The following is a 288,358-nucleotide window of genomic DNA, read 5'->3' as shown; positions in this document are numbered from 1 at the left end:
CAAAGAGCCCCTCAGCCTGGGAAAGGGTGAGGCACCCTACGTGGGCCGGGGATGGGTGCCAGCTGAACACGGCGTGAAGACACCTGCACTGAAATGAGCTCTCACGCTCGCTCAGCTTCTGCTGCCATCACTCAGCAGCAGACAGATGGAGAAAGAAAGGTGCGTCCTTGTTGGTATGAGGTCCAAAACCTTGCCACTCCCTCACAGAGATGCCACACACATGTTACATTCATTTTTAAATGATTTTCAATAGGAAGTGTGTGCACGTGGTAAAGAATTAAGACAGGAATTTATCCAGAGAAATGCTGTCTGCCTCTCATCCCTGACCCCTTGATGCCGCCCCCCCCCCCAACCAGGCAATTCCTATTCCCAGCAAGTGCCTGTGCGTGTGCAAGCGCATACCTTCCCCCCTCCTCCCATGCCACCCACACTGCTCTGCTTTCCGAAATCATCGGTTTCTCTTGGAGAACTGCTTCCTACCCATCCACACAGACCTGTTTTGTTCTTTTTAAGTGGTTGTGGACTGGTATCTACCATGCTGCTCTACCATCCTTTACTCCGCCATCTCCTACTGATGGGCATTTGGGTTGTTCCCAGCCTGTGGCTCTTATGGACAAGGCAGCAATACCTAGCCTTATTCATTTGTCTTGGGCAAGGGTTAGCCATAGGAGAAATCCCTAGAAGTGGAATTGCTGGGTCAGTGGGTCTCGGTACATTTAAGCTTTGGTATAAATATATGTTAAGAGCCTGTGTGTGTTTAACATGTGATGTTATTGTCACATTACTGATATGCACACGTCTCGACTGTGGACGAGAGAAGGGACATGAAGGCACCTTTTTTTAGGAGTTTCCTGTGTGTGTGTGTGTGTGTGTTGTGTGTGTGTGTTGTGTGTGTTGTGTGTGTGTGTTGTGTGTGTTGTGTGTGTGTGTGTGTGTGTGTGTGTGTGTGTGTATTGAGGTGGGGGCAGGTTTTGGGTGAGAAGCTCTGAGACCTGAGATTGCTGAGTTTAAATCTGGAGGAAGGCTCCAGCCTGGGGCTGGACACTTTAAGGAACAGATGCTCATCCTTCCGACAGAGCTGGGAAGGCCCTGCTGGGAAGACAGCAGGAGGGACCGGCTTTAAACATTCATTAGCAGAATAGATATTTATCAAACCGTACTGTATTGGCTCAATGTTCAGCCCTTAGGACATGCAGAGAGCTATTCCTCAAAAAACCTAGAGTTTAGTCGGAGGAGATGAAGTCAGATCTCATAAGAGAATTAAATTACAAAGCTAGGGAACAATAAGAATGCCAGTATGCAGCCAGGCAGTGTGGCTAAGTGATTGAGTGTCGACCTATAAACTAGGAGGTCACGGTTCAATTCCTGGTCAGGGCACATGCCCAGGTTGTGGGCTCTTGTATGCCATATATTTGCTACCCATTAGGTTACTTATTTATTTATTATTAATCTTAGAGAGAGGAAGGAAAAGAGAGAGAAACATCGATGTGAGAGAGAAACATGGATCTGTTGCCTCCCGCATGCGCCCCAATGGGGATGGAACGTGAAACGTGGGAATGTGCCCTGATCAAGAATCAAACCTGCCACTTTTTTGGGGTGCAGGATGATACCTCAGCCAACTGAGCCACACCAGCCAGGGCCCATTAGGTTTTTTGTTTTTTTTAATATATTTTATTGATTTTTTACAGAGAGGAAGTGAGAGGGAGAGAGAAACATCAATCAGCTGCCTCCTGCACACCCCCTACTAGGGATGTGCCCGCAACCAAGGTACATGCCCTTGGCCGGAATCGAACCTGGGACCCTTGAGTCTGCAGGCCGACGCTCTATCCACTGAGCCAAACCGGTTAGGGCCCATTAGGTTTTGATAAGATATTGGAAGAGCCAGGATGCCCAAGCTCACAGTAACAGTTCACAATTGTTCTATTCTCCAAGCACTAGCCAAAGGAGTGTCATCTCATTTAAATGCCAGAACGGCCCTAGCTGGTTTGGCTCAATGGATAGAGCATCAGCCTGCGGACTAAAGCAGCGGTCGCCAACCGGTGATCCACAAATCATTGGTGGCCTGTGAGGTCTGAAAGGTTGGCGACCGCTGGAGTAAAGGGTCCCGGATTCAATCCCGGTCAAGGGCACATGCTTGGGTTGCAGGCTCGATCCCCAGTAAGGGGGTGTGCAGGAGGCAGCGGATCAATGATTCCCTCCATCATTGATGTTTCTCTCTCTCTCTCTCTCTTCTTCTTCTCTGAAATCAATAAAAATATATTTAAAAATAAAAAATAAATAAATACCAAAACAGTTCCCTAAGATTAGAGATGGGGAAACTGAGGCTCAGAGAGGCTCATCCAGTGTTGCCCTGCAAGTAAACAGCACCGCCACCAGGAGATGAATGCTGTTCCTTCGGATACCCGGGCCCACTTGACGGGCACCGCTCTGTGCCCAAGGAGAGTTCTCGGGAACCGGTCAAGCTTGAGCTGGTAGGACAGGTCAGAATCAGAAATTCAGAGAGTCCAGGAGGCCACTGCCAGGGCGGAGCCACTCCCATGGTCAGACGGACTGCAGGAGCGGGAAACGCGTCCTGCCCAGTGCCGGAGGGAAGCAGTGTGCTGCCTCGTGGATGAGCCCCAGAGACAGGGAAGAGAAATGAGCCAGAAACAGAAGGACGGGTGGGTGATCTCTCTTATAGGAGGGACATGGACAGGCAAATTCACACAGACAGAAAGGAGAAGGGCGGTGACTTACCTAGGCCTGGAGGAAGGGGAGAGGGGAGTTAATGTCTCCTGGGCGAGTTTCCCTGGGGGGAGGTGAAAAAGTTCTGGAGAGGGATGGTTACCCAGCACTGTGAGGGTACCGGATGCCACTGAGCCATCCCCTTCAGGTGGTTTAAATGGTACCTTTGTGTTATGTACATTTTACCACAATTTTTAGAGAAACATTGACTGGTTGCCTTCCATAGACGCCCTGACTGGGGATCGAACCACCAGCCTTTGGGTGTCAGGGAGGATGCTCCAACCAACTGAGCCACCCAGCCAGGGTGTGCACCAACCCTTTTGCATATCTTTTTGCAGGGCCTCCCCGGCCTACCACAGGACCCACCCGTGGCACATGTGCAGCTAGGTGTGGCCATGTGACTAAGGTGCAGCCAACTCTGTCCATGGGCTCAGAAAGGAAGTGACGCAGGCCACACAGCCGGGAGGCAGCAGAGCTGGCTCTGAATCCAGGGCTGTCTAAGTCTTGCCTGAGCAAGGTCGGAGAGGACCTGCTTGACAGCCTTCTAGGCATCAAGGATATACTCCTGCGTGAGTGTCCAGGCTGCAGTGAGGGCGAGGGGCTGGCCTGGCACTGACCATGCAGACAGGTGCGACCCCTGGGCATGGCGGAGCAAGAACATGGGAGGAACCAAGGTGCCTGAAGGACCATGTGCAGCAGAGCTGCCTGTCAGGCAAGCGGAGGCCAACATCCCTCCCTGCTTCTGTGCAAAACAAGTCTGAGAGCCAGCTTCCTGCTCCAGAAACACTTGCTCCTGAAATATGTGATTGTGAACTAAATAAGGCAGCTTACTAATCAAGGTTAATAAGTTGCTTGTCCAGACTTCCTTCAAGACACTTGCTTCGCTGTGCCCACCAGTCCAAAGCTGTTATGTCAAAAGCTGTCAATTCTAACCAGTTCCCTGTCTTTCAAGACCTGACTTGAAATCACCCACTTAGGACCCTAAAACTCTGTAAGTCCCTTCCCCTGACTTCCCCCTTCGGAGGTACTACTGGCTCTGTCAACATGCTTTTGCTTGTGATTGCTTGGAGGAATCAAAAGCTGACATTGGAGTCTCTTTTTTTACAGCAATCCAGCTTTCTCCTAACGAATCCATTGCCTGTTACAGGAAGAAACTCACATGGGCAAGTCTATTCTGATGTTGGCCTGTTAAGCATAACTCACAGACTGTAAGACTGCCCTGGAACACCTCTTCCTGACTTCCCAACCTGGCCGGCTCCCCCTCCCTCTTCCCCTGGAACAAAATAGCTATTTCTTTGAGCTCCAGATGAAGCAGTTGTTAAGAGGTGAATTGTAGGCAAAACATGCCTTCAGGAAGGGGGAGAGGGGAGAGAGAAACATATATTTGTTGTTCCACTTATTTTCTGCATTCATTGGTTGATTCTTGTAGGTGCCCTAACTAGGGATCGAACCCACAACCTTGGCGTATAGGGGACAAGGCTCTAACCAACTGGGCTAGGTAGCCAAGGTAAGACATGCCTCTTTCATTGCTGGAATCATACTCACTGTAAGGAGTGGACTTAGGGTGACCAAGTCTTCCTGGTTTGCCCAGGGCTGTCCCAATTTCATTTATTTATTTTTAAATATTTTTATTGATTTTTAGAGAGAGAGGAAGGGAGAGGGAGAAAGAGAAATATCAATGGGCTGCCTCCTGCACGCCCCCCCCTACCAGGGATCGAGCCCACAACCTGATGTGCCCTGACTGGGAATCGAACCAGCAACCTTTTGGTGAACAAGATGACGCCCAACCAACCGAGCCCTACTAGCCAGGGCTGTCTCCATTTTAAAACGGGAAATCTCACATTTCAAGAACCCCGGGGTCCCAGGCAAACTGGGACAGTTGGTCACCCTAAAAGACTGCCACCCTGAGAAAGGCACCCTGGGACCAAGGCTGACCTGAGCACCGTGGGGACAAGTGTCCATCGCTCCCTTCCTCAGGCTCAAGTGGGATCATGGATAGACTCGGGTACAAAATATTAATTGGTGACGAATAGACAGACTATTTCTAGAAGGATGCACAAGAAATGAAATGGGCAACTGGGGTTGCTTCTGGGGATGAGAGCCTGGGAGGTGGGTTCCACTTACTAAGCACAGGAAAACTCCGCCTCTCTACGTGGACTTGGGCACACCTCAGAATCACCCGGAGGGTTTGTTAAGCACAAATTGAGGGATCCCCTCCAGAGCTTCATCCCAAGGTCGGGTGGGGCTGAGCATTTGCAGTTCTAGTAAGTTCCCAGGTGCTGCTGCTGGTCCAGGGAATGAACTTTGATTGAGAACCGCTGCTCTGAGCTGATTACTGTAACTAGCAACCTAGATCAGTTTTACCTGCCAGGCGCATCTCATTGCAGCCTCACAGCATTATTCCCATTATTGTTATTATTTTACAGATGCGATAACCAGGACTCCCAAACGTTAAGTGACTTGTCCAGGGTCACACAGCCAGGAAGTTGTTGAAGTCTGGGTTTGAACGCTGCTCTATCTAACTAAAGGCAGGAGAGGACCTGTGCAATCAACTTCTTTCTAGGCATCAAAGCAAGCGCTCCTATCACCTGCAAGTCAATACTGCACAACCAAGGCTGCTTACTGCTGTACAGGCAAAAAGCCTTCCCGCCTCACCTGAAGTTCGGCAGCTTGCAAAACGGCCTTCGTTAAACTCTGTGGGGGAACGGCGCCCCCTGGTGGCTGTTTGGAGCGCCGCGTTCCTCTCCCTTGGCTGGGCGCTCTGTTCTTTTGAATCAGCAGCATTCCTCAGCCCCATTACTAACATGGAAAATATTATTCAGTCCATTCCATCCTCAGAAAGAATGCAGAGTGTTGAAAGGGGGTGGGGACTTCAGAGCTGAGGAATGTAAAGGAAGGGCGGTGGACCTGTCCCTGGGGAGCTCAGGGGGCTGGGGTAAAAGGATAAAGACGGTAAGCTGAGAACAATCCGGACTTTGACCTTTTGACCCTCCCAAGCACGCCTGCTGAGGAATTTCCAGGACTAAGCCTCATAGGGCTGTTATAAAAATGCCACGTGTTCTCTGAATGCCAGTGCCCGCTTCATGATCCAGTCCATTTGCTCATTCAGTTTTTCATTCAGCAGATATTTTTTGAAAGCCTACTACTATATGCCAGCACTATTCTAGGTGCTGGGGATACAGAAATAAATAGAACAGCCTGAATCCCTGCCTAGATGAATGCCCTCCTGCCCAAGAATGATCAATGAATGAGTGAATGAATAAAACACATTCATATATTTTTTATTTTTATTGATTTTAGAGAGAGGAAGAGAGCCAGAAAGAAAGAGGGAGAGATCAATTTGTTGTTCCACTTATTTATGCATTCATTGGTTGATTCCGTATATGTCCTGATGAGAGATCAAACCCAAAACCTTGGCCTATTGGGACAATACTCTAACCAACTGAACTACCCAGCCCAGGCAAATAAAACACATTTAGAAAAATAAGGAAGATGGTCTCTAGACCTCACTGAGAAGATGACATTTAAGCAAAAGTTTGAGGGAGGAGAGGTAAAGAGAGGAGCAGTTATTTTGCGGGGGGGAGGGGGGGGAGAATGTTCCAGAAAAGAGAATGGTAAGAACAAGGGCCTGGGGCGTGCATGGTTAGCACATTTGAGGACTTGGACTAGGCTGTAGATAATTGAGTGGGATATATATTTTTATTGTCCAGGATCCACTTGCCCTGTTATTATAATGGAATCATTTTTATTAAATCAACTCACTTTTAAAAACTTATGTCAGTCTCATCAGGGTGGGTTGAGGAAAGAATAGGAGGTAAGAAAGGGGAGATGGCAGCTATAAACAAGCCTTTGAGAAATTTTTTTTTTTTTACTGAATTTATTGGGGGTGACACTGGTTAACAAAATTATACAGGCTACAGGTGCACAATTCCATAACAATTCTTTCTGGTTTTTAAAAAATATATTTTATTGATTTTTTTAGAGAGAGGAAGAGAGAGGGACAGAGTCAGAAACATCGATGAGAGAGAAACATAGATCAGCCGCCTCCTGCATACCTCCCACTGGGGATGTGCCCGCAACCAAGGGACACGCCCTTGAGGGGAATCGAACCTGGGACCCTTCAGTCCACAGGCCGATGCTCTATCCACTGAGCCAAACCAGCCAGGGCTCTTTCTGTTTTTCATATTGGCTTTATGAAGTGATTCATGAATCAGGCAGCATCCCATCTAGCAACTAGAAGGGCATTCCCCAAAGTAGAGTTTTTGACCGCCTCGGGCCCCCGTCCAACCTGCCCCTTCCATGTGGCTTTGATAAGCACCAAAGTGAGGCGTGGTCCTTGTTTCCGCTTCCCTCCCGCTGCAGCTCCAGGAGGAGCAGCCCTGTGGCACAGCGCCCTTCCCCGGCCCCGCATCTCCGCCCCACCATCTCTTGGTCTCCCTGCCTTCACCCTTGCGCCACTGCAATCAGTCTCCCACCCAGACCTGAAAAAGCAAATCAACTCATGCCAGACCCCTGTTTAAAATTCTCCATTGGTTTTTCATAGAAACCAGCATAAACCTTTTTTTTTAAAAAATATGTTTTTATTGATTTCAGAGAGGAAGGGAGAGGGAAAGAGAGAGAGAGACATCCATGATAGAAACATGAATGATGAGAAAGAATCACTGATTGGCTGCCTCCTGCACGCCCCACACTGGGGATGGAGCCCACAACCCGGGCATGTGCCCCTGACCGGAATTGAACCCGGGACCCTTCAGTCTGCAGGCCGATGCTCCATCCCCTGAGCCAAACCAGCCAGGGCAGCAGCATAAACCTTTTTCATGGCCTCCAAGAGCCTCCATGATCTCAACCTAGCCCACTCCTGTGTCTGAACATCTAGTCTGTTTCTTTTAACTGCTTCTCTGCACTCTGTGCAGCCAGCACATTTTACCAACGTACTCTCTTAGCAATGGCTCCCCATCCCTACCTCCACCTCCACCTCCCTGCCTACACACGTGTCATTGCAATGGGCATCTTTGTGCGTGCCCCCCTGCGGAATGAATGAGCACTTCTGTGGGATCTATATCCAGGAGAGGAGATGCCCGGTCGTAATGCATGTGGGTGACTACCATCTGCTTGCTCTCCTGCATAGCTGACCCTATCTTTACCATTTCCAGCAGCCATGGGGTTTTCTATAGTCCCAGGAAAGGTATTCTATTCCTCCTTGTTACACCTGTAGTTGGACATCTGTTGTTTTTTTTTTCAAAGCCATATCCATTGTTCCTTTTTCTGATCACTGCACTCTAGTTTTCTAGTTGGAGGAACTACCTGTCCCTCATTCTCAATCCCCATGATTCAGATGGGACTGGCTTTGCTCTCCCGTCCTGTTTTGACCATGTGACTGAGCATTGGCCAATCAGCGTCTTGCATTTCCCAATCAATCAAATGAAGGCACATGACTCAAACTAGGCCAAATTAAAGCCAATCCAGGACTTTTACTGGAAGTAATGGGGAAAAGGCTCTCTTTCCCCGGGGGTGGCTAAACCAGTTAGTCTGGAACTGCTAGAGGCCATCATCTCGACGCTCTCAGGGGGAAGCTGCTGGAGGTGAAGCCTTCGCAGAAGAAAGCATAGCTGAGAAATGGAGACTTTAAGTCCCGATGTGCCTCTGGAACCAACCATGCCTGAAGCCAGGGTGCACTGAAGCTTACCGTTACAAAAGCCAATACATGCCTTTTCCGCTGAAGCCAATTTGAGTTGGGTTTAGGTTACTCACAGCCAAAACAATTCAACCAACTCGCAGCTCCTGCCCCACCCATCCTGCTGCCCAGCACAGAGCAGGTCACAGGACAAATGTTTGCTGAATGAATGAGTGAGTCCATGTGTGGGAATAAATGACATGTGAGAAACATGTGATGTATAAATACCCCAATGAGCGCTCCAAGCGTTTAGATGAAGTCATACTCTGGGAAGGCCCGTAAGTAAGAAAATGGGCTTAAAAAAAATTCCTGTTGCTAAATTCAAATTCTAGAGCTAAACAGACTTGTGTACGCTCATTCCCCGTGGTTCAGTTTTGTTTCTTCTCCGCTCAGTCAGGTAACCCTCATTAAAATAGGAAGGTAACTTAAAACCCAGCCACGTTCCCCCTAGAGGCACAGAGACAAGGCGAACTAGCACAAGACTCTCCCTTCCACAGCTTTCCAGGGATGTTGTCCTTGGTGCTTACTTTTATGACAAGTGCGTTGATGCAGGTACTGAGCAACCTGAAGAGTGAGCACATCGGTGCCATTCATCCGACAATGATTTGAACTAAAATAAAATTTGATTGTTTTTGGCCTTTGAATTTTTAAAAAATATATTTTCATTGATTTCAGAGAGGAAGGGAGAGGGAGAGAAAGATAGAAACATTAATGATGAGAGAGAATCATTGATAGGCTGCCTACCACACATCCCCCACTGGGGATCGAGCCCACAACCCGGGCATGTGTCCTTGACCTGAATCAAACCTGGGACCTGTCAGTCCGCAGGCCGACGCTCTATCCACTGAGCCAAACCGGCTAGGGCTGAATTTTTTTTATTAATTAAAAAATAATACATGTTTTGGATTTTAAAAGACCCAAAGGTCAAGTCGAACAGAAGGGCATCTATGACAGGCCATGTGCTTTCCACCTCTGGCTCACCCCCAGTTGCCTTCTCAAGAAGCAGCCACACCCTCGCTGAGTAGTTCAGTTGGCTAGAGCGTCGTCCCAATATGCCAAGGTTGCTGGGTTGCTGGTTCGATCCCCAGTCAGGAGGGCACATACAAGAATCAACCAATGAATGCATAAAGAAGTGGAACAACACATCGATGCTCACCCCCTCCCTCTCCCCCATTCTTTCTCTCCCTAAAAATCAATAAATAAAAAATAAAAGAAAGATGCAGCCACAACACCAGTTTCTCTTGTCACTTCCCAGAGAGCCTCTGCATTACAAGCTCTATCAGCCAAGGTTTGTGATTGCAAGCAACAGAGACCTACAATGGCTAACCTAACCGGCAAGGGGGTCTATTAGAAAGCTGTGGGGGGCTTACAGAATCACAGGAAGGATAAAAAGCAAGCTGGAAACGAGGGAGGCCAAGCATGGAAAATTCTGTCCAGGTGAATATTGCTGTCACCACTGGACATATTTAGCCCGACACGGCCTCTGCCAGGGCACACAGCTGCTGACTCCTGACCACCACGTGCAGGGTCAATCTAAACTCACGGTACACTTACCTTAGCTTCACTTGCTCAAGAGATGAAACTCCTGGGCAGGAACATCTGATTGCCCAGTCATGTGCCCTCCTGGCCAGGTGGTGGAGAGAAAGGTCTCTTTATTTGTAATTTTGAGAAATCTTGCTAAATTTCCTTCTAAGAGATCATTTCTGTCAATGCTTCTAACAACAGCCCAGAAGAATTTATGTTGCAAGGTGCCAAAAGAGCATAAAGAATAAGATTTTGAACTAAGAGTGGATGCCTTTTTGCATACTATGCAGCCTTGTGGAAGAGGTTAAAAGCCCCTGACAACTGCCAGTGGGGCTGTGCAAATCCCTACAGAATTCCAGGATCTCTTTATAGTCCTGGATGAGAGGAGAAGAAAGCCACCTGGATAATATTGGTGTAATTGGCCCCCCCATGGCACTTTGGTGATTGATCCCTTTGAAGATCAGCCTCTGTGATGGGGGAGGGTCAGATTTGTTTTTATCTCCATTTTTAAGACGCGAATTTCCAATTCATTAAAAAAGAAATCCTAGGGGTACCAATTCTCAAGGAGCCCCTTAAGATTTGACATTGGGGAATGGGCTTTTGAATTGTCATCAAAATGAAATCATAGGTATAATGATGGCATTGTACCGTGGTGTTTAAGTAGCAAAAGAAATGAACCAGTTAGGAATGTTTGGAGCTCTGAACAACAGCACATTTGAGTAAGAGTGGCTTACATTTTTCTCTCCAAACAAGGAATCTGGAAGCAGGCAGCGGCTGTCGCTGGGTGAGTGATAGGAGAGCCCAGCTACCCTGTGATCATCTTGGCCTTTTCCTCCTGCTGCAGGGAGATGGCTGCGGCGGCTCCAGGCGTCGTGGCCGTGTTCAAGGCAGGAAGAGGCAGGGGAAGGGCTGGAACCAGTTGTGTTTGTCCCTTTTATCAGAAAGCAAACATATTCCTGGAAATCCAGCAGCAGAGTTGGCAACCACCACGGCAAAGAAGCTTTCCAGCTTTTAAAACAGGAGGAAGAAGAGAGTCAGAGACTGGGAACAGTAGCTGGCTCAGCCAGTTGGCTCTCTCTGCCACAAGAAACATCGGCACAGCCATCGCGTGTTGGAATATTGAAATCTCTTGTCCTTCTTTCAGTTCTTGCCCCTGGATGATGGACCCTGTCATCGTTTTTCATGTCTGTATCTATCCACAGGGACTTAATCGTAATTCACGATGTGAGCTAGTAAGGGTTATTAAAATGCGGTATCCATGAACTAAAATTAGCCAACTCATCCACATGGGTGTTCTGCCAAGTCCTGTTGGCTGCCACGCAACGCTTGATGGTCTTGCCTTTGCACAAATGGCTGAAAATTCCTACGATTTAAGGAGAAGACACTTTGTTATCCATTAGTTATGCTTCTCAATAGCTGATTCTACTTCCTGTGTACAGAGATAACATCACATGCCCAGTTGGTTGGAGCATCATTCCATACAGGGGAAAGTCACTAGCCCAGGGGGCAGGTGCCATCCCTGGTCGGGGTGCATATGAGAGGCAACCAACGGATGTTTCTCTCTCTCTCTCCCCCCTCTCCCTTCCTCTCTCTCTAAAATAAATAAAAAATATCCTCAGGTGAGGATTAAAAAAATATATTACACCCTATTGTCAGTTGAATTGTGTCTTCCAAAGAGATATGTTCAAGTCCTAACCCCTGTTCCTGTAAATGTGACTTCATTTGGAAATAGGGTCTTTGAAGATGTAATTTAGTTAAATTAGGATGAGGTCATATTGGATTAGGATGGGTCCTCAGCCAATGACTGGTATCCTTATAAGAAGAGAAAACAGACCTTTGTGTACTGTTGGTGGGAATGTAAAATGGGACGGCCATTGTGAAAAACAGTTTGGCACTTCCTCAAGAAGTTAAGCATAAAATTACCTTATGATTGAGCAATTCCACTCCTAGATATATACCCTAAATAATTGAAAACAGGTATTCAAACAAATACTTGCACATGAATGTTCATAGCAGCACTATTCACAAAAGCCACAAAAGTAGAAACAACCCAAATGTTCATCAGTTGATGAATGGAACAAAATGTGGTATATTCATACAACGAAATATTATCCAGTCGCAAAGAAGAATGAAGCATTGATACATGCTACAACATGGATGAACCTTGGAAACATTATGCTAAGTGAAAGAAGTCACACCTGAAAGGCCACATATTGTATGATTCCATTTATGTGAAATGTCCAAAATAGGTAAATCCATAGAGACAGAAAGTAGATTAATGATTGGCATGAGCTCAGGGCAAGGGGAATAGAGAATGACTGCTACTTGGTATGGGTGATTTCCTTGCTGGGTGATGAAAATGTTTTTGAATTAGACGAGGGGGACAAAAAAAGAGAACTAGATACACAACATTGTGACTGCTGAGTACCAATGACGGTTAATTTTATGTTATGTAACTCTCACATCAATTTAGAAGGAGGAGAAGAATGAGGAGGAAGAAAAACAAGAAAGAAAGAGCCATAACAGTTATTGCTGTTGGCCATATGGAGGAAATCCTTCCACATTTGTATATTGTTACTAGAGGCCCGGTGCATGGGGCGGGGGGGGGCGGTCCCTCAGCCTGGTCTGCACCCTCTCCAATCTGGGACATTCCTCTCGCAGTCGGGGACCGCTGGCTCCTAACTGCTCACCTGCCTGCCTAATTGCCCCTAACCCCTCTGCCTGCCTGCCTGATGCCCCTAACTGCTTTCCCCTGCCGGCCTGATCGCCCCTAATTGCTCTCCCTTGCTGGTCTGATCACCTCTAACCGCCTCTGCCTTGGCCTCTGCCACTGTGGCTTTGTCTGGAAGGACGTCTGGAAGATGTTTGGTCTATCTGGTCTAATTAGCATATTACCCTTTTATTAGTATAGACGGCTTTTGGGCAATATCCCTTAACATTTGATGAAATAGGTTCCACGCTTAGGAAGCAATATGTAAGAATATGTATGCAAAAAGACTTCTGCAGTATTATGCAGTGGCAAAAATGGCAAACAAAGGGAGGGGTTGAATAGATCATGGTACAGCCACACTACAGAATATTGCATAATCATTAAAATACTCTCTGCCAGGTGACCTGGAAGGATTTCTATGTGACATTGTTAAATGAGAAAAGCAGGGTGCAGAAAAATGAGGTCTACATGATCCTATTTATATAAACTCCTGTGTATCCAGTATGTATATGTGGGTATGTTTATGTGTATGTTCATATATATATGTATATATATTTTTTATTTCTCTATGCATCCAAATACATTTGTGTATATGTATTTGTATGAAATTACACAGGCATGGAGAAGAAGTTGGGAGTATATAAGTTAGAGAAAAGGGGAAGAAAAGGAGAAGAAGGAAGGGAGAAGCCTACCAAAAAAAAAAAAGAAAAGAAATACAAAAATATTTCATTAGAAAAGGACCCCCCCATATATAAGATATGGTTGCCTTTATAATTTTATGTAAAATTATATACATGTGCACATCCTATATAATAAAAGCCTAGGTGGCGTCGTGTGATGCCCTCATGTGACATTGTCACAAGATGGCTGCTGCGATGTTGCCATAAGATGGCCGTCACAAGATGGCTGTCACAAGATAGCCGCCACAACATGGCCGGCAGGGGAGGGCAGTTGGGGGGCGAACAGGCCAGCAGGGGAGGGCAATTGGGGACAATTGGGCCAGTAGGGGAGGGCAGTTGGGGGCGAGATCAGACCAGCAGGGGAGGGCAGTTGGGGGTGATTGAGCCGGCAGGGGAGCGGTTAGGGGGCGATTAGGCTGGCAGGCAGGCAAGCGGTTAGGAGCCAGCAGTCCCAGATTGTGAGAAGGATGTCTGACTGCTGGTTTAGGACCAATCCTGCAGTCAGACATCCCCTGAGGGGTCCCAGATTGGAGAGGGTGCAGGCTGGGCTGAGAGACATGCCCCCCTCCCCCGTGCATGAATTTCGTACACCAGGCCTCTAGTACATATATAAAGACATTGAAGGTAGGAGGAGAGGAAATTGGAGGAAGGTGGTCAAAAGGTACAAACTTCCAATTCTAAGGTAAATAGGCACTAGGGATGCAATGCACAGCATGGTGATGCTAGCTAACAATGCTGTATGACACATAGAAAAGTTTTTTTTTTTTTTTAATAATATATTTTATTGATTTTTTACAGAGAGGAAGAGAGAGGGATAGAGAGTTAGAAACATCGATCAGCTGCCTCTTGCACACCCCCTACTGGGGATGTGCCCGCAACCAAGGTACATGCCCTTGACCGGAATCGAACCTGCAACCCTTGAGTCTGCAGGCCAACACTCTATCTACTGAGCCAAACCGGTTTCAGTGATAGAAAAGTTTTTAAGGCAGTAAATCCTATGAGTTCTCATCATGAGGAGAAAATTTTTTCCCTTTTTCTAATTTTTTCTTTGTTTTTATTGCAGCTCCATGAAAAGATGGATGTTAGCTAAATCTATTGTGGTAATTATTTCACAATATATCTAAATCAAACCATCGTGCTATATGCCTTAAACTTATACAGTGATGTGTGTCAATTATTTCTCAATAAAACTGTAAAATTAAACCTTTAAATCATAAACTTACTAGGTGTACCAGTTACTAATGCATATTTTTTTCAATAGATGGAGTTACACATATGTTGATATATATGCGATTTGATATGTATGCTATTTGGTTGTATTGACAACAAGGTTCAAAACTTTATATGTCAAATTTGCTGAAGGTGTTAACATCATAGATATTTTTATGCTTAAAAATGTCGAATTTTGTGCCCAAAAAAGAGCATTTGTGGGAAGTTTTAACTCATTACTTTATTTTGAAGAAAAAGTTATCATATACTTCGGGAAGCTTATGGTGAACATGCTCCATCTCAAGATACTTGTGAACACTGGTTTAAACGCTTTAAAAGTGATGATTTCGATGTGAAAGACAAAATATGTCCTGCTCAACCAAAAAAGTTTGAGGCCAACAATTACAAGCATTATTGGATGAAGATGCTTGTCAAACTCAAAAACAACTTGCAGAAAGATTAAACGTTGCTCAGCAAACGATTTCCAATCGTTTACAAGCAATGGGAAAGATTTTAAAGGAAGGAAAATGGGTGCCACATCAACTGAACGAAAGACAAATGGAAAACCAAAAAGTCATCAGTAAAATGTTGCTTCAATGGCACAAAAGAAAGTCTTTTTTGCATCGAATTGTGACTGGCGATGAAAAGTGAATTTATTTTGAGAATCCCAAATGCACAAAATCATGGGTTGATCGAGGTCAACCATCAACATCGACTGCAAGGCCAAATCGCTTCAGAAAGAAGACACTGCTCTGCGTTTGGTGGAATCAGGAAGGTGTGGTGTATTATGAGCTTCTAAAACCAGGTGAAACTGTTAATACTGATCGCTAAGGACAACAAATAATCAATTTGAACCATGCTTTGATTGTGAAATGACCAGAATGTTCAAGAAGACAGGACAGCCCAAGGAAAATCATTTGGGCAAAAATTGAAAAAGGATCTCCAGTCAAATTTATAGAAAATATTCCTTTATTAACCTTTGGTTGAGAATATGTTTGTATATTTTCAGAAAACAACTCCGAGACCATGTGGATTCCAGCAAGAGAGGAATCGACAGGACTACTCCAGCCATGAAGACAGAAGAAAAGCAGTCCAGAGATGGAAGACGCTGATGTGGCCTTCCCATACTAGCAGTTAGCAGCTGTGCATCACTGCAGATTGCCCAGGACCAAACCGGACAGAGTCGGACCTGCATTACCACCATTTGTCCACCATCCAGAACTGAAATGTCAGTGCTGACATGTACACATAAGGAACTGTTGGACATTGAAATTGGGTCTCAAAAGAACTGTTGGCCCAGAAAGAAAATCACTACACACTGATTCATTTGCCTGTCACCATAACCATTATTGCTTGTCTCATTTTCGGTTCTTATAAGTGTATTTCTAATAGCACATGATCTCACTCATCTAGGGGAAATAATGAACAACATAGACTGATGAACAAGAACAGACCCAGAAACAAGGAGGCATGGATCAGACTGTCGGGCCTCGGTGGGAGGGTAGGGAAGGGTGGGGGTAAAGGGGGAGATCAACCAAAGGACTTGCGTGCAGGCATATGAGCCTAACCAGCGGTTAAGGACAACAAGGGGGTGGGGGCATGTGTGGGGAGGGGTGTGGGATGGGAATGGGGGGACGAGGACAAATATGTGATACCTTAATCAATAAAGAAATTAAAAAAAAAAGAAACAAAAGAACGAAGGGGGATAGAAAGAAAGAAGAGAAACCAGTGATTTGAAGGGACCAATGATATATAGTGTCAGACCATTCATGGAAACATATTTAAGGGGACAATGCACGTAAATGCATAGGAAGTTTCTGGAAGGATACACAAGGCCAAGTGCTACATGGGTATAGGTAAAAGAAGCATAGGGAAGAGTTACTTTTTCACTTCTCTTTTTAAAATCATGAACATGTGTTACTTATATGATTTTTAAAATAGATATTTTAATGATTAAAATAAAAACACATTGTTGATGAAAGTAAAATTCCAATTCAGAGAAAATTAATTTTTAAGAAAACTGTTATTCTCCAACAATGTCAGGAAAAGCATGTGTAGCTATTTGACACTGACAGAGGGTCAGATTGCCATGAGTCACTATGATTTCACATATGAAAATAAAAACGCCCACCTCACTAGATTGGAAATATTCAATAAAATTTCTAGAAAGCACACACACACACACACACACACACACACACACACACACGAAGACAGGACAAAGTAATTTTGCTTCATGATGATGCACCATCATACACTTCAAAACCAGTTAAGGACACGTTAAAAGATCCTGCCTGGGAAGTATTAACCCACCCGCTGTATTCACCAGACCTTGCTCCTTCAGATTACCACTTGTTCTGATCGATGGCACAGGCACTTTCTGAGCAGCACTTCAAAACGTATGAAGAAGTGGAAAACTGGGTCTCTGAATGGTTTGCCTCAAAACAAGAAAAATTCTATTGGGACGGTATTCACAAATTATCTGAAAGAGGGGAAATGTGTAGCTAGCGATGGACATTACTTTGAATAAAGCACTTTTGATATTACTCTTGAAATTATTGTGTTTTCTTTGATTACAAAATCACCATTATTAACTGGTACACCTAATGCACTATAACCAATTAAACACAACTAAATACAGAATTAAAATTATTGTTTCTTTGGCTTCATCATTATCAATTAAGCTGTGGTGCCTTTTCTCTCTCTCTCTTTTTTTTAAATATATTTTATTGATTCCTCACAGAGAGGAAGGGAGAGGGATAGAGAGCCAGAAACATCGATGAGAGAGAAACATCGATCAGCTGCCTCCTGCACACCCTCAACTGGGGATGTGCCCGCAACCAATGCACGTGCCCTTGACCGGAATCGAACCCGGGACCCCTCAGTCCGCAGGCCGACGCTCTATCCACTGAGCCAAACCGGTTTCGGCTTCTCTCTCTTTTTTTAAAATATGTTTTTATTGATTTTAGACAGAGAGGAAGGAAGAGGGATAGAGAGATAGAAACATTGATGACAGAGAAACATCCATCAGCTGCCTCCTGCAAGCCCCCTACTGGGGTTGGAGCCTGCATCCTGGGAAAATGCCCTGACTGGGAATTGAACTGGGGACCTCTTGGTTCATGGGTGAGGCTTAACCACTGAGCAACCCTGGCCGGGAAGTGAGGCCTTCTTTATGCACAGTGTGAAGTTGTATATTTGCATAAATAGTGTTTCTGGTATATAATTTTCCACGTATCTGGCATCAGAATATGTATGTTCTATGAGTCAAATATGTATTACTCAGAATATCTCCTAAAGTATATCCAGACTCCCCCGTATTAAGTTATGTGATTACATAATTAATGTAAATATTTACAGCACCCCCACCCCCAAAGGAAAGAGCATTCAGTCTTTTCTTGCTCAGGAATGAGGCCCTCCAAGAAGACTGCTTTAGCCCAATAGTTTCCCTGGACTTTTGTGATACTGCCAATGAACTAGGAGACAGATGGAAACAAAGCTTCAGAGCAGATGTCTGTTTTTTGTTTGTTTGTTTTTAATATATATATATATATATATATATATATATATATATATATTTTTTTTTTTTTTTTTTTTTCAGAGAGGAAGGGAGAGAGAAATAGAAACCTCAATGATGAGAAAGAATCATCGATCAGCTGCCTCCTGCACGCCCCACACTGGGGATGGACCCGGCAAACGGGCATGTGCCCTTGACTGGAATCGAACCCAAAACCCTCAGTCTGCAGGGAGACGCAGTATGCACTACGCCAAACCAGCTGGGGCTAGATGTCCGTGTTTTTACCTACTGAGCATTCCTTTGGAGGATGCTGCTGCCCTCACTGCCATTCCCTGGTTCCTCAAGGAGTCCACATCTGGGTCCTTCATTTCTGCTGTGAGCAGGTGCCCCACGTCTAGCCAATCAGAGGACACCATTCATCTGGCCACTGTGATTGGTTCAGGGCTGAACACATGATCCAATCTGGACCAATCAGAGAATTCACTTCTTACCTACGCTCCTGAACTGTCAGAAACACTCCTTTTCTTGGAACTTCTGCAGCTGTCTTTGGATCACATTGAGAAAGTCCACACAGACAGAGCAGGAGGGAGTAAAAGATTCTGATGGCACCTTCGAGCATCTGGAACCGCAGAGCTGGAAGGTAGAACTACTTTGGACATTTTATTTCCGTTCTACACTTTAAGAACCTCTCATCTAAAGAATTGGGGAAAGAGGGCCAGAAGAAGCGTATAGGCTAGGGGCTGACTGAGGGGCTTGGGAAGGCAGAGCAGGTGAGGGGTGTGGCTGGGAAAGGATAGAGACTTAATTGGTATCGCTGAGAGTTTCTTGTGTTCTTGAGAGATGTGAAAGGGAAATGTGATTCCTTTTTAGTTACTTTTGGCTGTTGAACTGTGTTTCTTTTTTTTTAAAGCTGAGCTTTTATTTTTTAAAATATATTTTTATTGATTTCAGAGAGGAAGGGAGAGAGAGAGAAAGATTGAGACACCAATGATGAGAGAGAATAATTGATCAGCTGCCTTCTGCATGCCCCTTACTGGGGATCAAAGCCGCAACCCAGGAATGTGCCCTTGACTGGAATAGAACCAGGGACCTTTCAGTCCGCAGTCTGATGCTCTATCCACTGAGCCAAACCAGCTAGGGCTGAACTGTGTTTCTTGAATGTGACTTATCACCAAGGCTAAACCTCTATGGGTCTCTGAATTCAGGAGGGTTACAATTGTCCAGTTACTGTCCATTGTTGTCACTAAGTGTTTTGTCCATTAGAAAGTGGATACAAGTAAAGGGATGGGCCATGGAAATTTTGCCCCATAGAGTGGGTCACAGTCTAGACTCCAGAGGGTTAGCTCCTGTGGAAATGAGGAGGTTGAGCGATCTTGTGGAGCCAGACAAAACGATGTATCCCACAGAGACAATGTTAATTGATTTAACACGTCACCAAGTATTGTTTTGTGTTGTTTGTGGTATATTAGCTCTTCATCTGGGTTCTCTTTGTCTCTCCAGATTAATGGTACATTCTTCATGGGCAGGAATCTTGAGTTCTGTGGTTTATTTCCCTCCTTTGTTCTTTCTTTCATTGAACATTTACTATGGGCCAAGTCCTGCTCTAGACAAATCAAACCAAGTGCTATGGCAGAGATAGCTGGTTTACCACTAATGTCGCTTCTTCCCTCTTTCTTTAATAATTGAACTCGTGACTTTTTGCTGCCACGTGGTTGTCATGATAACTACATTGTATGAGTCTCTCTTCTTAAAAATTCATTTTATTTTTTATTGACTGAAAGAGAGAGAGAGAGAGAGAGAGAGAGAGAGAGAGAGAGAGATTTGTTTTTCCACTTATTTATGCATTCATTGGTTGCTTCTTGTATGTATCCTGACAGGAGTTCAACCCCAAAACCTTGGCGTATTAGGATGATGCTCTAACCAGCTGAGCTGAGCTACCCAGCAAGGGCCAAGCCTCTTTTGGATCTAAGTGTTCTGTGGCTAAGTTCTGAGATGTTCATGTGCGTTTATGTGAGGTGTGAGCAGAAATGATGTATGCTCCTTCCAGGTTATTTCATTAAAAGGAATGGGCATGCTCTCTCTTTGCCTGTTCTCCTGCCCTTCCCCACTGGCCAGGATGCAGATATGACGGCAGGTGCTGGGGCAGCTACCTTGGACCCAGAGACGGAAGCTGTGTATTAAGGTTGTCAATGCTACTGCCCTAGCACCACCTAAATCTGGAATGTTAAGTGAGAGAAAAAGAAACTTGATTTTGTTTGAGCCAATAGAGAGGAGGTAAAAAAAAAAAAAAGTGGCAAGTGCTGAAATAGAGCTAACCCCATGGTGTTGTGAGGCTATACATTAGGGCTTGCTCAGCCTAGGCTGGGGTGCTGGTTGATAGAAGGCTTATTGAAGAGGATCCCTGAAAAGGATATCCACAGGTGGACATTGGAGTGGTACTAGACACTTAGGATTCTTTGGCTAAAGTAACAACAACTAAATCCGACAAGGACTATCTTTAAGGAGTCATTAATTTATTTAACAAACATTCACCTATCATTTACTATGGCAGTAATTAAAACAGAACAAAAAGAAAAAAAACTACAACAAAATTCTGCCTTCATGGATTTTATGTTCTTGTTATTATCTCACAAAACAAGAAATTGAGAGATAGGTGGTCCTGGGCTGGTAGCTACAGAGGTTCAACACTGTCTTTAAGGACCTATATTCTTTCCATCTCTTCTCTCTGCCATCCTCAGTGTGCAGACGTTGTCCTCCGTTTTGTAACCTCATTGTTGAAAAATGGCTGCCACTGCTCCAGGCATCACACGGCATGCACATCAATCCAGCAGAGCAGCAGAAGAGCATGGGACTGTTTCCTCCCACACAGCTCTTTGGTTTCTTTCTTTCTTTCTTTCTTTCTTTCTTTCTTTCTTTCTTTCTTTCTTTCTTTTTTTTTTCTAGAAGGAAAACTTTCTCAGAACTCCTCAGCAGACTTCAAGTTGCATTTTTCTGGAATTGTGTCACATTCCTAATAAAATCAGTGGCAATGGGAAGAAAACAACCCTGAGGGGCTTAAGTCAGTGGTTCTCAAACTCTTAAAAATTATAATGGCCCCAAAGAGCTTTGGTGTACATGGTTAGATTGATTGATATTTGCTATGTTAGAAGTTAAAACTGAAAAAAAAATTTTTTTAAGGTAAAGTCATTTTTAAAGTATATTTTTTATTGATTTCAGAGAGGAAGGGAGAGGGAGAGATAAAAACATCAATGATGAGAGAGAATCATTGATTGGCTGCCTACTGCACGCCCCCTACTGGGGATTGAGCCCACACCCAGGCATGTGCCCTTGATGGGAATCAAACCCAGGACCATTCAGTCCACAGGCTGATGCTCTATCCACTGAGCCAAACTGGCTAGGGCTGAAAATTTTAATTATACATAGTCATTAGTTCCTTTAAAATTACCCTTTGCATGTTAACATAAATAACAAATTTTATGAAAAATAGCTATATTTTATAAAAATTAGTGAAAAGTGTGACACTGTTTTGCATTTTTCTTGATCTCTTTGATATCTGGCTTAATAGAAGCTGGGTTCTAATTTCTGCTTCCATATTCAATCCGTTGTGATGTGTTGTTTTGCTTGAAATATATGAAGAAATTCAGTCCTCACACAGATATGTTGTTGCAAAACGGAGGGCCTTAATGGACGCCCTGGAAGGATCTCAAGGATCCTCAGGGGCTTGGGGGCACACCCTGAAAAACACTGGTTTAGAACAGCTCCCTGTGCTATGAGGGACTTAGCCCCCACCTCTAACTCCATACAGTTCAGCTTTCCTGTAAACACATGGCTGCTTCCATTCCGGAACAAAATCACAGTTCTCTTAGTAAGGATAAGGAGCAGAGTGGCTATTGGGTACTATCGTCAACCCTCAGTGTTTGCCACAGATGGCTCTGTAGTGGTGGTTTTCAAACGTATTTGACTGTATCCCACAAGAAAAAAAAAAACATTTTATATACACTGCACACATGCATACATCAGAAAGAAAAGTTTTATTAAACAATATTTAGACTTACAACATGCATTACACTATGATATTTTCTGTTCCTTCTATTCTATTTTATTTCATTAAAAAAAAAAGTGCTGGCCATAATCCATTAAATTTGTTTCATGACTCACTAGTGGGTCATTATCGTCAGTGTGAAAAATACTTCTCTCTAAAGACTTGATAGATTGGACAGAGGGGCAGGGCCGAGGTATCCAAGAGAAGGGAATTCAGTAAGAATTGTCTCAAAAGTTGGCCAGTGAAATTCCCTGAGGTCCCCGTGTTGACCCTACCTTTTTCCTTATTGCCTATATTAATTTCTTTATGTTTATCAGGGGAAGGTAGGCTCAACTCAACGGGTCTTAAAAAAAAAAAAAAGGAATCTGTTGAATCAGAATAGGGAAACACAGGAATTTTATAAGCTTCAGGCACAGCTGGAACCAGCTGCTCAAATGATGGGTAGCTGTCAATCTCTACCTGTAAACTCTGCTGTTGGTTGGCATCATTCTCAGGCAATAGTGGCCATCTTCAGCTCCCCTACTTCAAACGCCACAGAAAAAAAGAAAAGCAATTTTCCCAGTAGTTCTAGAAAAGTGTCTCAGTGCTGATGCTCTTTGGCTCAGCCTGGATTATGGGTCCACCTTAGGAAGGGGATGTTGAGGTCAGCCTCATCTGAACCACATGGGATGAAAGTAAACGGGCAACGGGTCCCCAATGGAAAATTAAGAAACTGTTGCTTGAAGAAGGGGAGAGGATTATGAGCAGGCAAAACCAGCATGTGTTCAATACCCTAAGTTCCATGAGGGGAGGGAAGGTGTTGGGTCTTGAGCACCGTTACGTTTCCAGAGACTGGCACAGACGAGGCTCAGAAAAGACTTGTATGAACAAGGCCTATTTTGTTTGTCTGATAGCGTAACCTGGGCCAATTTGGATTCCCAAAGGATAGAAGAAGTAAGGATAAATTAATAGATCGGTGGAAGAGAATAGAGAAGCAGGTTTAGAGGGACACATTTATGGCCAAGTTATTTTCAACAAAGCCACGAAGGTAACTCAGTGAGGAAAAGGAGTTTTGTTTTTCAACAACTATTGTTGGGACAATTGTGTGTTCATACTAAAAATCATGAACTTGACTCCTACCTCACATCATACATAAAAAATATTCAAGATAGGTAATAGGCCTAAACATAAAAGCTAAAATGTTAAGCTCCTAGAAGAAAATATAGGGCCCATTTAGTGTGGGCAAAGATTTCTTAGGACACTATAACATTAATCATAAAAGAAAAAATTTATAAATTGGACTTTATAAAAATTCAGAAAATTCTTCTCTTTAAAATTCACTGTTAAGTATACTGGATGGTATACTTTAAATGGGTAAGACGGTGAATTTTATGTTATGTAAATCTTATACTAATAACAAATTTTAATAAGCAGCCTATTGCTTGATTACAAAACTTTAGAATTCCCAAGTATATAGAATATTATTCATTGTTGTCAAGACAACTAAAAAATAAAATAAAAATGAATCACTTAAAAAAAAAAAAAAAAGAGCCCTAGACAGTTTGTATCAGTGGATAGAGCGTCGGCCTGTGGACTGAAAGGTCCTGGGTTCAATTCCGGTCAAGGGCACAAGTCCGGGTGGTGGGCTCAATCCCCAGTAGGGGGTTGTGCAGGAGCCAATTAATGATTCTCTCTCATCATTGATGTTTCTATCTCTCTCTCCCTCTCCCTTCCTCTATATCAATAAAAATATATTTAAAAAAGAAAGAAAGAAAGAAAGAAAGAAAGAAAGAAAGAAAGAAAGAAAGAAAGAAAGAAAAGATATCCGCCCTCAGTGGCTCAGTGGTTGAGCATTGACCTATGAACCAGGAGGTCACAGTTCAATTCCCAGTTGGGGCACAGCCTGAGTTGTAGGCTTAATCCCCAGTGGGAGGCATGTAGGAGGCAGCCAACTAATGATTCTCTCTCATGACTGATGTTTCTATCTCTCTCTCCCTCTCCCTTTCTTTCTGAAATCAATAAAAAATATATTTAAAAAATAAATAAAAAAGAAAAGAAAAAGGCAAGCCACAGGCTTAGAGAAAATATTTATAATACATACATCTGACAATTGTATATAGAATATATAAGGAACTCTTGCAATTCAATAACACAAAGATAAACAACCCAGCCGAAACCGGTTTGGCTCAGGGGATAGAGCGTCGGCCTTCGGACCGAAGGGTCCCAGGTTCGATTCCGGTCAAGGGCATGTACCTTGGTTACGGGCACATCCGCAGTAGGGGTTGTGCAAGAGGCAGCTGATCGATGTTTCTCTCTCATCGATGTTTCAAACTCTCTATCCCTCTCTTTTCCTCTCTGTAAAAAATCAATAAAATATAAAAAAACAAACAAACAAAGATAAACAACCCAACAAAAAAATTGGATAAAAGGTTTGAACAGACTCTTCACAGAAAAAGGTATGTGAATATCCAATAAATACATGAAAAGATACTCAATATTCATTAGTTATCAGGGAAATGGAAACTAAACCATAAGTAAAGACCATCACACATCTATAAGAGTGACTTTTTTTAAAAAAATATTTTTATTGATTTTCCACAGAGAGGAAGGGAGAGGGATAGAGAGCTAGAAACATCGATGAGAGAGAAACATCGACCAGCTGCCTCCTGCACACCCCCCACCAGGGATGCGCCCGCAACCAATGTACATGCCCTTGACCGGAATCGAACCCGGGACCCTTCAGTCCGCAGACCGACGCTCTATCCACTGAGCCAAACCGGTCTCGGCAAGAGTGACTTTTTAAAAAACAGACAATACCAAGTGGTGTCAAGGATGTGGAGCAGCTGGAATTCTCATTCATTGCTTGTAGGAATGCAAAATGGTGCAACCATTTTGGAAGAGTTTGGCATTTTCTTACAAAGTTAAACATACAGTTATTATGTGATTCAATAAGCCTACCCAGATATTCCGATCTTGATTGTGATGGTGGTTACATGACTATATATCCAGGGGTGAGCAAAAATAGGTTTATAGTTGTGAATACACAAAACAGAGTAAATCTAATTTGCCCACCCCTGTATACATAGTCAAACACATAGAACTAAAAAGGATGATTTTTATCATATGTGAAACCTCAATTAACCGATAACTTTAAAACAAACAGAAAACAACTGACAATAACAAGTAATTGTGAGGATGTGGAATAGCTAGAATCTTCCTCTATTATTGGTGGGAGTATAAAAGGATACACCCACTTTGGAAAACTCTTTGGTGATTATTAAACTTAAACATACATCTAACATGCAACACAGCAATTCCACTCCTAAGTATGTCCCCAAGAGAAATGAGTGCAGATGACCACACAGGCTTGTACAACCATGTTCATAGCAACTCTTTTCATCATAGCTCCAAACTGGAAACAGCCCAAATGTTGGTGAGTGGATAAACAAATTGTGGTCTGTTAACTTAGAGACTTAATTTTGCTCACTTCCTAATTCCTAGGATTATTTGCCTGCTTGGCACACAGTAGGGTGCTTAATATGATTATGTTGTAACGGTTGGTTGGCTGGCTGGCTGATTTTAAAATTTGAATAGATAGCATCTATAATAGTATGTTTATATAACTATTTTCCACTGTAGGACAACAGAAAGGAAAACGAGACTTCCTCTCTGGTCCCATTTCCTACCAAGTGGCCCTGGTTCCAGGGCTCCAGTGACATCTTTTATTGTCCCAAAGGGTGGAGGCACCTTCCACCAACGGTGTGCTGGAACCGGCAGGGACCAGCGCCCAGAAACTGACTGTACACACCTCTTCCCAGCTCCAGGCTCAGGGACTTCATGTTGGGAGCTTGAAGTTGGGCACGGTAGTAGTATTTACAGCCTACAACTGAAAAACATGACAAATCAGGGCTTCTTTCCAAGATCCAGGGGTTGAACATTTATCATCACATCATTGTTTAGGGTTGTGTCTAATCCCTGGCTGCTACTTGGTCTCCTGTTGGCTTCTCAAATCTTCCCTCACCAGTGTAACCAATTCTCTGCACCGAATTCCCACTGTGAGTATTTATTCCGTCTTCACTAACAAGACACTAAACTTGTTGACAGAAGAGATGCATTTATTTTACCTTTTAAAAAATATTTTTTTATTGATTTCAGGGAGGAAGAGATAGAAACATTAATCATGAGAGAAAATAATCGATCCGCTGCCTCCTGTACGAGCCACTGGGGATTGAAACTGCAACCCGGGCATGTGCCCTTACTGGGAATTGAACCATGACCTTCTGGTTCATAGGTCAGCGCTCAACCACTGAGCCACACAGGCTGGACTCTTTTACCTTTTGCTTTTAGAACATTCTAGATCTTTAAGAATATAATTTGTGTGGAGAAAAACCCGACTTTCTTCTTCTTCTTTTTAAAACATTTTTATTGATTTCAGAGAGGAAGGGAGAGGGAGAGAGAGAGATAGAAACATCAATGATGAGAGAGAATCATCGATCGGCTGCCTCTTGCACGCCCCCTACCGGTGATTGAGCCTGCAACCTGGCAATGTGCCCTTGACCGGAATCAAACCTGGGATCCTTCAGTCCACAGGCTGACGCTCTATCCACTGAGCGAAACAGGCTAGGGTCCCAACTTTCTTCTTTATGGCATTTTTCATGGAGCCTTTGACTTCATGTTCTAATTTTCTTGTTCTTATGTCTTACTGGGCCTGCTGCCCATATGTCATCCATTCTTAGGGTTAATTCCATCATTTCTTGCATACCAAGTCTTCTGCTTGTTTTGGTTTCCATTTTTATTTTTCTGGCATACATCTTGAATTCATTTTTGTTAGAGGAGTTATGCTTGTTTGATATGGAAATATAGGTCTAAAGCACTTTTTGTTCGAAAATTTTAGCTCCATATTTGGAAGGATTTCCTTGCCCTGATATTCCCAAACACTAATTTGGTCTTTGGCCATGTTTATTCTATTTTCTAGCATATTTATGGATATAAAATGTTTTCCAGTACCCATAGTTCCAAGAACCATTTCCTGTTCTCTCTCTGATTGCTTCTCTTTAATTATAGACTGCTTTTGTTCTGTGGTGCCACTTTTTTTTTTTTTTTTATGAAAGAAGCAAAATTTTACAAGCTCTTTTTCCCAACTTTGGCTACATTTTTTTCTCAGATGCCTTCTTTAAATAAAGTTTATAGACAAAATGTGTGTTCAAGAAAGGTTTTTGCACAAGTAATGGTGCAATAGCAGTAACCAAAATAATTATCATCTTTCAAACATACTATGTTGGTAGGAAAACAGACCCTGACATACATTTCTAGTGCAAAATGATACAACCTTATGCGGATCATTTACCAATAAGTGTCCAAAGTGCACTGGCATTTTCCCTTTGACCCAGCAATTCCACTTTCAATTCCACTGTATTCCTATCACAGATACACCAACACACATACAGAAGAAATGAAGACCACATTTTTCATTGCAGCATTCATTATTGGTCATTGCAAGAGTGGAAACAAGCAGCCCTGGCTGGGTACAGCATTGTCCCGATACATCAAGGTTGCCAGTTCAATCCCCCGATTAAGAAGCAACCAATGAATGCGTAAAGTAGAACAACAAGTCGATGTGGTGTTTTCTCTCTCTCTCTCAAAATCAATAAGTAAAAAAAATGATTGAAAGTGGAAACAACCAAAGTTTTCATCTGTGGGAAATGACACAGCCACACGTGGAATAGTATGTAGAAATAAAGAAAGGATGAGGGAGTTCTTTTTTTACTGATAGGGAATGACCTCTAGGATATATTGTTAAATAATAAAAAAGCAAGGTGCAGAAAAAATGTATACAGGATGCCACCTTTTGTATAAGAGGGCTAAATATATTTGCTTAAAGAAATACAGGAAGTATGCAAAAGAAACTAACAAAAGTGTTTACCAATGGTAGGGGGAGATGGAGGAACTGGGTGGACAGTTGTCTTTAAGCATTCTTTTTTATATCATTTTTCTTTTTTTAAATATATATATTTTTATTGATTTCAGAGAGGAAGGGAGAGAGATAGAGCGATAGAAACATCAATGATGGGAGAGAATCACTGATTGGCTGCCTCCCACATGTCCCCTACTGGGGGAGATCGAGTCCACAACCCAGGCATGTGCCCTTGACTGGAATCGAACCTGGGACCCTCCAGTCCGCAGGCCGATGCTCTATCCACTCAGCCAAACCGGCTAGGGCTTTATTTATTTTTATTTATTTTTAAATTTGTCTTTATTGCCCTAGCCGGTTTGGCTCAGTGGATGGAGCGTCGGCCTGTGGACTCAAGGGTCCCGGGTTCGATTCCGGTCAAGGGCATGTACCTTGGTTGCGGGCACATACCCAGTAGGGAGTGTGCAGGAGGCAACTGATCGATGTTTCTCTCTCATCGATGTTTCTAACTCTATCCCTCTCCCTTCCTCTCTGTAAAAAATCAATAAAATATATTTCAAAAAAAAATTTTTGTCTTTATTGTTGAAGGTTTTCCAAATGTCCCCCTATGTCCCCCCATTGACGTCTCCAACCTGCACCAGACTCCTCCAGGCTTTCACCACACTATTGTCTATATCCATGGGTTATGCATGTATGCATATAAGTTCTTTGGTTAATCTCTCCCCACCCCCTTTTATTTATTTATTTATTTATTTATTTATTTATTTATTTGAGTTATTTACTGAGAGGAAGGGAGAGGGATAGAGAGCTAGAAACATCAATGAGAGAAACATTGATCAGTTGCCTCCTGTATACCCGCCCCCCCCCACTGGGGATGTGCCCGCAACCAAGGTACGTGCCCTTGGCCGGAATTGAACCTGGGACCCTTCAGTCTGTAGGCTGATGCTCTATCCACTGAGCCAAACCAGCCAGGGCCCCTTTTATTTATTTTTAATACATCTTTATTGATTTCAGAGAGGAAGGGAGAAGGAGAGAGAGATAGAAATATTAATGATGAGAGAGAATCATTGATCAGCCCCTTACTGGGGATTGAGCACACAACCTGGGAATTGAACCGTGACCTTCTAGTTCATAGGTCAATGCTCAACCACAGAGCCATGCCAGCCGGCCCTCCCGCCCCCCACCTCTTTCTTTTGATTTTAGAGAGAAAGAAAAGAAAAACCCAACACAACAACATCGATTTGTTGTTCCATTTATTTATGCATTCACTGGTTGATTCTTGTATGTGTCCTGACTGGGAATCAAACCCACAACCTTGGTGGATTGGGACAACACTCTAACCAACTATACTGTTGGCCAGGGCCAGGAAGGACTTTCCAATCTTCCCCTGAAGCAGATCTAAGACCTTCGTGTGAGAGGTGTCCTCCCTGTACCTGGAAGAAAGGAGCATCCTTATCTCTGGAGATGGAGGGTCACTGAGAGGAATCTGAATAAACAGGCCTCGCTAAGTTTCCCCCAGTTTACTACTCTTAGTTCACATCCCCTTTTATCCTGTCACATTTTCCAACAACACTCCACACATCATCAAATCTAGTATAAAAATACTCAAGTTTAACGGTTTCTTTGGATCTTCACTTCCTTATAAAGGCTCCCATAACATGTAAAACTTATATTATTAAATACATTTGTATACTTTTCTCTTGTTAATCTGTCTTTTGGCTGAAAATTTGGAACGGTAGAAAGAAAAGAGATGTTTCCTTTTCTGCATTAACTTGATTACATCAGCTAAGATCCTAATTCTAAATAAGGTCACATTCTGAGGTTCTGGATCCACATTAAGTTGAGGAGACACTATTCAATCCAGTATAAGGTGTGACAGTGTTAATCTGCATTCTGTTTTCCTAAAATTCCAGCTTCTGCTCCACAGTGTGTGTGTGTGTGTGTGTGTGTGTGTGTGTGTGTGTGTGTGTGTGTGTAGAAGGCCAGAGAAGTAGGGTTATGTTACTGAACTAGAAAGTCCAAGTCTAATTCTTTCCCCAAACACCAAAAATAATTGCCTACTGGGTTCAGGAGATAAGCCTGTGACTAAAATCGAGCCTATCAGAGCCATTGAGGTTCAATCCTGGGCTTTTTCTGGAGCCATTAGCACTGGCTTCCCCTTTGCAGGGGTTATCAAACTGAATATAAAGCTGGCACTCCAAGGGGCCCCCAAGAGGTGTGTCTCCCTGAGCATGGAGTCAAAACAGAGGAAGTTAGGTGCAAGGGATGGAGAAGACAAATTCCTCATTACAGTGTTTGAGCTCTGGGATCCAGCTATACCTGTATTCAGTCTGTCATCTGGACTACCAACACTCTATTTTATGTTTAAGCCACTATGAGCTGGGTTTCTGTTGTTTGCAACTGAAAGAATCCTAATTGAATATTCTTTTATTGTCCTTGAATTTCCAGTTTATCTTAATGGTGGGTGAGTAGAAGTGAAATATGGAAAAGAAAATTCCTTTCACTTAAGAAAAAAATAAGAGAGATACACACGGATTAATGAATTGGAAAGAACTTTGCATAAACTATGTATCTGGCTCAAGATGTAGAGTCCTGAGCAAGACAAAATATTGCCATGTCTGTCGAATAGGGGGGAATTAACTTTTCTGACTCTTAGTGTTTATACCCATCTGTAAAATGGGTATATACACAGTACCAAATTCTCATTGTTGCTGTATTAAGTATTACTATCTTGTTATTATCACTTTTTAAAAAACATATATTTTTTATTGATTTTTTACAGAGAGGAAGGGAGAGGAAGAGAGAGCTAGAAACATTGATGAGAGAGAAACATCAATCAGTTGCCTCTTGCACACCTCCCACTGGGGATATGCCCGCAACAAAGGTACATGCCCTTGACCGGAATCGAACCTGGGACCCTTGAGTGTGCAGGCTGACGCTCTATCCACTGAGCCAAACCAGCTAGGGCTATTATTACTTTTTGAAATATATCTTTATTGATTTCAGAGAGGAAGGGAGAAGGAGAGAGAGATAGAAAGATCAATGATGAGAGAGAATCATTGATCAGCTACCTCCTGCATGCCCCCTACTCGGGATTGAGCCTGCAACCTGGGCATGAAGCGTGACCTCCTGGTTCATAGGTCAACACTCAACCACTGAGCTATGCCTGCCGGGCATTATTATTAGTTTTTGCTATAAATGGGAGTTGAAGAGAATTCCATGTGATCAAGAATCCTTATAGCTTTAGATTCCCTTCCAATAAGTTGGAGTTTTCTTTCTATACAATACTTATTGATCACCTGTGTTCCTGTCAACCAGGAAGAGAGGGGGCTCAGGTTCAAATCCCAGCTATGCCACTGTTTAGTCTTGTCAAGTGGTTAACACTCTGAAGCCTAGTTTCAGTAAAGGGGGATGATAAAACCTACTTTAAAGTGCAGATGGAAGGAGAGAAAAATAAGCAAAAGAAAAATTAAAAACATAAGAAGACAAATGATATACAAAAACAAGCATACACAGACCAGAACCACACTTTGTGTTTGAGATATTCTTCCTGTTGCTTGGCTGAGTTGAACTCACACTGCTTCCTTTCTCCTTAAATATCCTTTCCTCTGGACAGGATGTTCCTGAAGGAGGTCCTGAGGCAGAACATCTCAGCTAACTTTAGTTGCTATTTTCAGCCTGAATTTGTTCCTGGGCAAATCAACTATAGGCAGAGTATCTTCTCCCGGTTGGACATTTCTTGCATGATGCACCAGGGTTTTGTGGGACTCCAAAGCTTAGTTTCAAGATCTGAGTCTGAAAACCAGGTATGCATCTGGGTTACAGCACCATATAAAACCCCCTGAACTGCCGAAACCGGTTTGGCTCAGTGGATAGAGCGTCGGCCTGCGGACTGAAGGGTCCCAGGTTCGATTCCGGTCAAGGGCATGTACCTTGGTTGTGGGCACATCCCCTGTGGGGGGTGTGCAGGAGGCGGCGGATCCATGTTTCTCTCTCATCGATGTTTCTAGCTCTCTATCCCTCTCCCTTCCTCTCTGTAAAAAATCAATAAAATATATTACAAACAAACAAACAAACAAAAACCTGAACTGCATGCCCTGGCCAGTGTGGCTTGATTGGATGAGCATCGTCTCTGGTTCCATTTCCATTTGCGGCACATGCCCAGGTTCCAGTCTTGATCCCCAGTAGGGGGCGTGCAGGAGGCAGCTGGTTGATATTTCTCACATCGATGTTTCTCTCCCTCCCTCTCTAAAATCAATAAAAACATATTTTAAAAATACTAAAAAACCCTGAACTGCAGAAGGTAGGGTCTGAAGCACGGCTTCCCTGTATTTTTTTTTTTTTTTTTTGATGCAGGTAGGAAAAGAAAAAACCCTCCTTGGGATTGTTCTTCCAGGGAACTAAGAAGCTGGGGTACTTATCCATTGACTCCTGTATCCCTTCTGTTAAGGATGATCCCTGGGGGGATTTGGGATGGGGCACCAAGAGTGTTGACTACAGAGAGAATACATATTTTGCTTGTAGAACTGGGAGTACAGGGGCAATTCTGGATGAAGGGCTAGGCAGTACTGGATCAAGGACCTCAAATAATGCCAACAAGGACTTGGGTTCTCACCTATTTCCGATGGCTCATATCCAAAGAGACCACCCCAGGTGTTTGGACACAAAAATTCTAGCAGCTAGTGGCCTTAACAGCAGAGTTTCATTCAAGTCAACACATTGAAACCTAGTGTATCGGCTTCGAGGAGCTAATAACCACATGTTTTAATGCCCTATATCCCTGAAGAAGCCATTTTCATATGATTCTTGTGCCTCAGACCATCCAGTGGCTTCTCGGTTCACTGGGTTAAAAATTATAAATGCTTATTGTAATCTACAAGCCAACTGTGACCTGGCCCTTAGCGACTCCCCTTAGTCCCTGTGCCTTCTTTCACTTCCTCAAACTTGCACCAAGCCCTTTTCCGGTCTTGTCCTGGGTTAGTCAGAACTCTTTCAGTTACCAGAGACAGAAACTGGCTTAAGCCTAAAAGACTGTGTATTGCCTCCTGCAACGAAAGACATCCGGAGAAGGCTGGATTCCGGAGTGGACAGCTCTAGTCTCCGTTGGTTGCCTTTAGTCTCTGCTGAGTCATCTTTATTATCAGTCTCCCCCAAAGGGAGGTGAAGCCGTGTCTAAGCTTGCATCCTAATTAGCTACCCTGGTGGAAGGAGTCCCCTTACTTCCTCCCAGTGGCAAAAGGTCCTGCGGATCATTGACTCAGCCAGGGTCACGTGACCACCCCTGCACCTACTGCTGTGGGTAGAATTGGGTTGGATACACTGATTAGTCAATCCTGGTCCCATGTTTCCCACCCTTCCCACCAGCACCAGAGGAGGAATCCGCCCTAGCAAGTGTTGCAGTCAGGGAGTTCCCCAAGGGGAAACCAAGGCGCTGTTACCGGAAGAAGGAAAGTGGCTGCTGGCTAGCAAAAACAAGCTGTTCATGCCCTACCTGTTTTGGCTCAGTGGATAGAGCGTCAGCCTGCGGACTGAACGGTCCTGGGTTCGATTCCGATCAAGGGCACATGCCCAAATCGTGGGCTTGATCCCCAGTATGGGGGCATGTGGGAGGTGGCCGATGAATGGTTCTCTCTCATCATTGATGTTTCTATCTCTCCCTTCCTCTCTAAAATTTAAAATTAAAAAAAAAAACTATATTAAAAAACAACAACAACAACAAAAACCCCCCAAGCTGTCCATGGTTGGCCCTTTATCTGGATTTCCCTTTGCCTGCAACACCCTCCCCCGACTTTTCACCAGGACAACAAGGTTATTCTTCACAGCTCTGGCAGGAGAGACAAAAGACTGAAAATGACATAGCTGTCTAAAATAAGAGATTGGCAAGAATAGTGGTTTTCAAAATGTGGTACTAAGATCAGCAGCAGTATCTGGGAATCTGTTAGAAATGCAAATTCTCAGGCCCCACCTAGGTCTGCTGGGTGGGCCCAGCAGCTGTTCGAAGGAGACCTCCAGAGGTGCTGGCGAGCAGGTAAGTCTGAGGACCTGGGTTAGAAAATCATCATGTTTAGTCATACAATAGAAAGCTAATGGGTATTGTAATTGCAGAAACCATTTTTTTAAAATATATATTTTATTGATTTTTTACAGATAGGAAGGGAGAGGGATAGAGAGCTAGAAACATCGATGAGAGAGAAACATCGATCAGCTGCCTCCTGCACACCCCCTACCGGGGATGTGCCCGCAACCAAGGTACATGCCCTTGACCGGAATCGAACCTGGGACCCTTGAGTCCGCAGGCCGACGCTCTATCCACTGAGCCAAACCGGTTTCGGCACAGAAACCATTTTTTAAAAATGTATTGATTTTTTTGAGAGAGGGAGACAAAGAAACATCAATGATGACAGAGAATCATTGATCAGCTGCCTCCTGCACAACCACTACTGGGGATCGAGCCAGCAACCTGGGTATGTGCCCTTGACTAGAATCGAACCTGGGACCCTTCAGCCCACAGGCTGACGCCCTATGCACGGAGCCAAACCAGCTAGGGTTCAACATCCATTCTGAAAACTCTTCTCCTTTACCTAGAAGCCAGATGGCTAAACGGGAGGTTTTCAGACTCTCTCCCCCATTGAAGCTAGGGGTGACTATATAAGAGGAGGCCGTCTGAGGGGTCCTGGAAAAGCTTTTGTTCATCTTCCCTAACATAAAAGGGACACATGCAAGGGCTTTTCTCCTTTCCCATTTTTACATCTGGAACATGGAGGTGATGCCGATAGGTGCATGGCCACCTTGCAACTAAGAGATGAAAACCAACATGCCAGACCTAACCGGTTTGGCCCAGTGGATAGAGCGTCGACCTGCGGACTGAAAGGTCCCAGGTTCGATTCCGGTCAAGGGCATGTACCTTGGTTGCGGGCACATCCCCAGTGGGGAGTGTGCAGGAGGCAGCTGAATCGATGTTTCTCTCTCATCGATGTTTCTAACTCTCTATTCCTCTCCCTCTCCCTTCCTCTCTGTAAAAAAATCAATAAAATATATTTTAAAACAACAACAACAACAAAAAAACCCAACATGCCAAAGATGAGGCAGCAAGAAAGCAAAAGGAGCCTGAGACATTGAGGGCTGCCTCGAGTCGCTACTGTAGCCTTGGAGTGCCATCTCTTCATTTCTTGTATGGGAGAAAAGTAATTCCCCTTTGTTTAGGCCGCCCTATGCTGGGCTGTCCGTTACTTGCACCCAAGTGCATTTCTAATACATCTGCACAGTGCTCAGGGCCTACAGTCTTTTCAGACCCTGTTTGAGATCTGAAAAAGGAAGGGCAAATGTATGGACTGCAAAATACAAAAAGAAAAACAGCACCCCTATGTTCATAGCAGCACAATTCACCATAGCTAAGATTTGGAAGCAGCCTAGGTGCCCGTCAGCAGATGACTGGATCAGAAAACTGTGGTACATCTACACAATGGAATACTATGCTGCCATAAAAAATAAGGAATTCTCATCATTTGCAGCAACCTGGATGGAATTGGAGAACATTATGTTAAGTGAAATAAGTCAGTCAATGAAAGAGAAATACCACATGATCTCACTCATTTATGGATAATAAAGAACATTATAAAATTGAACAAAAAGATAGATACAGAGACAGTAAAGCATCAAACAGACTGTCAAATTACAGGGGGAAGGTTAGGGAGAGGTGGGGGAGATAAGAGATCAATCAAAGGACTTGTATGCATGCATATAAGCATAACCAATGGACGCAAAACTCTGGGGGGTGAGGGCATATATGGGAGTGGGGTGGGGGGGGCAATGGTAAGATATGTACACATATAATACCTTAATAAAAAAATTGGAAAGAAAAAAAAAAAAAAAACAAAAAGAAAAACAGCCCGGCTGGTGTGCTCAGTGGTTGAACATCAACCTAAGGACCAGGAGGTCACGATTTGATTCCCAGTCGGGGCACATGTCTGGGTTGTGGGCTCAATCCCCAGTTCGGGGCATGTGGGAGGCAGCCAATCGATGATTCTCTCTCATCATTGATGTTTCTATCTCTCTCTCCCTCTCCTTTCCTCTCTGATATCAATAAAAATATATTTAATTAAAAACAAAAAGAAAAACAGAAGACAGAAATTAATATGACTAAAACATATAATTATAGTCCCTGGCTGGATAGCTCAGTTGGTTGGAGTGCCATCCTGATATGCCAATATTGTGGGTGTGATCCCTGATCAGGGCACATACAAGAATCAACCAATTCTTGTATAAATAAGTGGAACAACAAATTGATGTTTTTCTCTCTTTCTCAAATCAATAAAACAAACAAATGAACAGCCAACAACAAAACATAACTTTATAGCAGTGTTACTAATTGTGAGATTCAGCCTTCATAAAATGCCCCTACAGATGGAAAGTAATTTGTGGGTTAGATTATCTCACTTTGCAAGCAAAGTGATGTGTGGTAATTGCCAAGAAGCCATGGCTCATCGCAAAGTCAACGAATAATAATCTAATAATTTAAATTACAAAAATAATGTCAAAAGTTTCCACAACAAAACACAATTCTATTAATGCAGGATGTGGGTACATTTGAAAATTTCTTGTAAGACATGAGATAGGACATTCCAGTATAGCGTCCTTGAAATACCTGGGCTCATGTTGTCACACAGGATCCGTGCTCTCAGGATGATTCTAGGACATGTTCTCTAGGGTTTGATAAAATTTATTATACTCAATCTCCAAGCTCCTAAGATGAAAAAGCTTTGCCAAAATGAGCTTTAGGAGCAGGTAGACCAAGTGATTAGTTTTTTTGGTTTAAAACATTAACCATTAACATGGCTTTCACTATGGCCAAAATGATTTAAATTGACACATGGGTCTATTTAACTTTTAAAAATTCTTATCTGAGGATATGTTTTTCTTTTTATTTATTTTAGAGAGAGAGGAAGGGGGAGAGAGAGAGAGAGAAACATTGGCTAGTTGCCTCCCATATGCACCCCTGCTGGGAATGAAACCTACAGTGTAGGTATGTGCCCTGACTGGGTATCAAACCCACAATCTTTTGGTGTACAGGATGATGCTCCAACCAAACCATCCGGCCAGGGCTAGTTCTATTTAATTTTTTAAAACATATACATATAAAATATTTTTTTAACCTTAGTTAAAAAAACACACAAACAAAAAACAAAAGAAGCTGGTGGTGGTTACACACTTGAATACAATTACCTAAATTTATAGAAAGGTATCTTAAAATGGGTGAATTTTATTGCATGTAAATTACATTTCAAATAAAGCTAGGAAGAAAAAGAAAAGGTAAGTACCTTGATTTCAGGCTCGATCCCTGAGGGAGGCAATCAATCAATGTGTCTCTCTCACATTGATGTTTCTCTCTCTGTGTCTCTCCTCCTACCTCCCACTCTCTCTAAAAATCAATGGAAAAAATATTCTTGGGTGATGATTTACAAAAAAAATTATTATGGTGTTGATATTCTTTTGGGATGGTTTCACTGTGATAAAACTGTTTTAAGATGTCAATATTTACAGAATGCCAACATTACATCCTATTCAGATATTTAACATTTTTTATTTTTAACAAATGTGCAAGTATTCCCATGGTGTTTGAAAATGCCTCGAGAATATAAGTGACCAAAGAACTTGAAGACAATTAGGAAGGAAGAAAGAGGAAGCCCGAAGGCCCAGTTTTCTGGCTTAGTGTATTGTGACGGGACCAGCCAATCAGAGGGCTGAAGGCCCGCAGGGGAGACAGTGTGTGATGGAGAGGACCCAAGGGAGGAGGGCCTTAGCCCATCCTGATTCAGACTCTGAGCGGAGTGGGACTCAGCTGATGACAGTACAGAGACATGGAGAGGCAGAGAGCGGGCCCAGATAGCACTCCCAAGACATTCCTGCATGCCCCCTGCCATGAGGTAGACCGTGGCCAGGCTCCAGGTGACCCTGCAGGAAGGCTGTGGAGGTGGGCAGACTTAGCAGGGTCTGGGTGGAGGTTGTAGTAGAAACTTAGGGAGGTCCCCAGCCCTGGGCCAAGGTGGGGCACAGCCCGCTGCATAGCCTTGGGCAGCAGAAGGAGAGAGCCCTGGGAGGGGACCCAGCCACACCCCTTGGAGGAGACCCCTCAGTTCCCAGCTAAAGAGCAGCAGAGGCCAGGGGCTCCCTTGTTCCCAGGAAAGGACAGGTATAGGATTAGGAAAACAAAAAGTCCCCACTTTCCTGATGACACTATTTGTTAAAGAGGCAGTTGGGCCTTATCTCCCTGAGAATGTGCTTTTCACAGCAGGACTAATCATGCACACTTGATTGTAATGCACACTTGCTATGAAAATCCAGAAACAAAATGTTTCTGATTCCAGGTGCTCTTTTCTCCTGAGATCTCAGTGACTTTCCATCCAATTCCTACACCCTCCCTCCTTCCCAGATCCCCTTCTGCACAGCCCCCGGCCCCTGCACTGTGCCAGCAGCTCTTTCTTATGGTGTGAATTGTCCCCACCTAGTAGGGGCAGTACAGGAAGGCAGCACTGGGGGAGAAAGCAGACACCGGTTTAGGCAGCTCTGAAACCCGAGGCCTAAAACCAAACCACGGGGCTCTACTGTCACCCGGAGAGAGGGGCTGCCAGGTGAGCTGGGTTTCCCACGTGTGAGTTCAAGGACGTTAAGATGTCCTCTCGTGTGTGAGATGTAGGGAGGATGTAGCTCCTGACGAAGGAGGCCACTCGGGACAGATGGCTTTGCTGGCCCAGTAACCAGCACTGTGCAGGGCTGTGTCACGGTCGGGCTTCCTTCCTGTCACACAAGGGAAATGCGTGCCGCGAGACCAGAAGCAGGAGAGCGGCACCCTAACCCTAGCACCCTGCAGAAATTAGCTTAAAATGCTCAACCAGAGGGGCCTAGGAGCTAGGGGAGGAGGACTGATTCCCAGGCAGCCCTGTCCAGCTCCCCTTCCCGTCCCTCCTCCCTCTCCGCTGCTCAGACCCACTCCTCTGCACAGAGTACAAATGTGAACCCTCGATGCTTAGCACAGGGCGCAGGGCAGGCCCCAGACCCCACGGACAGCCCCCCGCCCCTCTGACAGGCCTGAGCGCTGAAAGTCAGTCACAATGCTGGTAACCCTGTGTTGCTATTTTTTCTTTTTCTTTTTCATAACTTGAAAAGTGGAAGTGGCTTGGGCTGCTCTCAACCTCGGAGAGACCCCGTGAGCCACAGCGTCTGGTTTTGGCTGGGAAGGTCTGGCCTACTTCCCACTCCTCAGCCTCGCTCTGGCTCCTGTCGTCAGCCCCTCGGCGAGGTCAGAGGTGGGACCTTTAGGAAGATGGGGTCTGGGGTTGGGTTCCTCCAGAAGTCGGCCACAGACAAAGATTCTGGTGCAACAGTTCGTTTGGGAGGTGGTCCTGGGAGATCCCAGTGGAAGATGAGCCAACGAGGCAGGGAGGCAGGGAGGGGAAGAAAGCCATCACAGGTGTGTTAATGAACACGTGACCCCTGTGAGCTTGTGGGGTTTCTCTGGGGGCTTCTGGAAGATTCCGAGGCACATAAAACAACAGGTTTGCCTCACTGGAGGGGTGAGCACTGTCATTGTTGCTGCAGGCTGCTCCTGGGACAGTCCCCAGCCCTCTGGCCTGCCCGGAATGGGGCCCCTATATGCCAGAGACAGTTTTCAGGTGGAGAATCACAGGGGTGTGCAGTAGAAACCCCCAAATCTTGGGGGTTCATTTCCATTGGAGGAGGGGGACTCTGGAAATTGCAGTCACTCATGGACCTGGAATCATGGAGCAGCCACCAACTTAAACACTGCTGGTGACCCAGCCAGAGTCCTGAACTGGCAGTTAAAGCTCCAGCCAGAGTGACACATCTCTTCCACTCACAGCTCATTGGCCAGAGTTCCTCACATGGCCCCGCCTACCTGAGCCTGGATGGCAGTGAGCTGGCTGGACTAAACATTACGGCTTCCCACAGACTCCAGCGATTTCAGGATAAAGCACAAGCCCATGAGCATTTTGTACACAAGACTTTCTGAGACCATCTCCTCCCAATATCCATCCTTTGAAAAATCAGATGAACTGTCTACATTGGGCCCACATTCCTGCCTTTCCACTCTTGGTTCAGCTGAGAAGTGAGGGCCTCTTTTAGGAGTCATGCCCTCACCCCCGTCCCCACGTGGCCCAATTCATCCCTTTATGTTTATTGCTTAGTGCCTGTCTTCCCCTCCAAAGGGGACATGTCCCTAAACTTTCCTGAAGCTGCGCACCGTTCTCCGGCTGGCCTCCACCTCTACGCCCACACTGTCCCTTGCTGCCTGTGTGCCAGGTCAGAAGGACCAGGGATGCCCAGGCTTGCACACATGCCAGAGCCTTTGTGCTTGTGGTGCCTCTGTCTTCTGAGAACACTCCCTCCAGAGCCCCTGTGAGTCCTGTGCTGTCTGACTTGGTGCAGACGTGCATCCTTGTGTTGAAGACAGTGGTGGAGCCACTAAGTGGGAAGTCAGGAACATGCACTCCCGAATCTTCAGTTGGAGAAGATGCTCTGCTGCTCAGGAATTTATGGGAGCAAGAGGTAAGCTTCTACTGTGCCAACCCACCAAGACTTGGGGCTTATCTATCAATGACCCCGGAGTTACCCTAACTAATAACTGAGCTTACTCACATTCGGGGGTGAAATGTTTGCAAGCCCATTTGTCCACACATTGGAAACCATGTTCTCCAATCAGCTTTATCGGGGATAATGGTGACCATTTGTTCTCCATCGGACACCAGCCTTTGTCTTTCAATTTATTTTGACTTTGGGTGAGGGAAGGGGGAAGAGGTTGTTTATTAAGACCCCCTAAAATCCCAACAATAATTAAGGCCTGAATTATACCACTGGTGCTATTGATGAGGAGAGGGGAGGAACGGGTTGCAAACCTATCAAAGGACAGTGATGTGATTGCACAGTTGTTTCCCAGAAAAAGAAAAAAAAAAAAAGAACAGATTGAACTATTTTTTAATGTCAAGAGCTAAGTAGCCTGGGGGAAAATGTAATATATTATAAGCAATAAGCAACAGCCCTAGACAGAATGTCAATCCCTTTCAATATAACAGCATGGAGAGGACCTGGCATAACATTCCCACGATATTGTGACTTATAAGAAATATATATTTGGTTATTCAGATGACCAAAATATATTTCTCGTATGTATTTTGTCTTCATCGACAATCCCTGGCTCACAGCTCCGAGACTCACTCAAGGAGTTTAAGTGTTGAAAGTGAAAAAGGTGTCTCTTGTTATGTTAATGAAGTGACTTGGTAACTGCCTAAGGATGGGGGCTGGTTACCAATGACGCCAACTTTGTGATTATAGGGCTGTTAATTTTAGCCGCCCCTCCCCACCACCTCAGAGGAGGGAGTGGGGCTGGGTGTTGAATCAATCACCAATGGCTAATGAGTTAGTCAGTCATGCCTATGAATTAAAGCTTCCATAAAAACCCAAGAGAACAAGGTTTGGAGAGCGGAGAGTGTCCTGTCTGGAGGGGGGATGGAGTCTCCACAACTCGTCCCACATACCTTGCCCTATGCATTCTCTTCCATCCGGCTGTTTCTGGGTTATATCCTTTTAGAATACCTCAGCGATCTAGTAAGTAACAGGTTCTTTGAGTTCTATGAGCCATTCTAGCAAATTAGTCGAACCCAAGGAGGGGGTTATAGGAACCTCTGATTTATATTCAGTTGGTCAGAAGTACCAGGGATGCCCTAGCTGGTTTGGCGCAGTGGATAGAGCATCAGCCTGTGGACCAAAGGGTCCTGGGTTCGATTCCGGTTAAGGGCACATACCTTGGTTGCAGGCGGGGCCCTAGTTGAGGCGGGCTCATGCAGGATGCAACCAATTGATGTGTTTCTCTCACTTCCACTCTCCCTAAAAATCAATGGAAAAATATCCTCAGGTGAGGATTAACTAACTAAAGAAGTACCAGGGATTGGCTTTCTGAGTTGGAGGGAATCATTGGTCAGAAAAGCATAGGTAATCTGGGCTTGTGGCTGTGCTCTAAAGTGTGTGTGTGTGTGTGTGTGTGTGTGTGTGTGTGTGTGTGTGTGTGTGTGTGTATTGTGGGGGTAGGGGGGAGGCAGTCTTGTGGGACTGAACCCTGAATTTATGGAATCTGATACTGTCTCTCAGAATTGGGTTGAATTGTTGGACTCCATTCCGGTGGAATTGGGTCTAGGAACCCAATTTAATTTCTCACTTTCAAACCAGTTAACATTCCCCTGTCACCTTAAACAGAGTAATGGCTATGCATTTTTAGGGACTGGAGCTTCTGATTTGAAAGCCTCTCCTTAAACTTGTTTCAATCTGTCTTTGACTCAGAAATGCTCCAATTACATTTCCATAGCAGCTGTGTTAATTAATGATGATGCTCAGACTTAATGGAAGAGGGAATTAGTAAGCCGTTCCCTGGCCCTTTTATAAAAAGGAAGAGTGCTAACAAGCACTAATGGCTTGACATGGAGATCTCACCTCCTTGGGAGCTTTGAACCTGCAGTCCTGTCCTGAAGCATTACTCCAGAGGCTGTTCCAAGCAACTGGATGTTTGATCTTTCTCTGTAAGGAGGGCCATATATACTCACATTTCTCAACTGAATTCCTAGAAAACAGCCTTTAAGCTGCATGAAGCTTGGGCTCATGATTAGTAAAAACCAACCACTTTGCCCAGAGACTTCATGGTTGCATCATCCATGTAATATGTATTGTTGGCTTATTATGTTACTAGTGTCCCGGTGCACAGATTTGTGCACATTGAAAGGAAATGAATTAGAAGAAATATTTTAATATCACTATTTGCATCTTGCTAATGAGAAGAAAATAGGATTCTACCAAGTCTCCTATCTACCTACTCCAGGACTTCTGTGAGGATCAAATGAGATGAAGCATAAGAAAATGTCACAAACATTTGGTTAAACTGTAAAATGTTTGCACCTGGCTATAAAGCAAGTCGGGTTCCTGGGCTGAAGAAATTCCAAGGAGGCTAGTCGCTAGGGAGAGGAAGCCAGGTGTTGCTACGTGACATTATTACCCAGCACCCACAGTGACCATTTCCGGGCTGGGCTGGGCTGTGGGCCACATTTTGCGCCATGGGGTCTTGGCAGCGTTGGCTGAGATTTGGTGGGGTGTCGCTCCAGGGTGGTGGCGGGGCATGTGTCCCACTTGGGGGAAGCTGAGTGTTGGTTTGTCGGCACCAGGTCCGTGGTGCCCGTTTATTTTTAAATGACAGCTCCTGCGTTGAGCATCTGCCCCCTGGTGGTCAGTGCATGTCATAGCTACCAGTCGGATGGACACAGCCTTTTATATATAGAGAGATGGTACAGTCTATTATTTTAAACTAGAGGCACAATGCATGAAGTTGCATGCACGGGGGGCAGGGGGGGGGGTCCCTCAGTCCGACCTTTGCCCTCTTGCAGTTTGGGACCCCTCGTTCCTTATTGTCCGCCTGCAGCGGAGGCAGAAGAGGCTCCCGCCACCGCGGCTGCGCTCACCAGCCGTGAGCCCAGCTTCTGACTGAGCGGCACTCCCCCTGTGGGAGTGCACTGACCACCAGGGGGCAGCTCCTGCATTGAGCATCTGCCCCCTAGTGGTCAGTGTTCATCATAGCGAACGGCCATTCTGCTGTTCGGTCGATTTGCATATTAGGGTTTTATTCTATAGGATGGTTTTTATTTATTTATTTGTTAACTCCCTTACAAGAATTAAAACCCTTTGAGTATGAGTGTACAGTAAGTATTCATAATATGTTTCTGGAATGAATAAATGAGTGATCTGTTTATCATTCAAAGTCAAAGCAATTTAAAGAAAAATGTCTGAATTAAAAAATGTATAGAATGTGAAACCTAATGGCATGAATTCAATTCCTTTCTCTTTATGGTTCCTAAGCTACAAACCTTATAGATGTGCTTGTCTGCAGACTCTTTTAACTAGTTGACAAGCAGCAAGTCCAGACATGAAAACATTTCAATTATAAGTACTTTAACACAACTGCATTTCTGTTCAGAAAACTTTTTTCTTTGCATAAAAATACGGACGCGAGCCCTAGCATTTGTGGCTCAGTTGGTTGGGCATCATCTCTTGCATCATCTTGCTGATTCTATTCCCGGTCAGGGTACATGCCCGGCTATGGGTTCCGTCCCTGGTGGGGGTCACGCAGGACCATTGATGTTCTGCTCTTACATGGATATTTCTCTCTCTCTCTCTCCCTCGTTTTCCCTTCCTCTCTCTCTAAAAATCAATACAAAATCTTAAAAAAAAAAGGATGTGAGATAAAAGGTCCACATAACGATCATGGTTGGGATGAGGTCATTCTTCCCTGTCATGGTCCCTTTCTAACCACATGGGATAGTTAGGGACGTTAAAGTGTCATGATCTGGTGTGAGAGCTCATACCACAGTAATAATTATTAATAATAACACATTATTATTATAATTATTGTATAACATTAATTGAGCCATTGCTATCTGCCAGGTACTATGTGCTTTATAAACATAATTATGTATTTTATATGATACATTATTAATATATTATATACTATATTACGTTAGCATGTATTTTACATATAAAATATAAATTATATATAATATAACATTATATATCATACATCTCTGAGAGAGTACTGTTTTGCCCACTTACTGATGAGGAACCTCAGGCACAGAGAAGTTAAGTAACTTGGTTAAAGTCACACAGCTTGTAAATGGCAGAGCCACAGCAGCCTGCAAGACTGTTATTAATTTTCAGGAACTATGGTTCCAACTTGGAGCACATTTATTCAATTAAATCCACTTATTAGAAAGAGATTTGAAAAAAGCTGTCTTCCTCCCTTCCTTCCAGTATATAGTAGGTCCTCAAAAAATAAATGAATGTAAAAAAAGAGGATAGTCTTTTGTTTTAAACTGGTCTTTTTAAGCTGGTCAATTAGGTTCAATTGAGGAACATGTATAAATGCTAAAAATGTACTGCTGTCCATTGTATCTTTTTTTTTTAAGAGTCATCTTTTAAAAATATATGTATATATAATTTAATTGATTTCAGAGAGGAAGGGAGAGGGTGAGAGAGATAGAAACATCAATGATGAGAGAATCATTTATCAGCTGCCTCCTGCGTGCCTCTCACTGGGAATCCAGTGAGCAACCTGGGCGTGTGCCCTTGACTGGAATCGAACCCGGGACTCTTCAGTGCACAGGCTGACGCTCTATCCACTGAGCCAAACCAGCTCGGGCTGTCCGCTGTATCTTAAAGGAAAACACAATCATGGCTTTGTGATATACTATTTCCAAGCACTGAAACTGGAAGCTCTCTTGTCATGCATAAGTGCATTATTCAACCTCTGATTCTCCAGGGCTCCCACTCCCCCCCCCCCCCCCCCCCCCCCCGCAGTAGAGCATTATATGCAAAAAGTGCGGGAGTTGTTGGAGGAGTGTTTCGAGAACTGGAACTGAGTCTGTCACTCATCTTAGTGCTAAGAAACCCTGCCGGGGTTTTGCGTTGGTTTGTTTTTGCTTTACCACTGACAGGCAGGCTCTGATCAGGTTGAACTTCCTGTAGAATAATTCACAGAAAAGTTATTTATGCTTCTTAATCTCCCTGATCTGAAATTAGCAGCTTAGGGTAAAGGAAGAGTGTTGAGGAAGTGGAACATAGAAAAAAAAAAGAAGAAAAGATCAGGGTGATAACCAACCGAGATGTCCTTTATAAGAAGAAGCTGTTTGAAATCATAGGCTGAGGAGGATATTGTGTGTGCTGTCTCCCATTTTGAGGAAGAAACAAACCAACTCTTGGTTCTAAGAGTGAAAACTTCCTCCCCCGCTTTTAGGTTTATTCAAGAAGTTTAGCGGAGTGGCCTGGGGTCAGGTCCCCTGGGTCCAAATCTTGCCTCTGCCACTTCCCAATTGGATATCCTTGAGCCCCAGGCTAACTGTAAAGAGCTCACTGAATTCATACAGGTAAAGGGCTTAGAAAAGTGCCTGGCTCTTACTACACACCTATACATGTTATGCAATAATAACATGATAATAAAAAACAATGATTTCATCTATTATTGTTTTAAAGGGAAACTGCAATTCATCAAATATTAGTTTAGTCCTTCCTAGGTGCCCAGGCTTGCTTTTGGTTGGAGGAAACTCAGTTGTGGATAACATCAGGCTACACGGTGTGTTCGGGACCAGATTTGCTGGAGCTGCCATTTTCATTTGAGCTGTATGTTGGCCTAGGAGAGAAAGTAGAAGTGTGTGTGTGTGTGTGTGTGTGTGTGTGTGTTTTGGGGGGGGGGTTAGGGGGGAGGAGGAAGACTTCTAACAATTTAGCCTATGATATTTTAAATAGGGATGTGTCATTTGCAATGGAAACATAGTTCCTTTGAAATGGAAACATGTGGCAGATTCCAAATTCACTACTTTATTGGGTTGAAGTGTTCCTCAAAAATTCTTGTCTATTCAGAACCTTCGAAATATGACCTTCTTTGTAAAGAGGGTCTTTGCAGATGTAATCAAGTTAAAATGAGGTCATACTGGATTAGGGTGGGCCCTAAATACAAGATGACTGGCGTGTTTACTATGAGAAGAGAGAAACGTGGGCAGAGGCACAGGCACCTAGGGAACTGGCCACGTGAGGATGGAGGGAGGCAAAGATGGGAGTGATGCACCCACAAGCCAAGGAGCAGGGTTGCCAGCACCAACCAGAAGCTCCAAGTGACAAGGAAGGATTCTTCCCTGGAGCCTTTGGAGGGGGTGTGGCCCTGCCGATGCCTTGATTTCAGTCTCCTAGCCTCCAGAACGGTGAAAGAATGAGTTTCTGTTGTTTAATGTCACCACGTTTGTGGTAATTTGTCATTGCAGCCCTAGGAAACGCACACTCACAATGAGAGAAATGAAAATTAAAATCACACTGGCATGCCTTTTTTAACCTGCCAGTGTGATGAAGATCAAAAAGTCCGATGGCACACTAAGTCAGCAAGTGTGTTGGGAAATTTATTGCTTTCATTTATTGCTGGTGGGAGCATATATAAATTGATATCGTTTCCTTGGAGTTGATTTGGCAATTTGTATCAAAATTACAAATGCACATGCCTTATGGCCCAGCCATTCCACTTCCAGAATTTATCCTATAGGTGAGAAGCGAGCATGGGAAATGACACAAAGGTAGGTGATGCACTGCAGTATTATTTGTAATCACGAATGTTCATCGTCGAGGGGTGGTCAAGCAAACGATAGAACACCTATACCGGGAGTCAGCAAGCTCTTTCAGTAAAGGGCTAGATAGTAAATATTCTAGGCTTTGCAGGTCAAAAAGTCTCTAGTGAAACCACTCAACTCTGTAGCTGTAGCTCAAGAGCAGTCATACACAGTATATAAACAAATGGGTGTGGCTATGTGCCAATAAAACTTTATGTGTAGAAAACAGGCGATGGCCAGATTTGTCCATGGGCCTTAGTTTGCCAACCCCTGACCTATATAATGGAACTGTGTGAGCTGAAGATTGACACAGCTTTCTATATCTTGCTATACAATGACTTCCAAGATTAAGTGAAGAAAACGAAGTTCAGGACAGTATGGATTTGTAAGAAAGAAAAGTTCTTGTATAAAAAGCATTTATTTGTATATTCATGGACACTCTGTATAAGGATCCACAAGAAATGGGATCCACTGCTGGGTTCAGGGACAGAAAACTGGCTCAAAGATGGGGCTGGAGAGGTACTTTTTTTTGGTACCTTTTGAATTCTGAATCATCATAAATGACCTATTCAGAAAACTAAATAAAAATAAAAATTTAAAGTGAGCACATTTTGTTCACTACCACAAACATATTTGTTGTGTAGTAGTCAGCTAATGATGGTTTTTATTTTTAAATGGTTGGGGAGAAAATCTGAAGAAGAATTTTTTTTTACACATTAAAATTATAAAAAATTCAAGTTTCAATGTCCACGAGTAAAGTGAATCAAAAGTCAGCCACGCTCACTCATTTATGCTTTGTCTATGGCTACTTTGGGCCGAGAATGGCAGAGTTGAGTCATTGAGGCAGAGGGCCCACAAAGCCTAAAATATTTACTCTCTGGCTCTTTACATAAACAGTTTGTAGATCCCTGTTCTAGATTTAAAAACAAAGCAATGTTTTGCATGCTTGTGGAAATAGAAAGTTTTTTATGTAATACTAGAGGCCCGGTGCATGAAATTTGTGCACTGCGGGGGGGGGGGTGTCCCTCAGCCCAGCCTGCACCCTCTCCAATCTGGGACCCTTCAGGCCTAAACCAGCAGTTGGACATCCCTCTCACAATCCGGGACTGCTGGCTCCTAACTGCTCGCCTGCCTGCCTGCCTGCCTGATTGCCCCTAACCGCTTCTGCCTGCCAGCCTGATCACCCCCTAACAGCTCCCCCTGCTGGCCTGATTGATGCCTAACTGCTCCCCTGCCAGCCTGATTGCCCCCAACTGCCCTCCCCTGCTGGCCTGATCTCACCCCCAACTGCCCTCCCCTGCAGGCCCGATTGCCCCCAACTGCCCTACCCTGCCAACCCGGTTGCCCCTAACTGTCCTCCCCTGCTGGCCCGGTCACCCCCAACTGCCCCCCCCTGCCAGCCCAGTCGCCCCCAACTGCCCTCCCCTGCCGGCCTGGTTGCCCCCAACTGCCCTCCCCTGCTGGCCCGGTCACCTCTAACTGCCCTCCCCCACAGGCCTGGATGCCCCCAACTGCCCTCCCCTGCTGGCCATCTTGTGGTGGCCATCTTGTGACGACATGGGGTGGCCATCTTGTGATGATGCGAGGGCTAGACGCCACCTAGGCTTTTATTAGTATAGATTAAATAACTATCCCATGTGGACTTTAAAAAAATTAAATGGCTAATAAGAATTTGCAGGTAAACTAGAAATCTTCTTCATATAGAGTGTTAAAAATGCCAGGGCCTCTGTAAACTTAAATGAGACCTTCACCGCACCTGTCCAGGGCTTCCACTCTCTGAGCTGGAGAAGTCATCAGAATGAAAAAGCATATCAACGCTCTTTTCTTTATCTTACCAAAAATTCAAAATACTGGATGTTAACAAAAAACCCCAAGATGACCCAGAATTTCTTTTAACATTTACTAAGAATGAATAAAAGCTTTTTGTTTTTATTGTTTTGATGGTGGGAAGAACATTTTTATTACCAATAAAATAAATATAAAAGGATACCCGACCCTCTGCAAGTTTAGTTCTTGGTTTATGAGGTAAAATGAACTCCTATAAAAAGTTAGGTAATAATAGGACAGTCAATAGTTGTGTTTTTTCAACCTTCTGGACAATGAACTATGATGAAATACATTTTCTACTATGACCCAGTATACACGTAGGTACACATATACTGAAATAAAAGTACTGGTTTCAATATATGTTATTTAGTGCATTCTGATATTTTCTATTTTGTTCCATTATTTTCTATTTCATTTTGGTCTAGACTAGTTCAAATGTAAATAAAAGATTGGTCATAACCCAGAAAATTAATTTTATAACCTACGAATGGATTGAAACCTGAGATTTGACAAACACTGGTCTATACTCTTTAGGATCATGGTCAAGAAGAATGGCACAAGGAAATTGTTTAAATAAAGTATGTACAGTAAGACCATGTAATCATTAAAGTAAATGTGGTTGTGAACATGGCAGTGGGCACCAGTGCCAATCTGCTTTCATGGGTAAATTCACAGAGAAACATGAATGAATAACAACAGAAAATGGTATTGGAACTGTGGCAATCAGCAATTCTGCATAGGAAACTTTGGGAGATGTTGTTTACTGTCATCTGCCTGAAATTGGAACAAAATTGAACAAACAAGATGAGTTTGGTGCTTTGGAAAGTGTGAAAGCTGCTAGTGAACTCTATTCTGACCCATCAGGAGAAGTTCCTGAAATTAATTAAGCTCTTGCAGAAAATGCAGAACTTGTCAACAAATCTTGTTCTGAAGATGGTTGGCTGATCAAGATGACGCTGAGTAACCCTTCAGAAATAAATGAACGAATGAGTGAAGAAGCATGAGAAGTGAATAAACCCCTTTGTGGAGTGAAAATGGAACCTCCCTAAATAGTATGAAATAAAAAAAATGTGCTTCAGGTCTATGTGCGGATGCAGAAACTTGTCCCCATAACATATTTGCAAATTTAAAAAACAGGTTGCAAATAGACTCTTTTGGTTGTAGGTGGCCACACACACACACACACACACACACACACACCACACACCCTATCCCACCTTCTCATGGCTTCAGCAAAAAGGAAATAATTGGCAATTCTTGAGTCACAGGTCCTTCACCTGGAGTCAATCTAGAATGACTGAAGGTGGGTGAGAGACACTTGACACACACAAAATTAAGGGTAGTGCTACCCAGAGAAGGCGGAAACCAGTGCTATCTAATATACAGGGTAAGTATGCATAATATGATCTAAATGATGTGTAAAATAATAAAGACAAAATTATCAGTATCTATAGGTATAAATGTTAGAGAGTGGGAATTTTTGAGCACTACTGAGGCCGTGGACTATGCCCCAGATAGAGTTGTCAGTGCTGACACCAGGCCAGGCCTTGAGATATGGTCTCATGGCCCCTTCCCAACACGTAGGCCTTCTTTCATAGAACACTGTCAGCTTTCTGAAGAACAGGATGACCCTGTAAATAACATGGTCGTCAATGGCATGATCCTGACGTTGCTTGGGAAAAACTGTTTTGTCTTGGGTTACTTGTTCTGCAAAAGCAGGATGTGGTAAATGTGCTTAAAAGCGGTCCCGCACAAAGGGTCGGGGCTGATCTCTGGATTCCCTGTATGGAGAAAGACAGAGCAGACGCTGGCTGGCTAATAAAGGCTCCCTAAATTTTAATTTGGTCTGGACTCCAGTGGTCGTTCACTCGCGTTCGCTCCACAACATGTATTTGTTTTGTTAAAAATACATATCAAAAGGGCAGGCATACCAGAGCTTTCACCTGTATCATTTGTGCTTTTTACCATGAACATCTTGCTTTTAAAACCAATAAAAACAGTGAAAATCTTTCCATCTAAAGAAAAGAAGAAATATCTAGAAAAGGTAACTCTAGAAAGGCAGAAAGTAGATTCATGGCTGCCTGGGGCTGGGGGTGGAAACAGGTATTAAAGGTAACTAGATGAGGGGTCTTACTGGGATGACAGAAAAACGACATTATATTTTAAAAATTACTAAAAATCATCGTATTGTACACTTAAAAGGGGTGAGTTTTATGGCATGTAATTTATATCACAATAAAACTGGGGGGGGGGAAAAAAAAGAAAAAGGGAAAGAAAGAAGGAGAGGAAGCAGAAGAAACGAGGAGGAGGAGGAAGATCCAGAGGCCAACTAGTCAGTCTGCAGGATTTAGGATTCAGCTTTTAAAACGCATGTGCGTTTGCCCAACTTCAAACTTCCAGCCGATCCTGCTCCACGGTTTCTCAAAGATTACTGACAGCATTTCCTCAATCACATCTGCAAATTATTTCAGTACCTTGGAATGTAATTCATCAGGTTTAAAAACTTTTTGACAAGGTGAATATGGTAATGAAGTCCAAAAGTTGAACATTTTTCTGGGACCTCATGAACCTCTCCCCTTCGTGTTTGAGTCTCCTCTGATTACTTCTCCTTTAGTCTGTGTTTATGTTTTGTGATTTCTTAAAAGTGAGTTTCTAGGCAACAGAAAGAGCTGGGGTAGTTGTGCACAGTGTGCTAGGAACTGGGAAGCTGGGCTCCTGGTGTGGCCCTGCCCAAATTCACCATATGACTGTAGTTGATGTTTGTAGTTCAGTCAACCTAGCAACTCTTCCTCCTTCTTCTGGAAACTGCATTCCAGGTTTTCTTGGGGGAATTTCCCCTCCCCCACTCTCTGTGATGCTGGTGGGACTGACCCCCACCCTCAGGCTCTGGGAATAAACAAGTGACTCAGGTCTGCCAGGACCCCAGCACAGCCCATGCCTGGCCCCAGTGATTGGCTCAGAGATGGGCAATGTGACCCAAGGAAGCCCAGTGAAAGTCAGTTCTGGGATGTTTACTAGAAATACTGGAAAAGAAGTGTTCTCTTTCTACTATGATGTGATGGGATATGGGGTTGTATCGGCCGTGGACCAACATATGGAGAAAGCCTAATAAGAATGAAGCAAACACAGGAGAAATGGACCAAGAGCTGAGGAGAGAGTCCTGATCTCACTGTCTGAGCTTCTGGATCCATCCGTACCTGAAGCCATTACTACCTGTGACCTTTGTAATCAGGCAGGACTGTGAATTCTCTTTTTAGAGGCCAATTTGATTTGGGGTTCTGCTGTGAAGAATCCTGACTCATACAATGTCCTTGGGTGAATTATTTCATCTGTTGTTGTCTCAGTTTCCTTATTTTGGGGAAAAAAGGGGCTGATAATGAGATATGGCAAGAATGAAACAATTTATTGAAAAGAACTGGAAAGAATTTAAAGGTTATACCAATTTATACTACTGTCAATAATTTATGAGAAGGCCTGGCCTGTGTGGCTCATTGGTTGAGTGTCGACCTATGAACGAGGAGGTCACAGTTCGACTTCCAGTCAGGCCATATGCCCAGGTTTCGGGCTCGATCCCCAGTGTGGGGCATGCAGGAGGCAGTCAATCAATGATTCTCTCTCATCACTGATGTTTCTATCTCTCTCTCCCTCTTCCTTCCTCTCTGAAATCAATAAGAATATATATTTTAAAAATGTATGAGAATACCTAGTTACTTCCTTTTTTGGCCTTTTTTTCACATTAACAGAACTCCAATTTCTATTCCAGTATATTATAGCCACTTAGAATAAAAGTTATATTTCCCAGCTTCCCTTGCAGCTCAGTATAGTCACATGACTAAGGTCTAGCTAGCCCATGGAGATGTAAGTGGAAGTGAGTGTGGCTTCCAGGAAGTGAGGAGGGCCTCCATGCTTCCTGCTGCCTGGGATGCAGATATTATAAATGGCCGTCCAGCCATTACTGTGAGACATGTGACTTTAAGAATACTGGTGAAACAGCTAAACAGATAGAAACTAGGAAAATGGACCCACCATACCAGCCCTGGACAGCTGACCTGCAGACTTCTTTTACACCATGAAAGAAATAAACTTCTATCTCACTTAAGCCACCAATTTGTCACATCTGTTACTTGTATCCACCTGAGTCCAATTGACAGAGCCATTTCCCCCACACCCTCAGCAACTCTTTGTATTATAAATCATTTTTCCATTTTGCCAGTCTGATAGTTGAAAAAATAATGCCACTTTATAGCTTTAAATTCATTTCTCATAAGAGTTGATCTTATTTTTATGTGTTGATGAGCCGTTTGTCCCTCTTTTGTCTTTGAGTTGTCTGTTCTCATTTATTTTCTTGACTCCAGTCTCAGGCTGCCTCTTCCCTGTGGTTGTAAGATGCTGCCAGCAGCTCCTGGCTTCTCTCCCATCTTCTCAGCAACTTCAACAGGGAGAACACCATTTTCCTGGATGATCCAACAAAAGTTTAGGGATTGTCAAGAGAATGAGAAGACAAGCCACAGATTGGGAGAAAACATTTGCAAAAGACATATCTGATAACAGACTTACCCAAGTCATAAAAAAAACTCAGCATTAAGAAAACCAATAACCAAATTAAAAAATGAGCCGAAGCCGGTTTGGCTCAGTGGATAGAGCGTCGGCCTGCGGACTGAAGGGTCCCGGGTTCGATTCAGGTCAAGGGCATGTACATTGGTTGCGGGCACATCCCCGGTAGGGGGTGTGCAGGAGGCGGCTGGTCGATGTTTCTCTCTCATCGATGTTTCTGGCTCTCTATCCCTCTCCCTTCCTCTCTGTAAAAAATCAATAATATATATATATATATATATTTTTAATATATATTTTATTGATTTTTTACAGAGAGGAAGGGAGAGGGAGAGAGAGTTAGAAACATCAATCAGCTGCCTCCTGCACACCCCCTACCGGGGATGTGCCCGCAACCAAGGTACATGCCCTTGACCGGAATCAAACCCGGGACCCTTGAGTCCGCAGGCCGACGCTCTATCCACTGAGCCAAACCGGTTAGGGCAATAAAATATATTTTTAAAAAATGAGCAAAAGATCTAAACAGATACCTCAACAAAGAAGATGAACAGATGACAAGTAAGCAGTTGAAAATATGCTTTCCATCATGTCATCAGGGAAATGTAAATACCACCACACACCTATTAGAATAGCTAAAATCTAAAACGCCGATAATACCAAATGCTGACAAGGATGTGTAGCAACAGGAACTCTCATTCATTGCTGGTGAGAATGCTAAATGGTACAACTACTTTGGAAGAGAGTTTGGCAATTTCTTACAAAACTAAACATACTCTTACCAAACTTGGAAGCAACCAAGATGTTGTTCAGTAGGTGAATGGATCAGTAACCTGTGGTATGTTTATACAGTGGAATATTATTCCCTGGTAAAATGAAGGTGGTACCAAGTCACAAAAAGGCATAGACTGGTAGAAACCTTAAATTCATATTACTAAGTGAAAACAGTTAACTGAGAAAGGCTACATACTGTGTTCACCAAGTACATGGCATATTGGGAAAGATAAAACTATGGAGACAGTAGCAAGATAGTAGTTGCCGGGGATTAGGGTGAAAGGGATGGATAGTTGGAGCCTGGGATTTTTAGGGCAGTGAAATGATTCTGTTTGATACTATTGTGATGGATACATGTCATCACATATTTGTCCAAACCTACGGAATGTATACTACCAAAACTGAACCCTAATGTCAACTATGGACTTTGTTTGATAATGATGTGTCTATGTGGGTTCATCAATTATAACAAATGTACCGGGAGATGTTTGTTAATAGTGAGAGAAGTGTGTGTGTGTGTGTGTGTGTGTGTGTGTGTGTGTGTGTGTTGGGAAGTGGGGGTTAATATGGGAACTCTGTACTTTCCACTTGATTTTGCTGAGAATCTAAAACTGCTCTTAGAAAAAAATAGTCTGCCCTAGCTGGTTTGGGTCAGTGGATAGAGTGTCGGACTGCAGACCGAAGGGTCCCGGGTTCGATTCCGGCCAGGGGCACATGCCCGGGTTGTGGGCTCGATCCCCGGTGGGGGACGTGCAGGAGGCAGCCAATCAATGATTCTCTCTCATCATTGATGTTTCTCTCTCTCTATCCCTCTCCCTTCCTCTCTGAAATCAATAAAGAAATATATATTTAAAAAAAAAGAAAAAAAGAAAAAAGAAAAAAATAGTCTGTTAAAAAAAGGAGGGGGTATTGGTCCTGGATCAACTTGGGTCAGTGTCTCTCTGGTCCATTGATTGTAGTTAGGGGAATTGAACATGTTCATTGATCAGGCCCAGGGGCAGGTCCATCTCTGGAGCCTTGAGTAGAATCAGCCCTCCAAAAGCACATAGTATGGGGTGAAGAGGGATAGAACTCTAGAAAAAAAATAAGTGCTTATTAGAGAAGAGGAGAATGGATATTGGTAGGTTAAATCAATAGATTTCGACTATTCTGGACCTGACTGGTGTTGCTCAGTGGTTAGAGCATTGGTCTGCACACCGAAGGGTTTCAGGTGCGATTCCTGGTCAAGAGCATATACCTGGGTTGCAGATTGGATCCCTGGCCCTGAGTTGGGGCACATGTGGGCGGCAAACAATCAACGTATCTCTCTCACATCGATGTTTCCCTCTTTTTCTCTCCCCCCCTCCCTCCCTCCTTTCTACTCTCTCCAAAAATCAATGGAAAAAATATTCCCAGGTGAGGATTAACAACAGCAACAACAGAAAAATAAACTTTGACTCTTCTGGACAAAGGAGAATCAAATTCTGTAATCAGGCAGAGCAGCAAGTCCAGAGACCTAGAGGTGATCAAAGAGATGGAGTTTGTGACAGACCGAGTGACACATTCTCTTTTAGGTGTCTAATTAACTCCCTTGCACATCAACGCTTTATTAATTTATTGAGCATCAAATATGGCCCAAATCCTGTGCTTGGAGCTGAAGAGAATCTTGTAAATAATAACTCAGTGGGCAGGTCCATTAATTTTTAAAGACTTCATGTTTATTCAATGAACATTTAGAAGACCATACAAGTTTCACCACTCTAAAATTAAATTACATATGGCCTAATTAGAATATTTATAATCCTTCTAAATCATTGCAATTTCAGGGTGCGAGAATTGGAGGATTCGGAGGAAGCCAGAGAAGTCACCTGACTCTCCATGACCCCCGGGGCTCCCAGGACCAATGGTAACTTTTGACCTTGACTAACTAGAGTGACCACTTAAAGGGAAGAAAGTGCTCACCAAGAGGTGTCCATGGTTACTCTTGAGTAACTGGACTCCACACTGTGTGCGTCAATCTGGAGATTTTGTAATTGTTCAAAAGAGTGAAACACAAACCATAAATTGCTTTTTATATAGCTTTCAAAAAATTGTTTTTACATAGCCTTCTAAAGCCAATGAAACCAACTTTTTAATACAATGCACAAAATGAAATGCAAACTCCTTTTATTTTGAATTTTAGTCTCTGGACACTTTTGAAGTGGTTTTATTAGTTTTCTAGGTTTTTCTTCAATAAGCCTGCATTGCTCCATTCCTGTTTGTGATAAAAAAAAAAAAGTTAACATCAATTTCTCTGTTCCCTCCACTCCACATTGTTCCTGTTTCTATATTAAAGAGGTATGTACCTGAATTAGATGCAGACAAAGCACATCATTAACCCTTTCCATCAATCTGCATTTATTAAACACTTAGTATGGATGTGGTTCTGTGGAAAACATGAAAGAAATGGATGCTAGAGGCTGTCCATTAAGGAACCAAGACTCAATCTTTCTTTCTTTCTTTCTTTCTTTCTTTCTTTCTTTCTTTCTTTCTTTCTTTCTTTCTTTGATCCTCATTGAAGAATATTTTTTTATTGATTTAAAAAATATTTTTAAATTAATTTCAGAGAGGAAGGGAAAGGGAGAGAGAGAGAGATAGAAATATCAATGATGAGAGGGAATCCCTGATTGGATGCCTCCTGCATGCCCTCTACTGGGGATCGAGTCTGTAATCCTGGCATATGACCTGACTGGGAATCAAACCGTGACCTCCTGGTTCATAGGTTGACACTCAACCACTGAGCCAAACCAGCAGGACATTCTATTGATTTTTTAGAAAGAGTGGAATGGGGGGGAAAGAGAAAAAGATCAACATGAGAGAGACACACTGATTGGTTGCCTTCCACATAAGCCCCAGGGCCCGGATTGAACCTGCAACTCAGGAAGGTGTCCCTGACCGGGAATTGAACCTGAGACTCTTAGGTTCACAGGCTGACGCTCTAACCATAGAGCAAACCAGCCAGGACAAGACTCAATCTTTAGCTGTGTAATCTTAAACTAGTTACTTAACATCTCTGAGCTTCAGTTTCCTGACCTATAAAATAAGGATGAAATATTACTCTTGCAAAGGTCTTGTTTGCTCATTTATTTGACAAATATGGTTTGAATTTCTGCTCTGTGCCCCATATTCCTCCGGAAATGGGGGCATAGACTAGTGCAGGGAGTTGTAGAGGGTTTTTGGTGGGGATGGAAGCTGGGATGCAAGCAGGAAGTATTTCACATGAGCATTTCTGGTATATCACCTACAGAGAGTCAGAAGAAAAGGACGTGAGTCTCCTAAGGCCAGTCTATTAGTTGTCTACTGCTATGTAATAAATCGCCTCCAAATTTAGTGGCTTAAAGCAAACAACATTTATCTCACAGTTTCTGTGGGTTAGGAACCCAGGGGGTTTTGGCTGGGTGGTTCTGGCTCAGGCTCTCATCTGCTTGCAGCCACCTGAAGGCTCAGTTAGGGCTGGAGGACGGGTTTCTGAGCTTGCTCACGTGGTGGTTGGCAGGAAGTTCCTGTCCCTCACCACAAGGGCCTCTCCGTGGGGCTGCTCATGACGTGGCAGCTGGCTTCCCCTCTAGGCAAGTGGCTTAAGAAGGAGAAAGAGAGAGAAACCAAGACAGAAGCTTCAGTCTTTTAGAACTCATCTCCAAAGCGATCATGTATCCTCACTCCTGCCAATTTCCCTTGGTCCTACTGACCATCCTGGTGCCATGTGGGAGGAGGGGGCTGCACAAGGGTGTGATGAACAGAAGGCAAAGGATCCCTGGGGCCATTTTGGAGTCTGGCTATCAAAGCCCTCCACAATTTTTTTGGTGACTTCTCATTTTAAATCAATATTCACCTTTTCACTTAAATTTGTACTTATAATTTTGCACTTTTTATTTTTAAAAAATATATTTTATTTATTTTTTTTTTTACAGAGAGGAAGGGAGAGGGATAGAGAGTTAGAAACATCAATGAAAGCGAAACATCGATCAGCTGCCTCCTGCACACCTCTCACTGGGGATGTGCCCGCCACCAAGGCACATGCCCCTGACCGGAATCGAACCCGGGACCCCTCAGTCCACAGGCGGACGCTCTATCCACTGAGCCAAACCGGTTAGGGCTAATTTTGTACTTTTTTAAAAGGAGACTCCCGTGGCTTGTATACACTTCAGGTCCTGCTAAACCTGGACTCACGTCCGGCTCTAAAACAAGTCTCCTTTTCAGGACACGGGGAGTGTTAGAGCAGGACCCGGTCCTGGGGAACGGTTTGCTGAGGACCTGCCCTGCCTGGGGGAAGGTGTAGATTTCAGCTCTTCCCTCCCTGCCTTGGCTCAACATTCCTTTGGAAGTTGAAGCTGCTGGAATTAAAACAGAGGTTTTGGCGAATGGCAAAGAGATAAAGTCCTGTTTGCAGGTTGTAATGGTGTACTTCAACAGTGTGACAATGATCCGGTGAAATCCTTCCCTGGTATTGACTCCACTCTTTCTGTGAGTGACTGGCCTGGCAGGAGGGTGGCCTGGCCACGGGACTGGGGCACTCCCCGTTAATTGGCTTGTTTGGTCTCTTTCTGCTTAAGCCCCACAAGTGAGGAAATGCAATGTTTTCTTATTTCTTTCTTAATGCACCAAGAAAAACAAAGCTGTCTTTTAAATTCTACTGAATTCTATTAACTTTTGAGGCTCTAGCTATGAATTAACAAAAACAAAACAAAACAAAACAAAACAGATACCCCTCTCTCCCCTGCCCCCAAAAATCTAACTCTTTTGGTCATTGCTTGAATCTCGGTGATCTGAGATAAATATAGTCATCCTGACCCCTTCCCCCCAAAGTAGATACTGAATAGTGTGCTGGGATTTATCTAATAAAATAAATGGCCGCCTGCTCTAGCTGGTTTGGCTCAGCGGATAGAGCATTGGCCTGCGGACTGAAGGGTCTCGGGTTCTATTCCAGTCAAGGGCACATGCCCGGGTTGTGGGCTCAATCCCCAGTGGGGGGCATGCAGGAGGCAGCCGATCGGTGAGTCTCTCTCATCATTGATGTTTCTCTCTCTCCCTTCCTCTCTGAAATCAATAAAAAAATAAAATAAATGGCCACCTTTATTGAATCCCTATTTTGTTTCAAGATATCTGCCTATATTATCTCATGTACTACTTATTTAACAGTAAGTTTGATGATCCCATTTTGCAGGTGAGGGTATAGAGGCCATACGACTTGCCTAAGGTCACACAGCACAGAAATGATGAAATTGGGCTTAAATGGATGTCTGCCTGGTTTAGGAACTTAGTTCTTACTACTCTGTGGCCTTTCTCCATCCCCAGATTAGGTTGAATTCTGCATTACATGGTTTTATAGCATCTATCTTCTCACAGCTCTATCCCTACTGCCTAGAACAGAGCCTGGGGCATAGACTATTTCTTGACATGATGAGATTATCCCAGTGTATTTTTTTTCCTAACACAGTGGTAGTAGAAGTTCCCTAAATGGTGGTTATTATTTTATAGCTTTCCTAGGAGAGGTAAATATAGACAATCTGTTATTTCTAGGGACACCTCAGATTTCTACAGAAAGAGCACAGAATCATCTTTACTGTTCTCTCCAACCTACCCCTGGTCCCCTCGTACCTGATATTGAATAAATTGCCAGAGATACAGTACCAAATTAATAGAGGGGCAGTAGAAAATAAGGACGAAGAGTGTGGTCATGGAGTTCAAATCCTGGCCTCACTTCTCAGTGGCTAAGAGACCTTGGAAGAGTCATTTAAACTCTCTGTGCTTTTGATTCCTCTTCTGTCAAATGTAACAATAGTACAGATTTCTAGAGATTGATGAAAGAATTAAACGGGTTAATAATTGTGTGAAGTACTAACAAGAGGAGTTGGCATGCCGTTTTGATTACATAAGAGATAACTACTACCGTATTATAAGTAACCCATGGGCCCTGACTTAAAGTTTCCAATGAGTCACTTTCTTAAGATACCACATCGATTTTCAAGAGCTGTTGTTCTCTGTCTCATCCAACAATCTTCAGAGAATCAGGAAGCTATTGAGATGAGCTCTGAACAAGATCGAAAGCAATCTTGCCCTGTTCATGGTTGGGTAGCTTTAGTTTACCAATTTTATATATAGTGTTTAGATTTTTTACTGGTTTCTTAGTGGTATGAAAGAGGATGCTTTTAAAAAATATATATATTTTATTGATTTTTTACAGAGAGGAAGGGAGAGGGATAGAGAGCTAGAAACATCGATGAGAGAGAAACATCAGAAACATCGATCAGCTGCCTCCTTGCACACCCCCCACTGGGGATGTGCCCACAACCAAGGCACATGCCCTTGACTGAAATCAAACCTGGGACCTTCAGTCCGCAGGCCGATGCTCTATCCACCGAGCCAAACCGGTTTCGGTGAAAGAGGATGCTTTTGTTAGGGAAGTCATCTTTACAGGCTTAAATAGAAAAATTTTATAAACCCATGAAGCTTTCCTTTATTGTATTAGTATTATTATTTTAATATGGAGAATCTCTAACCCTCAAAAGGAGAGAAAACAGTATAATCAGCCCCCTGCATCTGCCATCTGGTGGTTTGAGAGATACCTCGTCAAATATATCGTGGTCTGTCTAGAAAAAGGCATACTGTAGACTTTAGGAAGAAAAAAGTCTATTGCGATAGAAAAGATGACCAAGAAAGTTGTGAAAAAAAGAAATTGCAGAACAGCTTGCACATTATGTTTCCATTTGGTATAAAAACAATGTATTTCACTGGCACATATTTATAACATTGTCATTCACTCTTACAGAGCCTCTTAGAACTCATAGGGATAGCCCCTTCCCAGCAAGCAAGCAAGAGCTTCTGCCACACAAGCAAACACACACAGGCAGGGAAGGTGGAGAGACACAGGGTTTTTCTCACTGATTGGTTTTGCAGTCATGAGAGAGTTTGCCGTGCATAGTATCAGAGGCAGGCCCCTCTTTTCTGCTCTCTCTTGACTCCAGCTCAGGCCTGGGAGGGCCTTGCAAACTCGGGGTTCCCTGATTTTGTGGTTTGAACTGGCAACACTCTTGACTGCATTTGGCACTGCCTTAGCAGGAGGTCCCAGGCTTCTGAAGTTCTCAGAGTGCAATGTTTGTAAGACACACGCCTCTTTTCTCTTGCTAATGTTGAGTGCCTTTCTGGACCCCTCTGTCATGTATTATCATTCTGGACCTAGGTGGGGAGGGATGGCGGTGTGACAAGGAGAGAGAAATCCCTTTTATGCCTGCTGGGGACTTGAGGACCCTGGAAATTAACATCTTTGGAGCAGTCACCGTCAGCCAGACACTCTGCTTAGTGTGTTATAGGGGTGGTACTATTATTGTGCCCATTTTAGGGATGAGGTAGGTGCAGAAAGCTCGGATATGTGCCCAAGTCACACTGCTAACTGTGGGCTGCCCTTGAACTGCAGTCTCTTAACCACTATCGACCAGCTGCCTGAACACAAAGAATATTCTCAGAAAGATGGCAAAAAAAAAAAAAGAGCTCACAGTGGTTGCCTCTGGGGATTGAGCCTCGGCTGGAAGGAGGAGCCCAGGGAGGCTTTCATTTTTCACCTAATAGTTTGGCCAGTCAGGTGATATAGCCGAATTGTAGCTAAGATCAGATCAGAGCAGAAACTCAGGATCGAGGTGGCCTTAGTTCAAATGTAGCCTGACCACTTACTGGCCGTGTGAATGCACTGCTCTGCAATTCAGTTTCCCCGCTGTTCAAATGGAAATCATGATGGCCATCAGGCCACTTCATGGGATTGCTGTGAAAATTAAAAGGATGGATATAGTGTTAAAATATTTAGAACAGTGCCCTGTCACATAGTAAATAACAAATTTTAACTGCTATTATTCTGAGCCTTATTGACACTTTACCACAAATATGCATTACTTTTAAAATAAAAAATAAAGTAGTTCTTTTGAAAGGCCAAATACAGTGTCTAATAAAGTTAGACATACACCCACCCTCTGATCCGGGAATTTCACTCTTGGGTTCAGAGAAATGAGTGCATATGGCCACATAAATCCTTGTTCAAGGAGGTTTATATTAGCTTTTTTTTTTTTCATAATAGTCCAAACTGGAAACAAGAAGACAGAGAAATAAATTGTGCTATAGTCAGACAATGGAATAGTCAATCTTAAAAAGGGATGACCTACTGATGCTTCCAACAGCCAACATGACTGAATCTGAAAACATAATTTAAAAGAACATTTTTATTTATTTAAGATATGAAGGAAGAAGGAGAGAGAGAGATAGAAACATCAATGATGAAACAGACTCATTGATTGGCTGCCTCCTGCACCCTTCCCCCACAAACTGGGGATTGAGCCTGCAACCTAAATGAGAATCGAACTGTGTCCTCCTGGTTCATAGGTCAACGCTCAATCACTGAGCCACACCAGCCAGGCTGAAAAACATAATTTGAATGGAAGAAACCAGGAGTTCATTCTGAATGATTCCATTTATATGAAGTCCAAGAACAGGCAAAAAATTAATGGTGATAGAGGTCAGAATAGTGGTTAACTGGGCTTGGGAAGGGGCAGGAGGAAACTTTCTGTGGGATGGAAATGTTTTATGCCCCAGGGGACATGTGGTAAAGTCTGGAGATATTTGTGGTTGCCACAACTGGCAGAGAAGGTGAGTACTGCTGGCTTCTGGTGGGTAGAGGCCAGAGATGCTGCTAGACATCCTATAGTGTTCAGGACCGCTTCACAACAAAGAATTATCTGGCCCAAAGTGTCCATAGTGTTGAGACTGAATAACTTTGGTAAAGTTTATGGTTTAAATTGCTTAAACATGATCAAGGAATTTCTGCCTCCTTGTGGATATTTGCCGTTATTAGGGGCAAAATCTGAGCGGCAGAGATGGCTAGTTACCCTTTGGATAGAATTGTCACTAGAAAGCAGCTGCCAGGCCAGGGACAACATTTCCCAGCCCCCTTTGCATCTGGGTTCAGCCCTGTAATTCATTCTTGCAAAGAGAATGTGAACAAAAGCAATGTATTTTAGCTCAGAGCCAGGCAGTTGAGAAACACCCATCTTCTCCACTCTCTTTCCCCTGCCTCCACCATGCAGACACGATGGAGCGCTGTCAATCAACTGGCAGCACAGCACTGGATAGCGATGCAAACACGAGATAAACTTCGGAAAGGTTGGGGCTTATGTTACAGTAGCTTGTGTTACTCTAATAGAGTGCTCAACAGAAAATCCAGTCTCTGAAGGGCAGAGCTTCCACGCTGATCCATTAAGGGGCAGTTCATCTCACGTGCAAATTCTCGAAAAGCAGGGATCACAAGGTACACATTTTCTTCCTCCCCCATAATGCTAAGCACCGTGTATCTTGCTGTTTGTTAGTTTCCAAAGTCACATGGCTCTTGATTGGAGGAGAGCTGTGTCCTTTTCGTAAATTTTCCAAGGCACTATTTGTTGAGCCACAAACACCAGCTTGCACATTCTCATCCGATGTGCGTTAGGGGTAGACTTACCTTACCGGAGTTGGGTTCTGATTGGCTTCCGTCAACCCATGTGTTTTCCCTGGCATCAGTGTTTGGTTCACATTTGGGCACATAACCAAGCCAGGGCCAGTAAGGCACAAGGTATTAGCTGTGGCTCCTGAAGGGAAACCATTTCTTCTCTTTCAGGAGAGAGGGCCCTAAATATGCTTTCCTACTCCCAGGTGGTGGCGTAGGCTTGTGAGGCTGGCAGCTACTGCAGTCACTTTGCCACCAAGAGGGCAGTGCTTGGAGCTGGCAAGGAGGCACAGGTTGAGATAGTTCTCAGGGGCTCAAACAGTGTCAGGAGGTAAGTTCTTTCAGCATTTTTTCTCGGCATGTTAACTTGGTTTACTCATGGTGGCAAAATAATACCCACAATTCAAGACATTCAGATCACAACGTCATTATCTCGGTTCGGGAGAAACACCTTTCCCAGAAGCACTCAGCAGAATTTTCCTCTTAGTTTTGTTGCTCAAAAGGACATCATGTGACAAGGCCCATACCAGTCACCGGAAAGTGTCCAGATCGCTGTGATTGGCTCATATCCGTCATGATTCTCTTCTTCAGACTGAGTCTGAGACTGGGACCCATCCCTCTGGACGTACACGGTCACCAGGAGGAAGCTAAAAACCTGGTTACTGCCAGAATTCTGACTAAAAGGGAGCATGTTTTTTGTGTAGGTCAACAATAGTGTCCGTAATATATCTTGCCATTTATTATAGATAATTATATATATGGTAGATCAGTCCATTGTAAGCAATAGAAAACACAAAAAATTTAAGGAGAAATTTATTGGCTTGCACATCTCAAAAGTTCGGGGACGGCAGCATCAGGCAGGGCTAGATCTAGGCAACAATGCCATCAATACTTGGTCTCTTTTTTCATCTTGCCTGCTTTCCTGAATGCTGGTTTCATTCTTAGGCAGAAACTCACTAAGTAGTAGCCCCAGAAGCTACAGGCTTACTCTCTACTTAGCAACTTCAGAGGAATAACTATTTCTTAGGCAACTGTTCCAACAGAAGTTTAAGAATTGAGCCTCAACAACTTGGTTTGGATCACAACACCATCCTGAACCAATCACTGTACCCAGCAGTCATGGAAAACTCCATTGGCCAAGTCTAAATTTTGTGCCCACCTCTCAAACCAGAAAATGAAGTCATTGCCATACGTAAAAAAAATTAAGAATGTGAGAAAAGAAACCAGAATGCTACCAAAGTGGGCATTGAGTGACTGGTGACTCTGAGGGCACGCCCACTCCCAGCATGCTTTGCACCAAGGCAGCATTTTCAAGTTCATCACTTTCTTTGGTTCCTTCACTGATTCCTACTTGTTTTCCATATCTAGTCTCTTAGGCCAGTGCTTCTCAAAGAACGTGCATGTAAGCCATCTGGGGGGAGCTTTTTATGTTTTTGTTGTTCTTGTTGTTAATCCTCACCCGAGAATCTTTTTCATTGATTTTTTTTTTTTTTGAGAGAGAGTGAAAGGGAGGGGAGGAGACAGAAACATCCATGTGAGAGAGACACATCCATTGGTTGCCTCTCGCTCGCACCCCGACCAGGGGCGTGGGATGGTTATTGAGCCTTCGACAGAGATACATTTGGGCACATAACCAAGTCAGGGCCAATAAGGTACGATGCCTTGACCAGAATCGAACCCGCGACCCTTCTTCAGTCACGGGTTGACACTCTATCCACAGAGCCAAACCGGCTAGGGCTGGGGGGTGGAGGGTGTGGGGGAGGAAGCTTTTTAAAATGCAGATTCTGATTCAGCAGGTCTGAGTTGGGGCCTGAGATTCTCTATTTCCAGGGACCATACTTTGAGTAACAAGGGGTCAGAGTGTTTCCTGGATATTCTCAGCTTTCCAGAGGAAACCACAATTGAATTAGAAAGAAAAGCAGATAATATAAAAAATCCTTTTAAAAGAAATTTAAATTAAAAGGTGAGTCCAGTTAAAGAAAAAAAAAATTAAATAAGTAATCGTAAGGTGGCTTGTGGTTGTGGCAAAAACCCCAAAGGCATATGTGAGTGAAGGAAAATTGGTGAGCTCTGGTAGAGCCAGACTCCCTTCTGGACTTTGTTCGGCTGAACCAGGCTGGACAAAAATTCCTTGCTTGAAAACTGGTGCTAGAGAAATCTTTCAAAAGACAGACCGCTGCTCCTACCTCCACGTGGACCTTCCAAGTCCATATGGCCTTTATTCGTGGCCTCTTTAAACCTGGGGGGCTATTTTTTTTTTTTCTTTTCCCAAAATGAGGCCTTCATTTTTGGGAGATGAGGCATTGTGTATACTAATTGCCAGTTGCAAGAACCAAGTGGCCAGAGTGTCTGGCTTTTGAAGTCTTGCAAAACAGATTTATAAAAGTTGGCAGCCTAGCCATCCAGAATCCAAGGCCTTGAAAGATCCCAGCTTGTTTATTTACAGAAAGCTTGCTTTTGCTGACCAGGCTGATTTAAACCCTGCTCAGTGGTGGAAAGATTGTGTGTGTGTGTGTGCGTCTGTTTCCTCTTCTTTTACCTTGTACGATTATAAACACCTAATGCCAAGGAACTGTGGCTCATGTCATCTTGAACTTGTTTTTTGTTTACCCTGAGGATCAAATATTCATTTCAGAGGGGACTCACAGGCAGAGAGGGTGCTGACTATCCCCAGAGGGGCAGCGAAAGTATGTTTTTGGCCACCCTATTTGTACCAGTGGCCTCCCCAAATCATGCTTCATTTGCATTAGTTCAGTGAAAAGTGAAAACTAATAATAATAAAAAAGCATGTTTTGACTAATTAAAAAAATCTTTATTCCACACCATGGCTATTAAATCTGGATAACAGTGACATACTGCTAAATATGGATAATGGGGTCTGGTTGTTTTTGTGTGTTTTTTTTTTTTGGTCCTGGAAAATGGCCTTGCTCCATCTTCTGGGTCTAGAGAAGAAGGATTAAGAAACCCATACTGGTCCTTTGGCTGGCTTTGGTAGGCTGGCATTCTCTCTCTCTCTGTCTCCCTGCCCCTTCCTTTCAAACATTGTTGGATACTTCCTATGGTGCTGCTGTCTGTCTGGGATATAATAAAAACTGAAACAAATATAATCTCAACTCAGATCGAGTTCAGTTTCTGAGCAGGGGTGACAAACTTAAAAGCGCCACAGGAGCCAGGGATGCCGTGAATAGAGCTGACTTGGGTAAGACAAGAGGCGATAACTGTCACTCAGCCTCTGTGTCTGGAGCCATCAGGGAATGGTGGGGACTCTGGTGAACTAGAGAACCCACACCCCTCTCAGGTCCTTATGTGGCCATGCAGGAATGTGGGCCCCGGTTTTCCACACTTCCACGCACACATTTCCAAAGAAACCAGAAATTGACAGAAATTCAGGTCCTTTTATGAAATCTACCAACATTCAAATACTGACTGGCAACTAATAAACATTGTATGGGCCAAATCTGTACTCTAGATTTGAGTAAGTCTAAAAGAGTAGCTGTCGAACAGTTTTGATTCACAGTAAGAAATACCTTTTTTATCATGATGGCACACACTCCTGAAATGTAAGTTTCCAGACTACTATGTGTGATGTAGTATTTTCTTTTCTTTTCTTTTCTATCCCATCCTAGCCTACTCTTTTGTAAAAATTGGTTTGAGAGAGAGAGAGAAACATGGATTGGTTGTTCCACTTATTTATATGCATACATTGGTTGGTTCTTGTATGTGCCATGACGGGGTGGGGGTGGGTTTGAACCCACAGCCTTGGTGTGTCGGGATGATGCTCTAATCAGCGGAGCTACTGGGCCAGGGCTCTAACCTCTCTTTAAATGATTGGATTGGAGAGATTAAATTGCTTTCAAGACCTATTAATCATTAATAATTAATGGATCACTGCACGAAGTATGGAAAACTGAGTCAGAACATGAGTAGCAGTGGTTCTCAGCACTGGCTACACACAAAATCAATCAACCAGAGAACTTTAAAGAAATACTGATGCCTGGTCCCTATACCAACCAATTAAATCAGACTATCTGGGCCTGGGGTCTGGGCATTGGAAAGTTTCCAGCACTCCTGGTGATTCTAATGTGCAGCCAGTTCTGAGATCCCCATTCCTATATTCCTGGTCAGGAGCACTTACAGACCTGAATTCTAATCAAGACTTGGTATTTTCTATCTGTGTGTCCTTAGGCAATTTGCTTAGCCAAGGGCTGCCTTCCCCACCCCCCTGCAAAGTGTAGATAATAAATAGTACTTAGCTTGTTGAGTTCCTCAAGGATTAAATGAGATAAGATATGTAAATAGTTTTGCCCTGGAGTCTAGAACTATACTATATCCAGGGTGGGGCAAAAGTGGTTTACAGTTGTGAGTATGCAAAATAAAAGTTTATTCTTGTATTATTATTTATTAATTACTAGAGGCCTGGTGCACGAAATTTGTGCATGGGGGAAGGAGGGGGTCCCTCAGCCGGATCTGCACCCTCTCGCAATCCGGAACCCCTCAGGGGATGTCCGACTGTCGGTTTCGGGCCTAAATCAGCTGTCAGACATCCCTCTCATAATCCGGGACCACTGGCTCCTAACCGCTCACCTGCCTGCCTGCCTGATGCCCCTAACTGCTTGCCTGCCTGCCTGATCGCCCCTAACCGCCTCTGCCTTGGCCTCCACTGCAGCGGCTTCGTCTGGAAGGACATCCTGAAGGTCGTTTGGCTGTCTGGTCTAATTAGCATATTACGCTTTTATTATTATAGACTGTATTTCTTTCCTTATGAACAACTGTACTTTTGCCCCACCCTCTTTATATGGCAAGTGTTCAATAAATAGATGTTCTGTATGGGAAAGAAAACTTAAATAAATGAGTTATTCAGGGCCCCCAGTCACACCTTTTATTTAAAGATAATGGTTCCCCCCTCCTCCCACTTGTTATTTCTACCTGCTGCCTCTGACTGCATGAGGAAGTGTTAGTGTTTTGCTGGAGTTGCTTACTATACTGGAGTTAGTACGAAAGATGCTGGCAGAGCTGTGAGTTCATTTACATCTTGCAGCTGTGTGAGTCTTGCTAAAATAATAACAGTAGTAATTATAGTAACACTTATATGTGGGGTGATCAACTGTCCTGGTTTCCCAGGGACTGAAAGGGTTGAACTTGGGCCTTATATAAGTAGGTATCCAACTCATTCCATTTGCCTAACACTTTCCTGAATTCAGCACTGCAACCCAACCCACTAATATGAACTTAATTTAATATAGGGCTTCTTATATTTTTTTTTCCAGAATCTAACTAAGGCTCAAGCCCAATGTCCTGGTTACCTGGTTTCCACAGCTACATTGGCAATTGGAAAATCAGTATAGCCATTGTTGCCTTCTGTTCATCTCCCAGGGATTTTCGGGTAAGTAGGGACCTGAACCCAGAGATACCTTGTTGGACCAGGAAGAGGCTAAATGGTGGTTTTTAAATGAAGATATACCTAACTTTCCTCCTTTTAGATTGGAAGACTTATTATGTCAAACTGAGATGATTTTGATCTCCTTTTGGGTAGTCAGCTCTCCTGATTTTTCCAGGATTGACTGGGGTTTCTGGGATGCAGAACTAGGAAAGTCCTGGGTAAACCAGGAGGACTTGGTCATCCCAGTCCCAGCCCAGGTTTGGAGGGGGAAGGTGGGTTTCAGAAAACAAAGATTGAGACTCATATTAGTAGACAGAGAGCAGGCTGACAGCTGTGTATTTGGGGTGAGGGTGGGATGGAGAGATTGAGTAAAAAAAAAAAAGAAAAATCTCATGGACATGGACCACAGTGTGATGTTTGCAGGGTGGCAGGTAGGGGGAGGTAGAGAAGGGTATAGGGCAGTGGTCGGCAAACTCATTAGTCAACAGAGCCAAATATCAACAGTACGATTGAAATTTCTTCTGAGAGCCAAATTTTTTAAACTTAAACTTCTTCTAATGCCACTTCTTCAAAATGGACTTGCCCAAGCCATGGTATTTTGTGGAAGAGCCACACTCAAGGGGCCAAAGAGCCGCATGTGGCTCGTGAGCCGGAGTTTGCTGACCACAGGTATAGCGGGTATAAATGGTGATGGATGGAAACTTGACTTGGGGTGGTAAACACACAATACAGTCTACAGACGATGTGCTGTAGAATTGTGCACCCGAAACCTGTATAATTTTGTTAACCAGTGTCACCCCAATAAGTTCAATAAAAAGAAAAAACAAAACAAAAACAAACAAACAAACAAAGACAAAGATTAAAGGCAGCAGCATTTCTATTCTTTCAGATGCTTTCTGGATGGTTCATTTTTTCTAAACAATTTAGGTGATCTTCACCTGGAACCCAACCAGCATGTGTCACCTGAGAACAAGGGCGCTAGCCTACCTGATCAAATACAGCCACTGTGTCAGGAAGTCTATCATTAGCATCAACTGTTTTCTGCTATACCCTCGCAGGCTCCGATTTCCCTAACCAGCCCAGTAAAGTTCTATGTAGCTGCTTTTACAACAACTCAGGATACAAGGATCACATAATACACTTGTCATGTCTCCTCTGTGTCTCTTTTAATCCAGATATAGAACAGCGCCCTAGCCTTTCTTTGTTTTTTTAAGACCATTGTTTTTGTTTTTCAGGCCGGCTCTACAGAACGTCCCTTAATTTGGACTTGTCTGATTGTTTCCACGGGTTTAGAGTCAGGTTAAACATTTTTGGCAAAATACTGCAAAGGTGAAGGTGTGCGTGTCCTTCTCGGGGAATGACTTTTAAATTTACAACAGCTGACAGCCTAACTCCTTAGAGGGGGGAAATATTGACATCATTAAAGGAGAAGCACCTTGCCCAAGGTCATCTCTGCTTCTTGGATGGTGAACTCTAATCCTGGTCTCTGTGTCTCTCTGCACCTATGCAATTTGTCTGTCTTATGTTCTTGGAAATGGTCTTTCCTCCCTTCCCCCATAGCATTTTTTTTTTTTTTTTTTTTTTTTTTGGTGAGAACTCTGCTAAAAAACACACCCTTTATTCCTCATTTCTTTTGCACACATCACATTTCTCTCCAACAAGGCTTCGACTGCTATTGTTTGCAGCAGACTTCTTTGCATCCAGTCCTTCCTCTCTTCAAGATAAGGCCTGTTTTTTCCCAGGGTTCAGGGAACCCCACCTACCAGAGCTGTTCCAGGCACGTAGAGCAGTTTCCCTTTCTCTGATAAGGTTCCTTTGCTGAGCACACCCCCTCTGTCTCTTACCTGTCTCCACTGCACTCTGAGATCCGCGCCTATTTGAGTTTGATAGTGTGGCCATTTGTTTCTGTTTATTTTCCCTGCGTTGTATATTCTTGATAGCCAGTTCGCGGACCATCCCCAGTATGGTGGCTTACACCAAAGGTTCTACTACTTGTACCCGCATCAGAATCACCCGCAGGGCTCCTTAAGTCGCCGACTGCTGGGCCTCACCGCCACAATTTCCGATTCAGTAGCTCTGTGGAGGTGGAGGATTTGTATCTCTAACCTGTCCAAGGTGATGCTTCTGCTGTGGGTCCATGGGCTACACTTTGAGAATCACTGACTTCACCTGGCATTTATATTATATCAAACTGATGATATTGAAGTATTTTAAAGTAAATTAATGGACATTATAGCACCCATGAAACCTGATAATCCCCTCTTCCCAGGGGCTCAGACCTCTTCCTTCCCTTGTTGCCCATATCCGATCTATCAAAGTTTTCTCTGTTCCAGCTTTAATATATACCTCCAAATCTGCCCCCCCTCTCTCTTTAAAAAGATTTTAAAATTGATTTTTAGAGAGAGAGAAAGGGAGAGGGAGAGAAACATCAATGGGAAAGCAGTACCTGTGAAAGCCTCCTGTACATCCCCTAGGAGTCCTCTATGGGGGATGTGCCTTGACCGGGAATCAAACCAGCAACCTTTCGGTACACAGGACGATGCTCAACCAATTGAGCCACACTGGCCAGGGCTGTCCTTTTTCTCTTATACCATCCTAGTCCAAGCTCTCATCACTTCTCACCTGGAATATGGCAGCCACTTTCTATCTGGTGTCCTCTCCTATACCTGCCTGCCTGCTCTCTCCCCCTGCAACGCAATCGCCTGAGTGATCTTTGAAAAATGCAAGTCAGATCAAGTCACTCTGCTGAAAACACATCCAGTGGCTATTGCTATTAGAATAAATTGCAGACTTCTTTTTATGACTGACAAGAACCTACATGTCCCCACGCCTGCCTCCCTTCCTGGCATTATCGCTTATTTTTCCTGCTTTGCTCATCACTTGGAGTGCGTGGAGTCCGCCAGTTCCTGCACACACCAGGCCGTTTTCATTTTGATGGTTGGACGGACACTCTTCCCAGCCCCGCCGTTGACAAAAGGCTACCTTCTCTATCCACCTATCTAAATAAAGAGGGAAGTGTTGTCCAAGGTGTGTTCTTAGGTGGAAAAGTAAAGTGAGCAAATGTGTGTTGCATGTATGTTACCATTTAAGTGAAGAACAGAGGATATGTACCTCTTTGCTTGTGGATGATTAGAATACCTCTGAAAGGATACGCAATAAACCGGTAACCTGGTTGGCTCTAGGGAGAGAAACTAGGGGTCTGGGGGAGGGCAGGGGGAGGAAGATTTTCACCCTAAGCCTTTTGTACCTTTTGAAATTTGAACGTCATTAATGTATTGTCTAGTCAAACTAAGGAAACAAGTAAATACAATCAAATTTAACTACGTAAGTAGTTCTGTGGCTAGCCCATCATAATAAGCTACTCATTTCTTTTATAGCACTGATCACCATCTATAATTATCTTGCTTGTGTATTTCTTTTATTTTCTAGATCACTAGATTACAAACTCGTTGAGATCAGGGAGTGTCGCTGTCTGTGGTTCACCGTTTTATTCCCAGGAGTGTCTGGGGAGTGGTAGCAACTGGATCAATATTTGTTCCATGAGTGAATCCTGTACAATGGGGACATGATAGGGAGGAATGTGCAATAAAATCACCTGGGGATTCCGAACCAGAATATTCTTGAACCCCACACCTTCTGTCTAATGCACTTTGAATGCACGACCATCCTTTGCAAGTTTTGTACCAACTGGCTGTGGCTGCTGGAACATGTCAGAGTCAGGACAGTAATGCTGGAATCATGTTAGCTGCATCAGGCCTTAGCTATTCTGCCTGGAAAATGAGCAGAGTGAATGAAAGTTGGCTTCAGTCATACCTCTTCTATCTTAATAATTTTGCCATATTCTTGTACCTATGTTATTTATTTAGTGTTTTTCTTGAAATTAATTTACTTATTCTGAGGCATAAAAATTTCAAAAAGGAAACGTTATATCAACATGTAAGCAGAAAACCTGTATTCTTTGTCATCAGTGGAAGGTAGAGTGAAAATAAGGACAGGGAAACAACACAATGTGATTCCATTTTGGCTAGATACTGTTGCCTCCTATAAGCTTTTGGATTTGGGATGGCTTGTCTTTTGTTCGCAAAGGAAACTGAGTCGGGTCAGTTTGGCTCAGTGCTTGAGGGTCAACCCATGAACCTGGAGGTCACGGTTCCATTCCCTGTAGGGGGCGTGCAGAAGGCAGCCTACTGATGATTGTCTCTCATCATTGATGTTTCTATCTATCTCTCTCCCTCTCCCTTCCTCTCTCTGAAATCAATAAAAACATATTTTTAAAAAAACCCACAAAAATGAAAACTGAGACTTCCTACTAAAGGTAGAAGAATAAGAGGATGATTTCCCTGGCTGGTGTGGCTCAGTTGGTTGGAGCATTGTCCCGTACACCAAAAGGTTGTGGGTTCAATTCCTGGTCAGGGCACATATGGAGGTAGCAATCAATCAATGTCTCTCTCTATCATTGATGTTTCTCTCTCTCTCTCTCTTTCCCTCTCTCTCCCCAATCACCTCTCCTTAAAACCAATAAGCATGTTCTCAGGTGAGGGTTCATAAAACAATAAAAAAACAACAACACTGCTATTTATGGAAAAAATATCCTCAGGTGACGATTAATACCCCGCCCCCCTCAGCCCAAAACCCTGCCATTAAAAATACCCACTCAAACAAGAATGAGCATGATTGAAAAAGGGGTGATGTTCCTGTAGTGCTGTTTTAAATTGTCTGAATATTTTACCAAAACCATCTCACCTGCCTATGCGGAAACATTGCATTCAAACAGTTCATTTCACAAGTGGGGAAACTGAGACCCAGATGGGGAATAGAATTTCCCCAGGATGCTCATTTGGGAATTTAATCAAGTCATTGTAACCACAGGGGTCCTTGCAAGAGGGAAGTAGGAGGATCTGAGTCAGAGATGATATGATAGCAGAAGGAGAGGTGAGTGCCGGCTTTGAAGTCAGAAGGAGGCCACACGCCAAGGAATGTGGGCAGCCTTAGAAGCTGTAAAGGCAAGGAAATGGATTTCCCTTAGAGCCTCCAGAAGGAACCAAGTCTTGGATTTTAGCCCCATAAGACCCATTCCAAACTTTTGACATCCCAAACTGGAACCATAAATTTGTGTTGTTTTAAACCACTACGTTTGTGGCAATTCGTTATAGCAGCAGCAGAACATAAATGTGCCACTCAGTAAGTACGTGGCAAAAAGATGAATGAGTGAAGAAGGCCTCCCAGGCACTCGAAAGTCGTGAGAGAGCTTGCTGGCCTGGACACACTGTCACAGCACACCGCTCTGCTGCCAGCAGACTCAGAGCTCAGTTACTGTCTCTATTTTTAGGTCTTGTTTCCCTTCCTGCCACCACCTACCAGCTTCCCTCACCCTGTACTCTGCTTATTTCTTGGTCGAACTGGTTTGGTCTTTATGTATACGGAGCTATATGCAATATATTGTTCTTTTTTCATATTTTGTGTGCATGTATTCCATCTCTCCCATAGTTTTTGTTCTAATCCTAACTGCTGAAATTCTAGGGTCTAATCTCACCCTTATTTTGACCCCGGATTCCCAGCTCAAGGAAGATTTTTTTTTCTCTGTGTTGTAATTTCACATTATATGAGTTCAAGGCCTCATTTTCCATCCTTGGATTTGCATTTCAACCCAAGACCCTTGCTTTCCTGAGACCCACAGTACCTCCCTCCTCTGGTAGTCACACTGCCAGTTCATACTTGCTGGTGTGGTTTTCGGTTCCATTTTTGCTTTTTGGCCCCTGGGGATTTCCCTTACTTTCTTGTGAACTGAGTTGCTACTTCGTTTGAAAGAATATCTCTTACCCAGAAGCTTCAGATGTTTTTGTAGTGAAGGGTACGATGTTTCAGGTTATCTAAATCTGCAATTGCCGGGAATAAACTGCCTTCCCTTTTCTTTTTATTTTTTCTTTCTTTTTTTTATAAATATATTTTATTGATTTTTTACAGAGAGGAAGGGAGAGGGACGGAGAGTTAGAAACATCGATGAGAGAGAAACATCGATCAGCTGCCACCTGCACACCTCCTGCTGGGGATGTGCCCGCAACCAAGGTACATGCCCTTGACCGGAATCGAACCTGGGACCCTTCAGTCCGCAGGCTGACGCTCTATCCACTGAGCCAAACCGGTTAGGGCACCTTTTCTTTTTTGGTATCTTTTCTCTACCTCCTAGCTCTGAGTATTCAGAGTTTCTGTTCTTCATGTCCCATTCTAGTCCTTCCTATCTTATGTGTCCTTTATCCCTGCAGTTTCAAATCCTTTTATTAGCCAGCTGATATACTCTACAGTTTTCTATTTAAATTCACCCCAAATGGAAACCTGACAAATCAACCTGTTTTCTGTCTGGCCCACTGTGTTGGTGCCCAGCCACCTCAGATATCACTCCCCAGCCCCTGCATTGGCTGCCCTAGGAGCTGATGCCCATATCTGACCCAGTCAGCCGTGGTGTGAGCAGAAGTGGTCAGTCACATGATACCAAAGTCCTCTGCCCTTCCTTTAGAAGAGCCTGTGGGTGGGACAAGCATCATGATTGATGTGTTCAGTGACTTATCCTTAACAGACTCTGCAATTCAGTTGATTAATAGTGTTCGTTTGTTTGTATTTCTGGGTTTTTTGTTTGTTTGTTTGTTTTTACCTAGAATCTTAATTTGGTTGATACATTCACCCCTGGCATACATATTGTTTTCATGCCTCAACACATCCATTCCTGCGATGTTCCTACTCTATAATTACTAAATAATTAGGAGAGGGTTTATCCTTTTAAATAAGTTCACTGTCATCACTTTAAAACCGAACTTCACTTAAAAAAGAAACTGTAATTCCAGGGCTGGGGTCAGCCAACTTTTAAAAGCCCTGAGACTGCCCTCACTGGTTTGGCTCAGTGGATAGAGCGTTGGTCTGTGGACTGAAGGGTTCCAGGTTCGATTCCGGTCAAGGGCATGTATCTTGGTTGCAGGCACATCCCCAGTAGGAGGTGTGCAGGATGTTTCTCATCGATGTTTCTAACTCTCTATCCCTCTCCCTTCCTGTCTGTAAAAAAATCAATAAAGTATATTAAAAAAAAGAAACCCCTGAGACTCCATGTGATGGGATACAGCCAGTAAAACATAATGAAACTGCTCCATATGGACCAGTATCCTATATAATAAAAGCCTAATATGCTAAGTGTCAGGTCATCCAGTTGTCCGTTCAACCAATCAAACCATAATGTGCTAATGATATCCTAAGGCCGCTCAACCACTTGCTGTGACGTGCACTGACCACCAGGGGGCAGACGCTCTAACTGGTAGGTTACCTTGCTGCTGGGATCCAGCCTGAGGGACTGAGCGAGATGGACTGGACATGCCCTGGAGACCTCCCATGCCCACAGTCCCTCCCTGACTGGCCAACTTCCCGCATCCCTCCTCGGCCGATCGTGCACCAGTGGGGTCCCTCGACCTGACCTGTGCCCTCTGCAATCCGGGACCCCTTGGGGGATGTCAGAGAGCCGGTTTCAGCCCAATCCCGCAGGTCAGACCGAGGGACCCCACTGGTGCATGAAGGCCTCTAGTAAATCATAAATAACAAAAGTCGGGGCAAAGCAATGCATATAGTATGCCATTATTTGAGTTACTAAAATTTATGTAAATGCATATATAAGTGTTTATTTGTAAATGCATCTTTTAAATAACACCTCCGAAATTGGGAATAGTGGTTGCCTGAGAGAGGACTTGGTTGGCTGAGGGACTTTACCTAGTATTGCCTTTGTAGAATTTAAAAAAGAAAGAAAAAATGAAGGAAGGAAGGAAGGAAGGAAGGAAGGAAGGAAGGAAGGAAGGAAGGAAGGAAGGAAGGAAGGAAGGAAAAGAGGAGGAAGGGAGAGAAGTGTCATAAAAGTCACCAAGCCAAGGTGGGAAGATTTTGCTGAAGAGTAGCTCGTCTTCAAATGTATCCCTCTCTATAGGAGAAGGGGTGAGGATTGAACTGGTTCCTCAAAGCTGCCATCTCAGAAACCAACGACTTCCCACTGGCTGCATGTCCCACTTCTCACTTGAATTTGTACTTGAGTGGGAGCGGTATTTGGTTCTCAGTTCTGTATACTAAGCCTCGAGAAAAGGTTTGAGGTTATGAAATAGAATGTGGAGTCCCAACAAGTCACGTTTCCTGCTCCATACCTTTAAGCATTTGACTGTAAATCACAGTGACAAATACATTTCACATGGTGATTCAGTATTCACACTTCTATATATACTTGAGATAAAAATTTAAGAAACAACACATACTATGTGAGATCCACTCGGCTATCTGGTAAAATTCCATTACAGTTTTTATTTTATTTTAAATTGGCAGCCTTGCTGGTGTGGCTCAGTGGTTAGGCTTTGTCCTTTGTACCCAAAGGCTGCTGGTTCGACTCTCAGTTAGGGCACATTCTTGGGTTGTGGGCTTGATCCTGGTAGGGAGTGTGCAGGAGGCAGCCAATTGATGTGCTCTCACATTGATGCTTATCTCTCTCTCTCTCTCCTTCTCCTTTCCTCTCTCTCTAAAAATCAATAGAAAAATATTAGAAATAGTGGGAAAATTCCATGGCATTAATTTCTAGACCACAACCTGGTATTGACATGCTGGAAAACAGCATTGTCTCATGAAGCCAACTCCAGGATTACCTTTTGGAGATACCTGATTTGGCCATCTTCAAGGATGTCCTTTCACATCGGAACCAAAATACTCCATCCAGCCTTGGAGATTCTTCCATTTCGAGACACCGAGCTGCCTTGATCGCAAGCACTGTCACCGTTAAACAACAATTTTGTCTCCTCCCTTTGGCCCCGTCTAGTCCGATCCCTCTGCTAGTGATGGGGGCAGCCTCATCTTGACATCACTGAGCTCATTTAGAAAGAGTTCGTTCAAGAGATCTCTACTTTCTTCTTGATATTTTGTGATTGCTAGTACCTGCTAACACATTGCTTTTAAGAGAGAGGTACAAGGAAATGCATTGTAAAAGTAAAGATAGGAAACAACCTGAGTGTCTAATAACATCCACAGACTTATAACAGTTGTTTAAAAAAGCAGGACAGCTTTCTATGAACTTTATCCCAAGGTCCTTATGGGACAATTTCCATGATACATAATTAAGTGTTGAAACCAGGGGCAAAACATTGTGGATGGTATGCTCTCTGTATAAGAAGCAACACACGAATAGTTTTGTGTAGGCATAGAATATCCCTGGGCCCTAGCTAGTTTGGCTCAGTGGATAGAATGTTGGCCTGCGGGATGAGTGGATTAGAAAATTATGGTACATCTACACAATGGAATACTAAGCTGCTATAAAAAAGAAGGAATTCTTACCATTTGCAGCAACATGGATGGACCTGGAGAGCATTATGTTAAATGAAATAAGCCAGGCAATGAAAGAAAAACACCACATGACCTCACTCATTTATGGAAAATAAAGAACATTATTTATATTTGTTTAACCTGATAAACAAAAAGATAGATACAGAGGCAGTAAAGCACTAAATAGACTGTCAAATTACAGTGGGAAAGCAGGGGAGTGTTGGGGAGGGGGGGAAAGAGATCAACCAAAGGACTTGTATGCATGCATATAAGCACAACCAATGGACACAAAACACTGGGGGTGGGTGGGATGAGGGCATGCAACAGGGGGTAGGGGAGGCTGGGGGAAGGTCAAGAGGGAAAAAAAAAGGAGATATCTGTACTACTACATGTAATACTTTAAACAATAAAGAAATATTCAAAAATGTAAAAAAAAAAAAAAAAGGAATGTTGGCCTGCGGACTTAGGATCCAGGGTTCAATTCTGGTCAAGGACACGTATTTCGGTTGCAGGCTCCTTCCCAGGGCGCGTGCAGGAGGCAACCAATCGATATGTTGCTCTCACATTGATATTTCTTTCTTTCCCTCTCTCTTCCACTCTCTCTAAAAATCAATGGAAAAATATCCTTTGGTGAGGATTAAACAAAAAATAGAATATCCCTGCCCTAACAGGTTTGGCTCAGTGGATAGAGAGTCGGCCTGTGGACTGAAGGGTCCCAGGTTCGATTCCGGTCAAGGGCATGTACCTTGGTTGCGGGCACATCCCCAGTAGGAGGTGTGCAGGAGACAGCTGATCGATGTTTCTCTCTCATCGATGTTTCTAACTCTCCCTCTCCCTTCCTCTCTGTAAAAAAACCAATAAAATATATTTTAAAAAAATATCCCTGGGAGACAAGTAAGAAAATAATGATAGTGTTGTCCCCAGAAACAGGAGGATTAGGGAATAGCAGTGGGGAGGAAGTTACTTTCCACTGTTTACTTTGAAAAAAAAAACACACCTTTTGAATCGCTACCATTATTTTTTAATTTTTCCTTTTCATATCTCTGAACAAGATATGAAAATTAAAATTTCACATTTGCATTAACCACAATGGGAACTTAAAAAAATAAACAGTTTTAGTGAGATATGATTCACAAACCATGAAATTCATCCTTTTGAAGTGTATACATCAGTGCTTTTTTTTTTTTTTTAGCATATCCGCAGCCATGTAACCATTATCACTAATTTCAGAATAGTTTAAAAAAATGTTTTATTGATTTTTAGAGAGAGAAGGGAGAGGGGTAGAGAGATAGAAACATCGATGAGACAGAAACATCATTGATCGGCTGTCTTCTGCATGCCCCCTACTGAGGATGGAGTCTAAAACCTGGGCATGTGCCCTGACTGGGAATCGAACCAGTGACCTCTTGGTTTCTGGGCCAAGCTGAATGGAATTATATAATACTAGAGGCCCATTGCAGGAAGATTCCTGCAAGAATAGGGCTTCCTCGGGCCTATTCCTGCAAGAATAGGGCTTCCTGTGTGGCCTGAGCGAAGCAGAGAAGGGAGCGAAGCCCGCCCAGGTGTGCTTCCCTGCTGCCACTGCCACTGCCCCGTGCTTTCCCTCCCACCACCTCTGCCACTGTGTCTCCCTCTCCCACCCCCCACCTCCCCGTGCTTTCTCTCCCTCTTCCTTGTACACTGTCTTCAGTCTTCGCTCCCTGCCTGGGTATGCAAATTAACCACCATCTTTGTTGGGTTAATTTGCATACTCGCTCTGATTGGCTGGTGGGTGTAGCAGAGTGATGGTGAATTTGCATGTTTCTCTTTTATTAGTGTAGATGTAACTGGCTTCTTTTGCTTAGCCTGCTGTTTGTTTTTAAAAAATCCTCATATGAGGATGTTTTATTGATTTTTTTTATTTTTTATTTCAGAGAGAGGAGGTGAGAGAGAGAGAGAAAGAGAGAGAGAGAAACATCAATGATGAAAGAGAATCATTGATTGGCTGCCTCCTGCTTGTCCCCCATTGGTGATTGAGCCCACAACCCAGGCATGTGCCCTGCCCAGGAATTGAACCTCGACCTCCTGGTTCATGGGTTGACACTCAACCACTGAACAACACAGGCCAGCCTGCTTTGCCTAATGTTTTAAAGGTTCACCCATGTTATACCATGTATCAGTACTTCACTCTTTTTTATTGCATAATAATATTCCGTTGTATGACCAGACCACATTTATTTAATCATTCATCAGTTGATGGTCATTTGGATTGTTTCCACTTTTTGTATATTATGAATAATGTCTCTATGAACATTTCTGAGCAGGCTTTTGTTTTGACATATGTTTTAAATTGTCTTGGGTATATTCCTAGGAATGAAATTGCTGGGTCATATGGCAGCTCTATGCTTAACATTTTGAAGAACTGCCAGTCTGTTTTCCAAAATGGCTGCACCTTTTTACAGTCCTACCAGCAATGTATGAGAGTTCCATTTCTCCTCATCCTTGCCAACACCTTAAAAACTTTTTTTTAGCCTTCTGCAATGGGTTCTTTTGAAGCATTTAGTAGCAAATTATTTTTCCCCAAAGCAAATGCATTTAAAAAGTAAGTCTCAGAAAGAAAAGAAGCAAGTGACTGGGCTTAAAATTCTTCCAACTGTGGAGAGTTATTTGCAGGTTGTAGGGATGGGCAAGTCTGTTGCAGCCAGCCCAAGTGCCAATTCCAGCTGGCTCCTGTGCCACCTCTGGCACAAAAATCACAGGTTGCCAAATCCTGATCTAGGTTTCAAGTAAGAGGCATGAACACGGCTACTCTGGGTTGAAAGGCTCAGGTTGCTTTTTACTAACCAAAATTTGCCTCAAATGTGATTCTTTGCAGAGGTGTTTTCCCCTTTTAAGCAAAGCAATAAATACAGCATTCATTGGTTTGAAATCTCTTCTTGTCTGTGTGTGTGTCTGACGCCCTGTCAGCTGTGTGTCCTACCCAGGGAATGGAATAGTTCAGAGTACAGCTTGGGGGTGGAGCCCAGACCAGTGCCAACTCATTTTCAGATTAGGTATTTGGGAACAGCGTTTTAGCCAGGTGCAGGGTTTAGGTCCACCTGAGCAACCTATTTTCACTTGCAGGGAAATTTCAGATTGTAATAACTATAATGAGGCAAAATGGAGGGAAAAGGAGGAAATTGTTACTAACCTTTGGATATTAATCCCTGCAAACCCCAAGTTCGAAACTGCCATACATAATCATTATTAACATTTATGGAGGGTGTACTTTGTGCTTGACATCATGCTTAGAGCTTTCAGTATTGTTTTATTTAATCCTCATTATACAGTAGCCCTGTGAAATAGGTACTTTTATTGTGGTTCCCACTTTAGGAAATGGAGGCACAGAAAGTTTAAGTCACCAGCCATTAGCACACAGGGTTAGAAGTAGCAGAACCAGCTGAGCAGGTCAGGCAGTAAGTGCCAAAGCCCACACTCTTAACCACTAGGCGATATTGTAAGAGAGCGAATGATGCAGGGGACTGTGAGAGGCGCAGGGACAGCAGCAGAGCCATTGGGCTGGACCAGACTACTGAGAAGCATTCACTCACCCACTCATGGCTGATGAGGTAAATGCTTGGGTTCCCAGATTCCCTTGCAGCTAGGGGCAACATTGTAGACCATATTTCCACTCTTATGGGGAGTAAGGGGACATTTGCTTTGGCGATGGGAGGCAGTAAGGGGAAAGGGGAAATTTTGGGAAACAGTTTTATATCTTAAAAAAAAAAAGGGAGAGATACAGTGTCTTTCTTGACACCTATTCACTCCTCTGCTTCTTGCATGTGGACTCGATTGTGATGCTTCAGCTGTGGCAGCCATCTTGCATCCATGAGGCTATAAACTAAGGACAGAAAACCAAGAGGCTGAAGATGGTGGAGCAGAAGGTCCTTGATGAACACACTAATGTCTTTGTTGTTTCTGTGTCTGTGGAGAGGCAGGAAAGTATAATGGTTAAGAATATGAGCTTGTGAGTCTGGGTTTATATTCTGACTGTAGCACTTAGTAGCTCATACCTTTGGGCCAGTTATTTGTTCAATGCCTCCATTTACTCAACTGTCAAATGGAGAGATAAAAGATCCATGACAGAAAACTTGCAAGAATAATGCAGGAAACACCTGTGTACCTTGAACCTAGATTTACTAATTGATAAAAGTTTGCCACATTTGCTTACATGCACCTGTATTTCCCCCACACCCCACCTGAATTATTTGAGAGTAAATTTAATTTGTAGGTACATTGGTTAGTTAGCATTATTGGTCTGGTAACCTGTTACTTGCATATACAACATGTGACCCAAACAAAACCATTTGGACAAATTCCTTTTTTCTATTTGAATCTTGAAATAGAGTGATGAGAAGATAGAATTAATGTGATTGATCTTCTCTAGATTTACTGCTGGTCCCAGATAAAATATTCAGGATTTTCTTTTCTTCTAAATTCAGACATCTCTGGATCTGGTTCTCCAGTTTTTCCTTTGATTATATTAGTTCCTACATATAATTTTACTACATTCTAGAGTCTATTGTTGTTGCTTGCAACCCAAGAACCCTTGAAGAAGTGAGTACTCATCCTGGGAGCATGAAGTAGAGACTTTGTGCAATCGGAGATGTTGTAGATAGAATTCCTTTATTTTTGGAGAGTGTTAGCTAGGTGACCTTCTGATCCCATCCTCACAGAGTGTCTCCTAGGCCAAACCAGTTTATTGGGGTAATTTCAAAATTTGACTACTCTCCCTATCTGTTGACAGTTCTCAAACATAGTTTAACAGAAGTCCACAATTTTGTAGAGTGTTTCAGTTATCAATTGCTGCATAACAAACCATTGAAAAACTTAGTGGGTTAAAGAACAACCATTTTACTATATCTCATGATATTGTAGGTTGATTGGGCCCAGTGGGTGGTTCTTTCATTCCATTTGGGAAGCCGCCCATTGTCTTCACCAGCAGAGAGGTGTGGACAAGGAACCCAGAAGGCTGGAGACCTTGAGCTCTGGCAAGGGTCAGAGCCATACACCCACTGTCTAGTTGAGACAAAAGTAGCTGAAGCAACTTCCACCTTTTAGTCTTATGTGAATCCTTGCTGATAGGCTATCACCGAGCTATTATTGGAATTGCCTGCCTAAGGGCTATGGGTGTATCCCAGACCTGAATAAAAGGGATGGCAAGGCCAGAGCAAAGCAGAGTCCTTCCTTGGGCTTCCACCTAGTCCCCGATTTCCAAATTAGTATTTCTTGTCTTGTCTCTTTCATTTGTGTGCGGCCTCCTCCAGAGCCCGAACCCGAACCCTGAACCTGAACCCTGAACCACGCGGGACGTGGGACACTCGCAGTTCCAGATCTTGCTGGTGGAGGTTGTAGTTACTTGAGGCCCCTAGAGACTGGAATGTGCAAGGAGATGGACTCATTGGAGTGTTCAAGAAGGCTGGGAGTTACTTACTGGCCCTTTCCTGGGATCTTAGCTGGGGCTCTCCACTGGGGTGCCTTAATTTTACTCCATGTTGCCTCTCCATGTGACCCCGTATTCTACTAGCATGGCAGCTGGGTTCCAGAGGAAGAAAGTGGCTTGAAAGTCCCATCATATAACTTCACCCTTTCCATTGGTTAAACAGTCACAGATCAATCCCAATTCAAGGGAGAGGAAATAAAATTTACCTCTTGATGGAGGAGTGGCTCATGCAAACAGCAAAGAAGGAATGAAAGCAGGCATCTTCACAGACTATTTAGTAGACAGTGTCACTCATCAGGCTTAGATTTTAAGTCTAGAGTAGTGTTTCCCAGATGTCATTCAGTTTGGGATAATGTGCAGATTCTATTAAAACACTGCCAAAAAAAAAATAAAATAAAAAAAATAAAATAAAACTCTGCCAAAGTCAGCACAGCAGTTGCTTCCTCCTGGAAGCCTTCTCTGACACCCCTTGCATTAGAGGTCTGTCCTTGGGTCTCCAATGACTTGTATATGTATGTATCTATGTATGTATTTATTTATTATTAATATCAGTTACATTTTATGTGAACATATGTACAAATTAATATTCCTCCTTCTTTCTTTTTCCCACAAATGTTTATGAAGTGCCTCTAATAGGCCAGACACTCATCTAGGTGCTGGAGACACTGCAGTGAACTAAACAAATTCCCTGCCCCCGCTGGAGCTTATAGTCTAGACAGGGAGCTGGACAATTACTTAGCTCTGTAGTGGGTGCAAACACTACATCTGAGAACAAAAGAGACAAAATCTCACCTTCATGGAGCCTTCATTCTAGTGAGAAAAAGAGATAATAAATACCATAAACAAAAGTATACAGTGTTTTCAATGTTAAAAAGTGCTATGAAGAGAAATGAAACAGGGAAGGGGGCTAGCTGGGATTGGAGTGGGTGGCAACTTAAAATAGGAGAAATTAGGGAAGGCCTCATGAAGATGTGACATTTGGACAATGACCACGAGGAAATGAGGAAGTGAGAGGCTTGGATTTTCTGGGGAAAAAAATCTGAAGCCAGAGTGCTAGGCATGTGGGAAGGACCCCAAAGAGTCACTCACAGTAGTGAGTGGACACAGAGTGGGTGATGAGCTTAGAAAGGGAAGGGGTGGGGAGAGAGAGGTTGGGTGGGGCTTAATTGCAAAGGTTTTGGAGGAGAGACATTAAGTGACTTGGTTTTTACCAAGGTTCTTCTGATTGCTATGCTGAGAATAGACTCCAGGAGGTAAAGGGGGGAATGGAAGGAAGCAGGGAGCAGTGAGGAAGCTATTGCAATAGCCCAGGTGGGAAATGATAGTGGTGGAACTAGTAAGTGGTTATTTATTTATTCTATTCAGACTCAAGACATTTAATATTGATTCAATGTTATCTAATATATAGTCCATATTAAAATCCCCCCCCCCAAAGTCCTTTTTATATAAAAAGCTCCCAAACCTGGATCCAGTCAAGGCTCATACTGCATTTGGTTTCCATCTCTTCCATGGGTGTTTTGTAGCATGTGCCATGTTCTGGATTTGTCTGATTGTTTTTTCATAGTTAGGTTCAGTTTAGCTGTGTGTGTGTGTGACAAGAATACTACAGGGTGGCATTATGCCTTCCCCATTGCATCATATCAGGAGACACATAATGTCAGTTTGATCCATTATTGGTGACGGTAAGTGATGGTGATTGCCCACTTGGTTCAGGTGGTGTCTGAATTAACAGGATCTCTCCACAGTAAAGCAAGCTGTTCCCCTGTTGTGAGAAGCACTCCGTGGCAAGATACTTCGGGACTGAATATATAGTAAAGACCCTATAGCCCAACAAGCTTTCACCCAGTAACTTTAGCATTTATTGAACAGCTTCCTGGCTACTGACCATGAGTCTCATTTTGCTCCTCTGAACAATGAGGGTAACAGTGGTCCCTAAGGGATGCTCGTTTTCAGGATCAGTGCTTGCACACAATAAATGCTCCGTAAGTATCCTATATTATTGAACGAAAGTAAGTATGAAAAAATTAGGGGAAGGGTAGGGTTGCATTGCATTTCTCCCGACCCCGCCGCGGCTCCCTGGGGGTAAGCGAGCGAAAGCCCGCCGAGCGTCCACGCGGCCACGCCCTCGCGCCGCGGAAGCCGCGGGCAGGGACACTCGGAGCCCAGGCCGCGCAAGGCCCCCTGGGACCGGTAGTGCTGGGCGTGGCCCCGGGACTACATATCCCGGCGGCCCCCGCGCCGAGGTTCCAGCCGCTGGCTCCTCAGCTCTACCACAGCGACGGCGGCAGCCGCGGCGGCTGAATCGGTGGTGGCGGCGGAGGAGGCGGCGGCGGCTGTGGCGGCTGCGGGCTGAGCAGCGAGTTTCCGATTTAAAGCTGAGCTGCGAGGAAAATGGCGGCGGGTGGTGAGTGGAGATAAAGGAAGAGCAGCAGCGGGCGAGGGGCTGGAGTGCAAGGCGGAGGGAAGAGGGCGAGTCCCCGGGGCTGCTGCGCGAGCCGGCGGCTTCGGCTCCCGGAGGCGCTGAGGGGCGCGCCGAGCGGGGGGCGCTCCGAGAGAGTTTTGGGGTGTTGGGGCCGCGCCGCTTCCCCGCAGCCCGGGAGCAGCCGGAGGAGGGAAGTCCAAGCTGGGCGGCACCCGGCTTGGGGGTCCGAGGGGGTCCCCGCAGGGAGGGGTCGCCCCGAGGAGTTTTTTTTTGGGGGGGGACCGCGGGGGCCCACTTGCCCCCCTCCTGTCCTTAAAGTTTTATCTTCCTCTTTCCTCCCCAGCCCTTGAGGGCGGCTTTGGAAGCTGCCCGCGCCCCCTTCTCCCCGCTGCCGTGGCCCCTTCGGGGGGACAGGGGGCGGGGGCCGCGCACGGACCTCGCCGACCCCCCCCCCCAGCCTCGCAGCCGTGCTGAGGAGGGGGCCGGGTTTCGCGGCCGCGTCTACTCGTGCACCCGGGCGTTTTTAACGTTGTACACGAATTGTGTGCGGCATTTCCATTTTGGGCACGGGTGGGTAGGTTCTCGGCAGTTTTCTCAGTAAAAAGGCGTTTTGCTGTCTCTGGTGTGAAGGCTGGGAAATGGCAAGTGGGAAGTTGGTGGGTACATTTCGGGTTTGGCTGTCTTTATTATTACTACCCCCCCCCCCGCCCCCCACTCCTCCGTGTCCCTTCGTATGGACATTGATGCAGTTCGTAGTGATTTAAATAAACTCTTCGTCTTGCGCATGTCTTTAAAAAAAAAAACACCACGAGTCGCTGGAAGGCGTAGTTGCTTCCCAGGCAGCTTGAGGGCACTCAGGGTGGAAAGTTAACCGACAGAGCACTTGTCAGAGGGAGAGAGCATCGTCTCCCGACCTCCCTTAGCTGGGAGGCCGGGACTCCCAGATGGAATGACACGAAAGGTAGGCGATTCTCTCCAAGTCAAAACTTTCCTCCGCACAACGCCCCCCCGCCCCCCGAATGTGAAGACTTCCTTTTTGCAGTTTTTGAGCAGCGCTTCAAAGCCAAGCTGTTTTTGTTATTAAGCCTGCACCATAAAGAAACAGGAAGGCGAGGACCAGCTGGCGTGCTGCAGTGGCTTTAAATGGAGTTTTGAAGGAGACGAGTGAGAGTGGTAGTAGTGGGGAGTGAGATTGCTGCATCTGCTTGGTTTAAAATGCCCGGCCTCCTCACGGGTCCCTGGTCCCTGGCTGCGAGAAAGCTTCACTGTGGGTTGCAGCAGGTTGTTGAGAGGGTAATGGGGGAAAATCACAGGTCTTCAGTGAATGCCGCCGCATAAGCTAACATGTTAAATGGAAAGCCTTAAGTTTGTGAACTGCTTGCTCTGATTATTGCTTGTTTATTTAGAATAGGTTATATCAGGTATGATACCCACCTGGAAAGGCACAAAACATTGAGAAATGAGTCTCTCTCCTACTCTACCCCCCCCCCCCCCCCAGGAGGCAATCACTTACTGGTTTTTAGAATATCCTTGGCTTTTGGGATAATCATTTTAAGGTTTTCATTAGAAACACACCCCTGTTGAATACCAAAAAGCAGGGAAATAAAATGAGCAGAAGAAAAGGAAAATGGGTGGGAATGCTGTTTTCTTTTTACCATTTAAAAAAAATGTTGATAGCTATTAGAACTTAGTGTTTATGTTGCCTTATCTACTGACACCCTTAAAGAAATAACAATCTCTGTGACTTGAGGATGAAGAATCCTGCTGGGTTCATTGTTTGTATGTAAGACGAAGCCTCTCTAACATGTAAAATGATATTGAACACTATAGCTCCTGTCACTGGAGGTTGCTTCAGGTTCTGCATTTAAATGAGCAGCAATCTAGATTGCCTGTGATCCTAAATTATAGGGCTATTTTATGTATTGATAGAAATGACTTAATTGTTCAATCAGCATTAAAAAAAGCATATGCCAGCTTCTGGCATATAGAAGTACATTTTGGATGTGAGGATTGTGGACTAAGTGTGAGGATGTAATGTTTCTAGAGCAGTTATAGGAAATGTTTCTGCCATAAAATATTCCTTAACTATAGAGGCTTTGAAAATGCAGAACAACTCCAGCATAATTAACAGGATTTATATTTTTATGTTTTAGAATGGTGGTTTTGAATTTACCGACACTAATAACTCATTAAAAAATTTCAGTGATATTAGAGTTTAAAGTATTAAGGGTTATATTAAATAATTTTATTATATTTTGAAAGCGAGGATATTGTGCATTTTCCCCTCTGTAGAAGAATTATTTCTATAAATCAACTATGCAGATAAGTTCAAATTCATTCAGTAAGGAGTGAGTGTACTTACTGTTGGACCTTGTACCCCTTTTCTAGGAGACATGTAAATTAAAAACAGTTCTTGAAATGGTTACTAATGTCTTCTCGACTGATCTTTTTAAATAAACTTCCGGACTATGTCAGCAACATACTAAAGATACATTTTCTATCTATACTAATAAAAGGTAATATGCTAATTAGACTGGGAGACCTTCCGGATGTCCTTTCAGACAAAGTCATGGTGGCGGGGCTGAGGCAGAGGTGGTTAGGGGCGATCAGGCCAGGAGGGGAGGACAGTTGGGGATGATCAGGCCAGCGGGGGAGGGGGGGCAGTTGGGGGTGAGCAGGCCAGCAGGCAGAGTGGTTAGGGGCAATCAGGCAGGCAGGTGAGCAGTTAGGAGCCAGCGGTCCCGGATTGCGAGAGGGATGTCCGACTGCCATCAGAGGGATGTCCTGTGGGATCGGGCCTAAACCGGCAGTCGGACATCCCCCGAGGGGGTCCCAGATTGGAGAGGGTGCAGTCTGTGCTGAGGGACACCCCTCCACCCCCCTATGAATTTTGTGCACCGGGCCACTAGTATATATATATTTTCAATCTTTTGTGCATTAAGCAGTATGATTTTAGAATAGTACTTTTTAACTTGAAGACTACTTTTTTTAACATACATACCGTATATTGATTTCAGAGAGGAAGGAAGAGGGAGAAAGATAGAAACATCAATGATGAGAGAGAATTGTCGATCTGCTGCCTCCCACAACCCGGGCATGTGCCCTTTACCGGAATCGAACTGGAACCTTTCAGTTCACAGGCCGATGCCCTATCCACTGAGCCAAACCGGCTAGGGCAGTGGTCGGCAAACTCATTAGTCAACAGAGCGGCAAACCGTGGCTCGTGAGCCGCAGTTTGCTGACCACTGGGCTAGGGCATGAGTACTTTGTTTTTGAGAAGTCTTTTAAAAGAATGATTTAAGAAATTATTTTTGTTTTGACAATAGGGTAAGATAAAAAAAACACAAAACACCTATTATTATCCTGTCCTTAATTGGTATTAAAATAAATGGCTTTAGGTTTTTTTTTTTTTTTTTATATTTTTAAAAGCTGTATAATTTCAAGCCTTGGCCAGAGGATGTAGGACTGACTACTTTTGAAAAACTTTCAATTTGTTGCAAGTTTGGAATGAATATAACCTGCAGTTGTTATTTGTCAACACAGCAAAGGGACCACAATTTTTACTCTTTTAATCATGATTGAAGAGGTACTGCAGTTTCTCATAGGTTAAACCAGAGAGGACCTGTCCCAGCTTGGTTTAATTTATTATACTTAGTAGTGAAGAATATTCACTATTTGCATTATTGAGTGGTTAAAGCTTTGGGAGCAGAAAATTAGTGTTGGAAATGGATGTTAACTTTTCTTTTTCCCCATAGTTCAGGTGAAGGAAATGGGTGACTGTATTAGTTTAGATCCTCAAGAACATCATTGAGATTGAGTGCTGAAGTAAAATGTAGTAATTTTCTTCCATTCTGAGTGCTTTTTGGGGTGGGGGATTACAAAATGAACATTTCACAGTTAAAGTAGAGGAGGTACTCTATTGTAATGAGACTTACTTCTTCACTTTGTTAATGTTTGCTAGGTAAATTCATTTGGCCCATTTAGTTTTTTGACAGGGTTTCTGGGAGAGGATTATTTTGGTTTAAGGATGCAATTTATCCAGAGCCTAACCTTATTTTCAGCCCTGTAACAAATAAATGATGGGTTTGACTTAAATTTAATCGCCTTTCCCTTTTTTACCTTCTGGTGGAGAGATGTTAATGAAGAGGAAAATGGCCAGAAGAGACACAGCAGGAGTAGAAAAGGGAAGATGTGCAGTGTGTTGGAGGCTGGTTTATCCACAAACTGGATAATCTTCTTAGACTACATGCTGCCAGTTCCCAACTTTGTCAGCATTAACTCAGTTAGGTAGGTTCTGCCGACCTAGGCCAATTTATAGGGGGCAGTAATAAAGGTTCATTTTAACTAACTAACTAGTAAACTTTGTGGCCTAGAGGCAAAGAGAAGTCTGACCTAACAGGCACACAGGTTTTACCTATTTCAAAGAACATGCTAAGAGCAAATTAACTAGTCTTTTCTGTTTGTCCTTTGCCCCATTTGTCATTAGAGACATCTGTATCCTATCTTTTCTGTTAATATTTTTTTATTGCTAAGTTCTAGGAAAGAGGGGAACTTTTTTTGGTCTGCTATTCACCTATGAAGGTATTCATCTGAAATGTTGAATTTCCTTGGTTAGAGGCCATGAGGGTTATGAAGCTTCACTTTTTGGAGACTAGGCTGACTAGATTCCTGAATTTAACTCATCATCATCCACATCATGATGAAAAGGGAATATTGGCCTGGATATCACATAGTAATGGATAATCTACTGTTCCCTGGGGCTTTGCTTTTGGTAGCTGTGGCAGCTGAGCTGGAGTGGTAGATGGATAGAGGGGAAAGCACTGCAGAAGTCAGCATAATCCTCAATTAGGATAAGCCTCATGGTTAATTGAATGTTGAGTGTACAGGTTAAATCCCATTATAACAAACTCCAGGGGAGTAGCTAAATTATTTTGTTGCACTAGGATTGAGCTTTATTGAATACTGTTAAAAATAAATTAGTCTTTTTGTTTTTGTTAGAGATGTGGGAAAATTTTTATTTATTGTAACAATTTGACAAGTTGTTATTCATGAGCCAATGTGTTTCACTTTCATTTAAAATGCTTTCGCCTTTAAAAAGGAAAGAACCCATGTTGGACTGGGCAGACAGTTTATATACCCTCTCTCTCCAGTGGAATAGCTCCATTGGTTTATCTTAACAACTAAATAAGTTTATTAGTAAGTACTACTGCCACATCAAAGTGTGGTCAGAGGAAACGGGAATTTCCCCAGGTTTCCAGGTGGCTACTGCTGGTAATTTTTTCTGCCCTGACAACTTTTTAAAATAAACGAATGTACTTTATTTTAGTGTGAACTTTCCTTTGTGAGTAATAATTAATGTAGCTCTTTCTATTCAGCTCAATGTAGTTTGAGACCTTGAGGTCTCTCTATGGTATTGTTAAAAAAAAAAAAAAAGTAATGCTACTATTATAGTCTTTAAGATACTTCCATATAAATATGAAAATTTTCAGGAACATGATTAATATACATATGAGAAAATACTATTTTATGCTTGGCCAGAAATATATTCCTTTTGTTCTGTACTTTTAGATTGGCTTTGCCAGATTTCAGGCATTTACATCTCACTTTCATATCTAAGGCTAGCATTTTTATTTTGGGTAGAGTGTTTTGATAGGGTGCAGCAAGACATTTTGAAGTCATTCTTTTAAATACATGTTCCATGAAGGAGGGAAAAATCTGAAAGAAGGAATTTCAAACAACCCAAGCAGTGTTTTGAAAGTTCTCAGGTCTTAAGAATAATGACTGACTAGTAGGCAGGAAGCCTGCAGTTGTATTGTGGTATTGTTCCTCCATCTTATGCATTTGAGAACTTGAGTACAAAAGAGAAGAAAGCCTCTGGAGGGGAAAGAAAGGGTTTTAACCACAACAAAAAAAGGTGGTGGTGGGGGGACTTTTTGAGTAAATATTCTTTGCTTTTCTGTTTAAGTGAAACCTAAAGCCAAATTATTTTTACTTTTAGAGGAAATGTTGTTTATCATAATCTAAATGTCTTAAACCGACATTTTTATAAATGAGAATTAATTGTTAATTGTTATTGGTGGAAAGAGCAGCGTGAACTGTTTTAAAACAGAACTTAAAAATAAAAGTCCACATATGAAAACCTTTAAATATTTTCCTCCTTTGTTACCTAGTCAGTATTATTTGTTAACTTGTTATTTTGAAAAGAATACTTATCAGTTAAGAAGTGAAGAGTTGAGAATGATTTGTGAGCTTGTACTAAAAGGTTTGTGCAAATCAGGTTTTTTTTAGATTTATAAAACAAAGGGATGGAATATGCTTTTTTTAGATTTATAAAACAAAGGGATGGAATATGCTATCTTCCAAAGTTTCTTATATTAGTTGTGCAGAATTTTTATTTATATTTTATTGGTCAAGCATTAAGTGGATTAAGCTTTGTATACTAGATAATCATGTAAAGATGCAGGTTGCTGTGCTGATTCATGAGTTTGGGGACAGGATGATTTTGAGTTCCTGACTTCACCATAGTATATATCCTATGAGCTGCAAAAATGTGTGTGTGCTTGCCTGAGAGGAAGGGGAAGAAGGAGGGGGGAGCGAGAGAGGGAAGGAGGGAGAGACAGAGACAGAGACACAGAGAGAGGTGTATTCAATATCTTCCTCCTGTTTTAAGAAAGTGAAGTAATATTTTATTTACTCTCAGTAAAGCTGTCATCAGTGAAATTATTACTGAATTTAAGTCACTCTGTAGAATAGCTGTATCAGGTTGATTTTGTTTCCAGATTGAAATTTGGCAACTTTATTTGAAAATGTTTTAAGGATTACCCAGTGTTCTCTTCACTAAATTGTGCCTTTAGTCTATACACTCTCTGCTCCATCCAAGCTCATTTCTTTCCTTATTTACCTGCCTGGTGGTTGTGTTTTATGACCATACTTTTATCCCAGCCAAGGTAGTTGACTCCCTTGCTGTCAGAGCAAGTACTTGATTGCATCTAGGAAAATCTAACTTCAGTGAGAAAAAGAACTCCTCACACAGGTTGCATCCATTTAAGGATCAGTGGTATCTTCTTCATATAATAAGACAGGACTTATTACTATATTGAGTTTTAAAAATCATTTCAGAAATCAATAAAATGAATTCAGAAAGCTGCTCTCAAAGTGCATAGCCATATCTAGAATGGTGGAAGCCTTAGGTGTATTGATCCCAAATTAGGCAAACCTGAAATCGTGAACTTTCACCAATAACCTTCAGTCTTCCCCACCTTTTCCTCGGAGAGTACAAAATAGCTCCCACATGTGACTTTTTAAACTGACTTCATACCACCATTCTCTTAGCCATGGGGCCATAAGCTTTCAATCCTCTTTAATTTGCTATTGCTTGGCTGTTGCCTACTCCCATATATATATATACATACTTAATGTTTATTAAGATCTTACTGTGTAAGGCACTGTGAGAATTAAAAAGGTTTTGACCTCCAAGTGTATACAATCAAGTGCTCACATCACTTCAGTATAAGGCCATGTGTTTTGCCTATTAGAGATTCTGGAGAAATTCGAGAGAAGGACTACCTCTGGGTAATCAGGATGCAGGACTTTGAAAAATGAATAAGATTTTAATATGGAAAGAAAACATTAGCAACAGCACGGAAGTAAGACATTTCAAGACTTGGTCATGTAACTATTCAGTGAATGCTGAGTGAGTGATGGTATTGAATAAAATGGTTTTGTTTTTGTAGAATCCTATTAATACATTTTTTCCTAGTATTCTATACTTCTGCCAGTTTAATATTATTAAACATCATTTGAGGACATATTTTTGCTTAAAAATCTTTAGAGTACAGCCCAAATTCCTTCATCTAATATTCAGCTCTTATCACAGTCATTTTTTTTTAAATCAATCTTTTCCATTTTTGCTGCCCATTGTTTCAGTAATGCTGATTTTTTTCTGCTGTTTCTCCTTGTTATCTTGTTTGATCATTAAGGTCCAGCTCAGATCCTGTTTCATTTAAGTAAATTTCCCAGACCACAACTGAAAATATTCTTGTTGCCTGTTATGAATTGTAATTGTCTCTTCATATGCATAGGAGTCAGTATTTATTGATTGGTAGGGACATTCTTTTTATAAGTTTTTAAATTTCTGTATTATTTTTTGAATTATGTTCATTTTAGGTACACCAAAATCCTTAGTGTTTGGATGTGAAAGTTTCCAGAGTTCAACTCTGAATTTAATTTTTATACCTGGAAATTAAGATAAAATTATAGTCCTAAGGATTTGCTCATAGAGCCGTGTCTCCCTCATAGAACTGTCCCAGATAAATCATGTTTGGGCCTTAGAATACATTCATATTTCCCAATTGCTGTAGGACTGGACAGATGTTTTTATTCATTACCACTGTTCTTCAAGGAATCGTGCTAAGAATTGTGGGCATTAAAATCCCTTTGTTATCCAGGAGCTGATAATCTAGTTGAGAAATAAGTATAATTGAAAAAACATACTTGTTGCAGCAACATAAATAAGTGGTTTGAAAGTTCAGAGGAATAACAGATCATTTTCAACTGGGATTGTTAAGGAAAACTTAATGGAGGAGATGGAATAGAACTAAAGGGAATTAATTGCTGCTTCTAATCTCTTTCCCACATCTTTTATTTTATAGTACTTAGTTATGTGAGAAAATGATAAATTAATATTTTTTTAAATGGAAAAGAAGGCATAAACATGGTAGAGTAAAAAGCAGTACAAAAAGGTACATACTGTGAAAAAGTAAGGCTCCTGGTACCTCAGGTCTCAGGTCTTTATAGTTACCCTTCCCAAAGGTCACTACTGTTAGAGGATATTTTTTACATATGATATGTCTCCTCAGTTTCTTTTTTTCCTATTCTCTCTCCCTCCCTCCCTCCCTCCCTCCCTCCCTCCCTCCCTCCCTCCCTCCCTCTTTATTTATTATTATTATTATTATTATTATTTTATTTTTTTTAGAGAGGGAGGGAGAGAGAAAAAGAGAAAGAAAGAAACATGGATGTGAAAGAGAAACATTGATCAGTTGCCTCCTGCATGACCCCTGACTGGGGTGGGGGAATGGAATCTGCGACCTAGGTATATGTCCTGACCTGGAATTGAACTGCCACCTATCTGTGTACCAGATGACTCTCCTACCAACTAAGTCACTAGGGCCGGACTATATATACTTTTTAAGTGATCTTGGAGAGGTCTCATATCTGTTTTTATAGCTACTAAGTTCTTTCTAATTGTTACACAGTATATATTATAATTTATTCAGTACCATATTATTGCAAAGAAAGCTATAATTGAATATCCTTATATATATTTCTTTGTTCCCATGTTTTGTTAAAAAGTAAATAATTTCTGGAAGCTAGGTTAAAGAGTATGAATTTAAAAATTTTGTAGAGCTCTGGCTAGGTGGCTCAGTTGGTTGGAGCATCATCTCATACACTAAAGATTGCAGGCTCAATCCCCAGTTGGGGTGAGTGTGTGTGTGTGTGTGGGGGCAGGGTAAGAGGGTGGGGAGCAACTGATGATGTTTCTCTCCTTCTCTCCCTCTCTCTCCCCCTCTCTCCTTCTCCCTTCCACTCCTTTCCTCTCCCCTTCCTCTCCCTTCCTTCCTCTCTCTCTAAAAATCAATAAAAACGTGTCCTTGGGTGAGGATTAAAAAATTGAAAATAAAATTTTGTAGGTATTGCAACTTGCTCCCTATAGAGATTATGTTAATTAACAACTCCACCAGCAATGTATGGCAGTGCCTGTTACCCTCATCTCTGAGTAATGTTATGGTATAAAAATTTTTAATTTGATAAATGTAAAAGCTCTTTCATGTATTTCTTCTAGTGCTTTTATGATTTTTTCTTTTTAACATTAAAATAAATATAAAATATAAAAACTAAAAAAATATAAAATAAAAGTACCAGTTAGAATATAAAAATACCAATTCGGACATAAAACTAGTAGCATAGATTAATGAGATGGTAGACTATATATGTTGTGACTATATATATTCCTTTGAGTGTGTTTAAAGATGTTTAAAATATACCTATCTCACATTTGAATATGCTCTTTTGTATTTTTAGAAATCTGCTTTACTGAGGTATGATACACTTACTATAAAATCTAGTCATTTTAAGTGTGCAGTTTGAGTTGACAAATGTAAACAGGTGAGTTACCACTGCCACAGTCAAGATACAGAACATTGCCTATCTGCATTCAGTCTCCCTCTGGGTTTTGTATTCAGTCAACCACTGATCTGCTTTCTGTCACTCTAGTTTGCTTTCTTCCTTACTTTTTTTCAACTTTTTCTAGGTATAAATGACATCTAATTATATAAGTTTATGTTGTACAGTTTGAGTTTTTACATATATGTCTACCTGTGAATCCATCACTACAGTTACACTAATAAGAATAGCTATTACCTCCAAAAGTTCCTTACATTATTTTGTAATCCATCCCACCCTCATCTTCAGGTAATTACTGATCTGCCTTGTGTCATTAAGATTAGTTTGTATTATTGAGAAGTATATATAAATGGAATTAACAATATGTACTTTTGAGGAGGGCTGGCTTTTTTCACTTAGTACAGTTATTTTGAGATTCATCCATGTTGCATATAACAATAGTTTTTTTTATTGCTTAAGGAGTATTGATTGCAGTATATTGTTATATCACAATTTATCCATTCACCTGTTGATGAACATTTGGGCTGTGTCCTGTTTTTGGTTATCAAAAATGGAACTTCTGTGACATTTGTGCACAAGCCTTTGTGTAGACTTATACCTTATTTCTCTTGCTGGTGTGGCTCAGTTGATTGGGCATTGTCCCATGCACCAAAAGGTTGCCAGTTCAATTCCCCTGTCAGGGCATGTACCTGTGTTTCTGGCTACATCCTCCTAGTAGGGTGTGCAGGAGCCATCCAATTGATGTTTTGCTCTCACATGGATGTTTCTCTCTCCCTCTCCCTTCTTCTCTCTAAAAATCAATTAAAAAAAAAATCTTAAAATTTCTTTTCATAAACTGTCACCTGTCCTGAGTTGTATTAGCTTTTTAATGCCTCCACGTTTGTGCTATTTTGACAGTTGTGCTATTTATCACATTTAGTATTTATATTAAATGATGATTGTAACTTTAATTTTTTTTTTTTGCCTGAATTATTCTTTTTTTTTTTTTTTTTGCCTGAATTATTCTTTTCATCATACTGGAATTTTGGAACATTTTTGCAATTTACATTTAAGAAGTCTAGTTTAAAAAACCAGTGGAAATTTCCAGCTTAAAAAAAAATCCAACTACTGGTCTAATAACTGCTTTGCAGGAAGAAAGAAATATGAAAAAGAACCGCAGACATTCTGGATGTCAGCCTGTGAAATTTTCCACTATTTCCCATAATAACATGCAGGCATGCTTATTCTGCCGGGTGCAGTGCAACTGCAGGCGCAGTCGGAGTGGAATTTGAAGCTACCCTATCAATGATAAAATGGCATCTGGTTAGCTTTTAGTGAGCAGCTCATAAATTCACACATTTAAGGTACTATATGTTTGTTTCATCTTTGCCTGAAGTGTAGTCATAACACTGAACTTGCAAAATTACTTACGTCTTCTGATTCTCAAATTTCTGTTTCAAATGAAGTTTGGTTTTTTAATTTCAGTAGAGTTGTTATGCATCTGAGAATATAGACATAAAATTCTTTTAGTGACAATGCTGTATAAATACATTTTTATTTTATAGGATTTTATACTATCTTGAATGCTCAGAAAATTAAAGTTTTTAAAAGATTTGTGCAAACTCACTATTTGGTGTGATTTAAGAAACATTTTAGCCTCTATTTCAGGTTTGTGTTAATCAAAGGGTTAGCAGACTATATTAAAATCTATAGTTGTGTTTTTGTTTGGCTGCTTCAAATTTAAAGGCAAACAGTATTAGACTTTTTCTAATAATGGAAGTCCAGGTTGCCCAGTTATGTAAACTGGTCAAGTAGAAGAATCAAGAGTAGATTATAAATATACTGTAACCACTCACTTCTACATTGTTTCATCTCTTTCATGGCTAAAACCTAACAGTGATATTAAGGAATGAAATTGAGAAATTCAGATTTTATGGATTAACCTTTTAAACTGCATTTCTATAGTGATGAATTTTAGTCTTCATAGGGATACAACAGATATGCATATGTAACTTTTTGTATGTTTTAACACTTGTAAGTCATTTACATGTTGGAAATAAAGGCATATTAGTGCATAAGTATATCTTTTCCAGACTGTTAGGTATTATCCTTGAATAAGAACAGCATTGTGACATAACAGTGGCCTCCACCCCTTCCCTGTGATGGACTCCTCCCTTGTGCAGCCTCATCCTTCCTCTTGACCTTTCCTGTAGCTATAACTCTCTTCCTGTTCTCTTGATGTACTTCCTCTTCTCAGCCCTCCTCTAGCTACAACTGTTTTATCCCTTTTCACTCAGCCTCAATTTTCTTCTAAGTCTCTCACTTTCTCTAGTTGCTCATCTTTACCTTTGGAAGGTTTCTTTGCTCCAAGTGTTTTCTGCTCCTGGCAGATTGATTTTCTTCCAGTCTTTGAACCCTGGAACACATACATCCTCACACCTTTCAAATCCTTCAACTTCATTTTTGTTTCCATGTTTTCATTTATTCTGTTAGTATAGAGATTTATTGAATCTGTGTGTTAGGATAAGGAGACTGGAAACTGGTGTGTGTGTGTATGTGTTGTGGAGTTCACTTTTTACAATTTTTTTTTTTTTTTTTTTTTTTTTTTTTTTTACTGATATCAGAGAGGAAGGGAGAGGGAGAGAGATAGATAGAAACATCAATTATGAGAGAGAACCATTGATCAGCTGCCTTTTGCACGCCCATATCGAGGATTGAGTCCGTAACTCGGGATGTGCCCCAACCCAGGAATCGAACCATGACCTCCTGGTTCATAGGTTGATGCTCAACCACTGAATCATGCCAGTTGGGCTGGAGTTACACATTTTAAATGGGTAGTCATGGTACCTTTCGCTGAGAAAATAATGGATTTGATCAAAGAGTCCAGGAAATAAGCCTTGTGAACATTGGAGGGTGGGGAACAGTCTGTGCAGAGGGAACAGCCAGTGCAAAGGCCCTTTGGTAGGAGCATTCTTAGTGTTTTTGAAGGAACAGCAAGGTGGCCAGTGTAATGGAGCACAGTGAACAAAGGATTAAGTAGTAAGAGAAGAAGTCTGAGAGGTAACAGTGGAGCCTTGTAGGGAATTGTAATGTCTTCAACTTTTACTTAGAGCAAAATGGCGAGCCACTGTAGGTTTTTAATTTTCGGTTATTCCAAAACCATATTATGATAATTGATTTTTGCCCCCTTAAATTAAAGACATATTTCATCCTATCTAATAAGAGGCAATATGCAAATTGACCATCACTCCAACACACAAGATGGCCACCTCCATGTGGTCAAAGATGGCCGCCCCCATGTGGGCACAAGATGGCCGCCACAAGATGGCCGGCAGGGGAGAACAGTTAGGGGTGACTGGACCACCAGAGGAGGGCAGTTGGGGGCAACCAGGCCTGCAGGGGAGGGCAGTTGAGGGTGATCAGGCCTGCAGGGGAGGGCAGTTGGGGGGGGGGACCCAGGTGTGCAGGAGAGGGCAGTTGGGGGCAACCAGGCCTGCAGGGGAGAGCAGTTAGGGGCAACCAGGTTGGCAGGGGAGGGCAGTTAGGGCGACCAGGCTGGCAGGGGAGGGCAGTTAGGGTGACCAGGCTGGCAGGGGAGGGCAGTTGGGGGCGACCAGACCAGCAGGGGAGGGCAGTTAGGGGTTACCAGGCTGGCAGGGGAGGGCAGTTAGGGGCAATTGTGCCAGCAGGGGAGCAGTTAGGCGTTTATCAGGCTGACAGAGGAGTGGTTAGAAGGTGAGCAGGCAGGCAGGCAGGCAGGCAGGCAGGTGAGAGGTTGGGAGCCAGCAGTCCTGGATTGTGGAATCAGGCCTAAACTGGCAGTTGGACATCCCTCGAGGGGTCTCAGATTAGAGAGGGTGCAGGCTGGGCTGTGGGACCTTCCCTCTCACCCCCGTGCACGAATTTCGTGCACTGGGCCTTTAGTTTTATTATAAAAGTATTTAATTCATGTTAACTTGAAAAATACAGAAGGGCACACAGGAGAAAATAAAGAAATCAATGAACAGCCCGCGCAGGTTTGGATCAGTGGATAAAGCGTCGGCCTGTGGACTGAGGGTCCTGGGTTCAATTCTGGTCAAGGGCACATGCCCTGGTTGCGGGCTCGATCCCCAGTAGGGGGGCATGCAGGAGGCAGCCAATCAATGATTCTCTCTCATCACTGATGTTTATATCTCTCTCTTGCTTCCTCTCTGAAATCAATAAAATATATATATAAAAAGTCAGTGAACAAATAAAGATTATCAGTAACCTCATTATCCATTATTGAAGATTTTGTGTGTACATATCATCCCACTTGTTTTCCTTTGTGTTTGTATACAAACAACCCTGCGCTGTAGGGTTTTGACACACAGCATATAAACTGACTTAGGCTTTACAGAGATCCTTCCAGTTGCTTTGTGAAAAGTAGCCCAGAAGAGGGCGAGAAGCAGATAGACCTATTAAAGGCTGTTACAGTAATCTAGGCATGAGACAGCAGAGATGTCTCATGCCTAGATTACTGTAGATTACTTAGACCACAGTGGCAGCAGAGATGATAAGAAGTGGTCAAATGCTATATCCTATCTAATAAAAGAATAATATGCAAATTGACCATCACTCCAACACAAAGATGGCTGCCCCCATGTGGTCAAAGATGACTGTCCCCATGTGGACACAAGATGGCCACCACAAGATGGCCAGCAGGGGAGGGCAGTTGGGAGGGACCAGGTCTGCAAGGGAGGGCAGTTGTGGGCGATCAGGCCAGCAGGGGAGGGCAGTTGGGAGGGACCAGGCCTGCAAGGGAGGGCAGTTGGGGGCGATCAAGCCTGCAGGGGAGGGCAGTTAGGGGTGACCAGGCCGGCAGAGGAGGGAAGTTGGGGGCAAACAGGCTGGCAGGGGAGCAGTTAGGCATCAATCAGGCTGGCAGGGGAGTGGTTACGGGGTGATTAGGCTGGCAGGCAGAAGCGATTAGGGGCAATCAGGAAGGCAGGCAGGCGAGCAGTTGGGAGCCAGCAGTCCTGGATTGTGAGAGGGATGTCCGACTGCCCGATTAGGCCCGATCTTACCTGGATCGGGCCTAAACGGGCAGTTGGACATCCCTCGAGGGGTCCCACATTGGAGAGGGTGCAGGCTGGGCTGAGGGACCTCCCACCCCCCGTGCACGAATTTCATGCACCGGGCCTCTAGTACATTTTAAATGTAGAGCCAATTGAATTTTGTGGATTCAGTGAGGTTGGGCTGTGTTGGGTGGATGGGGCAAGAGGAGGGAAGAATCACCGGTGACTCAAATGTTTTTGGCTTGAGTAACTAGAAACCTTTGGTTTAATTTTTTTTTTTGTCGAACTATCCAAGATTCAATTCTGGCTCTATTTCTTATTATGTGTTTTTCCTGTTCATTTGAACTCGTGATTGTTTCTTTCACCAAACTTCTAGTCTGTTTTGCCCAGCTTGGCACATGGTACCCACCACAAGATGCTATATATAACAAATTGTTTCACTAATAGTCTTAACTAGATAGTGAGCATCCTTTTACTTGATCATGCTGGATTAATTTTATCTGCTTAAGTACTAATAACTTTCTAAATACATTTTGGGTATTCACTGAAAGTTTAATTGTGCACTCCTCTGGCTTGAGGACAAGATATGAGAAAACCTTAAAGTAAATGCCTCCTCAGTAGCTTTACTTTGGCTTACTGGCATCTTTTGGATCAATTGTTTTAGATAGTTATTTTTCTCAGTTATTTTGAGTCTAAAAAAACCATGAAATGTTATGATGTATTATCTTGAATTGTGCAGCACTATGAGGGCTTGTTTTTTATTTACTGATTTTTAGAAAGGGGGAAGGAGAGAGAGAGAGAGAGAGAGAGAGAGAGAGAGAGAGAGAGAGAGAGAGAGAGAGAGAGAGAGAGAGAGACATCAATTTGTTCCACTTATTTATGTATTTATTGGCTGCTGCTTGTATGTGCCCTGACCAGTGATCAAACCTGAATCCTTGGTTGATGATGCTCTAACAACTGAGCTACCCTTCCAGGGCCAAGGCTTAATGTATTATTCTTTTTATTTTTTTTTAAAATATATTTTATTGATTTTTTACAGAGAGGAAGAGAGTGGGATAGAGAGTTAGAAACATCGATCAGCTGCCTCTTGCACACCCCCTACTGGGGATGTGCCCGCAACCACGGCACATGCCCTTGACCGGAATCGAACCCGGGACCCTTGAGTCCGCAGGCCAATGCTCTATCCACTGAGCCAAACCGGTTTCGGCTAATGTATTATTCTTTTTTTTTTTTGGTTAATCCTCATCCAAGGTTATATATTTTTTCTCCATTATTAGAGGTTTTTTTTTAGAGAGAGAATGGAAGGGAAGGCAGGAAGGGAAGGCAGGAGGGAGGCAGGGGGAGAGAGAGAGAGAGAGGGAGGGAGGGAGGGAGGGAGGGAGGGAGGGAGGGAGGGAGTGATAGACACACACAGAGACACAAGATGAGAAACACATGATCGGCTGCCTCCCACATGCGCCCTGCGCCCTGACCAGGGCTGGGGATTGAGTCTGCAATCCAGGTATGTGCCCTTAACCGGGGATCGAACCTGTGACCCTTTGGTTTGCAGACCGACACTCTCCATCTGTTGCCTCCCACATGTGCCCCTACTGGGTTTGGAACCCACAACCTAGTTATGTATGTGCCCTAACTGGGAATCGAACCTGCAACCTTTTTGGTGTATGGGACGATGCTCTAACCAACTGAGCCACCTGGCCAAGCTGTATTACGATTTTAGAATGCTTTTGACATTCTAAAGGTTGTAGAGGTTATTTGTCTCTTTATTCATTGATGTTACGTTTTTGTGTTTTGGGTTCTTATTTTTTAAAATAGTTTTCCAGACTTATTCCTAGCTGTTGCTACTTGCTGATGTGGCCCCGTCCTCCCCGCCCGCCCCCCCCCCCCCCCCCAATCCCCTTTGCTTTTATTTTCATTATATTTCCTTGGAGCCTCATTTAACATTAATATTCTTTTTAAAAATCTCTTGTGCTACTTACACTTTTACTATCTTGTATAGGAGCACTTGATTTCCTCATCTTTTAGCTTTGCTTTACTTTACCTCTTCAGTTCTTAATCTTTCTACTTTTAAAATAATTTCTGTAATATATCCAGGATTCCAGAACGTATACAAGATCTTCAAGGACGTTTCATATAGAAACACTGTTTTATTTTAAGCAAAGAATAAGTTCTTCAAATGGTCCTCACTTATTAGATGCTATCTGGACTAGGGGATATGCTATTTATCTATACAGTAATTGAGCTCTCTTAAATTTCCCTTGTTTGAAATGGATTAAATCTTCTAGACAGGGAGGATGGGAAAGTTGATAAAGGCAGTCTTTTTGACTTAAATTGTTTATGTGAGTTGTGGCCATCAGCTTAGTTTTACCTGTGATCATCATTTCTATTTGGTAATGGAATACTTTTCTTTATAAAGATGATAGAATGTAACTCATATATATTTTAATGACAATTAGTTCAACAAACGCTTACATATAAAAACCAAGGGGATTAAAATGTCCTATTTAGGTGACCTTTAGTTGATTTGATAAAAATATTTGGGGTCTGAGAATACTGTAGTAACTCACAGTGTCATTTTTAGGCATGTCATTAGAAACAGAAAACATGTAGTTTATTTTGGTTGGAGAGTAGTGGTGAACTTAAGCTTTAACATTCTGTTCAAGAGAGGCTGATGTTCAAAATTTCACCTATAATTAACCACAAATCTTTAACTGCAAGCTTTGGAAAAATGATTTATTTTTTTTTTAATTTTATTTTTTGAAAAATGATTTCTTGACACATATATTAGATGATTTTTAGAAACATAATTTGCTTGGAAAAATGATTTGCTGACACATATAAGATCATTTTAAAAAATATAATTTGCTCTGTCTCTTAAGTTGTTTCGTAAACCAAAAATATTAATCCTCTTTTTCCAATGAATCTGTTTTATTTTGAGAAACCAGAGATGGTGATATATACCCCCTTTCTTTTTCTTTTCTTTTTAAAAATCTTTCAGCATCTATTCCGGCTGTTCTGCTTTTTCCCAAATCTTTACTTAGAACAAGAAAGCCTGGATGCCCTGCTTTGTTCCCAGTACTTCACTTTACATGTGGTAAGATTGAAAATCTAGGTGGTGTTGCCTAAGTATTGTTGGGTTTTAGTATCTTTCTCAGGTGGTTCAGCTTTTTCAAAACCTTTGGGACAATCTGTTGACTCAGTTTTGATTTTTGACTTTTCCTTTCTTGTACCATGGGAAGTGTATGTGCTAATAGTATGTAAACTCTATGAGGGCTGGGAGTTATTTTGTTTACTGCAATATCTTTAGTGAATGATGGCAGGCACATGGTGGGTACTCAAGTATACTAGTATTTGTTGGAATGAATTTAGAGGAGCAGTAGCAACAATTCTTATATATTGAGCATATACTATAGGTCAGAGTGCTAAATACTTTTGATGGATTTGGTGGTATTTTCACTTTACTGCTGGCTTGTTTCCTATCCATATGATGTGTGTGAGTGGGTGTGAGGGAGGAAGGAGGAGATGATGCTGGCATTTATTGAGGATGCTGTTACCTAATTTAATCAAGCTTAAGGTGCCATCAGTTATGCAATGCATTATTTTCTGTACCACTAAGGAAGAAAATGTAAAACTGCCAATTAAACTATGGGATATTGTCAGTAACATGACACATTCTGATTTCAAGGATGTAAGAACATGAAAAACTAAGAACCTTTAAAATAAGGAACACAAGTAGTTTTACATAACTCTCATTTACTGATTATAGAGTCTTCTGTAGGTATTCTTATTTTAGAGATGAAGAAAATTAAAGTTTTGGGCTAAGTTCATAGGCTCTCAAGATAGAGGATCCAAATTGAAGCCTCACATTTCAGAGGCCATGTCCTTTTTACCATCTCATAGTGAGCAGAGTCAGGAAAACAAAGTAGTCTATCAGCATTGGTCTATCAGCTCTGGCTTGAAGATTCTTAGTTGGCATGGCTTTAAACGTTTTCTTAATGTAGCTTGTTTTTTTCTTCCTTGTATTTACTATGTGTTAGCTGCTCTGTGTTTTCATGTGTATACAAAACAATATAATGGCTTATTTCTTTCTCTCAAGGAATTTACAGTCTATTTGGGGAGATGAGAAATAAACATGAAAGTTAGATAACTAGAGAAGATTTAAATAACATTTCAGAGAATAATGAAAGAGGTTTAACAAGGCAATGCAGGATTAATTGCGAAATAAATTGTACAAATAATTGCTTTTGGAGTTCAGAGGAGAGATTGCTTGAGGCTGGAGTAATCCAGGGAAGGATTTAAATGAATTCTGGAGAGAGAGTTTCAGTTACTGAGATTATTTACTTAACTCTAAAATCGTATTAATGTTTGTTACAAATGGAACTGCAAACTGTTGAACGTGCAGAACTTTAGTCCATTAAAATGTTTTTCTCTCTGTATGAGAGCAGAGAAACTAACTACCATAGAAAAGTAGAAGAAATCATGTGATACCAAGTAGATGGGGAAAAGTACTCACTTTTAGAAGAAAGACCTTTGAGTGAAAAAGGAGGAGGAACTTCTTTCTAAATGCCTTGATGTCAGTCTTGCCACATTTACAAATCAGTTGCACTTTCTGAACCATTGCCAAAGTTACTTTCTGTGGCTCTTCAAGTTCATGATGAGCTTTGAAAGGTTGGAAGCATGTTCCCTTTATGTTACTAATGGTTTCTGCATTTTGAACTAGGGCCGTGGTCGGCAAACTGCGGCTCGCGAGCCACTTGGGGCTCTTTGGCCCCCTGAGTGTGGCTCTTCCACAAAATACCACGGCCTGGGCGAGTCTATTTTGAACAAGTGGCGTTAGAAGAAGTTTAAGTTTAAAAAATTTGGCTCTCAAAAGAAATTTCAATTGTTGTACTGTTGATATTTGGCTCTGTTGACTAATGAGTTTGCCGACCACTGAACTAGGGCCTCAGTTAAAGATGCATAGCAAACCAAGAATAGTCAGTCCACCGTGTTTCAGAAGGATATTATTGTGACAGCGTTTCAGCCTACATTTCTGAACCAGACCCTTGGAATTCAGCATTGGGTTATAAGGTGTGTTACTTGTTTTACAGGCAAGTCAAATGCATAATAGTAAGGCTTGGAAAGCAAGAGAACTGCATTTGGACCTTGTTGGATAATCTTGGGCATTTTATTTAATCTCTGGAGACATCTGAGTTGGATCATATCAAAGGTTCTTTCCCTATTCTTTAACATTTTTCTTGCTTATTTAAAAAAAAGAAGGCAATAGGTGTACATGGCTAACAAAAATTCAAATTCTACAAAACGCTGTGAAGTGAGGTTTCCCTCCCACTTTTATTTTCTAGTTCCTTCCTCAGAGGTGGTCACTGTTACCCTTTTTTGTGTGTATTTATAAACATATCTGTCTTTATAATCTTTATATTCCATACCGTCTTCCTTTTTTATAAGTACAAATTGTAGCATATTAAAAGCATTGTTTTACACCTGGTTACATTTAACAATATATTTTGAAAATGGTTCTATATCAGTACATACAGATCTAATTCTTTTTTTAAAAGCAGATTATAATTTTATCAATGTGCCATAATTTATTTAATCAGTTTATTATTGATGGACATGGTTTGTTTTCAGAATGTTGTCATATACTAACAGAGTACTGTAGTGAATTTTCTTGTGTACATTTTATTGCAATTTTAAAAAATATGTATTTAATTAAAATTTTTTTATTTTTTATTATTATTTTTTTATATTTTATTGATTTTTTTACAGAGAGGAAGGGAGAGGGATAGAGAGTTAGAAACATCGATGAGGGAGAAACATCGATCAGCTGCCTCCTGCACACCCCCTACGGGGGATGTGCCCGCAACCAAGGTACATGCCCTTGACCGGAATCGAACCTGGGACCTTTCAGTCCGCAAGCCAACGCTCTATCCACTGAGCCAAACCGGTTTTGGCTAAATTTTATTTTTAAAATTCTTTATTGTTGAAAGTTTTACATTTGTCTCCTTTTCCCCCCATTAACCTCTCCCTGCCTGTTCCCGTACCCCAACACATGCCCCAACCCCCCTATTGTCTGTGTCCATTGGTCATGCTCATACACATGGATACAAATCCTTTGGCTGATCTCTTCCCTCTCCCTCCTGCCTTCCCTCTAAGGTTTGATTGTCTGTTGGATGCTTCTATGTCTCTGGATCTATTTTTGTTCATCAGCTTATGTTGTTTCATTATATTCCACAAATGAGTGAGATCATGTGATATTTATCTTTCTCCTACTGGCTTATTTCACTTAGCATAATGCTCTCCAGTTCCATCCATGCTGTTACAAATAGTAAAAGTTCCTTCTTTTTTATAGCGGTGTAGTATTCCATTGTGTAGATGTACCACTGCTTTTTAATCCACTAATCTGCTGATGGGCACTTAGGCTGTTTCCAAATCTTAGTTATTGTAAATTGTGCTGCTATGAACATAGTGGTGCATATGTTATTTCTGATTGGTGTTTCTGATTTCTTGGGCTATCCTATATAATAAAAGCTTAATATGCTAAGTGTCCGGTCGACTGGTTGACCGTTCAACCAATCAAAGCGTAATATGCTAATGATATGCTAACGCTGCTCAACCACTCACTATGACATGCACTGACCACCAGGTGGCAGACAGTCAACCAGTCGCTATGATGTGCACTGACTTCCAGGGGGCAGACGTTCCGATCTGTAGGTTAGCTTGCTGCCGGGGTCCAGCTGATCCGGGAGTGAGCCAGACGGGCCGGACATGCCCTGGAGCCCTCCCTGCCGTCCCTCCCCAGCTGGTCAACTTCCTGTGTATCTCCCCAGGCCTGATCTTGCACCGGTGGGGTCCCTTGGCCTGGCTGGGACCCCTTGGGGGATGTTGGAGAGCCGGTTTTGCCGGATCCCACAGGGGGAGTGCCGCTCAGCCAGAAGCCAGGCTCACGGCTGGTGAGCGCAGAGCGGTGGCGGGAGCCTCTCTGGCCTCTGCGGCAGTTGGACATCCTCCAAAGGCTCTGGGACTGCAAGAGGGTGCAGGTTGGACTGAGGGACCCGCGTGCACCAGGCCTCTAGTATTCCTATGAGTGGGATTACAGGGTCAAATGGGAGTTCCATTTTAAGTTTTTGAGGAAACTCCATGCTGTTCTCCACAGTGGCTGTACTAGTCTGCATTCCCACCAGCAGTGCAGGAGGGTTCCTTTTTCTCCACCTCCTCACCAGCACTTGTCGTTTGTTGATTTGTTGATGATAGCCATTCTCTCATCACTGATGTTTTTGTCTCCCTCTCTCTTCCTCTCTGAAATCAATAAAAATATATTTAAAAAAATCTTGTACACAAAAATTGAATGACTCCAGTGACTGGGTAACAAATGGTCTGTCAGGCGCGTTTGAGTCTTTTAATCAAACTCAAAATTGAAAGAGTTAATCAGATAATGGAAAAAATACTTTTTGATAGTTCACTGAGATTTATAATTTTTGATGATAGTTCACTGAGATTTATGTCCATGTAACTAAGATTGCATTGAAAGAATTGAGTGACATTGCTTTCACATAACTCCTTCCACTTAATTATATACTTATGTCAGCAAGTTTTATGTATAATTTTACAAACAAAAAAAGTATAGATTGATGGACACTGTTGCATTTTAGCAATTTTATTTTTTGTGCATACCTGGATAACAGGCTCAGATTCACTTACAATGAAAAATGTCCATTTTGCATGAGTTTTATCAAAATTTGTAATACACTTATATTTTGAATAATTACATTCTGATAACAATAATTGAGAATAAAATGTATTTTCAACACTTTAATTAAATGGAACTTAATTATTATTTCAATTTGTGTACCCCTTTGTTGCAGGATAGAATGATCAATAAAATACTTTCAGGCATAAAATGATATTCCATTATGATCAAACTAAGGCCTGGTGCAAAAATTCGTGCAGGGGGTGGGGGGCGGTCCCCTCAGCCCAGCCTGTGCCCTCTCCAATCCAGGACCCCTTGGGGGATGTCCAACTGCCGGTTTAGGCCTGATCACCGGGATCGGGCCTAACCCGGCAGTCAGACATCTTTCTCACAATCCTGGACCACTGGCTCCTAATCCTCATCTGCCTGCCTATCTGGTCGCCCCTAACTGCTCCCCTCCGCTGGCCTGGTCGCGCTTAACTGCTGCACCGCCCCCCTGCCGGCCTGGTTATCCCCAACTGCCCCCCGTGCTGGCCTGGTCACCCCCAACTGTCCCTCCCCCCCTTGCCGGCTTGGTTGCCCCACGCAGTCTGCTGTTCCTGATACCCCCATTTTAGCCACAAGGAGGACAAACTATAAGAGGCATAAGTTAAAGGAACAGAAGCAATATGTGCATACCCTAAACTATAAAGTTATATGGGGACATCATTGTCTTTTAAAAAATCAAATACTAGTACATGTAGGAGTGATGCTTAAAAGAATAAAGCTCCCTTTTTATGCCCCCAAATAGAAGATATAATCAAGGCAGTCATCTTATGAGGGCGTGAGGGTCCATTTACATATTACCTCTTTATTATATAGGATAGGATAGAATTCTGTGGGAGAAGAGGAATAGAAATTTATTTTCCAGGAAAAAGGAACAGTTATAAAATATTTGGCTGTTAGGATGATGTTCCAGGCTCTTTTGAATATGTAAGAGTCATGTAACTTTATTAAAAACTAGAGGCCCAGCACACGATTTGTGCGCACGTAGGGTCCCCTAGGCCTAGCCTGCCATCAGGGCCATGTCTGCTGCCCCGCGACGCCTCGCACGCTCTGCGGACTCCGCCGGCACCCCGTGACGCTCCGTGGACACTGCTGGTGCCCCGCGGTGCCCCGCGACGCTCTGGGGACGCTGCCAGCGCCCCGGGGTAGGGAGTGGTGGAGGGCCCAAGAGGTGCTCCATGCACCTCCTGGTGACGGGTCGTTTGGTTGTTATGGCGTTAATGGCGTTACGGCCACTGGCCTTTTATAATATAGATTCTAATACTGATAATACCTTTGAAATTATTGCTGTGTTAATAAGTTTTAATTTAAATGTCAATTTACAAATATTCTGGGGTACATCATTTTTCAATATTCTTTTGGTAGGTATGTGAGCAAAACGTTTGAAGTCCTTTGGTACCCACTAATGTCAGCTATGTGTTGCATTGTTGATAAAAAGACTAAAGTGTCACATTCCTGGCTTTCAAGGGGTTGATTTTCTAGAAAAAACACACTACATGTATGTCTGAAACAAAAACACATAACTTTGTAAAAACATGAAATGTAAAGAAGCTTATGTACCTCTCCTCTCCATTCTTGGCAAGCAAGCAACTGACTCCTTACGTACATAAGCAAAATTACAAATCCACATTTGGTATTTGCAATTTTAAGTCAACTTTCTCTCCCTTGTGTTTTCTTTATCAAAGTGCAGGCTGTAGAAAATAAAGGTTCTTGTTAAAATGAAAACATTTTAACAGTGATTAAAAGAAGATTAGTATAGTGGTGATTCTGTTGAAAAATTTATACATGCATTTAAAAAAATGAAAAATGATTTGTTCACATTTTAATTTGCTAAAAGAAAAAAGGAAAATTAGAATTTTGCAGGCTTAATATTTCATCATTTAGATAATGTGTGTGTCCTATCTATCTATGAAGAATAAATAGGAAGGCTAAAATAGAAAGTCTAATGTAAATATTTCTTAAAACGAAATTTTTATTTTTTTTTGCTTGATGGAAGCACTATTTCCCTAGGTTTCTAAATCCTTATGCACCAGGTTGGTTCTTTGCTGAGGATGAGGCACTTTTGTGGTGGTGTTGCCATGGTGACTGCCTTCCAAGTGCTGCCTCAAGGTCACTCATCACTCATAGCCCTGAATACTTGGATTTTGTTAAAGAAAAATATCAACACTCAGTGGATAAAATGAAGTTAATTATCACATTGTATTACTCAGGCAAATATAGCAAAATTATACTTATAAACAATGTTTTGTTTTGACAGTATTGATAAACTATATTTTCTTTGAATATTGAATTTTAATCTGCCAGATTAGAAGGCTAATGTTATATGTATAAATTAGCCATAGCCATATATTGCAATAATTTGTTTTTATTCCATTTGTGACCTTTTAAAAACATGTAACAACTTTATTGCATTTGTGTTTAAGTACATCTAAACATACCCCTGTGTTTTTTTTTTGATGAGGCAAGGGTAAAGATTCCCTAACATTCCTTTTCTTTTTGGTAAATTTAGCTTGAAGTTGTGAGTTGTATCAGCTTTTGTTCATATTAGAATGATTATTTTCCCCCTCAAACTAGATTTCAGAGATTTGTTGTCTACCTGACTTCTATTTTATGTTCTCTTTGTCTCACTTATCCTTATTTTCTGGATTTTTATCTTTTAGTTAAATTTAAGATATTATACTACCAAATATTTTTACATATTGTTATCAAACTGGTTTTTATTGAAGAAAAATATAAAAAGAAAGGCCTCTTGGCATTATTCTTTATTTTCTTGTGAATCTTGTTCTAAGGAGAGAGGAATCAGAACTGTGTGCCTCCATAAGACTGGAAGGTGACTTTGAAATCAGAGATGAGAAGCATTACTATAAAAAGGAAAGTGCCACGGAAACAAACAGAAATTGCTATTCAAACATATGTGGGTAGAAAATTTGGTCTTTCAGCTAATTAGAATTTACCTAGTTGCTCTACCTCCAGGGGAATTGGATAAATTGGTTCTCATAAAGCATTTTCATCTCTGCTTCTGCAGAGCAGCCACCTTTGCAATGTCTGATCAAGATATTATTTTACATGCTTGAAATTTTAATGAATGGCAGAGCTCTATAGGTAGTATTGGAAATCTGCCAGGTAGTATATGCCATTTAGTGTTTGTTTCATTTATGCATATATATGAAATCAGGTATGTTATCTGATGCTATTTTTGCTAACTTATTTGGAAAAGGATTTGATTTAATACTGTAAGCAATGATGTAAGGCAATATGATCTAGAAAAAAAGAGTATTAGACTAGGCGGTCAGGGCCTGCACTGATGCTTCATCTGTCTTACTGCGTGAACTTGGTCAAGTCACTTTTGTGCTTCATTTTTCTCATCTATAAAACAGGGTGGTTCATTTCCATTGTGACCTTGCATGAGTCTAGTCTATTGTTTTGTATTAAACTTGGATTCTCTTCCAAAATGGAGGAGTATTGCAGTTCATACTAATCTAAAATGCTAAATTTTTCCAACTAATTGTTGGATTTTTGATGCAGATTTATTTTATGTTACCTGAGGTAACCTTAAAGTGATTTTGTATTCCAGATGCATTTTAACTAGATTATTTTTGAAAGGAGGGGAGGAAGAATTTGAGTGTACTGGTTATGTGGCAAATAATTAGCAGTTTTTAAAGTGTTTTGTGACTCTACAGAGTTAGACATGACTGTAGAAATAGATACTGAAAAATATCAAATAGAAATGGATTTTGAATACCTTGAACATGGGCTTAATATAGATTCTAGACTTTTTTCAATGAGGAGAGAGGGTTCATATTCAATATTTTTCTTTGAAGTTTTCCTCATATCTCATTCCATAGTACAGGAAGGCTTTAGACTCAAAAGATGGTGCACATCCATGTTTCTTTTGTATTAGAAAAAAATATTAGGAGTTTTAAAAAAAGTTTACAATATATAGAATATATGAGCAAAACTGAAAGGTATTGTGGTTTGGTATTGTATCTTTTCATACCCACTTGCATGCATATATAAACACACATAGGTTTTTTGTTTTTGTTTTTTTAGTTTATTAAGTAATACCCCATAAGGTATTTTTATGTCCATTTTAGGTTGAGGGGCCCTCAGCTGGACGGACTATTCTATGTGTATCTAAAGTTTGTAATCTTTACTATACTGCCTTCTCATTTTCTACTTACTTGAAATTTGTCATTTTTTGACAGATTTCTCTACCATATTATACACGATTTCATCTTTTCTGGGCAGGAGCCAGAGGTTTTCTCCTCTGTGTTGGGCAGAATTCCAAAAATCATTCCTGGAACAGAAAACTGAAGGCATTTGGTGTTTCATAGCATGACATTAAGTCATAAGTGTGTGAGTGTATGTTTTAAATTCCAGAAAACTGTAGTAGCTGTGTCGGTATCATTTAATTATATTTTAACCTCTTGAGTCCAGGAGATTTTATATAATTGCCACAAATTATTTGATGGTAGACTTATTCCTGTTTTTCAATAGTGTTTCACTTTATTTTCCTTTGTGTTTGTAACAAAAAAGATTATTTATGTCTAATAATAGAATATCTTCAGAGAATTTTTCAAACGTTATGGGATTTTATGTAAAACCTTCTTATATACATGAATACCTCAGAGATTTTGGAGGTTTGGTTCTCGACCACCACTGTAAAGCAAATTGTAATCTTTTTGCTGGTAGAGATTCTTGCCTTCAATTTGTAAAAAAATTAAACATTTGTGAGGCACAGTAAAGCAAAATGCAATCAAATGAGGTAAGTGTATTGGTAAGCAACTTTCAGATGTTTTGACCTCTTTTGGGGGAATGATTCTCTTCTCTAAGATCACTGAGCATATTCATACCTGTATGAATCTTTCTTCTTTTTATTTAATCTACCAAAAATTTGTGTAGCTGCTGTGTGTTAGGCACTATGGTTAAAACATCACAGAGCCTTTGACTCTTCCTTCAAGAGGGAGAAGAATGAGACACAGCCAGTGCTAAGCAAAATAGGAGTGCTCAAAGGTATTAGTTATTGAACTCATTGGAGGAATGTATAACAACCTAAGTTGGGATTGGGAGGGTGGACTGGAAGAGACAAAGTTGAAGCATCTGGGTAAGCTTTCAGGAGGAGGGATGTTAAAGGTATAAATTGGAGGTGAGTGGTGGGTCAGTAGAGTAGCATTCTGACCTAGAGAGCAGCTTGTGTGAAAGACTTGGAGCAATTGGGGTGTCCTGTGGGAAATGGTAAAATATTTAGTGTGACTGAACCCTTAGAAACAAGAAGAGGTCTTTAGAAATTAACTGAGAAGGGAATTTGAAGTTTATAGGCATGGAAGAGTTTTAGTAAGGGCATGGAAAGATTGTCCTGATTCAGCTAATGATTAAGTGGAGAATAAAGGTAGACTTTTGGAGTAATACAGGGAAAACTAAAGGGTAGTTGTAATGGGGTTAGAAAGAAGTGGGTAGATTTGAGAGATATTAAAAGCTAATGATAAGATGGAATGACAGAGGTAGCCTTCTCCTTCTATATAATAAAAGCCTAATAGGCAAATTGTCTCCTCGGGTGGTTGTTTGATTGGGAGTTCGACTGGGAGACTGGGAGTTCAACCACTTGCTATGACATGCGTTGACCACCAGCGGGCGGCGCAGAGCATGGCGGTTGTTGGCAACATGGTGCTGGCAGTGGGCAGCAGTGGAGGTGCTGCCGGCCCTGATGGTTCCCCATGAGAGCGGGACCTTGGCGGGATGGTGGAACAGGTGAGCGGGTGGCACCAGGCCAAGGCGGGGGCCCAATCGCCCTGCAGGTAGTGACGAGTGGGGGCCGATCGCCCCGCCAATTGCCCCGCAGACAGCAACTGGTAGCGGCGGGGGAGGTGGCGGGGCTGCCGCCCGGCTCCCAGACACTGAGGGAGAAAGGGCAAATAGCAATATTAAAATATTTCTTCTAATTATTTTCAATGTGCATGGCCAGTGGTGAACCTGAGGAGGGGCAGTGAAGGATTAAAGAAAACAGACTGAATATAGTTGGGGCCAGGTGGATCACTGCGCCTGGATGAGGAAATAGTGACACAGCCTGTAAGCCTAGTCTTTGTTTTATAGTCAGATCACACAAAGCAAAACAAGGGCAAGATGTTTACAATGTTTTTGCGAATTTCAAATCTGCTTCTTTCCTGTTGTTGCTATTCCCTGAACTCTGTCAAGCTTTGTTTAGGCAGCACTTGCTGCAGCTCCCGCACCCCACATCCCTTAGCTACCTAGGACTGCAGGGTCAGACTATAAGGTCAAGTTTACAACCATAGCCTTTTGGTTATAATTGTGCTGGGAGGGCTTTGCCCTCCAAGCTGGGACTTGTATGTGACTTTGCCACAAGCAGTCCAAGGCTTGATCCTGTCCAAACGCTGTAGCCGCTCTCCACACCTAAGATTTGTGGTGTTTCCTGTTTATGAATGTGACTGAAAAGATATTCATGTAATCAACAGCAGTACCTTAAGTGCTCGCTTGATACTTACGGCTTTGTCATTATTAGGAATTATCAAAGTATTGCTTTCCTTCTGTGTGAATCTACTCAGCTATTTTGGGTTCTCAATGGGAGTGGTTTAAAATATTTTTTTTTCCTGATTAATTTTAGTTCCTTGTTTGTGCTTCTTGGATTTAATAAAATAAAATATATAATTCTACAAGTTAAATTCTTCTTGGTAAGGTAGCTCTGAGATTTTTTGTGTGAATCACTGACAGTCTGTAATTCTGTTTTGGTAATATGTATCTGAGTTTGTATACTACTTAGCCCTCAAAACAAGTTTATCAGAAGAGATTTTCATTGGAAAATAAGATTAATTTCCTTGACAAGACAAAAACTATCATTACAATGTATTCAGCTTGATACATAGTAGGCATTTGATGTATTTATTTTGTTTCTTATGTTTTAAAAATATTTTTATTGATTTCAGAGAGGAAGGGAGATGGGGAGAGAGAGATAGAAACATTAGTGATGAGAGAGAATCATTGATCGGTTGCCTCCTGCACACCCCTCACTGGGGATCAAGCTGTGACCTCCTGGTTCATAGGTTGATGCTCAACCACTGAGCCATGCTGGCCAGGCTGATGCATTTGAATTGGTAGAAAAAAACCTTTAAAACTCTCTCTCTTTTTTTTTTTAATGCAGATGATACTGCAAAGACTTAGGGCAGTTGTATGAGAATTTTAAAGAAAAATTTTCATATTGAATTATGTTTAAATTTTTCATTGAGAACCAGCATGTTTGGATTAATGACCATATGTTGCATTAAGTCTGCAATGAAGAATTTCCATGTTACTTTTCTTTTCTTGAGAGCATTGGGTAACATCACAGAAGTGAGCATATGGTATAGAAATTATGCAGCCTTATTTAAGTTTTATACAACTGAGTTATAAAAGAACATATTACAAAACTTGATTACTTAATTTGTGTTAGCTATTCACTTGATAAAGTAGTGTTTTTTCAGTTCTTAAGATTTAAAAAATGAATACTTTGCCCTGGCAAGTGTGGCTCAGTTGGTTGGAGTGTCATCCTGTGCACTGGAAGGTCTCAGGTTCGATTCCAGGTCAGGGAACATATCTAGGTTTTGGGTTCGATCCCTGATCGTGTGGTATACGGGAGGCAACCTATTGATGTTTCTCTCTCACATTGGTGTGTTTCTTTCTTTCTTAGTTTCTCTCCTTTCCTCCCTTTATAAAAAAAAAAAAAATTAAGGACCTGGCCAGTATGTTTAGTGGTTAGAACATTGGTCTGCACACCAAAATGTGGGAGTTCGATTTCGGGTCAGGAGCCATGTACCTGGGTTGCAGGTTTGATCTCCAACTGGAGGCATTAGGAAGACAACAGATTGACGTATGTGTCTCTCTCTCTCCTCACCCCTTCCTCCCTCCCTTCCACTCTAAAAAACAAAGGAAAAAATATCATTGGGTGAGAATTAACAACAAAAATTAGTACAGTTTATAATCTGTTAAACATTTGTGTGTAGGTTTTTGTGTGGACATGTTTTCAGCTTAATTGGGTGAACATCTAGGAGTGTGACTGTTGAATTATATGTTAAGAATAGTTTAGCTTTGTAAGAAATTGCCAAACTGTCTTCTAAAGTGTGGATGTACCATTTTGTATTTCCCTCAGAAATGAATGAGAGTTCCTGTTGCTCATAACTCTTAAACATTCGTTATTGTTGATATTTTAGATTTTAGCCATTCTTTTGTCATTTTTTAATTGGGTAGTTTGTTTTATGTTGTTATTTCTTTCTGTTATTTAAGATTTTTTTTGTTTTTTGGGTACAAGTCCTTTATCAGGTATGTATATTGCAAATACTTTCTCCCAGTCTTTGACTTGTCTTTTTTTTTTTTTTAAATGTATTTTATTGATTTTTTTTACAGAGAGGAATGGAGAGGGATAGAGAGTTAGAAACATCGATGAGAGAGAAACATCGATCAGCTGCCTCCTGCACACACCCCACTGGGGATGTGCCTGCAACCAAGGTACATGCCCTTGACCGGAATGGAACCTGGGACCTTTCAGTCCGCAGGCCGACTCTCTATCCGCTGAGCCAAACCGGTTTCAGCTTGACTTGTCTTGATTATTATTATTTTTTTAATTGGCAAATGAAGGCCAGGAATTGGGCTTAAGATCTAATTTAGGTAAGGAGTTTTAAGATTTTGTATTTCAAATGTAAAATAAAGTTTAGGAATGTTTATATATAAATAAATTACAACACTTTTATAGTAGGAAATTGGGGATTAAAATTGGGTGCATTTCCTGAATTTTTCTTCTCTTTTCCACATAGATATTTTCTATATTTTTCTGCATCTTGTTTTTATGTAATTGTGCAAAACTTTAATAATACTTTAAAGGCTACTTCTGTTTTATAATTGTTAAGAGTAATGCTGATGTCACCATAAGCTTTGTCTGCATTTCTAATTCTTCCCTCTTGATAGACTCCTGGAAGTAGAATAGGCATTAAAGATTTTTAAGACTCTGACCTAATTGTTTTACCTAATCTGTTCTTTTTATATTATATTAAGAAGTTTAACGTTTTGTAGACCTTAAAATATTTTAGTGTCATCTTTAAATTTTTATTTAAAAATACTGATAACAAAGTTACTTGTAATCTCACCTCTTTAAAAAGTATAATAACTAGCATTCCATCAATTAAATTGTTCATCAGAATTGTATCTACCTTTTTCTACTTTTCGTTAAGTACAGGCATATAGTATATGTGTGTGTATATATAGATAATATTTTTATTGATTTAGAGAGAGAGAGAAATATTGATATAAGAGCAGAATGTTGATCGGCTCTCTCCTGCACGCCCCCTACCAGGATCGAGCCCATAAACCTGGTATGTGCCCTGATCGGGAATCGAATCTGCAGCCTTTTAGTGCACGGGGTAATGCCCAACTAACTGAGCCACACCAGCCAGGGTTAGGCAGATATATTTATGTAGACATGTTCTCACACTTTAAAACAATCATCTTATACTAGAGGCCTGGTGCATGAATTCCGGCACAAATGGGGTCCCTCAGGGTGGCCTGTTGAGATTGGGCCCCAGCTCACGCCCCCAGGCTCACAGCCCCACCTGGCACCCCACCTTGGCCTTGCTCTGTACCCTCTCCTGCTCCACCATCCTGCCTGCAGGGTGATCGATCGGGGCCGGGCCCCCCCACCTGGCTCCCTCAATACCTGGGAGCTGGGCGGTGGCCTCCCCCTCGCCCCCCAGCCACTGCTGCTGGTTACTGTCTGTGGGGCAATCAGGCCCCTGCTTGCACCCGCGTTGGCCTGGTGCTGCCCGCTCACCTGCTCCACCATCCCGCCACGGTCCCGCTCTCATTGGGGCCTGTCGGGGCCCATCGGGGCTGGCAGCACCTCCACTGCTGCCCGCTGCCTGTGCCACGTTGCCATTGCCCACCATGTTCCACGCCGCCCGTTGATGGTCAGCGCACGTCATAGCAAGCGGTCAAACTACTGGTCAAGCGACCACCTGAGGGGACAATTTGCATATTAGGCTTTTATTATATAGGATGTTGCTTGCGAGTTGTTTCATGGACATCTTTTTAGGTGATTGTATATATAGATCTGTGGCATTCCTTTCAGTGGCTATATAATATACAATTTTTAGATGTCCTTTCTTTAACCGTTTATCCATTAATTCAGCAAATATTTATTGAATACCTGTCAGGTGCCAGCTATGGGGGAGAAATATCAACGAACAGAACATACTAGAAACTCTCACCTTAAGAAACTTTCATGAAGTTTGAGTTCCCCGTTGATGCTGATTAGTAGGTTCCTTCTCCCTTTTTTGCTCTCTTATAGAATGTTATATTGAATATCCTTATACGTATCTTTTATATCTTCATGTACTTGTGCTATATTCTTAGACATGGGCTTGTTGAGCCTAACGGATACATGCTTAATTTTTTTTTTTTTACCCCAACTGGTTCCTTTATTTTTCATTGTTTTTATTTTGCATTTCCCTAACCTTTGGAAGAGTTGTGCATGTTTTCATGTATTAATTGACCACTTGTATTGGACTGCCTATTCTGATTCTTTCCTCATTGTTCCTCTTTTTCTTACTAATTTGTAAGTGCTCCTATGTATTTTGGGTTTTTATTCCTTGTCTGTTTATATACTGCAGATGTTTTCTCCCAGTCTGTTATTTACCTTTTAAATTATTTATTATTTTTCCTTAATTTGGGACTTACAGAAAAGTTGCAAGACGAATATGAAGAATTCTTCACTTATATTCTTCAAATGTTAACATTTTACTACATTTGTTATCTTCTATCATTTAAAAATATATTTATTTTTTCTGGACCATTAAAGAGTAAGTTGCAGACGTGATGCCCTTTTACTCCTAAATACTTTAGTATATATTTCCTGAGAACAAGGGGTTCTTTTATGTTATCGTACTACAATTATAAAAATCATGAAATTACTATTGATATAGTAATTTCTATTGACCTTATTCAGATATCAGCAATTATCCTAATAATAACACTTAAAGGGAAGGAAAATCCAAGATTGAATGCATTCAGTTGTTACCTTCTTAATCATCTTTAATCTGGGACAATTTCTGATCTTTGTGTTTCATGGTATTGATACTTTTGTAGACTCTGGATCAGTTATTTTATGTAAGCCCCTCAGTTTGTGCTAGTGTGGTATTTCCTCATGTCTAAATTCAGGTTCTGCACTATTGGGGAAGTAATACCATAGAAGTGATGTGCTCACCCTGCGTCCAACCAGGAGGCAAATGTCTCTTGAGTAATTCCATTATTGACCATTCACGTGAGGTGGTGTCTGGTCCTTTCTCCATGGTAAGATTACTTTTTGGGAGATACTGTAGTTTCCTGTGGGCTGTAGAGGTTTTGAATCTGTAATTAGGGAAATATCCTCTTCTTTAAACTTATACCCACTAGTTTTAGCTTCCATTGAAGATTTTTGTTCCCTGAATGAATTATTGTGATTTTGCCAAATGGTGACTTTCTGGTTCCATTATTCCTTCCATATTTATTAGTTGGCTTTTTACTGTAAGGAAGAGCTTTCCCTTTGTATATATATTTTTTCATATTTATTGTGGATCTATGACTTTTTAGTTTATCCAGTAGATTATAATCCTTTTCCATTATTATGATGCTCATATTATACCAGATTGTCCAGTTAATGTTTAACTTTATTATTATTTTTTTTGTATATGGAATCTATAAAAATATGCTAATTTTAAATGTATCCATCTTTTTAGACTTCTAGATTTTGTTGTACTCGGGAAAAGCCCTTTCTTGCTTTAACGGACCCCCCACTATTGATCATCCAAGTCCCATGGTTTTCTAACCTTTGTTGCTTGCCTCGTGACCATTCCATTGCTTCTAAGCACCACACTGGGGAGTGGCTGGGACTAGAGAACAAAGGCGCAGAGAAGCTTTTAGTGATGGTTGCTGTGCATAGCCAAAAAACAACTATTAAGTCACAACACTTGTAAAAAAAAAATTAACCTTCCGAAATAAAAATGAAAATATTTAGGTTACTTAAACTTCATTTCAAGCAGTGTGCTTAAGTGTATTTAATCTTTCCTTAATGATTCAGGACATTAAGAGCATTATTATTCCCTTTTTTTTTTTTTTTGCTGTGGGTGACACCTTTTATACCTCCTGAATTAAAACAGGATTATTTCTCTTTAGGCTGAAAGACACTACTCTAGACCACATTAATTTTAATAGTTTTTCTGTTTGCTTTTTATTTTATTTTTTTCTGTTTTCCTTTGCTATTGTTTGCCAGCCAGTTAGTTATACTTCCTTGCTTTTGTCAGTGCTTTGCTTCTAATAGAGTCCTCCTTTCTAATTTGCTGTGAGGTTGGGAAATTAGACGCACACAATTCTAATAAGCTGGGAATAATAACAAATAAACTCAAGTGTGAGGCCCTGCGAGTCTCTCTTAATGAGTGGATGGGCTGTATGATTTTGCACCAGTTGTCAGGCTTTTCCTGACAGTGTTGGTGGCAGCAAGGCTATCAGTCATTCAGTCTTCCTAACTGCCATTTGAGATAGGTAGGAAAAGAGATATTATCCTTATTTTATAGAGGAAGAAATGGGTGGTGTTGGTTAGGACAGCTGGAATATGAGTCTGCTGGCCTCCAAATTTATTGAATAGGCTTTGTTTTTACTAATCCTAGAAAGCTATCTTGTGTACTGGCTTTAAATATGGGTTTTTTATTGACTTTATTAAACTTAAGTTTTAAAATGAAGCATATTACTTTTAGAGCAGGTTAGCACACACTTTTCAAGTTCACATTGGTCTACAGTGTGGGTCCCAGAGTAGAAGTGGGAAGAATGTTGAGACTGTCGGACTAAATGGTAATAAAATAGATAATGAAATTAACTAATTATAGTTAACCAGTGATTTATTAGTGTTATCATAAACAGTGCTGTCTGCCTGGAACCCTCTTTTGCATGGTTTCCTTTTAGCTCTCAGATTAAATCTTTTTTAAAAAAATATATTTTATTGATTTTTTTACAGAGAGGAAGAGAGAGGGATAGAGAGTTAGAAACATCGATGAGGGAGAAACATCGATCAGCTGCCTCCTGCACACCTCCTACTGGGGATGTGCCCACAACCAATGTACGTGCCCTTGACCGGAATCGAACCTGGGACCCTTCAGTCCGCAGGCTGACTCTATATCCACTGAGCCAAACCGGTTTCGGCCACCCTATTTATTTTCTTTATGGCATTTACTACGTTCTGGAAATACCTTGTTTATCTGTTTGTTGTTTGCTAATATCCAATAAAATGTAAGACCTATCATTTTATCTTCATCAGTCAGCCCTATCCATTTTTTAGGGTTTTTTTAATCTCAAAGGCATGTACTTAGGCCTTTTTTACCTTCTCTGAGCGCCTTCATTTGCCACTTCTGTTGTGAGGACCTATGTCTTGTTTACCTTTGCACAAAACCTGGAACAGCAGTGCTGTAGACTAGGGTATAATTTTAGCAAACGTTTGTGAAATGAATGGATGATTTACACTTATTGTTACTTTGTGCTAGGCATTGTAATGACAACCTATCAGCTTTTTCACTTGAGAGATATGGTTGAGGCTTAGACTAATGTGCTTTTAAAAGAGTAAGCATATGGCATAGTTACATTATTACTGGTTAATAATAGCATTTTATATAGTATAGTACTTGTATTTTTTAAACAGAAGTTTTCAATTATGGCATAGCCAACCTACCCAATTCGATGCCATAGAAAATATTTGAACCTTTTTGTTTTTTTCAAGAGGAATTTTTTTTAAGAGAGTGATTCTTAAACGTATGCCTGTGAAGTACTCTGACAGAGCAAGAAGACACGCAGGCCATTGCTTTGTTTGCTTTTATTTTATAGTCAATATTTCCTTTCCGGTTGTGTATTTGGCACAGAGGCTGCATTGGTACAGGAAGAAAACCAGGCAACCAGCTGCCATGGCCCTGGCTTAGTTTGCCTTGTTTGTCAAGTGAGGAACACATTTGGTACTTGGATAAAATAGGGGAGAGAATGATTTAGTTAGAGATGGCAGGAATGATTGTAACTTCCATACCCTGGTCTATGGCAAGAACCTAGCTAGCCATTACTTATCTCTGTGCTTTATTCTGAGTTATTTTTGGAATAATTCATGTGATGGAAAAAAAGAATATAGAGGCTAGGAGAAATTGAGAAAAAATTTAACCCCCCCCCCTCAGTGCCTCACAACGTGTCCTAGGGAGAAGGAGTATGAATAACTAATTTAATTTTACTCTTTGCACATTTTTAGAGTTTGTCCCATCTCAAAGGTATGTGAAAAGGTCTTGTTGAATTCTTCTGGATATCTTCCTATGCCAGCCACCAGATTCTCTGAATTTAGGGACTTCTCATAGTACTATCTACTTGGTATCCTTCCTTTTCCTGAAATGATTTTTTAAAAAGCTCTTGACATATACAGAAAGCTATGTGCCCATTAAATATAGCCCTTTCCTGCAATTCATTGAAAGGTAAAAGACTTAAAACGTGAGCATCCAATATCCAGTTTTGTTTTGTTTTTGTTGAAATTATTGAACCTTCAAACTTCACAATAAAAAGATGGGAGCATAAGGGAGGGACAAATTATATTCTGAATTTATGTAGAAAATATAAATATGACAATTTAAAAAGAAAAGCCTATTTAAAAATATATACATATATTACTGATTTCAGAGAGGAAGGGGGGGCGGAGAGAGAAACATCCTATCTAATAATAGAGTAACATGTAAATTATCATCACTCCGCTACGCCCACGATTGGGCGGCGGGAGGCTGGGGGGCGGGACTCGGGGTGGCCTATCCGGCCATTGAGAGGCACAGATCCGCTGCCACTGAGGGGGGCTACCCTGCTGTTGAGAGGCGCAGGGGGCCGCCCTCTGTGCCTCTCAATGGCCAGATCCGCGGCCGCTGAGGGGGCCTGCCACGGACATCCAGCTGCGCCTCTCAACGGCAGGGTAGCCAGGTGTCCGCGGCAGCCCCCCTCAGCGGCAGCCCCCCTCAGCGGCAGCCCCCCTCCCGCCCCCTGTGCCTCTCAACAGCAGGGTAGCCCCCCTCAGCGGTCGCGGACCATCAAAAGTGGGGGAGCTGGGTGCCTGTCTGCTCCGGCACCAGGCCTTTCAGAAGCCTCCGCTGAGCCAGAGGCTTCTGAAAGGCCTGGTGCACCAGCGGACAGGCACCCAGCTCCACCGCGAAAAGTGAAAGCGTGTAGCGAAAGCGTGTAGGGGACCCTACACGGGCATGATTCAATCATGCACTGGGCCTCTAGTCAAAGATGAGAATCATTGATCAGCTGCCTCCTACATGCCTTCCCCACTGGGGATTGAGCCCGCAACCTGGGCATGTGTCCTGACCGGGAATGGAACTGTAACCTCCTGGTTCATAAATCAACACTCAACCATTGAGCCATGCCAGCCGGGCAAAAAAGGCATGGTTTTGTGTTTATTAAACAACAATTAAAAACACAGAGGTGCTTTGCTGATTCCATATTTCTGTGGAATATCATGGTTTAAGAATAACTCCGAACTGGTAGGAAGGAAGAAATAGAGGCACACAAAATCAATCTAATTCATCCAAGGTTACATATAGAAAATTATAAAGAGCATATAGATTTTCTGGTTCTACCTAATATTTTATCCAGTTAGTTGAAATATAAATAGAACCTCAAGGAGGACAGGTCAAAGACTCAGTATGGTTTCCTAGCTGCATCTAGTAACTGTTCAATTAAATCTTTCTTTAAAAAAAAAAATTAATCCTCACCCAGGATATTTTTTCCATTGATTTTTAGAGAGTGGAAGCAAGAGGGAGAGTCAGAGAGTGAAACATCAATGTGAGACACATTGACAGGTTGCCTCCCACACACTCCCCAATCAGGGCGGGGATCGAATCTGCAATGAGGTAGGTGTCCTTGATGGGAATCGAGTCTGAGACCCTTCAATTCGCCGGCCGACACTCTAACCACTGTGCCAAATGGAATATTATGATTTAAGAATAACTTGCTGTTATTAATTATTCAGGGAGACGGTTTGTTTTGCTTACTGATAATGTCTATTTTGATGTTTTTTTTTTTTTGAGACAAAGCATATTTATGTCAATGTTGGTGAGAGGAAAATTAAATTGAATTTCAGTGCAAAACTTTTTTTATAATTTTTTTTTTATTGTCTAAAGTTTTACATATGTCTCCTTTTCCCCCAATTAACGCCCCCCTCCTCCCAGCCATTCCCACCCAGGGCAAGCCCTTACTGCCCCAGTGTCCCTGTCTATCGCGTATGCTAATATGCATGCATACAAGTCCTTTGGTTGCTTTCTAACAACCCCCCTTTCTCCTCCCCCCAGCCATTTGTCTCTGGATCTATTCTTGTTCATCAAATTATGTTGATCATTATATCACATACTAGTAGCCCGTTTGCACGAAGATTCGTGCAATAGACCTTCATTCACCTGGCTGCCTGCACCAGTTTTCTGCCGGCACCGGGGACCCAGGCCTTGGCTGTGGCCACCGCCTTCTGCCTTCTTTCAGGGTCGGGGCTTGGCCCCGGGCGGTGGCCTTGGGCTCGGCTGCACCCAACATCCCTGCTAAGGATCGAACCCCAGTGGTTTCCTGCGATCCGTGCAGGCTCCCCGCTGGTGCCCAAGGCCGGGAAAGCCTTGGGCGGCTTTTCCGGCCTTGGGCTCGGCCGCACCCAGCGTCCCTGCTACGGATCGTAGGAGCCAACCCCCTGGTCGTTGCCTGCGATCTGTGCAGGCTCCCTGCTGGTGCCCAAGGCCGGGAAAGCCTCCTCCCAAGGCTTTCCCGGCCTTGGGCTCCGCCACACCCCAACGTCCTGGTGGGCGTGGCTTGGTTAGTGGGCGTGGCTTGGGCGTAGCGAAGGTGCGGTCAATTTGCATATTTGTCTATTATTATATCACATATACAAATGAGATCATGTGATATTTATCTTTCTCCGACTGGCTTATTTCGCTTAGTATAATTCTCTCCAGTTCCATCCATGCTGTTGCAAATGGTAAAAGTTACTTCTTTTTTATAGCAGCGTAGTACTCCATTGTGTAGATGTACCACAGTTTATTAATCCACTCAACTGCTGTTGGGCATTTAGGCTGTTTCCAAATCTTAGCTATTGTTAATTGTGCTGCTATGAACATAGGGGTGCATATATCCTTTCTGATTGGTGTTTCTGGTTTCTTGGGATATAGTCCTAGAAGTGGGATTACTGGGTTAAATGGGAGTTCCATTTTTAACTTTTTGAGAAAACTCCATATTGTCTTCCACAGTGGCTGCACCAGTCTGCATTCCCACCAGCAGTGCAGGAGGGTTCCTTTTTCTCCAAATCCTTACCAGCACTTGTCATTTGTTGATTTGTTGATGATAGCCATTCTGACAGGTGTGAGATGGTACCGCATTGTTGTTTTGATTTGCATCTCTCGGGTGATTAGTGACTTTGAGCATGCTTTCCTATGTCTCTGGGCCTTCTGTAGGTCCTCTTTCGAACAGTGTCTATTTAGATCCTTTGCCCATTTTTTGATTGGATTGTTTATCTTCCTTTTGTTAAGTAGTATGAGTTCTCTGTAAATTTTGGAGATTAAACCCTTATCTGAAATATCATTGGCAAACATGTTCTCCCATGCAGTGGGCTTTCTTGTTGTTTTGTTGATGGTTTCTTTTGCTGTGCAGAAGCTTTTTATTTTGATGTAGTTCCATTTGTTTATTTTCTCTTTAGTCTCCATTGCCCTAGGAGCTGTGTCTGTAAAGATATTGCTATGACATATGTCTGCTATTTTGCTGTCTATGGGGTCTTTTCGGATTTTTATGGTTTCCTGTCTTACATTTAACTCCTTTAGCCATTTTGAGTTTGTTTTTGTGTATGGTGTAAGTTGGTGATCTAGTTTCATTTTTTTGCATGTATCTGACCAAATTTCCCAGCACCATTTATTGAAGAGACTGTCTTGACTCCATTGTATGCTCTCACCTCCTTTGTCAAATATTAATTGAGCATAAGGGCTTGGGTTGATTTCTGGGTTCTCTGTTCTCTTCCATTGGTCTATATGTCTGTTCTTGTGCCAGTACCAGGCAATTTTGAGAACCGTGGCTTTGTAATATAGCTTGATATCTGGTATTGTGATCCCTCTAACTTGGTGCTTCTTTCTCAGGATTGCTGGGGCTATTCGGGGTCTTTTTTTATTCCAGTTGAATTTTTTGTTCTAGATCTTTGAAATATGCCGTTGGTATTTTAATGGGGATTGCATTGAATCTGTAGATTGCTTTGGGTACTATGGACATTTTAATATTATTGATTCTACCAATCTATGAACATGGTATGTTCTTCCATTAGTTTATGTCTTCCTCTATCTCTTTTTTCCAATGTCCTGTAGTTTTCCGAGTACAGGTCTTTTACCTCCTTAGTTAAGTTTTTTCCTAGGTTTCTTAATTTTTTTGGTGTTAAGTACAAAACTTTTGCAAATATTTTGCAATATAGGCTTGGATTTCTACTTTCATGACTTTTACGCCACCCTGGGCATTAGCTGAGAGAAATTGAATCTGATTGTTTTCTTCAAGGGCCTGTACTTTTTGCCTTTGTAGGCATTTTGCATAGCAAGTACAGGTCGTATTGTGCTGAAGTGTATAGTATCTGGTATTAGATGATTTGTATAAAGTAAAATGTTTTAATGTATTGTAGCAGTGAAGATATCTTTGACGGATTTTGACATGAGTATTATACTGAGTTAAATTCCTTAAATATTGAGGGGAAATATTTTAATCTTTATATGTCAGGAATTCTGGGATCTTCCTGTTCTCCCCTTCTTATATATTGCTGGTGGAGATGGAAGCCTATCTCAGTGTTAATAAATGCCATCACCCATTCCCTTCCCCCAGCCTTATGCTGGAGTCTAGTTTGCCTGCAGCTGCAATGGTAGGCATCTTTCAGGAAGTGACCTTGGCTTGTATTAATCAAATTCAGAACACACAAAAAAGCTTCTTGCTAACATGCTGACTTGATATAAAATTTTATTGCATCCATTTTCTTTCAAAATGAGGCCATCTTGTAAAAAGAAGATATACAGACGACTTCTCTAATTTAATGTATTATATTTAAAAAGCTCCTGCAAGCCATGTTTAAGAAACCTAGATTTTAAAAGTATTGACTTTTTTTGTTAACACATAGCATAAACTTAAATCATGACAGTTTGGGATTTTTTTTTTTTAAACCAGAAAATTAATTGTTTTAATGCTTAATTAAAAAAAAAAAAACCGCACCCATATCAGCATCAAGTTTTTTAATTTACTGTCTTAACAACTGACATTAAATTGCTATAGAGACTTTATACACTATGAATTTATTTTGGGGTCCTTTAGCATTTGTTAAGTAAGGCAGTTTTGTTTAAAGGTTATCTTTGGGTGTTCAGAAATAACTGTGGTGTCTTATTTGGCTGGTTTGGATAAGAAAACGAATTTCCTACATGAAGTAATTTTCTTAGGCAGTGGTAGTGCCTACAGCAGTTTCTAAATATAACCTTAAATTTAAGTAAATAAGCCTGCTAATTGTATTAATAAGAAATAATGCTAACTACAAGTTCACACATCTGCTTATTGAGGATTTAACTGATTATTTTGAAAGGGTAGTTAATGCAGATATTTTCACTTTTATCATGTAAAGAAATTAAGTTTTTAAATGGAGTATAGTTAAGGTGTGTAGATTTTCATTTTAACCTTGCTCAGTGTTAAGTATAGAATGTTGAAAAGAGTAATGGATTTACTGATGTTTTCTGCATTTGGAAGAAATTTACATAAAAAAAAAGAGAATCAGAGAGCAGTTGTGTCTGTTTCCAAAGGGTTCACTCTTGAGTTTAATGTACGGCGGTGGTGGTGGTGGGGGTGGTGGTGGGGGTGGTGGTGGTGGTGATGGTGGGGGTGGTGGGGGTGGTGGTGGTGGTGATGGTGGGGGTGGTGGGGGTGGTGGGGGTGGTGGTGGTGGTGGTGGTGGTGGTGGTGGTGGTGGTGGTGGGTGTCACTCCTGAGTACTGGTGTTTGGAGAGGAGAGATACAGGAAAAAAAAGCTTAAACCTTAGGAGCTGTATCTGCATTTTGGTAGATGTACAGTATGAAAAGGACAGACATGTTGCCTGTTTATATTAATGTTTTGGAAAGGAGGTGGCGGGGGGGGGGGGGGCGGAAATCTGTGCAAATAAAAAATTGGAGTGTAAATACTTTTAAGTGTCTTCATTTTTTGAGTTGTTTTTAAGTATTTACTGGAAACACAACCAGCCATTATCTTTCATTATATTTTAAATTGTTCTTAGAATTGCAACCTCATGGAGATACATCTGTTACTTTAACCTGCCTAAATTCACTCTGTCTTGTTACTAGCATTAATGGCTGGTTTATTAGATACTACAGGATAAAGAAACTGATTTCAAGGAGAAAGATAACTACTCAATTATTTCTCCCCTCAAATGCCTGTTTAATATACATGGTCTTGTCACCTTGAACTTAAAATGTGTTTTGCCTTCCGTCCCCACCTTCCTCCCTCCCCAAATAAAAGAGAAAAAGGAAAGCCTTCCCTGAAAAGGAATATATACAATCCTGGTAGCCAACGAGTTAATGTTCATTTGCAGCCTGAGGGGTCAGCGTGCAGTTTCTGTTTCCTGATTGGCTGCTAAAAGGTGAAATTGAAACCACTGTAAACTTTTGACCCTGTAGCAATTCTTGTGGAACGCCTTCCACTGGTGGAGCCCAGAGCTTCGCTCACCTCCCCACCCCAGGCTTCCTGTATTTATTTTGTGTGATCGTGCAGCACTGCATGCAGTTTTTCCAAGAGAAGGGGGGAGAGAGAAATCTGAACAAGTACCGGCAAGCGGCTTGCTTGCATGCCTGTTTTAGTAACCATGTCATTGCTAACTACAACTCAGCCAAAGATGTGGGGCCTGTTAATAAACTGGTCTGCCAACCGGATTTTTTAGTTTTCTCCTTAATCTCAAGGTAATTAAAAAATGCAGAATGGTTACATTTACTGCCATTGTTCATCAGTGGATAGTGTCGTTGTGTAAGCATATTTCCTGAATATGTTGAGTTAAAATAACTCATTTCAGCAGATGTTCGTTATATATACCCCATTAATATTTTCAATGTTTCATGTAATCTTTACACCAATTGGCTAACATTTTTATAAGAATGACTTTCTTCTTGGCCTTTTGCCTTTTATTATAAAGAAATTCAAATGACATTTTGGTTATGATAACTAGGGAAAATAATTACAGAAATTGTCTGTATATTTAAATATTATCAATAATTCTCTCTTTTTGTTGTTGAGGTAAATGGTTTTGGATTTGTCCTGCATTCACATTTAAATAGTTCTTTACAGTAAAGTTGCACAGCAGTCCTGTGAAAAAGGCAAGGCAGTTCTCTCTTCCCTTCTTTAATATTATTATTGGACTCTGTCTTCAACTCCTGGTTCTTGTATCCCTGATGTCTGGTACAGTGTGTAGCATGTACATGCTCAGCAAATGCTTAATGAATGAACATAGTTTTCATTTTGGGAAGTATAGTGGCTATTTATACCTGCTTCTTTCCTAATTAATGGCAAGAACCATATTTTGCTTATAACTTCTGAGTGCCATTGCAGAGTCTGGCATTTAATAGGTACACAGCAAACATTTAATTGAATTAAATGTCTCATGCAAGGTTACTTCAAGAAGCAGGACTTTTCTGAAACCAAGGTTTCTGTTTTTATGATGTCAGTTAAATTTTCACGTGGACTCCAGATAGGACTAAATGTTTATTATAATTTATTACATGACTGGAGTAAATTATTATAAATCAGCTTGGTCCCTTTAATATATACCATATGATAAGTGGTAATACATTTCAGTTTTTTTGACCCTGTCCTTTATTAGATATGCATATGCTGTAATTTGAAATAATTTCTGCCCCCTTGTGAAAAAGATGATGGCATTTAAGAAAGTTTGTCATCATGCTCTCTTTAATGGAATTAAGTCATAAATAGTAAAAATCTTTTTACTGAGTTAAGTTTACTTAGTTTCAAAAAAGTGATACCTTTCCATATAATATTAAATTTTCATGTGATTATTAACTTAACATCTGTTTTTTCCCTTTCAGTATAATTCCCATTTTAAGATAAATTGGTTGTAGTTGCAAGTTAAAAATATTGTTATGGTTTTAACAAAGGATATATTTATCGCTTGACAAATAATCTCAACTGCAAAAGAATGTTAAATTTAATTTACACCAATATTAGGTATCCTTTAACCTGAAATTTAATTGGTGCACAAACTTATTCTGTCGTGCTTTGAAGATGAGTAGGCAACAGCTGGCTTTCCCCAAAGACCGGGATTTCCCCATCTCTACGATTTTGGGGGACTGTGGAGGGAGTCTCTAGGAGCATGGGAAGAACAATGAGTTTAATATGATTAATAGTAGAGTCCTTGTCTCCTTCCATGTTCAACAGCAAAAGAAAGACATGTTTATAATACTCAGTGGCTTCTTAATCTATTTCTGTTTCCAAGCATTAGCACCTTATATAGTTTGGATTTTCTTCTGTCAACTCCCCTCTCCCAGTTTAAGTCTTTGTTTTGGCCTCAAGGCACATTTTCTCAGACCAGCTATTAACAAAGCTCAGTTTGACCCCCTCCTCCATTAGCTTTCTAGTGATGCAGGTTTTGATAATGTGGATCTCATCAGTAACCTTTTTGCTAATTCTAGTAGAAAAATTAATGTCCACCCCTCACCTTCTCAGATATCTAGTATCTTTGGGATGTGTCATTCAGTTTTCGTGTCAATGTGACTTGATTTCTGTATGTGTGATTGACTAAAGTCTAAATTATAAAAAGGAATAAGAGTAATTAAGCTTATTTTTGATAAAAGTAAGAAATACAGTTTCAAGAAATTTTTTAGGGCTGTTGCCTTTGCAGAATCTTGGTTCTAGACAAGTTAACTGTAGTTTTCCTAATAGTTTCATACTTTACAAGGTCCTAGTATATGTACTTTTTAGACCTAGCTCTTCCAGGTTCTTGGGGCAAACTTTAGATCTATGATTTGGGGACCTCTCTAGTCCACTGCACACTTCTTGGAGTGGAGAATTTTGTAGATGGTGTTTCTTTGGATCCATGGGGTTATGGGGTACAAATTGGGTGGGTCAGCTCTCCTTTAAGTAGTTCTCACCAGCAGTACAATAATACTTTAGTTTTAATGTAGGCTCTGTTTGCCAACATTCCACACTAGGCAGCAGTACTTGTTTCCTGGGTTGGTTGTTATGGTACTAGGTATATACGGAACCAAATTCCTTTTCCTGCCCACCACTCTTGTTTTGTAGGCCTTATGCTCACCCCAAAACTCTTCCCCTTCCCTAATTAAAGGAGCATCAACAAAAGAACCATTTCTGAAGTGATACTTGATTTAAAACCAGGGCCAGAAAATCTTGCGTTTTCTTTATACAAGTTTGGCTTGCCTTTTCCTTTCTTCATCTCCCTCTAATTAAATGGGCTATCAGAAAAATTAGTCATAACACATTGATTTCATTTAAAAACAAAATGAATGATTGTGTTTTCTCCTACTTTTCATTTCAGTGTGCTTGGAAAATCTTATATGTCAAGTAATCTTTCGTTTGGCTGATAGCTTTTATTTATTTAGCATTTATGTATTAAGTACTAATAAGGAACTTTAAGCATTTTTACTTTATCTTTACAAGAGCCTTCTTTGGTGTAATTCCCATTTTAAGATAAATCTAAGTCTCTAAGAAGTCTTAAGTTGACTCAGGTGTACCTAGCTAGTGAGAGTTGAGTCTAGATCTGGTGGACTCCAAAGTTTCTGCTCTTGAACCATTATGCCAATAACTATTGTGGATAGGAAGATTTATTCCAAGAACCAGCTTGTTTTTGTCTATATCTCAATTATAACCTAGAGACTATACTGTGCTTATAGATGTATCAGCTGTTTTTATTTGAATGGCACTGATATACTACCTGGATTCTCCTCTTTTTCCTTTGTGTACCACATATGATGTGCTTCCCACCTCCATCCCCCAATTTTCTTACCTTTAATTTGGGTTTCAAAATTACAACAGACCCATCACATCATATAGCTATATTGTGGCTGGGAATTTGCCATGGCTTCGGATATCTCATTTTCTTCTTCTATCCCTTCCCAACAGACCTGCCAATTCCATCATGCATGCTGTTAACTTTAGGGCTAGTTATGGTTGTTGTCTTAATATAGATACTACTAGAGTTAGTGATAGTCAGATTGTTTTTGCTTTATTGTTACATTTGGCCATTCATAAGATGAAGGTGAATTTTTATTTTATTTAAAAAAAATGTGTTTTTATTGATTTTTTTAAAGGAAGGGAGAGGGACAGAGAGACAGAAACATTGATGAGAGAGAAACATCATTGATCGGCTGCCTCCTGTTTGCCCCACACTGGGGACTGAGCCCACAACCCAGGCATGTGCCCGACTGGGAATAGAACCAGCAACCTCTTGGTTCATAAACACTGAGCCACACCAGCTGAACACTTGTTTGTTGCACTAGAATCACTTCCACATTAGTGCAAAAGCCTGTCATTTAGATGTTCATGTTTTTTATATTTTCCTATCTTTCATTTAAAAATAATTTCTTGTTGGTGACTCAAATGCAGCCTTTCCTAGTGGGGGGAAAAATCCATTTTTTTTTCCTTTTTTCTTGCTTGCTTACCCCATCCGTCTGTCTATTCATCCATCCCATTTGTCTGTCCATCCATCTTGTGGTGTATTTAAGTATTGGTTTCTGCCAGGATATTAATAAGTGTCTTTAATTGTTATTTGTTAAATACTCTTTTTGGACAGGTGGGGATGTCCCAAGTTCAAATTACCCATCTGGTTTGATCACATTTCAGGACTTGGAACTGGGTCTTCTCCATTCCACTTTGCGTTATCCATTTTTACAAACCGTGACAAAATATATTGTATATGCCATCCCTGAGTTTTTAAGCAGAAGCAGTAATATATGGCAAAATAAGGCATCAGCTAAAATTCCTCAAAGAGGCCTCTTAATAGCCTTTTTTGTTTTGTTTCATACGTCTAGGAAAAAAGTTAATTTGTGTGTGACTAATAATACTAAGAAAGGGCAATGAAATTCAATATTGTTTGTTTTTTAAATCTTCAGGATCAAAATACTTGCTGAACAGCGGAATCAGAGACCAATAAAAATCAACTTCTACTTGAACACCATTTGACTGGTTAGCCAGGTAATCCGTTTTTTGTTTTTTTGGGGGGGAGCCTCGATCTATTGTAATTTTCTGATTTTAACCTCTGAAGATACTACTCTCTTCTTTAATTTATGATTTAATCTTAAACTTGTTTTATATTTCATGGTTTTCTCTTTATCGATTAATTGAATGAATGCATGGTATTGAAATGAGTGAATATATATATATATATAGAAACATAACTTTTTGGGAGAGGAGGGGAACTGTGTTTTATAATTTATTATGAGGCACTACCCGCCCACCCACCTTGTTCTTACATGTGAACATTTTTTTCTTTCTTTTTAAATATTTTCTTATTGATTTTAGAGAGGGAGGGAGTGGGAGAGATAGAAACATCAATGATGAGAAAGAATCATTGATTGGCTGCCTCCTGCATGCCCCTACTGGAGATCAAACCCACAACCTGGGCATATGTTCTGACTGGAAATCTAACTGTGATCTCCTGGTTCATAGGTTGACGTCAACCACTGAGGCACGCTGGCCAAGGGAGTGTGAATATTTTAATGGTATTTAGTCAAAATCTGAATCAGCCTCTTGTATTTTTACTATTTTTACATTGTGAAGACTAGTTTTCCCAGATTGCTTTTGTGGGCATATAACATTTCATCTAACTCCTCTCCTAAATTTTATTAGTTCATCAGAATAGAAAAATGAGTATAGAAAAAGTTGCCTTTTCTTGAATTTCATATGAATGGTATTCCTGTTTTGCATACACTCAGTGGCCTGATTATTATGATCTCTGAACACATAATTGGCCACTCAGTGTATATCCTATATAATAAAAGGCTAATATGCAAATTGTCCCCTCAACCAGGAGTTCGACCAGCAGGCAGGCTGGCCAACCTACCCATGTCCCCTCCCCCTGGCCAGGCTGGCCAGACCCCACCCGTGCATGAATTCATGCACTGGGCCTCTAATAAATATATATATGTATGTATGTGTATATAAACATATATATATATACACATACATACATACACACACTGAGTGGCCAGATTATTATATATTCAGAGATCATAATAATCTGGCCACTCAGTGTATATTATACCTTTTGTAATCGTTTCACAGTTCTTGGACATTTTTTTTCTTTATTCTCTTAGTATTTCAGTTTGGGAAGTTCATACTGATATATCTTCAATATCTTCAAACTCATTTTCTTTTTTTTTCCCCCTCAGCTGTGTCTAGTCAGCTGATAAACCCATCAAAGGCAGTCTTCATTTCTGTTAGTGTTTTTGATTTCTAATAGTCCTGTTTATTACTTCTTAGTTTCCATCTTTCTGCTAATATTACCTATCTGTTCTTGCATGTTGTCCATTTTTTCCACTAGAGCCCTTAGCATATTAATCATAGTTAAAACTGCACGTTTGGATCCCAGTTTTTTTTTAAAGCCATTTTTAAGGAACCTGCTTCTTTCCTGTTTACTAGCAAACTTTGGAGGCTTCTTTGTATATATCATCAAAATATGTTTTGATTTTTTTAGTGCTCATGATTTCTCATTTAAGAATATACATGGTTACATAAAAACTTGTACATAAATGTTCATAGTAACATTCATAATAGCCAAAAAAAAAAAAAAATGGAAACAAACTAAGTATCAATGGATGAGTGGACAAATACAATGTTATATATATACAATGAAGTATTCAGAAATAAAAAGAAACGAAGTACTGATATATGCTACAATGTGGATGAACTATAAAGGATTAGGCTAAGTGAAAGAAACTAGTCACAAAGTACTAGATGTTATATGATCCCATTTGTATGAACTGTCCAGAATAGGTAAATTCATAGAGACAGAAAGTAGATTAGTGGCTGCCTAAGGTAGGGATAGGGAAGAGATTGTGTGAGGTTGGGGAGAATTGTGAGGATAAGGGGAGAGACAGGTAAGAGTACTGTTTCTTTTTTGGGATAATGAAAATGTTCTAAAATTGTAGTGACAGTTGTACAACTCTGAATATAATAAAGGCCATTGACTCATACTTTAAGTGTAAGGTAAGTTAATTAGATCTCAGTAAAGTTGTTAAAGAGCATAGCTAATGTATTGAGGAATAGTAAGAGCTCTATGATGCCATAAAGGAATTTTATGGAAAAATATTGTTACCTTTCTCATGCCACTGACCTCAGAAGGTTTGCTGTCTCAAACATTCCTGGGTTTCAAAAATAACATGTTAATTGAACTCACCTCAATTTTTAAAAAATCTCTTTCAGTCTTTGTTATAGTAGTCATCCTGTAATTATAGGGTTAATGTCAATTCTACAACAGTATCTTTTTCAAGTGTTAAGAAAGTTTATATTGAAAATAATTTCTTAAGAAAATTAATTCAAAGTCATACCCACACCTACCTGCAGTGAAATACTTAATGGGTATCTTGAAGTAGAATGTTTAGAAATAATTTTTTGTTTTCAAGCTTATGATAGTAATTACAAAAAATTACCAAGAAAGCCATAATTTTGGTGGATCTGCTATTTAGGGCTAATTTAAGTGCTGTGGTTTCAAATGGAAAAGCCAAAGTTATTTTACTTGGGGTAATCAGGTCAACTTAGGTTCTTGCCCACCTTTTATTTTCTTCTTAGGTTTTAAACTTAAAAAAATTTTTTTTAAATTGATTTCAGAGAGGAAGGGAGAGGGAAAGAGATAGAAACATTAATGATGAGAGAATCATTGATCTGCTGCCACCTGCACACACACCAATGGGGACTGAGCCCACAATTTGGATATGTGACCTGACCAGGAATCAAACCATGACCTCCTGGTTCATAGGTCGATGCTCTGCCATTGAGCCACACCGGCCGGGCAGTTTGAAACTTTTAAGAGTCTCCTTCTATGGAAAGAAGACTGATGACTAATGATACATTTAAAATTGGAGGTAACTGGTTCTGTGATGATATATAGGAGAATATTAATGCATTAATAATTTTGAAGGCTTAAATATTTTGAATTTAATGCTGATCAAACAGTTATTTACTTTAAAAGGTTTTTGTTTTTTTTTGAGCAGAGGTCACATATAAAAAAGATTCTTTTAACAAAAGCCTGAAGTTAAGCTGGTTTGCTTTGATATTTCTCTTTTAAAATATGTAGAGAAAACTGTTAAAGTTGCAAGATTCATCTTTGACATGAAAAAGTATCTAAATTGCTGAACTAATCTACAATCACCATTTTTCTGCTCTTGGTGAAAATGAATGGCGATGAGGTCTTAGTAAATTGTTCATAGTCAGGGTTCATAAAAAGGACAGTTTTATTAGACTTGGAGAATATATACATAAAAATGGTCAGATTGGTAATAATATAGCTCTTGTAGTACTTAATTTTGTAACTTAATTAAGAAGTACAATTGGCCTAAATATCAGCACAACGATACAAAAGTGAACCGCTGTACAAATAGTTCAGTTTATTATAAATGGTCCTATCTCTCATGTGCCAAACTTTATAACTCTGTTTCCGAAAACTGTTTTACTAAGACTCTTGTTTTTGAACCTGTAAGATATTTAACATAAAGTCTGAATTATTATGAAGCTGATATTGAAAACCTCTAAACTTCTGACCTTGAATAGGACTTGTAACCATTACATGGTGCTGATGGATTCAAAATTACCTTTCCTGGGATTCTGCTTTGTGAAAAATAGTGTGTATTGGGCATGAGTGCATGAGCTGACATTTATCAAGGATAACAGGGGCATTACTTACTTTCACATTTTAAAGTAACTTTGAACACTTTGTATGTGTGCACACGTGGTCAACATATGTCCCTAAGATATATTTTCCATCATGTATTAATGAAACTAAGTATTATTATTTTTCAGTGAGCTTCATTTATTAAACTCACACTATGTGAGTACACAAACATACTATGTGAATATACTTTGTGAGTTCACAAAGATAAGTTTAGGATAGTTAATTCTGTAGACTTTTATCTTCTATAGTTTTTAAATTATATAAAGTAAAAATGTACTTAATATGTTCCAGGTAGCACTCCTCTTACACAGTGTGTGATTTGGCATTTCTTTCATTCCCCTACTATAACATTTGACCCTAATGTAGAAAACTGAGTTATAAAAATTATTTTTTTCCTAAATCAACTACCGGTATATTGCTTTTCTGTTTAAAAGGATTTTTATAGAGCTAGTTATTTTACTGGAGGGTGACATAAAGAGAATTGGAATTACATGACTTTTAGTCTTGGTTCTTAGCTTTTTAGAATTTTCTTTAAAATTTGATTGTGATAATAATTTAGAAAGAATTCTAGAATAAAACTGCAAAGTTCTTCATGTGTTGGCAAACTTGTTAATTAAAATACTGGTAACACCTTTTAATGGTCAGTATGGGTTTCAAATGCTGCAACCCTACAATATATTGATATGCAGATCACATTGTCTTGCTGCAAGGTAACGGGAGACATGCTTTGACTTCAGAAGATAAATTGGCCGTGCACAGCTATAATCCTCCTGTCTTTTCATTTTTAGAGATGATTCAGTAGTATAAGGCCCTGGGAAGTAAGTTAATTTTTTGTGTGCATGAGAGTTTTTAATTGGGCTTTTGGTAAGCCTTTTTTGTGGAGTGAAGGTAACATGTAAATTGTGGCTGTTTTCATTACTTAAATACCTCTCTCCCAATTCCATTTGAAATATAAGAAGCCTGAGTTTTATTCCTTTTCTTTTCTTTCTTTTTTTTTTTGAGCTGTTGAAAAGGAAGCCATTTTATTAAGAATGATGAATAGTGAAAGAAAATTTAAATTTAGGTTAGTTAAATTGCTAATGTCCTCATATTTTAAAAAATTGAAGAGCAATTAATTATGAATTTTAGCATGAATTTTCAAAGAAGAAATTGTCCTTAATTACTTGTGATCCAAGTGCCTTTCTAATAGGTACTGTTTCAATAAATTCTTTAGACAGAGAAGTATACACACTATCACAGAGGTTTAAACAAAATATTTGAAATGTTTACATAAGAACACTTTAAGACCATTACCAAAACTTTTTTGAAGATCTTAGCATTTTTGGGAATTTAGTATGTCCCAAAAGACATCTCCATCATTCCCTCTTAGGTACCAAGGTTGAGGTAATTAAGTTATTCAGCTAATAATAGGAGTTAGAAAATGCAAATACTACATTGTTTCCTGAATTTATCTGGATGGTAGATGTAGTTACTTTATAATTAAAGAGGCAGATTTCATTAAAAAAAGGTAACCTTGATTCTAGAGAAAGCTGTTTTTTCAAGCCTGCCATTTGCCCTTTTTTTGGGGGGGTGGGCGGGTTATATGGTTTTTAATTCTTTAAGCAACTTTGTTAAGGTGATGGCATATCCATTTTAGAGAATGAGAAATTGAAGTTCAGAAAATTAAAATTTGTTAATATTATGCTGGGGTTTATATAAACTCTTTCTTTTCCCTTCTTTACTTCATTGTGCTGCAATGGTTTCATCAGTTTTCTAATCCACTTTACTCTGTGTGTGTTGTTATAGTCTAGGAATTAATGCTATTGAGTTTTGGTTCCGGATATGGGTTTAAGTATCTCATGCTAACCAAATTTATCCAGAATTTGGATATCTGATGCTCAGCTAATGGGCAATATTATCTTTTTTTATACTTTATAATATCTGAAGGTTTATAATTCATTCTTTTCACAATCACTTATTTTGTTTCTGTTCATCTATTTTTTCATACTTGTCAGTTCTTTATCTCATTAAGAATCAAACATTTATTTTAAACTTCTTTCCAGTTCATTTTATTGGGTGGTGAGTTTATCTTCAGGTATTGATGAATTTCTTGGCCATCTTTCTTAGTTCTGTTTTCAAGTACACTTGAGAATTTTAGTTTACAATTTACATCTTGAGTGGGAAATGTATTTTTCTTCTTTTGGTGCCCTTCATGTATGCCACTCTCCCTGCCCCTGGCACTCCTAGCTCTATTTTTAAAAAAAATATATTTGTATTGATTTCAGAGAGGAAGAGAAAGAGAGAGAGATAGAAACATCAATGATGAGATAGAATCATTGATCGGCTGCCTCCTGCACGCCCCTTACTGGGAATCGAGTCCGAAACTCGGGCACGTGACCTTCACCGTAATTGAACCCAGGACCCTTTAGTTCGCAGGTCAACGCTCTATGCATTGAGCCAAACCAGGTAGGGTATAACTGTTTTTTTTAAAAGTATGTTTTAATTGATTTTTAGATAGAGAAGAAGGGAGAGGAATAGAGAAATAGAAACATCGATGAGAGAGACGCATTGATTGGCTGTCTCCTGCACTGACCCCCTACTGGAATTGAGCCTGAAACTGGTGGTTCCATGGAGTCATCAGTTCATTACCTTGTGTTTGCTCAGTTTTGGTCCAAAGATATATTTGTGATATTTGAGCATGGTTGTGTCTTTCTAAATTAATAAAAAGTATTTTGTCATTATTGTATATGGAGCAAGGGGGAAAAGTGTGTTTGGTTGAAAGAAATAATCCACTAAGTAATTTTATCAGGAATATCTTTGTTCTCTCAATCTCACAACATGACATAGTTATACAGATGGTTCCCTACTTACAGTGGTTTGATTTAAGATTTTTGATGATGCGAAAGCGATACACATTCAGTAGAAATGTACTTTGAATTTTGATTTTTCATTTTTCTGGACTTGTGATATGTATGGTAGGATACTCTCTTGTGATGCTGGCCAGCAGCAGCAAGCCTCAGCTCCCACAAGGGTACACAACCCATACTCTACAGTGTTTTGTTAGATGATTGTGCTCAACAGTAGACTAATTAATGTAGGTGTTCTGAGCATGTTTAAGGTAGGCCATGCTAAGCTATGATGTTAAGTAGGTTAGGTGTACTAAATGCATTTTTTACTTTAAATATTTTCAACTTTTAATGGGGTTATTTCAGTTTATGATGGGTTTATTGGGATGTAACCCCACTGTAAGTTGATGAGCTTCTGTATAGGTCTACTGATAGTGGATACTGAAATATTTATTAAATCAATGTGGAGGATCTTGGAGAAACCATTGCATTTTCAAACCCTGAACCCCAACATTAATTTAGTTCAGTGATTCTCAAAGTGTGGTTGATGGACCCTTGGGAGTCCCTGAGAACCTTTTGTGGGGTCCACACAGTTCAAACTGTTTTTATAGTATATGTTATTTGCCATTCTCATCCTGCTGATGTTTGTACTGATGGTGCAAAAGCAGTTGTGCATAAAGCTGCTGGCACTTTAGCATGGACCAAGGCAGTGGCACCACCAGACTGTACTAGTAGTCATACGTTCTTCACTGCCATGCACTCATAGTTAAAGAAACACCCCCTCCCCCCATTTCCCACTCAGGATTGTCCTTGATAAAGCAGCAAAATTGCTCATTTTTCATTAAGTCTTCCATTTTGAGTACTATATTTTAAATATTCTGTCTAGTGAGAATGGAAAACATGTGGAAAGCACTTCTACTTAGGTTGTCTTGGGGAAAAGCACTTGGGCAATTGGCTTTTGTACTGAATTGGCCACTTTCTTCATGGAATACCATTTTTACTTGAAAGAACAACTGAAAAACTATGGTTATTGAAACTTGGGTTTTGCTGACAGTTTCTTAAAAATGAGCAAGGTGAACCTAGGTCTTCAAGGAAAACATCTGACGTGTTGATAGTGATAAATTTGAGTTTCAAGTAAAAATTGTTGGTAAATTTGAATCTGCCACTATGAGTGTAACATCTTCTCAGTACTCAAAGAACTTTTAGGATGAGATGGGTGGTGATATTAATGTGGAGTTTTTGATAATGTATAATGAAAATATCAGTATTTGAAAATCTGTTTCATCGAACCAGTATTATCCAGATGACAATGATGTTATAAAATCATGCATGGGTTAAAGATTTGTTCAGAGTGCAAGGGAGGTCATTATATTTTAATGTTACAGCATGAAAGCTCATTGATATGGTTGCAACTAACCTTTAAGAAAGTACCACTTGTTAGCCCTGGCTGGGTAGCTCTGTTGGTTGAAGCGTCATCTGTGTACACCAAAGTTTCAGGTTCAGTCTCCAGTTAGGGCACATATAAGAATAAGTAGAACAACAAAATATCGCTGTTTTTCTCTCTCTGTCTTTCTCTCCCTTCCTCTATGTCTCTAGAGTTAATCTAATCTAATAAAAGGGTAATATGCAAATTAATCATCACTCAGTCACAAAGATGGTGGCGCCCATAGTGTCCTGCGCCCCGGCTGCGGAGGGAGGGAGGGCGCCTGGGTAGGCAGCATGCTCCCAGCCCAGCAGACACAATGCAGGGCTGGGGGCGTGCTCTGGCGGCCTCCGCGCGGCTTGGAGCACACCCCCACCCCAGCTGACCGCAGGGTCCAGGTTCAGTTCTGATCAAGGTCATGTACCTAGGTTGCAGGCTCCTCCCTGGCTGGGGCCCAGGTCAGGGCTCATGCAGGAGGCAACCAATTGAAGTGTCCCTCTCACATTGATGTTTCTCTCTGTCTTTCCCTCTCTCTTCCAAGCTCTCTAAAAATCAATGGAAACATATCCTCAGGTGAGGATAAAAAAAAAAAAAAGGAAGAAATGTCATATCCTATGGAAGAGACACATCTTGAAAATGCCTAAAGAAAGTTGTCATTTTTTCGTGGTGAAGGGATTGGAGTCCATGTTGATGAAAATACCTTGGTGGCTGCGGCGGCTGGCAGTGGCAGCAGCAGTGGGTGATGAGGCTGACGCCTTCCCCTGATCAGCCCACAGAGGGAGGCCAGACTTCGGCTTAGGCCTATTCACCCTGGGGAGCAGGCCTAAGCCGTCAGTAGGACATCCCCTGAGGGCTGTGAGAGGGGGCAGGCTGTGAGAGGCGGCAGGCTGGGCTGAGGGATCCCCCCCCCCCCCACAGTGCATAAATTTCATGCACCGGGCCTCTAGTAAATAAATAACAATTAAAAAGCAAAGTCCCGCCCAGCTGGCATGGTTCAGTGGTTGAGCATTGACCTATGAACCAGGAGGCCACGGTTCAATTCGTGGTCAGGCCACATGCCCAGGTTGCGGGCTTGATCCCCAGTGTGGGACATGCAGGAGGCAAACTGATCAATGATTCTTTCTCATCATTGATGTTTCCATCTCTCCTTCAACCTTCCTCTTTGAAATCAATAAAAAACATTTAAAAAAAAGCGAAGTACCACTTGTCAAGTTTTAGTATAATATCAAGGAAAGTTACCTCTTAATTATTTGTAAAAGACTATTGATATAGTCCTTCCTTTTACAAATACATGTTTCTTTTAGGCTGGATTTCCTTTTTAGTTTTAACCAAAATAACATACTGCAACAGATGGAGTGGAGAAATAGATAAGAAAATCCAGCTATCCCTAAGTCAGACAAAGGAGTTGCAAAAATGTAAAGCAGTGTCACCTCTTTCTTGGAATTGTTTTATTTCAAAAAAGTTATTTTTCATAAAATTTTTAACATGGGCTTAAAAAATGAATTAGTATTTCAAATGTTTCTAAGTTTTAATGTATAATATGGTAAATACTGATAGATATAACGCAAATAACAAAAGCTTTTTGGGGCTCTAAATTTTTAAGAGGTAAAGGAATCCTGATACCAAAAAGGTTGAGAAGCACTGAACTAATTTGGTTGGAACTCTAGAAGTATTTGACATAAACCTTTCACCTTGCTGTATGTATTTGTTACCAGTAGCACATCTAGTTCCTGCTATACAGCAGTCTGTTCTGTCCTGCTTACACACGAAGGGCACCTGAGCAAACCAGTAAAGCTTGGCCAGTCTCAAGGACATGTTGTTGTCCTTAACCTGAATGTCTCTCTTTTAGTAGTAAGAACCAAATTGACTGCAGAAGGTTAGGACTTTTAACAACTATCATGTATAATGTGTATTCTGTCAGCACTCAGTTCCTGCTTTTGAATTACAGATCAGGCATTAATTTTTAGTGGAGACCTTTTATAGCACACAAACACATTTTGTGATTCTATACTTAACTAGATCAACGGTTTTCAACCAGTGTGTTGCAAAAAAATTTAAAAAACTGTTTTTAGTTAGGGGAACTGACCTCTTTTTTCTTAGATTTCAAATAAAAAAGGACAACAGCCAATACAGCAATGGCTGTCTGGTGTGAATGCCCTGACTTGAACCATAAATATAAAGGTCATATAAAAGAATTTCATGTTATTGGTCATGTTGCATAATAATGTTGCATTTAATTGGTTAATTCTTGGTACCAGAAATCCTTTTATGCCTGGTTTTTAAAAAAGTCACTTTGGAGTCAAAAGGGTAGGTAATTACTATTTTTTTTTCTTTTTGGTAAATGAATAAAAATTATACCTATTTTTTGTCAGATTGGCAAAAAATAGAATATTTTTTTTTGGAGTGCTGCAGAATTTTAATTAGTTTATGTGTGCATGAGATGAAAAAGGTTGAAAATCACTGTACTAGATTATTGATCCCGACACTGGATCATCAGCTAATTGAAGGCAAAACACCTTGTCTGTTTTGATCAGCAGTTCATCCCAAGTATATGGCATAGGGAATTCGATCTCCTTTGTCTATGTAGACAACACTCAATACGTTGAATAGTGACCACTCCTTTTTATATTTTTTTGTTAATCCTCACCCAAAAATACTTTTTCCATTGATTTTTTTTTTTTTTAAGAGAGAGAATGGGAGGAGGAGATACAGAAAGAGATAAACAGATTTCACTTTGCAGCTAACCTTTAAGATGGGAGAGAGGGACACCTTTGACTGTACATGCCCTGGTTGGGCTGGGGATCAAGCCTGCAATCAAGGCATGTGCCCTTGACCTCAATTGAATCCTCCATCCTTCAGCCAGCAAGTGGACGCTATAACCATTAAGCAAAACTGGCTAGGGCTAACCATTCTTTTTTTTAAGTAAATACGTTTTTATTGATTTCAGAGAAGAAGGGTGAGGGATAGAGAGAGAGAAACCTCAGTGATGAGAGAGAGTCATTGATTGGCTGCCTCCTGCACACCCCACACTGGGGATTAAGTCTGTAACCTGGGCATGTGCCCTGACCAGGAATCAAAGTGTTCATAGGGATTGGGCCTAAATTGGCAGTTGGACATCATTCTCGCAATCTGGGACTGCTGGCTCCTAACCGCTCACCTGCCTGCCTGCCTGATCGCCCCTAACTGCCCTACCCTGCTGGCCTGATCTCGCCCCCAACTGTCCTCCCCTGCCAGCCTGATCTTGCCCCCAACTGCCCTCCCCTGCTGGCCTGATCTCGCCCCCAACTGCCCTCCCCTGCAGGCCTGATCTTGCCCCCAATGGCCTTCCCCTGCCAGCCTGATCTCGCCCCAAACTGCCCTCCCCTGCCTGCCTGATCTTGACCCCAACTGCCTTAAAACCCCTCTTCAGTCCCCACTTTAGGTTCTGCCTTTGCAGTTCACCCAGTTTAGGTTCTGATTGGTCGGTTTCTATGCCAGTCAGCGTCAAAAGCTCTGCCTCCTAGGAAGCCATTGGCTCCTCACAGTTCACCCAGATTTGGTTCTGATTGGTCGGTTTCTGTGCCAGTCAGCGTCTCTGGGCCTATCTCCAGGCCTGATCAGAGAGGTGGGGCTGATCAGCAGCCCCCGCAGAGGCCTGGAGAGAAAGAGTCAAAAGTTGATCAACAGCTGCCACGGAGGCTATGGATCAGACCCTTCTTCTCTCTTCAGACCTCTCTCCCAGCCTGATCCGCAGGCCCTCAGCAGTCAGTGCTGGGTCGACACGGCAACCCAGCACAGACTGCAGGACTGACTTCTGGTGTTTGGTCGAGCCTTCGATCCTTATGGTCACTGCTTTTTATATATATATATATATATGTGTGTGTGTATCTATCTATCTATCTATCTATCTATCTATCTATCTATATCTATCTATCTATCTATATCTATATCTATATCTATATCTATATCTATATCTATATCTATATCTATATCTATATCTATATCTAATTGACATACTAAGTTTAAGGTATGCAGCATGATGGTTTGATTTACATACATTGTGAAATGATTACCACAGTGGATTCAGTTAACATCCATCATCTCATATGGATATAATAAAAAGGAAAAGGAGAAAAAAAATTTTTTTTCCTTGTGATGAGAACTCTTAGGATTTACTCTCTTAACAGCTTTCCTATATATCATATATTAGTGTTAACTGTAGTCATCATATTGTACATTACATTCCTGGTAATTAGTGACCACTCTTAAGACACTTGCTGAAGTGGGTTTTGATTTTAGTCAGTTTAGTTGTATGAATGATTTTACAAGAGTTCATTATTAAAATTTTGCCCCAAATATTCTCTAGCAATGAGGTGCCCCCGCTTCATTTCCTAAGACATGCATTGGCAGGTTTTATGAAGTTTAGAAAGAAGCTCTTTAAAGTCATGAATCATGAAACTGATCTATAAACAGCAACAACAACAAAAAACCCAAGCTATGTTTTATTTTAAATTACTTGAGTGATGCTCTTTTTGTCCTTTTTCTCATATTTTATATTCTTGCTGTTGAAAATTTCTTCCTTGGAACAATCTTGACTTAGAGGCACAGTTTTTTTTCCCCTTGCTCCAGATGGTATATAGTAGCTATATTTTGAAGGGGACTAGGAAGGCAGTTGAGGTTATTGTTCAGTTTAGACTTTGATACTTTTTAACATTTCTACCAGTGCTACCCCACTCTCCAACATGTAAGTGATGTTAAGAGTGCTTTAAAATTTTCTTTTTGGACTTTGACATACATGTTCTCATATTATTGTCATCCTGAAATCAATAATGACTTTTGGAGATTTATTTGAAGAGAGAAATTCTGTTTGTAGGCATGTAACTTCTAGAGATATAGAGACATTATTTTAAAAAAGCATTCTTTTGAATTTAAAGTTATTTAGGAGTGGAACAAGATGTGAGGTCAGAAAAAGAACACACCCACACCCCACACCACCCCTTCCGCCCCCCCCAGCAAGGACTGAGCCACAGACCAACCTGTAGTAATGATGATGATCCATCCAGGAAGTCTTATGAATCTGACTTGCCATGCTGTGTTGCTAGAGTTAGAAACCATCGGCTTTAACCCATTTGCTTTTAGAGAAGGAACTCTGTTTTTCCTTTGATACATCTTACTCTTTCTCTTCTACCCTCAGTATCTTTTCTTTTTGAAAAATTAATTCAATGTGCTTTATTGGCTATGAATTTCCACATGGTTAATTTTTGTAGTATTAGTGTCACAAGTAAACCTGTAGCTTCTTTATGTTTTTGATGTGGGTGGACAGGGCTAATTTCAATAATGTAGGGGGATAGTGTTGGTACTTTTAAGTTTCTTACTCTGCAAGTCCTCCAATATAGGAATAGCTGTTTTGCTATCAACCCATGGTTACCATTCCCTGTGTCATTCATTGCTTGCTTAGTGCCACTTTCTTTAGCAGTTCTGCTGCTCTCTGCCATTTGGTTACCAGGTGGCTAATGTTGATAGCTCTTAAGTTTTAAAATTTCTTCTAATACCTTCCTCTTCTGAGGCAGATAGAAAGAATGGATTAGGAGAGAATGGGTCACATGTTCTGGTCATCTCTCCTTTACATCTTTATTGCTTATTAATTATGTATGTATCTTATTTTATTTCTGCTCTGTGCATACACACCCCTAACTCCTCACTGCTTATCTTAATTTAGTACTTTACCACTTACCTCAAAGGGGCTAAAAACTTGGTTTTCTCGTCTTTCTCTTCTGCTTATATTTTCATTATGTGTCAAGGGACAACCTTATGTATAAATAGTACTTTTGATATAGAGAAACTTATGTCTGTCAAAGAAAAATTAAACCACAAATCTAGATGTAAAAAGAGATAAATAAAAAAGAAACATTGTGTACTTTCCCTAGTACCTTTGAAGGTGTTTGGATGTCCTCTTCAAAATCTTCTAAAGGGTGCTACTTATTCTTTATACCTTTTTATCTTAAGAATACAGATATCTATGACATGGACTGGTATTTTCATTCATTTTTTTATTGTACTTTATTGACTTTTTACAGAGAGGAAGGGAGAGGGATAGAGAGTCAGAAACATCGATGAGAGAGAAACATCGATTCAGCTGCCTCCTGCACACTCCCTACTGGGGATGTGCCCGCAACCAAGGTACATGCCCTTGACCAGGATCGAACCTGGGACCCTTCAGTCCGAAGGCCAACGCTCTATCCACTGAGCCAAACCGGCTAGGGCTGGACTAGTATTTTCATGGCATTATGTTAGCTACTGGCTACAGCTCACTACACTATTTCAGTGGGAAGTTATTTTGAATTCCAGTCAGCTATTTGTATGTTGAGGTTAGCCTGCACAGTCCTGGCTAATTTATTTGTCTGAATCTTTTTAATTTGTTGCCATATGGGATATTCATAGCTATTTGTTTTTCAAATGAGAGCAAAACTAGTGTTGCTGAGCATACATCTTTTTCTTGGTATTTTGTACCTCTGAGGGATCACCGTTATTCCCTATGCTTGCTTTGCATTTTTATCCTTACAATATACACATGGTATGTGAGGTGTGATTAGCCCCAGTTTTTTACAGTTGATAAGCTTTTTACAGGTGACAGAAGTTTACCTTTTAGTGAAATTGAGATTCATCTCTCAAGTTTGATTCCAATAAATCCCCATTGTCTTTTTATTGTATCACTAGAGGCCCAGTGCTCACGAAATTGTGCGCAGTTAGGGTCTCTAGGCTTAGCCTGGCCTCTGTTGCTGGCCTTTGCCGCCCTGTAATGCTACGTGAAGCTCCCCACCCCGGGATGCTCCATGATGCTCGAGGCCCCTTGACTGCTCCGCGAGGCTCCCCCCGCCCTGCCACTGCTCCGTAAGGCTCCCCCCGCCCTGCCACTGCTCCGCGAGGCTCCCCCCACCCTGCCACTGCTCCGCGAGGCTCCCCCTACCCTGCCACTGCTCCGCGAGGCTCCCCCTACCCTGCCACTGCTCCGCGAGGCTCCCCCTACCCTGCCACTGCTCCGTGAGGCTCCTCCCGCCCCGCCACTGCTCCGTGAGGCTCCCCCTACCCCGCCACTGCTCCGCGAGGCTCCCCCTACCCTGCCACTGCTCCGCGAGGCTCCCCCTACCCTGCCACTGCTCCGCGAGGCTCCCCCTACCCTGCCACTGCTCCGCGAGGCTCCCCCTACCCTGCCACTGCTCCGCGAGGCTCCCCCTACCCTGCCACTGCTCCGCGAGGCTCCCCCTACCCCGCCACTGCTCCGCGAGGCTCCCCCTACCCCGCCACTGCTCCGTGAGGCTCCCCCCACCCCGCCACTGCTCCGCGAGGCTCCCCCCACCCCGCCACTGCTCCGCGAGGCTCCCCCTACCCTGCCACTGCTCCGTGAGGCTCCCCCTACCCCGCCACTGCTCCGTGAGGCTCCCCCCACCCCGCCACTGCTCCGTGAGGCTCCTGCCACTGCTCCGCGAGGCTCCTCCCGCCCTGCCACTGCTCCGTGAGGCTCCCCCCCACCCCACCACTGCTCCGCGAGGCTCCCCCCGCCCTGCCACTGCTCCGTGAGGCTCCCCCCCACCCCACCACTACTCCACGAGGCTCCTCCCGCACCGCCACTGCTCTGTGAAACCCCCCGCCCTATGACTGCTCCGTGAGGCTCCCCTCTGCCCCGCGACTGCTCCACGAAACTCCCCTCTGCCCCGCGACTGCTCCACGAAACTCCCCTCTGCCCCGCGACTGCTCCACGAAACTCCTCTCTGCCCCGCGACTGCTCCACAAAACTCCCCCCGCCCTGCGACTGCTCCATGAGCCTCCCCCACCCCTCGACTGCTCTGTGAAACTCTCCCTGCCCCATGACTGCTCCATGAGGCTCCCCCTACCCCTCGACTGCTTCGCGAAGCTTGCTATCCCGCGAAACTCGCTGCTGGACGCTCTGTGAAACTCCCCCCCCACCCCCACCCCCACCCCGTGACTGCTCTTCCAAACTCACTGCCGCCCGGTGACTGCTCCACTAAGCTTGCTGCTGCCCCGCCAAGCAACCCGTCACTGCCGCTCAACAGTTCCCAGTCCCACCCGCCGCCATCCCCCTTCCCCCATGGTGAGCAGCTGGGGGGCCGGGGGGAAGGAGGGGACCGAGAGGTGCTCCATGCACTTAATGGTGACCGGTCGTCCATTTGGTTGTGACAGCACCTGGCTCTTTATATATTAGGATAGTACATCAGCTGAAGGATTCAAATCCTTGAGTTTTATTTTGATAGCTCGAAGCTACTATATTTTTTTGGAATGGGAATACCCAAGTGAAAATTACATGTTAGGAAGAAGCAAATATGTTCTACAAAGGGTTTCCCCTCTCTCTCCCCAAATGAATCTTCTTTGTATTTTAGGAAGAATATAGAATAGGTCAGAAGTACAGCTAATAAGATGGGAAGGAGAAGTGGAAAGGGAGTTAGAAAAAGGAACAAGGAGGACTGGTGGTAGTTGTAAAAAAGAAAGAGGAAGGAGTTTGTAATAAAAGTATCATACAAGTTTTTATAATGGTTCAGAGTTTATATGAAGAAAGGGGAGACAGAAAAGTGAAGAGGAGGAGGGTGTGATGTTATAAGTATGAAAAGTGCTTAAGATAAAGAAGGGAAAACTTCTAATTGGGAGAGTTGGGATTGCTTTAACCAGAGGTGACAGTTAAGCTTGATCTTGAAGGATGCGTTAGGAGTATTCTAGATAGAAGAGGGATGAAGGGGAGATATAAAGAGAAATTAGACTTAAGGTTAAAAACAGAATAGGAAATATTTCAGTGATAACTCTTGGTCAGAATTCTCTCTTAGCATAGGTCATTTGGGTGGCTGCTGATAGTGGTGACGATGAAGAGGAAGCATGACTGATGGTTTGTTGTTTAGAATGGAGCCAGAATCAGGTTGATGAAGTGTAAGTTTAGCTATGTTCTTATGTATGAACTAGAGGCCCGATGCACAAAATTCGTGCAAGGTTAGACCTTTGTGGCCCTGACTGCCAGGGCCCTTGCGGCCCCAGCTGTCTCATGGCCCCGCCCCCCGCCAGCTCCCGCCTTGACCTGGTGCTGCCTGTGTCTGCCGCCACACTCCCCCGGTTTTCTGGTTTTGCGGAGCTCCCTGATCAGTTGCCCCACAGAGTGTGGCCTGGGCCTCGATCGCCCCCTGACTGGTGGCCTGGGTCTCCCTCTTTGGGGCAATCGTGGAGTCCCCCAATTGATCGCCCTGGTGGCCTGGGCTTCCCTCTGCGGGGCAATCGTGGGGCGATGGTGGGCCCCCAGATCAATAGCATCGCACCCGCCTTGGCTGGCCTGGCGCCAGTGCGTGTCATAGTGTGGTTGGATGGTCATTCAGTCGATTTGCATGTTACGCTTTTATGATTACTAGAGGCCTGGTGCACGAAATTCGTGCCCGGGGGTGCGGGGGGCCCCCCCTCAGCCCAGCCTGCACCCTCTCCAATCTGGGACCCCTCAAGGGATGTCCGACTGCCTGTTTAAATGGGCAGTCGGACATCCCTCTCACAATCCAGGACTGCTGGCTCCCAACTGCTCGCCTGCCTGCCTTCCTGATTGCCCCTAACTGCTTCTGCCTGCCAGCCTGATCACCCCCTAACCACTCCGCTGCCAGCCTGATTGATGCCTAACTGCTCCCCTGCCAGCCTGTTTGTCCCCAACTTCCCTTCTCTGCTGGCCTGGTCACCCCTAACTGCCCTCCCCTGCAGGGTTGATAGCCCCCAACTGCCCTCTCTTGCAGGCCTGGTTCCTCCCAACTGCTCTCCACTGCAGGCCTGGGTCCCCCCCATCTGCCCTTCTCTGCATGCCTGGTCACCCCCAACTTCCCTCCTCTGCCAGCCTGGTCCCTCCCAACTGCCCTCCCCTGCTGGCCATCTTGTGGTGGCCATCTTGTGTCCACATGGGGGCAGGATCTTTGACCACATGGGGCAGCAATCTTGTGTGTTGGAGTGATGGTCAATCTGCATATTATTCTTTTATTAGATAGGATAGAGGCCTGGTGCACGGGTGGGGTCTGGCTGGTTTGCCCTGAAGGATGTCCCGGATCAGGGTGGGGGTTCCCTTGGGGTGTGGGGCGGCCTGGGCGAGGGGCCTGTGGTGGTTTGCAGGCCGGCCACGCCCCCTGGCAATGCAAGCAGAGGCCCTGGTATCTGGGGTTTATGTATCTTCTACAATTGAAACTTCGTAGCCTGGAGCGGAGCCAAGCCTTCTGCTTGCTCGGTGGCAGCAGCCATTTCTGTTGAAATTTATAATTGAAACTTTGTAGCCTTAAGCGGAGGCCTGAGCCGGCCAGGGTGTGTGGAAAGCTTGGCTTCCTCCATTGCCGGGGGCAACCCTCGCCTCCCGCTCTTTCCAGCTCCGTGGCTGCCGCCATTTCTGTTTGGATTTGTTTACCTTCTATAATTGAAACTTTCTAGCCTAGAGTGGAGGCCTAGGCTGGCAAGGGCAGGCAGAAAGCTTGGCTTCCTCCATTGCCTGGGAAACCCAAGCCTCCCTCCTGCTCTCTGTGGCTGTAGCCATCTTGGTTGGGTTTATTTGCATATTTGATCCTGATTGGCTGGTGGGTGTGGCTTGTGGGTGTAGCGGAGGTATGGTAAATTTGCATATTACTCTTTTATTAGATAGGATAGATAGATCCAGTGCATTAAATTGTAGGAGTCAGTGTAACTAAAACAACTAAGGAATTACCCCACTATTTAGTATGCTGTCAGGAGAGGGTAATATGATTTAGATGGAATTGGCTTGTTTAACTCTTTCTGTACAATGTATATTTGTGAACCTCAACTTTGTTGCTTATGTAGAGGTTGAAAAGTCTCTTGGCAACCAGCTTCCAGTTGCATCCAACACCTGCCTTGGCTAATTGGTATGCCCAGTTCTGGTATTAGAGCCTCTGAGGAGTTTGTGTTTGAGTTGACTTCATCAAATTTAAACTGGAGCAAAAATGTGAAGGGCCTTTGGGATTGGCCTGTTGATTGAGAATGAAAAGGCAAACATAGAAAGAAGAGGGAATGAAACCTTGTGGATAAAATGACTTAATTTACATTCGAATGCTTTTCAGTTCAACTTACATATTAAAAATAGTATATTTTACTTGGTTGTTCTCTGGTAGCTCCTTTCCATATTTACTGGCATCCTACCTAATAAAATAGTAATATGCAAATTGACCACACCTTCGCTATGCCCGAGCCATGCCCACCAGCCAAAGCCACGCCCACCAGCCAATCAGGGCGAGTATGCAAATTACCCAACAAAGATGGCAATTAATTTGCATACACTGAGAGAGGGAGGAGTGAAGACTAAAGACAACTTAGAAGGAAGAGGGAGGAAAAGTGGAAAGCAAGGTGGCTGCCAGAGGGAAAGCCTGGGTGGGTTGGGGCGGGGCAGAGCGGAGCGGGTGGCAGCAGCCCGCGGGTGCAGGCGGCCGCAGTGGCCACTTGCAGGATTCTTCCTGCAAATGGGCTACTAGTTATAAAATAAAGATAGAGGAAAAGAATTACCAGGTCCTGAGATTATAGTGTTTTCTGACACATGTCTGCACCAAGGTTGTAGACACCATTTATACAGGTTTTTTTTTAAAAAAATTGTAAGCTGGTAGGTTTCCTATCATCTGTGTTCCCATGTACTTTATTACAATGTGTTCATTTGAACACTTACAAAATTATTTTGTAATTGTTTAAATGGTTTCCTCTTCTGCTAGCCTGAGTTCTAGCAGTGTGTGGTGTCATTCATTTCTCTTTCCTGGATCTAAAATGGTTCTGGACATGTGTTTGAGCTGAAATGGATTTAAATTGAAAAAATGGATTGCATTAGGTAGTTTATACTTTATATCACCAAACATAACAGGTTATCAGGAGCAGAACAAAAAGATATTGCCAGTTAGTTTTTTATCTGGAACTTTCCCCCTCTTTTCCTCCCTCCTTGTCTCTTTTCAGCTTTTATTCTCTTTACCAGGGTGGAATTAAAGCATAAAGGTAGGCGATAATCACTGGAAGAGGAAGCTTTCACAGTGGTTCTGTGTGTGGACTTGTCTCTTCCCCTACTACTCCCTGTCCCCCGGAAATACATGGGCTATATTTTGTTCAGTTCTTTCCTCCATGGTACTGGTGCTCTTGGAGCTGCACAACAGATTGAAATAAAACCTTTGATATTTTAGGAAATGTAATCTTGTAGGTTTAAGCCTTTAGATGAACTAGTGGTGACTGCATACTAAAGTGTCTTGAGTAAGCATGCCAATTTGTAACTTGAGTTTTGAGTAGTGCCTTTATATACGGATGTCTCATAAATTTTTTCCCAGAGCAATATTTTCTTCTAATTGACTTGAGCAATATCTGTTTTTACATAGTGTTTCAAGATGTTTTCAAGAAGTCAACTCTACAGTTGTTTGAAAAATTTCCTTAAGTTACTGTGATTCTCAGGAGACACCCAGAAACACTCCCTAAATTAGCATATTAATCATAACCTTGCATAACTCAGGCAAACAAGCCTGACCAATAAACTCAATTACCGGTGGGGATAGTCAGAGAGTTCTGGGCCCCAGCATTTAATCTTATAAAATACAAGAATAAAAATACTTAAGACTATTTTAGGGTATAGTTTGTGATTTTCTGATCTCAAGTTTTTTTTTTGCTGTGTGAGCCACTGACTATTTGTCTCAAGTGGAAATAAGAGTCATGGTTAATATTAGACTACGTCAAAGGACAATTTATCTGGTGACTTGTAGAGTAATGATTAGTTTTCAGGGGCTGGAGGGGAGTAGCAACATTTAGTACCTGTTGAACTTGAGCAGTTCCTTGCCTCTGTCCCTAATACTGCATGCCCTTAACCCTGGATGTAATAATTTCTCAGTATTCTTTCTTATGGGCTGAGAAATTTTCTGGCTAACTGGTTGGAGATAGTGTGATTCAAACAGTATAAAAGGTTTATTTTTTTGGTGGTGGTGATGGGGTTGAGATAAAATGCCCAAGAAACATTTGATACATATTTTGTTGGTTATAAAGTTTGAAGCAATCGCAGTCTCAGTTCTGCCATCCGGTATCTGTGTGTGATCTAGAGAAAAGTTATGTAGCTATTCCCTTATCTGTAAAATGGGAATGATAATACATACCTTGGAGAGTTGCTGTGAGGAATTACATAGAATATGTGATATGCTCAGCACTGTAGCAACAAAAATTGTTCCCTTCCTTTTTCCTTATTAATTTAGAAGAAGTAAAATATTTTTGTTGGTCTATATGCCAATTGAGATTTACTGGGTAACCTATCTCCTCCCCATTTTGTCATGGTAAGGCTTTTCTTAGGCCCCCACAAAATAACTTTTTGCTTGCCTAGTGACATTAGCTTTGTTGATTAATATCTTTTCCTTTTGGACAGGGAGTAAGTGCTTCCTGTATCCTTGTGCATTTGGCTAGTTTGTTGTACACAATCAAGATTTTCCCTCCTGTCTTAACCTCAAATAACTAAAAGGAAAGCTAGTTAATGCTGCTAAGCCATATATAACAACTTCATGGCTTTTGAGCTGATTGACAAGTGTAATTCTTTGCTGCTTTTTAGCCTGAATTAAAGTTTAGGAATGTTTATTTTCTAGCAGTTTGTTTTATTCTATTCATGTCTAAACTTAAACATGTTCCATAGTTTGATTACTATGTATGGAAGGACATACAGTATTTATATGAGAAATTCTGTTCAGTTGCTAAGATTCTTGTTCATTTTAAATCTGATTTATCGTGGATATACTTCTGACTTTTTCCAAATAATATAGACAGGTAAAATTAATTTTTGATAACATTGAAAGTTATTGTAAATGGCTACTATTCTCTACTTGAGGTAATTGCACAGAATATGTTGCCTAACTGTATAGTCGGCCCTCTGTACCTGTGGGTTTTGCATCCAACATAATTTTTGTCTGTGGTTGGGCATCTGTGGATGCAGACTGACTATATGTATTTTTCTATGCTATTTTATATAAGGGACTTGAACATCCATGGATTTTGGTGTCCAAGGGGGTTCTAGAATCAATATCCTGTGGATACTGAGGGATGACTGTAAACTTACTAGTAAAGTGTGTATTGTCATATTCATATATTTAAGTAGTATAGCATAGATTAACTCTTTAGTAGAAACATTTCATACAAGAAAAAATAATTGCAAAAATGGCTCAAAGATCTACATGGTTGAGTTCATATTGAATACACTTTGGGCCTTTAGATTCTGATTCAATGAAAAGTCCACTGTAGTCATTTTCTGTACTGCAGTGTCCGGGGCTTGAAAAGGCTTCTGTGATTGGATTGGATTCTGAGTATGCTTTAAAATCATAGCATTAAGCAACTTTTAATCAAAGTTATTTTCAGTTCTTTTTCACTCCTTTATTGTAACTTAATGTTGTGAGGGGAAAAAACCCACCAAGTTTTTAAAACATCTTAGCTTTTCAGCCTTTATATTTTACTACCAAAATTATAGGTAGAATGAATTTTGTTGATATTTATGTCATATTTAGAGTATCTGTTAAGACAATGGTGTAATCTAGAACTCCTGATTAATGATCAAGTAATTTTGATTTTTAAACTACGTATTTTAAGTCTGATCAGCATCTTGTGTGAAATTTTACATTTTCATTTAATCTCCCTTCTTGGTAGTATTGTGCCACCTAGCGGAAATTTATGTCCTTTAATATATGTCTCAGAATGTAGATAGACTACAAGCTGCATTTTAGCATGTTAAGAAAAAATAGTTTGGAATGTTTGGTTGACTTGGAATTATTTAGAACAATGATTGCTTTCCTAAATAAGAGTTTAGGACAAAAAAAATTCTTAGTAAGTTAAGGTTTATAGATGTCTTAAAATTATGAGCTCCTCAGTGTTAAAATCTTTCTTTTTTCCACAAGAAATGCCCTACATTTATTTTCTTTATTAGTGAAACTTTAATCAAAGCATATTATATTTCCATCAGTTAATATAAAAATAATTTTTGCTTTGTATATCTTATAAAAACCTATTCCCCCCCACCCTTGAGTTTAATTATTGTGTACCTAAGCAGAATGTAGTGGAATTTACATGTTATTTATACAATCTAGGTTTTTTGAAGTAACAGTAGTAAATCACATTGGATGATAAATATTAATGAAATAATCTAAAGAAAAAAATGTGCTACCTTGAAAACAGCCTGATATAATTTAGGCTTTTATCATTGGAACTTTTCTTACCAAATGATAAGATAAGCTCTTATTTGTGCTTACTTGGAAATAAAATTTAGGATTTTATCAATTGAGGAATTGGCGGTCTCTTTATCTTGTTATTAATTATAAAGAAGATGCCTAATTCCTTGTGAGGTGTTCAGTGTACGCATTTTTGGTAGCACTGGAGAAGCATTTCTCTCTTGGGGTTGGGCATTCTGCGTAATCAAACTGGAATATGAACTCTGAGGTTGTCTTCAGTATACTCGTTGATATACTATAAAGAATATCAAGCCCTGGCCAATGTTGCTTAGTTGGTTGGACGTCGTCCCGTGCACCTAAAGGTTGTCAGTTTGATTCTTGGTCAGAGCATATACCTGGGTTGTGAGCTCAATCCCCAGTAGGGAGCGTGCAGGAGGCCGCTGATTGATGTTGCACTCTCACATCAATGTTTCTTTCTCTCCCTCTCCTTTCCTCTCTCTCTAAAAATCAATTTAAAAAAATCTTAAAAAAAAGAATATTGAGAATTATCTAACCAGTTAGGGAAAGTAGTTTTGAATTATATGATGTGCAGTCATTCAAGCATATAATAGCTTTATAGAGTCATGGATATTTTATAACGTTTTTATCTTATTATTCTTTCTTAGTTGCTGATGTATATTCACAATGAGCGGATTAGGAGAAAACTCCTTGGATCCACTGGTCCCTGATTCACGAAAACGCAAATTGCCATGTGATACCCCAGGACAAGGGTAGGCAATTTATATTCTGATGCTTCACCAAGATTTCCTCCCCTACTCTTATTTTTTTGGTTTAAAGATAACATTTCAACTTTTTGTTGTTTACATTCTCTGGTTAGATATTTTTGGTTTTTGTCTTTGCTTTAATACTGTTATTTTGCTTTATAGTAAGTAAAGTGGTACAGTGATGAGATGGACATCCTTATGATGTAATAGACGCTTTATCGCTGATTCAGATAGAAGCGAGAATATTATACTAACAGGGTGATACTGTAAGAAGCATTTCTCAACGGAAGAGGTAGGAGTTAGGAACAGATAACTGAGATTATTATAAATAAGAATTTTAAATATTTTTTAAGAACATGTTATTAGTTGATATTTTGGCATTTATAAGGCTTCATCATTTGTTTCCTGAATGTAGTTAGAAGTTTAAAAAAATAGAAATAAAATGCTGCATTTTATGCAGTGATACTCTGTAGCCTTTTAAGTACTGTATTTACTAAGGTCAGCATCATTTAAATTTTAATGTGATAGTTGAAAATAAAAACAATCTACAATTTATGAAACCTCATTATTAATACTTATCCCCAATTTCCAGATTGATGAAACTGAGATTAATTCTGTCCAAGGCTACTGGGCTAACAAAAAGGTAGATTTGAATTTAGGTTTGCATGAATTTATGCTATATTGTACCACTTCTCAACACAACGTTTTGATAGTTTTATTGGCTGAATTTAGTTTATTTACACATGAAGGTAATGGTGTTGTGTAGGAACTGATTCTGCTCATAGCTCTTTTGTGATAGGTATATTCATGTCCCTCCTCTCCCCCCCGCCCCTCTTGTTAGTCTTACCTGCAGTGGTGAAAAGCGGAGACGGGAGCAGGAGAGTAAATACATTGAAGAATTGGCTGAACTGATATCTGCTAATCTTAGTGATATTGACAATTTCAATGTCAAACCAGATAAATGTGCAATTTTGAAGGAAACAGTAAGACAGATACGCCAAATAAAAGAGCAAGGTAATACAAAGTAAGAAAAACACTCAAGTCTTTTAGAAGGAACTTGTTAATTGTTTACATTTGTCTTTTTGCTTCCTTGTTGCTTAGGTGGGGGCTGCTAATAATTGAGGCTAGCCTCTGTGGGAATGGACAAATGAGTTGACCAGTTTTACTCTTTAGGACTATTAACAGAGAACTGGAAGAAGGCCAGTGTTGCTCTCTGTCAAATGTTAGTTCTTTTTCAGGAAGCCATGGGATAGTAGTACATTTAGTAATGAAAGAAAATTTAGGGTATCTTTATCTTCTGCCCTCCTAGGTCTGAAGTTTAATTTTAACATGTAAAAATTGTAGTATCGTTTTCTTATCAGGAAATATTGTGTGTGCATATGCACGTGTGTGTCTCTTTGTTCTGGGGACTATTTGAAGGTGGATTTAATCTATCACTGGTATATATGCTCTTTGTAGTACTGTTTTCTGTCTTTTTAGGAAAAGCTATTTCCAATGATGACGATGTTCAGAAAGCTGATGTATCTTCTACAGGACAGGGGGTTATTGATAAAGACTCCTTAGGACCACTTTTACTTCAGGCAAGTATGGCTTTAGCTATCCAGTAAGCTGTTTTTATTTTTAAAAAACTTGAAATTTTGGTTAGGTAATGAGAACAAAAAGACAGATTTCTTTTTATGAGACAGAACTTAATATTTTGAATATGATGGAAAAATGCTCTTATATTTACAATATATAACTCAGAAGGCCTGCAGGGGAAGAGGGGCACCTACTTATAAAAATGTAGTTGCAAACTGAGAAAGTAAACAAAAAATACCAAGAAGCAAGAGAGGAAAGGTAACCCATAATTTCAAAGGTAATATTAGGGCATATTTTACCTCAGACTTTTTTGTGCATTTTTGCATGATTGATCATATGCCATACTACAATTTTATATTCTTAAGGAAGTTTTTTTTTCTAATTTAAAAATTTCAATTACAGTTTACATTCAAGATTATTTTGTATTCTTTTCAAGTATATAGCATAGTGGTTAGACAATATACTTTATAAAGTGTTCCCCTTAATATTTCTAGTACCCACTTGGTACCATACAGTTATTACAATATTAATAACTATACTAGTATTTCTTACGTTGTACTTACATCCCTCTGACCATTTTATAACTACCAATCTGTACTTCTCAATTCCTTCATCCAGTCTCCAAAATGCCCTCCCCTCTAGCAGGAATTTTTAAGGTTTAATGTGCATTTTCTAAGTAGTTGTCTTAAGTAGATATGTTTAACTTAGACCACTTACATACTGTTTCTCTTACTTGAAGTCAGGGCCTGAAGCCCTTCATAAAACTCACTTGTCAATGATTTTGTTTCATCTAGTTTGCTCCTCTCCTTTTAGTTGATAGTACATTTCTCTGTAAATTCTCGTAAAGGAATAGAGTAGTTCGTGTAGCCTGACTTGGTATCAGATGGACAAATGGGAAGCAATATGGATGATTTTTTTCATTTTTTAAAGCTTTGAAGATGTAATTCTTCAAAAATTAGATTAGACATGAATTCAGACTTTATATTGACATATACATTTTTTTCCCTTCAAATTATCTTTTTATTTTTTTACTAGAGGCCAGTGCATGGATTTGTGCACTGGTGGGGTCCCTCAGCCTGGCCTGTGCCCTCTCGCAATCCAGGACCCCTCGGGGATGTTGGACTGCTGGTTTCAGCCCAATTCCCGCAGGACAGGCTGAGGGACCCCACTAGTGCATGAATCCATGCACCGGGCCTCTAGTATGCATGTAAAATCTTTGGTTAATTTCTTCGTGCCCCCCCCCCCCCCTCTGAGATTCATCAGTCTGTTCCATATTTCCATGCCTATGCGTTGAGCATCTGCCCCCATGCCTGGTGGTCAGTGAGCATCATAGCTACCGGTCAAATGGCCGCTTAGGCTTTTCTATATATAGATAAAATCCTAGAATGTTAATAGAAATGGTGGCTGATAATAGTTTGCAGTGATTGCTAAATCAACAGTAGTTTTTTTTAAAAAAAATTCTACTTAGTACTAGGCCTGTGTCTTAGTCTGCTAGGCTGCCATAATAAAATACTACAGATTGGGTGGATTAAATAGCAGAAATTTATTTCTTACAATTTTGGAGGCTGGAAATCCAAGATCAGGGTTAGTAGGCTTGGTTTCTTCTGAGACCTCTCTCCTTGGCTTGCCTTCTAACTGTGCCCTCACATGGCCTTCTCTCTGTGTGTGTGCATCCCTGGTTTCTCTCTCCTTGTAAGGACACCAGTCATATTTTATTAGAACCCTACCCTTATAACTTCAGTTAACCTTATTACCTCCTGAAAGCCCTGTCTTCATTGAGGGTTAGGGGTTCAACACATGAACTTTAGTAGGGATATGGTACATTCCATAATATCCAATATTAACATATCCCCACTTTAGGCATTGGATGGTTTCCTGTTTGTGGTGAATCGTGATGGAAACATTGTATTTGTGTCAGAAAACGTCACACAATACCTACAATATAAGCAAGAGGACCTGGTTAACACAAGTGTCTATAATATCTTGCATGAAGAAGATAGAAAGGATTTCCTTAAAAACTTACCAAAATCTACAGGTAGGCCTTTAATATGTATTTTCTAAATAAACTGAAAAAATTTTTTCTTGACCATTTCTTAGAAAATTAAATCTACCTTTTATGTAGAAAGGCAAGTGGTTAATAGTAAAATTTTCAAATATGATCTTGGTGAATTTAGAATATGGTATATATTTCATATGACCAAAATATACAGTGAAGTTTCTGTTTTAGTTGAAATTATTTTAATGTTTTATGTGCAATAGCTTCCCTTTATCTTCAGGGGATATGATCCAAGATCCCCAGTGGATATCTGAAACTGTGGATAGTGCCAGTCATTATATATACTGTGTGTTTTTTTTCTATACATATACAATAAATTTTTCACTTAAAGGAAGCATTTTATATCTTCTCTTTGGCATATCCAAATCAGCAGCATCACTACTCTTGCACTTTGGGGGCCATTACTAAGTAAAGTAAGGGTTACTTGAACACAAGGACTGCTACTGAGACACTAGATCCGATAACGGAGATAGCTGTGAAGTGACTAACAGGTGGATAGAGTATACAGCGTGAATATGCAGGACAAAGGATGATTCATGTCCTAGCAGGGTGGGGTGGGATGGAACGCAATTAAAACTTATGAATTATTTATTTCTGGAATTTTTCACATAAGAGTTTTGGACCATGGGTAACTGAAACTGGGTAAGGAGAAACTCTATCTTGAAATGTTAGTGTAGCCCTTATTGAGGAAAATGTGTGTAATGAGAAAATATAGCTTGAGTTCTTGATGATGGTCATAGACTGAGTTGCCAATTTTTAAAATTTATTTTCCAAAGTTAATGGAGTTACCTGGACAAATGAGACCCAGAGACAAAAAAGCCATACATTTAATTGCCGTATGTTGATGAAAGCCCCACATGATATCGTGGAAGACATGAACACTAGTCCTGAAATGCGCCAGAGATATGAAACCATGCAGTGCTTTGCCCTGTCTCAGCCACGAGCTATGATGGAGGAAGGGGAAGGTAAGAGTGATCACATATTTGTAATGTTATGAAACAAATAGCAGCCAAACTTGTAGTTTTGTAATTTCCATTGTTACAATTCTTATTACTGAACTAGAAGCCCGATGCACGAAGATTCGTGCAAGAATGGGCCTTCCTTTCCCTGGCTGCTGGCACCGCCTTTCAGCTCCGACCCGGAGCCGCCTTTCCGCCTTCCCACGCTGTCCAGAGGCCCAGAGTGGCCAGGGGTGGTGCGGAATGCCTGCATCGTCTCGCCATGGCGATGATGCAAGCATCCTGCCCCGCCCCAGCTGCTGGGGGTCTGCGTATGCAAATTAACCCACCATCTTTGTTGGGTTAATTTGCATACTCCTGATTGGCTGGTGGGCATCGCAAATGTATGGTCAATTAACATGTTACTCTTTTATTAGGTAGATTTCATGTTCTTACCTATTGAACAGATATATTTAATGATTATATACATTTCTTACCTGGTTAAATTTTATTGTAGATTTGCAATCCTGTATGATCTGTGTGGCACGCCGCATTACTACAGGAGAAAGAGCATTTGCATCAAACCCTGAGAGCTTTATTACTAGACATGATCTTTCAGGTAAAAACTTGGTGTACTGCATATATACATTTTGTTCATTTAGAAAATGTTTAGAAAAGTTAACTGTTTCTACAGCCTGTACTGTCAGGCTGTACCCAGTGTAATGAATGCTTTCCATGGATTATTTCCTGTATTTCTTATACAGCCCTGAGAGAGATTCACTGCAAATCTTGAAAAGGCGCAGCTAGATTTTAAGGACTATCATGAAACCTACTTTAATTTTTTAGCATATTTGAGTTGTATATATTTTATTTCTAGTGTATTTGATATTAAGCAAAAGTTGTCAAACTTTCAGATTTGAGTACTTGGTTAACCTTGTTTAGATTTTAACCTTTTGCACTAGGATGTCGAGTGTGACTCGACACGGTTAGCATTGGTAGCAGCTCTTTTTATACTCTTTGAATGTATCAATAATTTGAAATATAAAAAAATCCAAATAAATAAGTTTGTATGAAAAGAAACTCCAGTTTTTTATTCTACTGTCGCGCTTTGTAAAATCTGGGGTATTTAAAAAATTAAATCCCGAGTAGAATAAAGGAATCGAGAAAAAAAGCAAGCGAGTGCAAAGGGTTTAGTGTTAAAAAATGCAGTCACCTCTCAGAGGGAAAGAATTGTCCCTACTAGCTGTTCAGGCAGATATTTTCTCTTGCATCGTAGTTGCAGGGATAGTATCTTCAGATGTGAACAATTTTATTGGTAGGTGTTATATTTTTTCCTTTAAGTGAAAATGAACCTGAGGTTACCTAGACATGTAACTTTTCTGTACATTCAGAAAGTAGAAAGAGATATGTGATACACTCTTATAGTCTATATAGCAAAACATTTAATGTTAGAGTCTCCCGAAGGACTGTGTCCTTAACCCATTGTACGCCATGAGCATCTGTAGACGCAAGTGGCGGACCTTCCCCACACGCCACGCGCATCTATAAAAAAATGTTTTCCCTAAGTGGCAGCCCTGACCAACTTTAAAATCATTTTTTCGTGAGAATTTTCAGCTGAAAATATTCAAGAACACCCTAATTGTGAGTGATATATTTATTTTTGTAATATTCGTTGCAAATTGATTTTTTAAATTAAATTCAAAATACCGTGGCATGTGGGGATGGTTTCCATTTTGGACACGTGGCAGTTAACTGGTTAAAGAGAAAAGGTTTGGATACAGCGGAAATTTGGATCAAAGATGGTAGAGCAAAGATTTAGTGTCTTTATTTTTTAGTGTGAAGCCATGTAATATGCAACCAGTAAATACTTGTTGGTTGGATTTAAATGCTTATTTTCTATTTAATAGGAAAACTTGTCAATATAGATACAAATTCACTGAGATCCTCTATGAGACCTGGCTTTGAAGATATAATCCGAAGGTGTATCCAGAGATTTTTTAGTCTTAATGATGGGCAGTCATGGTCCCAGAAACGTCACTATCAAGAAGGTAAAGAATTTTAAGGATGAGTCTTTTTAAAAAAATATATTTTATTGATTTTTTACAGAGAGGAAGAGAGAGGGATAGAGAGTTAGAAACATCAATGAGAAACATCGATCAGCTGCCTCTTGCACACCCCCTACTGGGGATGTGCCCGCAACCAAGGTACATGCCCTTGACCGGAATGGAACCTGGGACCCTTGAGTCCGCAGGCCGATGCTCTATCCACTGAGCCAAACCAGTTTCGGCAAAGGATGATTCTTGATATTGTTTGTCATGCCATAAAGTAGAAGTACAAACATGACCGTAGTTGGTGTTTTGTGCTTGTGGGATAGGAAAATTATTCTTGAGCATTCTTAGTTTAGCCTGTTCATAATTTTGATGCAGATCCAGTCTTTCACTGGGTTTTGAAAATGTTGCATTTGAAGTATATTTCTTTCCTATATGTATCTGTTTGTAATTATAGTTATTAGTAACAGGGTGTTTTCTCCAACAGCTTATATTCATGGCCATGCAGAAACTCCAGTGTATCGATTCTCTTTGGCCGATGGAACTATAGTGACTGCACAAACGAAAAGCAAACTCTTCCGAAATCCTGTAACAAATGACCGTCATGGTTTTGTCTCAACCCACTTTCTTCAGAGGTAATGATAGATAACTGTATACTAGTATTCTCATTAAATGCAGCAGCGTTCTTAAGATGTTTTATTAATGTAAAAAGAGAGAAAATTTTACAGGAGTAAAAGCAAGAAGGATGTTGGATTTACCAGTAAGTTTAGATTCCTAGATTATATGTTCTCTTTAAGGTTGTAGTTTAATGTGAAAATGGTATTTGTTCATTAATAATTACTTCCTGGGAAATCTGGGAAATGGGAAGACTAGTGGATAAAAGAGCAAATAAAATCTGACTACCTCTGTTACCTTTCATTTTCAATGATATATTAAATTGCTCTAAGGATCGAATTTAAAATTTAAAGGTAGACTTAAAGAATGGTTACTATTGCTATTGCTAATGGTAAATGAACAACACCTGGAGGAGTATCACTCATTAATTATCTTGAGTAGTTTGCTGGCATCTCCAGGTTAACACCTAGGTGGACAGCAACTCGAGTAGAGTCTTGCTGAGGTTCCAGTTAACATAGCTGTTGGCCCTTTGCTGTGCTGTGATGGTGTCACTCATTTAGATTTTGTGGCTTATTAAAAAGTATGTCATTAGGTTAATAAATGATCAATATCTAGATTGGAATTGTCACTGGATATCAGAATGATGCCTAAGAAGGTAAGTTCCTGGGCACTTCATCCTTTTTAGAAAATCTGATTCAGGGCTTTAATGCATGCCTGTCAATTTTTTCTTTTTTTTGCAGGGAACAGAATGGGTATAGACAGAACCCAAATCCTGTTGGACAAGGCATTAGACCTCCAGTGGCTGGATGTAATTCGGTAGGTGGCATGAGCATGTCACCAAACCAAGGCTTACAGATGCTGAACAGCAGGGCTTATGGCTTGGCTGACCCTGGCACCACAGGGCAAATGAGTGGAGCTAGGTATGGGGCTTCCAGTAACATAGCCACAATGAACCCTGGGCCAGCCATGCAGTCACCGTCTTCCTACCAGAACAACAACTATGGTCTCAACATGAGTAGCCCCCCACATGGGAGTCCTGGTCTTGGCTCCAGCCAGCAGAATATCATGATTTCTCCTCGTAATCGCGGGAGTCCGAAGATGGCCTCACATCAGTTTTCTCCTGTTGCAGGTATTCCTGTTGCCATTTCCTTTTCTTTTTCAGTAATTCTTTTCTTTCCAGACCACTGTAATTCTTATGAAGTTTATTTATTTTATAATAGAACTTCTGAAGAGTTAGGTGGTATTTTGTTACAGCATTTGATAGTCTTATTTCTTTTCCTCATTTTTTTCTCCAAATCCAGGTGTGCACTCTCCTATTGGATCTTCGGGCAACACTGGCAGCCACAGCTTTTCCAGCAGCTCGCTCAGTGCCCTTCAAGCTATCAGTGAGGGTGTGGGGACGTCTCTTTTATCTACTTTGTCTTCACCAGGCCCTAAATTGGACAACTCTCCCAATATGAATATAACTCAACCAAGTAAAGTGAACAGTCAGGATTCAAAAAGTCCCTTAAGCTTGTATTGTGACCAGAATCCAGTGGAGAGTTCAATGTGTCAGTCAAATAGCAGAGATCACCTCAATGACAAAGACAGTAAGGAGAGCAGTGTTGAAGGATCAGAGAATCAGCGGGGTCCTCTGGAAAGCAAAGGTCATAAAAAATTACTGCAGTTACTTACCTGTTCTTCTGATGACCGGGGTCATTCCTCTTTGACCAACTCCCCCCTGGATTCAAGTTGTAAAGACTCTTCCATTAGTGTCACCAGCCCCTCTGGGGTCTCCTCTTCAACGTCTGGAGGAGTGTCCTCCACATCCAATATGCATGGGTCACTGCTGCAAGAGAAGCACCGGATTTTGCACAAGTTGCTGCAGAACGGCAATTCACCAGCTGAAGTGGCCAAGATTACCGCAGAAGCCACTGGGAAAGACACTAGCAGCACAACATTCTGTGTGGAAGGAAACGTCAAGCAGGAGCAACTAAGTCCTAAGAAGAAGGAAAATAATGCCCTGCTCAGATACCTGCTAGACAGGGACGATCCTAGTGACACACTCTCTAAAGAAGTACAGCCCAAAGTGGAGGGAGTAGACAACAAAATGAGTCAGTGCAGCAGTTCCACCGTGCCTAGCTCGAGCCAAGAGAAAGATGCTAAAATTAAGACAGAAGCAAATGAAGAGGTAATTCATTTTCTGTATTTTCCAGCTTAGTCATTGTGTTTCATCCTTGCATTTCTGTGTTAGAAAGACAGTGTTTTATACACAAATTCTTATCTTGTATTTTATGTTTATTTAATGGAAATTAATCTTGAGCTATCATTTCTTTGTAATTCTTTTGGGCATCAGTAAAGTGTATTATGATGCAATTTAGAAATATCAGATTATATATTTTAAAATGTGACTATAACTTGTTACCAGCCCATTTGAAATTTTTCATGGAGGTGTTTATTGTTGGAATGAGCAGATTGGGTCGTTAAGGGCATAGTAGAAAGAAACCAGGGGAGTGAGGGTGAGGATTTGTATTAAGCAACAGCATTTTGATTTTTACCTAAAATCACAAAATATGTACACGATCACATTCTATATAAGTACTTCCTAAACTTAGCTTGAGGAACACTGTTCTGGGAGACGTTAATATGTGCCTGAGAAAATTAAAGTCTTGGAGAAGCCCTACTGTTAGGATGTCCATTTAACTTTATTTAACCTAGTAGTCTCCAAATTTATTGACCAAAAGTTCCTTTTAAAGCATGCCTATGAATACTGTGTTGACTATCAGATTGTTGCTTTTATTATTAATCTTACTTGTTTTCAGAAGGTATGTGTAGATGCAGACATCTGTATCTGCTACTGTTCCTGACTAAAGTTAGCTGGAAAATGTCCTATAGTTTGAGAATTAAATATCTACTGCAAATTAAGGAAATGCCCCTTTGAAAGCAGCTCCTGAAGAGTTTAAATAACCAAGGGATTTGTCTTAGTAGTTTAAATTGTCTTAGTAGTTTAAATTGTTCTTTCATGGAAGAAGACTAGGGGAGGTCATAACTAGCCAGCCTTTAAGTTGGGAGTTAGCGTTTTAGGTAACCATTGTATTTTACTTGTTCCCATTTTATCTATTTTCTTCCGATGAATATGGTTATACCTATGTAGTATCTAGTAATGTACATAGGTTAATTTTTAAAATTTTATTTTCAGGGATCTGGAGATTTGGATAATCTAGATGCTATTCTTGGGGATCTGACTAGTTCTGACTTTTATAATAATTCCGTATCCACAAATGGTAGTAATCTGGGAACCAAGCAACAAATGTTTCAAGGAACTAATTCTCTGGGTAAGAAAGACTTTTATTTTTGCTGCCTTTTAAACTTTTTTGTGTACTTGTATGTACTCTTACATTAAGACTAGCATCCAGCTGGCATATGTAACTTCAAAATGCCTCTCAGTTTCTTATACTAATTTGTAATAACATGTTTTTAAAAACTTGGGACATTTTCCTATTTTAAAAAAATTTCCAATTATTTAACTAATATGATGCCAGTAATCATGGCACTTCTAGGAAAATGTTCATCTTTGGTTGGTCCAGATGAATAGTAGTTGCCAGGGCATATATTTTTCTAGGCACAGAGAATTAGATTAAAAAGCAACTGAAACTGTAGCTTAAAACCTGTCCTTCGATACTATGGAGTCTTGTCATTAATTATGAGACTTTTCTTATTTGGTGTTTGCTGGTTCCAGCTTCTCTTCTATAGCCATGTCTTTTCCTTATTCATCAATTTAATACAGATATATTGTATATATCAATTGAAAAAGAGTAATTTACAGTTATCTGAATGGTGGTTATTCATTTTCACTGGCATTATTTCCTAAACTGAAATGGATAATCAGATTAATGAAATAGACTAGAAAAAAAGGAAAAGGTTAGGAAATTTTATGTTTCATTCCTTGTTTGATTAGAAGGCAACTTACCTGGTTATACTTAATTGTAAAATTTTAAACAGAGAAGCTATTTAATATATAGACATAAGGGAAGAACCTTTAAACATTGGTAACATTTTCAGTATTAAGTGAAGCGGAATAGGAATGACCATATCAGGCTATAGATCATTGCCCACTACTTCAGCCAACATTGAGACTCTTGTTTCTACTTTGCTTGGAATACAAGTTTTTATTTTATTTTGTTTAGTCTGTGTGTTGTAAAGGGAGACTATTTGTTTTAGTAAGAAAGACATTCTTGGGTGGGTGGTATTGTATTTATGTCTTATTCTTGATTATTTATGTATTGAATCATCAGAGGATATTTATATGTATTGTGCTTCTGTGTTTGCAACAGGTTTGAGGAGTCCACAGTCTGTTCAGTCCATTCGTCCTCCATACAACCGAGCAGTGTCTCTAGATAGCCCTGTTTCTGTTGGCTCAAGTCCTCCAGTAAAGAATATCACTGCTTTCCCCATGTTACCAAAGCAACCCTTGTTGGGTGGGAATCCAAGAATGATGGATAGTCAGGAAAATTATGGTTCAAATATTGGTATGTTATTTCTAATTAGTATTTGTGATTAAAATTTTCTTTTGGGGAAAGCAAATTTAACACTTAAAGCCAGTTAAATAACTGGGATTAAGTAATAGGTTTTTGAATAAAAGTAGTAGCATAATGTTTCTTCCATGAGTATTTCCTTCATTTAATCTATGTCTTGGTTATTTAAACTCTTCAGGAGGCTTTTGGTCTAAGACATTTTCTAACCTGTAATTGAATACATAGTGACCCATGAAAAATGTCTTAACTAGCCCTATTCTTAGGATGACAAAGCACTTTTTTGTAATGGCTAATGTTGTGTATGATAACTTTACCAATCTGATATAAGAAGGATTTCATTATAATATGGAAAAGACCTAATCATTTCTACCTGTTGCAGGTGGACCAAACAGAAATGTGACTGTGAATCAGACTACTTCCTCCGGAGACTGGGGCTTATCAAATTCAAAGGCCAGTAGGATGGAATCCATGAGTTCAAACTCCATGGGAAGACCAGGAGCAGATTATAATGTTTCTTTACCCAGACCCACAATGGGTGGCTCAATGCCCACCTTGCCTCTTCGGTCCAATAGCATTCCTGGTGCGAGACCAATGTTGCAGCAGCAGCAGCAACAGCAGCAGCCGCAGCCACAGCCACAGCAGCAGCAACAGCAACAGCAACAACAGCAACATCAACAGCAACAGCAACATCAGCAGATGCTTCAAATGCGTAAGCATCTCCTTCATAAAAAAGAAAATTAGATGTTTTAGAGTAATTTTTGCTATTGGCTTATTTGAAAATTTATTCTTTCTTTTTGTTCCCCCAGGGCCTGGTGAAATTCCTATGGGAATGGGGGTCAGTCCTTATGGCCCAGCAGCACCATCTAACCAATTAGGTTCCTGGCCAGACACCATGTTGTCCATGGAACAAGGCCCTCATGGGACTCAAAATAGGTGGGGGCTTATTATGTGACTCTAGAGAAAGTTAGCCTCAGCTTATCTAGAAAAGGATCAGAACACAGAACAAACCTGAAAAAGAATGAGAAAAACTCTGTAATTAGGTACTCAGTTGCTGTGTGGTCGTTTCATGGATAATTGTATGTAAAAACAAGGCTGAGGCAGCAAGCAGTGGTATTCATGGGAGAGGGAGGAGATAGAGCTCTGTTGTTCAGCTACCAGGATTCTTGAGTGGTCAAACCTGGGAGCTTCTGTGAGGTAGTTGTCTCTCATCTATATATATAAAAGCCTAATATGCTAAGTGTTCGACTGATCAGTTGACCATTTGGTCCACCACTCAACCAGTTGCTATGATGCGCACTGACCACCAGGGGCAGACTCTCCCACTGGTATGTTAGCTTGCTACTGGGGTCCAGCCGATCAGGACTGGGTGAGATGGGCTAGACATGCCCTGGAGCCAACCTCCCGGGGTCCCTCCCTGCCCTCTAAAATATTTATTCTAATTAATTTCCTTTCAATGTGCAAGAATTTATGCACCAGCCCTCTAGTACTCTAGTAATGTTATAATCCTCCTCCATGAGAAGGGTGTAAATTAGCACCAGTTTTATAAGATAAATGGTGTTCAGAGGATAAATAAGTATATTTTTTATGGAAAATTAATTTTTAAGGATTGGATTCTTTTAAAAATTACTTAAAACATTTCAGGGATGATGGTGACAGTGAACTATACATAGCACTCTTAAAAATGATTGTGGATTATGTTTATATTTCATTTTTATTTAGCTTGGTTGGTAGTAACTCATTTGCATGAAAGAGGCTACCTGTCAATGTCAATTCTAACTTGAATTCTATAATAAATCAAGCTAAGAAAAAATGAATTGATCTATTGAGTAGTTTGTGATGTAACCACATGAATTTGTTACAAATTTTTAAAAAATATGTTTTTATGGATTTGAGAGAGAGAGAGAGAGAGAGAGAGAGAGAGAGAGAGAGAGAGAAAGAAACATCCATGTGGGAGAGAAACATCAATCCGGTTGCGAGAGAGAGAGAGAGAGAGAGAGAGAGAGAGAGAGAGAGAGAGAGAGAAACATCCATGTGGGAGAGAAACATCAATCCGGTTGCCTTCCATACCCACACTGACTGCGGATTGAACCCACAACCTGGGTATGTGCCCTCACCAGGAATCAAATAGGCAACCTTTCCATGCATGGGACAATGCTCAACAAACTGGGCCACACTGGCCAGGGCACGACATGAATTTATTAACGAGTGTTTCTTTACCTAGTAGAGAACAAATAGTTTCATCACAGAGTTTTTCTGAGTCAGAGAAATGTCTAGTTCCATGCCCTTTTAATGTGCTTGAGAATTGGCACCTTGCCGTGGTGTATGGAGTTTGTATTAAACCTGTCACTGCATGAGCTCTGTGGGCCACGTATAACAAAAAGTTATTTTGGCAGGATACCAGGCTCAGTTTATTGATAGTGCAATGTTTCTATCTTTTTTCCTGTTCTTTTGTTGATTTCTCAATTTACGTGATTATTACCACCTTTATTTTTGTAGGGTCTTGAAAACTGCACCCTCCACCCCCACTCCAGTCTTTGCTATCCCCCAAATGTCTAGGGGTCTAGCAGTTACATTTTGGTGATGGGAAGGGGGAAGCCTAAGCTAGATATGATGGTCGAAGATGGCCTGGTGAATTTAAAATTGTGGGCCTTGCCCGGCCTGTGTGGGTCAGTGGTTGAGCATCAACTTATGAACCGGGAGGTCACAGTTTGATTCCCAGCCAGGACACATACCTGGGTTGCTCAATCCCTAGTATGGGGCATGCAAGAAGCAGCTGATCAATGAATCTCTCACATCATTGATGTTTCTCTCTTTTTCTCTCTCTCTTCCCCTCTCTCTTCCTCTTCTTTCTTCTCTGAAATCGATAACTATATTAAGCAAAAAATAAATAAATAAAATTGTGGGCCTTAAATTTAAATTGATATCATTTGCTATTCTCTGCTACTCAGTTCATTATTTATACTTACAGTGTTTGAGTGTTTGTTGCATATTAAAAATGTGTAATTGTGATTTTTTTATTTTGAAGAGGAAAAGCAACATTATAATTGCAAGTCTCTTTTTAGACCACTTTTTAGGAATTCTCTGGATGATCTTCTTGGGCCACCTTCTAACCTAGAAGGACAGAATGATGAAAGAGCATTGTTGGACCAACTGCACACTCTCTTGAGCAACACCGATGCCACAGGCTTAGAAGAAATTGACAGAGCTCTGGGCATCCCTGAACTTGTAAATCAAGTAGGTAGCATTAACATGGAAATAGAAGAACATGTGTACACATCCCTGAAGCTATGCAGGTGCCTGTGTGTCTTTCCTGTTACTTGTGTTACATCACTGCCTTCATATATACCAGTATTTAATTGAAAAAATGTACTTTATAACTGATATTATTTCCACACCCTATTTTATAAAGATATCAGATTTTAGGCAACAATGGAAATGATCCAATAAAACTGCTGTGTAGTATTAAAAATGTCGCTTTCTACTTAGGTTAGGTAAGTAACATAACTTGTTTTGTTGATCCTTACCTGAGGATATTTTTTTCCATTGACTTTTAGAGAGAGTGGAAGGGGGGAGAGAAAAGAGGGGGAAGTGAGAGAGGGAGAGAGAAGCATCGATGTGAGGGAGACACATCTATTGGTTGTCTCCCACATGCTCTCTGACTGGGGCCGGGGATTGAACCTGCAACCCAGGTATGTGCCCTTGACTGGTAATTGAACCCTTGACCCCTTGGGCTGACGCTCTAACCAAATAGCCACACCGGCCAGGGTTGTAACATAACTTTTTATTTTATTAATTTTTTTCAATTACAGTTTACATAAGAATCCTCATTTTTATTTTTTAATCCTTACCCGAGGATACATTTTTATTGGTTTTAGAGAGGGAAGGAGGGAGAGAAGGGGGAAGGTAGAGAGAGAGAGAGAGAGAGAGGGAGAGAAATAAAGAAAGACAGAAGGAAGGAAAGACAGAAAGAAGGAAAGAAAGAAGGAAAAGAAAGAAGGAAGGACGGAAGAAGGAGGGAGGGAGGAAGGAAAGGAAGGAGGAAGGAGGGAAGGAAGGAAAGAAGGAAAGAAAAAAGATTGTGGATCAATTCTGCAACCTGGGTATATGCACTGACCAGGAATTGAACCCATGACCTTTCGGTGTATGGGACAAAGCAACTGAGCCACACCGTCCAGGGCAAGAGTCCTTATTTTTATAATCACCTCTCTTTACTACCTAGCCAAGCGATATATACTCTGGGAAGGCAAGCTTTTTTAAAATGTTAAGCAAAACCCATCTTTAATGGTAAATCTGTCATCACCCCAGCACCATCATCTCCTATTCACAGTTACCTATGCAGTCTTACAAAAATATGTCATTCATAAGTCTGTATTTTTTGAAACAGATACATTGTGTAGTGTCTGTAGTGTCTGATTTATTTAAAGGTTGTGGAGGACTGGGGGCTGGTTTGTGCATTCAGTGATAAGCAGGAGAAATCGTTAAGGTGTTCTCAGTCTTTGTTGGGGACAAATGTGTACACAAAGTACATGGTGTGAATGAACAAGTTACAAAAGAAATACTGAACATGATTATGTAAGAAAAATTTTTGCCACTCTACTGGCAACAAAAATTCTTGTTTTAAATTGTCTTTCTTTGATTTGGGAGATTGAACATACTTTGAATTTTTTTGGCCATTTAATTGTGTTTTTTAGTAATTTCCTGATGGGGTTTTAATTTTGTTTATCTGCAACAGTACTTTATGTTTCGTTATTGATTTGTTGATTCTTTCTCTTAACAAATATTTGTCTTCTGTGTGCCAAACAGTCTCTTATTAGATGCCGAGAGGAGCAATAGTGAGCAAATTAATTCCTGCTCTCAGAGCTCACATCCCACTGGGCAAGGCAGACATCAGGCAAGGAGCCACACAGTTAGAAGTAGAGGTTATGAGAAAAGGCATATGATACTACGAAACCTTTATCATAGAGGGACCTTTCTTTAAAAATTTTTTAAAAATGGATTTCAGAGAGGAAGGGAGAGGTATGTCTCTCATTCATTCTGCTGTGTATTAGATGCACAGATATTCCCTTTGGTTTGGGGCCATTTTCTTATATAAATTCTTTAATAATTTTATCTCTTGTTTCTTCTGATTTTTCTTTTTGGGGTGCCTGTTGACATGTTGGGTGTTATATTGATACTGTTGTGTTGTGTTTTTTTTTTAAATCTTTGTTTTTAAGTTAGTTTTTATTTGAGGCACTAATGTTGGAAGCTTTCAACATCAAATATCTGGTGATTCTGGACTACCTTTTTATATTTAAGAGTGATGCATTAAAAAGCAGGACCAGTCTTATTTCAGGACTCCTCAAATTGCAACATGTGGATTTGTTGGCCCTCCGTGCCCTCTACTCCCATTATATAGTTTTTCTAAAGAAGGTCCTCCATTTCTTGCCTGGAATTTTTTTTATTGCCTGGTTACATTTTGGGAGCTGGGTTAGAGAAATGAGTTGATGATCCCATAGTGTTAAGATATAGAATGAAATTCTACTAGAAATTATAAATATATAAGATTTTTTGTTCTCAGCCTCTGCCCTGCTCCTACTGTCTCCGGTGCTTAGTATCCCTGAACCCAGGCACTTGGAGGAGAGTAGGTAGAAGGTACAGACACTTGGCTATGTGGAGTTGGGGAGCAGGCTGAGGGCAGGGGATAGTTGGCCCCTCCCTGCCCTATACTCAGACTCCTGACCAACTGCCTATGTGAGCACTGTGCCTGCCTGCTCTCTCTGAGGAGCCTCTGATGACTTCCTAGGAGACATTTGCTCAATTCTTGTGTTTTCCTCTCAGGCACATGGGTCTGTTTCTCTGCTCTGTTGAGTTACTCCTTTCACTTTCCGTCTTTCAGATACCTGTTGAACTATGTGATCTTGTTGGCCTTCTTTATTCTCATTGTTTTGGGGATAAATAGTACCTTTTTAATTTTTTGCTATCATTTTAGTAGGGTTAGCAAGAGAAAATTGGTAAATGTACAGGATCGATTTGCTATGTTACTATAGTAATTTTTACTGTATAATTTTTCTTTATAAAAAGATATCTCAGATTGCTGTCTGGAGAAGGGAATTGGATGATGGGACAAAGTAGAAATTCTACTTTGTAGTAACACAGATGCCAGTTACTACAAGATTTCAAGAGGTGTCTTGGAAAAGGCCACAGAATGGAGTGGAAAGAAAAATATACCATGTGCCATGGAGGCAAAACTGACAGGACTTGGTGGACTGTGTGTACATGCATGTGCATACACACACTTGGGCAGGGAGAATGGAAGAATCAAAATTGCTGACTTAGTTCCGGATGAATGGTGTTGCCATATTCTATGTTGTGATACGGGAAAGACTGGAGGAGAATCAGGCTTTTGGGAGTGGGGCTGTCGGGAATCAGCTTCTGTTTTCTGCATGTTAAGTTTGAGATGCCTGAGATATTTAGGTAAAGATGTTATGTAGGCATTTGCATAAGCAAAATTAGAGTTCAGAGACATTTGAACTAGAGACCAAAAAATTGGCAGGTGTTGCTCTTAGATGAAAACATCCAAGTAGAAAATGTAATGAGAGAAAAGAAGAGGGCTAACAGTCCCCTCCAGGGAGAGGCCCGTGAGGTGGGAGAAAAGCCATTGTGGTGTCACAGGACAGTGGGGTGAAGTGTGCTTTAAGGCAAGCCTTGGTGAGGGTGTGGACTGCACACTTGGCATTTTGTGCCTGTGGGTAAGAAGATAAAGGTGAATGCAGCAACTGACAGGTTCTTCTTGTCTTAGCATGGCAGGCTCTTCCTTCCTTCAGAATATTTATTTGTACGTCTTTTTTGTCATCCACTAGACATTCTTTTGTGCACATCCTTAGCAGAAGTGATGTTGGCACATAATAGGCACTTGATAAATAAATACTTGTTGAATGAAGCCAGCCTGCCCACTACTGACAAATGGTAGTGGATGACCACCTTTAGGTGAATACGATGCAGGGGCCATGAGCTTTTGTTAATTTACCTAAATCACCTGTTGCAAACTTCAAAAATGTTCTTTTATAAATTACATTCGAATTTACTAAGCATAGTGATTTTAATTGATTTGTTTCATATATTGACTTATATATACCATGTTGGTACAGAAATTTAGTCCGGAACAAATAGTATTTCTCCAGGTACTTAATACATTGAAGATATTTGGTGCAGAAAATGTTTGCGTGTCTATCTGTGTGAAACCTTGTGCTAGGCACTAGGACATAGCTGTGAAAGATGGGGCATGGTCTGTGTTCTCATGGGACTTCAGACATTAAACTTGATTTTGCTTTTGGAACTCTACAACATCATTGTTCACGTATATTAACTTTATTTTTCACCTTCTTTAGAGCATTTGATTTCAGTTGTTTTTCCAGTTGTACTTCACTGTTCGTTTGTGTGTTTGATGTTTAAGGGACAAGCTTTGGAGCCCAAACAGGATGTTTTCCAAGGCCAAGAAGCAACAGTAATGATGGATCAGAAGGCAGCATTATATGGGCAGACGTATCCAGCACAGGGGCCTCCAATGCAAGGAGGCTTTAATCTTCAGGGACAATCACCATCTTTTAACTCTATGATGAGTCAGATGAACCAGCAAGGCAATTTTCCTCTTCAGGGAATGCATCCTAGGGCCAACATCATGAGACCTCGGACAAACACCCCCAAGCAACTTAGAATGCAGCTTCAGCAGAGGCTGCAGGGCCAACAGGTAACCAGTCACGTGCTCTGCCTTGGCCAAAGCGGCTTTACCTTTGGCCTCTTCTTCAATTGTTCGTGTTCTTCAGGGCTTGTGTCACTGGCTCTCTAACTCTTGTTAACTAAAATTCCTTTTGTTTTCACTTCTGTATAACATTTTGTTTGTATAGATGGTTTCTTGTTAGGGGCCGTGTGCTAGATTGGGTACTTTTTTATAAGAATAGTCTGATGTACATGTTAAAAAGTCGGTTTCAGAGAGGATTGCTCTTGGGAGAGAAAAGTATTTCTCAATGACTTTGTAGTCCTGGAGGTAGATAACTTCTATTTTTTAAAAGTTTGTAATAGTAATAACCAAATATTTAAACCTTATTGATTTCAGCATTGTTAAAGATTTATTTATTTATTTAGAGAGGAAAAGAGAGGGAGAGAAACATCGATGTGAAAGAGAGATATTGGCTGCGTCCTGCATGCCCCCTACTGAAGATTAGCCTTGAAACCCTGGCATGTGCCCTGCCTGGGAATCAAACTGGCAACCTTTTGGTGCATGGGATGATGTCCAACCAACTGAGCCATACCGGCTAGGGCTCAGCATTCTTTTTATGGAATCTCTGCTTTCTAGATGTTTTATAAAACTTGAACTCTCTTAATATGCTAAGATAGAACATTTTTCTCATTGTTTCCTTAATCCCCAACAACTATTTTAAAACTTAATTGTTTGTATTGTTTGCATTGCGGGTGTGCTGAGTTATCAAATGTGGCAGACTGAACCATGTAAACAAGTGAGTGAGTGAGTTTAGAATCCGGTGAGCCAGACATGCTTCTAGTGTATGAGTATTCCTAAAAGTCAGTTTAGTGCTCAGGAAAGCTGTTTTAATGTGCTCATGGTATCATTTTACTTTTTACAATTTCTTTCTAATAAAATTTACCTAAGAAAAGATAACAGAAGAGGTAGTTTATTCAGTGTTACTCTGACAAGTTAAAGCTGTTTCCCCAGTTGCCTAAATAATCCCAGAGAACATCTGACTTCACAAATCCTTTGCATTCCTGTTGAAGATATTCTTTAAGCTGCAAAATTGCACTTACACTTTTTCTTCCGATGCCAAACAATAAAGTTTCATATGCTTGCTAGCAAAAAACTTTTCAGCATGAACTTGATCAAGTGTGCAAGTGTACTGGTTCAGCTTAGATGTGTCTTACCCAGGCTAATGGGTTTGGAAATACCATGGTTCTTCCCTGGGTAGTGTTGAGGATTTGGAAAGGTATTAACATGTTCAATTTGCATCCTAACCAACCTGTTTCTCTCCAGTTTTTGAATCAGAGCCGGCAGGCACTGGAAATGAAAATGGAAAACCCCACTGCTGGTGGAGCGGCAATGATGAGGCCCATGATGCAGCCCCAGGTGAACTCCCAGGTAAGAATACGTTTCTCGATGTTCAGTTTCACTGTCCTATGTCCAGCACAGGGTCTCGTGTGGCCTGTGCTTGGCTCTCAGTAAATGTTTATTAAATAAAATAATTCCAAGTTTCTTGTGTAAGAAACCATCCCATGGTCTCATCACACTTTTTCTTTCATTCTTTTCTCTTGCTGGTACTGGGAAGAATCAGAAGAGGAAGGTTCTTTTATCAATACCACTGATTCGTGTGTTTTTTAAATTAATTCCCATTTGCAGTCAATTGCTGTATTGTGAAAACAGCTGTCACTGCTTTTTAGGAATCCTACCTAATAATCGACAAATATGCAAATTGACCGTACTTTCACTATGCGCACGATTGGCCAGGAGGCGTGGAGGGGCGGGACTCGGGGTGGCCGATTGGGTCAGCGGAACGCTGAGCTCACATTGCCAGCAGCGGCGCGAGCTCAGCGTCTGTGCCATGGCTGTGCTGCGGCACAGAGGGGGCCTCTGGGGCAGCGAGCCCACGTCCCGCCACAGACCATCAAAAGCGGGGAAGCTGGGTGCCTGTCTGCTCCGGCACCAGGCCTTTCAGAAGCCGCTGTGCAGGAGGCTTCTGAAAGGCCTGGTGCACCAGAGGACAGGCACCCAGCTCCCCCACGATGGAAAGCGGGGAGCTGTGTGTCCGCTCCGGCACCAGCGGACCCCCTGCCATCAAAAGCGGGGAGCAGGCTGCTAGCAGTGTCTGCAGAGCATGCTAGGCTTTGCGGGGCAGTGGATATGGCCTGGATGGCAGGTTAGGCCTAGGGGACCCTACACGTGCATGATTTAATCATGCACTGGGCCTTTAGTTTAAGATAATCTGTAAACTTTGCTCTGTTCTTGGATTATGAAACCATATTCTTCCTAGGCAACATTTGAAATTGTAAGAACAATAAAGAGGAAAATAAGTAAAACATAATCTTACTCTCAATAATAACCTCTGAGATGATCTATTTCCCATAGAGGGAGGGATGATATTGAAGTTTCTACCTTCAGTCCAAGGTGGAGAGTGTATTAAGGTATTTTCTTAATGTGCATGAGGCAGAGGATAACACAAAAATCCTTTACTGTGGTCTGAAATGCTGTTCATAATTATTAAAAAACAACAGCGAAATGCTCTATTTTCACTGTCTTAGGTCCACTTGGAAGTATTGATATCTATATTTCTAGATAATCAGACATCTTGTAAAGTTTGCTTTTGGAGATGGTGTCTCCCAGCTGGTAGAGCACAAACCAGCTTCCTTGCTCAGTGCTTTGATCGTGTCACCGCTGGAATTTCCAGATAGCTTCTTACCTCTGCCTCCTCTTTCGGAGGTTTAAAGAGACTATGACTTCCTGGCATGGATTCCTGCTTTCTGAGTATAACCCCGTTCATTTTTTTTCTCCCCTTGTTTCAAATCCCCTTCTCCCCAATACACTCAATCCTGCCCCTTTTCCTTTTTTTCTTCTTCAGTTTCTGAAAAGTTTGAATGTTATCTATTTAAAGCTTGACAGCTGTCTACTTTCATCTCCTGATCCCAAATAATTTCTAGGTCCCTATTCTGCAAATCTTCACCCTCCTACCCATAGAAAGCCTTGACCATGATGAGAATTGTACATTTTCCCTTTTTTGTAATTACATAGAAAGGCATTGGGTTTTTTTTCTCTCTGATACCTGATGTTTTGTGGGGGTACTGTATGTATGAAATCGGCTGGTTCTTGCTCTATGTGTGTAATTGATTCTTTCTTGGGTATTAGCAGGGGTTTCTTAATGCTCAGATGGTTGCCCAGCGCAGCAGGGAGCTGCTAAGTCATCACTTCCGACAGCAGAGGGTGGCGGCAATGATGATGCAGCAGCAGCAGCAGCAGCAGCAGCAGCAGCAGCAGCAGACCCAGGCCTTCAGCCCACCCCCTAACGTGACCGCCTCCCCCAGCATGGATGGGGTTTTGGCAGGGCCTGCCATGCCACAGGCTCCACCCCAGCAATTTCCATATCAACCAAATTACGGTAAATTTGACAATGAAAATGTCTGTCCCAGAGTAATATTACTAAGGACTTAAGATTCACTAGATCTGATGCATATTAAGAATAAAAATACTATTCACTCCCTCTTGTTATTTCACAAGAAAAATGTAATTAAAAATAACAGAACAAAAAGGTCTACTGCCATGTACAGGTAATTATCATTGAGGTAGATAGTTTGTCACAGTTGAGTATGTTTTTCCAGGTCTTGTTTTCTTTTTTCAGCTCTCCACATCTTAATTTGGAAGACTACCAAGGTGTTACCACGTTCCACCCAATATGTCTCTACAGTCTCTGAATGTTTGGTCAAGTCAGAGAGAGGGGTGTGTTGTGGGTTTTTATTGGTGACTTAGACATGTATTATATACACTGAGTGGCCAGATTATTATGATCTCTGAACACATAATAATCTGGTTACTCAGTGTATATCCTATATAATAAAAGGCTAATATGCAAATTGTCCCCTCGACCAGGAGTTCGACCAGCAGGCAGGCCGGCCAACCGCCCATGTCCCCTCCCCCTGGCCAGGCTGGCCGGACCCCACCCATGCACAAATTCATGCACCAGGCCTCTAATACACACACACACACACACACACACACACACACACACACACACACACACACACACTGAGTGGCCGGATTATTATGTGTTCAGAGAGCATAATAATCTAGCCACTCAGTGTATATTTATACACACACATACACACACACATACACATTAGAGGCCTGGTGCACAGAATTCGTGCACTGGGGTGAGGGGGGGGTCCTTCAGCCTGGCTTGCGCCCTCTTGCAGTCCGGGAGCCCCGCGATTGATCGCCCTGCAGAGGGAAGCCCCGCCTACCGCCACCAGCTGGGTAGCTTGGGCTTCCTTCTCTGGGGCGATTGTGGGAGTCCCCCAGCCGGTGGCCTGGGCCTCCTTCTGCCAGGCGATCGTGGGAAAATGATGAGGCCCCCTCCCCCCCGACCTCCCCCCCCCCCCCGGAACAATTGCATCTCACCTGCCTTGGCAGCGGCAGGCAGTGCTGGCCCGAGGCGCAGGCAAGCCTCGGATGGCAGCTGCCCAGCTGCCCAGGGCCACCCGAGGCTCAGGTAACCAGGGCCGGCTGAGGCTTGCGCTGCGGGCAGTGGCAGCAGCAGAGGGTATGATGGGGGCATCGCCTTCCCCTGATTGCCGGATCGCCTCCCGCCCCTGAGGGCTCCCAGACTGTGAGAGGGGCAGGCCAGGCTTAGGGACCCTGCGCTCCAGTGAATGAATTTTCATTCAACAGGCCTCTAGTATATATATAAAAGCTTAAGCGACCGGTTGACCACTCGACTGGTTGCTATGATGCGCACTGACCACCAGGGGGCAGATGCTCAATGCAGGAGCTGCCCCCTGGTCGTCAGTGCGCTCCCACAGCAGGAACGCCGCTCAGCTGACCAACGGGCACCAGATGCAGGGCTCACGGCTGGCTGCCACAGCCCAGAGACCACAGTGGAGTGGCAGCGAGCCTACTGAGAGGTGGTGGCGGTGGCAAGGGCAGTGGGGCCAGGGTGAGCAGGAGCGGCAGGCAGTGTTGGACTGCCGGTTTCTGCCCGATCTCCGCAGGCCACGCCGAGGGACCCCACCGGTGCACGAATCCGTGCACTGGGCCTCTAGTATTACAATAATGCTTATACCTCTTGGGGATAGTGGTATCTACTGGGGAGATTACATTTCAGAATGCATCCCTGCCAGTTGGGGACAACAGCTCTTCTGCCCTCTATAGAGGGACAGAATGTGAGTAGTATAATATGGAATCCCTTTTATACAGAGAGCTTACTGAAGTAACTACCCTTTAAGTGATCGAGGCAGTGTGCTTTTCAGTAGTAAGCCTGTTACTCTAGTTGGCATCGTGGTGAGAAGCAAGAATAACTGGCAGGCAGCAGCCTGTAGCACTCAGTGTCTTATACTTGTGACCTTCTCCTGCCTTTAAAAAAAAGAACATAAAATTACTATAGAAAGCTGATGTTCTAAGGAGTAGCATTTGAGCATTGTAATTTTTTCTTTCTTTTTTAAAGGGATGGGACAACAACCAGATCCAGCCTTTGGTCGAGTGTCCAGTCCTCCTAATGCAATGATGTCATCAAGAATGGGTCCCTCCCAGAATCCTATGATGCAGCACCCTCAGACCGCACCGATGTATCAGTCCTCGGAAATGAAAGGCTGGCCATCAGGAAACCTGGCCAGGAACAGGTGAAGAATAAGGACTTTAAAAGTCATTCATATTCTAGTGCCAAACGTTTAGATGGTCTCTGCATTTCTGAGTTCAGCCTGTTTGAATGGAGAGATCAAAAGGCCTGGGTTCATATTGGGAAATGCTGTTTGGCGCATCCATTTTGTGAGTCCTTCCATGCAGGTATCTGTGACAGCATTGAATACAGACAGCTGTGAAAAATAGAGGGCAGGCTGTCCGGGAGTTCCTTTCATGTTGTTCTCTGCTTAAGTACAGTGACATCTGGCAAAATTATGAGAGTCTCTGTGTGTATGTTCTGTGTCACCAAAGTGACGGGGTAATTTCACACTTCCTTTGCAGCTCCTTCCCCCAGCAGCAGTTTGCCCACCAGGGGAATCCTGCAGCATATAATATGGTGCACATGAATGGCAGCAGTGGTCCCATGGGGCAGATGAACATGAACTCCATGCCCATGTCTGGCATGCCCTTGGGCCCTGAGCAGGTATGGGATCTATTTTTTACTTTCTCAAAATGTTTTTCTTGATCTCTGGAAGGAACCCAAGCCTCAACTGTAATCTAAATTCCGAGGTAGATTTTTAACTTGGATGTAAAACTTAAAGTTACTGAAAAAAATTTTGGTTTGAAGGCATTGGGCCACTAGATACTTTTGATAATTTGAGATCTTAGGAATCTGACTCATTCAAGCCAGAACCATGTTGCAAGCCATCAGTGTAGATATAGGGATTTATTTTTTCTTATGCAGTGTTTTTCACTCATGTTTCTTTTGGTTGCTAACAGAAATACTGCTGACATCTCCACATCAGGACTTCTGAAGAATTCACTGTACAAATGACACTGCACTAGGATTATCAGGAGTAAAGAATCATTGTTCTAGGCACCCAGCTTTGAAGAAAGGACCATCTTTGATCTTCATCAAGGGTATTCCAAGTGATGTCATTTGACTAGGACTGGATTTTAAGCTGAAGTGCGATATCACACCCCCGCCACCCCCCCCCCCCCCCATGTATCATGGTGTTCAAAACAAATAGTTTTGGCATTCTGCTTCTTAGGGAGATGGTTCTGGAGGTAACGGAGTGTTATTGATCACACAATACTCGTTTGTCCCTTCTGTGTGCCTGGCTATTCAGTACAGAACGTTGGAGAAATCGGGAGAGATTAGAACATCTGGTTTCTCTAGTTGCAGTATTGGAGGAAGAGCAAGTGCCAGTCTTCATTTGCTTTTGTCACTACCAGGTAGTTCTATCCCGTAGGGTTGGCATTTCTGAATTCTCTCTTAATGATAGTGTTGAATTGCTCCAACCCTATTCTTGGTTGACTTAGGCTTTAGTTAGGATTTTCATTTGCTCCTAACCTTTTGTCATACTTCACCTCCAGGAATTCTCCTTGATGTCAAATGGCCTTGTAGAAGAGGAAATGAGATGACAGTATTTAATTGCAGCAGTAGCAATTTTTCACATGCTAACGTGCCGCCGAGTGCACTTTATTTAAAAAATAGTGGATAAATGCAATATTCTTGAGGTCTTGAGGAATGGTGAATCACATTCCTGGTTTTTGTCTAATCTGTTGGATAAGAACTATGATTTTGTTGTTGTTGAAAGTACTGGTGTCACCATTTGCCTATATGGTAGAGCAATAATGCTTTTTGAAAACAAACTGCAGAAAACCCAAGGCCAGGTACTGCATTCTGAATCAGAATTTCGCAGTGTTTCTGTGAGTAGATTTTCTTTTGTAAATATGACCTTTAAGATATTATATCATGTAAAATATGTATATACTTTTTTTGTAGGTCACAACAGCTCATTTTTACAGAGTTTGTGAAGCTAAATATTTAACATAGTTGATTTCATTAAGCTCAGCGTGGTGAGGTTACAAACAGAAGAGACATCCCTGAACTTTTTGGCCTGGGGAAGAGGACAGCGGTCCAGAGCTTTTCCTTCTCTCCAGCCTTAGATGCCTCGTTCTTTTCAGTCTCTTAATCTAAAAGCTTTTTAAAGAGATCATTTGTTTAGATGTAGGCATTTAAATTTTTTTTTTTAAATTCTTCTACCAGAACTAAGCACTTTGTTAATTTTGGGGGAAAGAATAGACATGGGAAAATGTTTTAAAAAAAGGTATCAAGAATTTAAAAATATTAAGCAATTTGATTTAAAGTGGTCCATAAATAAAACAATAGCAGTTCATGTTTTTTTCTTTCTTTTTTAATTGACTGGTGTCCTTTTGTCCACTTGAGGATTGCTCTAGGTTTTGGTTACTAGGACCTGAGTCCCAATGAGCCCTCAGGAGTAGAATCCTGGATGTGTGGTTTCTATGTCTGCTCAGCTGTGCTGTCATTCACTAACATGATGCTTTCACCATCCCTGAGAATAAGCGTTATGTCCTGGTAATTTCGTAAGGACTCAGCCCCAGGAAGTCAGTTTTGCATGATTCAGAGCTGCAGTCTGAGCGCCGTTGCACTCCCTCCTTCTGCTACCCCTGCCTTGTCTGCTGTCGCCACTCCCCGACACTTGTCAGTTGGGAATAGGTAAAAAAAAATTCAGATTTAATTCCCTGTATCTAGTTTACTTTTAAGTTCAAACAATTGAATGAAATTGGGTTTTTGGAATATCTATTAATTTCAAATATCTCTGTTAGCTTTGGTGTCACATCCCAGCAATAATTGAGAGCCAGTTAATTTTTATTTCACACACATTGAGCTAATCTTTCTAGGTGCCTCTAAGGTAAGATCATTTAATTTCTTTATGAATAAGTGAAACCTATATTTCCAGAACCACCACTAGAATGGATTTGAGTCTGACACCCCATTCCCTCCTGCCACGTTAAAAATAAATCTAAGATTGTAAATCCATCAACTTCCATCATAGTGGCCTGTACTTTTCAGATAACACATCCTCCTGTCCGGAGACAGACCTGAGTCTCTGTCTTTTTAGACACAGTTGTGTGAGGTATGTCTGAACCTTTCTTGTTTAAGTTGTGTGTGCATGGGAGAAACAGAATGGTGCTCTTACCTTTCTTGACTTTTAAAAATTAAGAACAAAAAGTTTTGTGATTCTTTTCCTTAGTCCTGGCTCCAGGCTAACTGGAAGGCAGCACCCCCTTTTTATATGAAAAAACAAAAGTTATAAGTTTTTATATTTTCTACTTGTTCATTTTATTGGTGCAAACTTAAGATTCTCATTTTCTTTTAATAGATGCAGTCTTTGAGATAATTTGTTGTTTTTAACCTTTATTGCCCTTTTATCTTTTTTGGATAATTCTTTGTACTCCTGCTGCCTACCTCTCCTCTCCCTACTTTTTTAAACCTTGGTATCTGTTGGGTGAACAGTATAAGTAATCTTTTCATCAGCTTTTAGAATGTGAGATATTTCCAGTATTCCTTTTTTGCTGAATCCAAAGATATATATATATATATTTTTAAAGATCAAAATGATATAAAGGAGGTACATGTTTCTTCCTTTAAAAAAACAAATAGAAATTGTTAATGTTCATATTATGATGTCACTTTTCTAAGTTGTGCATCTTGATGGAAAGGTGTAAATATCAATCAATAGGACTGCTTAATCCTATTCACTCTCCGAGGTGAGTTGGGGGTTTAGGGGGAGGTAATGTAGGACATTGGTTTGCTGTCCTAAAAGTTCTTTGATCCAGAGATAGATGCAGCTGGAAAGTAACAGAATGCATTGCGTTACCCATATGCCTGTCCAGTTCCCTTTTTATTTGCAGAAGCCATGAGTTTGTTCCCAAGTGGGAGATGCAGAGGAGCAGGAGCTGCTGTTGAGCCCAAGGCAAATTGTTTAATGAGCAGGGTGTTCTTTTTTCCTTCTTTTCTTCCTCTCTTCCAATGTATGGGATTTTGAAGATGGAAATGTCATTCTGAGAGCAATATTTAAATTCTCAGGAATCGACTTACAGTGTTGAGAATGAATTCAATCAAGTTTACATTAAATGTTGTTTTTTAAAAAAATCTAAATCATCCTTGAACCTGCAAAGAATCCAGACCACATGAGATAACTTATGAGATGGTTGTGTGGTTAAGGTATGACTGTTTTGCTGATCATTTTGGGTGTCATTGTAAATAAAGGTTTCTATTTAAAATTGAAGCCAAAGAGCTTGCTTTATTTACTTAAAGAAAAGTCCTTATTGGATTAAGGGTGAAAAAGAAGGTTAAGGACTCTTATTTCAAATAATAGTAGCTGTTTCTGTGAGGTTAAAATAACCTTTCTTCCCCTTAAATGCTTCTTATTGTGAGCAGCAATAGAACAGCAAAACTGAATGTTATACTCTTCAAACTCGTTCCAAAAAGAAATCTTGAAAAGCATGGAACTGTTCTTACAAAAGGTGAGTGACAAGGGATCATCTATTGAATGAGAAATGGGTTGGACCAGTTGATGGCTGAGGTTCCTCCTGTTTCTCCCATTCTAGCAGCTATCTTCACCAGGTTAGACTCCCTGGGACAGAAAGGGGTTAGCGGTTGCTTTGCATTTGATTTAACACATTTAATTTAAAAGTGAGGTCCTAAAACTGGTGTAATGTGAGACTTACCTGTGAGGTCCTTGAAATATGGTAAATTTTAGTCATTAATTTGTAACCTCTGTTGTCCCTTAATAAACCACCCAAGTCCAAGGTATCTCCTTTGAAAAAGTTGTTGACTGGTGGTGTGTTGAATGATTTTAAGGAAAAAAAGCAACAACACACTCCCAAGAATGGCCTTTTACAAAATGTCAAAGGTTACCTCATACTGACTGCTGGTCATTGGCTGGAGTTCTGAACATTGTGTGACACTACTTAGACTACAAAATTTCTTTACAAATACAACTTCATTAAAATGTGGGATGTACATCAACTTCATTTCTTTCCAGTACTTAAGAAAACATTAGTTCTGGGAGAGAGCACACAGGAATAGGGGCAATGGTACCTGGATGGGAACAGAAATGTCCACACTGCAGGGCTTTTCTCTCACACTGGCCACAGCGTTTATTGACACCACCACGCTTCAAAACTGGGTTTCTTCTTAGTCAGATTCCCCTAAACGTTCCACGCTGGTTACATGTAAATAGTCACATATTTACAGTGAAGTCCGTTTCTTCAGAGGCAGCCAGGGCTCTAGTGCTAGGTAAGTGTCACTTCTTTGTGCTATTGACTCACTATCCAACTGTGCACCGTTTCCAGCATCTGCACGTTGCCGCTGTCCTGCCTCTTAGTTCGTTCTTCGTGACAAACCAAAAGATAAGAGGATTTAAAACAGGGTTGTTCTTCCCCTATGACTTAAAAAAAACACACATTCCAGTGACTTTTCATCCTTCAGGGAAATTAAAAAAAAAAACTCTCTTTATTCTTTTTCCCTTGTGAGCCTCCGAGAGGGTTAGTGGTGACTTTGATATGAAAATGCATTTTGTGCAGCTGGTGAGGTACAGTCCAAAGCAAAAGCAAGGGCAAAAATGGACTTCCTGAAGTATCACTACTCCTGGTAGTTCTCTTCCAGAATTTGCCATGTTGACTGAAAGCAAGTTCTGAGTCTCCCAGGTCTCCTGGCTAACAGCGTAGGTCTGCCTGAAATCACACAGGGTTTTGCATTGTCTGGATGGTCAGATGATGCCTCTGTTTGGGAGGTCCATTTCATGCTGCTTAACCTTCCCAGCCTTCCCACAGCTGTCCCCTGTGGAACAAAGCAGACTCACCTCAGTATTTGATTGTCATGCTGCTATGGATTACTCAGTCCTATAGCTGCGTCAGCTTTGCTTCAAGGATGTGGCTGCTGAGAAGGAGTATTTCTAGGTCCCTCAGACCAGGCTTGCTACCACCTCACATCTAGATTTTCAGTTGTTGGCATTTAAAGACAGGGGTAGAATAGTGGCCAAGGAGAATGTGAGAGAAAGATTATGTACCTTAATTCTGGGAGCACTAGAGACACGCTTAGTTGTCCCTATTAAAGCTGCATAGGTTTCTCCGCACATAAGGAAAGAAATGAATAGTCCAGAGGTTGCAAATGGCAGCTCATCAAGGCGTTTTGTTTGTCTGCATGGTAACTTAATGTCAAATTAGATGCCAATGTTAAAAAAATTCTCACACATATTTGAGTTTCTGGATTGCCCTGATGAATCAGAGGATTTTAAATTACATGCATTTGTGCCTTTCTCTTTGGACTAGAGGTGACTTTTCTAGGTTGCCACAGTCTCTTAGCCCCCGGCCAGCCTCTGTTAGCACTGGAGTGTGCAGCATGGACATTTTGGAAACCATTTAATGAAGCTGCCCCGCCGATGTTATGTAAGGACCAGGTAACACTTCTGCAGCCACAGCCTTCAAGGTGTCTGGCAGTTACAATACTTAAGTGCTTCTCATCTTCTAAGGAATGCCTTGAGTTTACCAGGCACAGATTGTTTGTAGAGAACAACAGTGTATATAGACAAGCTATTAACCTAAAACATGAAATGTACTCAAGGATGTTACTTTACAGGAAAGACGTACATTACTGCTTCCCCTCTCATTATAGGAACAAATGAGAGTAATATGTAAGAATTGGCATGCACACAGAATAGCCTTGGCAAAACGAAGCAAGCCAGAACCAGGTCTCTATTTGTAAACCCGTTCCTCAACTCACAGTGATTTGGAAGAAGGTCTCTTCATTTCTGGCCACTTTCGACGCTGAAACTGCCTAAGTTTTCAAGTGTCAAAAGGAGAATGAGTGTTAACCATCACCAAGAAAGAAAGAGTTACCCTCAAAGAACAGCACAAAGATGGTCTCTTGGGTGACACCTATTACTGGTGGGCGATCAGGCCCCTGGCAGACCAGAGAAAGGGCGTCACAGAGGTTAGACTACAGGATGGGCCTCGACATGGGACCGTTCTGAGGCTGTAGGAACAAACCAAATACCTGTATTGCTCATAGCTTCCTCCATCTTTGAGTCCTAGAAGAGAAATGAACAAAATAGAAACAGTGAACTTAGAGTAAATATGGAACAAGCAATGACGAACTTTGTAACTGCTTTTTTTTTTTTTTAAACACCGAAGGCAGTTTGTCACAAACCCATGGTGTTGACAGTGTTCCCTAGGCAGGCAGAGCGGGCTGACTAGGAGGTGAGCTTTCCTGATGCATTCCTTCAACACTGACCTTGGTCATGGTAGGGGAGGCAGATACGGGCACGAACACCTAGGCTACAGAAAGCGAAGGGCCCTGAGAAAGGCAGGTGGCGGGAGGTCCCGTGTGTGGCTCTTGGCAAGTCTCCTAGAGGATGTAGTAGTGTGACCAAGTGCGTGGGCTTTGGAGTCAGCCAACCCAGTCACTCTACTTATCCATGAAGTGAGGACAGCCAGCTGTACCTCAGAGGGTTGTCATAGGATCATCACAGCGGCTGGCACGAATGATCATAATAGCAGTACTTAGTGACTTTTAGCCATGGTGAGAATTCATCAACTCCTGGTGATTCTAGGTTCACTTTTCGGGCCAGAGTGAACCTAAACTCCTTTCCGTGGTAACCCTGCCGCCTTACAGGCCCCACGATGGGCGCCTACTCACCCAGGTCCATGTTGCGCGTCCGGGGGTTACACTGCTTGTAACCCTTGCAACTCCTCAGCTCCATGAGCTGTACATGGAGCTGATTGAGGACATCCCTGTCCAGTGTATTCACTGCATTCATCAGCTGGTTGGAAGGAAGGTGGGTTATCAGCCAGGTGAGTGCAGGCCCTCCCCTCCCCCCCACAACCAGGGCACTGACTTCAGGCAGGTCAGGAGTAGCAGGTGCTATGGGATGGTAACCTTTGCTTCTGCAGGAGCCAGAGTTTGGAACAGTTAGGACTACAGTTAGGACTACTTTTTGCCTCTAGCCCCACCAGGCTCTCTCTTCACGAGGATAAAAACTCATGAGAATAAACCACCTCTGTGCTTCACACTGAGCTCCTGGAGCCACTGGTTAGGAAACTGTGCCTTTAAGCAGCCTTCCATCACAGTCCCTGGGCCCTGCCTAGTCTGGGAGCTACCAATGACTGAGCAACCTACATGCTCTGCCAAGCCCTTTTGTAAATACAGGGATGCCCTACCGAAGGAGAAAGACTGGCAGACCATAGAGTGGCTGGCATCTAAAAGTCAGGTTTCATGTAAAATATGACTCCAGCCGGTGCCAAGGCCACGCTGCGGAGAAGCTGTAGTGCTGAGCTCGGTAGTGACCGTCCGTTGAGGTAAGACATGCTGGTTCCACTCACCAGACTCTCTGGCTCCTTTTTGTCTTTGTGTTCTGGGCCACTTAAAATCATGTGTTCAGGTGATTTAATGTATGGAAGCACCTGGCACGTAGGAAGTGCTGCATGAGTGTTTGCTATTGTCCCTGCAGGCACCCCACAGGGTTTGGCCTGGCCCTGAGGACCCCTCCAGTCCAGGAGCCCTCACAAGTTCCCACACAGCCCGCGTTAACCTCGCCAGGGAAGAGGCTGTAATGAGGTCTAGATTGCAGATGCAGGAAGATGGAGCCCCAAGTTCTCAGAGGCTTCACAACTCACTTCTGTCTTAGGGACTCGGATAATTTATCGCTTCCACATGGGGGCCTGATGCCAGCACCTCTGAACCCCATGCATCTCTCTCTCCAGCGTGGGTTGTCTGTACCTGGTAGGGGTCTGTGTTGAGATCAAAGTACTCGAGGAAGCCGGTTGCAAATTCACAGAAGAGGAAGTTGTGGGTCTCGTTGATTGTCCTCATGCACCAGTACGTGTTGTTGTTGGCGCTGGTGCAGGCACAGAAGGGCCCCACTGCCAAGGGAAGAGAGAGCATGCCGTGAGTGTGCCTGCAGGAAGAAACCCCTCTGCCAGCAGGAATTCCTGTCCAGGACGGTCCCCTGAGCCGGGGCCTGTTGGGAGCACTTGTTGACCCCTGATGTCAGGGAACCTGTTCCCGAAAGACCTGTAGGGTCTGGCAAGGGGGCAAGGTGAGGTCCCAGAGAAGCCCCTCTGGCCCCGGGCTTGCTCACGTGTCCAGAGAGGCGCGGTCTGCCAGTGCTGGTTGTCGTGGGTGAAGCATGTGAGGCCCGGCATGCTGCACGTGTCGTTGTTCTGCAGTCGTTTGAGCAGCTTGCGAAGTTTCTTCTTACGCTTCTGCTCCCGCAACAGCCACACCTTGTCTTTCTCCTGCAGCCCCTTCCTGTGGGCAAACGGCCACACCTCTCTTGGCCTCCCCACCTTGGAGCCTCCTAGGGACCACTGACCCTGAACCTCTGCTGCTCTTGCCAGAGAGCTGTGAGCACAGCACTAGGGACCCCCAAGTCCCACGGCAGTGCCAAGGCAGCACAGAGCGGGGGAGAACTAGGAGGCAGCCGGACTCCGGCTCACATGTTTCTTGGGCCTTGTCCCACCCTGCATGGTGGGGTGCAGTACCCACTCCCGCCACGGGGGGGAGGGCGGGTGCCTGGAGACCTCTGTGCATCTGGGAGTCGGACCTCTCTAAGGACTGCCTTGAGCTTCCCAGGGAAAGGCCAGGACTACTTTGCCTTGTTTGTTTTAGCTTAAGGAAGGGCAGCCTCTGTGTCTCTCTCCCGGGCCTTAAGCCGTCCTTACCTGAAAGGATGCAGACTGGAGCCTTTGTGCTTGAGACGGCCTTTGTGCTGGGTGTGGTAACTGGAACAGAACCCAAACCCCAGGTTTCAGAAACTGCGTACAGGACAGTTCTCCTGGGTGGGTACAAAGTGTGGTTCCCGGGACCGTCCCTCTTTCTGATGCAGTGACGGGCGGGGGGGGGGGGGGGGGTACTGTCTCGCCAGTGCGGCAGCTCCTGCCTGCCTGGCTCCTTCCTGCAAGTGTGAGAGTGTGAGCTGGGGTAGGTGTAAGTCAGCCTAGGCGGGAAGCTGCGCCTGGTTTGTGTACTGGGACTGGAGCAGAGATGCTACAGTTGGGCTGTCTGCTACAGTAGCCACATGTAGCTATTTCAGTTTAAACAAAACTGTAAATTCAGTTCGTCAGTTACACAGTCACATGCAAGTGCTTTCGTCAGTTACACAGTCACATGCAAGTGCTTACACGTGGTTGGTGGCCCCCATGATGGCCAGCAGATACAGCCATTTCCATCATCACAGAAGTTACCTTGGACAGGGCTGCTCTTGAGTGCAGACCCTCGGGCCAAGGGTGCCCTGGGCCTGTAATGTGCCCTCCAGCCACAGGGCTGTTCCTGAAGGGCAATCAGCAGAGGCCCTTTCCTCCTGGGAGCCAGCTTCCCGGAGCAGCAGCCTGCCTGTCGGCAGTGCATGAATCTGGGCAGCTGACTGGCTAAGGGCCGGAGGGGTGCGGGGTATGTGCCAGTGGCTGACAATGGGGATGTGAATGACTGATTTGTTTTCACTCTGAGGGAGCAGACAGGAAGGGCAGCCTCTGTGTCTACCCCCCCCCCCCCCCCCCCCCGGCCTTAAGGAGGTAAAAGGAAGGAAAGGAGTCACAGCGGGATGCTGTGTTCCCAGGAGTGGCCCTACATGACTGCTAGGGACCTTCCTGCTAGGGGTCCCTTTGCTGCCTCCTCACCTGATTTTGTGACAGTCACATTCTTCTGGCCGCTTTTTCTTCAGGTGCCCTCGGACTTCCCTCAGGTTCTTAATTTTGTTCTGCAGGGTTTCAATCTGAGGGAGAGAGGAGGCCGTGAAACTCGGGGGGGGGGGGGGCGCTGGGTGAGAAGGGGTGGCCTCTGGCCATTGCCCACATTTGTGGGTGCAGAGGGGGTTCCCTGGCTCTACCTGAAGTAACCAGCTTCCCCAGCAAAGAACCGGAGTAATTTTCCCATGTTCTATGGGGACCTCTCTCCCTCCCCACAGGGTGGTGAGAACTGCTCCCTGCTCAGACTCTTGTCACCTCATGGTCGATGTGCAGCTTGTGGTCTTTCCAGGCCTGCAGGGACTTGTACAGGTCCAGGTCACACTGGACCGTGTCGTTCTCGAGGATGTAGCACCTGCTCGAGAAGGGATCACGTGATGTGTGGCCCTGAGGGGGTGAGGAGGGCCCAGCCTGTCCCTTTTACCCCCAACCTCTGCCTGGACTCTCACCGATGTGTGACTTTAATGGGGTTGGGGGCTGAAGAGTCCGGAAGGCCTCCAGTGCCACTGAAGTCCCCACCGTCCTTGTCTTCTTGGTCCTCCGGGGCCTCTGGCCAGTGCCGCTTGGTAAGGTTGCGGGGCTGGGATGCCTCATCCAGACTTATATGGTGCACCTGGCCGTCCACCTCGATGGCCACTGAGCGGATGGAGCGGTTACGGGCATAGCTGGCCTTGTACTCTGTGGGCATCAGAGGGGAGCTAGGTCAGGAGGGCCCGGAAGGCGGGCTGGGCGCCCTGGGCAGCAGGCTCTTGGTCTGGGTAGTGCCACAGCTCCCAATCAAGAGGCTCCGTGTTGCCTGAGACTTGAAGGCTCATGAAACCTACCACCCAGGAAGCAGGACTTGGACCCCAGTGGGAAGGACTCAAGGCGATTTAACTGGGGAAACTGAAGTCCTAGAGCTCAGAAGGAATTGGCATAATATAATCTCAAGAAAGAGCTATGACTGGATAAACGGACTGGTACATCTATACAATGGAATATTCGGCCGTAAAGGAATGAAGCAATAATACATGCAGATGGAATGTCCCAAAACACTATGCTGTGTGAAAGAACCCAGACACAAAAGGTCACATACCGTATGAGTCTATGCAGAATCGGTAAAGACATCAAAACAAATTAGTGGTTGCCTTGGGCTGGGGAGAGGGTAATGGGTTTCCTTTTGGGGCAGTGGAAATGTGTCAGAACTGGAGGTGGTGGCTGCACTACGCTGTGAGTGCATTAAATGCTTCTGAATTGTATACTTTACAGTTGTAAAAAATGATAAATTTGATCTTCTGTGAACTTCACCTCAATTAAAAAAAGAAAAGTAAAGTGGATATAAAAACATAAAGGAGATTGAATCAGTAATCAGAAACCTCCCAAGAAACAGAAGTCCAGGACCAGACAGCTTCACTGATGAACTCTACCAAACATTCAAAAGAAGTTAAAACAAACTTGTCCAAAAAGTAGAAGAGTGAACACTACAGACTCTCTTTATGAGGCCAGCATTATTTGGATGCTCAAACCAAAGGGCACCCACACAAAGTTACAGGGCTGTATCCCTGATGAACACAATGCAAGAATCCTCAGCAACATATTAGCAGACTGAATTCATCAATACATTAAATCACACACTATGATGAAATGGGATTTTTCTAGGGATGCAAGGATGGTTTAATACCAGCAAATCAATGTGATACACCACATTAACAAAATGAAGGCTAAAAATCATACAATCTCAGTAGATACAGAAAAAGCATTTGACAAAATCCAACATCCATTTATGATAAAAACTATCTGATCCAACATCCATTTATGATAAAAACTATCTGATAAGGGGCTAATATCCAAAAATGTATAAAGACTTACACAGCCCTGACTAGTTTGGTTCAGTGGATAGAGCGTCAGCCTGTGGACTCAAGGGTCCCGGGTTTGATTCCGGTCAAGGGCACATGCCTGGGTTGCAGGCTCGATCCCCAGTAGGGGTTGTGCAGGAGGCAGCTGATCAGTGATTCTCCTCATTGATGTTTCTCTCTCTCCCTCTCCCTTCCTCGCTGAAATCAATTAAAAAATGTATCTGTAATACACATACACAAACACGACTTATACAATCAAGAGTAAAAGGACAATCTGATTTAAAAATAGGCAGAGGACCTGAATAGACATTTTTCTGAAGAAGATATACAGATGGCCAAATAGACACATGAAAATGTGCTCAGCATCACTGCCCATCAGGAAAATGCAAATCAAAACCACAATGAAACAGCACCTCATTCCTGTTCGAATGACTGTTACTAAATAGTCAAATAAGTGTTGGTGAGGATGTGGAGAAAAGGGAGCCCTCGTGCATGATTGGTGGGAATGTAAACTGGTGTAGCCACTATGGAAAACAGTATGGAGGTTCCTCAAAAAGTTAAATAGAAGTACCAGTTAACCCAGCAACTCCACGTCTCAATCCTTACCCAAGGAAAAGGAGAACACTAACTTGAAGAGGTACATGCACCGCCATGTTCACTGCAACATCAAAGTAAACCTTGCCATTTACAACAACACGATGGACCTCGAGGGCACTATACTTAGTGAAGTAAGTCAGAGAAAGACATACCATGTGATCTTATAGGTGAAATCTAAAGCCACCACAAAACCAAAAACTCAAGCTCATCGGTAACAGAACAGACTGGTGGTTGTCAGAGGTTGGGGGAGGAAGGGTGTCGGTCAAAAAGTACAAACTTACTTATAAAGTCTTGGGGATGTACTGTATGGTGGCTAAGGTTAATAACACTGTATTGTGTATTTGTGAATGGACTTGGTGAACATTTTGCAATATATACAAATATCAAATCATTATGTTGAAAACCTGTCAGTTATAGCGCAATGAAACACAAAAAACAGAGCCCATTCATTTGAACCGGAAAAGCAAAAGCCAGGCAGCACATGCTTCTGGATAGAAAAGGGAGCGGCTGGGGAGGTCACGTGGCTTCTCGGAGTCCCAGCTGAGAGCTAGATGCTGCCTCTACCGGGTGGGCCGTGAGCTGGGACTGAAAGGTGCCTTTTCTAAGCTCTGAGTCAGCTGCTGAACACCGAGGGCGTTCAGGTCAAGCCGGAGCTCAGATCTGTAGCTTCAAGTTGCTAACACTCAAGAAGAGGGGTGGTGGCCACGCAGGAGTGCAGATTCCAGCTTCTGAAGAGAACCGGTGGGCTTGCCGGCCTGGGTCCACAGGCCCGCTCCTGGCAGGAGCTGACATGCTGCCCCGTTAGACATGGCAGTATGTTCTCCATTTGGCCCCGGCCCCAACCACTCCTGTTTCAAAACTGCACATCACAGAGTCCAAAACCCCTGCGGCCCTAGATGGCCGTTTTTTCAGAGAAGGACCTGGAACCAGTCACAGCTGAGGTTTCTGTTTGGCTCCATATGACCACCAGGTGGCGCCCAAAGCTCGAGGACTGGGTAAAGGCTGGCAGAAGAGAGGAGGGGATTCCTGCTCCCAAGTGGCCCCAGGCTTCAGGATGTGGTCTTGCTGCCCCCTCTCTTGGGACAGATGTTGGCACCTTTCATTTTTCAAACTCCTTGAATCAAAGGACCCAGGGCCCAAGTCCAGGAGAGGCATCGCCTCTTCAGTAGAGCCTGGGCCTTTGCTGGGCCCGGGCAGTTTTCTCCTTGGCTTCCCCTCCTGAGTTCAGTCTCCCTGAAGCCACAGCTGGCCCCTGGTGCACACAGTACTGCGCGGATCTCCCAGGGAACAGGTCACCTGCCTGAGGCCATGCACGAGACCCCCGGGTTCTCTCTGCCTCTTTGTCTTGCTTGCCCGGAGCCAGCTGCCTTGTATCTTCCCACCCTCTACCTCCAGCCACAAGCCCAGGGGTCCTCAAACTATCTGGCCTTCTGCCTGATGCTGTAAAAAGCCACTCATCAGATCCCAGGGCGTTTTCTCGCGACAGTGACAGAATTGGGTATTTGAGACCGAGACCGTTTAGCCTGCAAAGCCTCAAATATTTACTCTCTGGCCCTTCACAGAAGAGGTGGGCCAGCCCATGTCAATCTTTCCCTGGACTGAAGCCATGCCACTCGTTCTCCGTGTCACCCTCCCGCCTTTGTTTCCAGGGCCCGAGATGCCCTCCCTTCGAGGCGCCCTGGGAACCCTGAGGCTCTGGAATCTAATGGCTTGGGTGAATCCTGAGCCAAGGTGCCACCACGGGCCTGGAGCTGTGTTCTCGCGACGGGACCTGCCTTACAAGGCTCTCTGGAGGATGACACGCAACAGACAGGCATGGAGTGCTGGACACTTCAAAGCACAGGCGCACGCCCATGCGGACGGCAGGCAGAGGTCACCCTTCCCCTGGCAGCTGAGCTCAGAGTGGGGCCCTGGCCAGCGTGGGTGACAGCTGAGTCTTCCAGCCACGTCCAAAGGACGTCTGCTCCCCTCCCTGCCCCCCCCGCCCCCCGCCGGCTTTCTAACGGCCTGTCCCCCTCCAGCCCCTGCTGGGGGAGGTGAGAGGCTTAGGCAGCTTCCTCAGGTGGGCCGGGGGGCCTTTTCCACTCCAGAAGTAGTCCATTGTCATTTGCAGTAACTGTTCTGTAAGGCCCTTTAGCAGTCCAGGAGCCCTCAGGGGATATCCAACAGCGGGGAGTGGGCCTAAGCCACAGTGGGACATTCTTAGCACTGCCTCCCCACCACTACTGCTGTGCTCACCAGCCATCAGCCCGGCTTGTGGCTGAGCGAGAGTGCACTGACCACCAGGTGGCAGCTCTTGAGTTGAGCATTTGCCCCCTGGTGGTCAGTGCGCGTTGTCCCACCATTCGGTCAATTTGCATATTAGCCTTTTATTATATAGCATGTGCTGTTGATTAACATTGAGCTCATGGCCACCAGAGCTACAACTCATGCCTGCACAAGCTTGTCTGCCCCACGCACTTTCTCCGTAAGGCGTGTCACACCTCGCTGCACTCAAGGACACGCCAGCACCTCGGCACTGCTGGGGGCTGTGTTAAAACAGCGAGAGCACAGGGAAAATACACAGGCGTGAAAAGCATGACACCAATAGATGTTAAGAGGTCCTGTGTAGAGTATGGAGCTGTTCAGCCTCCCCTGGGAACGTGCACCCGGAGACTCAGAGTTTTTGCCTCTGCACGTGCCCGCAAATGACCGTGAAAGCATCTCCAGTAGTGACTTAGGGGCCACAAATAAGGCTGAGGGGGTCGGCGAACTTGCAAACACGGACTCCACGAGCAACGAGGACCGGGCCCGCCAGCCTGCCCTGATGGGCCTCCAAGTCCCTTCCAGAGCCCACCCCTCCTCCCTGTGGCCAGGCTCAGACAGATCCCCGCTGCCGCGCCCACCCCTCCCAGCCCACTGAGGTCCTTGAAATCACAAATCTGATCGTGGCTCCTCCTGTCTCAGAACCTGAGCTATGATGTGATGGGCCCCTGGCTGGCATCCGCCGCCCCTCCCTCTACATTCCATCTTCACAGCACTCAGCTCTCCCATTCTCTCTATTCCTGCCCGTCCCCACTGGGCCCGGAGGATCCTGGGGGCTTGGCTGTGTCCCCAGCCCCCCTGACCCCTGTGAATGCCTGTGGAATTATTTCAACGAACGAATGGGGCTACGCAACCCCTCCCCTCGGCCCCGAACCGCCCACACTCACTCTTCTTGAAGAACTTTTTCCGGCGTCCGGCCAGGCCGAGCTGGTCGTCACCATCGCAGGTGCAGGCCTCGCCGCCCTGCCCGTAGTACTTGGGCACCAGGTTGGACAGGGCTCTGCCACCGGGCCGCGCTGGGCCCTTACACTTGTGCAGCTTCAGCGTCCCCGTGGCGTCCTCCACACACTGCCACTTCTGCAAGTCACAGCGAGGCCTCAGGCTCCGAGCCGGCCGTCCACTCTCCCCCACGCCCCCACCCATCCCGAGAACTCCCCTCCTTGCCCTTGCAGGGACAAAGGCTCACAAGGGCTGTGTTCCTGGAGCTAGTGACTCAGGACAGACAGACACACACGTGTTGACTGCAGAAGCACAGAAATGGCACGGGGGGGCGGGGGGGACACTGCAGGACTATGGCTGAGCGTGAGCCCGTCGCAGGATGCACACGCCGGGAAGGGCGTTCCTAGAAGCGCGGCGAGGCAACAGCACCGAGGGGGTGGCTGGCCCAGCAGGACCAGGACTGCACTCCCAGCGGGTGGGCAGCTGGACAGGGATCCTGGAGGCCCTGGAGCTGGAGGCCCAGGGGCCACGGACAGGGGCTCCCCGGCTGGTCTGGGCCCCACACCCACCTCTGGTGCTCTTCCCTGTGCAGTTAAGCCCTGTGCTCTAATGAGCTGTTCTGAATGTGCAGATGCATGCCCCTCCCCTGCCCTGGGCTCGCCTGACCTTTAACCTGGGGCACAGGATTTGACAACAATCCCAGGGGGGCAAAGGCTCCCTGGCCTCGTCGGCTGTTCCTTGTAGCTCAGAACCACTTGTGGGCTCTTGGCATAAACCCAAGGCCAAGCTCTCCCCGGAACGCCCGCTGCAGGAGGGCACCGCTTTCTGTGGATGGCATTCAAGGTTGTTGCCAGGGTGCCTAGAACAGTGCCCGAGGAGCAGGCCTGGGTCACCGTTTAGAAGGCCAGCCATTGGAGGGAAGGAAGGGTGGGGGGGCACCTGTCCCCAGCCCCGGGGCTGAGCCCCGCCGCCTCACCTGTCCCAGCTGCTCGCACGCAGTCTGGTACTCGGCCCGCTGGCACAGGTCTTTCACGCGCTGGTACTTGGGCAGGAAGTTCTCCTGGGCGTCCGCCTTGTCGCTGTCCCGCTTGTGGAGCAGCTTGCTGTGGGGCCGAGAACGGGACCCAGGGCTGGCCTCGGCTCTGGAGGAGCGCGTGGCCTGCCCACGAGGGTGGTGCCACCACGAGCGTGCAGGTCCAGCCTGGCCATGTCTCCTGACCATTAGGAGACTTAAGAAATGGGGATTTTTACAAGAAACCTCCCAAATTGCCTGCGTTGGCAATAAACGGGCACTGTGCAGGCAGCACCGAATGCGTGGCCTCCCAACGCAAATCCTGTGCCAACCACAGGACAGCGGGTGCGCTTTGGTGTCCGAGGCCGTGGGCGTGAGTGCCGGCACCGTGGAGAGGGATGGTGATAACAGCAGCCCCCCGCCTCCCCGACAATGACCTTTCACACCATGGGTGCAGGGGGGCCGCCAGGGCTGCCCGGGAGGTGGCAGTTGTGGGGGGACCTGTGTGCTACTTGGCTCAAATGCCCTGGGTGGTTCCTCAGGACCCAGCACTCACCCTCTCTCTACCAGGAAGGAGTCCCGCCAGACCCTCATCTTCTTTTTCAAGTGAAACCTGGGGGGAAAGCACACCTCCATCTTCTCATCAATGTGGGGGCTCACATATCCCCGGGCCCCTTCTCCCAGAAGCAGGAACGATGCCCAGAGCCGGCCTTGGTTCCCAACCAGCACAGACCCTGGGGTCCCAGGGAAGACGGGGTGAGCGGGGATAGGAAAGGCTTTGATGCCACACCCTCCCAGGCGGAAGCTACACCCAGTCACGTGCCTGTCTCTGTGCCTCCCGGGAAGTCCAGCGGCTCCCTCTCAGGCAGCACGGTGGCGAGGCCGCCTGCCGGGGTGGCTTGTACTGCGTTTTGGAGGATTCCTCCTGTGACCCCCCGGGGTTGGATTTGGGTAATTTAACTGCACTTCATGCTCGTCACTCTCGTTTTCATTTCCCAGACGGGCTCGGGCTGAGGCAGCTTCCATCCTGCACTGACCCCCAGGCGCCCTGCTCCTCACACCTGCCCAGTTCACACCCATACCGCCTGGAAGGCCTCACGGTCGGTGGGCGAGGCGGCCCCTGCAGGGCGGTCAATGTGGAGGGCAGTGTTCATCCAGGTTGCTGCTCCCTGGGGCCATGCGCCCAGTGGACGGTACAGTTTTGGCCACCAGGTGTCGCTGCTGCCACAGCAGTGGCTACGTCCCCTGCTTTCCTGTCCTCACCAGGCTCAACTCACCTTCCCAGGTGCCCAAGTTTTGCTCCCCATCCCTGTTCCCTTTCCGCCTCGGGGACACCTGGGAACATGCCCATCCCACCATCTGCGTTAACGGCACGGAGCATGGCGACTGGGAGTGCAGCCTCCAGTCTGGGGTCTGAAAGCTGGAGTCGGAGCCAGACCTGCCCAGAGACCTCCGACAAGTCACGTGACCGCTCGAAGTCAGTGTCCAATGGGCGAAAGGGCATCGGCATAAAGCCCCCCTCGCTGGTTATGAAGAGCAGAATGATGAAATCCCATGCAAAGCACTCGGCACACGGCCTGGCTACAGGAGGGCGGCATGAGTGTCAATGCCTGTTTCACGTTGAACACACACGTAGGGTCTCAACTGGTCCATATCCCGGATGGGAAGCCGGAACCTTAGGGGGGCATCCTTCTCTCCCAGGCGGGGAAGTGGCCGGGTGGGGAACCCTGGAACCCCAGCTCCTGAGTCTTAGAGAAGCCCCCCCACCAGACCCACTCGGTTTGGCCACACGTTTGCGCAGGGGCTCGGGGGAGACCAGCGCCCCTGTCCCCTCCTCACCGATTCACGGGCCTCTCCGTGTCCAGCAGCTTCAGGATGGATTTCCCATCCATGTCCGAGGGGATGTCCAGCCCTGCGATGTCCAGGATGGTGGGGGCCAGGTCGATGTTGAGGACGATGTGGGGGTTCCTTGGGGAGGCAGGGAGACCAGACTTGGCCACCTGAGCAGGGCGGCCAGCCTCCCGCACTCAGAGAGGGGCGGCTGGAGGGGTGGAGGTGGCCAGGGACTGGGGCCCTGAAGGCGGGAAGCTGGGACCGTGCGGCTCCCTGAGTCTCAGCCCTCAGTGCTCCCCTCCGTGGCCCGATTCACCTGGGCCCCGCCTCCCCCTTACCTGTGTGCCCGGCACACACAGGGGCTGGAGTCACAGGCCACCCCTGGCTGTTTCTTCAGCCAGGAATGCCCTCTCTGTTCCCAACATCCGAACAAAAGGCACCCCCCTTTAAGAGCTACCCCAAAGCCGCGGCCTTCCCCTGGACCCTTCTCTGAACCCGAGGTCAACACCGCCCCAGGGCTGTTCCCCACGGCCAGGCACCGTCTGGCCTCAGGGCCTTCGCTCTTGCCAGAAGGTTCTTCCTCCCGATGCGAGCACAGCACTCCCCTCGCCCCCTGTGGCTCCAGAAGAACCCTGTGACAGGCTCTTCGTGGCCCCGTGACGCCCTCCCCTGGCGTTCACACCTGCGGCCAAGCCAACAGACTGCAGCAAGGGTGGCCGGGGTCATTCCCTGCGTACGGTACGCGCTCCGTGCCTCTCGCTAGCCACGTCTCCCTCACCTCCTCCTGCAGGAGCAAGCTGCCACGGAGCCGCCCCCAGCCAGGATACCGGGGAACAGTCTGGGGGGAAGGTGTGCGAGCTCCCGCCCGCCGCCTGCACTTGCACAGCCCGTGAGCGAGGAAGTGGGACACAGGACAGGCCAGTGACAGTCACCCTCGGGCTTCTGTTCAAACCACTGTTGGGTTTCGTCAGCCAGACGGCTGCAAGTCACGGTGACTCTGCCCCACACAGGAACGCCCGAGCAGGAAGCCGATGCACATAAAACAGGGCCGGCAGATGGGAAGGAGAGCTTCCTGCGGTGCCGCGGGACTGCCGGACCCAGCCATGCCCGAAGCCAGAGCCGGCCGGGGACTTCCTGGCTACTTGAGTCACGGCGTTCCTTTTACCTTACTGAGTCTCACCCAGCTCGATGGTCACTGCTGCTTGCAACCAAAGGAGTCCAGGCTGACAGATACTCTGTGTGCCTTCAGCCCCAAACCTGACATCAGTCCCCTGTTTTGTCCACGTGGGGTTGTGGTTTTGCGTCCCGTGAACCAGGTCACAGACTCTGAGGCCAACCACACCCGTGATGCCAGGGCCCACAGCGCCTTCGCAGGCCACATGCCTCCTATTCCCAGGGTGGCTCGAGGTTTCTGAGGGGGTGTACGGAGCAGAGGCTCCTGGCCTCAGTTCCCAGCTCCTTCCCTTCCATGTGAGCCCGGGCAGTGTAACCTCGGGGCCTCAGTTTCCTGAGGCATAAAAGGCATCAGAACAGCATCTACCGCCCAGGGCTGCTGTTATGCTTCAAGGAACACACGGTGTAAGTGCTTAGCCCTGGGCCCGAGGAATGAGCGCCACATGAACACAGCTATTGTTGTTACAGCTACGATGACTGGGGGGGGGGGGGGGGGGGGGAGAGGGGGGACCGACCCTGACACCAGAGACGGGAGTGATGTGATGAGGTGGGCGGAGGAAGAGGGATGAGGCTGGCCTGCCTCTGGGAACTGTCCCCAGGCGTCCATGGTGGCGGGACTTCTCGGTCCCTGCAGGGCGAGGCCCGCACCCTGCAGGAGGAATTCCGCAGCGAGCCGGTCAGTGCCGTGGGGTCCTGTCCGGGCTCCGGGCTCAGATGGAAATAGGACCCAGTAAGTGACTTAATGGCAATTTATCTGCATCTCAAAGAGCCATTCGAGGTGGTGTCGTGAGGCCCCCGTGGATGGAGGAGGCTGCTGCTGGAGTTCCTGGGCTCCCACCTCTCCCTGCCCGGACGTGGCGTTTCTGGTCGGCAGCGGGGTCACCCCCAAGGCTCACCCGCGGAGGAGCCGGCCGAGGGCCACGCGGTCCCCGAGGAAGGGTGGCCGGGGAGCCAGTTTATCTCTGTGCCACGGCCTGAGCCGTTCAGCCGGTCGTACGACACCCCATCCCTTCCCCCCGGTGGCAGGGTTCCTCCCGACACCCACCAGCCCCAGGGGCTCCCAGTCCGACAGAAAGCGAGGCGGCATTCCCACCGCTGGCGGCACAGGGCCAGCTCCCGCTTCCCTGGCACACGGCCCGCCACAAACACTCTGTTTTCACAGGTGCCGACGGCCCCGGCCCCTCCTTCCCGCACAGGCGCACACAACACGTCCAAACCCGTCCTCCGTGACACGATCACTGTTTCACTTGGCACCGGGGCTCCCCTGCCAGACGGCAGCCACGGGGCGTGGTCGGGGCCGCACGGCGGGACGCCTGCCTCTTGTCTGTCTGTCTGTCAGCGGAGCCACGAGGCCTCCCTGGGACCTGGGAGCAGGGGGGGCAGGGGCGGGGGGCACTTACAGCGAGCCGGCCTCCACGTTGGGGCCTCGCACGTAGAACGGGACCCTGATGTCAAACTCGTACGGCATGGACTTCCCCTTCACCAGGCCGAACTGGCCGATGTGGTAGCCGTGGTCGGCGGTGTACACGAGGTAGGTGTTGTCCAGCTCGCCCGTCTCCACCAGCATGTTGTAGATCTGAGACACAGGCGAGCAGGTGAGGGGCCCCGCCCGCTGTCCCCCAGGCTGCGGGGTCTTCGGTCTCAGGCCCTTCCCTCCCCTGCTTCAGGGCCTCGCTCAGCTCAGCCGTCACCTCTCAGCAGGCCCGAGGCTGTGCCATTTATAGCTGCAGCCTCCCCAGCCGGTCACTTTCTGTCCCCTTACTGTTCTCCACAGGGCTCCTCACCTTCTATCTCTCCTACTTGTTTGTGGGTTGTGTGCCCCTGCGTGAGCACGTAAGCTCCATCAGAGCGGGAACTTCTGTTACTCACAAATGCTGATGAATGAATGAATGAATGAATGGATGGAGCTGGACTGTGGCCGTGGCAGGAGTCTGTGATCCGCCACGGTGTGTCCAGCAGAGCTTTCTGGGACGCCACAATGTTAATCTCTGTCCTGTCCACCAGCCACAGGTGGCTACTGGGCACCTGAAACGTGGCTACTGTGACTGAGGAGCTGAATTTTAAATTGTACTGACCTTTAATGAAATTTAAATAGCCGTGGATAAAACGAGTATGTGCCCTATATCCACACGGTGGAATATTACTCGGCAGTCAAAAGGAATCAAGTTCCGACAGCACCACCATGTGGATGAACACTGAAACATCATGCCAGTCACAGAAGAGCAAATACTGTGTGAATTCACTCATGTGAAATGTCCAGAAGAGGCGAATCCACAGACACAGAGCAGACTGCTGGCTGCCAGGACGAAGGGTGAGGGGGTGTTAGCGGTGGTGGCTGAGGGCAGGGGGTTTCTTTCTGGGGAAATGAAAATGTCCTCAAGTGGACTGTGGAACGGACCATCCAAGTGTGCAAATATGTTAAAACCACTGAACTACACACTTCAACTGGGTGAGTTGAATGGTGTGTGAATTGTGTCTCAATAAAGCTGTGAAGAAAATGGCGATAGCCCACATGCCACATGCTGAACAGAGCAGAGCAGAGCGAGGGCAGGAAGGACGTTTCTCAGCGCTCCCGGGCCTGGGGCAGTGCCGTGGTTCTGCCTCTTCTCCCTTTCCTCTCCAGCTGCTGACCCTCGGGGACGTGAAGGGCAGGGAGGGTCAGCAGGAAGGGGGTGCGGGGGGTGGCGGCCTACCGTCTCCATGGAGTCGTCCACGGACATGAGGGTCTGCAGGCGCTTCCGCTGGAGCATGTTGGTGAATTCCATGTGGATGGGCTTCATGGGCCCCGTGTAGCGCATGATCCAGTGCTTGTCGGGGTTGGGCGCGTAGTTGTAGCTTGGCGTGCTGGCGGGCAGACACACACGCAGTGGTCAGGCGGGGGTGGGAGGCGGGTGTGCTGGGCCGGCCCCCAACCCACCCAGGCCATGAGTGAGCGCTTGCCCTGAGCTGTCTGCAGCTCAGCACGAAACCACCCCCCCCCCTCGCCGCACCTGGGGGAAGTGGACGCTGGTGTCAGGGACTCTGCTAAATGTAGGTCGGCCTTTCTCCTACGTGGGGGCGCCACGTGGGAAGACCTCAGGAGGTCTAGTGTCAAATAGTGTGGAGCCACCGACTCAGAAAGTCCCTCCCATTCCGGCTGTCCGCACACCCACACATCAAGGCCAAGTGTCCGTCAGGTGTCAGTCTTCCCTTAACACCTGCCTGGAACCCGCTCATTTCCCCTTTGCAAGCAGGAGAGGGGCTCCGTGCGGAGCCGCCAGCAGGCACAGTACCCAACTCTCATCCGCCAGGACGGCATTTCCTTTCCAGTTACCGGGGGTAGACGGCAAGCGACAGCTGTCACGGTTAAGGCGCGGTGACCGAATTTCCTTTTGCAATGGACTTTGGTTCAGAAAGGGAAGCTGATTAAAAAGCTGGGTAAGTAACAGGCATGCGCGTGTGGCCAGCGCTGTGAGGACGGTGCCTGGACGCGTGCATTTGGGACAGCCAGACGCTGTGACTCAGTGTCACCGTTATGCCTCCCTTTGGTCAGCTCTCCCATTTACGAGAGGAACGGAGGCTCAGAGAAGTCTGGGTCCTGCTGGTGGACTGGGTGGGGGGACTCAGCTTCCCTTGTTTGAGAACGAGGAGGCCCCGGGAGGGGACTGCCTGGCCAGAGGTAGAGCTCCAGGGGCGGGTCAGGTGGGCCAAGGAGCTGCTATCAGACACCCTCCCTGCCCCGCCCCCGCCCCCCGCCCTGACTGTGGACCCTTACGTTTGAGCAAAACTTCAGCCAAGAAATTCCCACTGGGAGAAGATATCTGCCAATGTTATCTCCAATAAGGGTTTAATCTCTAACATTTACAGGGAACTCCTACAACTCAACAAAAGGAAGATAAACCAATCAAAAAATGGTCAAGGGCCCTAAATAGACACTTCCATACAGAAGGCCAGGAGACATATGAAAACATGCTCAAAGTCACTAATTATCCGAGAGATGCAAATCAAAATGACAATGCGGTACCATCTCACACCGGCCAGAATGGCTACCATCAACAAATCAACAAAGGACAAGTGCTGGCGAGGATGCGGAGAAAAAGGAACCCTCGTGCACTGCTGGTGGGAATGCAGACTGGTGCAGCCACTGTGGAGAACAGTATGGAGTTTCCTCAAAAAAACTAAAAATGGAACTCCCATTTGACCCAGTAATCCCACTCCTGGGAATATATCCCAAGAAAACAGAAACACCAATCAGAAAGGATATATGCACCCCTATGTTCATAGCAGCACAATTTACAATAACTAAGATTTGGAAACAACCTAAGTGCCCATCAGCAGATGAGTGGATGAGAAAACTGTGGTACATCTACACAATGGAATAATACGCTGCTGTAAAAAATAAGGAATTCTTACCATTTGCAACAGCATGGATGGAACTGGAGAGCATTATGCTAAGCGAAATAAGTCAGTCAGAGGAAGATAAATACCACATGATCTCACTCATTTGTGGAACATAATGAACATAAACTGATGAAGGAAAACAGATCCAGAGACAGAGAAGCATCCATCAGACCGTCAAACCTCAGAGGGAAGGTAGGGGAGGGTAAGGGGGAGAGATCAGCCAAAAGACTTGTATGCATGCATATAAGCCTAACCAATGGACACAGACAACAGGGGGGTGAGGGCATGAGTGGGGGTGGGGTGGGGAGGGCAATGGGGAGATAAGGACACATATGTAATACCTTAATCAATAAAGAAAAAACAACAACAGCAAGGAAACATATACAATATTCAAACTTTAAAGTATATATTCATCAAACATGTGCTTGAGAAGAGATAGATGATAAATGGCTTCTTTAAAACAAATGTATGTGCAAAGATTCAAAATAAAAAATTAGAAGCAACTCAAATTATTAAAAAAAGAAGAAGAAAAAAGAAATTCCCACTGGGGATTAGGCAGCACAGACACCCGGCACTATTCAGTCCGGGGCCTCGGGAGTTTGCAGATGATTCCAGTCATATATTACTCCGTCCCAGACCAAGACCTGCCCCCCCTCCCCCACCCCCATCACCTCTCCCCAGGATCTGAGCTACTGAAAACCCCACCCACACATGGGTATTTCAGGTGGGGGGCCATTGAGAGAAGTGCTCTATTTAAACCCCCCACCCAGCGGGTGTCCCTTGAACGGATGGCACTCAGTCCTCCCAGCTCATGCCCCTCCCCAGGCAAAGCTGCCACAAAGGTTGAGTTTCCAGGGCTTAAAGACAAAAGGCTTTTCAAAATGGCAATTAAGGGGCAAAGGGTTGCTGGGGGGTAGAGTGGGGGAAGGCAAACAGGTCTGGTCAGAAACTGAGCTCCCTTCCCTGCAGACCACACCACCACCCGGGATCGATGGACAGCCTCCTGCACATCAGGATGTGCTGGGGCCGGGGACAGCGCGGCGGCTGGGCAGCCTGACCGTGGTGGAGCCGGCTGCTATGCAGAGCGGTGAGTCACAGGCTCCAGGTTCCCACTGGACTCCGCGTTCAGCCCCTGGCCGGTCTCCTGCCGCTAAACCCAGCCCGGCCCAGGCCCCTTTGATGAGGAGCAGGCCGCGCTCCTGTGGGCTAGCCCGGGGCCTGACCTGCGTGTAGAACATTCCCAGGAACAAGCTCCCCTCCGCCCTCCAAGGAGCTGGAGGAGGGCGGCCGGGCTGCACAGAGCCGCTCTCAGAGCTGCTGGGCGTGTGGGAAACCGGTCCACAGGTCCCTGGGGCCGCATTCCGGGAGGCAGTTTTGAGCAATCACCCCCCCCCAACCCCCCCCACCCCGAATCTATCAGGCTGGTGTCTGTCCTGGAGACAGCGAGGGCGTTTGTCAGGAGTCTGTGGAGGCTGAATCCAAAGCCCTTTCTCTGAAGCAGAGGCTGCAGAGCCCGGGCCGGCAGAGGCCAGGCTCTCTGAGACCCAGCAGCTGCTGCACGGAGCTGCCACCCTCACCTCCGAGAATCCCAGGAATGCCTGGGTGTGCAGAGCAGGGCCTCAGGGAGGAGCCCCCCTCTGCTGGGGGCCGTGGGAGGGTGACTGCCCTGCAGGCCCCCCGCCCCCCCCCCCCCCCCCAGGCTCCGAGCCGGCCTGGCTCCCATGGGTTAGAAAAGGAGGCCCGTGAACCCACAACCAGAGGCCACACTTGAAACACAGCTCGGGGGCGGGTGTCTGCGTGCGTGCACCTGTGTGCATGTTTGCGTTTCTGTGTGTGCATGCCTGAAGGTGGTGTCTCCTGGTCTTTGCATGTTTGTGTGTATGAGTCCGTTGGGTATCTGTCTTTGTGTGTCTGTCTCTGTACCCCGGTGCAGATCTTTAAGTGTGTGCTTCCGTGTCTCTGTGTTTATATCTGTGTCTGTATCTGTATGCGTCTGTGTTCGTCTCTTTGTGTGTTTGTGTATACAGGTTTGTGCGTGCACCTGTGTAACTGTGTGTGTGTGTATCTTTGTATGTGTATTTGTGTCTGGTCCGTGTGTATCTGTGTTTGTGTGCTCACGTTTGTGTATGTGCTGTGTCCGTGTGTGCATATCTGTTCGCACCTCTGCGGGTGTGCTTGGGAGGAAGGGGGACAACATGGCAGCAAGAGCGTTTCTCAGCCCGCAGGCCGGGCCCAGGCCCACTGGGGAGTCTGCGGCGCCTCCCGGTGGGGGGATCTGGAACGCCGACCCAACCTGCAGGGCTCCATCCCCCTACCGCCCGACGGTCATAACTAAGCATCCAGCTGCAGGACGTTCTGGTTTTGTTTTAGGAATGATTACACCCCAGAGATAAGAGAGCCTTCCAAACACACCCCTAATAAGGCGAGGGGTTCTCTGGGTAAGTCATAGCAGGCGCTGCTCATGTCCAACTTCTGTGATTTTCATTTCAAAGGGAAGATAAATGAGCAGGCAACGTCAAACAATCTCCTCAACACCAGGGCTGCTGGGGGCGGGAAGGGGAGCTGCCAGCATCTTCTAACGGAGAAGCCACAGACGCAGAGTGGACCCTCCCACCCCACGGCTTCTCCACGAGGGGGGCCTGAGCTGGCGGCGTGCCCCTGCTGCCAAGGGGAGCGGTGCGTGGGGAGGGTGGAGTGTGCTGGGGGCCGTGCTGCCCTCTAGGGGTGAGGGCAGCTCATCCCCGACCAAAGCCTCCTCCCCAGAGCCCAGGGGACAGAGGTTCCCACACCCCCGACCGCCTCTGGGTGCTGTCGGAAAGCAGCTACAGAGGGGCCGAGGGGAGCCACGCATTCTGAGTGCGGGGAACGTGAAACAGCAACGTGCCCTGTGCGTGTCGCCCCATGTCACAGCGAGGGCTGCTGCGTGTCTCCGCTGAGGGAGGCGGCCTGAGGCAGGAGAGCAGAACCTTCCGGGAGGACTGCTGGCCAGCTGCAGGGAGGAGGCCGGGAGGGTGAGCAGGAGGCGGGACGTGGGAGTGGGGGCTGGGTGGGAGTCCTGCCGCTGCCACTGACCAGCTGGGCCGCCTGAGGGAAGTGACCTCACCTCTCTGTGCCTCTGGTTCCTGGCCTGCAAGATGGGACACCACCCGGGACGGAGACACAGCCTCCAAGAGAGCCCTCCACCCCCCTTCCTGGCAGCCACCCGGCAGGAGCGTGTCTGTGTGGCCGCAGCCTGTGGCCGAGTGACGGTGCCACCTGAGATCAGGTTACGAGACGCCGCCGTCCACCTCAGCCGCCCGCCACCTCCCCGTCCACCACCTCCCCGTCCACCACCTCCCCGTCCACCTCTCTCCATCGCTGTCGTTCCTCCGGAGGAAGCCCTGCGGCTCTGTCGTGAGAGGCGGTCGAGGAGCCGCCATGGGGTGACCAGGCGGCCTCAGGCGCTGCAGCCCCCTCATCAGAACGAGCGGAGCCTGAGCCAGAACCTCCCCAGAGGCCACTCCCCGTCCCCTGACTCCCAGACTCGGAGCCAGCACACCGGCTGGAGGTGCTGGATTTCAGGGGAATTTGCTAACTGACATATCACGGCTCCTTTGACTCTGCAGTGACTTGGTGCGTTAAGGGCTCAGCATCGAGCCCGCCACGTGGCCGATGCTCAGTAAAGGCGGCGGAGATACTGCAAGTCCGACGACGCTACGGACCCCTTCCCCAAAGGAGGCTTTGCAATGGACAGGATTACAAAGGAAACCCGCTCCGCTGAAGTGCAGCTCCAGCCACAGACCTGCCCGTGGGAGGATGCGGGTCCCACGCTGACAGCCTGCCACTTGGGATGTGAGTCCCACTTTCCCCGCAGAGAGTGGGTTCCTGGGTCGTTAGCCCCGTCTGTCCCTCCGTCCACCCTCCCACCTCCCACCTCCCACCGCCAGGGCTTGGCGGCAGGTGCTGCTTACATGTGCTGGGACGCGTTGGGGAAGAGGCGTGAGTACTGGGGGGCGGAGTCCTCGGGGCCGTGGGGGGCTGCGTGGCTGATGACCATCAGGACGGGCCTGTGCGGGTACATCTTCTTGGACGTGCGGAAGAAGCTCACGCTGTCGTTGGTGATGAGGTCTGTCAGGTAGTCCTGGGGGGCGTGGGAGACACGGGAGAACGCGTGAGGAGTCCAATATGCGTACCGAGCACCCGCTGTGTGCCAGGCACCGTGCTGGGCACCGGGACACAGCAGAGCCGAACTAGCCGGCCCCTGCCCTCGGGGGCTGACCCTCTCGGGAGCGGACAGGTCGTATGTCAGCAAAAACCAGGAGAGTCAAATGGTGCTGTGCACAATGGAGAGCCGGTTAGGGAGGCTGGGCGAGAAACTGCCATGTGTCCTTCCTTCACTCGTGACAGCTATTAACACAGGAACAGCTTATTGCACGGAGCGCTGGGGTGCGCCAGGAGCCGCCCTGTGTGTCCTTGGATTCGCCTGCTGAATTCTTACACATCCCCAGGACGTGTGTGTGCCGAGAGCCATGTTTTCCAGAACAGGAAATGAAAGCACGGAGAAGTTATGTTACACAACGTCACACAACGGGGAAATGCTGCGACCAGGCCTCCCAGCCTGAGTCTTCCCAGCGTTTCTGGAGGGCTGGGGGCAGGAGCAGATGAGCGAGTAAACAGAGAACCAAGACAGTGACAGGGAGTGACAGGTGACGGAAGAGAAGATATGCCAACGAGCCGCCGGGGGCTGGGGGGAGGGGCTCACGTTAGCTGGGGCAGTCCAGGAGGGCCTCTCTGAGGAGGTGACATCGGAGCTGAGACCTGAGTGATGAGGAGGAGCCAGGCCTGGGAGGGTCTCTATCATCGGGGTTCACCTGAGCTGCTGGAATCCTAGGGGAGCGTTACCGACGCCGGAGCTCACGCCCAGAGTTTCTGGTTCAATTGTTCAGCCCGGACACCGGACTTTTTAAAAGCTTCCCGGGGGGGTTCCGATGTGCAGCCAGGATCGAGAACCTGATCTAGGGAAGAGTTCCAGGCAGAGGGAACAGCCAATGCGAGGGCTCAGAGGCAGGAACGAGCTCGCCCCGTGTGTGAGAACAGAAAGAGGACTGGCAGGGGCAGCGCAGGGACGCGCCGGGAGCGGCTGAGGCGTGTGCGAGCCCCGCTTCGGTCCCGGGTGGCAGGAGAGAAGAGCTGGCGGCACAGTGACGGGCAGGGACAGGGGGGCCTTCCAGGCTCGGCCAAGGAGGTGCGATGGGTCTAAACTCTTCTTGAACTTGGCCTTTAGCTGGCCTTTAGCTGACCTCTCTGGAAGGTACCGAGTTCTTGAAATTTGCCCACTGCGTCCTAGGAAGCAGCTCTGTCCAAATGGTCACTTTCAAAAAGGGATACTATTTGAGGGAAAAAACGTGACTCAACGGCTTCAACTTGTACCCCGAGTTGTCCTGTGTGATAGACACACCCCCCACTGGTGTCCGCAGACACGTGCCCGCAGGGACACAATGCACTGCCCCTGTGCGCAAGGCCAGCCACCGGGGTGGTGTCGCCCAAGCAGCGAGCAGCACAGGGAAGAGGGCGAAGGGCACACACTGTGGTCCTGCTGTGCAGACATTAGCGGCAGCTGACCTCAGTCACCAGCTGGAAAGTCGTCCGGACGCACTGCTAGGAGAAAGCATCGAACCCAGGGAGACCCCATCTTTGCGGGAAGAAGGGGGGAAGGCAGAGCGGTGGGAGAAGCCAAACCCGACCTTCACGGGCACCGCGGAGGGACCCTGAAGGGCAGTCCGCCGAGCGCTGACGGGGACTGTGAGAACGAGCGAAGCGGGGAAGCCACTGGCTACGTGAGGGCTTTTCCTTGGATCCTTTTTATGATTAATCTGAGGAGCACAAGGGGTTTTGTAAGGGGGCCTGCAGAAGCTGTTACGTCAAACGGATGCTACGTCGCTGGAAGAAGTGCTGGTCTAGTTGTGGAACATGACCTAAAGGTGTTAGAAAGCCCTGAAGTGACAAAGGTAACCAACAGTGGATCTAAAAACGGTGCAAAGCTCGTGGGTGAAAAGCAGAGGTCGGACCCTAATAGGAAATCAACAGTCAGTGCCCCTGAGGATGACTCCAGAGATGCAGTGACCTCCGTGGGGCCACCAGCTTGGCTTTCTGCCTCCGGCCAGTGGGGTGGGTGGGAGAAGGGCTGAGGACCCATCATAAACCCACCATCACTGTTTGGTTCTGGAACTACATGCCTGAGCCAGAGCCAATGAGATGCAATGAGACTGTGGGAATCCTGGGAGGGAGACTCCCACGCTTGCAGCTGGGCAGGAGGCTGAGAGGGCGGCTGTACTGCTACTAGGAGGGGAGAGAGAGAGCCCATCTGTGAATGGGGTCGAAGAGGAGAAGAGAGAGCGTAGAGGGGAGAGAAACCACTGCCTGGAGATGTTGGAGCCCCCGGCTCCAGCTCCGGCTCCGGCCAATGCTATTACTGTGGGATCAGTTCAATGTTTCCTCTTTAACTGAGCCCTTCTGAGTCACCTTTCTGGTCACCAACAACTGAAAGAGGACAGTCTGATTCAAGAAAGGGTAAGTCCTGCCCTTTAGGGCAATCCAGGAAGACTTCCTGGAAGAGAAGGTAGATAAGACTTGGATAAATTCAGGGCAGGAAAGCACTAGCAAAGATTTTCAGGTGGTTGTGATAACCGGCCAGCTAGGTATGGTTGAAATGGCTCATCCTGGGGATGACAAAATAGGCGACATGGCTATTGTGTTTGTGTATGCACGCGCGCGCACACCCACGCGCACACACACATACATGTGTTTCTATACTGTGGTGTGGCTCACCCTTGGATACCCAGCGCCTGGCACAGAGAAGGCTCTCAATAAATAGTTGTTGAGGGAACAAATGAATAATGTAATCAAATTCAACTAGTCCACTCACCTTATGTGATTGTTGTGAAGATTAGAGATACACATAAAACACCCCGCACAGCTCCTGGGCCATAGCAGGTACACGTCATTGAGGATGCAAGGGCGTGCCCATTTCCCAGATTTGGGAACTGAGGCTCGCAGGAGCAGGCAGCATAACCAAAGGCACATAACACATGTCAAGACTGGGCTCTGAACCCAAGTCCACTGACGGCAGGTGTGACTCACTGCCTCGTCCGGGAGGGCGCGGGCAGAAGGGTGCAGGGGCTGCAAGGGCCGCAGAGCTTACCTTGGAGTAGTCAAAGCCATGCTTCTCCTTCATCCCGTTCCGACAGAGCGTGTAGTTATAAAAGCGGGAGTTTTTAAGGAGGCCGACCCACTCCTTCCAGCCCGGTGGCACGTAGGAACCATTGTACTCATTCAGGTACTTCCCGAAGAAAGCTGGAGGGGAGGAGGGACCAGGAGGCCACGTGAGAGAGCAGTGAGCAAAGCCTCGCCTAGGCACCCCCCCTCCCTGCGCTCCAGGCCTGAACACAGCCCCGTCCTCGGAGCCTGGGGCCCGTAGGGAGCGAGCGATGTCTGTGCCCCCTTCTGAATGTTTTTATAAAACAGAATACACAGGACAACAGAGAAAATCAGTTATTCTGAAATAGTTACCAACATATTAAAATATTTTACCATAGAATCAAAGGTGTCTTTAGAAATGATTTTTAACGAAGGCAGTAAAAGCAAGACATTGTAGAGAGGGATAATTTCAGAGCAGCGATGCATGGACAGCTTTAGAGTAGCTAAGGTTAAGAAATGGACAACAGCAAGTGTTGGCGGGGATGCGGAGCAACGGGAACTGGCATGTACTGCTGGCAGGTGTGTACGCTGGCCCCACCGCTGGAAAGACGGTGTGGTAGTGCTGGCTAGCCTTGAACATACTTATACCTCCTGCAGTTCAAATCCTGGATATTTACTCAACAGAACTGCACTCATGCACCCGGTCAGCGAAGCCGTGAGCAGCAGCAGTCACCAGGGCCCTCAGAAAGAAGCCCGTGCCCTCCAGCCTAGCCTGCGTCAGACTCATCCAAGTGCCACTTGGGCTTCCGTTTGCTGACTCCTAAGTTTTATCTTCAACGGGTTCAGAACTTCACCAAGGAAGGAGGTGAACGTTAATAAGACCCCTCACAGAGCCCTGTCGCTTTCTGTTCACGGTGGTGATGTAAACGTTTGCCTTTGAAATAAAGGAAGTAGAAAGAATGAAACAGCTGAGAGAAAAATACTAAGTGAACAGCAGAGGCTGTGTGCCCAGACGAGGTAAAAATCACGATGTCCGTTTATCAGCTATTTACTAAGCGCCCACGGAATGCCCGGAGCCGTCCTAGGCCTGGACACACAGCAGTGAAGAGCCCAACAGGACCCCTGCCCTCAGGGGGCTGACGGCTAAGTAGAGGGCTGTGACAAATAAAGATGGTGCTGCTGTGAGAACAGCGATGAAGAAGATAGCCCGGCCGGGGTGGCTCAGTGGCTGAGCATCGACCTGTGATCCAGGAGGTCATGGTTCAAGTCCCCGTCAGGGCACATGCCCGGATGGCGGGCTCAATCTCCAGTGGGGGGTGTGCGGGAGGCAGCTGATCCATGATTCTCTCATCATTGATGTTTCTCTCTCTCCCTCTCCCTTCCTCTCTGAAGGGAATAACAACACGTTAAAGAGAAAATAAAGGATGACGACGTGACAAAGTGGCCGAGGCAGAGATGGACCCCTGGAGGCACCACTGGGCCAGGTGGTCAGGGGAGGCCTCTGGGAGGGATGATGAGCGAGAGTCAGAGCGAATACAGGAATACAAGCATACAAGGAAAACTGCTTCGGGCAGAGGCAACAGCAAGTGCTAAGGTCCTGAGGCAGGAGGAGGCTTGGGGCATGGGAAGAATCCCAGGAGGCCAGGGAGGGAGGGGGGAGATGACGTTATAGGGTGGCGGGGCCCGGTGGGACAGGGCCCTGGACTCCACACGAGGAGAAGCAACAGGAAGCATGATGGGGATCCTTAAAGCGGAGCACGCATCCTCTGAAATATTACACGCCCGACTTGGCACTCTGTGTCCATCCTCCTGGGAACAGGCCGCAGCTTTTGACGTATTCCGGAAGGAGCCCAGGGCCACGAGAATGTGAGCAGCACAGAACCTCACTGTTGTGAACGCAGCCCCGGAGACAGGGCCTGCTGAGTTCTCCCCCAGGACTCCCACGTCCCTGGCTTGGGATCCACTGGTTTGTTCCTGAAGATGTGGGCCAAGGTCTCTCTGGGGAGTGTGCAGTGTGGAATGCTAACAAGCTTAACTTCTTGGCCTGGCTGGTGAGATAACGCTTTCGTGGGGGTGGGAAGTGGGGTACCTTCAAAGCCCACCCCGGCCTGTTAGCGTCCAACGCCATGGGTGTCCGTGTCCGGAGCTGATTCCTCTGAGAGAATCTCCCCGTTCACATCTCTCCCCTCTCTCCAACCCTCAACCCTGAAAAAACCCAGGAAGAGTTTATTATGCAGGCCCCACAAGGCCCTAGAAAACAGGGCTTCCGTCACAAGCTTTCAGTGCCAAATTAGATTTTGTGCTCATTTGATTAGATTTCCCCAAGGCCGTTTTTAAAATGGTTATTCTGGCACCAGATGAGGTGGGACAAGCAAATCAGTGTGGGCCCCGGGGCTGCGGGCGGGGACACAGCGCCAGGAGAGTGAGCAGGAATGAAAATCAAGAGGAAAGAATACAGCCCGTGTCGTGGCTGACGTCACCGAGCTTTCCCGGCGAGGATGGTGCCGAAGGAAGAGCGAACTGGGGGCTGGCGTGGGGGGTGGAGCAACTTGGCAGGCAGCTTAAGGGGAATGAAATGCCCGGCCCGGCCAGGAAAGGCCCCTGACCATGTGCTGGCTGCCGGCTGCCCCTGGGAAGCAGGGCTGGCATCAAAGGAAAAGACGGAGGGAGCAGGTACTGGGGTGCCGGGCGGGCGGGGGGGGGGGGGGGGGGCTTTTACACCTGGCTGTGGAGACTTTGGTTTGGCCTGCCTGGTCCTGACTGTGATCCTCTGGGAACCATCGCTTCTTACGTACACCTGCACTGACCTTAATTCAGCCTGACCAGTCAGAGCACCACGGTCCCCTGGCTCCTGCCATTGGCTCACGCACGGGCATGTGACCCAAGGTGGGCCAATGAGCCTCAGCCCCAGACTTTTAAAGAGCTGCTGCCAGAGAGGCATTCTTCTTCATGGGCCTTGCGGCTGCTTGGGGTCATCTTGCCACTAAGAGGGGAGAGTCTATTTGAGTTTGAAGCTACATGGAAGACAGCGCAGAGGTGAGAGCTGGAGAGAGAGAGAGGGAAAGAGAGAGAGAGAGAGGGGAAGCAGACTCTGAACAGGGCCGGGGCGGTGAGGGGGCTCCGCCTGCGAAGGAATGACACCACAGAGCGGACGGCAACGACGACAGGAAGAGGAGCAGCCCCTCGCCGGCCGCCCTCACGCTGCAGGCCCTGATGTGCACTCGTCAGGTGGCACAGGTCCGTTCAAGGCCAGTTCCCCACAACACGGTTCCCACGCGGCCGCCGCGCTATGTTCACTGTAATGACGTGAAGTACAAACTTCGCATCTGGCTCTGCCCGCCGCAGAGCGACGTGCACGTAACAGACGGGCGTCGCGCTCAGCGGCCAGTCGCAGCGCCTCCTGCACAGCCCGCCCGCTGGTCACGGCACGCGCTGCTCAGTCCACGCACCGGCGGCAAGGCCTCCTTGTCTCCCGGGGACACAGCTACCACGCGCTTTGCAGACGTGGGTTTTCGGAGGAGAGAACTGGCAACAGAGATCAGAGTGCGGCACAAATCCCAGAGGCCAGGATGCTGAGCGGACACGGAGTCGCACGTCCTGCGGTGGAGGGGACACGGAGCCACCCTGGGAACGAGGAGGACACTCGCTCGCTCGCGGGAAACTCTAGATAAGCAGCCAGAGGAACGTCGCCGTCGAAGGCGAACTTCATCATCGGCATACATGAGGACAAGAGGCTGTGATGAAAGTGACGGGGAATCCCAGAGGAAGTGACGAAGGCAAAAACACTTCCCGTTTTACAGGGGCCCCGGGAGACACTTCACAACACGGCCAGCTGCGCGTTCGTGGGCGCGTCGTTTCATCTCTGGACGCCTCAGTTGATCCCTTTTTAAAATGGGGGATAGTAACAGGACTTACCTCGTGGGGTGGTTACGAGAACAATGTCTGTAAACGGCTGCCCACTCAGGGCCACAGTTTCACTGTCACCAACGGGCCCCCTTTTTAGCCACCTTCTTGCTCCACTGGATCTTGTTTAATGGAGTCACTGTAGGGACAGGTGTCGGAATCCTCCCTCTCCTCCTCCCCGCTCCGAGGGGATTATTAACCCCTAAATCCTTCCGCAGGTCTCTCTGCTGGTCCTGCAGGCCCGGCCGGAAGCTCTTGGTTGGAAAGCTGTGAGCTGCTTCCCTCCTGGCCACGGCGCTCCCATCTGTCTGAGTTACGTGCTGCGGGGGAGCCATTCGGAGTCTGAGGGGAGAGCCAGGCCCTTCTGCTCTCTCCCAGCCCTGCTTCTAACTGAAACGGCCGCGCAGTAATCGCATTTGTGGTCGGTAAAAGCTGTGTCTCGCTGCGGCCGGGGGCTGAGCGGAGGCAGTCCTGACACAGGAGGCAGACAGACAGAGGATCGTGTTGGAGACGGGAGGAGGGAGATGGAGAGTTTTGGCAACTGGACTCTTAACAGGAATGCCAGGCTCATTTCTCGGTGCTGGGGAGCGGGCTGGGCCAGTGTGGGGGACACTGTGTTCGGCACCTGCGGGCAGCCGACCCCCTTCCCCTGGGGAGCAGAGGTGATGTGGGAGAGCGGCCGACAGCGCATCGGAAGCGAGACAATCTGGGTTTGAACCCAGGTCTGCCACCTCCTACCCAGGGGACCCCAGGCAAGGGCCCTCACCCCTCTGAGCCTCCGAGGGCAACATGACAGCAAGCCACTGCCTGCTGTGACGTAAAGCGGAGGAACCACCGAGAATCAGTGCCTGGCACAGCCCAAGGGCCCCGTGAGGGGCCGGCAGCACCCAGCGCCTTACGGGGGGCTGTCTCTCCCCCAGGGCCATCTGGGTGGAACTGTGAACAAGGCTGTTTTAAGAACATTGGCGTCTCTCAGCACACACTCATCCCACGCTTCTCCACCCACATCCTGCATAGAGATAATCGATAAATAACCAAGAGCTGAAATATTCCGGAGCTGACTGGTTGAATCATGCTATATTTCATGATTTCTACTTACATATAAATATTTCATTAACTACTTATTCATTTTGATTTGGCAATTTTCCCCATATTTTGGAGCTAATATACCAATATATACACATGCATGAATATACAGATACACAGACAGACACATAAACACCATCTTTCAGGTAATTTCTTAAAAAAAAAAAAAATCACACCCACTGCACCCCCGTTTCCTCCCAAATACAAAGGTCCTGACTGTCAATCAAAGTGTTCTTCTCCACCCACAGGGTGTGTGTGTGACTGAGCTCAGCCAATCAGACTCTACCCTGGGTCTTTGACTCCTGAGCTAGGAAACTCACAGGTGGAGAAAGGGGTTGGAGTTTTGTAAGAGCCCCTGATGTGACAGTTGCTCAAAAGCTGGAACCCTCAGATCTGGTGATGGAAGATCTAAATGAAAGAGGCAAGGCCATCAATGGGATGGAGTCTAAAGAGAGAGAGAAACGAATCTTGCTGCTTCATCCTCATTTCCTTGCTCAAAATGGAAATGGATGCCACCTAGACTTTGCCTTCCACGTGCCTTCCCTCTGCCTTTTCATAACCCAGTCACCCCCAAATGGCCAGAAGGATCCTTCTGGACCCAAGACCCTCCTGCCATTCCCACTCAGTGGGGTTTCCAGAGTCAGAGAGCCAGGGTCCGAGCCCTGCTGCTCGCTGGGCCTCAGTGACTTAATCTATAAAATGGGAGCAGTGACGAATGAGATCGCTTCTGGCACAGAGTAAGAACACCGAGGGAAAGAAATTTGTGAGTTTCCAAATATAGGCGGCTTTCCTTTTCCAGGGAGGGGAGAAAGACGCGGGTCTCTGGAGAAAGGGAAATGGTTGTTAGGAACCAGATGTGACGCGGGCTGAGAAAATGACAGGCTCCGCCGAGCCCGCAGTAATGAGCTCGGGAGGGATGTTTATGCTGCGCAGAGAGATCGGCTGAGCGTGACAGCCGGCTATTAGCGGGGGGCCGGAGCGGGGGGCAGAGCCGAGCCAACGACAATAAGCAGTGTTTGCCTAAGCCATTCGGAAAGGTCAGCGCAGCGCGGAGCGGGGCGCCGGGAGCCCGGCTCTCCCGAGGGGACGGCTCGTTTCACAGGCCCGGAGTGCGGACGGACAGGAGAGGTCTCTGCCCCTCGTGGCCCCTTCTAAAGCCCGGCCGTCTGGGTGCCGCTCCCACACGTGTGGCCGTTTCCGTGTGTCCTCTGGACCGTTACAAACGGAGTGTTCTTCTTCAGCTCCATCCGCCTGACGCCCAATCGGCATCTCAAACCGGACTCTGGATCGGCCCCGGGAACCTGCTCCTCCCAGCCTTCCGGTGGAGGCCACGGGCTCGGCCTCACCTCCCTCCCCCCGCACGTCCACTGGTGACATGTCCTAGCAGCTCTACCCTCAGAACAGACTCAGGCCGAGCACTTAGCACACCTCACCGTGGCCAGCCTGGCCCAAGCCACCACCTGCTCTCGCCCGAACCCTGCAGGAGCTTCCTCCCTGGTCCTGCCCTCAACCGTCCAGAAAGGTTTCGTGAAATCCCAAGCCACAGCGTTGCTCAAACCTTTCAGTAGCTCCGCATCACACGTGAGCTTAAATCCCGAGTCCTCGTGGTGGCCTGCAAGGTGCCAGGTGACCCACCTCCTGCCCCGGCCCCGGGCTCGCTCCCCCGCTTTGCGCTGGTCCGGGCTGCGCCAGCCGCAGTGGGCTCCTTCCCAGCCCCCGAAGCTCATTTCTGCCCCCGGGCCTTGCCCTTGCTGTCCCTCTGAAGGACCATCTCCCCCGGACACCGTCCTGGACTGCTGCCTCACCTTCCCCATGCATTTGCTCAAACGCTACCTTGTTGGGTTACGTGCCTACCCGTCCTATTCAAATGGCCGCCCCGCCCGACGCTCCCTCTTCTCCTGTTCCTCTCCAGTGTAGCACCACCTGGCAAATGTGTCCGCCTTCCGGTTTTCAGCACCTGCCTGCCCAGCGAGACCACCAGCTCCTGAGGGCAAAGGCTTCTGCGTGCCTTGTCCCCGCTGCCCCTGGATCTAGATCAGGGCTTGGCAAGCAGCAGGTCCTCAACAGAAGTTTGCGGGATCGATGAGTCAGTGACTGAACCAATGAACAGCAGGGATGGGAGGCCCGCGGGAGTCACGTCCGGCTGGGGGAACACCCGGGCCCACTGTCTTCGGTGACAGAACAGGTAGAATGTGAAACTGCCGTCCCACTGTGTGGCTTTGTGGCGCCTGGTAGGCTGCACCTGGATCTGTTTAACCCACAGGGATAGGACTTTGCTGGGGGCGCTTTGCAGAAACTGAACAAGGGCCCGAGGCCGGTGTTAGTTAGCAGCAGTGGTTCCCACGCGTCTGGGGTCCGGTCCCTTTAGACTCTTCACAAGCACTCAGGACCCCGAAGAGCTCTGTTTGTGTCGGGGGCACCTAGTAACAGCATGTCAGAGATGAAAACTGAGACATTTAAGACACATTAACACACTTAAACATAGGAATAACCTACTGGTGTAGTATACATTGAAAAAAAATTCAATGTACTGAGAACCATGCCTGGCCTATGAGCAGTGTGCGTCTAATGGTTATTGAGTAACTGAATCAGTGAATTAATGAATACACACCATCGTGGTTCCAGAGTGGGGCAAAAGTAGGTTTATAGTTGTTCATATGGAAAATAATAATTAAAAGTAAAAATACAAGAATAAATTGTGTTTCACGTACTTATAAACTGTAAACCTACTTTTGCCCCACCCTGTAGGTTCCCACAGGAAATAAGGTCAGTGAGAGGCTGCACTGGCTCAGTCTCACAAATCTCCCTAACGTCCAGGCTAACAGGGACAGCCGGGGTCTCAGACCTGCTGCTGCATTCAGTCTGCTGCAGTGTTGTTCTGGTCACGTTTCATTAAAAATCCAGCCTCACAGACATGCACGTGGAAAGGGGAGGAGTGTTTCAAAACCCGTTTAAGATAACTGTGGTGTGTTATGTACGCTCTAGAAAACACTGTGCACCTGAAAAAAAACGAGGGTGAAAAGGCAAAGAATGTCTTGGTATCGCCATGAAATCAGTGTGGGGTCCAGGGATCCCGGGGTCCCACTTTGAGAACCACTGGGGTAGAGTAGGATGGTGTCCCACAACAACCCAATGAGGTAAATACTATTTCTGTCCCCATTTTACAGTTGAGAAAACAGAGGCACAGAGAGGCGAGGTCCCTGTCTGCCCCATGTCCCATAGCTGCTGAGTGGCTGGGCTGAGACTCAAACCCCGGGGTCCGTCTAGGTCCCACACGGCGGTTTCACCTGTGCCCCAGCCTTCCAGGCTCATCTGGCCGTGGGCTGGGGAGGGACGGCTATTCCCCGAGCCCGGGCTCCTCGCCTTTCCCAAAGCCTCGGCATGGGGACACGGGAAGGAACCACAGACACCTCCAAGGTCAATCTTTTTGGAAGTGAGGGGTTCCAGGGATGGTTTTATCCTGGAAGGCAGTCAGGGGTGGGGGTGAGGGTGAGGGTTCTGGAGCTGACAGCCTGGGTTTAAATCAAGGACAACCAAGGCGGTGTGAAATGCAGCATGGGAACACAGACGGTAATGTTATAACAACTATGCATGGTATCTATCACATGGGGGGTAGACTTATCGGGTGATCACTTAGTTCTACAATGTTCAATCACTGGGTTATACACCTGAAACGAAAAACAAATCAATCACGCTATCTCTACCCAACTGTTCAGTTCTCCCAACTATAAAATGGGTATAATAACATGAGTTATTGGGGAGGATTTGACAGGGTTGTTGGGGAGGATTCAATGAGGAAACGTAGGGAAACTGTGCCCCACGTGTTGATTACTGCTTTTACTGGAACATTACTTATTGAGATAAGCATCTGGTGAAGGCTGTTCATTGATTATCTGTTCATTGATTCACGAAATCTCCCATTCAGTAAGCTTGAGAAGCACACTGCTATCTATGTACCAGGCATGGCTCTAGGCACTAAGGACATCACTGAACAAAACAGAGTAAGTGAGAAAACAGACAGAAACCACACCCTCACAGAGCTTACACTCCAGGGATGAGAGCAGCAGAAGCAGGGGCCTGAAGCCCTGGAGGCTCTCCCAGTAACGTGGGAGAGACTGGGGGCTCTAACCAGGGGGGCAGAGGGCTCGGCTGGTTTCAGGCTATTTTTGAAGGTGGAACAACAGGATTTGCTAATGCAGGAGATGTGGTGGGGGAAGGAGGGAGTCAAGGATGATTGGAGGTTTTCAGCTGAGCAACAAGGACAGATCCACCATCCTCTCAGCAAGGGGTACCGTGCAGGGGGCAGGTGTGTGGGATGGAGATAAAAGAGCTCGAGGAAAGACACGCTAACCTAGAGGTGCTGTTTCGCCATCAAGGTGAAGACAGGGTGGAGATATGCGCCCAGGTTCAGGGAGAGGTCTGGGCTGAGGGTAGAAATTTGGGATTTGTCAGCACTTAGCTGGCATTTAATGCCATGGAGCCGAATGAAACCAAGTAAGGTAGTGGTTCTTAATCCGTGGTCCATGGACTTGACTGGGAGACTGCATCTTTGTTTTCGTGACCCTCTAACCAGCATCTCCTTCAACAATGAAGGCAGGCAACAGGCCACAGAAACACTAGCATCTATGCCACGGTCACCAACAGAAGTCACAGATATTTTCATATCACATCCCAGTTAACAGACATCCTGAAATATCATTAAGCCGGCACTCCTTCGATATCATGCAAGTTCTCAGACTCATGGTGATCAGCCAAATAACCATGTTAATTTACCGTGTCAAGAAGCACACGGATCCCGTTTCTAACGCATTTTGATGAGTGTATCTGGATACAACTGGCCTCCTTTGTAATTCTGTGTATTTCCTTCTGCGCATTTAACTTGAAAATAATTCTGAAAAGGAAACACAGCCTTCACCAGATGCTACGGCGGTCGCATGGCACTGATGGGGACACAACCCCCCGGCAGGGAACGAGTCGAGCTGGAGAAGAGGGCCTGGACCTGGCTCCAGAGGAGGGTCAGGATGAAGGGACACCAGCCGCGAGGACTGGGAAGGAGGTGCGGGTGGGGTGGGAGGAGAACCGAGTGAAGGCAGAGGCGGGAAGGTTTCCAGGAACGTAGCAGGACTGACTGGGAGCTATGCTGGTCCGGTCGATGGCGATCCCTCCCCAGGATGAGCAAGAACACGGACCACAGCCCCCACGGGGCATTAGAGCTCCAACGTGCATCTCAGCCGCTGCTGATCCCAGTGTTTGGAGCACGAGATCTGGAAGCCCATTCAGTCCAATCACTTCCCATTCGCCGGCTGATGTGACAAGGGACACATTCCATATGGTTCCTGGCCTGCAGCTCCTCTGCCCCTGGGCTTCACTGGTTCCCTTTCTTCCCTCTCCTCCAACCCCCAGGGGAGAAGATACATCCTTTACAACAGGGCACAAACGTGCAAACAGGAGTCAGGTGATCCTATACGTGACTGAAATGGGCCAATAAGAAGAGAAGGTGAGGTGTGTGGTGCACGGAGATTCGGGCCCTGCCAGTGACGGGCCATGGGCTGTGCCGTGTCACCCCAGCACTCATTTGCTCCTTCTCCCCGAAAACAGAATTTCTCGCTGGGCACAAGGCTGTCGAGTGGACGTTCCCTCCTCAGCCCCCCTGACAGCTGGCCGTGGCCATGGCCAACTTCTGCCACAGCCATGGGTGGGAGTGGTGTGCTCCCGAACACCCCTACAGGCAGTGAATGGGCCTCCCTTACCTTCCCCTTCCTGCTGGCTGGACGTGAAGGGGGTCAGTTACTCTGGACGAGGGCAGGTCCCAGGGTCACAGAAGGGGCCCGGATGCCAACACTGCGTGTGCCGTACCATCTCTGGGCAGTTAATGCCCGAGTTGTCAAATGAGACAGAAATAAGCATCTGTCCTGTCTAAACCACTATTATTTGGGGATCGCAGAGCCCTCAGCGGTGCCGACGTTACAGAAAATACTGGGGCAGCTGTGCCCAAGGCACGCCCTCTGGTGGGGGTCAGCAGACCTTTTCTGCAAAGAGTCAGCTTGTGAACATTGCCAGCTCTGCAGCCACATGGTCTCTGCTGCAATTATCCACCTCTGCCACGGTAGAGCGAGAGCAGCCCCAGACCACAGGCAAAGGAACGGCCACTGCTACATTCCAATAAAACTTTATTTATAAAAACAGGAGACAGATTCCTATGGGCTGTAATCAGCTGACCCCTACCATTCAGGAATGTGGCCTATATTGGCAAGGTCATCATCATCATCTTTTTATTTTTTTTTAAGAAAAGCTTGGAATCTGTATTTTTTGGTGACATTTCCAGATTTTCAAAAACACCCTGTAACCCAAAGAGAATGTTATCGGGCTGGGGGCTGGACTCAGGCTGTCGGCTGCCATTTTGCAAGACCCAAATTTGGTCCCGGGTGGTACAGGGTAGCAGCTGAGCTGGTCCAGGCCCAGTTTCAACCCCACCCCTGCTGCCAGTAGAAGCGCCTGAGTGGTGAGACCTTCACCATCTGCCATTTGGCTTTTGGGGCGCCTGGCTTGGGCAGAAGAGAACAATCCACTAACTTTCTGGGGGTGGAGCTGGGGTCTCCGGGGGAACAAGTGATAAATGAGAAGGAAGTGCTTTTGCAAACTCTAGAACACCATAAATATTAGATGTGGAATGCCACAGGGCTGAAGTCTTTGTTTTTTGGCAGACAAATTGGCTGAGGAAGCAAGGCCGGGAAGAAATGCATTAAATAAACCCAGAGCCCCAAAGCTCCGAGGGCGGGGGCACCTCTGATATTCTGTAACTGGATCCTTTTAACTTTGGGCTGCTTGCAAGGTTACAACATGAATCTCTTTCTTCTGAAAAGACAGCAAATGCAAATTGCTGCACAAAGTGATAAATCAATGCTGTGGAAAGTTCTGGATAACAGAGAAGGGATCTCGCTGAACAGAGACCTGTGGGGGAAGCAAACGAGGAAGGTGGGGGCTGGGAGAAATGCCCTCCTCGCGCTTGCCCTTTGAGGAGGAAGCTGGATTTGGGTTTCTGCGGTAGACATCTGTTTTACTTTCTGGCCCAGCATCCATTCTCCTGTCTTTTGGAAACTGCCGTCTGAGGGAACCAACTTTTCTCCTCTCTCAGTCTTACCTACTCAGGTGAGGTTGTTTCTATCTCCCAGATACTAGGTGAGGCACGTGATCTGGGCCTGACCAATCAGGATGTTCCATCTCCCCTGGCTTGTGTGAATGGAGGGACACATGACGCTGGCGGAGCCAATGAAAGCCTGCCCTGAGACTTGTGCTGAGCACTGGAAAGATGCCCCCTTTCAGCCAGGGTCAAGACCCCGGTGAGATGGGACCTGTGGGGACCATCTTAACATCACAAAGGAGAACCTCCTCAGAATAAAGCCAACCCAAATGAAAGAGCATTCACTAAGCAGAAAGGCAGGCTTCTGATGAAAATGTTTGAGCACTGGGACTCAGCTAAGTTTGCCTGAACTCATTTCAACTGGATTTTTTAATGCTGGACAAGTGAAATAGTAATCCAAATTCCATTCTGTTCTCCTTTTCTGCATACTTCAAGCCTAAGGCCTAAGAGCCATCCATTCATTCAACTCTCTACTGAGTACCCAGTACCTGCCAGGCACTGTTCTTGGGGCTGGTGATACAGCAGTGAACAGAACAGGCAAGAAGTAAGCTCAAAACACTGGAGATAATTTCAAGGGGGTAATAAGTCCTTTGAGGAACATAAAACAGCATCATGGTAGAGAGTGGCGGGGTGGGGACAGCTAATTGATGCAGAAGGGATGCTAGAGATGGAAGGGCAATGGTGACGAGAAACAAGCTGTGTGAGCAGCACTTTCGGCAGAGGCAGCAAGTGCAAAGGGCCCGTGCAGGTTCGACCCTGGAATGTTTAAGGAACAGCAGAGAGGTCAGGTGTTGTTAGAAAGAAATGGAGAGGGGTAGGAGACGTGGGCAGAGAGGTGCCAGGCCTTGGCAGCCCTGGCAAGAATCTATGAGTTTATTCCAAGAGCAGTAGGCGGCAGTAGAGGGTTGTAAGCCGGGAGGGACATGATTAGATTTCCATTTTTTTCAAAGCTGCTTCCGGCTCCTGGGAGGAGGGGAGGACTGGCTAATTGCCTGGGGGAGACACAGGGACCAGCAAATAACCAGAGGGAAGGCTGAGGGCTCCGCTTGCCACTTCCCTTCACAAGCACCTGAGTTTGGCCCTCCCGTTTTTTGTCAAGGTCATGGCTATGGAGGAAAGCTGGGCTGGAGATGATCCTGAGGCCCGGGGCCTTGTAACCTGTGTGTCAGAGGTATGGAAGCGGGCTGCTTGGGCCTCTAATTAAATGTTGGCCTTAGCCACCCACTCCACGCAGCTCCAGCAAATGAGGACCAGGGCCCATCTATTTCCTGGAAACTCCATTAGTGGCAGGGGGGTAGGCAGCATGGAGGGCTCCCCAGCACTAGGGACAGTTTTTTTTCACTTGCTGAGTCAACATCAAGATGAGTTGTATCTGAAAACCTGTTCGCCCCTTTAAAGAGAGGTTTTGTCCAGAAGGATGGGACAGGGGAGGGAGAGAGAACCCATAACAGACCCTCAGAACAGGGCCTGGGGAGACTGTCAATCAATGGCTATTTAATTATCACCTTGGAGGAATCAGACACTAAGCCGATCCTTCAAAGAGCTGTTCTCAACGCCATTAGACTGATGTCCCATTTCTATGACAAATATTGTATAATGCTCCTTTATTTTCCTGAAAGGAAATTTATAGGTGACAAACGCTACCTATGCACATCATTTCAAAAAAAAAAAAAATCAATACAATGCCCTAACTGCGATCCCTAAGAAGAATAAAAGGAAGGCAATTTATAACAAAGACAAATTTCAGTGTGAACTCCCGAGCACATCCATCAAGGAGACAGGACGAAGCAGGCAGATGCCGTTACCTAGACGCAGATTCACTGGGAGTGTGACAGCCGCGGGCGGGCCGGCGCAGCCTGGGTGGGCCTGCGGCATCTGCAATTCAAATGCTCTGGGTGGCACTGCCATCAGCTCCTCATTTTCAGCAACGGGGAGTAACTCTTGGGAGGGTTTTGTATTCAAATATAACGTTTTCTCTGGTGCAGCCACTGTGGGAAACATTATGGCGTTTCCTCAAAAAATTAAAAACGGAATTGCCTTTTGACCCAGCAATTCCACTTTTGGGAATATATCCTAAGAACCTCAAAACACCAGTCAGAAAGAATGTATGCACCCCCATGTTCATAGCAGCACAATAGCGGAGGTCTAGAAACTGCCCAAGCGCCCATCGGTAGATGGTGCATTTACACAACGGCATCTTACCCTTCGAGACAGCGTGGATGAACCTGGAGGGTATTACGCTAAGTGAAATAAGCCAGTCAGAGAAGACAAGTACCATGTGGTCTCACTCATATGTGGAATCTAATGAACAAAAAGACGAACAAAATGGAAGCAGATACATGGGTACGTGGAACAGACTGACAGAGGTCAGAGGGGAGGAGAATGGGGGGGCACTGGATAAAAAGAGGCGAAGAGATGAGACAAAGAACACATATGCAAAACCCATGGACACAGACAGCAGAGTGGTGAAGGGCAGGGAAGGGATGGAGGGGGCTGGGTGGAGGTGGGCAAAAAGGAGGGGGGGGAAATGGGGAAATTTATAATAATGCTAACAATAAAAAAATATTTTCTCCATTTACTTATCACTTACGTTCCTGGAAAACTCAGGCCATATTAAAATTGCAAAAAACCTTTAGGGTTTATATATAAAACTAGAGGCCCGGTGCACAAATCCATGCACCATGGGGAGGAGGGAGGGAGACTCTCAGCCTGGCCTATGCCCTCTCGCAATCCAGGACCCCTCGAGGGGATGTAGCAGTGTGCGAAGCTGCAGGCAGCCGCTGCGCTTGCCACCGTGAGCCCGGCTTCTGGCTGAACGGCACTCCCGCTGTGGGAGCGCACCGACCACCAGGGGGCAGCTCCTGCATTGAGCGTCTGCCCCCTGGTGGTCAGTACACGTCATAGCGACCGGTTGTTCCTGTCGTTCCATCATATAGGTCGCTTAGGCTTTTATAGATATAGAAGATGTACTTAGGGTCAAGGCTCAGACAACATTTCTACTGGATCAAGTAATGATCCAATAGAAAACTCTGAAGCCATGTGGAATACTAGGCAATATGGGGACCAGGTGGGGCTCTCAGTGCAGAGCAGGGCACCAAAGGTCCCTGGTCCTTGCCCGCTGGAAGCCAGCAGCATCCCCAACCTTTATAACCACCCGAAGTGCTTTCATAGATTTTAACCCCTAGGGGGCGGTGTGCTCCCTCGAGAACCACCAGGTTAGAAAAAAGTTTGCAAACTGGTGGGTGGCTTGTGGGCCAAATCTATGCCACAGGTATGTTTACTTTGGGCCTGCCTGGTATTTTATTTATTTTTAAAAAGTAGAGCAAATAGTCCACATTTGGAAACCAGGCAATTTCACATAAAAAGCTGCATATCGCACTTTTGACAAATCAGAAGATCTGACAACTCTGGGCCCATTCATCATCCAATGGGCACACGTGGCTTTGCCCTCTGCCCCACCGGGACCCTCTCTGCACTGGCTCCCGGACAGACAGGGTTCCCACAGGCCTGGCAGAGAGCGACCCCCTCGTCTCCTCAGCCTTGGGGAGACTGACGCGTGGGGTGCCCCATTTCCCTTCCTTTGCTGAAAGCCCTCTCACCCTCTGCTCTGACCTCTCTCTGGGCAGCACAGGTGGGCCCTGCAAGGGCTCCCAGGGTGTGCTGACAATGCCTTGCTGGCCGAGGCGGGGCGTGCCGTATGCTAGAGAACGGGACCTGTCTGTGGACGGGCGGCACCCGCTGGCCTCAGGGTGCAGTGTTCCTGTGTGACAGCCCTGACTCGGAAACCCTGACCCGCGAGGCCCGGCGATGGACTGGGAGGGCTCGGAGAAGTGGGGTGGAAAAACTAGATCCCCGTGCTCGGGCCCGAGGGGGTAACACTGAGGTAAGAAGGGGGCGCACCCACCTCCTAGGCTGGTGAGAGCGCCTGGCGCAAGGTCTGAGAGCGGTAAACCCTCGGCGACAACTCGCATTTTTATTACCGTTTTTATTTTATTATTATAGTCTCGAAGGTTTGTGCGCCCGCCTCTAGGAGAGATTTTGCTTGGATTACATCCTGTTCCAGGGCTGTCCAACAGAACTCCAGGCGATGATGGAATCCTTCCCTGTCCGCACCCGTCCATCTGGCACCCGCACGTGCTTAGGGGCACCCGAAACACGGTTAGTGCGACTGGGAAATGGAATTTCAAATATGATATATATATATATATTTTGTTGTCACGTATTCATTTTTTACTTTTTATTTATTTTTATTTTTATTAACCCTCACCTGAGGACACGCGTAGAGAGAGGGAGATGAGAGAGAGGTTGAAAGAAACATCGATGTGGGAGAGAAACACTCATCAGTGACCTTCCATATGTGCCCCAATTGGGGATTAAACCTGCAACCCAGGCACGCGACCCGGAATCGAACTGGCCATCCTTTCGGCACAGGATGACACTCAGCCACCCGAGCCACTCCAGCTGGGCAAATTTCATATATTTTTAACTAAAGTTAAAAAACTCGCGGTGGCTACCGTGTTGGGCCCAGCAGCTCTAGTCTAAGCCCTTCCAGAATATTCAGGGGAGTCACAGCTGACAACAGGGAGGGGACTGCAAAAGGCCACACGTACCCTAAAACCCCCTCAAAGCCTCTCGCAGCTTGGCAGACAGGCCCCCCCCCGCCCCCCCCCCCCCCCCCCCGCAAGATGTTCTGCCTCTCACTTTTATTTTGACTTCCATGGTCATTTTAATGCCCGCCGAAGTGAGAGCGAATCCAAAGCGGGGAGCCGACAGGCTGGGGAGCCGGCAGGCTGGGGAGCCGGCAGGCTGCGTGGCCAGGACCACAGTGGGCGGGGAAGCCGGGCGGCTGGCCTTCTCAGAGCTCCTGCTGCCTGCAGGGTTCCCTCCAGTTCAACCCCAAGACTCTGCAGCTTTCATGGGGGTTACCACGCCATTGTGAGCATTAAATAGGTGGTGTGTGCGAAAGAACCCAGCCGGTGTGGCCTCAATCGTGACCCTGAAAATTGAACCCCGGGGATTTGTAAATGCGACTTTAGGGAGAGGGTCTTTGTAGATTCAATCGAGTTACGATGAGGTCGTACTGGGTCCGAGTGAGCTCCCATCCAGTGACTGGTGTCCTTATGGGAAGAGGGGAATCAGGACACACACATGCAGACGGGAGCCCATGCGAAGGGTGGGCGCCCTGGGAGAGAGCCACGCGCAGACGGAGGCAGCGATCGGAGTGATGCAGCCGCGAGCCAAGGGCTGCCTGTGGCCACCAGAAGCTAGGAGATGCCAGGAAGGATGCTCCCCGAGAGTCGTCAGAGGGGTGTGGCCCCGATGTCACTTGATTCTGGGCTTCTAGCCTCCAGACTGTGAGAGAACGTGTTTCCATTGTTTCACGCCACCCAGGCCGTGGCACCTGTTCTCGCCACAGGAAGGGGCGGGACAGAGAGTGCTCCGATGTGCTGCCCGTCAGCCTCACACCCAGCTTTCCCTCTTTCCAGGGACCCTTCCCCTCCCAGCCCCAGGGAACCTCTCCTCCCAAGTGCGTGGCGCTGGTCACGGGACCCTCAGGGTACCCTCATATGAAGGCACTGGGTCACTCGCACACGCCTGTTGCAACTCTGCTGTACAGATGGGGCCGGATCGCGGCTGAGGTCACGAAGGAGTGTGAAGCAGAGCCCCGCTCTCTGCATCCCCGCACCAAAGTTTCACCTGTTGTGAAATGTGAAGGTCCTGGAGAAAGGGAGTGACTACTGAATTGGAGTTTAAAGAAATTAGGCCTGAAGATGTATGTGTAAACGTGTGCCTCCCAAGGAGGCCTGGGCCCGCCTGGGCCCTGGGAGGGGCGGCTGGGGAAGGGGGGGGGTCTCAGGTCCCCTGCTGCACGGGGTGGGCCCCCGTCGTGGGGTGAATGAAGACACGGCCGTGACACCCTCAGGCCGGAGAGGGGGCCGGCAGAGGGGCAGCTGCACGGAGGAAAGAAGGCAGCTGTGTGCGTGCGCGCACTCGAGGGGAGAGGGCGGGATGGGGAGCAAACCAGGAGAAAGGCCAAGCGAAGAGAAGGCGGCCACTGTGCGGGCAGGACAGCTGCACCGGCCCCCGGCCCCGGCCCCCGGCCCCCGGCCCCCGGGGAGGGCCCAGCAGGAAGCGCAGCCCTTTCTTCTCTGTGTGTGCAGCCGGGCCAAGAAGAAAGAGGCCGAGGTGGTGGGAGTGGGGGTGGGGGTGGGGGAAGAAAACAGGAGAGGAGGAAGGAGTCTAGAAAAGCTGGAGAGGGCGGGGCGGGGGGGCGAGGAGGAGGGCTGCTGCTCTGGGCAGAACACGCAGGCGGATCCAGGCATCCTGCAGAGATTCCCTGAGCACCTCCTGGAGGCAGGCAGGCGGCCCTCTGCGGGACACGCGGACACTGTGACCGCCATCGGAACACCGGTCTGGGGGGGGGGGGGGGTGTTGTGTGATGCTGTGCTACTCGTACAAATCATCATCACTGCCAGCGTTTCTTAAGTGTTGACTATGTATCACTGTTTTCCATATTTGATCTGCACAAAAACCTATGAACTAAGTAGTATTATTATCAAAGCAGTTAAATAACTTGTCCAAATTCATGCAACTGTAAGTGGTTGAGCCTGTACCCCAACCCAGGCAGAACCCTTGTTTTCAACTGCTTTGCAAAGGGCTGGGAGGCGTCGCGTTTCCCAGAGCACTGTATGACTCTGACTCGTGGGTATATGAGTGCGCACAGCAGGGTAGCTTAAGGGTGCTGAAAGATGACCATGTCCATTTTGTAAAACCTGAGGATGCAACTTATCCTTAGGAGGGTATTTATATTTGAGATCCACGCCTCCAAAGTTTGCCGAAGCCACGGCACAGAAACATCCATTAACAACTTGCTATTTATTCTGCTTAAACTCAGCATCTCTCACTTCATTCTTTGTCAGTCTCTACTACAAACGCGGGGTAGCACAGCACAAAGCAAGATCACTGCAAGATAAAATGGCAAATCTTGTGAAAGATGCAAGGTTTTGGGAAATTAATCAAAGTGATGCTGAAGGACAGCTCGAGGCACCAGCAAATCCACTGACAAACAACCATCTAGACTCGGAGACAATTAAAGAGGAGGCCACTGAAGTGATGGTAAGGGATAAGCACTTCACAGGGGAAACTCAGATGTCAAAGGATTAAGAGAGGCCCTTGGGAAAACTGATCAAATCCTACCACTGTGGTGAGAAAAGATGCTCGATATGATTTCATTTTTTTTTTTGCAACATGACCCCTTATAATTTTGCTGTGAAAACTGAAGGTGAAGAATATCATATTGTGCTATCATTTAAATTTGTTGAACAAATTACATTCCACCCCCAAAGGACACTTCATCAATTTGTTTAAATAATCAATCCACTAGTCACAATTATAACCTAATCTTTGTTAAATATGGTTAGATGTAACATAACATAAGGTTACTTAAAATTTTTTATAATTTCATTGTTTTCAAGATAAAACAGCTAACTAAATACATTAAAAACTATGTACATGAAATGTTGGTCAACAGTTTGTTTACTTTAGGAACATCTGTCCAGGTCCAGTCTGCCACAGTTCAGGCTGACCTTCTGTATTCAAAAGGATATCACATACAAATAGTTGAAAACCGTTACTGTGGCTGTGACTTCAATCCTCCCTCAGTACTCATTTTCTCCTTCTCCCACAGTAAGATAATTGTTAGCTGGGCAAATTACCACCCAGAATGAAAACTACATTTCCCAGGCTCCTTTGTGCTCATGTGACTTACTTCTCATCAATGGGAAATAAGGAGAAATAGAAAGCAATAGAGTCTCTGATCAATTTAGGAGCATCTAAATATATAAAGCAAATATTAATAGACCTAAAGGGAGAAACAGACAGCAATACAATAATAGGAGACTTTAATACCCCACCTTTATCAATGGAAAGGGTCATCCAGGCAGAAAATCAATAAGGAAATATCAGCCTTAAACAACACATATAGCAGATGGGACTTAATAGATATACAAAGAACATCCCACCCAAAAGCAACAATTCTCCAGGATATATAATATGTTAGGTCACAAAATAAGTCTTCAAAAATTTAAGAAAACTGAAATAATGTCAAGCATCTTTTCTGACCACAATGGTAGGAAACAAAACATCAATTATAAGAAGAAAACGGGGGAATTCACAAATATGTGGAGACTAAACAACATACTACTGAACAACCAATTAGTCAAAGAAAAAAAAATTAAGAGAAAAAAAAATACCCCGAGACAAATGAAAATGGTAATATTTCAAAACTTATGGGATGCAGCAAAAGCAGATCTAAGAGGGAAGTTCATAGCAGAATGCCTACACCAAGGAACAAGAAAAATCTCAAATAAACAATCTAACTTTACACCTCAAGGAACTAGAAAAGAACAAATCTAGTCCAAAGTTAGTAGAAGGAAGGAAATAACAAAGATAAGAGCAGAAATACATAAAATAGAGACTAAAAGGATGAAAGAAAAGATCAATGAAAGAGCTAATTCTTTGAATGAAAAGATAAAACAGACAAACCTTTAGCTAGAGTCACGAAGAAAAAAACAGAGGACTTAAATAAAATCAGAAATGAAAGAGGAAATGTTACAATTAATACCAAAGAAATACAAAGGAACGTAAGAGAGTATTATGTACAATAATATGCCAATAAATTAGACAACCTAGCAGAAATGGATAAATTCATAGAAATGGATAAATTCATAAATTCAAGACTGAATTATGAAGACACAGAAAATCTGAACAAAACAATTACTAGCAAAGAGAATGCATTAATAATCTAAAAATTCCCAACAAACAGATGTCTAGGACCACATGGCTTCACTGATAAATTTCACCAAACATTCAAAGAAAGAATACTAATCATCTCAAGTTTTTTTTTTTTTTTTTTTAATGGAAGAGTAGGGAACACTTGATACCAAAACCAGGTAAGGATGCCACAAGAAAATAAATTTATAGGTCAATATCCTTGATAAATATAGAATGCAAAAATCCTCAGTAAAATATTCCAAAGTCAACAATACATTAAAAGGATCATACACCATGATCAAGTAAGAGTTATAACAGGGATGCCATGCCAGGATGGTTTATCATCTGCAAATTAATCAATGTGGTATACCACATTAACAAAATGCAGAATAAAAATCATATAATCACTTCATTTGACAAAATTCAATATCCATTAATGATTAAAAACTCACAGTAAAGTTAGTATAAAGAGAACATACCTTTTTTTATTTAATCCTCACCTAAAGATATTTTCCCATTGATTTTTAGAAAGAGTTGAAGTGAGGGGGAGAGACAGAGAGAGAGGAATATCAATGTGAGAGAGACACATCAATTGGTTGCCTCCTGCATGCACTCTGACCAGGGGATTGAGCCTGCAACCGAGGTACATGCCCCTGGACTGGGAATCGAACCTGGGACTCTTCAGTTCAAGGGACAAGCCTCTATCCACCGAGCCAAACTGGCTAGGGCAAGGGAACATATCTTGACATAATACAGGCCATATACAACAAGCCCATCGTTAACATTATATTCAACGATGAAAGCTTTTCCTCTAAGATCAGGAACGAGACGTGGATGCCCATGCTTACGACTTTTATTCAACATAGTATTGAAAGTCCTAGCCAGAGTAATTAGGCAAGAAAAGGAAGAGTCATCCAAATAAAAAAGGAAGAAGTAAACTGTCACTATTTGAAGATATGATATTATAGATAGAAAACCCTAAAGAATGGCTATTCAAAGTCTACAAAAAAAATTGTTAGAATTAATAAACAAATTCAGTAAAGGTGAAGGATACAAAATCGATATGCAAAAATCCATTGTGTTGCTGTACATTAATAGCAAACTATCAGGAAGAGAAATTAAGAAAACCACGTATTGTGGTTAAGCACTGACCTATGAACAGATGATCACTGTTTGATTCCCTGTCAGGGCGCATGCCCAGTTTGCAGGCTTGACCCCCCCCCAGTGTAGGTCACGCAGAAGGCAGCCAATCAATGATTCTCTTTCATAAGTGATGTTTCTATCTCTCTCCCCCTCTCCTTTCCTCTCTGAAATCAATAAAAAATTAAGAAAACAATTCCATTTACTACTACACCAGAAAGAATAAAATACCTAGGAATGAATCTTACCAAGGAGGTAAAAGACCTCTACATTGGAAACTACTAGTATAAGACATCGATGAAAGAAACTGAAGAATTCACAAATAAATGGAAAGGTATTATGTGTGCAGGTATTGAAAGAATTAATAATGTTAAAATGCCCATACTACCCAAAGTGATCTACAGATTCAATGCAAAAGTGATCTACAGATTCAATGCAATCCCTATCAAAATTCCAACGACATTTTTCACAGAAATAGAACAAACAATCCTAAAATTTGTTGCAACCACAACAGACTCTGAATGGCCAAAGCCATCTTGAGAAGGAAGACCAAAGCTGGAAGCATTATGCCTCGAATTCCAAACACAGAGTGGGGCAAAAGTAGGTTTACAGTCGCCCCACCTTGTATATGACACAGTTACAATAATGAAAACAGTATGGAGTTGGCATAAAAACAGGGACACAGATCAGTGGAACAGAACAGACAGCCCAGAAATTAACCCATACATTTATGGCCAATTAATTTATGACAACGGGGCCAGGAATATAAATAGGGAAAGGACAGTCTCTTTAATAAATGATGTTAGGAAAACTGGACAGCCACATGCAAAACAATGAAACCGGACCACTATCTTTTACCACACATAACTCAAAATGGATTAAAGACTTGAACGTAAGATCTGAAACCATAACTTGACATCAGTCTTGGTGATGATTTTTTTTTTTTAATTTCACACCAAAAGCAAAGGCAATAACAGCAAAAACAAATGAGACCACATCAAACTAAAAAGCTTCTATGCAGCAAAGGAAACCATTAACAAAATGAAAAGGCAACCTATTGAATGGGAGGAAAGATTTGCAAATCATATATATGATAAGGGGTTACTATCCAAAGAACTCACACAACTCAATAGCAAAAAAACAAACGTTCTCATTAAAAAATGGGCAGGGGATCTGAATAGACTTTTTTTTTTTCCTGAAGAAAATGTACAGATGGCCAACAGGTACATGAAAAGGTGCTCAATCTCATTCATCATCAGGGCAATGTAAAACCACAGTGAGGTAGCACCTCACACCTGTTAGGATGGCCATCAAAAAGACAGGAAATAACGAGCAAGAACGTGGAGTAAAAAGAGCCCTTTGCACTGTTTATGGGAATGTAAATTGGCGCCGCCACTATGGAAAAACAGAATCCTATGGCAGTTCTTCAAAAAATTAACAATAGAACTACCATATGCTCCAGCAATTCCACTTTTGAGCAGTTATCCAAAGAAAACGAAAACACAACCTCAAAAAGACATAGGCACCCTGTGTTCGTTGCAGCATTATTTACCCAAGACATGGAAACAATCGGTGTCCGTCAACGGATGAACGGATAAAGACACATACACACACACAATGGAGTATTGTTCAGCCATAAAAAGGAGAAAATTTTGCCATGTGAGACAAGGTGGATGGAACTTGAGGGCATGATGCTAAGTGAAATACGTCAGACAGACAAAGACTATTACCATAGGATATCCCTTACATGTGGAATCTAAAAAATAATTGAGCTCATAGATACAGAGAAGAGTTTGGTGGTTGCCCAAGGCAGGGGCTTAGGGAGTGGGTGAAATGGGTCAAAGGCACAAGCCATGAGGATGGAATATGTAGCATGGTGACTACAGTTAATAATACTGTACTGCGTGTTGGAAAATGAAGAGAGTAGGTATTAAAAGTTCTCATCACTCACAAAACAATCTTGCAACCACATATGGCGACAGATGCTAACTAGGCGTATTGTGGTTATTCTGCAATATATATAAATAGTGAATCATTATGTTGTACACCTGAAACTAATGCATGTTAATTACATCTCAGTTACATATCAATTTATATCTCAATAAAAAATGGAAGTGGTTGAATCTCTGATCAACCCATGACTCTGAGTGGGGCAGGCTCGCCAAAGCAGCATGGACTGTTAACTGAGAGAGTAACGAGCAGTTGCTACCTTGGATCTCTCACACACAAAATTAAATCCAACTCAACCAACTGCCCCAGACACCCACAGAATGCAGGATTTAATGTACCTAAAGACCCAAGAACAATTAACCACTGGTTTTGGGAGGGGACTAAAAAGTTATATTTTCTAATGTGAGTCTTACAAATCAAATTAACCTAAGAGGGATTTTGAATTTATTATGGTTTTTTGGTCATTTTTTTCTCAATCAAATAACAATGACCAACATAACTAATATTAGGTGGTAGTAGGTTTAAATGTTTTCATATGAAGCAGCAACTTAACATAAAACTCAAATCTGAGCTTCCTAGCTGCCAGGGCAAAGAGGGAAAGTATACAGGGGACACAGCCCTTGTTATTTAATGATGACTTGGAGCATACCAGTTCAAAGTAAAAACAATTTCAGGATCCTTACTTCTGAAAGTCAGGTTGGAATGGGGTTCCTTATATATTGGGGCATTCTAAATATAACAAAATTTTCGGTGACAGTTTTTAAAAAAACACCCATAAATGTTCTGTGTAGAGAAATTTACATTTGACATGCTTCCAGTCTTCACTGAGGATATGATAATTAAGCAGAGTCTGATGAAATCCGTTCTGTGGGGAAATAGCTTTTCGGTGATTTGTGTAAATTTAAGGATACGTTTGGGGAATCAATTTTGAAGAATATTCTCAAGAGATGGTTCCTTCCTATGTGCCAGCTGTACGATTCTGAAACGCTCGGCTTTGGCTCCCACCACGAGCCCCCGAGTGTTGCAGGATGCGTGTTTCCTTCCAATTTGACGAATGCAAGTTCCATACTCTCTTCAAATTCCCGTGGTCTTGTTTCCGTTTTGATTAAGCCACGAGCACGTCATTTTATGAGTCCGGGCAAAACTCTTTTCTGGGTTGCCCTTGTCCTGGCTGTCACATGAGGGGAGTTGAGAACACTTTTAGGGGCCTTACTGTTCTTCTGGCATCCAGAGCTAACGGTCTCCACACAGGCCTTTCAGCCAGAGGCTGTAAAAAGGGGTCTGTGAGCCACACTCAGTCCTCAGACATGTTTGGTTTGGCCCACAGTTTACATGGAGTTTTGCCAACATTTTTTAAATCAGCAAATTTCAGCAAAACATTCAGAGTAGAAATATCTGAAGGTTGGCAACCCTTAACACAAACGGCTATAATTAGAGTAGTTCTCACTTAACGAACATCATAGATAGGTTCTGCAACTTTAAGGGAAATAACGTAGCATGCAACCAATTCTACCACAGGCTAATCGATATAAACAGTTATGCTCCTATGGCAGCTCACCAAGGTTTTAATGAAACGGCACAGAATGAGACAATGCTATTCGAGGACCCGCTGCTTCTGGACTTGAGGGGCAGGTGCCCCTTCCAGTTGGTGCCCCCTGTCCTGCAGCCTCCATCTACATCCAGGTCCCCACAACACCTGCGTGTTGGTCCTTGGTGTGTACACACACACACACACACACACACACACACACACACACACACACACACGGCTTCCCGCAGAGACCAAGGACCTACATGGTCATGTGTGCGGGATCGAGGCCTTCCAAGTGCTCTCAGCAGGACCCACATTCTGGGGGATTCCCGCTGTGGAATGAGTCTGCAAGAAGACACACCTTGCCAGCTCGCTCCCCAGCCCAACGGGTCCCCGCAGCCACGCCCTGTAACTGACGGAAGCTGTGAACCGGAAGCTGTGAACGGCGCTGAGGGAGGCATCGTCTTTGCTCACGTCACTCCCGCCCCAGCCATCGCCTGCTCACTGGAACACGACTTCCTGAAGTTGCAATACGCACGCCACAGTACCTGATTTCACAACGGCCTCGGCTAAGGAGCCAAGGGGGAGGGAGTATTTATTCATTAAAGCAAACCAAATTAACTGAGCTTGGAGGATTTTGCAATGGTGCCGGAGGTGAGTGACTGTAATTGTGTCTCTGCCTCAGGCAACCGGCCGAGGAGGTGAGTCTTCAGAACCCACCAAAGCACCTCCTCCAAGGTCAACAGGCAGCCTGGCTCACTCTCACCCAGGATGCCACACCGGAGGGCAGACAGTCAAATGTGGACCAACAGTCCATCGCCATGCCGACTTCTGGGCCATTCCATAGCAGCCACACAATCCCCACATACACTCCTCTCCCTTCTTCACACCAGCTTTAGCCCCGTTCCCTAGCCCAAGGTTCTTCTGGAACCTTCTTCCAGGTTAATGGTCTAAAGCAGTGGTCGGCAAACTCATTAGTCAACAGAGCCAAATAGCAACAGTACAACGATGGAAATTTCTTTTGAGAGCCAAATTTTTTAAACTTAAACTTCTTCTAATGCCACTTCTTCGAAATAGACTCGCCCAGGCCGTGGTATTTTGTGGAAGAGCCACACTCAAGGGGCCAAAGAGCCACATGTGTGGCTCTCGAGCCGCAGTTTGCCGACCACGGGTCTAAAGTCCATAAATCAGTCTCAGATGGCTTTAACAACATCATTAACGGACGGAGACCACAAACTCATGCACGGGTCCTTCTGGCTTCTCTCTGTACTATATTCTGTGCTATATTTCACATGTTAAGTGTAGCCCCTCCCCTCTCCCACCCCCCACTTTCTTTTAGTTCAAAATCCTTTGAAAAGGTCACTTTCTATCACTACTACGGGCAGAGCAATCTCATACATAGAGAAATAAATGCACAACTTTCAAATGGAAAGGAAGTTGTCCACGCATTAGCCAAAGCCATCTAGGGTGGCCACACAGGGAGAGACACTACCCCGAGGCCAGGCCACCAGCCACTTCCCGAGGCCCCGCCCGCCCGCCCGCAGGCCCTCACCTGTCCGGTAGCCAGTGCTGTTGAGGTACACGGCAAAGGTGCGGCTCTCGTGCTGCGCCTGCCAGGAGGGCGAGGAGCAGTTCTCGTTGTTGGTGTAGGTGTTATGGTTGTGGACGTACTTCCCGGTGAGGATGGAGGACCTCGAGGGGCAGCACATGGGCGTGGTCACGAAGGCGTTGATGAAGTGCGCCCCGCCCTGCTCCATGATGCGCCGCGTCTTGTTCATCACCTGCATGGAACCTGCAACCAGAGCTGGAGGTGAGATGCCGCCAGTGGGTTCTAACTCATGCCCCCGGTAGGGCATGAAACCATTAGGGGCTCTCAACCGGATGACACCCCCCCCCCCCCATTCCCGGGGAGGGGAATGCATTTTGGAAATCTCCCGGGACAGATGGATACTACTGGCACTTGTGGGCAGCGGCCAGCAAGCCACTGTGGGATCAACCTTCACCATGAGGAGGCATCCGGGTCCCCAGTCCTCCTGGGCGTTTATGGGGTGCAGGTAACAACCTGCTTATAAGTTACCTGAGCCTAGAATGGAACTCTGTTTTACACAGGAACAGATTTTTTTTTTTTTTTTGCAGGGTATTCATATACACGGATTTTTTTTTTTTTTTGGAAGCAACTATTATGTAAACCGAGGGAAGACTACACTTTGCTTTGTTTGGAACCTTCCCAAGAATTGTTGGCTCTTATTGAAATCTGGTCACGCCAACCCCCTGGCTCACCTCTGAATACTTCTGAGCCGAAATGCTCGACACCAGACACCTCCCCCCAGATCTAACGCATCAGCGGAGCCTCTTCTAGTGCCCTCTGGACTCACTCTGGTTTCTGATTCCCTTGAGCTCTTATTCCACGTGCAGCGTGTGTTATTAGGGCTTAATTATACACCACCAGGCACAGTGGTTCCAGTCATGCCTATTCTTGTTTCTCAGTGAAGCTTTCGGCGGACTAAGGCACGCAGGAAGAGGAGGAAACTGGCGTGTGTGGGCACCTTACGGTGGGGAGGTGCTTTCACATTCCCTGCTATGCCCTTGCTCAGCGCTCACGCCTCAACGCCCCCACGGCGTGTGACAACACAGCAGGTGCTCAATCAATGTGTGAAGAGTGGGTGCACAATTGTACTCTATGGCTGGTACCCAATCACTTCGCAGCTGTAATGGAGATAGTGGGATTTCTCTTCCTCTATGGCCATCGCTGCTCTTTTCCTTTTGCCTGCAGTCCTTAGGGTCTGTAGGACTGCACGATGGCACGCTCTCTAAGACGCACCCACGTCCTAGGCCCTGAAACCTGTGAATGTGACCTAATTCGGAAAAAGGGTCTTTGCAGACCCACTGAAGGACCTGGAGGTGAAATCGTCCTGGATTACCCGGGTGGGCCCTCAATCCAATGACAAGTGTCCTGGCAAGAGGCAGAAGCAGGAAGACGCAGACACAGGGCGCACGGCCACGTGAAGATGGAGGCAGAGAGCAGAGGGACGCAGCTACAAGCCACGGATGTCTCGAGCCCCAGACGCTGGAAGAGCGGGAAGGACTCTCCCCCGGAGCCTTCGGAGGAACAGCCCTGCGGGCAGCCTCATTTCTAACGTCTGTCTCCAGCTGAGAGAGGCCATTTCTGTTGTTTTAAGCCACCCAGTTTGTGAAAACCTGTGAGGACAGCAGCAGGAACGCAATACAGCATCTACCGGGCATCTGCGGTTCTAGCCGGGGAGCCGCTGGTCCCAATCACCAAGAATCCCCTAGAGGCCCGAAAACAACCAGTCAGACCCCCTCAGCACTCTGTCCCTCAAGGCTAAGAGTGAAAAGGAGATCTACATCGCTCTTACCCACCTTTCTGCCAAATACAGAAAGAAATGGAGCCAGAGCTTCCCTGAGGCAAACACAGATCCTATGTCTTCACGCTTAAAACATCCAATAACTTCTCATTGCACACACACAAAAAAAGCCAATTTCTGCCTGTGTCCTAAGACTCTTCGAGACCTGTCCTCCCCCCCCCCCAACCCACTTCCAGTGTTTGTCTGACCTCATCTCCTCCTCCTCCTTGCTCAGCTGGCTGCACTGGCCTCCTCACTGTTTCTTAAATGCTCCAGCTCATCCCTGCCCCAGGACCTTTGCACTTGCTATCGCCTCTGCCTGAGACTTTTTCTGAGATTTCGCTTTGGTTTGTCCCATTATTCAGATCTCAACTTAGAGGTCACCTCCGCATCCAAGTCACCTCTTCCCCATCTGAAGGAGCCCCACTCTGCTTACTTCCTGCCACACCAGTGGACATGTCTTCTTAGCATCTATCTCCTGCTGAAATGGTGTTTTCCTGGTTTGCTTGGTTATGATCTGCCTCTCCCCCTGGACTGAGAGTTCTAGGGGATCCAGGTGCTGTCTACCCCCCCCCCCCCCACCCACCGCAGGCATATATCATTGGTGCTCTGTAAAACTCCCCGAATGACAGGAAAACAGCAAAGCCTGCCCTTTCAAGCCCAGTGCAGAGGCGGTTTTATAAGGGACGCCCTCCCGGAGCCAGGTGTGCTTCCTGAGCCTCTTGGCCAAGGTTGCTCCCGGAGCGGGGAGGAAAGGACCTGCTTTGTGTTTGAACAGGAATCGTCAGGCCTGGGACCGTGTGAGCATCTGTATCAAGGTCACATGCCCTTGTAAGAAGTCCCCAGGGGTCGCAGCTGCAACGGGTGGGCAATAATGGGCTTTCCACCAGGTGTGATGTTTTCCTTTGAAGGGGGTGGAGGCGGTGAGCTGAGGCCCCCCTCAACCAGCTGGTGCTAACCTGCTGAAACCCGATGGAGCGATGGAGCGTGGGGATCTCAGAGTCCCTGTCTCAGGGTCTGGCAGAGCCCTGGGGCCTCACCAGCCGCAGGCCGCCTTCTGCTGGCCAATCCGTTCCTTCCACCTTGGATTTTTACCACAAACTAAGATATCAAGGCCATGCCCTAGAAGCCAAGCTTGCATATCGGCCACCCTCACACCTCATGGCTTTTGCCAGAGAAGTGCCCTCCACCTGGGATGCTCCCTCCTGGCCTCCTTCAGGTGACTGACCAAACACCAGACATCCCAGAGAGACCAGTGCTGAAATCGCCCTTCCCCCTCCAGACCTTCCCAATCCCTTCCCTGCCTTACTTCCCTCAGGCCGAAAGCCACTTCCAGTTCCCTTGTTTGCATGCTGCCTGTGGCTTCCACGGAGCAGCTCCATGGGGGCGGGATTTGGGCCTGTCCCGGACGGTGTGGCTCAGTTGGTTGAACATAGTCCCAAGCGGGTTCAATTCCCACTCAGGGCACATGCCGGGGTTGTGGGCTTGATCCCCAGTAGGGGGCGTGCAGGAGGCAGCGGATCTATGTTTCTTTCTCTCAACGATCACTCTCACTCTCTCTCTCCCTCTCCCTTCCTCTCTCTCTAAAATCAATTAGGAAAAAAACACACAAAAAAACTGAACAAAAAGGGCCTACTTTGTTCACTGTCATATTCCCAAGCCTAGCACAGTGCCTGGCACATAATGGGTGCTCAACAGATATCTGCTAAAATAACCAAAAAGTCATCTTACTCTTTGGGTTTCCATGTAACTCAGGAGCCCAAGCTAGTTTGTGTCCATGGATGTACTGTGCATGTGGGTGCTGTGCAGTGGGTTTAAAACATTTAACTTTCAACAGCACTACACAGATCACATGCTCTCTAGTTGGCCGCACTCCCCAGCACTCCCTATAGTCTCACACACATTACCTGCCTGGTCCCTGAAGGCCTTGGTTTTGCAATTCCTAACGTAACTTAGCTGTTGATCAGCTCCAACCTGTTTGTGGGGTAGAGGGTAGTTTCTATGTCAACAGACATCATGCTTATTATTAATGTGGTGCCTGTCACTGGCTGAAAGTTGGTTGTGTACATGGTGCTGGGCACATGGCATACACCGTTTAACCTAATCCTCCCAACAGCCCATTTACCAGAAGAAGGATCGGGGTGCAGGGAGATTTAAATGACTGGTCGAGGCTGCAGAGCTGGGGAAGTGGGATGTGAGGATTCAGACCCAGGCTTGTGTGATGGGAGAGATGGGTGCTGGGTGTCACTGTAGGAAACATTCAGTTATGTCACGTGGGAGGTGGTGACACTGTACAAGGAAGTGCACAGAGGTCTCCGTGTACTTGAACAACTCTTGGCTGTAGCCAGGCTCAGAACAGTCCCTGGACTGTAGGCACATCCGGTCCCCTAGTCACCCCAGAGGTGACCTTGGCTGGCACAGCAGCCGTGAGAGTGGCACAGGGTCACAGCACCAACCGCCGGGGACGCCAGTGCTGGGAGAGTGGCTCCTCTCACTCCGGGTAAACTCCAGGAGAGTCTCCGTAACCCTGCACACCTTCTGCTTTGACAGGGAGGGAACTGGCCCCCTGCGTGGCGATCCAGGAGGCAGCAGAATTAGCTTATACTGGATCACATGTTCTACTTTCCTTCCATTTGGGGCAAGGAAGGCAAGCTTCTCTCACTCAGGGTAGTGGGATCCTGTTCGATTTTTTAAAAAAATGAAACATTAGTAAATAAGAGTACAGGTGGCACACAGATATGGTAAAAATCGTGCAAAGGCAAGGGGCCGGCGGTGTTTGGTACGCACGGGCTGGGTGCAGCCCAGAACTGTCTACCCGATGAGGCCCCTTGGAAGAGGTGCTCAGAGACACCTTGGGTGCCACACCCCCAAAGCTGAGCTCCCGCTGCCCCGTCCCCTCACGGCTCCTCCGGCAGCTCCTCCCTCTGCCTCCAGCTACTTAGGAAATCATCGTGGCTACCCCATGGCCCCGTCTTTCCATTCCCACATCTAATCCATCAGCGACGCCTGCTGTTCTTCAAAGTCTATCCACAGCAGAGCCCCGTGGCCTCCTCGCTGGGATGGAGCTCACCCTCTTTCCTCTTATTAGGTCAACTGCTTCCGGACTGGACTCTGACTGTTTATTCCCTATGGAGCCGCCAGAGTGCCCCCTCTCCTCAGTATCCTCCATAGCTCCCACCTACTCGAGAACAAAGTCCCCACGGCCACCCACAGGCCCTGCAGGACCCAGCGCCCGCCCCAGCGCCCGCCCCTCCCAGCCTATTCTGCAGCCAGGCTCGCGCCCGCCTCAGAGCCTTTGCCATGCAGTTCCTCCCGCCCGGCTCCCCCACGGCCTGTGCCCTCACCCCTTCTTGTCTCTGCTCAGAAGTTCTCTTCTCAGTGAGGCCTTCCCTGCCCCGCACATCCACAATTTTACTCGCTGCCCGCATGTTTCATATCCTCTTCCTTGTTTCACATTTTCAACTCTGACACGTTATCTTTCTTCCATATTTATCTTGCTTGTCATCCCCCTACAGCCCCAGATGCCAGTGCTGGGAGGGCGGCAAGTACTGACTGTGCCTCACAGCCCCAGCCTAGAACAGTGCCTGGCATACAGCAGGTGCTCAATAAATATTTCTTGAAGAAATGAACCTAGGGCAGTCCAGGCAGAATCAACCCTCTGCCTGCTCTTCACAAACAACGAAGGAGGAAGCCGCCAGTAATGAGATTTCAGCCTCTCTCGGTCTCCAGAGGCGGCAGAAAGGACAAAGCCGCCCACTGACCCGTCCGACCCTTCTCCTGGAGCAGGGAGGCCGCCGCCTGGTGAATAATTCACCTGCCGTCAGCAGCCCCGGGTGCTGCGCTGGCAAAAAGCAAACAGCCTGCAGAACCGTTTCTTAGGTTTAATCGGCACAAAACCGGGGTCCCAAAGTGCTTATATCTCCATCCCACTCACTTCAGAGACGGGAGCGACTGGCTGCTCCGGACCCCTGGTTCCCTGCGCGGTGCGCTCACGCCTGCCGCAATGAGGGGGCTGGAGGAGAGCTGTGTCCGTCCGCCATGGACGCAAAATCGAACAATGCTGCGAGGCGGCCGTGCATCTGTGCACAAGCAGCACTACATGCTAAGCCTCCCCTCGGGGACAGTAACCTGCTTTATTAAAACTGCCAGAGCGACGAGGCCCTGTCAAGCCACATCTGGAACACGGAAACATCTGACCGAGTCTCCTAGCCCGGCACGGCCCTAACGAGGACGGACGGCTCCGGTGGGAGGGAACGACGGGGAAGACAGGGCCACACAGAAATAAAAAGGCCAGTTTTCAGTATTTCACACAAAGCCGAGCCAGCCAACCAAAACTTACCGTGTCCAACACAAACCTGGGGACACGCAGACAAAAACAGACTCGGTTTCTTTCCGTGATCAAACCTTCCGACCGTGCTGGCCAGGGGTGAAGTCACCTCACACCTCTCCGGGACCCCCACGGCCTGGGGCGCCCCACCCCTACCCTGAGGATGGCACTTAAATTCGGCTGCCCAGACCACTCGCCTGCCAGGAACGTGGCATTTCTCCCATGACGCCCATTTGCCCACCCACATGGTGATGGCTTTTCTTTGGTCCTCTCCGTGCACCGCCTGTGCTATTATTTGATACTTGGCTTTAAAGTGACTTTAAAAAAAATAAACTTGACTCTCAGTCCAAGTAACTGTGAAATTCTGGGTTTGATGTGCTAATGACACACCTTTTGATGTCCATCAAAATAAGTTCATAAGTAGTAAAATCAGAATTTGCTGACCTGTCCCCTGAGATGACCTTGCGAATTCCCTGGGCATTTTAGGAGCCACTGAGTTAATTTGCTTTTCTAAAGGTCTGGGTTAGAGTCATCGCTACCTATGGGGACTTGGCAGGTGCGTGGGGAGGGGGGGGCGGCTCTCAAGATTCAAAACCTAATCCAATTTTTGCCCTTCCTGGGCCTTAGGGGGCTCACATCCATGTTCTGCCCTAGAGGCCTGTGCCAGCTGGGAGCAGACGCCAACCTCCGATAGCCCCAACCCTGATGGCACGGGGCACTGGTTTTGATGGGTAACTAAGGAGATGAAGCCTTCCCACGCTTGTTTTCTTAAAATTCTATGGAAGTGATCAGGGCCTGGGATGTGAGGCCCTCCTTGGGAAAGCAGCGAGGGTGGGACCTGTGTCTAAAGATAATCACCTCTCACCTGGACTGTTGCAGAATCCTAGCTGAGAGAGAGACAGGTAAAGTCTGTAGTTCGATGCTTGGCACACAGCAAGCACTTCGTGCATGTTAGCTTTGGAAAATTTTAATTATTGTGGCTCCCAATTACAGTGTAACCCAGTTCCCCGAAGGAGGGCCTCTGGACAGAATCTTGTCTGCACGTGTGTTTAAAGATTTTTTCAGGCTGTTCGAAAGTGTTTAAAAGTTTGAATTAATTGCTAACCTTGTATTTTTAATTGGGAGATTTCACATCGATCCAGCTTTCAGGCTTCGCTTGAAAAATACGAAGATCTGGCCTTGATGGGCCAACAGGTGCATTGAAGCAAAGCTGGCTTTGGAAGGGCCCCGTCCGGTTCTCCTGGGTCCTCACCATGCCCACGTCCCTCACTTGCAACACCTGCCCGGCCCTGTGGGCATTGAGTTTACAACCTTTGGCTGATTCCATTCCAGCTGAAGGAACCAGCTAAGTAAACCAACACCCACAAAGGACAGCTTGAAGAGGGAGGAGCAGGCTGTGGGTCTGGGTAAAGGCTGGAACAGAGAGCCTTGCCCTGCACAGGCAGGGGGTGAAGGTCCCTGAGCGGAGGCCATAGGTGAGAAAGACTCTGTGCCCTGCACCATCTTCCAGCCACTATGCCCACCCATGGGCTGCAACCCACGTGGCAGCCCTCATCTGGTCCTCCAGTGCCCCTGGAATGCCCACAATGTCACTGGATCAGACTGTGAGCTGCCTGCCCAAGGGATACCTCTTTAGGAGCCATCAGACCCCAACCAAGCAGCTCTGTCCCTAGCAGGAGGGTGAGAGAAAGGTGGGGATGGGGATGGGGGGGTGGGGTGGGCGGGGAGAGACCAACAGCAGCAACCGAGTCCACATCTGGAGTCGAGGACTCCGCTGTTTCCCGGGCTGGAATGGGCTCACTGTTGTCCGCTGGCAACAGTTCAGAATGACGACACTGGATTCCTGGGACCTGCTTCTCCAACGAGATCTCACAACGGTGGCAAAGGGGAAACCATTCCCGATTCCTGGATATTATAAAGTCGAATGCAGTTTCTGTCTTTAGCTATGAAGAGCTAAGGCTCGAAATTGGTTCCTAATGAATTAAGCAGATGTCGAAGAGGCAGTATTGGAATTTCATTAATGAACACTGGGCTGTCAGAGAGATCATGAAGTTCATTTTTCCTCCTCTGCCTTCTGCTGGCTCTGGCTGCAGAAGGTTCAGGGAGAAAATTCTGATGAGGTCGTTTTCCGTGGAGAGGAGGTGGCAGAGGGACCCCGGGAAAGGGCAGGTCACCCTGGTCATAAATGGCAATCACTGGTCCCCTCCCCTCTGCGAAGCCCCACCCAGAAATGTTCCTTTCACTTGTAATTCTCCAGCGCCCTTCTTTCCCCACAAGGGATCTCCAGCCTCTGCCCATTTCTCAGGGTGGGCTGCACGGAGCCAGTCCCCTAGCCCCTGGCCCGGTGGGTGATGTTGGCACAGCAGGCCAGTGTCAGTCATAAGCTTGGAAACCGGTTCCTCCGCCCCCCCCGTCTCCCATCTCTGTAAATGGCACCACCATCTGCCCAACAGCTCAGCCAAAAACCTAGGAGTCATCCTTGATTCTCCTTCGCCCCCCTCCCACTTGCAATCCATCAACAAGTGCTGCCTGCCAGACCTTCAGGACAGGACACGCTCCATCCACCCCTCTCCCTCCGAGAGCCCCCATCCTCTCCCACGTGGACAACTGGTCTCCCTGATTCTGCTCTCGTCCCTGGGTCACCCCCTTTCTACCCTTGGCCAGATGGACCGCTGAAAACATGAGTCACGTGCATGTGGCCTGTTCACAACATTCCAGTGTCTTTCTATTGGCCTCCCCCCACCTCCCCTCTGCCCTCACCCCCAGCCTTCTCCTGCTCGCTCCCAGGTCCCGCTGGCTGTCCTTCCTGCCACACATCTCCTGCACTTCTCCTTCTGCCTGAGATGCTCCCCCACCCCCTTTCCACATGAATGACTCCTTCTCACGTGCAGCACCCATCCCACGACCACGCCGCCCCTGCTAGAGGTGCTGCCCTCCCTGGGACCCTTGCTCTTGATCTCGCTGTGGCCACGACCCTGGGCAACCCACGAAAATCTGTCTCCCTCCTTCTCAACAGGTCCTGATTTTAATCTTCGATGCACTTAGCTAGAAAACTAGCTCTCCGAGCCTCTCTTGTAGCTACATGTGGGAGTGGTCCTCACTGGCCTTCCGGATCCTCCCTCTGCCCAGCTCTCCCGTTGGGGAGTGGACCCGGAGCTGTACCCACAGGTGACTTTACCCTCTGGCTTTGGGTTGGGGGTGGCCAATGCGGGGCTTGGGAGATCAGGGAGAGATGAGCTGAGGTTGGGGTATGGATCCTGTGGTCGACGGAGGGGGACAGCTCCTGGTAGGTGGTCTTGGTGTCTCTCGTTTCCAGTCCATTCGCTCCTCTCATCCCCTTAATCTTGGGTGGGGATGCCCCCACTGCTACTAACTAACCTTGGGTGCTGCATTACCACTTGGGACAAACCAAATTTCTTGTGTGCCCCCCCCTTTTTTTTTTTGCTGAGACAACGGGGCTAATAAGCTCTGCCCACGTTGCATGTGATGTCCAAGATGAGGTCCTTCAAAGGAGCCGACTCAACTGGAAGGTCCACCCTTTTGCTCTTCTGCGTCTTTCTTCTTATTGCCTGGGATATGGCTGTGACAGATGGAGCTCAAGCAGCTATTCTGAACCACGAGGATGCCTTGAACATGGAAGCCAGGTGAGAAGCATGGTGGCACAGAAAGGCAGAGAAGGAGCTGGGGTCCCAGATAACCTTGAAGCCACCGTGCCAGGCCTGAACTGCCAACTTCCAGATATTTTTATGTGAGTGAGAAGCAAACGCCTATCTTGTGTAAGCCATTGCTATTTTATATTTTTTTACATGCAGCCGAACTTAATCCGATATACTCAGCTTCCAGAATTGAAGCGATTTCCCAAGTGTTGCTGAATTGAGAGAAAAAAAAAAAAAAAGAAGTCTTGCAGGAATGTGCTTGGCACGTTGAACACCAGGGTGGGTCCAAAGGAGCCTCTTCTTCCCGAGGTAACGGCCTCGACGCGTTTTTCCAGCCCTAGCGAGCAGCGGCTCAGTGTCAGGAGCTGGTGTCTCAGAGAGGCCGAGCTGGAAGTGACCTCCGACCTGGTGTCCGGAATCTGGGCACCTGTCCTGGGCGCCCAGCCACTTGGCCCCTGCAGAGCACCCAGGCCTGCGATGTCAAATTGACTCCGGGACATCGCAGGAAAGCGATGGGATTGGACCCAGGAAAGCCCAAACAGGCAAACCATCTGCAGGCAATCCCCATGCTTCCCTGGCCCAGGCCCACCCAGAACTTCTGACTCTGAAGGCTGGCTCCTTGGATAGCTCCTCTTGGCCGTTCACAGGCATCTGCAATTGACCGGGTCCCCACCACAGCTCTCCCCATCTCCGTACACAGAAAATCCCTCCTTGCAGATGTCTGGGTCAAAATCTCTCCCACCCCACATCCGACCCATCAGCACATCTTACCAGCTCCACCCTCTACGTGCAGCACCTGCCTCCTTTTCCCCACTCGGGTCTGAGCCGCCATCTCCTGCCTGGACCATTGCAGTAGACTCCCCACTGGGCACCTCTCCTGCCTGGACCATTGCAGTAGACTCCTCACTGTAGTCCCTGCTCTATGACACCCCTTTAGTCTGTTCTTCATATAATAGCCAGGGGGGTCGTATCAAGACATATGTCTGAGGATGTTCTTCCTCTGTTCAGTGTTCTCTACTGGTACCCAACTCAGTCAGAAAGCCCAAGTCCTCTCCCTGGTTCAGAGGCCCTGCGTGATCCACCCTCCCACCACCCCGTTACCTCTCAGACCTCCCTCCCTCCGGGTCCCCACGCTCCCACTTCTCTGCCAACCAGGCCTCTTGGCTGCTCTGTGAGCCTGCTTCTGCCTCAGGGCCTTCACACCCACTGTTCCCTCTGCCTGGAATGCTCTTCCCCAGGGGAATCCCCTTGACTGGCTCCCTTCCTTCCTTTGCCTTCTCAGTGAGGCTACCCTACACCACATCACAGCTCTCCCTTTCCCACCCCTTTCCTAGCTGCTTCCCTTCCTTGCTTTATTCTTCTCCTCACTTTCACTATCTTACGCACTACATACTTTAAACGTATTTTTACTCAACTCTTGCACTAGAATGTAAGCTCCATAACAGCAGAGATGGTGCCTGTTTTGTTTGCTGCCAGGTTGTAGGTGCTCAATCAATACCTGCTAAACCCTCCTGTGAGTGAATGAATCTGGTCCACCCTCCGAGCACCTAATTCAGAGAGAGCCTGTAAGGGTGCTGTGGGCATCTCCTGGACTTGACCGCACCCCAGGCATTCCGCCTCCTTTGGGTACCAGCTCTTGATTTTTGCTTTAGAGAGTCACCCCTACTCAGCAATCCTTGTCCTCATGCCAGCCTCGTGGGAGGAAGCATCTTGCTGAAATGTCAAAACACTGCTGTTCCCATTGTACTGGGTTTGGCAGTGACCTTTTCCCGAAGGCAATGGCTACTGGGTTTTCATTTACAACAGTAATTTAGAGCTTCCTTTCAAAAGGATACTTAAGTCTAAAAAAGTAAGTCTAGTTGAAGAAAATTTCAAATAATAGAACAGACGGCCCTGGGATGCTGCAAACATTCCCCCGCTCCAGGGGGGCCTGTGTCTACCTCACCTGTGTCTCAGAGCCCGTCCCAGCCCCCGAGGCTCACCCACGGATCGACCCTGGCAGGGTCCACCGGTCCACGGGCCCTCTGACCAAAGGACACATGCGAACAAGACTTGGCTTCCGTGTGCTTCTTCAGAACGCTCCTCTCTGCTGGTGAAGGCCGGCCAAGACCCTGCTGGTCTCCGAGGTCACCCAAACCCAGGGGCTTTCCCAATGGCTTGGAACATGTGTTGAGAATTGAGGCCACGCCTTCACTACCATGCCCTGGGACCAGGCCCCTTGGGCATTGGACACTTGTGCGAGACAGCTCAAGGAGGTGTGTCAAATGCACGCAGGGAAAGGAAACACGCACAGGCAGCCCTCCCCGAACGGCCTTGCAATTAGAAAACAGGACAAGCCGTCCCTCCTCTGTGCTGCGTCCCGCACCGACTCCCTCAAGCAGACCCTAATTAGGATGGACGGCTGCTTTCCACCCTGGGACTGGAAGAAAGCCTGGAAATTTTCTTAGTCGCGAAGTCTCCAGCCCCGAGAACCATCGGAACTGCCGCACGGATGAGCAGAAAATAGCAGATGATAAATTTTTTAGGACCACCCTCTGCGTGCCAGTTGTCGCAGACTGTGAGATAATGTGCTGGCCTTTTTGGGAACATGCATTATTGATCTGGGTCTGTCTAGTGGTTTATAAAAAGCCCCTCCTCCCCCCACTGCCACCTTCCCCTCCCTCACCTCCTGGAGGAAGGCAGCCTCCTTCAAAAGCCAGTCCTGCCACTGGAGGGGCTGGCTCAGGAGCGGAAGGGAGGATAAGCAGGCACCGATCTATGCAAGCTAGTGCTTCGAGGTGGGAGCTGACAGATGCCACGGGAAACCAGGGCTCTAAACCCACCATCCACCGTATCCACTTCCTGGAATTTATCTTTCAGAAACACTTTCTATCTTTGGGTGTGCAAAGACGTGTGTATAAAGACACTTCTGGCAATGGTATTTGTACTGGTGAAAACTAACAAAAAAAACTCACTAACCATCTATAATAAGAAAGGCATAATATGCTAATTAGACCAGACGTCTTTCCGAAGACCTTCCGGACGAAGCTGGGGCTGCGAGGGCCGAGGTAAGCTGCCGCGGCTGTGAGGGCCGAGTCCCTTGCAGGAATTTCGTGCATCGGGCCTCTAGTCTAGAAATAACAGCCATCCCAGGAGACTGGTTAAGCAGAGCAGTGGTTAAGACCACGGGCTCTGGGTTCAAATCCTGTTTAGCCATGTTCTAGTTGTGTGACCTTGGACAAGAAACGTCCTTTCTCTGTGCCTCTGTTCCTCTATCTATAAAACAAAGAGAATGAATCTATGCATTCAAGTAAGCCATGGTTTTCTTTGCTCTCCTCTCTCCCATGTCCTCATTACACTCACTTTTCCTATATTTGCACATCCCATTGGTTTTGAGAGTCACAGAGGCAGACTTACAATCAGATTCGGGCATGAGGCTTAGTTAGATCATGTTGCTGCAGCAAAAATGTGTTGTTCCTAAAATGGGCATTCACTCACTCATCCTGGTTCAGGCCAAAAATTCAGAAGTCATCTCGAAGCCCTCTTTTCCTGAACCCCTGACCTCTAACCCATCCATCACTGTCCTGCCCCTCCCTCTGCTCTGCTCCGGTCCCAGCTTCCATCATCACCTGCCAAGTCACTGCACCGGCCTCCAAATGGGTGTCCCCGTCTCTGTTCTTGTTCTCTGTGATCTAATCTCAACATCAAGTCAGAGGGATCCTGTTGGAACCTAAGGTAGATCACGGCCCTCCCCTGCTTAAGGTCCCCGATCCATGTCTGTTTCACTAAGAATAAAACTCAAAACCTTCACCATGCCCACAAGGTGCCTGCGGCCTGGTCCCGTCGACTCCTGGCCTCATGTCTCTCCATTTGTATATACCCCAGCTAGCTCCACCACCGCTCACAACATTCCTTCTGTCCCTACCCACCCAGCTCATTTCTAACTCCGTATCTTTGCCTTTTCCATTCTCTCTGCCTGGAACGATCCTTCCCCAGTCCCGAGGCTCCCAGGACAGTGCACTGCACAGCAGATGCTTAATACAGATCTGCTGAGTGCATGAAAGAGCGTCCAGGGGGCCCTGAATTCCCACACATAACTAGGACCTAGTCACTCGAGGGGGCCCCTGAGGCAAGACCCAGGTGCTCTGAAGCCCAGGTGCTACCTGCACGCGCACTCTGCAAAATTCTGCTGGAAACAACACTCACTTCCCTATGGCTGAGGTCTGCAGAAGCCCTGTGGTTATCAGCCACGAGGCATGCTAAACGGTGCGGGGGAGATAGGGATCACGTCTGTCAATCTGTCAATAAAAGCTCCGGGCTCCGATTACTTCCTGGCGGCGCTGATAAGCTCCCTGTGAAAAATCTATACTTGTGATCATTAATACAAATCATTACAAGGGGTGACTTGGATTTAAATAAATCACCCTCTCTTGGCAGTTAAAGGACTGATTCATGTTTTTAATAACCGATCCAAAAAGGGTGTAGATTTGCAGTTGGATCTTCATCACAATCTTACATTTGGTTGCAAAGGCTTGTCCAGTAACCCTTTAATTTGACTGCCTCCAGTGATATTTGGTTGTCCTTTGGGCGTGGGCAGAGGCTAAAGGCCAAACCCTCACCTGGTCAACTATTGGCACTCCTTACCACAACCCGGGAGAGCCTCCGAGATCTGGCTCTATCCTCGCTCTCCAACCTCATTTCGTTCAGCCCTTTCCCAGGCTCCAGCCACATCTGTCTCTTTGGCCCTGCCTCAGGGCCTTTGCACATGTTGTTTCCTCTGCTTCAGAAGGCTCCCCCAGCCCCGCCAGATATTTACAATACACAGTAGTATTGATGATGAGAAGGAAAATGCGCAAGGCTCGTGTGCTGTCCAGAACGGCTGCCACAAGCCACAAATGGCTATGGGCACCTGGAAGGTGAACAGTCCTAATTGAGATATGTTCTAAGTGTAAAACACACGCCAGATTTTGAAAACAATATGAAAAATGTAAAATACCTCATTCATGATTTTTTCTATTGAAAAAATTTCTATTGAGATGATACTACAGGTCCAGTGGGTTACATCAAATGTTATTAAAATTAATTTCACCAGTCTCTTTTTTACTTTCTAAAAAAAATGTAGCAATTAGAAAATTTTAAATTACTTATGTTATCTGCATTTACGGCTGGCACTATAATTTCACAGGGCAGCGCTGGTGTAGGATTTGATGTAGAGAAACGGAACCAAGAAAACCAGTAAATTCAACAGGGAGAAGACACAAGGTAAGGAGAAAGGTTTCCACGTGGGAGAGCCTCAAAGCTGAGCTGGAAACAGAAATGGAGATGGAGCCAGGGGAGGAGAAAGTCCAGCTGAGACTTTCTGGAGGCCTCCCTCTCGGTGGCCTCATTTATGGGGTCTCTTTCCCATGCAAATGAGGCCACCCACAGCTTGGGTGGAGGAGCCCATGTCTTGTTTAGGAGGGTAGGGGGGATGGTTTATGCAATAAACCAAAGGTGCGGCCCAGGAGCGGCTGGTGTGAGGGATAAAGGGGAGGTGTGGAGGCCTTGAGCTGGAGAAGCCCTTGGGCACAGCCCTTGCTGAGCCTGCCATCCGTGTAAATGACCTAAACTAGGCAAGGGCCCCTGTCCTCACCCGCTCCACCTGGAGCCCACAGTGCTGCGTGGGGAGGAAGCTCAGGACTAGAGATGGCCCAGCTCGTCCTCCTGAGACAACGTCTCTGTGAACTGGGTCGGGTCACTACCAATAGGGATGGCTTCCTGCCCCTGGATGCCACCCAGGAAAGCTGAGCCTCTCAGCTGTTGAGGTGGGGGGAGCAGGGGCTCACACATGTATGTGTGTATTCGTGTGCATGGGAGGGTGATTCCTTCTTCTGTTCAGTGTCATGTCAGCACAAACATTACCACCTCCGAGAGCCCCTCCCCTGATTACCAATCCAAAGCAGCTCCAACCACCGTCCCATCCGGCACAGCGCCCTCTTCAGTTTCACCGGAGCACTGCTCCTTCTTGAAGTTATTAAATTAATTAACTAGTTAATTAAGCCCTGACTTTGGCCCGGGCCTGACCACTGGGCACAGAAGCTCAGGCAGGAGAGCAAGTGTGACAGGGCAGGACAAAGCCTCGCCTCCGCCAGGAAGGCCCAGAATGACACGGAGTCCGATGGGTTTCAGTCCCTCTTCCCAGCTGTGGAACCCCCTTCAATCTCTTTGTTTTAAAATACTATAAAACGGCTATTACGATAATACACACAGGCGTATCTAATGAAATAGTGCACGCGAAACTGCTTTACAAAATATCCAGCACCATAAAACCCAAGGAACCACAGCCATCACTTACATGTGAACCTGCAGTCACCCCGATGATCTGTCTCCCTCCCTCCATGAGAGCAGGCACTGTGCCGTCCTCACTCATTCCTGAAGCTCCAGGCCCTGGAACCATGCCTGGCACATGGCAGGCCCTCAACAGAAATCAGAGGAAAATATGAACTGGTCTGAATGTGGCTCCTTCAGAAGAGTGTGGAGAAATCCAGGAAGGGTTTTGCATTAGGAAAAGGCTGGAGACCCCGCACTTGCGCGTCCACAGGGGTGGGCCACCCCTGGGACTTGGTTGAGTCCACTACAAGTGACCTCTACAGCTGGACATGAGCACCGTGTGTCGGGAGCCTTAGCCCCAGCAGATGGCCCTGGGGCCCCGGGGAGGTGGCACCTGCTGGCCGGGAGCTTACCGAGCTCGACGTCCTGGTCATCTGTGAGCACCAGGATGATGTTGGGGCGGATGTTTCTGCGGTCCCTCTGGAACCGGCCCTTCAGGCGGTGGTGCGACAGGAAGGCGGAGCTCCCGCCCAGCAGAGGGAGGACCGAGGCGGAGAGCAGGCACAGCAGGAGGCCGGGGCGGGCCATTTTACGTTTCTGCTGGTCTGTCGCTTCTGGCGGGAGGCAGGAGTCTGGAGCTGCGCCTGGTGGACTTGCTTCTTTGCCCTCTTCCCTCTCCGCTCACGGACCTAAAGGAGCAGGAAGCGAAGCAGGTCAATCTTTCTGTACGGCTGCGATCGCTCAGACTTGCATAATGAGGCGCACGATGGCCTCGGGCACGGACAAGGACAGTTTATCTGATCGGGCGGCTCTAGCCGAGCAAACATCTAACACGGCTCAAGTGACAAGGAAAGTTATTTGCAATCTGCTCAGGCAACAGGCCGGTGGGGAAGCCTCCAGTGACCACTTCTGCAGCCAGAACTGTCCCCTGGACCCGCGGGCGGCTGGGTGTGCTGGTGGCAGCTCAAGCCCCAAATCCGCCGGTCAGCCGGTCACTGAACCACGCAACCACTTCCACACACAGAGCACCTCCAGAGAAAGGAAGGAAGCAGCCTGCTCTGGGGGAGCAGATATTTCTGGCCATCTCTTCTCAGCGGGCAGACAGAGGGGGCTGCAGCCGGCTCCCAGGCAGCCGGTGGCTCAGAGAGGGGCCGGGACAGCAGGGCGCGAATGGCGCCCATCCACGTTGGGCTGGACGACTCCCCATGCTTCAGCCCCGACTCCATCACTCACCAGCTCGGCTTCCCCATCAGTAAGCCCGTGGGGAGCAGGGGAGACACGGCTGTTATTAGAACCTGATGCAGGCGGGATGTGTGTGGAGGCCCCCTGCCAGCACCAGAGCTGGGCAAGTTATTCATATTAGTTTTAGGTTGTAGAATAAACAGAATGACAGAAGAGCTGTCACATTCCACTGTGACCTCAGTCACCCCCCCATCCCACCACACCCCAGATCAGGTCACACGCAAGGCTGGGGGACGGGCGGCGGGAGGGTGAGCTTGGCTCAGGCAGGTCTCTGCGGTCATTTTTCTATTTCTTGAGGAAATGAGCCTTCAAGTCCTGTCCAGATAGAGACTTTCGGTCTCATTTATTTAAGGAGAGAGAGCGAGAGTGTGTGTTTGTGTGTGTCTGTGTGTGTGTGTGAGAGAGAGAGCGCGCGCAAACAGACGTGTTGAGAGGAAACCAAGCTTGATGGAGTCAGGCTGAGTCACCGTCCTGTGACCTTGAAGGACCATGGGGAACCCCACCCCAAAGTCAAGGCTCAGGGAACTCGGCAAGGTCCCCAGTTTCTGCAGAGTGGAATGTTGCCTTCATTTCTCCTTGGGACTACAAAAAAGCCTCTTAAGGGGTCTCCTCCCTGTCCCCACCCTTGGCCCCCTTCCACTATCCCCAGGACAGCCAGCGTGAATTTCCGAAAACTGAAATCAGGTCACACCACTCAGTGAGGACTCGAGGACAAAAGTGAAGGGGCACTCACTCCAGGTTGTACAAGTGCAAGGCACGGATCTCACCCTTGACCCTGTCACCTTCTTGCTTAGACCTTCCCCTGGCTTCTCAGGGCTCAGGCAATAAAACGCAAACTCCCCACCAGGGTCACCAGGGCCCATGTGATCCAGCCCCTGCCCACCTTCCCCCTTCATCTCGATTGCTCTCCTGCCCCACAGGCTTCTTTCTGTTGCTTGGACAAGCCAAGCTTGTTCCTGCCCCAGGGCCTTTGCACTTGCTCTTCCTTAAACCTGGAAGAGTCTTTCCCCAGATTTTGCATGATGGGTTCATTCACCTCTGACGAGTCTTGGCACAAATGTCACCTTCTCAGAGAGGCTGCACTGACCACCTATCCAAAGTGGTGCCCGCCCCCACCCGAGGCATTCTCTGTATTGTATAACCTGTTTTATTTCCCTAAATCCCTACGACAACCGGCAATTGTCTTATTTATTGCCCATCCCCCGCCCTCCTGTCCCCACCCCCATGAAGGGTCAGAGCCATGAGGACAGGAAGTGGGCCTGTGTTGATCACAGCTTTGTCCCCAGCACCTGGGACTGTACTTGGCACACAGCAGGTGCCAAATACATATTCGAATAAATAAAGGAGTGGAGGTTTGGTTAAGGTCCTCTGAGCTCTGCTGGGCTGGCAGGGCTGCACAATAACCTGGGTCCCGAGGCCTCCCCATCACCCTTCCTGGCCGCCAAGGAGGAGCTGGCTACGCTGTGGCTGAAAAGACCCCAGGAAGGGGCCAGGGGTGGCTGATCTTCGTCCCCCGGTCCATTCTCCACCCTGCTTGGTGCCCCGGGAAGCAGAACTCTGGCTGCAGGGCAGGAGGAGATGGGCAACCAGCATCCTTCCTCTCCTCTGCCCCCCTCCAGCAGGAAGTGGCTCCCAGCCCCCCTGCTCTCCGGTCTGGCCGCAGTTCCAGCCGGGGCCCCTCCCAGCGCCAGCTTTCCCCCAGTTCTGGGTGTCTGTCCCCGTCTCGCCTCCCCGAGCCTGGGGTAGTCATGGCTCCCTCTCTTGCTAGTTCCCGAGAGCTGCACCATTCCTTGTCTGCTCCCTGCCCCTGCTCCCTAGCCTGCCTCTGAGAACAGTGCCTTCCTTCCCCTCTCCCTAGGGGAGCAGGGGCAGGCTCTACACAGGGCTCCCCGCCTCAGGGGCCTCCGGCAGGACATCACATTGTCAGGGCAGCTGACAGATCCGTGAGTCTCATGGGACTGGAGGACAAGCACCGACTTCCATCTTCATCCCTCGAATCTGCTGAAACACACATCTCTCGGCAGCCAGAGCCCTTGCATCCGCTGTGGACTGGGCACCTGCTTGGTGCCATGTCGTGTGCCGGCGAAGATGTGGACTTTGGAGTTACTTGCTGGGTGGCCCTGGGTGATACCGTTAATCTCAAGTATCCCAGCTTCTTCCACTCAAAGGCCCCAACCCTGATTTCTGCCCTTCCCAAACAGTCCTTCCATTATTTGCTTCCTGCGCTTTTTTAAATGACCTCATTTGAAAATAAAAACGTAAGTACATGATTCTGAAAAAGGAAACTTTGTATCCAAGGATAAATGGAAAATCAGCAAACCTTCTCTGTAGCATGGAACCACACAGTCAGAGAAAACAGATCCAGTGTTAACGCGGTCTCACAGCATCTAGTTCCTGTTGAAGGCTCCACGGCCCGCCCTGTGCTCGCCTGTTCTTGACCAGGCCCTCTCTGTTTAAGGAGCTGAGCAGGTGTTAAAGGCGGCAAAGCATATTAGCACCACCTCTCCTGGAGGTAATGGGAGGCTTTGGAGGGGTGAAAAGGAGGCAAGCTCTAGCCATCTAATGAGTCCCTGAATTACCCCAGATCATGGGGTCCTCAAATCATGCTGTTTATGGATCCATGTGCCCCCTGGAAAACACACCAGGATGCTTTGTGCTTTGCACACCCATTAAAACGCACCTTCATGTTCCTTCAGGTTGACATCGAGGGATAAAGTATCGAGAGAATTGCCACGGGATGCCCTACAGACAGCAACTCTCTTATACCAGAAACAGTAACAGCAAATGCTTACTGGGAGTTCGCAATGCTTCAACTCGTTTCATCGGCACATCCACCCACTGATAGGACACCCATGTTATGAACGAGGAAGCTGAGGCCCAGAGAGTAAAACACACTTTCCCATGATCACATGCTCAGTAAAGGGCAGAGACCGGGTCTGGCTTGAGTGAGCCTGCTCGACCAGAACCTCCCTGAAGTAGATCTCTGGGCAAGCTCCTCAGTCCCCTCGCCGCAGTTTCCATGTTTGCTAAGTGAAGGAGGAGGTGGCCACCAGGTGCCCCGGGGCCGTTTTGGCCCTGGGCCTGTGATGTGAGGTCCAGGGGAGCTGGAGCTGCAGCCTGCACTGGGAGCCCTGGGCCAGATGGTGGGTGCAGCTGGGAATGTGTGCAGGCACCTGTGCTGGTCTTCTTAGCAAGCCCTGCCCCCCTCTCTGGGCAACTACAGCCCACCCGTCAGGATGCTCCTGCTCTGGCTGGGAGTCAAAGCTCTGCGACCAGAGAACAGGAGTGAATTATTTCATCAGAGCAAGTCATCAATGGGCCGATTTTTGATGAATTCCCCGGCTCCGACTTCCCCTGGCCTTGCGCCCGTCTCTCTCCAGATGCCGAAGGAATCAATGAAAAGTGACACAAGGGATTCTGCCTCCATTTTTCTCCTTCTGGGTAAAAGATCCGTCTCACGGACACCCCCTCTCATCCCACCAGCTTGTGGGAGGTGGGGTCCATCCAGCCCCTTCCCTTCCCCCGGTGTTTTCTCACAGACCTTCTTCCCAGACCAGGATGACATCTCCGGAAACGCTTCTAACGCCCCAAGCATTCGGAAACATCGCCCCGCTTCTGGATCTATCTGCCCGTCTGCAGAGAGGAGCAGGTCTTAGGGTGACCGACACCCCCCAGCCCTGCATACCACAGCTTTGGGGAACACCCGTGACCTCCCCAGGCCTGTCCAGAAAGACTCAGATAGCTGTTTTCCTCTGAGGACCCCCGAATCCAACCAGAGTAGTCAAGAGGAGGTTGGAAATGACCAGGCAGCTGAGGGGGGTGGGAGAGGAAGTGGCCAGAGGCAGAACAAGGCATTGACAGGACAGGAGAACTCACAGGGGATGTGGGAGGAAAGGAAAGTGTGGGGCGTGCAGAGATGCCCTGTACAGACTGGGAGACCCTCCGAGGTGGTCCAGACAGCCTGCACACTTATGTCTTCCTTCATTTACTTTACAAATATTTGTTTAGGGCCAAATATATGTGAGGCACAGTGTCAGGTGGTAGGATAATCCTGACTGGGTTATTACAGCCTCCTAACTGGTTTCCCTGCTTCCACCCTCATCTCCTTCCATCAAGCAGCCAGAAGGAACCTGTTAAAAGAGGCCATCTTCCTCCCCTGCAAAGCCTTCAAGGGCTCCCATCTTGTGCAGAATAAACCCCTCAAACCCTCCAAAAGGCTTACAAGATTATACACGGTTGGCTCCATGCCCTCTCTGACTTCATCACCTTTTACTTTTCCCCTTGCCCACTCAGCATTAGCCACACATGGCCTCCATGATATTCCTCAAAACATGCCGCCCCAGGGCCTTTGCACGTGCTGCTTCCGGCGCTGCCTAGAGCCTTCACCCAGATGTCTTCATGGCCCCTTCCTCACCTCCTTGAGGTGAAAACTGAAATCTCTTCCCTCCCCAGGAGCATTAACAACTTCTGACTAGATATTTTATTTCTTTCTGGCTTTCCTGGACTAAATCATTAGCTTCCTAAGGGCACAGATTTTTGTCAGCTTTGTTCACATCTGCTTCCTGTATCACCAACACCTAAAACAGTGCTTAAGACAGCAGATACTCAAGATATTTACTGACTCAGCAAAAATTGTCTCCCTCCTGGTTATAGTACTCCGGTTGTGATTGGGGGCACTGCCGCTCCCTTCTTCTGATAATGTACGGTTTGAATGTAGGGTGGAACCTGTGACCCAGGTGGAGCCAATCAGCACATTCCATCTCTCTAGCTCCAGCGATTGGCCCAGAGATAGACATGTGACTGAGGCCTGACCAACCAGAGGGAGGGAAGAAATTATAGAGGGGGCTGCTGGGTGCTGGCAAGGGGGTGAACCCAGCCTGGGTACCAACTGGAGCCTGAGAGGGGATGCTGGTGACATAGGCTGAACCAAGTGGCCAGTCACAGGCTGAAACAAGTGCCCCTTGTTGCTTAAGCTTGCCTGAGCTGGGGCTGTCATTTGCAAAAGGAAGCATCCAGGCTTACACAATGAACTCCCAAATATACTAGTGATGAAGAAAAACTAACATTTACAGTGTGTTTATCTTGGGCTCTGCCCCATTTTCAGCACTTTTCCTGTGCTAACTCATGTCACCCTCACAGCAACATTATGAGTAGCAGATGAGCAAGCTGAGGCATGGAGCGGTCCAAGAGCTTGCCCAAGGTCACACTGTGGTAGGCAGTTAGACAGACACGAGCAGAGCAAGGACCATGGCCAGATACAGGTCACCAGGCCGGAAAGCCCTGGGTGTCTAGCAATGGACAATCAACTGTCGGGTGGGAACTTGCCCCCTGGGTGACCTTCCCTCCCCTAGTACATGATAGGGATGGTCATGAGGTTTGGACCCCCTGACCTTTCCTCCCTAGAGATAACATGAAGGCCTCAGCTGTATTTCAGCTCCAGGCCCAGATAAGCAGCAAAACTAGACAAGAGACACAAGGCTGACCTCAGCACCAGCTGCACTGGACAATGACCCCTGCCCTGGTGCCGACCAGCCAATCAGGGGAGACCTAAACCGTAAAAGGACACACCTGGAAAGCTGCTGAATGGTCTACTGAGATCTCCTCCTGGGACCTCCCCTAAAATCTCCGCCCTAAAACCCTCAGAAGGGAAGACCCAGCTCGCCCTCCCTCCTGGGATAGCTCGAAGCCTTGCTCTCCCCTCTAGCCCTCCCTGTCCCTCCCACCCCCTAAGCGTGTCACCTTTGTCTTCCTCACTTCTAAGCTCGAAGGACCCTTCCTTAGCTGCTACAACTTGTTTCCTAAGCTCATTTTTTCTCCAAATTACTTCTTCCACCTCTGTGATTTCATAAATAAACTGGAGGCCCGGTGCACGAATTCGTGCACGGGTGGGGCCCCTCGGCCTGGCTGGCGATCGGGGCCGATTGGAGCAGGCCGGCTGCGGGGGTGGGGGGGGTGGGGGAGGGGGACCGCGGGAGGTTGGCCAGCTGCAGGAGGGTGGCTGTCGGAGCGCACTGACCACCAGGGGGCAGCTCCTGCATTGAGCATCTGCCCTCTGGCGGTCAGTGCACGTCATAGCTACCAGCTGGTCGTCCAGTTGTAACGGTCACTTAGGCTTTTATATATATATTAGTAGCCCTGCGCACGAATCCGTGCGCGAGTAGCTCGCTGCTGCTTGCCTCAGGGGGCCGCCAGGCCCACCGCCGCTCGTAGCTCGCTGCCCCGCCCTCCTGTAGCTCTCCAAGGCTGGTAGCTCACTGCTCCGCCCTCCTGCTGTTTGGTCGTTGTGCGTCACGGTGTAATGCCATTTGCACATTACTTCTTTATTAGATAGGATAGATGATGTTCTCTTCTAGTTTGAGCCTTGGCTCTGAATTCTTTCCTAGCCAGAAGTCAAGACTCTAGGTGGCTGAAGCCACGGGTCTAGCACCTGGTGCCATGGTTCCTGCCACCCACACCACCACCACTTGAGTGCTGAATGCCATCCCTTGACCCCCCCCTTACCCGCCTCTCTCCTCCCTTCCTTGTGCCTTGGGAGGTCCCCTTGGATGGGCCACATTAATGGGCTCTGTACTCTCTGCCTCCTGGCAGGGAGAATGGGGAGGGAGAGGGGCTGGGTGCTTCCCAGATGCCCTCCTTGGCCCCTTACTGGGGAACGACCACACCCTGCCGTTGCTTTACTGAGGGCCGCAGCTCCAGTGGGCGGCCCTCTCCCCTCTGGCCCCAGCCCCAGGGCTGTGTCACTCATTTTCTTACACTCTGCTCACACCTCAGTGGGAGGGCACCATCTGTTTCCTGCAGCACTGACACAGCAGGCAGACAGCACAGCTGAGATCTGCGCCCAGACCTTCTGACCCCAGAGCCATCTCTGGACGCCTACGCTCACTAGGAAAGCAGTGAGTGATACAAGAGGCTGAGGTTAAGTGTGTTGCACAAACAGGAAGGAGAAGGGGGAAACCGCTGGCCTGGGGGAAGTCAGGGAGGGCTGCCGGGAGGAGTCTTCACAGAGTCAAGTTTGAGAAGCCTAAGAGGAACAGAGGTCTGCGGAACCCACAGGATCTGGGTAGACCCTGAAGAAATGGGTGGAGTGCAGGGTGCCTCAGGGAGGAGAAGCAGCTCCCGTCAACAGCAGGCAGTGGGAGGGGTGGAAATGTGTGGTCCCGAATCTCAAGCCCAGAAGTTGTCTAGACAGGGGATGACACACACACATCTGTTAAACCTTACACTCCCCTGGTGTCTCCCCCTCTTCCTGGCCACAGGTTTTTTTTTCAGCCTCCTCTCCTCCTCCCCAGGGCTGTCAAAGAAAGGACGGGAGCCTGTAACCTACAGGCCACCAACTCCCCGTCTCCCTTGCCCAGGTCCAGGGCATCTGGGGGCTCTTGGAATTCCAGCTGGAGGCAGAGAACCAAGCCAGCTCTCAAGAGCAAGACAGGGGGCAAGAAAAGGGTCCTCCGGAGGGAGGAGAATAACATCAGATTTCAAGACAAGGGCTCAGGATCTGGAAAGGAAATCAGGGCATAAAGACAACGGCTTAAGAACCCATTAGTCCACACAACTATTCATGCAACAAGAAATCCTCAAACGCCTACTATGTGCTAGGCACAGTTCTTGGTGCTTCAGATCAAACGGCGAGGTGGCGGGGGTAGGTGGGGAGGTGGGGGGGGGGAGGGGAAGAGTCCCTGCCCTCATGGAGGTGAGATTCTAAGGAGTCCACATATCAAAACCTGGGGTCGAAAGACTCCAGCTAAAGGCGAGAAGGGTCAGAAAACAGGACTGAAGTAACGGCAAACCACAGGTGAACAGTCAGCCCGGGGCCATGGGTTTTCTATATGGATATACAGTCAGAGCTCAAAGGAAGTTCAGAGACAAGATATTCGAAGTCTTGGGAAGTCGAGCATCACAAGGTTTTGCATGTCAAGTGAGTGGGTGTCTGAGAGGCCACATAATTCACACGCTGTAATGTCTGAGCATCTGCTATGTGCTATGCACTGCTTCATGGCCAGTGGGAAAAAACCAGGCACCACTCTCTGATCTCATGGAGCTGACAGGCGTAGAGCAGGGGTCAGGGGGCAGCTGGAGCCGGACTGCCTGGGTTTGAATTGTTACCCCACTGCTTACTAGTTGTTGGGCAGGTAATTTAACCTCTTGTGGCCTCAGTACCTCCACCTGTAAAGTGGCACCACTAACCGCCCTGGTAGAGCTGTGAGGATGAAACTGCTTAATACCGTGAAGCCTTTGCGACAGAGCTGTATACAGTAAGCACTCCATACATGCTGGCTTTGGGCCACCCAGCATTTTCTCACTCTACTTTCTTGTAACCGTGCCCAGTTTTTATTTGGGATCTTTTTCTGTCTGATCCATGGTCCCTAAGGTTTAAATTAGGTCCCAGCTACAAAGCTCTAAGGCTAGACCATGGGACCCAGACCTGAGCCAATCAGGACCTTCCAATCTCCCTACCTCAGTGATTGACCAATCTGATTTTTTAATCTAAGCACTGATTAATCTAAGGCCTAACTCTTTCCAACTGGCTAATTTATTCCATGTCTTTCCAACATCAGGTGAGGGAAGACTCTGACTCCATCATGCCTCACATGGAGTCAGAGCGAAGCCAACACACAGGAGAGAACAGAGCTGTTGGAAGGGAATGGATTTGGGTCTTGAAAACACTGGAGATCTGGATCCAGCTGAGCCTGAAGGAGGATTTACCTCTGGGTTCTTGGTTCATTTGTTTGCACCAATAGATTCTTCTATGTCCAACTAGTTTTCTTTGTTTTTAGGTCAACTTTCTCAACACTATGACTCTTTAGGGACAGGAGTCAAATTCTTTTTTCTCAGGTCACTCCGAGTAGCTCTCTCTGTTACTTGCAACCGAATGAGCCCAGATGGCAGAGCAAGCTGGAGGCAGAGTGTTGACTCAGGTGGCATCCCAGCCACCTTCTGCCTCTGAATAGAGACATCTGACAACACAGCGTTTGACTCCTAGGCCTGTGCCCAATTCTAGGGCTTATCAAAGGCAAACTTCCCTCATTCTTATTTGTTAATTGATAAAAGCAGTGCAGAGAAGTGGAAGGAACGTGGGCGTGGGAGTCATGAATTCTGGTCCCGATTCAGCCTCAGTGTCCTCATCGGCAAAGAAAAACAGACTATTCCCTGGGTGTGGCCTTCAAGTTTGGGATGGGTGGAGCGGGACAGGTGGAGAGCGAGCCTTCCGTGGGCCCCCTTCCTGATGCAGGCCTCCCTGTCACTCCCAGCCTCGCTCCCAGGTTTATTCTCTTCAGAGCACTCATCACAGCTCGCAATGCCTCGATGCACACTTAAGGTTCAGGTTTCTATTTGGTGGGGGGCTGCTGTTCCCACTGGAAGCTCCACATGGGGGTGGGGGGGCTGTTTCCTTCTAACCCCACAGCCCCAGGCCTGGCGCAGCCTGGGTCCTCATTCTTCCAGCCAACGAACATTTACTGAGCACCTACCATGCACAGGCCCTATGCTACATGCCGAGGATCCAGAAAGGACCATCATTCATGGATCAGACAGCCACATCCTGAGGAGGTGACGCAAGAGAGGGAGGTAGAAGTTCTAGAGGGGGGAAGGCTGCAATTTTATATGGGGGGGGGGGCGGGCAGCAAAGGCCTCTCTCCAAGGTTACATTGGGCAGAGTCCTGAAGGAGAAGGAATGTGCCCTGCAGATATTTAGGGAAACGGTGCTCCAGGCACAGGGAAGAGCAAGTGCAAACGTCCTGAGAGAGGAAGGTGCCCGGGTGTTTGAGGAACATACAACGGGCACTGAAAGTGAGGAGGTGGGTATCCTATGGCCTTCTTGGAAAACACAGCAGACTTGGCCAAGTCACAGAGGCCTGGCACGGCAGGGGGTGAGAGCCTGTGGGCCGCTCCCCTGCACATCACCCCTGCTAGGAAGTGAAACTCCACGCGTGTGCGTCAGATTCAGCCTGCCTGCGTCGGCCAAGCTTCTTGTGGCTGGGGTGACCTGCAGGCTGTCCCGACCCCGCTCCTCCTCACACGACCCGAAGAGGTTACATCAGTGGGTCGCTGGCAGGAGGTTCTGAAGGGACCCGAGAGGCAAACAGAAAGGCTCGCCCCGGACGTGGAAGCTACAGCAACAACCTCCCCTCTTCACGTCAGAGCACGGCATTGCCTCCTCCTATCTGCACTGAGAGCATGTCTTCATTCTCACTTAAAAAACCAAACAAAAACAAAACCCCAACACTTCCCTCTGCCCTGCTCTTCAGTAGAAAGGAAGCCACTTACAGCCAAACAGAAGTGGGGACTGATCTGGGGGAAGTGGCCCTAACTTCCCCGGGCCGTCCCCGCTGATGAGAAATGATGCTCTCAGGCTCTGCCCTTTGTCCGTGAGCTCAGGGCCACCAGGGACAGGGAAGCCACCCAGGAGGGGAAGTCTCATCGGGTGGCCGCTGCCTTGTCTGTGGTGGGAGACTTACGCTGGTGGGGTGCCGGGCCAGGGGTCCGGGTTTGGGAGGGAGAGTAACAGGCTGGCTGGGCGGGAGGGGTGCAAACAGCTCCCAACCTGCTAGAGCTCGGCCGAGGCAATGCGGCTTCTCCGGACCGCAGCCACTTCACAGGCAGCGCCCAGGACGTGCCCAGTGGCAGGGCTTCTGCTGTGGAAGCCAGTGGTCTGCTCCGAGAGGGGTGACATGACAGAACTTGGCCTGGGCACTCCATCGTATGTCAGGAGCTCGGAAGCTCTGCTTGTCACCTGCTTCCAGGTTTAGCTTCAATTCACTCCCTTTCTTCTTTCAGCAAATGTATCGACAGAAGAGATGGGGAATGAGCATCATGTGCCCTAAACCAGGGTCTCTCACCTTGGCACTGGACATTGGGGCCAGGTCACTGCTTTCTGTGTGGGTCATCCTGTGCACTGCAGGGTGGTTAGCAGTATCCCTGGTCTCTACCTGTTACAGGCAATGACCCTGTGGTTCAACTCTTGCTTGCCAGGGGCACGGAGCTTTTTCGTACACGGGGAGCAGGCCTCCTGAATACGAGGCAGGAGGGGTTAATGGGACTCCCTCTTTGATGTTGGAGGGCTTGGAAGAGAGAAAGGGAATGGCCTGCTCACTGAGGTTCGCAGTCACTTACGACCCATACAAGGACCCCTAGAAAGAGGGCCGCCCCTGGGTCCACACCATGGACTGGGACCCTGGAGCCCCGAGGGCTGGCCCCAGGCCTGGTTCCCAAGGCGTCTGATGCTGTTTGGTTACCTTTGGAGAGCGACACCTGTCTGCAGCACCTTTGTCTAAAGCGGGGAGACCAACGCAAATGCACGCAGGTCCAGGCAGGAGAATTAAGTGAGTGATGTGGCTGGATCTAGGGGAACAGGGAAGGGTGGGGACTGGACCTCACTGGAGACACGGTTTCCAAAGTGAAACATTAAGACATTTTAAATACGGAGCAGGCGTTGGGCTGGGAGACTATCTGTAACCCTTCAAAGCCACCTGATCTTTTCCGAGCGCCTCCTCTGTGCCAGGTGCTGTGAGGGATGCTGGTTAACAGCAGTGGACATAAGGCAGACCAGGCCGCTGTCCTCAAGGAGCTGACATTCTGGTGGGGAAGACAGGGAATTAACAAATGAAGATGAATTTCAGACTTTCTTAAGAGCTTTGAGGAAACTTATCAAGTCACAGGATAGAGTAAATTGGGGGAGGCCTCTAGGAGGAGGTGCTGTTTGAGCTGAGAACCAAAGGGGGGTGAGAAGTCAGTTGCGGGTGAAATGCTTTCTAAGCAAAGGAAAAAGCAGTGCAAAGGCCCTGTGGTGGAAATGAGCTGGGTCTGTTTGAAGGGCAGTGTAAAGACCGGAGTGGCAGGAGGAAGGAGCGGAGTGGCAGCCTGGCATAGGTGAGGCCGGACCGCCTTCCCCCAGCTCACGCCTGCCAGGTAGGCCACGCCTGCTGCCTTCCTCGGTGTTTAGGGGAAATGGGAATCAGATACAGAAATTCCCACTTCTGTTCTTTGTTCTTTTGTCTTCGCTGAGGACAAAGGCTTCCCTGGCAGCAAGTTACAAAGTTATTTCTGCAAAAGGCCTTTGGCCAAAAGCAATAAAGTCGGACCTGAACAGAGTCATTATTCACGCCTAACTGTGGGCTGGTTCCCAGCGCAGACTGCCGGTGCCAGGACTTGACAATTCCAGGCACACCCCCTCCCCATTTTTAACCCCACACTCTCTCAGTACTGTTTCTCCCCACAGAACACGTATTTATGTTTCCAGAGATTGTAGCTTCCTCCGAGAAGAACATAAAAGGGATAAAAGGCTATTTTGACGGGCCGGTATGAATAATCCAATTATTTCTTCCTTCCCACCCAATCCACAGCCGTGTGCTCCATCCTCGCCCATCATGCCCCTGCTATTAGCAGATAGCTTCTCATTAGCTCACCTTGGAAACGGTCCGACGCTTACAATTATTTGAGATGCTTGTCCTCATAGGCAGGGAGGGAGACTGAAGCTACGTTGACCAAATAACCCACTAAATTTAGAGACGCGAGTCGAGGGAATTTGGAATGACAGGTCCATTTCCAACCCTGGCAGGCTGTGCAATCTAATTAGCAGCTGGAAATAGACCGTCAAGTGGGAGCACAGCCGTGGGTCAGAGGTGCTCTTCAAGCTCGGATCAGTGTCCGCAACTGGTGGTCTCACCGCCGCGGGGGGCCTTCCTGGGTGTCTCCAGGTGTACTGTGTGCACAGGTGGACAGTGACTGCAAGGGAGGGCGTGAGAACTGGGTTGCCAGTGTCCATGGTGGGGTGCGGTCTGGGGAGGTGGGAGCACACCCATCATGCCAGCTTCTCCCTCATTACCATGTTTGCTCTCTCTTCCAGATGTCAACTCAAACCATCCCTAGCCGTGGGGTGGGGATGCTGAGGTGAGGCAGGGATTGTGGGAGCTGGCTTTGCCCCATCATGAGAATAGGGTCCCCAGACCCCCAGCAGTGCCTGAGCTATGGGGCCCTTGTCCTTGAAGAGCTGCCATACAGTTTTGGGCATTCTACTTATACTAGACTTAAAAAAAATTCATTCATTCATTCAACCTGTCTGAATGAAAAGCACCTCTGACCCATCCACCCATCTGCCATTCATGCATTCATTCATTCATTCATTCATTTAAAAATGTTCACTGCTCATCCTGAGGCAGAGCCGCTTATTCAGGGGGTATGCAGAGCTTTCTAACTTTTTGACTGTCCAGCATCTGGTCCCCTTCTTTGGACAACAGCATCCCAATTTCCTTTTGAGGATGCTCTCCCCTTGCCAGGAGGCCCTACCTTCTCTTGCCATGTAACCAAGGGGCGATCGTCTGACCCAAGCTGGCGAATCAGACTCTCCCTGGGGCCCTGACTCTCAAATGGAGTGTCAAGGGCAGAAGGAAAAAGCAGGGGTGTGTCTGTCCCTTTGGAACCTTGGAGGCTGCCAGCAACTCCTGCTCTGAGCTCCCTAGAACTTCCTAAGCTAAAGCCTTAGGATGGCCCGGCAGCTTTCCTTTTTTGCAGGCGTAGCCGTCAGGCTGCCCTGAGGTCCCCATACTGTGAGGAAGCACAAGCAGCCGTGAGGAAAGGCCATGTGGAGGAGACTAGAGCCATTTAGCTGATGGCCCCCACGGAGCTCCTGTCGTGTGACCAGCACTAGCGGCCAGCCATCTGAATGCAGCCATTTCGGCTCTTGCAGCTGATATCACATGAAGCAGAAGAACCCGCTGTCAATCAACAGAATCATTAGAGATAAACTGTTGCTGCTTTAAACAATGGGGATGGGGGTGATCTGCTGCAGAGCAGACATGGAACACACCCAAAGAACCCCGAATGACACTAACTAGAGCCCACTCCTCCACCTGGACTGCCACCAAGGACCTATGATGAGTCACCATGTCTGGTCTCCTGGGGCTAGTGGCTTTAATCGGATGAACACTTAGAAGAGCACATCATTCATTCATTCTTTCGAGTCATGGATTCAAATCGCCACCAAGCCAAGCACTGATGGTACAACGATGGACAAGCTTACGGAGCTCCTGTTCCAGCAGGGCTATTCCACCCAGTGCCTCAGTCTCCTCCATTATGAAAGCAAGGGCCGGTGTGATGACTAAATGCTTGGCAACAAATAAAGTCAATGATATCAGACTCCACTGTTATCGTAAACAGAGTTGCAATGCATTGTCCCTACAAGTGTGGCCATTTGGTATGAACAAAGTGTTGGAGATGGTGTGTTTGGGAGGTGATTAGGTCATGAGGGTGGAGCCCTCAGGAATGGGATTAGTGCCCTTATAAAAGGACTCCAGAGAGCGCCCTCACCCCTCTGCCATGTGAGGACACATCTAGTGAGAAGGTGGCATCAATGAACCAGAAAGTGGGCTCTCGCCAGACACTGGATCTGCTGCCACCTTCATCTTGGACTTCCCAGCCCCCAGGGGTGTGAGAAAGAAGTGTCTGTTGTTGATAAGCCACCCCGTGTCTGGTATTCCGTTTCGGTAGCCAGAATGGACTAAGACTCGCTGCTCCACAGGACGTTACTACACAGTCACCTGAGCCGGCACTCGGAACGCTGCCTGGCACGTAGAAAGGCTCAGTAAATGCTAGGAGTGTGGACTGGGGAGAGGAGACGAGGGAGGCTGGTCTCCTGCACCGTGACAGTGCCTTTCAGCAGCGGACTACTGAAGGCGGGAGAGCTGTATTTCTGAGGGTACATTCAGAAATCTTTGCCCTGAAAGCTCTCATTAGAATGTCACCACGCTGATCTCACAGATTAGCTCTCACATCCCAAGTGGCCCGAGACTGGTAGGAACTGGAGCGTCTACCAGCCCTCTGCAGGGCACAGTGTTCCTGCTGTGGCCGGAGGGGGCTGATGTTAGCACAAAACCCGGTTCCAGCACTGGGCTGGGTGCCAGGAGGGTACATGGCTTCCTGGGAATGACAAACAGGTTTTGACTCCTTTGCCCTGAGCAGTCACCTCTGAGCAAGGATCCCTGAATACTAGATTCAGACCCACCAGTAAGCTCCAAGCCTCCTTTCTCGATCCCTTCACCCAGAACGTATCTCCTGAGCAGTCAGAGTGCCAGGCCTTACTATAGGTGCTGGGATACGGAGGTGAATGAGACAGACAAGGGCCCTGCAGTCACAGGGTTTATTATTTTAATGAGAGGAGAGAGGATAAAGGATAAATAAGTATATTGAGATAATTCCAGAGAGTGATTAAGTGCTATAAACATAAAACAGGTCATTCTAGGCATTCTAAGGATGTGACAGTTGAGCTGAGATCTGAAGGATCAGAAGGAGCTAAAGTTGTGACACTACAAAGGAAGAACAGTCCAGGCAGGGGGAACAGCAAGTGCAAAGGCCCTGGGGTTGGAACAAGCTTTGATGCAACCAAGGAACAGAAAGGAGGCCAGTGTGACTGGGTGCAATAAGGTTAGAGGACTGTGGAGGGAGACAGAGGCGGAGACCAGGTGGTAGCAAAGAGCCCCCGGAGGTGGGTGGCTCATTCAAGGAACTGTCACCACCGAGAAGCTCTTTTAGGACTTCGTAGAAATGCCCGGCAGAAGGCACTCCATCCAGCACCTCTCTCCTTGCTTCAGTGGTTCTCAACTTCAGCTGCACGTTGGAATGTCTTGGCAGCTAAAAAATACCCTGATGCCCAGGCCCCCGCCCTGCAGTTGCCAATTTAACTGGTCTGGGTGGGGCCTGGGGCTGGGATTTTTCAGAGCTCCCCTGGAGATTCTGTTAGGAACCTCTGCTCACTCACAAGCATCTCCCTGTGCACATGGCGACTAGCCTCACCTTGGGCTGCCAGGATAGGCCACGGCTGGGTCCTGCAGGTCAGTCCCTGAGGAATGCTCTTTCCCGAGTTGGCCTCACTGAGGCCTAAGGGAGGTGGGTGGGGTAAGATGGGGAGCAGGACATGGTGTAGTTCATTGGCTCAGGAAGCCACAGAATTGAGCTCTAAGCCCAGTTACACCTTTGATTTGCTGTCACCCCTCTGAGCTGGACTGTCCTCATCTGTAGGAGGGAGACCAATGGCCTTTCCTATGGGCAGAGTGGCTGAGAAGACCTACAGAAGCCAGCTGCAAAAGCACTTCAAAAAGCTAAAAAGAACTGGTGTAGCCACTATGGAAAACAATATGGAGGTCAAACCTCCCCCACCCACCCCACCCCTCATTAAACATAGAACTATCACATGATCCAGCAATCCCTCTTCTGGGTATTTATCTCCCCCCACCCCACACAAAAACACCAACTTGAAGAGATATTTGCACCCCCATGTTCATTGCAGCATCATTCATAATAGTCAAGACATGGAAACGAAGAGTCCATTGACTGATGAGCGGATAAAGATGATGTGGTCTGTATGCACGTTACTAAGAACTAGCAGGCTTTTCTGTCCTCTAAGATCTTCTCTAAAGTGGCCTGCATTCAGAAGTCTGTGAAAGGGGTCTCTGGAGCAGGCCAGAAGCAGTTTCGGGTGATCCGACTTTCATCAGAGCATCAACATCTCCTGAACTTCTGTGGTCTAATAGTTTTTTCAATCTCTTATCAGAAAGTTCTCCTTTTCTGGCCACTGAGACTTGTGGGTCAAGTCACTCGCTGATCTGTAGCCAATAAGGAAGACGGCTGGCAATATTCTTCCCCTAACACATCTGGCGTCCACCTGGTCAAACACATCTCGGGTACCCCCTTGTGGTCCACAGGGATGGCCCTGCCCGTCAACTCACGCACAAAGAACTTGTGCATAATGACTCTGAGTTTGGGACAGAATTAATTTAAGTTTCAAGCAGAGCCCAGGTGGGCCAGGCCTTTTGTAAGATGAAGCTACACGGCAGGGATCAGGGCCACTGGGCAACGTGTATTTTGGAATCACATTAAGACACTGTGGAGAATTCAAAACAGGGGTGGTCTCTGGCAAGAAAGAATGTCATGAAGTCTGGTCTGGACGGAGGAGGAGGTGTGAAGACCATGCCAACAGGAGGCACTGTGGGGCCTGCGAGGCTCCAGATCCTGCCTGACCTGAAGCTATTTTCCCAAGGGCATCGGTGGCAAAGTTGTGCGTATTTAATTTGTCCCATAATCACTGAGGAGATGGACAAGGGGAGGCTCGGCCTGAGGCTTTGGGAATTTCTAAGACGTGTTACAGAGAGGTGAGCATGTGGGATGTGCTAAAAATATTCATCAAATGGATGTATGACAGGCCTGGGGGTTGGGGGAAGAAGGGAGAAAACCACACCAGAGAACAAAATACATTCTCCCTGGATTATTGTGTCCAGCCCCATGACTTAAAATAACATGGATGCGCTGGTGACGCCCAAATTTAGGTGGCCAACCCCAACCAGCTCCAGACTTGTGTATTTAGCACCCACTGAGCTATCAGACACGCAGACCGAGTATCATCTCAAACCCAACATTTCCACAACTAAATTCTGGATCCCCCTCCCCCAAACCTTCTCTCCCAGTCTTTCCTATTTAGGAATCACTACACACCAGGCTGCCCAGCCATTTTTGACTCCCTGGGACTAAGAATAGTTGCTGGAAGGGGGGGCGGGGGGAGGCTGTCCCACACTGTAAGGTGGTTAGCGGCCTCTGTGGCCTCTACTCACTAGGAGCTAGTAGCACCTCCTTCCCCAGCGTGACAACCAAAAATGCCTCCAGACACTGCTAAACGTCCCCTGGAGGGCAACGTCACCTTGGTAGAGAACCACAGCTCTTCCCCTTGTTCTGAATATTCAATCCACCAGAAAGTTCCACTGGCTTTGCCTTCAATCCACCCATTTCACTCCAATCTTCATTGGGACCACCACCATCCAAGCCAATATCAGCTCCCCCATCCTCATGTCCCAGCATTCTTTGCAATACCTCTCAGGGTAGGCACTGAGGTCTTTGTAAAACACAAATCATGTTGTCCTTGACTTAAAACTCTCCAATGGTTTTCTGTTTCATTTAAAATAAAAATCTGTTTCTCACCATGGCCAGTATTTCTCATCACAGGCCTCCCCTCCCCTCCTTCCAGCTTATTCACTCCCCTCCATCCCACTGGACTTCTGCTTGTGTTTTGAACAGGACAGACCACACCTCTCCACCTCCAGGCCTTTGCACTGGCTGTTCCCTCTGCCTGTTCTTCCCTCAAATCTTCCCAACGCTGGCCCATTCTCAAAACTTAGGTCACAGCTCAAAGGTCACTTCCCCAGAAAGGCCTCCCCTGACTACCTTACAACATTTGCCCCCCCGCCCCACGCCATCATGCAATCATTTTCCATCATATCCATATTTTGTTTCTACCGTAGAGCTTGAACCTTTCCAAAAGAGCCTCCTTTGTGGCCTTGTTTGCTTGTGTGTTAACTGCTTCTCCTCTTTGGAATGTAAGTTCCATGAAAGCAGGAACTCCCTTGATCATCCCAATGCCTAACACAGGGCCTGGCACACAGCAGCTGCTCAATAAACACGCGTGCACTGACACAAGAGGAATGCCACCTTATTCTGTACGGCAGTTTTTCCAACACCTTTGTGTCTCCGATCTCATTTGGAGCCTTTCCCCTGCCTTCTGGCATTCCCTCCTTCAGGTAGGAAAACAAAATATGCACACTCCAGGGCCCTCTTTCCCACACCTCCCAGCTGGTGGGGAGTACACTATGGGATTCTGGCTCATTCCCCAGCATCCAGGGCCCTCCCTGGGGGTTTGACTCAGCGGGGTCGGGACTTTGCGTTTTTTTAAGACAAATACCTCCAGATGATTCTCACAGTGGAAGGCTGGGCAAACACTGCCCCTGGCTACCAGAAAGCACAGAATCAAGGCCAAGCTGCCTATTTCAGACACTAAGGCAGAAAAGTCAGGCCTCCCCTGCCTGTTGAGCCCAGTGGAGAAGGAGGGGAAGCTGCCCACCCAGCAGCTGTTCCCATGGTTCCCACTTGGACCAAAATGGAGACAGGTCCATCTGACCATCATCTCGCACATGAGGGTCCCTCCTCATCGTAGATACTAGCTATCTGCCTCTCTAGCCACCAGGCTCCCTGTCACTGGGATCCCCCACATGCCTTCCCCAGGGCTTTGGGGTCCAGCGCTTCCATCTCCAGCTCCAGAGTAAGGCTTTGGGGAGCCTGGCCCAAGCCCATGGTTGGGGGCGTCATTTTCTTGGCCAGTGATTGGTTTGCAGTGAGCACATAACCTAAGACAGTCCAATCAGAGAGTAGCTCAGGGCCTGAGTGGGCAGAACCTGAAAAGAAGCTTGTTCTTTCTTGTTGGGCTTAAACCAGAGAGGACGGCTCTTCAACAGCCAGCTCCACACCTCAATTATGGTAACCAACGTTCACGGAGGGCTTGCCTGTGTCCATGCAGTGCTAAGTAAGCACTTGACATTGATGATCTCATTTCATCCTTTGCCACGAACCAGGAGACAGGTGCTATGATCACCATCATTTGCTGATGGGAACACTGGGGCACAGACAGGTTAAGTAACGCTCTCTGGATCACAACTGCTGGGCAGGCAGCCAGGCAGCGCGGTTCTCCTAACCACGGTGCCGGAGCCTGCCCACCGCTTGCGGCTGGAGAGAGAAACCAGCCCCTGGAAGGAAAAGCAGAGATGCAGGGACCGGCTCTCATGACAATCTCTGGGACCTGACTCCAGCTGCGCCTGAAGCTGACCCTTGGCATTTTTCAGTTATGAAAGCCAACGATTCCCCTTCTTTTTCCTTATGCTCGTTCAGACACCCCCCTCCCGCCTTTCTGTTGCTCACAAGAGAAAGGATCCTGACTCCTTTATAGTCTTTCTAGGAAAATGCCCCTAACTATAGTCCATTTGCAACCTGCACACAGCAGCTGCTCAGGCAAGACCAGCAGATGTGGGTGAAGACTGCTCTCCCTTCCCACGAACTGCTGGGTCTAAACCCTACTGCTGCCCAACTGCGGCCCGCCCAAAGCCTCTTCCGCTTTTGGCTCCAAGTGAGGCCTAGTTCCCTAGCAACCGCCCCAATTAGGCCATCATGCCATTTATCAGGATGCCAATTAATTATAATGATCTTAATGATCTTCCAATTAGATAGCGCCTTGAATCCGGATCAGGGGTATGGCAGATTTCCCACCAGGCCCCATCACAGGGGGCCCACGGAAGGAAGGCCCCGGTGAGGCCTCCCTCGCCTACAGGTCAGCATGGAGAGAGGCTCCACCTTCCACATCCACTGGGCACAAGGGCCAGACCTGCCACAAACACTCTGGACCACCCCACCCCCTGCAGGGACAGGCTCATGTGACTCCATCACCCACCACAAGAGGGCTGCACCTCTAAGAGAATTTTAACCCTCTTGCTGTGGTGTTTCCAGGAGGCAGGATCCTTTATCTCAGACCTCATGGCTTTTTTTTCTGACAGCCTCATTTGCTACATTCCTTTGCATCTTGACTAGGGGGAGTGTGTGTGTGTGTGTGCTCGCCAGACAAACCCATATTTTCCTCAGCTCCCCCTGCCCTGCAAACAAAATACAAACTCGAGATGTCCCCAAACTGTGCAGGTTTGGGAGAGAAGTGGGATCACTAAAGGGCTTGTGCCTTGCAAAGTTCTATTGTCTAAATGTGTTTTCGTCTCCTGCACGTGTTTCTTCTACATTTGGGAAAAAGGCCAAGGTCATGAAGGAGGAGAGAGTGGTGGGTCAGAGTGAACTCCGGAGGCCCTGGGGCCTCTTGAATTCCAGCTCTCCCAACGAGCAGCTGTCTTTGAGTCACGATCCCCTCTGGGCCTCACTTTCCTCATTTTTGACAACAATCAAAGGCCCTCTTAGGGTTTTGTGTGGGTTAAATAAGTTTTCATGTATAAGGCCTTAGAACACACTACATCAGTGTTATCTATCACCTTAAGTCCACACTAAGCCCTTTAACTGCAAGCTAACCAACATGCTGATGTTCTTCTGCAGGACCAGCCTTCTGGTCTCTTTCTAAGGGGGGCGACATCTAAGAACAGACTTGATCGAGTTGGGTGACATTCCCAGTCTGGCTAAGTCAGACCAGAATCTGCCCCCTTGAGGCAGGTCCAAACAGATAAACTGAACATATCCAGAGAAAGCAAGGGGGGAATGTTATCCCCAAATCAAAAGGTGCACTTCAAGCGCTAGGGTGGGCAACCACACATCAGCTAGGTCCTCGGGATGGCAGCTGAATGGAGCTGTTGAGTGGGGGGGGGGGGGAGCGGGGAGGGGACACATGCATGTATGTGACTGTGCACGCGCACAGAGTCTCACACACAGCCACACCGTCTTCCTCCAAGCCCAGCATTTTTATAATCAACTCATCATTAAACCCTTAAGTTTGAAAACCTAACATGTGATTAGGGTTTTAGAAGTTCAAATTAAGCCATAAGTTCAAACTAAACCCCCCCAATAAATATACACCAAGCCCGAAGCCCAAACCCACACTGAACCTCAGCTATTCAGTTAGACTAACATCATGCATTTGTGTACATAAACTTGGCCCAGGCCCCGAGTGGGGCCGGGGATTGAGCTTGCAACCCAAGTAGGTGCTCTTGACTGGAAGCGATCCCAGGACCCTTCAGTCCGCAAGCCGACGCTCTACCCACTGAGCCAAACTGGCTAGGGCTGGACAGGTTGTTTTGATGAGCTTTTCCTCCTCCGTGATGTGGCACAAGCAAAGCTGGAAAACCTCTCTTACAAATGAGTGGTCTTGGGCCTGCTCTCCCCACCCCCTTTCTATATGTAACGAATGACTTCAACTTAATTAAAACCCTCCAATGGTTCCGTAATGGGGAGCGGAGATGCAGTAAGAAATCTCTTCACCTTAACTACCAGATGAGAGTAAGTCTTCTGCTCCAGGGAAAGCCCGTCCTGTGCTTCTCTGTCCCCCAGAGAACCTGCTCAAGAGCAGCCTCCCTTCTCTGCCCCGAAGGAGGGGGACCCCAGTGTGGGAGAGAGGCAGAGACAGATGGAGGGGCAAGAGAACGGGTGTCCTGACAGGCACAGATGCGCAAATATCCAGATTCAAGTGTAAGCTGAGCGCAATTACTTGGTTAATTAAATATTGACTTTTAACTCACAAAGTGATTAAAACAAGCTGCAGGGAAAGACTGGCCAGAGAGAAGGGGCAGAGAATGAGTCAGAACTTTCAGAAGGGGGAAGAGGAGGAGGATGAGGACTGCCAGAGTGCAGGTCTGCACTGTCCTACTGTGCGCAGGCACTTACTCTGTGCAGGGGTGCGTGGCCTTTGGGTCTCCAGGTAGATGGGGAACTTCAGAAGGATGTCGGGTGACAAACGAAGATTTGTGGGTGTCTCCTTACTGTTTTCCGCCTAAGACTCATCTTTTTTTCCAGGCTGCCCTCCAAGCGGCCAGAGCTTCTGGTGCTCAGGACCCGGGCTCTGTTCGTCTTGTTTCCCTGGAACCTGACTCGGGGCTTGGTACCACGAGGTGCCCCCGTTAATGCTTGTAGAACGAATGAATGAATTACTACAAAGAATGTTTGTTTGTTTTTTAAAGTGCTGTCCTAGAAATCGCAGCCAAACTTCTAAAAACCCTCAGGAGCGCCAGGCGGGGAGCAACCCTCTGTACGGCTTTGAGGACTGGTTCTGACCCAGCCGGGGAGGAACTTCGCCCTTTTGGTCTCTGTGAGTTCAGTCACTCCCAAGCTCCGGTCCCCCGCGTTCCCGAGTCCTGCCCGGACAAGCCCCACGTGGTCTTAGCTTCTCGCCAGTCTATTGGGTCTAAACTCAAAGGGGTCAAGGAGGCCAACCCCCCAGCGGCCAGCGGGCTCAGACTCGCTTTCCCCGTGGCCTCGAGGGCTCCGAGCGGCGCGTCCGCAGGTCAGGGGCGCGGTGGGAGGTGCCCGGCCCGCCAGCGAGGTCAAACGGGTCAACCCCCTGCGGCCCGCCGGCGCCGGAGCCTCTCTCCCGCCCACCCGGTCGCACCTCCGCGCGCAACGAGGGGCCGGAGCCGGGCGGTCGGGGCCGGCCCCAGCTCACCTGGGCGGCGCTCGCGGCCACGCTCACCCCGGGGCAGGCTCCGGCCGCGGGGAGCCCCCGTCCCGCCCACCCGGCCGCGGCACCCCACTCACCAGCGCGCACGGCCTCGGCGGCCTCACCCGGCGCGGGGCGCCGCCACCTCTGCCGCAGCCCGCCCCGGCTGCGGGACGCAGGGGACTCCACGCCGCTGCTGCTGCTGCCGCCGCCGCCGCCGCTGCTGCATCCTCAGCTAGTGCGGCTCTGCTCCTCCCTCCCCGCCCTCCGCCTCCTCGCGTCCCTCCGCTCCGCGGCTCCGTCGCCGCCCCCGCCCCGGCGCACCGCCCTCGCCAAAGTCCGGGTCCGCGCCCCGCCCCGCCCCGCCCCGCCCGGGCCAGTCTTACACCTCCCCAGCCGGCCGGCCGCGCTGCCCGAGCCAGCCCCTTGGCACGGCGCGGCACGGCCCCCGCCGCCTGCCAGCCTACGCGCCCGGGGAGGCGAGAGCACGCCGGGGCGGGGAGCGCCAGACCGGGAGCCGCGGGCGGCGGGAGCTGGGGAACCGGGACCCCGCCGCGGCGCCCTCCCCGCGCTCCCAGCGCGGGAGCCCTTTACCTCTGGCAGGAGGGACGCGCGTCCCGGCCGGTCCAGCCCTGCTGCCCACGGTGCACGGCCCCGGTCCCGAAGTCTGGCCCCGGACGGGGCAGCGGCGGAGAGCGGAGGTCCGGGCAGCTCCCGGCCTCCCGAAGTCGCGGGACCCGGCTGGCCGCGCTCCCGGCGTCGAGCGCGCACCCTCGCCGGGACCCAGACGCGCACTCACCCGACACACGCGCCCGCCCGCTCTCCGCGGAGAGTTGGAACAGCTGTGAGGTTCGCCCTGGAGCTGAAACGAGGAGGGACGCGAGCCAGAGCCGTGCGTGCGAGTGTGTGCGCGCGTGCAACCCACAAACGAGGACGGGGGGCATCGCTAATAAATCAGTTATCGCAATAAAGTCAGGAGGGCCATCGATCAGGTCCACTTCGCCGCAAACGAAGAGAATCCTTGTCTCTTTTCCGCCTTCTTTTCCTTCTCCTGCGCTGGAGGGAGCCAAATGTTCCGCGGGGCCTGAAACGACCCCGCCGGGGGCTCCCCTCGTAATGACACGTTAATAAATGTTTTCTTTTATCTGCTTCCACGAGGGCTCGCCTGGGTTTGAAAACACCCACCGCCTTTGCTGAGAGCCCCGAGCTCACCTCTGACTACATACTTTTGCTTTTGGAGACGCGGGCTGGAGCCGGGCCTGCAGCTAGATCGCGGGGTGACTTGCCCACGCACCTGGGGCCTGCCCACGCGCCCGGGAAGCTCCCCGAGACATTAACTTGAGCTCAAGTGAAAATAGCTGCGTTGCCCAGAAATGGTCCCGGAATAGGAAAGAATGGAGAAACGGGCTTCCTCCGAAAGGGGAGGAATTAGACTCAAGGTGGTGCTGTCTACCGCGGTTTCCACTGCCTCCAGAACACGGAAGAGGCCGGAGAAGGACGGGGCTGACCCGCGGTCACAGAGCCGGCAGAGAGCCAATGAGCAGCGGCAGAAAACACAGCTGAGTAGCGGAGGGGAAACAGACCCTGTGCTAGCTAAGTGTACTGGTAGGCAGTAGTGACTTACTTAAATCTAATAATAACCCCACAAGGTAAATTGTAGAATTATACCCACGTTATAGATGTGAAGACCAAGTCACAGAGCGATTAAGGAACTGACTCAACTCACACAATTGTAAATGGCAGACCTAGGATTTGAACCCAAGAAACTTATCTCCAGAGTTATGTTCTTAAATCCCAGGTTCTTGCTACTTTTCCCGCCCAGCAACTCCTTGCTCTGGTGTAGTCTTTTTTGTTGTTGTTGTTGGTTATGGTTGTCCTGCTTAGTAAGTAAAAATGGACAGGGGTCTATGAGGATATACTTACATAAAAAATACTTGGTTATTTATCTGGAATTCAGATTGGGTGTCCAGATCTGGTGGGGGTTCTACATCCCCCAGCCATAATCTCCCTTAGCCACCCTGATCAATGTACAGTCTAAATAAGTCAGAAAAACCTGGAATTTGCTTTTCCAAGTTATATTCTGGTGCTCACTTTTGGCTCTGCTGAGGTTGCTGATCTACCTTTCTTGATAGCCTTGGAACAAAATGTCAGGCTTCCATCTTCACCATCACCACCAAAAACTTTGGCCTCATCTCTCTGGAAGGACGGCGTAGTAATAGAACATGTCCAAGAAGCGGCTTTCAAAAGTAAAAAGCAGGTGAAATTAATGTTAATTATGTAGTTCATTTAACCTAGTACAGTGGTCAGCAAACTCATTAGTCAACAGAGCCAAATATCAACAATACAACGATTGAAATCTCTTTTGAGAGCCAAATTTTTTAAACTTAAACTTCTTCTAACGCCACTTCTTCAAAATAGACTCACCCAGGCCATGGTATTTTGTGGAAGAGCCACACTCAAGGGGCCAAAGAGCTGCATGTGGCTCGAGAGCCGCAGTTTGCCCACCACGGAGTATATCCAAAATATCTTGTCAACATGCAATCAATATAAAAATTACTAATGAGATATTCTTTTTACTACATCTTTGGAATCTGGTGTGTATTTTACACTTATAACACCTCTCAATTTGGGCCAGCAACACAGTACTCCATGTTCCCATCAGGGCAGCTCTAGCAGGTTCTGTGGTTCACTACTGAGTATTTCTACAAGGTTATCTTATGTAATCCTATTAAGAGTCAGTCTTCCAAGAAAACTGAGAAAGTAAAGGGACTGATCAGAGTCACAAGGTGGGATTTGAACTTGTGTGAGACTGTGCCTGGCTTTGGATCATGTATCCCCTGTGGCCTCAGTTTTCCAGCTGGGTCCTCAAAGCCCCATGGGAGTGTCTCAGGGGCCCGGGGTAGAGGAGGTTAGGTGAGATCTGCCTTTTGCTTGCTTTTTATGTTGGGTTCTGGAGAATATTTCAGAGGAGGTGGGATTTGCAGGACAAAAAAGTTTAAAAATACACCGCCTTGCCCTAGCCGGTTTGGCTCAGTGGATAGAGTGTTGGCCTGCGGACTGAAGAGTCCGGGTTCGATTCCGGTCAAGGGCACATGCCTGGGTTGTGGGCTTGATTCCCAGTAGGGGGCGTGCAGGAGGCAGCCAATCAATGATTCTCTCTCATCATTGATGTTTCTATCTCTCCCTCTCCCTTCCTCTCTGAAATATTAAAGAACAAAACAAAATACACTGCTTTCCTTCAGGCCTCAAGTTCATGAACATGGCTCTCCCTTCCCTAAATGGGCCCTGCCTACAATTTTCCCTCCATCCTTCTCTCCTCACCAGGGCACGCCAGTGAAGGAGGGGCTGCACACAATCCCCCCCGTGGGGCTGAGATGATGTCATCTGATTATCTTTTTGGATATTTATTCTTTCCACTGCTGCTGTTCAAAGACCAAACATGGTGATGTCTGTGTTTTGCCCCTTATCCTTTGCTAGGGGGAGGTGACAGGTCTCGGTGTGAGTGTTTCTTTGTGTGTGTGTGTGTGTGTGTGTGTACCCGTATGCATGTACGAGCACCTGTGTGTGCTCACTGTGGACAGGGGCTGTGGATTGGGTTTCAGGGCAAGACTTAACTCGCCAGCTCAGACACTCATTGGGTTGGAGGGTCTGCAAAGTACTTTCTGGCCACATTTCTTTCTCATAATTCACGGCAAACTCCATGGTCCTCTGGGTCCGAGCCCCGGGCCTAAGTTCTCCAGGTCGGTGGGGCCTTCTAGCTCCATTTGGGAGCTCAGTGGCTGCCTGGGAGATGAGAGGGCCCTCAGGGGCTCAGATGTCCCCCAGCCTGGGACGTCACTCAGCTATGGGTGGGGCCTCAGCAGAATTCTCAGGACCCTCCTGGTCTCCTAATTCTCCAGCCCCTGTCCATCTCCAACCACATCATCTGGGGCAACCTTCCTCCTCTCTTGTCACCCTCTTGGCATCTCTCACCAGGGTCATCTTGCCTGGATCTTTCAGGCTCCTCGTGCCACTCGCAACTCCTCACCCCTTTGTTGGGTTAACCTCGAGGGGACCTTTTCTCTTGACACCTACGCACCTTCTTTCCTCCTGCAAGTTCCTTGGCTCTCTGTGCAGAACGCCGCCTGGTTCTGTCTACCTTGCGAAGCCGGAATGCTCTTCTATTTCCTGAACTCCTGTGCAACAATTAAACAAACAAAAAGTCATTCCTGCTTCGTGTTTCTTTCTCTCCACCAAGAGGCTGACGCTCAACCTGATTGTCCCAGCACTTCTGGCTGCATGAGGATGTGATGCTATGAGGGTTGTAAGAATTAAGCTTTTAAAAACCATCTAAAAAAAGTTGTCGAAGAAACGGTAAAGCAGAAACATGGCTGCAGACAGGAGGCTTGGGAATGCGAGCCACGCAACTGGGGCACAGGTGGCTTTAATAACCCACACGAGTTTGGCTGTCACTTGCTTCTTTCTACAAACTCAGAAGAGGCTGCAGAGTCACTCCCAGGGGTTTGGGGTCAAACGTCTCCGTTCCTAGGTGGGGACAGTTTTGCACGGATTTTAAAATACAAATCTCAGAATCATCCATAACATTATACATTTGCGGTTAATTCTGCTGCGTTTTCACTTAGGCCCAGCTGTCTTGTTGGTAGAAATACAGTTGCATTAGGGAAAACCTGTTTATATTTCTTGAGATGTTGTGATAATGAAAAATAGCACCATAAACCCCCATTAAATCAAAAGAACATTAATTGTGCTTCCTGCTGCCTCCCCTGGCCGGCACGCTGATACTGACAGGCTTTATTTCAGCAAAACAGGGTGGCTCATCTTTGCAGCACAGTACCTGTCCCCCCCGTTAATTACACGTAATTGTGGAGTCTAATTTATTTTAACGCCCGACGCCTAAAAGTGCACATTCATGAATCAAGGCTAGATTGGGAGGTAGGATAATTAAACACTGGTATAATTGCAGTCTCCTGGGGGCCGCTTAGGAGTAATCTCATAGAGTCATGATGCTTATTCTGGATTCTTACGAATGACAGTCGGGCTGCCTACAGTTAAGAAAACAGAAAACAGTGACCATTTGTCTAGTTGCTTAACCACTCACCAATAGTTCTCTTTTGGATAAGTGGGCAAGAAATATTAAACACACGGATTTCACGTGTGATGAAACACACAAGCAGAATGGGTGCCCCTGCCATTGAGTATTAAAATGAGCAAGGCAGCCCCGGCAGCAAGCTGTTGCTCTCTACGGACAAAGAACTCCTGGCTCCTTGGTGGAAAAGTAGGGACCATATGACCATACATGCAATTCAGTTTCGTCTCTCTCTCTGTGTGACAACATACCTATTTTACAACTAGAGGCCCAGTGCATGAAATTCATGCATGGGGTGGGGGGTCCCTCAGCCCAGCCTGCACCCTCTCGCAATCTGGGACCTTTCCGACATCCCTCTCGCAATCCAGGACCGCTGGCTCTTAACCGCTCTCCTGCCTGCCTGATCACCTCTAAAACTCAAGCTTCTTTTTTTACTTTTAATATTTATATTTCTTCTTTATTTTAAAATTCAAGCTTCCTGAGAACATGAGGCATTTAGCATTATTCCATGTTCCTTACAGAGAACTAAGCATGGTAAACACAGCAAATACTTAATACTTATGGGCTTCTATACAAACACTTTCCA

General features: G+C 45.5%; 2 protein-coding genes across 7 annotated transcripts; one reads left to right on the top strand and one right to left on the bottom strand.

Moving 5' to 3' along the window:
- Window positions 1-86,214: 86,214 nt before the first annotated feature.
- NCOA3 (nuclear receptor coactivator 3) lies at window positions 86,215-187,640 on the top strand. Of its 3 annotated transcripts, none has more exons than XM_079784543.1 (23): window positions 86,215-86,362; window positions 134,486-134,567; window positions 158,330-158,434; window positions 159,270-159,442; window positions 159,908-160,008; window positions 161,867-162,041; window positions 162,839-163,027; window positions 163,518-163,619; window positions 164,908-165,048; window positions 165,536-165,683; window positions 166,404-166,792; window positions 166,965-167,833; window positions 168,842-168,977; window positions 169,977-170,171; window positions 170,557-170,886; window positions 170,984-171,110; window positions 173,240-173,411; window positions 177,610-177,903; window positions 179,197-179,301; window positions 181,063-181,309; window positions 183,368-183,542; window positions 183,883-184,024; window positions 184,321-187,640. In XM_079784543.1, the coding sequence occupies exons 3-23, from the start codon at window positions 158,349-158,351 to the stop codon at window positions 184,330-184,332; spliced, it is 4,308 nt and encodes a 1,435-aa protein (XP_079640669.1). In that variant the 5' UTR covers window positions 86,215-86,362; window positions 134,486-134,567; window positions 158,330-158,348; the 3' UTR covers window positions 184,333-187,640. The 3 variants fall into 3 exon arrangements, with proteins under 3 accessions (XP_079640669.1, XP_079640667.1, XP_079640668.1); XM_079784541.1 differs by having other exon boundaries at window positions 181,060-181,309; XM_079784542.1 differs by lacking the exon at window positions 86,215-86,362 and adding an exon at window positions 87,099-87,341 and having other exon boundaries at window positions 181,060-181,309.
- Window positions 187,641-187,783: 143 nt separating this feature from the next.
- SULF2 (sulfatase 2) lies at window positions 187,784-284,101 on the bottom strand. 4 transcript variants are annotated; one of them, XM_079784546.1, is made up of 21 exons: window positions 283,486-284,101; window positions 258,919-259,194; window positions 242,422-242,661; window positions 215,351-215,502; window positions 212,121-212,290; window positions 206,484-206,634; window positions 205,191-205,366; window positions 202,624-202,752; window positions 201,341-201,397; window positions 200,749-200,875; window positions 199,721-199,910; window positions 194,547-194,775; window positions 194,356-194,452; window positions 194,032-194,126; window positions 193,078-193,137; window positions 192,495-192,664; window positions 192,134-192,276; window positions 191,054-191,177; window positions 190,412-190,445; window positions 190,139-190,192; window positions 187,784-189,196 (listed from the first exon to the last, which is right to left on the bottom strand). In XM_079784546.1, exons 2-21 carry the CDS (start codon window positions 259,091-259,093, stop codon window positions 189,166-189,168), a joined length of 2,604 nt encoding a protein of 867 aa, XP_079640672.1. In that variant the 5' UTR covers window positions 259,094-259,194; window positions 283,486-284,101; the 3' UTR covers window positions 187,784-189,165. The 4 variants fall into 4 exon arrangements, with proteins under 4 accessions (XP_079640672.1, XP_079640671.1, XP_079640670.1 ...); XM_079784545.1 differs by lacking the exon at window positions 283,486-284,101 and adding an exon at window positions 283,281-283,440; XM_079784544.1 differs by lacking the exon at window positions 283,486-284,101 and adding an exon at window positions 282,785-282,958.
- Window positions 284,102-288,358: the final 4,257 nt, after the last annotated feature.

This window comes from Cnephaeus nilssonii, assembly GCF_951640355.1.
Source record: "Cnephaeus nilssonii genome assembly, chromosome: 11".
Lineage (NCBI taxonomy): Eukaryota > Metazoa > Chordata > Mammalia > Chiroptera > Vespertilionidae > Cnephaeus > Cnephaeus nilssonii.
Note: the sequence above shows the minus strand (reverse complement) of the source record. Positions and strands in the feature narration are given on the sequence as shown.

Bases quoted from the DNA above. Each gene is read 5' to 3' on its own strand.
- NCOA3 (XM_079784541.1), top strand. From the start codon at position 158,349: ATGAGCGGATTAGGAGAAAACTCCTTGGATCCACTGGTCCCTGATTCA. The intron at 163,028-163,517 runs GTAAGAGTGATC...ATTTTATTGTAG, and splicing joins TATGATGGAGGAAGGGGAAG to ATTTGCAATCCTGTATGATC. The intron at 165,049-165,535 runs GTAAAGAATTTT...TTTCTCCAACAG, and splicing joins GAAACGTCACTATCAAGAAG to CTTATATTCATGGCCATGCA.
- SULF2 (XM_079784546.1), bottom strand. From the start codon at position 259,093: ATGGCCCGCCCCGGCCTCCTGCTGTGCCTGCTCTCCGCCTCGGTCCTC. The intron at 194,776-199,720 runs GTGAGTGTGGGC...TGATGCCCACAG, and splicing joins GAAAAAGTTCTTCAAGAAGA to AGTACAAGGCCAGCTATGCC. The intron at 194,453-194,546 runs GTGAGAGTCCAG...CTTCTCGAGCAG, and splicing joins CCCATTAAAGTCACACATCG to GTGCTACATCCTCGAGAACG.